At 37.8% G+C, this 288,358-nt stretch overlaps 2 protein-coding genes across 5 annotated transcripts in view; one reads left to right on the top strand and one right to left on the bottom strand.

Moving 5' to 3' along the window:
* Nucleotides 1-123,813: 123,813 nt before the first annotated feature.
* Nucleotides 123,814-229,287, top strand: RPS6KA6 (ribosomal protein S6 kinase A6). Of its 4 annotated transcripts, none has more exons than XM_074323578.1 (23): nucleotides 123,816-123,972; nucleotides 124,262-124,412; nucleotides 143,174-143,233; nucleotides 152,158-152,274; nucleotides 159,629-159,710; nucleotides 160,402-160,482; nucleotides 162,784-162,863; nucleotides 165,965-166,071; nucleotides 166,361-166,398; nucleotides 190,328-190,470; nucleotides 193,451-193,521; nucleotides 193,757-193,845; nucleotides 194,641-194,699; nucleotides 196,379-196,481; nucleotides 197,554-197,684; nucleotides 198,125-198,247; nucleotides 198,740-198,829; nucleotides 200,168-200,326; nucleotides 203,056-203,217; nucleotides 207,476-207,552; nucleotides 210,100-210,217; nucleotides 219,997-220,137; nucleotides 223,544-229,287. In XM_074323578.1, the coding sequence occupies exons 2-23, from the start codon at nucleotides 124,335-124,337 to the stop codon at nucleotides 223,667-223,669; spliced, it is 2,235 nt and encodes a 744-aa protein (XP_074179679.1). In that variant the 5' UTR covers nucleotides 123,816-123,972; nucleotides 124,262-124,334; the 3' UTR covers nucleotides 223,670-229,287. The 4 variants fall into 4 exon arrangements, with proteins under 4 accessions (XP_074179681.1, XP_074179679.1, XP_074179678.1 ...); XM_074323577.1 differs by having other exon boundaries at nucleotides 123,817-123,972; nucleotides 124,160-124,412; XM_074323580.1 differs by lacking the exon at nucleotides 219,997-220,137 and having other exon boundaries at nucleotides 123,814-123,972; nucleotides 124,160-124,412.
* Nucleotides 229,288-287,853: 58,566 nt separating this feature from the next.
* Nucleotides 287,854-288,358, bottom strand: part of CYLC1 (cylicin 1) — a 36,337-nt gene continuing 35,832 nt past the window's right edge. The window contains exon 6 of the mRNA XM_019717597.2: nucleotides 287,854-288,150. Coding sequence (XP_019573156.2) covers nucleotides 287,854-288,150 — 297 coding nt within the window. The remainder of the gene's footprint in view (nucleotides 288,151-288,358) is intronic.

Here is a 288,358-nt window from a genome sequence, read left to right as displayed (position 1 = left end):
TCTGTTTAATTCTTTTTCCATTTTGCTCTCCCAATTCGGTGATGTTCACTATCCTGTCTTCCTGATTGCTGATCCATTCTTCTGCATCATCTGATCTGCTGTTGAGTCCTTCTAGTGTATTTTTCTTTTCAGTTGTTATATTCCTCAGTTCTGATTAGTTGAAGTTCTCATTGAGTTGATCCTCTTTTCTGCAGTGTTTGATAAGCCTCAACTGTTGCAGACACACTGCTTTGTGCTAGTGCTGACTGAGGCTGCCCACCAGGTGTGGTGAGGCAGGGCTGCTTTGGGGGGACACTGGTGCTGGCTGAGGCCTCCCACAGAATGTAGCAGGGCAGGAGCCACTTTGGAGGAGTGCCAACTGGGGTAGGTCCTCAGGGAAATGTCACCATGAGGTGAACAGTGTTAGGAAGGTTAATGAAGAGTGTTAGAAATGGTGCCTGCCAGTGTCAGATGAGATAGGTGGAAGGAGAGTAAAGAAAGGAAAAAGAATGGCACCCACCAGCACTTCTGTCCCTGGAGAAAGTTCTAACAGATCCCTGTCCCTCTAGCACACATCCTAAATTTAGTCAAAGTATCATTTTCACATATAATCCAGGCACTTTTCAATTCAAACTGCTTCCTATATGCTGAGACTCAGTAACAGTGCAGCCTTGGTTTCCTGCAGCTTTTTGGCTCTCCCAGACTTAAGTCCTGCTGGTTTTCAAAACCAGATATTATGGGGCTCCTGTTCCTTGAGCAAGTCCCTTGTGCAAGCCCCAGGCTAGGGCTCAGACCCTTCACTCATCAGGAGAGGGCCTTTGAGGTAATGATATCCCTCCTGCTTGTGGGTCACCACATGGGTAGTGGGGGGTAGGGTAGGTCCTGACTAGATTGAGTGTCTGTCCCCTCCTACCCATCTCAATGTGGTTTTCTTCATATCCTTAATTGTAGAAAATCTGTTCTGTTAGACTTCAGGTTGTTCTCAAAGAAAGCTGTTCTATATGTATTTGTAGTTTTGGTGTCAATGAGAGGAGGTGAGCTCAGGATCTTCCTACTCCACCACCTTGAACCCAAATCCAGGAGCCTTGCTCTTGAATGCCAATTTAGCTTGTCTGTAAAATATTTTTTCTTGAGCTTGGTCTTTTTGACCCAATGTTTAAAGAGAAATTTTTTATTAAAATTTATTGGGGTGACAACTGTTAGTAAAATTACATAGATTTCAGGTGTACAATTCTGTATTACATCATCTATAAATCCCATTGTGTGTTCACCACCCAGAGTCAGTTCTCCTTCCATCACCATATATTTGACCCCATTTACCCTTATCTACCACCTGCTTCCTCCCTTACCCTCTGGTAACCACTAAACTATTGCCTGTGTTTATGAGTTTTTCTTTATTTGTTTGTCTTATTCCTTTGTTGCTTTCAGTTTTATATCCCACATATCAGTAAGATCACATGGTTCTCAACTTTTTCTGTGTGACTTATTTTACTTAGCATAATAATCTCAAGATCCATTCGTTTTGTTGCAAATGGCACTGATTTTATTCTGTTCTGTTTTATTACCTAAGAATAGCCAGGTGACATTCCAATTTTGAATTAGAGCTATCCAAAGAACAGGAGGCTCATTTTCTCTAAATAGCATCAAATTATGGGATCACCATGTACCATAGCACATACCCAGTGAATATTCAGAAGTGTTTTTTGTTACTGAACTAGGTAGCTCTGAAGCCCTGACAGAATGAAAACCCAAACTTCTGTTTACAATAAGTAATTTTTCTTTGGAGAATATGTTCAGGAACTATTCTGTTCATCATTGTAGATATTGAGAACTAAATCAAGTTCTTAGCATGTAAAAATTGTCTACACGCACTACTCACAGAACTACAAAGTAAAAAATGTTGACATTGCTTCAATGTGATATTGGAACACTGGTGTGTATTACTATGCTAAATTCAGCCTTGAATGAAGGCGACTAAATGCATTCATCTCAATATAGATCCTGATTAAATACTGATAACTAGGACAGAAGAGAAAACAGAGCTTGGGCCAGGGTCATGACCCTTGCTGATAGTAGACAGAGAGCTTAGAAATAAGAAGAATGGTGAAATAGAGAGATTTTTGCATGAGTCAGTTATCTCCCGGTGACTCCAAAGGGCAGAAAACAACCCACAGTTGCCTTCAAAGTGGTAAAGTGAAGAAAATAATTCATTAAATGAAAAACGAAAGAAAAATATAACTTCTTCCCTGTATATTCTGGCTTACCTCAGAGCTACCAGCTGGAGATTCACACTTCAGGTAAGCTTATGTACTCTAAGTCAGACATGGTAAAAAGTGTGTCTATTTGGAATCCAGTGCACAGGGTCCTAACTACTTATGAGCTAGAAAATGCTTGTGATATGGTAGACCGAGAACTGGATCCAGGTTTTGTAGGGCCTGAAATGTATATGGTATGGCATGCCCTGTTTAAGAAAAATAATAGAAACAATTTTTGCAAATTTTACACCAGCACGTAACCATTGAAAATATGTCTAGGCTGGTTCTCAGAGCCTTGGAAGTAACCTATGCAAGTAAGAGGCCCTGAAGCTTCAACTTAGTCAGCTTCACAGTAAATCTGCCTTTGGGTGGATCTATAACATGGACTACAAGAACAACCTGATATGCGGCTTTAATAATAACTTTTGTAGCCTGATGCAAGTCTATAGGCTTGATTGTTATAGTTGTAACCAGATCTAGAGATGCTGAGAAGAGGCTATATTGTTTCTGTTGGGATTTCAGGACCACTGGGTAACTTTTATAAAAGCTGACTACCCTGTGGAAGCTGCTGCTCCAAAATAATGATTTGGAAGATTTTCTATGGCAAGAGTAGTGGAGGAGAAAAAGGTGCATAAGTCAATGACAGGGATATATTATATTTAAAAGTGCTCTAACAACTATAATTATTTGTGGTTTGTGAGTTTATGGTATCAGCAACATGAAGATTTAACAAGGAAGGATTGTATCTCACAATATTTTTTGCCATGAACGGGTAGGATTTATTTCTGTATTGCAAGGATAGATTATTAGGTATTATCAAAATAATTAATTACACTCAGAGTTAAATATAAAAATTATTAATATCTTAATAGATGAAAAGTCATAAAGGCAAAATTCAACATCTATTCCTGCTTGCAAAAAATACTTTTAGTAAAACATCAAAAAGTATTTTTTAACAAGAAAATATATGTGAACCTAATTACTCCCATTATATTTAATGATGATATGTTTGAGGCACTCCTAGTTTAAGAAAATGTTTTTAAGCTACTAGCTTATACAATAAGTAAAAACACATTGATTGCAAATGACGTGATTGTCAATCTGGAAAATCCAAGAGGTTAAACTGAAAAAACATAGAGCTGGTAAGGGTTCAGAATGGTGGGCTATTATAAAGTAAATACATAAAAATCAGTATCTTCTCTATACTAAAAAAATTAATCCAAGAGTCCATTCACAGTTGGAACTGAAAATTTAAGATAACTGTGCTTCTCACAATTTTTGAAGCTTAACTCTGCCTGAATCATCTCTCTGCCTTCATATTCCTCAGTGTTGGTGTTCTTCTGAAACATTTGTCATTGCAAATCTGTTATAGCTTTTAGGAAAAATGCTAAAAGTTAGGATATAAACTCCATTTGTTTTAACTGATTGTTAGCATTTTGCAATTATTCATAGCTCTTATAAAATAACAGAAGACAAGAGCATTTTATTTTACTTCATTTCAAGGTTGCAAAGAACTTTGGGAAAAAGAAATGACTAGACTTTCAATTACTTTCTGTGAGAGAATGGGTATTTCTCGTATAATCAGATTCTGTCTGGTCGGCAGATTCAGGCTGATAAATTTGTGATACTAGATATTTTAATATATTTAAGAAACTAAAGGTTACATTGTTCCATACTGGGAAATCTGGCAAGAGATGCATGACCAAACTATGTCCAAATACACTTAAGTTACAAAGGAGCACATCGCTTGTACCAGTGGTTCTCAAAATGAAAAATCACTTGGAATACTAGTGTAAACTACTGATTTACAGGCACCACTGCGGAGATTCTAGTGTGGGAGATCTGGAGTGCGGCCCAGGAATTTTCCTTTTTACACACATCTGGGGTGATTGTCATACATTGGTCCTTAAACAATAATATGAGAAACACTAGCTAAGGCTATTGACAACATTAGCATAGGTCTGTGGAAAGTTTGTTTGCCATAGGTAAGTAACATCCTCTCCACTGCTGCTGAAATTCTTTTTCTCACCAATACTGTAGTGAGGCAATGCAAAATAATGGTTGAGTGCTAACACTGGGATCAAAAAGACCTGTGTGATCAATCCCTCTGTGTGACCTTGAGCATTTTAACTCTCTGAGCCTCACTTTCTTTGTAAGCAAATTGGAAAGAAAATATTATAATCTTGCATCACTGGGGACTTCTGTGAAGATTAAATGAGCTAATGCATATACAGCAATCAGCATAGTACCTTACACAGGTACTATGTTTTGTATTTCTTTTTCTGAGATTTCATTGTTAGTATATAGGAAAGCAATGGACTTTTGTACATTGATTTTGTAGCCAGAAACTTTACTGTATTTGTTGATTGTTTCTAATAGCTTTTTGGTGGAGTCTTTAGGGTTTTCTATACATAGCATCATGTCATTGGCAAAGAGTGATAATTTAACTTCTTCATTCCCAATTTGGATGCCTTTTATTTCTTTCTCTTGCCTGATTGCTCTGGCAAGGGCTTCCAACACTATGTTGAAAAGCAAAGGTGATAGGGGACAGCCCTGTCAGGTTCCTGAACGTAGAGCAAAGGGCTTCAGTTTTTCACCATTAATTATGAGATTAGCACAGGGCTTGCCATATATGGCCTTTATTATGTTAAGGTATTTTCCTTCTATACCTATTTTGTTAAGTGTTTTCATCATAAATGGATGTTGTATCTTGTCAAATGTTTTTTCTGCATCAATTGATATAATCATATAATTTTTGTCCTTTATTTTGTTTATGTGATGTAGCACATTGATGGATTTGCAGATGTTGAACCATCCTTGTGCCCCGGGCATGAACCCCACTTGGTCGTGATGAATAATCTTTTTAATGCATTGTTGTATTCGATTTGCTAGAATTTTACTTAGGATTTTTGCATCGGTATTCATCAGAGATATTGGTCTATAGTTTTCTTTTTTTGTGCTGTCCTTACCAGGTTTTGGTATCAGCCTAATGTTGGCCTCATAAAATGAGTTAGGGAGTACTGTCTCTTCTTCAATTTGTGTCTTTGGTCCACAGTTCTCAGAACAGCAAGTATTCTGTTCTTTTGATCTGACACTGCCACTGTTCTGTTTCTAGCACCGGGCAGGTGGGGGCAGGGCGAGCTCTGGGAGGGTAGGGAGGGGGCGGCTAGTCTCAGTGCCTAACGCTTCCGCTCTCTGCTCGGCACCGAGGGCCCAAACCACCGTTTTCAGCCTTCTTCCCTCAGTCTTTGCTCTGAGGTCTCTGCCGTGAGTGTTGGGTTCAGCCATGTTATATGCTGCCCCCTCATCCCTGTAGGCCATAAGTGGAGCCCTAGCAGTCCGAGTTCTCTCTCCCGCAGCTGTGGTAGTTCCAGGAAGCAGCGAGCTCGGAGCACTGAGCTAGGTCTGAATCCTGTACCCGCGTGGCTCCGTCTCCGCACTTCTCCCTTCCCTCCTCCCCCACTCGCGCAATTCCCCCACCTTAGGTGAATTCAGTAGTGGGCCTCTTTGTCTTGCCTGTCTGCTGTGCAGGGAGTCCTTTGTGGAGTGTTTGTTGTTTGATTCGTTGTAAATTCCAGGGGAGCTTTACAGAGGCTCACCTAACGCCGCCATTTTTTCAGTCCCGGAAAAGAATTCTAATAACCTACCTAGGAATCAGAAACTTCATGAAAAGGAAGAAGAAGGATGTCTTACAGAACATAAAAATCCCAGAAAGAGTCTTCCTTCAGATAAGAATCCCTGCCCAAGTCACTGGCTTGCAGCCCACAGGGATGTTCCCTCTCTCCTACCGTGATTCCCCAAAAATAAAACCTGGTCTTATATTAAGGTTTGCTCCAAAAGATGCATTAGGGCTTATGTTTAGGGGATGTCATCCTGAAAAATCATGCTAGGGTTTATTTTCCGATTAGGTCTTATTTTTGGGGAAACATGGTACATCTGATTTTACCTGCACACTGCTCCCTGCTGGTGGTGCTTTTCCTACTCAGCTTCCATCTCTACGTCAGAATTAGACAATCTGGAGATTAGAACTCCCCCTAACTTTTATTGCTACTCCTACCTAGATTCTCCAGAGAATTCCAGTTTCATATATTCTGATTCATTTTAAAATAGTACCAAGGTCCATTTGGAATCTTTAAAAAGACTATTTGTTAAATAAGGCATGGTTGTACTCATTGGAATGACAACACATTAAGCCACTAAGACCTTATGGATATTGGTTTGCTAAATGTCCAGAGGATAGGTGGTATTAAAAGCACCATGAATTGGCTAGGAGAAGGAGTACAAATGGTACTCTAGACAAACCAGTTTTGTCTAGGGCTAAATTTGCTCTTTACCCTTCTTAATTCCCTCACTTTGTTTTACCACACCCCCTCCCCATGGAGGTGTCCAACACATGTTCTTAGGGGTTTTCACCTGGCTTTCCCACCATAGTTTTCAAACCTTGTAGGCTTCCTCAAGCCCCATCAAACTCCCCAGTTTCTGACAACAAAGTCCGTGAGAAATGTGTACTAGGAGCTAACTTGACTATTCTGACTAAAGTGATAATGGCTTAAATGTTCTTCCTCCCAGATAGAGTATTTGTAAGCTAATGTGTGCCTTCAAGGACTTTACTGAAAGCTGGGACTCTACAAATACTGAGGCCAGGCCACACTGCATGCCAATGGGGAAGTAAATATTACTGGGACCCCACCCTTGGTAGTCTACCTTACCAACCATAAAAGAAGCAGTAAATGAGACGTAGGAGATTGTGAGCAGGTGGAGGTGATGATGGTTTTAAGAGCTATCATCTATATTGAGTTCCTATGTGTCAATAGTTTTATATGTAAATATATGAGGTAAACACTATTATAATCTGTATTTTACAAATTAGGAAATTGAGTGGTGGGGCCATAATTCAAACCAAAACAATCTGGTTCCAAAATACATGCCCTTAATCACTATATTATACTGTTTCTTGACATGTGAATTAGGTTGGTGCAAAAGTAATTGTGGTTTAAAAGGTTAAAAATAATTGCAAAAACCGCAATTACTTTTGCACCAACCTAATATTTATTATCCTCATGAGAGCTCCACAAAGTAGGTATTTTAATCCCCGTTTTACGAGAGAAAACTCAGGCTTAGAGGTTTAGTAACTAATATAAGATCACATAGCTAGGGAGTAGTACTTTTGATGTGTGAACCTATTACAGGAGTCTTGGTTCTTCTTGCCAACACAGTGAAGAATCAAAGGTCAGCAAGCTGATTAGTATGCAAGCAGTTTGTTAGTTATACATTTCCAGGGAAGAGAATGGGCCTAGAGAGGTGGGAGAGAGGGGCCTAGGCCCCCCAATACAGGTGGTATGTTCTCAGGGAAGAGAACGAGCCTAGCCAAGGTGGAAGAGAGAGGGAGAGGTGAAGAGAGAATGGGGGGGGGGACACCTAGGTCCCTTGTCCTGAGGACTTACCATTTGCTGGGTGGGGTGAGGGAGTTACATATTTATTTGGTGGGAAAAGGTGGTGCATCCACGGCAGAGTGTGACCTCCTAAGATGGCTGGAGGTCTGTTGACTCAGATCCTTATCTTGCTCCAGACCACCTCTTGGTCACCTATTGTAAAAACAGCAAGTGGCTGGAGGTAGTTAATCAAAGCTATTTATGAGCTTTTTCTGTAGGCATTATGGACCCCCTCCCACCCCTCCTCCTTCTCCTACATTTTCTAACTTCTAACAAACCCATGTCGGAAGTTCAAAAGTACACACTCTCACCATGATGGCACACTGCCTCTGTCAGCAGTCAGGAGACTTGCTTTGCATCTAGTTTTGCCTCTAAATCACTGTAGTATCCTAGCAAAGCCACCTTGTCACCTTTAAAATAAGAGGGTTGGGCTAAATGATCTCTTGTAATCTTCCAACTTTCAGAGTCTATGAGACTTATTAGCCAATCCCTGTTGGCAATAGATCTTTGCCCTCCATGTTGAAACAGTATTGAAGGTTACTAAGCTTCTGCTTACTTCTTATGAAGAGGGTGAAGGACATTCTGTTTAAGTACCAATAAATATTAACACATACCTTTTTAGATAAGTTACTATAAGGGCTGGGGGAATTTTACTGCACATTATAAGTTGTAGAAATGTATATGTATATATAGTTTATTGAGAATGATGTTATGTATCCCATGATACCTCTTTCATATAATAGCCAAGAAATTATTGTGCTAAATTTAATGGATCGTGGTGAATCAACAGACTGAAAATTTGTGAACCTTTTCTTTTCTTGACTGCCTGTCCAGGGAGAGACATTACTGCTCATCAATCCCATTCTCTGAAAGAAAGTTGAAACTGCAAAACTCTGTATACTTTCTATTTATTCAGCCCTTTATATAGGCATTTAGACCCTGTGAGAATGCGGTTCCTTCACTAATTCAAAACTGATGTGTGATTTATTGGCCTTTCACCAGCAGATAGAGCAGCTAACAAGTTATTATCTAAGTCTTTCCCTTGTCTCACACTCCCAATCAGAGTTCTGTTAAAAGTTAAATACACTAGGAACTCAACTAAGGCCCTAGATCACACTGTAAAACAAAGAAAACCCCTAGAATGTTAATCCCTGAAGGAGTTTTGATAGCTAGTCTATCTCCTTTTTCTTAACAAATGAAAAAACTGAGCTTCAGCGAGGTCATACAAAGAGTTATTGAAAAAGTTGATCTTCAGAGCTTTTCCTCCCTCCACACCATCTTCCCACACCAAAATATCTTCTTGTGTCTATACATTTTCCCAACAATTTCCTCCACCCTAGATGTTCAGTCCATAAATACTGGCTTCTAAGGAACCCATCTCATACCTCTTTTAATTTCTCCTGGCCCTCACCGTTCATTCCAAGGTCAATCTTAAATGGAATCAGAATCATAGAAGTACCCTGTTCTCAGGGTATTTCCCAATACCATCCCTCCCACCAAAAAACAAAAACAAAAAACTAAACTTCTGGAATTCTATCCCATTCCCTCAGGGTCTTGCTCCAAGCAAACCTGCTAGAGCTAATCTGAGAAACTAATGAAAATAATGTGTGTGAACTAGTTGATGTGTTACCTCTTCCAAGAATGATGTTTGCATTTTAAAGGAGACTATGAGACAGAGTGAATCAAGGAATTGGAGTGACTTTCCTGGGAATTTTAGACCAGGCTAGTGTGGGATAAGGTTCGGAGTGAGAATCCTTTAACCTCAAATCACAAGATAGAGACTCTATCACTATACCATTGTTACCCAACTCTAAGGATTTGTCTGGCAATTTAGTATATAACTATGTGCAAAGGGAGTGGAATGTTTCTCTTAAACAAACAACTCTTTAAAGAGGTTTAAAGGCAGGGACAACGTTGTAACCTGCTCTCAACTTCAAGGAGAAAGTCATTTGTATGGGGCACAAAGACCTTCAGTGGACCCTACTTCAGATTAGATACAGAACCAAACAATTTTTCTTTGCAAGTGACAAATTAGAGTGTTACTCAGAAAACCATTTACTTAGTTTTCTTTTTTCTCCTTTTCAACTTTGTTCAATCTCCCAAGTTCCAGGTTCCAGTCAATATTTTACATGGCTTACTTTTGCCTTCTTTTTTTTTCCTATTCTGTCTTCTCTCTCTCTCTCTCTCCCTTCCCCAACTCATCTGTCATTTTCTATATTCTTTCTCAGATTTTCTTTTTCATTTGGCTCTCTTTCTATTGTTTCTCCCACCAGCCTTGGCACCTCAGAGTGCAGAGAAGCCCCTGATTGTTTGGCTTTTAAAGCCTCTAGGGAAATCTGACTTTCCAAAGGGAAAATTCTGACCCCTCCGGTAAGGCAGTGCCACAGTACTGCAGAAAAATAGTAAGTAGTCCTGCTAATAAAATCAGGGCACCTTATAGATATTACTACCTGTACCTCATACAAGTTTAATATCATTAATGTAAGAGTGGTTTTTTAAATGTTAAATGTACACATTGTCACTTTTCCCCCTGAGGATTCATTCCCATGGAATCTTAGGTTTAGTTTCAAGCCTACTATGTTTGTCAATTGCTTTAAGTGTTCTGTTCCATAAGTCACTTGTTTTTCTTATACAGAGTGCTCTGACTACCTCCTCACTCACACTCTTCCCACCCCAGCAAGCACTGTGTTCATGGCACAATTATCCCGCTTCTCCCTTTACGTAACATATGCTCGAATGACTCTAAAGTTGTATTCCATGATCTTCAAGCTTCAGTGGACATTTGAATCAGCTGAGGAGCTTGATAATGTGCAGATTCCCAGTTTTAATATACCCAGACCATTCTTATTTAGCAGATTGGAATGGAACCCTGGAACATGCGTTCCAGATAATTGAAATGAGGATGACCCTAGGTTACAGTTTTTGAGATACAGTGGTACCTCGGTTTTCAAACGTAATCTATTCCGGAAGACCGTTCGAGTTCTGAAACATTCAAAAACAGCCGACAGCTAGGTCTCAGGATCTTGCACTCAGCGGAAGCAGCGTGACATGTTCTACTTCCGAGGTGTGTTCGAAAACCGAAGCATTTACTTCTGGGTTTATGGCGTTCATAAACTGAAATGTTCATCAATGGAGATATTTGAAAACCGAGGTCTATTGTATTGCTGAGTGGGTGAGGAGATACATCAATACCAAGTACTTTGAAAGGCCTTGTGCAGTGTCTGAAGCTGATACCCAGGAGAGTACTGCACAAGTGGTCTTCCATAATATTTTGCTAAAAGGCCCATATAACAAAATGACATAATTACGCAGAACACCACTACATGTGTATGTACTTTGATATCACTCACATAGGTCAATGGGCAGAATTGTATCCTATATTCTCAGGCACGGAGATTTAATTGATGGAGGTAGAAGAGACCTTAGATATCTTCTAGTCCAGTAGTTCATTTTATTTATAGAAGAATTATGGCCCTGAAGGGGAAATTGATTTGCCTAATGTAGTAAATATCTGGCCTAGGACTTGAACTCAGGTCTGCTAATTCAAATTTTATCATTTGCTCTTCTGAAAACTGAGCTTTCCATAGGTAAATCTTACCTTTTCCCTCACACCTATGTCCTTTTACTGACCTATGTCACTATAGAAGAATCCATTGCTATTGGGTGTGTCCAGCCAGTATGGGATATAGGTAAGGAAGCAGAGAACCAGGAGAAAGATGAAGAGCTAGAAACATTTCAAACCATTGTACAACAGTGATCTCAGTGTGCTTTGAAACACCTGGACCTAGGCTCTACAAGATTGACTATGACTTGAGGATCAGGAGAATACATTTTTACGTGTGAAGACTTTAACACTTCCCCCTTTGAATTTAAACAGTCTTGGAATGACCAGAGCTTCAGCAAAAATATATCCAGATAAGGTGAAAAATCAATAACTACTGATATAAACCATTTAGAGCAAAATAATTAGCCACTTTTTTATATTAAAATTAAGTACAAGAAATTGCTTCAATAAACAAATTGTCCTGGATTAGTTTTTAAAAGTTAAATAGGATAGAACAGTATTCCAAACCTGCATTTAATTGGGAAGTGGTGATAGTCTGAAGCAAATTTGGACTTCAGCATCCTAGCCATAAATCTTGCAGAGGATATGACAAAAGTAAAAGTAAATAATTGCTTTCTTTCAATTTTCCATATATCTTCTGGAATCTAAGTTAGATGGATCATGGACTACTTTTCCTTAAGAAGGTCTTTTTTTGTCTTTGTTGTTGTTGTTAAAGATTTTTATCTCCATATAATCCATGTTATATATTAAAATATATTAAATTATAGCAGTTCGTTTCACTTTTAAACAGTCTTGGTAAGTACATATGACAAAATACCCATCTCTGCTTAGTATTGTAAGAGCAAAGGAAAACTATAAAAATACTCACCCTTCCATTTTATCACTTACAAAATTCTATAACAGCTACCATATCATCTGACCCCTTCATTCTCTCACCTCAAATTTATAAGTTAGACAAAGTAAGCATTATCCCCATTTTGCAGATGTGAAAAGGGAGATTATGAGAAGTGATGAAACTAGAGCCCAATAATGCACATTAGGTATTTGCTACCCAAGGCTATTTGAGTTTTCTTAGGGTTCTCAAAGTATCTTAAATACCTTTCCAGATCCTAAAGATATAATCTCTCATGGTATGATTTCTGGCTAGTAGAAAAGACAGATGCTCCTGGGCCAGAAGCAGTCTTCAGCTCACTATACTTGAACCCAGGACCTAGCCTGGCATCCCAACTCTCAGTGCCCCATGTCTCCCCACCCTAGGCCCAGTGCTGCTCTTCTGCTGCCTTCCATATCTGTTCATGGCCTCCTTGCAATATACATTCAGGTATAGCTTGTTCTCTGAATCTTGTTTACTCCCTTTTCCTTCCTAATCAATATTGCTTGGTCCTGTGCTTCTGATTCAATCCCTTAGGACACTTTGCTCCTTGATAATGAATCTCTCTCTAAGGTGTTAATAAGTGATAATGAACTAATGCATTACCCTCACAGGAAACATAATTTGCATTTTAACTGGGGCTTTTTAGAGAACTGTGCTTCATCCTGTTCACTTCACCACCTGGACAAAATCTTCAAAAGCTTCCTACTGTCAATCAAATTAATTTCAAAAGCTTCAATCCTGAGAATAAAGTCCTCCATGACCTGATCCCAATCTACCCTTTGTATCCCATCTTTCCCAGAAATCTATCCCATGTATCCAGCAAAGTGCACTATTCCCTTTGCCCCAAATATTCACAATTCAAATGTTAACCTTTCCTCTCCATAAATCCTCTTCCTAATCCCTTCCTACAACCTCACCTGTAACATTTAAACCATTATCATCTCACCTTTGAAAGACTTTAGATTTGCTCTGGAAAGGAGTTAGGGGAGGGATTGAAAAAGCATCAAAAGGAACAGTGCCTTCAGAATTAGGAAGACAGAAAGATTCCTTAGGTAAGCTTTTGCCAACCTAGTACTTTTGCCAAGGATTGTACCTGGAAATGGATGTCTAGTAGTTACTTATTAGGGAGACTTGTTCTAGGTTCAACCTAGCCTGAAAAAGTGAGACCACGGGGTATGAGAGACTCAGGAATATCAAGACTATGTCCAGAGATAGTAAAGTTGAGGCTTTCAGAGTGGACGTGACATGTCCAAGATCATAAACGCACAGCTAGTAAAGTGACAAAAGCGACACTTATCTCAGTTCCTTGAAGCTCTCAATGGGAAGAACTTTGCACTATAAAGATATGCCTTCTCTGTGCAACTAAAACCTTTGATCATGTTACCACCACCCCCAACCAGTTTTCATTTCTGCCCCAGAGTTAACCTATAACCCTATACAGAATGCTCCTTGATCATTCTATTGAAAACAGTTCTCTAAAACTGGGAGGTTTTCCTCTCTTTCATGCAGTAAGGTCTTCTCAAATTAGAAGGCAGTGCCACTTAAAGGCTCTCATTTGTTGCTTTAGTGCACCTAAGTCTCCAGTAAATCAAATTTTTCATTTCTGTTCTTGCTTCCCAGGCCCTGGTGAATCTGTCAAGTTCTAGGGAATATCATACAGTAATGGAGATGACTAGCTGACCTTGACTTAATAATACCTATCTTACCTCTGTCTTCAAATACACCTTCTTCTTTTGCTTTTCAGATTAAGGATTAGTGACTCTGATAATCATATAACTATCAGTTTTGTATATGGGACTACGCATGATGAATGGCCAATTTAAAAACAGTAAGATTTTGGTGTCATTAATTATCAAGCTTTATGCTTCAGTTTTAGACAACAACTATTGAATCCCTGCCTTGAAAGATGAGGAAAATAGCACTTGTATAATTTGTATACTTTCCTCCACCACTCTTTGATTTGTGTGAGATATATATATATATATATATATATATATATATATATATATATAATCAGAGTATATGACATCTACAACTTAACCACAATGTTACATTTACATCCTATTCTATAACAATAACCCCTCAGTTTATTCTTAAATCTATAATTAAATGGAATAAATGTTCACTATGAGTCCTTTTTCAACAGCTTCTCCATTTTTCTTTCAGTTGGCCAGCCATTCATCACTCACTGTTTTCTTTTAATGAAATAATTTACCATTCAGTAGCTACACTCTCAATAAAACAATTTCTTATACTCGTTATATATTCAGAGTTCTTTCATGCTTTCAAATGTATGCCTGTTAAATTTACATTTGATCTAACACTTGCCTGGTATTTTTGCATTATACTGTCTTTTAGAACATTATAGGTATTTTTTTCCATGATCTTTTGGCATTAGCTATATCTCTGGAGAATTACCATATCAACAAGTTTTTTTAACTATATTTTACCCTTGTGTATGTACATTGCCTTCTGTGCCTTGTTGCCTTCTTTATCCTTGAAATTTTATAATGTGATCAAGATATGATTTGATTTCAATCAATATGTATTAGATTTACCTCAAATGCATAGTATAGTCTTCAGATTTGCAAATTTAGTTCTTCCATTATTTCAGGGAATTTTTCTGCTGTTACATCTTCTAATGCTTTCTCTGTGCCATTATAAAATAGAAGTTACTCTATTTCAGCATTACCCTTACTAGATTACCTTTGTTCTCTATCTCTATTATTTTCTAATTAGTTTAATTTTTTTTGTTTTTATCCTTTGAATTCACTGTGACTATCCTAGAATTTTCCTCTATTTTATTAATTTGATTTTTAGCAATTCTGAGTTCCTTGCTTTTTATTTTAGTTCTTAAATTATGTTTTTGGGTTTTTAGTTTGTTTCCTTAGCTCTGCTCAAATTTCTACTTTCAATTCTTTTGGATATAATCCTAGGAGTGAAATTGCTAAGTCATATGTCAACCAAGAATTTTATGCCCAGAAAAAAAGCAAACTTTCAAAAATGAAGCAGAAATTGAGACATTCTGAGATAAACAAAAGCTAAAGGAACTTGTTGCTAGTAGACTTCCCCTACAATAAATGCTAAAGGGAGTTCTTCAGGCTGAAATGAAAGGAAATTAACTATATGGTAACTCAAAGTCATGTGAGGAAATAAGGATCTCCAGTAAAGGTAACCACACAGGTAAAAAATAAAAGCTAGTATAATTGTATTTTTGGTTTGTAACTCCTTTTTTCGTATTTTTATATGATTTAAAAGGCAAAGACATAAAAATAATAATTATAAATCTATGTTAAAGAGAACAGAAGGTATAAATATTTTATTTGTGACAATAACAGTATAAAAGGAGGGACAGAATTGGATAGGAGCAGAGTTAATGTACGATTCTTGAAGCTAATTTGGTGTCAATTTAAACTAGATTGGTATAATTTTAGGATATTAACTGTAATTGCCATGCAACTACTAAGAAAATAACTAAAACATGCAGAAAAAAATGAATAGGAAATCAAAATGGTATACTAGAAAAATTAACCAAAGACAAAAGAAGGTAGAATTGGAAGTGTTGAGGAACAAAAAACATAAGACATATATTAAGATAGCAAAATGACAGAAATAAGTCATTCATTTTTAGTATTCCTTTAGGTATAAATGGATTAAACTCAGCAATTAAAAAACAGATTAGCAGAATGGATAAAAAACATGATTCGTCTATATGTTGCTTACAAGACACTCACTTTACTTTATTATTTTTTTACTTTTTAACTTTTTATTGAGATAACATTGTTTTATAACATTATATAAGTTTTAGCTATACATTGTAATTTGACATCTGTATACACTACAGCATGCCTACCACCAAAAATCTAGTTTCAACAAGGTGCACACTCACTTTAGACACAAAACTCAAGTAGGTTGAAAGTGAAAGGATAGAAAAAGACATTCCACAGTAAAGTTGCCGGCTACAAAATGAACGTACAAAAGTCCCATGCATTCCTATATACTAACAATGAAATTTCAGAAAAAGAAATAAAAAACCAATTCCTTTTGCAATTGCAGCAAAAATAATAAAATACCTAGGAATAAACTTAACCAAGGATGTGAAAGACCTCTATGCTGAAAACTATAAGACATTTTTGAAAGAAATTGAAGAAGACACAAAGAAATGGAAAGACATTCCGTGCTCATGGATTGGAAGAATCAACATAGTTAAAATGGCCATATTACCCAAAGCAATATACAGATTTAATGCAATCCCCATCAAAATCCCAATGGCATATTTTAAAGAAATAGAACAAAAAATCATCAGATTTTTTGGAACCACAAAAGACCCCGAATAGCCAAAGCAATCTTAAGAAAACTGAACAATAATGGAGGTATCACACTTCCTGACTTTAGCTTGTACTACAGGGCTACAATAATCAAAACAGCATGGTATTGGCAGAAAAACAGACACATAGACCAATGGAATAGAATTGAGAACCCAGAAATAAAACCACATAAATATGGACAGACAATTTTTGACAAAGAAACTAAAAACATACAATGGAGCAAAGACAGCCTCTTCAATAAATGGTGCTGGGAGAGTTGGATAGCCACGTGCAAAAGAATGAAACTGGACTGCTATTTGTCACCATGTACCAAAGTTAATTCAAAATGGATCAAAGACTTAAGCATAGACCTGACACAATAAACTGCATAGAAGAAAACATAGGTACTAAACTTATGGACCTTGGGTTCAAAGAGCATTTTATGAACTTGACTCCAAAGGCAATGGAAGTAAAAGCTAAAATAAACGAATGGGACTATATGAAACTTAAAAGCTTCTGCACAGCAAAAGAAACCATTGACAAAATAAAGAGGCCACCAACTGAATGGGAGAAGATTTTTGCAAACAGTACCTCCGATAAGGGGCTAGTATCCAGAATATACAAGGAACTCATGCAACTCAACAACAAAAAAACAAACAACCCAATTGAAAAATGGGCAGAGGACTTGAAGAGACATTTCTCCAAAGAGGACATACAAATGGCAAATAGACATATGAAAAAATGCTCAACATCACTAATCATCAGAGAAATGCAAATCAAAACCACAATGAGATATCACCTCACCCCAGTCAGAATGGCTATCATCAACAAGACAAACAGTAACAAGTGTTGGAGAGGCTGTGGAGAAAAAGGAACCCTCATACACTGTTGGTGGGAATGCAGACTGGTGCAGCCGTTATGGAAGGCAGTGTGGAGGTTCCTCAAAGAATTACGAATAGAATTGCCATATGACCCAGCAATCCCTCTCCTGGGTATCTACCCAAAAATCTGAAAACATTTAGAGATAAAGACACGTGTGCTCCAATGTTCATTGCAGCTTTGTTTACGGTGGCCAAGACATGGAAACAACCAAAATGTCCTTCGATAGATGAATGGATAAAGAAGTTGTGGTATATATACACAATGGAATACTATTCGGCAGTAAGAAAAGATGATATAGGAACATTTCTGACAACATGGATGGATCTTGAGAGAGTAATGCTGAGCGAAACAAGTCAGACAGAAAAAGCAGAGAACCATGTGATTTCACTGATCTGTGGTATATAAACCAAAAACAACAAAAGAACAAGACAAACAAATGAGAAACAGAAACTCATAGACACAGACAATAGTTTAGTGGTTGCCAGAGGGTAAGGGGGCGGGGTTTGGGGGTGGGAGATGAGGGTAAGGGGGATCGAATATATGGTGATGGAAGAAGAACTGACTCTGGGTGATGAACACACAATGGGATTTATAGATGATGTAATACAGAATTGTACACCTGAAATCTATGTAATTTTACTAACAATTGTCACCCCAATAAATTTAATTTAAAAAAAAATAGATAAATGGACAAAGATTATGTTGTATATATTAAATGGAATATCACTCAAAAAAAAAATAAAGAACTAGGGAAAAAAGAGCACATTAAACCCAAATTCAACAGAAAGAAGGAAATGTTAAAGATTACAGCAAAGATAAATTAAATAGAAAAAATAATGTATTTGTAATCCAGTTATGAGGGAGGGAAGGGGAATACATTTTTGAGACTTACTCTATCAGAACTGTATATACAATAATATCATTTAGTCCAGGAAACAACACTATGACATAGGTTATTTTACACAGGAAGAAACTGAGACTTAAGGAGGTTAAATAATCTGCCCAAGATCACACAGTAAACTGTCAAGCTAAATTTAGACGTAGGTCTCTCTAAGTCTAACGACCTTTCTTTAAGCGGGTGACTATGATGACATACAGGAGGGGATATATTGGAAATAAACACCAGAGAAAATTGATAAGACTTAAGAAATCACAGGTACCAAGAGAGAGAAAGTTCCAAATGTTAACCTAAAGTAAAAGGGCTTTCACAGTGAGAGGCAACAAGCCTTTATTTGTGATCAATAAGAATAGCTATTCTGGAATCATTGATTCAGGCAAAAACCCAAATAATGCTCTGATTAGGAAACAAAGGCAATGGGTATTTATGAGAAAGGGAGGGGAACAATTACATCAATAGAAGAAAGACATTTCTATTGGTGCAAATAACATAACATAGTGATGCTAATTCTAAAGAATGCTTTTAATTTTTAGCCTGGTAGACGTCAGTCCAGTAGTCATAATATTTGCTTTCTTGTTATCTTTGCTAACAATTCTTTGGGGCAGAATGATGCTTTAGGCCCAGTCCAAAAGCCATTTTGCCCTGTTTTAACATTCCAAAGATTTGAGGGATAAGACATTTAAGGTAGTTCCTCTGGCATGGCAGCTCTAGTTGTATTTTTATGTGGCTCCCTTTATTTATTTATTTATTTATTTATTTATTTATTTATTTATTTATTTATTTATTTATTTATTTAAAGGAAAGCTCACCCCCTGGTTTTTTACTTGAATGAGTAAATTATGGTGTCGATAATTGATATTGGGAAGTCAGGAGAAGCTGATTGAGGGAAAATTCATTCAGTTCAGAATATGTTGATGAGGGGTTCCAGAGGAACATCTAAGTGGAGTATGTCTAGTACTTGAAAGTACATCTAACACTGTTTGATCACCACTGTGTGCCAGATCCTTTACATGTTTACATTCATTTACATAAGGTGAGAGATAAAGATTTAGGATTCATCAGTCTGGAGATGATGTTGAGAATGGAAAGGAAGGAATAGGAAATCTCACAAAGGGAGAATCTACTAGATTTAGTGTCTGAATTTGGAGAAGTCTCCAAATTCTCAGGCTTAGGTGCCTGGTGAAAAATGTTGTTATTGACACTGATTAAGATAAATAATAATACTTTATATTTGTACTTGTCCTTATAGGTGTCAAAACATTTTTCTCATTTTATTGGGAACTGACTTGGAACACAAGATGATGAATCTGTTTTGACGTTTGATGGCTTTGAAGTGGAGTCAAAATGTCAGTGTGCGAATGTCCAGGGGGAAGCTGTGATACAGATTTGGAGTTAGTGTGATAAGATAGGACTGCAGAAATATATCTGGGAGTCATCCACATAAATGTGATTGTTGTAGCCACATTAGACGACAAGATCTTAAAGGAAGAGAATATAGAGAGATAATTAACTTCTGGAATACCTCTTGGCCTCACCAGTGCTCCACACTTTTTGGTATGTCAACCAAAGACATAAATTTCTCTTCTGGAATATTACTCCTTGGTAGTAATTTGTTACTTATGACACTGAAAATTTAGTATATTTAAGGAAATAATTGTACATAACTGAGCCCTTTAAATCATGAGAGGGAAAAAAAACTTCAGCTAAGTAAAATTACTCCTCAAAGTAGTTGATTCAATATTTTCCTCCTTGAAAGTCAAGCCTTGCTGAATTCTCAGTAAATTCAGAGGCTTTTTGTTACATTGTTATTGGTTAGTAATTTGTGCAGGACTTGTCTCCACTCCTGGAAGAGAGTGCTCATTCTTTCCCTGGCAAATGTATTAGATCTGAACTGAGAAGATACACGCTTCTCCCAGTTCTTCAGTTTCCTGATGGAAATGCTAGGTTCTTCTCTCCCTTTGACCTATGACTTAAAACCTATTGATGTTACACATTCCTCCTTCTTCCCAACATCACTAAGAAAAGCATTGGCATGACATGGCCTTTTCCATGTGATGTGAGTGAAAGAATTGATGCAGAATTTTTAGCTCTTGTTTGCTACTTCCGCTGCCACTGGAGATCTCAATATGCCTTTCATTTAAAACTCTTAACCTATTAGTGTTAAAAGGGACCTTAGAGATTAATCTATCCCACTTATTTTTTTATGAATGCAGAAACTAAGGCTCAATAAAATGTTGTATTGAGCAGTATTCCATACTCAGAACCAGTTAAAAGTGTGATCTCTGGAGTCAGATCCTGGTTTGAATCCTGGTTCTGATACTTACTAGCTGCTTGGACTTCAGTTCTGAAACCCTGCAGAGCCCTTTGGCTATGTACAACTTTGAGCAAATTTCCCAACTTCTCTGAGCTTCAGTTACCTAATCTATAAAGTGATGGTTATAATAGTTTCTATCTTGTAAGGATGTTGTAAAGATTAAATGAGATAGGGAATCTAATGTTCTTCTTTCATTGCTTGTGACATAGCAAATACATAATGCACCTAACTATTGTTATTGTAGTTGTCATACTGGGGGAAGGGAGTAACTTGTCCAAAGTTACACAGAAATTAAATGACAAATCTGGAACTAGAATGCAAATTTCAACTCCTTATTCAGTGCTTTTTCCTTTACACCAGGCTGCTTCTCCTTCAAGAGTTTCTTCAAGGAATCTCCAAGTGCTCCCCAATACAACCGAATTATAGTATTCCATGTTGTTATTATTACTTAGAACATTCTGAGTGTAGACATTTCTTACCACATAGTAGATAAAATACAAAAGACATGTCCTTCAAATCTTCATAATTCACAATCAGAATAAAGAAAAACACCATTGAGAAACTAGAAAAATACTAAATGAAATGATGCAAATTTTTTCAACATTTGGATTTGGTTTTGATACTGCAAAGTCCTTCCTGTCAACTTGGTATTATGAGTTTACATATGAACAATGGGCTAAGGGCATCCTGAAAGAACCAGGTTTAAAATGACTTTAGAGAAAGTGATTGGCAATAGCTTTGTGAGGCCAACACATTCCAGCAAGTCAAGGAAAGGGCAAGAAATGGGGATAAGTTTGGACAGACAGAGGAGAAACAATAGAACGGCCAGTGGAAGAAGAACTCGAGTGTAAAAAAGGCAGAAAACTTGGAGAAATAAAGAGTGAGTTCAGCAAAGAGATAGGCCCCAAGGGTTGGCACCAGGGCACAGGAGAAGACCTCTAAGTGACTACTAGCATTTTCACTTTCAGAGAAGGGACCAGGCAAAAAGCGATAGAAGTGATTCTACCAACTCTCTCCTTGGCTTTCTGATAAGAACAAAATTCACCTACAGCCCTCTTAATTTCTTCTGGCTAGGATCTATACCTGTACAATCATACTCAGCAAATAGGTTAAAATCAAGCAGAAACAAATAGATGCTACCCTCAGATTGACCCTGCACATCTTTGATCCTCTTGTCAATTTTCAGACCTCTAAACCTCTGGATCCTGCTTTCCTCCAGAATCAGCCTTTGTCTTAACTTTTGTCTGCACATTTGCCCAGCATCTTCTTTTACTTCATGTGGCAGGGCATATTTAGGAATTATAATATTGTTGACTGGAAAAGAAGCTTAAATTGAATTGAATCAAGGGAGTTTAGAGAAGTAATTGTTGACTTCAGAAATCCTTGTATATATCCTTTTTTTTTTTTTTCTTAGTCACTTGTTTTTTCAAGAACAAGCTTTTATAGTCACATTAACAAGGTGAAGGATAATTCTCTTCCAATCTAAGAAGGTTGGACTCCTTCCTACCTTTGATTGGTTGCCTTCCTCTTTCCTACACTGCCTTCTAATATCAGTGGATCTTAGATGGTTCCCCCATTATAACCAAGGAAATAGTTGTACATAACTGAGCCCTTTAGATTGTGAGAGGAAAAAATAAAACTTCAGTTATGTAAAATTACTTCTCAAAGTAGTTGATTCAATATATGAGGAGAGAAACCTCTCAGGATTCATTTTCAAACTTGCAAGGAACTTTACTTTACAAATTAGCTGCATACAGTTCAGGCTAAATAATTAATGTTTAAATAAGGTGGACATGGGAGGTCCAAGATGGCAGATTAGGTAAATGTTATGCCTACTGCGTCTTGGGATCACACCAAAATTATAAATAAATTATAGAACAATCAACCTCAAGAATCATTTGAAGACTAGCTGAACAGGACCCCTATAACTAAGGATATAAAGAAGAAACCACATCGAAACTGGTAGGAAAGGCGGAGATGCGAAATGAGCTGACTCCAAACCCACAGATAGTTGCTGAACTCTTGGAGGGGCATCTTGGTGGTGGAGGTCTTCCCAGAAGAGGGAGGGGTCCCAGCCCCACACCAGACTCCCCAGCCCAGGGGTCCTATGCTCAGAAGAGGAGTTCCTACAACATCTGGCAGTGAAAATCAGTGAGGACTCTGTTTGTCCATCCTGATGAGAAGGAAGGTTGCTGGAAACCCAACTCTGTCTTAAAAGGCCCCCACATAGACTTACTTGCTTGCAAACACTCACCTGGTTTCCGGTGGAGAGGCAGCAATTCGAGAGGCACCACAGACACACAAGGAAAGAATGAGTTGTGTGGCTTCAAAGTGAGAGTAGGAGGGACAGCAGCCATTATTCCTGTGTGGAGCCTGCCTCATGTTAGCCTACAGGAGAATGCCATCTTTTCTATGTTGAACCCTCCCCCAAAGGGCCAACTCTGAGGCTGCATTGGTCTAGTAAAATCCATGCATGCATATCACCTTGGTGACACTCTGGGTGCCCGCCTTGCACAGCTAGTACTGCATCACTGGGGGCACTCTCAGCTACCGAGTGGCCAACTCTGCCCCACAAGCTGTGAAGACGTTTTACAGCAGTGGACTGCCCATGGCAGCCTGAAGAACTTTTGATGGTGGGCAGTGAGCCACAACCTGCACTGTAGTCTCTTTTGGGTGGCTCTTGGAGACCTGCAGGCCTACGGTGAGTGGTGGCTGGCTGTGGTGTTCTCAGGGTATTTTTCAAAGTGGTCACAGGCCAGGCACTGGTGCAAGAACTGAATCTGAATTAACTTTGTGAAAAACCACCAGCCATGCCTCATAACTCCCTGGGACTCCACCCCACCCAGCTAGTGCTGCATCATTGGAGGCACTCTCACCACTGGGTCAACCAACCCAGGCCACACATCTAAGGAGGCTATTTCAATGGTTGAGACTTATGGGAAGCTGGCAGGTGGCAATAGCCCTAGGGGGCCATGGGCCTTTTGCTAAGCTGTCCCAGTACCAATATTGGAGGCAGTCAACCTCAGTTCACAGTGAGGCCACCCCCACAAACCTCCGGGTCCAGCATATATAGCTTTGTAGCTCCTACTAGGGAACCCTGGGCTGAAATTAGCATGCGGGGGAGCTTCTCCCATAATACATCAGAAACAATACACCCAGAGGCCAACTTCAGACCATACCAGAGCACTACCTGGTTAGCTCCACAAGTGACACACCCAAAGGGTGGTCTCAACAGGCACAAAAGCCTGTGGAGGCAAATCCCCCTCTGAAGGGTCAAACCCCACAGAGCAACTCATACACTGTGGGCATCGCCAATCCTCAGTCAGTCAGCCTGGAAGTCAGTCCCACCCATTGACACACCAAAAGCAATCAAGGCTCAACTACAACAGGAAAACACATATAACACATTCAAGGCACACTCCTGGAACACACACACACAGGAGATCAGGGAGACTATACCATTGGACCACACAAGACACATACTATATGAGGTCACCCAACAAAGACTGAGAGACATAGGAGATCTACCTAAAACATAGAATAAACACAGAGGGGCAGCAAGAATGAAGAAATATGTCCCAAATAAAACAAAAGGAGAAGAACAAAATTAAATGGAGGCAACCAACCTACCAGAGATAGAGTTTAAAACACTGGTTATAAGAATGCTTAAAGAACTCAGTGAGAACATCGACAAAGAAATAGTAAGCATAAAGAAGGACATAGAAACCATAAAGAAGAACCAGTCAGAAATAAAGACTACAATAACTGAAATGAAGAACACACTAGGAGAACTCACCAGCAGATTAGATGAAGCAGAGGATCAAATTCACAATTTGGAAGACAAGGTTGCAGAAAACACCCAAATGGAACAGCAAAAAATAAATTAAAAAAATAAAAAAGAAGATAGCTTAAGGGACCTGTAGGACAACATCAAGCATAGCAACATTCATTTCATAGGAGTACCAAAAGGAGAAAACAGGGAGCAAAGGATCAAGAACCTATTGGAAGAAATAATGACTGAAAACTTCCCTAACCTGATGAAGGTAATAGACATACAAGGCCAGGAAGTGCAGAGTCAAAAACAAGATGAACCTGAACAGGCCCATACTAAGACACATCATAATTAAAATGGCAAAGTTTAAAAAAAAAGAGAAAATCCTGAAAGCAGCAAGAGAAAGACAACTAGTTAGTTACAAGGGAGCTCCCATCAAACTATCAGCTGACTTCTCGACAGAAACTGCAGGCCAGAAGGGAGTGGCAGAAAATATTCAAAGTAATGAAAAACAAGGATCTACAACCAAGACGACTCTACCCAGCAAGGCTATCATTTAAAATTGAAGGAGAGTTAAAGAGCTTCCCAGAAAAGAAAAAGCTAAAGGAATTGATACCACCAAGCCAGTATTACAAGAAATGTTAAAATGACTTCTTTTAGCAGAAAGAAAGAAAAAACAAACAACAAAAACATTTTTAAAATATGAATAATAAAATGACAATAACTATGTATCTATCAATAATCACTTTAAATGTAAATGGATTTAATGCTCCAATCAAAAGACATAGGGTAGGAGCCGGCCCGGTGGCTCAGGCGGTTAGAGCTCCATGCTCCTAACTCTGAAGGCTGCCGATTCGATTCCCACATGGGCCAGGGAGCTCTCAACCACAAGGTTGCCAGTTCAACTCCTCGAGTCCCCCAAGGAATGGTGAGCAGCACCCCCTGCAACTAAGATTGAACACGGCACCTTGAGCTGAGCTGCCACTGAGCTCCGGGATGGCTCAGTTGGTTGGAGCGAGTCCTCTCAACCACAAGGTTGCTGGTTCAACTCCCGCAAGGGATGGTGGGCTACGCCCCCTGCAACTAGAAAACGGCAACTGGACCTGGAGCGAGCTGCGCCCTCCACAACTAAGACTGAAAGGACAACAAGTTGAAGCTGAACGGGCATCCTCCACAGCTAAGATTGAAAGGACAACAACTTGACTTGGAAAAAAGGCCTGGAAGTACACACTGTTCCCCAATAAAGTCCTGTTTAAAAAAAAAAAGACATAGGGTAGCTGAATGAATAAGAAAACAAAACCATGCATAGGCTGTCTATAAGAGAGCCACCTCAGATCAAAAGACACACATAGAATGAAAGTAAAGGGATAGAAAAAGACATTTCATGCAAAAGGAAATGAGAAAAAGTCTGGGTTAGCAATACTTATATAGGACAAAATAGACTTTAAAATGAATACTATACTAAGAGACAAAGACATTACATAATAATAAAGAGATCAATCCAACAAGAGGACATAAGCCTAGTAAACTTTTTTTTAAAATTTTTTATTGGGGAATATTGGGGAACAATGTGTTTCTCCAGTGCCCATCAGCTCCAAGTTGTTGTCCTTCAGTCTAGTTGTGGAGGGTGCACCTCAGCTCCAATGTGGAGGGCGCAGCTCAGCTACAAGTCCAGTAGCGGTTTTCAATCTTAGTTGCAGGGGGCACAGCCCACCATTCCATGTGGGAATTGAACTGACAACCTTGTTGTTGAAAGCCCTTGTTGTTGAGAGCTCATGATGTAACCAACTGAGCCGTCCAGATGCCCTTCTGGCAGCTCAGTGGCAGCTCGTTGTCTTCAATCTAGTGTGGAGGGCGCAGCTCACCAGCCCACACAGGAATCGAACCGGCAGCCCTGCTGCCAAGAGCTCACGCTCTAACCAACTGAGCCATCCTGCCAGCCGCCTAGTAAACTTTTATGCGCACCACATAGGAGCACCTAAACATATAAAACAAATATTGACAGACATAAAGACAGAGATCATGCTTAAGTCTTTGATCCATTTTGAATTAACTTTGGTACATGGTGACAAATAGCAGTCCGGTTTCATTCTTTTGCACGTGGCTATCCAATTCTCCCAGCACCATTTATTGAAGAGGCTGTCTTTTCTCCATTGTATGTTTTTAGCTTCTTTGTCAAAAATTATCTGTCCATATTTATGTGGTTTTATTTCTGGGTTCTCAATTCTATTCCATTGGTCTATGAGGAGAACTGACTCTGGGTGATGAACATACAATGGGATTTATAGATGATGTAATACAGAATTGTACACCTGAAATCTATGTAATTTTACTAACAATTGTCACCCCAATAAATTTAATAAAAAAAAAATAAAAATAAAAATAAATAATAAAAAAAAGACAGAGATCAACAATAACATCATACTAGGGGACTTTAACACCCCACTGACACTAATAAACAGAAAATCAACACGGAAATAGCAGCCTGAAATAGGACACTAGACTAGATGTATTTAATTGATATTTTTAGAGCATTTCACTCTAAGGCAACAGAATATACAATCGTTTAAAGTGCACATGGGCCATTTTCCAAGATTGACCATATGTTAGGACACAAAACAAGTATCAATAAATTTAAGAAGAATGAAATCATATCAAGTGTCCTCTCTGATCACAGTGGTATAAAACTAGAAATCAATTACAAGAAAAAAACTTAAAAACACAGAAACACATGGAGGCTAAATAACATGCTACTAAATAATGAATGGGTCAACAGTAAGATCAAGGAAGCAATCAAAAGATACCTTGAGACAAATGAAAATGAAAACACAATGACCCAAAAATCTGTGGAACACAATGAATGCAAACCTAAGAGGGAAATTCATAGTGATGCAGGTCCACCTAAAGAAACAATAAACATCTCAAATAAACAGTCTAACTTTATACCTAAGAGTACTGGATAAAGCTAAGCAAACAAAGCCCAAAGTGAGTACAAGGAAGGAAATAACAAAGATCAGAATGGAAATAAATGAAATAGAGGCTCTAAAAATAATACAAAAGATCAAGGAAACCAAGAACTGGTTCTTTGAAAAGATAAACACAATTGACAAATCTTTAAACAGACTCAGCAAGAAAAAAAGAGAGAAGACCCAAACAAACAATATCAGAAATGAAAGAGTAGTGAAAACGGACAACACAGAAATACAAAAAAAATTTAAGAAAATATAACAAGCAACTATACACCAAAAAACTGGGCAATCTGGAAGAAATGGATAAATTTTTTAGAAGCATTCAACCTTCCAAGGCTGAATCAAGTAGAAACAGAAAATCTGAACAGACTGATTACTACCAATGAAATTGAATCAGTAATCAGAAACCTCCCAAAAAACAAAATTCCTGGACCAAATGGCTTCAAACGTGAATTTTACCAAACATTCAAAATAGAATTAACACCTATTCTCCTCAAACTATTCAAAAACATCCAAGAGGAGGAAAGGCACATTTTACAAGACCACCATTATCCTGCTTCCAAAACCAGACAAAGACATTACACACACACACAAAAAAAAAAAAAAAAAAAAAACAAACAAAAAAAAACACTGTAGGCCAATATCCCTAATGAACATAGATGCAAAAATCCTCAACAAAATATTGTCAAACTGAATACAGCAATACATTAAAAAGATCATACACCATGGTCAAGTGGGGTTTATTCCTGGGATGCAAGTTTGGTTCAATACCCACAAATCAGTTAACATGATACACTACATAAACAAAATGAAAGATAAAAGTCATATGACCATATCAATATAGGCAGGAAAAGCATTTGACAAAATCCATCATGATAAAAACTCTCAGCAAAGTGGGAATAAAGGGAAAATACCTCAATGTAATAAAGGCCACATACGACAAACTCTCAGCTAACACATACTAAACAGGGAAAAGCTAAAAGTGTTTTCCTTAAGATCAGGAGCAAGACAAGGATCCCCATTTTCACCACTTTTATTCAACATAGTATTGGAAGTCCTAGCTACAGCAATCAGACAAGAAAAAAAAAAAAAAGGCATCCTAATTGCAAAGAAGAAAGTCAAACTGTCATTATTTGTAGATGACATGATACTATATAGACAGAACCCTAAAGATTCCACCAAAAAACTATTAGAACTGATAAATGAATTCAGTAAAGTACCAGGATACAGAATTAATATTCAGAAACTGGTTGCATTTTTATACACCAATAACAAACTTTCAGGAAGAGAAATTAAGAAAACTATCCCATTTACAATTGCATCGAAAAAATAAAGTACCTAGGAATAAATTTAATCAAAGAGGTAAAAATCTTATACTTGGAAAATATAAGCCATTGAAGAAAGAAATTGAAGAAGATACAAATAAATGGAAGTATATACCATGCTCATAAATAGAAAAAATTAACATCATTAAAATGTCCAGACTAACAAAGCAATCTATAGATTCAATGTAATCCCTATCAAAATACCAATGGTGTTCTTCACAGAAGTATAACAAATAATCCTAAAATTTACATGGAACCATAAAAGACTGTGAATAGCCACAGCAATCCTGAGAAAGAAGAACAAAACTGAAGGTATCATGCTACCTGATATCAAATTATATATACTGCAAGGCTATAGTAATAAAAACAGCATGGTATTGGCATAAAAACAGACATACAGGTCAATGGAACAGAATGGAGAGCCCAGAAATCATTCCATGCCTATCTAGTCATTTAATCTATGACAAAGCAAGAATTTACACTGGGGTAAAGACAGTCTATTCAATAAACGGTGCTGGGAAAACTGGACAGATACTTGCAAAACAACAAAATAAAACTGGACCACCTACTTACACCATATACAGGAATAAAGTCAAAATGGATTAAAAACTTAAATGTAAGACCCAAAATCATAAATCTCCTAGAAGAAAATATAGGAAGTAAACTCTCACACATTGCAATTAGTATTTTTACTGATATATCCCCTTGGGCAAGGAAAACAAAAGAAAAAAATAAACAAATGGGACTACATCAAATTAAAATGTTTGTTTGTTTTTTTTTTCACAGAAAAGTAAACTGTGAGCAAAATGAAAAGACATCCTATTGAATGGGAGAAGATATTTGCCAATCACATATCAGATAAGAGGTTAATATCCAAAATTTATTTTTTTTTTTAAAAGTCATACAACTCAACCCCCAAAAAACAAAAAATCCAATTAAAATATGGGCAGTGGACCTGAATAGACATTTTTCCAAAGAGGACATACAGATGGCCAATAGACACATGGAAAGATGCTCAATGTCACTAATCACCAGAGAAATGCAAATTAATACCACAATGAGATACCACCTTACTCCTGTCAGAATGGCTATCATCAATAAATCAAAAAACAAGAAGTGTTGGCAAAGATATGGAGAAAAGTGTGCATTGTTGGTGGGATTCCAAAATGGTGCAACCACTATGGAAAACAGTATGTAGATTCCTCAAAAAATTAAAAATCAGACTACCTTATGTCCCAGCAATTCCACTCCTGCGTATTTATCCAAAGAAATCCAAAACTCTAATTTGAAAAAATATATGCACCCCTATGTTTACTGCAGCTCTGTGCATAATAGCCAAGATGTGGAAACAACTGAAATGCCCATCAATAGATGATTGGATAAAGAGACTGTGGTACATTTATACAATGGAATATTACTCTGCCATAAAAAAGAATGAAATCTTATGATTTGCAACAACATGGATGGACCTAGAGGATATTATGTTATGTAAAATAAGTCAGACTGAGAAAGACAAATACTATATGATGTCATTTATATGTGGAATCTAAAGAACAGAATAAATGAACAAACAAAACAAAATTAGACTCGTAAATACAGAGAACAAAGTGATGATTGCTAGATGTGAAGAGGTTTGTGGGGATGGGTGAGAAAGGTGAAGGGATTAGGAAGTGCAAATTGGTAGTCATAAAATAGTCATGGCAATATGAAATACAGTGTGTGGAATACAGTCAACAATGTTGTAAAAACTATGTATGATATCAGATGGGTACTAGGCTTATTGGGCAGGTCACTTTATAAATTATAGAAATGCCTAACCACTGTGCTATAGTCACAGGATGTAAAGTACAGCATAAGGAATAGAGTCAATGGTATTTTAATAGCTATGTACGGTGTCAGATGGGTAGCAGACTTTTTGGGGTTATTACTTTGAGAAGTGTGTAAATTTCTAATCATTATGTTATTTTGTACACCCGAAACTAATAATAAAAAATAAAAAAAATATATGTAATAACAAAGAATACCGGGGGTGCCAAAAAAGATATACAAGTGGACACTTTAGTCAAAGTTGCTCAAGCAGTAGTTCACCATAATCAGAAGTGTCTGGACGCTGATGGTAACCACTCTGAGCACCTCCTGTAATTGCAGAAGTCAAATGTAACTTGTATTCATCTTTTGTTATCGGTATATGTTGAGTATTACAATTTTAATACAGTTTTCCTTTCTTAAAATGTGTATACATTTTTTGACACCCTCTGTGTATGTATGAGGAAATGTACTGCAACTTCACATCATTTTAACAACTGTAATTAAAGATCTTAGAAAGTTTTGCCTGGCTGTTTTGGTTTGTAATTTATGATTCATTCAATGTGCCAGGCTCTGTGCTAAATAGGCACAATGCCAGTTACTACAAGAAAATTTCATGTGGGTATTATTTTAAATGGAATAACTTGAGGACAGATTTAGTTCTTTTCCTGTGATTCTCTTTACACATTTTAATCCAACATCTGGTTACCACTTCACACCTTCAGCTCTTGGCACAGTATTTTGCTACCACCTGAGCTCTACTCTGCCAAATGCTTTTCACGCATTCTCATTTCCATGGAGAACAAGAATGCTTATAGTTGTTTTATGAATGAGAAGCATGGTCTATGCCAGATATAGTCCCTGGACACCAGTTTTGCCATGGCAAATCCTGCCGAGAGTTAATACCTTTTTTTTTTTTTTTTTTTTTTGCTGTTTTTGTTCCCTGCAGCCACTGACATGTGGTGAGGAGTAGACTTACCATAGCAGACCTCTTTCCTGGCCTACTATCACAAGTTATGAGTTATATTCTGAGACCAACTAGCCTGAACTTGGAATAAATATGAAAGCAAATGAACAAGAAGCAGTAGAAACCATGAAGAGAAGGAGAGAGAAGTGTTTTGCCTACAGGCCATCCAGGACTGAATATGAGTTGGGATACCCTAATCTTCAAACCACAAAGGCAATCTATATATTCTATTTAGGTAGAGCATTTGCCCCAAGATTTAGTTAGACCCAGTACAATACCCCAGAACCTTGTATCCCGCTTCACCTTCAATTCTGAACCATTATAGAGCCCTACTTCTTTATACAGGGTCCTTGTTTTTCTATACTAGGTGAGATGCTCCCTCAAAATTGTTACTCTCAGCCTAAGAATTTCATACTTCAGTATTATGGCTTCCATACTGTGGAGACCTATTTGAGTGTATCAGAGCTTAGGGCACTATTCTTAGGCTCAGTTTGTGCCCTGTTTCCCCCTGTGTCTTATCTTTAGACTCTACTTCTGTCCATGCCAATTAGGATGTCAAGTTACCAAATTCTGCTTGAATGTTAGGACCCTGCCTTGGTATGTGCTCTTGTGCCAAGCCTGGATCTGTAAGCATTAAGCCCACTGCCTATTTTAACTCTGTCCATATCTTATTCCCTCTGTTTTAATATGACACCCAGGTCTCTGACCTTAGTTTTTCCCTTTGGATCCATTGTACACTTGAGCCCCTTGTTCTATAGGACTTGACTTCTCCCCTATTCTCCTCGTGTTGCTTGTGAATGAGACTTTTTCTCCAGAGTACTCCTTCTGCTTAATGGCACAGAGAATTGTCTGTAGAAATTGAGGAACCCAGGTACAAGGTCTGGACAGCAGGCACAGTTCAGCAGCCTCTTGATTTTGAGTCCAAGTCCTGCCCTCAGTTAGGAAGCTGACAGTACTGATGTAATGTCTACATAGACAGGGTTAAATCAGATATAGCCAAAAATTTGGGAGTTATGACTTATGATTGGTGGGGATAGAGATTGCTAGAGTCCTACCACTGTGAGGAGTATAAATGGGCAGCACTGAATTAGAATCTTCACAGGTGGTAGAGAGAAGACAGACACTCACACTCAGAGAGGCCAGCACAGGCTCAGGAGCAGACAGCAGCAATCAGGTAAGATTTCTGATTGCTGTGATATATGTGGACTAGCCTGAGTTTTTTTGTTGAGAGAGAGAGAGAGAGAGAGAGAGAGAGAGAGAGAGAGAGAGAGAGAGAGAGAGAGAGAGAGAGAGAGAGAGAGAGAGAGAGAGAGAGAGAGAGAGAGAATATTCTGGGCACTGAGAGCTTCTCAAGCAAGTTTCACTAAAATCAAAGAGTTCTCCTCTGGAGCTGTAGATTGTTCCGGCTTTCTTTCTCCCCTGCCTCACACCTACCACGTGGGTATTTTGTGCCTGAAGAGATGTTGGTGTTTTTATAGAAGGGTGGAGTTTTTTCCTGGGGAAGACTGGACCTCTCTAGGAGAGGCTAGAGCTAATTAAGAATAAATACATTCAGCTGGCCTCATTAAGGAGGAAGCTGGCAAGAGACGGGAGGGTGAAAGCTACTGTTCCCAAGCCAGGTAGGACTTGGAGGGAGCAACCAGGGAGTTGGGAATCCTGTGCCAAAGCTGAGGAGGCCTGAGGATGATACCAGAAGGGTTGGCGTGAAATCTATTTGGATAATCATCCCTCACACTTGTGTAGCACTTTATGTTTTGCCAAGTGCTTCCACATTCGTGATTTCATTGGGTTCTTATAGCACCTCTGTTAGGTGGTTAGATCCGGTGTTAGAAATGAAGTAACTTGCTCAAGGTAACAGAACAAGTCAGTGGCAGAGGGGAACTGAAAACCTGCTTCCCTGACCTGTGCCCTCCCACTGGTGCAGGCTGGATGCCTATGGATGCATATGAAGGGCCAACTTCTCTGTGGTGAGTAGTTTTTCAAGAGTGTTCTTAGAACAGGCATGGAAGCCCCAGAGTGAGGGATTAACTTGTCACTGGTTATTCCTGCGGACTGGGGCTCTTTTTTCTCAGTACACTTAAATGGCTTTCCAGAATTCAACTTTGCTTTCTTTAGCAGACATTCTCTTCCCTCTTTTCCAACAGATAGTTGCTTTCTTAAGTAAGAAAAATGTCCATTTCTGCTGTTCAAGCTGATAACCTTGCCAAACTCATTGCCTTTTCTTCTTGCAGAACACTAGAAATAAACAAGTAGGTCTTATGCCCCTTGTGAAGACCACTAGGTTGTCTTCTAACCATGGCCAGCCATTCAAAGTCTGGTTGCTGTTTCTAGAGAAGGACACCAGTATTGGCATTCAGAAACTGAGTGACTCAGAGACTAAAGATATAATCTGTCTTCAAATCATTATCTTCAAGCAGTGTCCTAGCTGTTAAGGTAAACTGAAAATGGGCATTTTCTCTCCCTAAGTCAGTGAGCAGAACTGTTCCTAGTATAGACAAGTGGGACTGATCTCCCTGGGGCTGTAACTTTGAGGTACCCCTGTGGGCAGATGGAAAGTGAGGAAGGCATTTCATGAACTGGTACTAAAAGAACTGAAGCATGTATATGCAAACACATAAACATACCCTTCCCCCTTTGCAGCCACCAGCACCTGCTCCAAGGTACAACAGCTGGGGTGGCTTTGTCCCTCCTCCCTGTTTCAGACGTGCACCCTCAGGGTGACCTCTAAGTTACTCTTCCACTCTTAGACTCATTCTTTGTAACCCATGTTGAGAGATGGAGAACAAGGTGTAATTTCTCTAGCACCCTCAATGTCTTAGGGATGACTGCAAATTTAGACAAATTATTGGGCACAAACATACCTGGGCCGACTACCTACCCACTCTTCCTCTCATTTAATTGTGATATTGTGATAGCCCTCCTATCTACCCACAACTACAGGAATTGCTCAGCTTCTCTCCAGAATCAAGCAACTCCCTGGCTATAGAAGTCAATTTGGCAGCTGCCCTAACTTTGAATTCCTCTAGCTCCTGAGATATGTCACTGTTGTTTAAAACTAAATGGGAGCACTAAACTGTTAAGGGGTGGTAGAGGAGGGAAAAGGAGATCAAATATATGGTGATGGAAGAACTGACTCTGGGTGATGCACTCAATGCAATATATAGATGATGTATTATAGAAATGTACACTTGAAACCTATATGATTTTACTAACTAATGTCACCCCAATAAATTTAATTAAAAAAAACTAAATGAGAGCATACAATAATAACAGCTGAAAGAATAAGGGTAAATTCCCAAAATGCATCATGCATGTAAGATTTAGATATTTGCCTTATCAAAATAAGAATAAATTGATCTTTATTTCCCAGACCTTAAAACTGCTGAAAGTTGCTGCTGGGTACACATTACCCTTCCCCAGTTAAATCTCTTCTTTAAGGATGGTATTCTGCCTTAGTTTCCACATAATTTGTCAATGCCCTTCTTCAAATGTGCACCCCCCTCAAATATTTACACACTGAATATGATATGATGCACTCAGAGATCTGTGTAAGAATTTGATCTAGGCACTGTACTGTCTTAAATGACATTAATCTTGTTTTAAATTGCATTAGCTTTGTCTTTTAGTGGTAGTCTTTTCTAGTTTGGGATTTTGTTTTTCAGCAAACACCTTTCACTACTGGCTTATTGTGCTTATGATCAAGATAAAACGTTCCAGTGACCACTTTTTCCATACTGTTAAGGCAAGTCTCCTTGTTAATTTTATAAACTGAATTAAGATATTTTGTATTAAGTACTTGTTACATTTCATGTGGTTTGATTTTACCCATCCTTTCAAATTGGCATCAGAATGCTGTGTTCTTCCTTCCAGTTTTGTCATCTGCCAATTTGAAAAAGCATTCGTCTTCTATTTTAATTTGAGACCCTGACAGCAGTGTGAATAAAATAGGAGAGCATTATAATATTGCATTGTTTTCAACAACAAATTAATTGATACATTTGGTGGAATGGTTGGTTATCTAACTATAAATTTTCCTATTACCTCAGGCCACATTTTGTCCTAACAGGGAGATTATGTTTTGTTCAATTCAGACATGCTAGCTCTAAGGCAGTCATTCACACTAAAAAGGAAATGAGGTTAGTTTGGCCTGACTTGTTCTCCATGAACCTATTATAGCTTATTGAAGATGAAATGGTGTCTGTCTTGCCAAATCAAGTTATCTGGATTTAACAAGGAAAAATTACATGCCCTCCCACTTCAGAGCACTAACGCTGTCCTGACCAACCACAGAAGTGGAACTCAAATTCCAATCGACAGAGCTCATGCTTCAGAAGCAGCCATTTTTAACACAATACTGACCCAGAAATCAGTATGATAGATAGAAATAAAAGTTGGAAAACTGAGAGAACATAATCTTTGTCTGTTAGGAAAGAAAAGGAGATAAACAAGAGAAATATTAGTCTGTCACTTTTTCTATACGTTTTAAGTAGTCTTGTTTCTTTCTTCTCTGCAGCTGGGTTACAGACTGGGTGGAAATTTAAAGAATGTGTATTGATAGGATTGAAGCAGCCTTTAAAAAACAGAAGGACTTAAGGCAGCTGTGGTCTAGTAAAAAGAGAGGTCAAAACTTGGACTCAAATCTGAGCTCTAGCACACAATAGCTAAGTGACCTTGGGCAAGTCATTTAATCCTTTTGAGTCTTGGTTTCTGGGTTTTTTATTTTTATTTTTTCAGATGAATGGTACTTCATGAAGTTGTTGTAAAGGTTAAAATTCTTCCTTCACAAAATATAAAAACAAAGAGAAACGGTGCTCAACAGGGACTCACTTTCCTTCTGTTCTATTTTTGGGAACTGCCTTTTTTGGGAGTTTTAGCTTGCTGTTTTCTAAAGTTTCATTAGTGCAAGATGCACATGTGGGGCGGCTGGATGGCTCAGTTGGTTAGAGTGCAAGCTCTGAACAACAGGGTTGCCAGTTCAATTCCCACATGGGCCAATGAGCTGCTCCCTCCACATCTAGATTGAAGACAATAAGCTGCAACTGAGCTTCCAGAGGGGTGGCTGGATGGCTCAGTTGGTTAGAGCACCGGCTCTCAACAACAAGGTTGCCGGTTCAATTCCCACATGGGATGGTGGGCTGTGTCCCCTGCAACTAAAAATTGAAAACAGTGACTGGACTTGGAGCTGAGTGGCACTCTCCACAACTAGATTGAAGGACAATGACTTGGAGATGATGGGCCCTGGAGAAACTCACTATTACCCAATAAAAAAAATTTTTTTTAAAAAAAAGGTGCACATGTGAGCCAATATTCCCCAATAAAATTTTTTGTTAAATGATGCAAATGTGAAACTGATTGAGTGTATAAGAGTCTCCCAGCCTTTTGAATTGATGCCAAATCTTAAAAGATAGCATTATTAATGATGAGCATTTTATTAATTTTTTACCTTAGAAACATGAAGTATGATTTTTCTTGTAACTTGAATAACTTAACATTAACTTGGGTTAGACAAATCTGTATTCTTGTTTTCAGTTTTGTGAATTAGAAAGGCAAGATATAGCTAAATAGTTTAGATAAGTGATCTCTAACATGGACTGTGCAAAGCAATCTATTAGGGTGTGGGAAGAAAAATCATATAACTATTTTATAGTTACTTTTAACTCATCATTTTACATTTTCAAATTTCTGTATAAATTTTTTTAAAACTTTTACTTATTTTAAGTGTGTTTTTCCAGGATCCATCAGCTCCAAGTCAAATAGTTGTTTCAATCTAGTTGTGGAGGGCGCAGCTCACAGTGGCCCCTGTGGTGATCGAACCAGCAACCTTGGTATTGAGCACCGCGCTCTAACCAATAAGCTAACCGGCCACCCCTGTATAAGTTTTATAATATATATAATTAGATTGATACATTAATATAATTGGCATACAAATTTTGGGGACACATATCCAAAATTTACATTAGATGAACAAAATTAAGAGAACACTGATTTGGAGGATGGTAAAAATAAGAGCAGAGAACTTTTGCTGGAAATTCATCATGCCTGAAATCAAATGCCTCCATTTCCCCTATGATTCTAAAAATAAGTACACTGTGGATGAAATGCCACTTCACTTTCCTATTGACCTACCTATTTCTATCAATTTTATGATTATTCTCCTAGTCACTCAAACTAGGAACTTGGGAGTCATTCTTTGCCTTCTCTCATCCATCACATAACATTTAGCTGCCAACTATATTATTTCTGAAACATCTTGCATATCTGCCCTTCCCTTTCTAATTCTATGGCCACCACACTAATTCATGCTTTAATTAGTTTTGGTATTTTTTAACATGGGTTACTGCAGTATTGTAACAGATTCCTAACCACCTCCTTTCTCCTGACCCAATTTAACCTACTTTTTTTTTTTTTTTTTTTTTTTTTTTTTGTATGTGTGCATGTCTTGTCCCTACTGTTTAGAGTATGGGCAGCTTAAAGGCAAGCAGGCATGATCAGTGTCTTTTATCTCTTCTTCTATGGTGCCTTGCATATGGTAGGCACTCAAATGCTTCTAAGTGGATACAATTAGATTGGGATTTGCTTTTTCTGTCTGTCGCTGAAAGTTAGGTTTCAGGCCTTGGGACTTGGAACTCACATAAATCTTTCCAATTTTTATAATCAAGTAAGGTTAGAGTTAATCTGGCATACTAAATATACAAAAACAAAATAATAGTCCTTCCTAAGCTCATATTTAGATATTTATTTATTCTTGTTAGCTACTCAGAATCTCACTTTATCTGAGAAAAGCATTTTATGAAGAAAATAAGTATACTGTGGATGAAATGCCACTTCTCTTTCCTAAAACATGCACACAGTGAAAGCATTCTTTCTCCTTGTCTTGGGATTCGGAGTTGAAGTCTAGGCTATATTACCAACTTCTTATGATTACCTGGGTGAATTGTTACAAATCACATAAGCTTGCTATGTTTATAGAAATAATCCCTCCCCTCTTTCTCCACCTTCCTCCAGCTACCTCATAGAGATGAAAGAAATGTGATCCAACATCTGACATGACAAGATTCTTAGAAGAATAACTCCTAATAAATTCAGAGCAATGTGATAAAGTTGCCCTTGGGAAGAACAGGAAATGAAAATAGATTCTAACTGGCTCATTCCTGTATAGTTATGGACTTGTGTTGTTAGCTTGTTCAAAGACCTTCAGAATTGGTGTATATCAAAAAATCTTGATGCAAAGGACTTATTGAATGAAAGATAGTAATGCCTGTATTCTTTTCTATTTACTATACAAATACACCTCTCCAGCTACCAGCTCTAGCATTTTCCTTTGGGTTCCCATGACAATTCACTTGACTTCTGTATGGTATTTAGAATACAAACCATGTTCTTTCTATAAATCTCTTCTGTTTTTATTTTAAGCACCAATTTACTACTATATTTAATATATACATCATTCATTTCTAGCTGTGTGTTTTAAGCCCCAAGACTACTTCAGTACCAAAGGAACTGATCACTCAATGCTGATATTGGCAGCAGTAGCTTCTCCTTGCTTCAGACTGATTATAGCCAACTTCTTTAGGTCTGCATGAAAAAAGGGCTGCTGATATCACCATTGACTGCTCTGTTTCTTCCATGCCAAAGCAATCACTTAAATCAGTGCAAATTTGATTTTTGCAACTTAAAGCTACAAGGATACAATTGGTTTCTAAGCTGCCACATCAATCAGATATTTTAAAAATACTTAGTGAGCCTGGGTATAATTCATCGATGTGCCCACTCACGAGATTAGATAATGTGTCTTCTCTATTTACATACATTTTCCCCCTGGAGGGTTATGTAATATGTGAAGAATAAAAAATGCAGGGAAGATCTGCAGCGGTGGAAACGCCGATGGCATCCACAGCTGCAAAGATGCAGGGGATTCCAGGATGGAACAGAGAACACAAAAGCCAGGAGGGCCCAGCTGAGGAGGCACAAGATTCAACACACCCAGAGGCCAACTCCAGACCAAACCAGAGTACTACTGGGTTTGATCTACAAGTGTCACACCCAGAGGGAATTCTCTATAGGCACAAGAGCCCATTGAGGCCAAACCACATTTAAGTGGTCAACCCTCACACAACAGAACACCCTGCGGTGGGCAGGGCCAAATCTCACAAGCAGTCAGCCTCAGAGTTAACCCCACCTACTCACAAGGAAAAAGCTATTAAAGATCTTCTTTAACAGGACAATATACACAATGTAATAGTCACCTTTGGAGCACACGTAGAGGAGAAGAATGAAGTACTGCAAGTCAAATATAAAGGACACATACTACATAAGATAACCCAGCAAGAACTAAGAACTCTAGGGGATCTACCTAATACATCGAAGCAAACACAGAGAGTCAGCCAGAATGGGGAAACAAAGAAACATGTCCCAAATAAAAGAACAGAAGAAACCTCCAGAAATGGAACCAAATGAAACAGAGGTAACCAACCTATCAGAGACAGAGTTCAGAACACTGATGATAAGAATGTTTAAGGAGCTTAGAGATGACATAAAGAAGGATAGAGAAATCATAATGAACAACCAGTTAGAACTAAAGAACACAATTACCGAAATAAAGAACTCACTTGAAGGAATTAACAGCAGGTTAGATGAAGCAGAGGATCGAATCAGCGACTTAGAAGACAAGTTAGCAGAGATCACCCAAACAGAACAACAGAAAGAAAAAAGAATAAAAAACAATGACGATGGTTTAAGAGACCTCTGGGATAACATCAAGTGCAACAACATGCGCATCATAGGAATACCAGAAGGTGAAGAGAGGAAGCAAGGGATTCAAAACATATTTGAAGTAATAATGTCTGAAAACTTCCCTAACCTGATGAAGGAAACCAACATACAAGCCCAGGAAGTGCAGAGAGTTCCAACCAAGATAAACCCAAACAGGTCCACACCAAGATACATTATAATTAAAATGGCAAAGGTTAAAGACAAAGAAAAGAATCCTAAAAGCAGCAAGAGAAAGACAGAGGGTTACATATAAGGGAATTCCCATAAGACTATCAAATGACTTTTCTACAGAAACATTGAAGGCCAGGATGGAGTGGCAGGAGATACTCAAAGTGATGGAAAACAAAGGCCTACAACCTAGATTGCTTTATCCAGCAAGGCTATCATTTAAAGTTGATGGAGAGATAAAGAGCTTCCCAGAAAAGAATAAGCTAAAGGAATTTATTACCACCAAGCCAGCATTGCAAGAAATACTAAAAGGACTTCTGTAAATAGAAGAAAGATGAAAACAATCTAACTACAAATTTAAAAATGGCAATAACTATGTACCTATCAATAATCACTTTAAATGTAAATGGATTAAATGCTCCAATCAAGAGACATAGGGTGGCTGAGTGGATAAGAAAGCAAGACCCTTGTATATGCTGTATACAAGAGACTCACCTCAGATCAAAAGACACACACAGGCTGAAAGCGAAGGGTTGGAGTAAGATATTTCATGCAAATGGAAATGAGAAAAAGCTGGAGTTGCAATACTTATATCTGACAAAATAGACTTTAAAATGAAGAACATATTAAAAGACAAAGATGGGCACTATATAATAATAAAGGGATCGATCCGACAAGAGGACATAACCCTAGTAAACATCTATGCACCCAACATAGGAGCACCTAAATATATAAAACAGATATTGACTGACATAAAGACAGAGATCAACAGTAACACTATCATAGTAGGGGACTTCAACACACCTCTGACAACAAGGGACAGGTCTTCCAGACAGAAAATCAATATGGAAACAACGGCCTTAAATGACACATTGGACCACTTGGATTTAATCGATATTTTCAGAGCATTTCACCCCAATGCTACAGAGTACATGTTCTTCTCAAGCACACATGGAACATTTTCCAAGATAGACCATATGTTAGGCCACAAAACAAGTCTTGATAAATTTAAGAAAATTGAAATCATACCAATTGTCTTCTCTGACCACAGTGCTATGAAATTAGAAATGAACTACAGGAAAAAAACTGGAAGACACACCAATTCATGGAGGCTGAATAACATGTTACTAAATAATGAATGGGTCAACCAGGAGATCAAGGAAGAAATCAAAAGATATCTCGAGACAAACGAAAATGAAAACACGGCAACCCAAAATCTATGGGATGCCACAAAAGCAGTCCTAAGAGGGAAATTCATAGCATTGCAGGCCTACCTAAAGAAACAAGAAACATCACTAATGAACAGTTTATCTTCACACTTAAAGGATCTGGAAAAACAACAGCAAAATAAGCCCAAAGGGAGTACAAGGAAGGAGATAATAAAGATCAGAGAGGAAATAAATGAAATAGAAACCAGAAAAACAATACAAAAGATCAATGAATCCAAGAGATGATTCTTAGAGAAGATAAACAAAATCGACAAATCTTTAGCCAGACTCATTAAAAAAAGAGAGAGGACCCAAATTAATAAAATCGGAAATGAAAGAGGAGAAGTGACAACAGACACCGCAGAAATACAAAAAATTTTAAGAAATTACTTTGAGCAACTATATGCCAACAAATTTGGCAATCTGGAAGAAATGGACAATTTTCTAGAGGCATGCAACCTTCCAAGGCTAACTCAAGAAGAAACAGAAAACCTGAATAGACTGATTACCACCCGGGAAATTCAATCAGTAATCAACAATCTCCTAACAAACAAAAGCCCTGGAGCAGATGGCTTTACAGGTGAATTTCACAAAACTTTCAAAAAAGAATTATCAACTATTCTCCTCAAGCTCTTCCAAAAAATCCAGAAGGAGGCAAGGCTCCCAAACACTTTTTACGAAGCCACTATCACCCTGATCCCAAAATCAGACAAAGACACCACAAAAAAAGAAAACTGCAGGCCAATATCGCTAATGAACATAGATGCAAAAATCCTCAACAAAATATTAGTGAACAGAATTCAGCAATACATTAAAAAGATCATACACCATGATCAAGTGGGATTCATCCCTGATATGCAAGGGTGATTCAACATCCGCAAATCAATTAATGTGATACACCACATTAATAAAATGAAAAATAAAAATCACATGATCATATCGATAGAGGCAGAAAAAGCATTTAATAAAATCCAGCAGCCATTTATGGTAGAAACCCTTAAGAAAGTGGGAGTAAAGGGATCGTATCTCAACATAATAAAGGCCATATATGATAAACACACAGCTAACATCATACTCAATGGGGAAAAGCTAAAACCATTCCCCTTAAGATCAGGAACAAGGCAAGGTTGCCCACTTTTTCCACTTCTATTCAACATGGTGCTGGAAGTTCTAGCCACAGCAATCAGACAAGAAAAAGAAGTAAAAGACATCCAAATTGGTAAGGAGGAAGTAAAATTGTCATTATATGCAGATGACATACTATATATAGAGAACCCTAAAGATTCCAGCAAGAAACTATTAGAGCTGATAGATGAATTTAGTAAAGTAGCAGGATACAAAATTAATATTCAGAAATCAGTTGCATTTGTATATACCAATAATAAAACATCAGAAGGAGAAACTAAAAATACAATCCCATTTACAATTGCTTCAAAGACTATAAAATACCTGGGAATAAATTTAACCAAAGAAGTAAAAGATTTGTACTCAGAAAATTATAAGACACTGAAGAAAGAAATGAAAGAAGATACAAATAGATGGAAACACATACCATGTTCATGGATAGGAAGAATTAATATAGTTAAAATATCCATACTGCCTAAGGCTATATACATATTCAATGCAATTCCTATCAAACTACCAATGACGTTTTTCACAGAAATAGAACATATAATCCTAAAATTTATATGGGACCATAAAAGACCCCGGATAGCCTCAGCAATCTTGAGAAATAAGAACAAAGTGGGAGTTATAACAATACCTGGCATCAAATTATACTACAAGGCTACAGTAATCAAAACAGCATGGTACTGGCATAAAAACAGACACATAGATCAATGGAACAGAATAGAGAGTCCAGAAATAAATCCATGCCTATATGGCCATTTAATCTACGACATTGGAAGCAAGAATGTACGGTGGGGTAAAGACAGTCTATTCAATAAATGATACTGGGAAACCTGGACAGACACATGCAAAAAAATGAAGCTGGACCACCTCCTTACACCATATACAAACATAAATTCAAAATGGCTTAAAGACTTAAATGTAAGATCTGAAACCATAAAATTCCTCGAAGAAAATATAGGAAGAAACTTCACAGACATTACCCGGACTAAGATTTTTACTGATATATCTCGTCACGCAAGGGAAGTAAGAGAAAAAATAAACATGTGGGATTACATCAAACTAAAAAGTTTTTTTCGGGGCCGGCCCGGTGGCTCAGGCGGTTAGAGCTCCGTGCTCCTAACTCCGAAGGCTGCTGGTTTGAGTCCCACATGGGCCAGTGGGCTCTCACACAAGGTTGCCAGTTCAATTCCTCGAGTCCCGCAAGGGATGGTGGGCTCTGCCCCCTGCAACTAAGATTGAACACGGCACCTTGAGCTGAGCTGCCACTGAGCTCCCGGATGGCTCAGTTGGTTGGAGCGTGTCCTCTCAACCACAAGGTTGCCGGTTCGACTCCCGCAAGGGATGGTGGGCTGTGCCCCCTGCAACTAGCAACGGCAACTGGACCTGGAGCTGAGCTGCGCCCTCCACAACTAAGACTGAAAGAACAACAACTTGAAGCTGAACAGAACCCTCCACAACTAAGATTGAAAGGACAACAACTTGACTTGGAGAAAGGGTCCTGGAAGTGCACAGTGTTCCCCTTCCCCAATAAAAATCTTAAAAAAAAAAAAAAAGTTTTTTTCACAGCAAAGGAAACCATCAATAAAACAAAAAGGGACCCTACTAAATTGGAAAAGATATTTGCCAATGATATATCTGATAAGGTTAATATCACAAATTTATAAAAAACTCACTCAACTCAAACAAAACAAACAAACAACCCAATTAAAAAATGGTCAGAGGACATGAAGAGACATTTTTCTAAAAAGGACATACAGATGGCAAACAGCCATATGAAAAACTGCTCAAACTCACTAATCATTAGAGAAATGCAAATAAAAACCACAATGAGATACCACATCACCCCAGTCAAAATGGCTATCATCAATAAATCAACAAACAACAAGTGATGGCGCGGATGTGGAGAAAAGGGAACCCTTGTGCACTGTTGGTGGGATTGAAGATTAGTGCAGCCACTATGGAAAACAGTATGGAGGTATCTCAAAAATGTGAAAATGGAACTACCTTATGATCCAGCAATTCCACTCCTAGGTATCTATCCAGAGAAATCCAAAACTCTAATTCAAAAAACCTTATGCACGCCTATGTTTATTGCAGCACTATACACAATAGCCAAGACATGGAAACAACCGAAATGCCCATCGGTAGATGACTGGATTAAGAAACTGTGGTACATTTATACAGTGGAGTATTACTCAGCCATAAAGAAGAAAGAAATCTTACCATTTGCAACAACATGGATGGACCTAGAGAACATTATGTTAAGTGAAATAAATCAGACAGAGAAAGACAAATACCGTATGATCTCTCTTATATGTGGAATCTAAAGAAAAGAATAAGTGAATGAACTAATCAGAAACAGTTTTGTAGACGTAGAGGAAAAACTGAGGGTTGCTAGATGGGAGGGGAATGGGGATAAGGGGGAAGGTGAGGGGATTAGAAAACAGTCAGTAACCACAAGATGGTCACGGGGTTCTGAAAATTAATTTGGGGAATGTAATCAATAATGTTGTAAAGATTTTGTAGGGTATCCTATGGACACTTGTCTCATTAGGGAGACCACCTCAGGGATGATGTAGATGCCTGATCACTGCATTGTACACCTGAAGCTGAAGCTGAACAATAATGAATGTCAAGAACAAGTTTGTATGTATATGTATGTGTGTGTGTGTGTGTGTATATATATATATATATATATACACACACACACACATATATATATACACATATATATATACATACATGTGTATATGTATGTACTTATAAGAAGCGGAGTACAGCATTAGGAATAGTGACAGTGGAAATGTAATGGCTCTGTGCGATGTCAGAGGGTTAGTGGATGGGGGAGAGGGGTTCACACAATGTGAGGGATATAAAAGATAAATGTCGAAGTATTACTTTGTCTTGTGCACCTGAAACTAATAAAAAAATATAGAGACTTTTCATTAAAAATATATATATGCAGGGAAGTATACTATGCTGTGTAGGCTACTTTGTGTAGGTTACTTATTGTGAATCATCCCCGAGCACTTACTCTAGCTAATTTCTAAGCAAGCCTTGACTATTGAAAAAAATACATTATTTTGGTCATTTCAAGCTGATAAAATCCCATAAACATGTTCTTGACCAGCTTCTAATAAGACAAATTATATTTTGCTGTAGGTCGCCTGCCTTCAGTAGTTCCAGTTGAGTGAGGTATTATTCTCCAGAGTTATTAGGACCTCTACAGTTATCTCCATTCCACACTGCTTATTGAAGTTTCTAATAGGTTACCAAAGCTTTAACTCTCTCAAATGTACTCCATCACAGAATTAGTTTTGTTACAAAGGTGTATGAAGAGATTTCTAGGTTGTAGGTTCTTGCTTTTCATCACGTTGGAAATTTTGTGTCAATTCTTTCTGACCTGCAAAGTTTCTGTTAATAAATCAGCTGACAATCTTACAGGAGCTCCCTTATAAGTTACTAGATGCCTTTTTTTTTTTTTTTTTTTTGGTGCTTTTAAGAGTCTCTCTCTGTCTTTAACCTTTGCTATTTTATTATAATGTGCCTTGGTATGGGCCTCTTTGGGTTTATCTTGTTTGGGACTCTCCACACTTCCTGGACTTGTGTGTCTATTTACTTCACCAGGTTAGGGAAGTTTTCAGTCAATATTTCTTCAAATAGGTTCTCAATACCTTACCTTCTCTCTTCTCCTTGTGGTACCCCTATGATGCAAATGTTGTTATGCTTGATACTGTCCCAGAGGTCTCTTAAACTATCCTCATTTTTTTTCAGTTTTTTTTCTTTTTGCTGTTCTGATTGGGTGTTTTCTGCTACCTTGCCTTCTAAATTGCTGATTCAATCCTTTGCTCCATCTAGTCTGCTGGTGATTCCTTCTAGTGCATTATTACTCTCAGTTATTATATTCTTCACTTCTGACTGGTTCTCTTTTATGGTTTATATGTCCTTTTTTATGCTTCCAATCTCTTTTTTGAAGTTCTCACTAAGTTCCTTGAGCTTCCTTATAGCCATAGTTTTGGACTCTGTCTCTGGTAGGTTGCTTGCCTCCATTTTGTCTAATTCTTTTTCTGGAGTTTTCTCCTATTCTTCAATTTCAGATGGATTTCTTTGTTTCCTCATTTTGGCTGCTTCTCTGTGTTTGTTTCTATGTATTAGGTAGATCTGCTATGTCTCCCAGTCTTGGCTGGGTGGCCTTATGTAGTAGGTGTCCTGTAGAGCCCAGTGGCAGTCTCCCTGGTCATGTGAACCGAGTATTCCAGGAGTGTCCCTTGAGTGTGTTGTGTGTGTTCTGTTGTAGTTGAGACTTGATTGCTATTGACATGTCAATGTGTGAGATTGAGCCTTAGGCTGACAGAGTGTGTGGATGGGCCATGTCCACAGCTTATAGGCTGCTGTGCAGGAGGCTTACCCCACTGAGTTGGATTTGCCCCAGTGGGCTCTAGTGCCTATTGAGACCACCCTTTCTGTGTGCCACTTCTGGGGCTAATTGGATAGTGCTCTGCTGTTGTCTGTAGCCAACCTCCAAGTACTATATTGCTGTGTATAATGCACTCCCATGTATAATGCATACCAACATTTTTGGCCCAAATTTTCAGGGCAAAAAACCTTTCGTTTTAAATATTTAATTCAAATTTTGAGACCATGGTGGCTCAATGGTTGGAGCGCCATGTTCCTAATGCTGAGGTCAACGGTTCGATTCCCCCATGAGCCAGTGAGCTGCACCCTCTACAGTTAAGATTGTGAACAACAACTCTCCCTGGAGCTGGGCTGCCGGAGGTTGGCGTGAGCTGTCACGAGCTGCTGTGGGCTGCTGTGTGCTGCCGTGACCTACTGTGTGATGCCATGAGTGGCCGGTGGCCAGCGTGAGTGGCTGATAGCCGAGAGCTGCTGTAAGCTGCTGGGAGCAGCTGACCGATGACTGGCGACTGACTGCCTCAGCCGGGGGGAGCACAGGGACAATAATACCAGCATGGGATAGAGAGCCGTGTCCTACACAACTAGACTGAGAAACAACAGCTTCAGCCGGAGTCGGGGTGGGGGGGTGGGGAAAGGATTTGGGGGAGACTTTTTTTTTTACTCAAATTTTTATTTTTATTGGTTTACATTTAGATACTTGTTTTTTTGCATTATAAACGAATTTTAACATTTATTTTTAACATAGTATTGTACAAGAAATTTTATGTAAGAAATAATTGCAAAACACAAGCACAGGTCCAAAGTGCAAGAAATTTTATGTGTTGGTAACATATTTACTGTGTTTAAGCATCATAGAAAGCCAAGAACTCTTTGTCATTGAGAGTTTGTCATAAATTCTACAAAACCTATTATTGTATTCCAGGGTATCATTTTATACGCAGATATTATTTATTTTTAGAGTTACACTTTTAACTCATGAGCATACATAAAAGAATTAAAAACATTTATGTAGATACGGAATTAATACTGCCCATGTGTAATGTGCATCCTTCTTTTTCTCTCACAAATTTGGGCAAAAAAGTGCACATTTCATGGCAAGATATGGTATGTTGATTCTGGGGCCTCTTGGGAGGGGCTCTGGTGCAGGCCCAGGTCAGCCACTGCCAATAACTGGCCGAGGGCAACATGATAGGAGCTACAAAGTGATCGGCAGTTGTTCTGTGCCTGTGCTAAACCTGGAGGCTCGTGGGAAAGGCCATGCTGCAAACTGAGGACGTCTGCCACCAGTACCAGGCCAGGGTAACTCTGCAAAAAGCCAAGACACCTGGAGGGCTGCTGCCCCCTGCTGGCTCCTTTACGGTTCAGCCACTGAGAAAGCCTTATGCAGTTTGTGAATTAAGTGAGACAAGGTCTCAGCTAGTCACTAGAGTGAGAAGAGTTGTGGTCACCAGATTAGTGTAAATTCTGGTTTGGTGCCAGTGCTGAGCCTGGAGCAATTTAGCAAAAGTCTCAGAGCACACTGAGGCTGGTCACCACCAGCCTGGGGGCCATGCACTAGGATTGTTTTCCAAGATAGAGTGCAATTTGTGAGGGGATGCATGCTCCTGAAGAAAGTGCCTCGGGTGGCACACAAATTGCGTGGGGCAGGGCCCCAGTGAGTCAGAAGGGCAGAGCAGTGGGTCAATCAGATTCATATTTGGCCATTCAGGGGTGCGCTCAACATAAAAAGATGGTGCCTGCCTACTGGACACACAGGAAAAGTATCCCTCACAGTAAAATGCTGACTGTCCTCCAGTCCTTCCTCCAGTCCACATTCCTCAGTGTGCCTCCGTATTTCTAGGAAGCCCCCTAGTCACTGTCCCTCCGCTGGAGCCCAAGGTGAGATCCTGCAAGCAAGTGAGTCTGTGTGCAGGCCCTTTAAGAGGACGTCTGAGTTTCTCACAGCCTTCCATCCCACCCGATAGGTCAGAATCCCCAGTTTTTCACAGGCAGATGTTGTGGGGGTCCCCTCTTCCCAGCGCCAGTACTTTGGGCTGGGGAGCCTGGTGTGGGAGGCCTGGGGTCCCTCGCTACTTGGCGGGGGAGGGGGGAAGGGGAGAGACCTCCATGGCTGAGGTATCCCTCCTGCTTCTTAACCTCCAAAGGGAAGTTTGGGGCCTGTTCCATGTCTGCACCCCTCCTACCAGTCTCAACATGGGGGCTGCTTTATATTTTCAGCTGTAGGCCTGCTGTTCAGCTAGAATTCAGATGGTTCTCCAGGTTGATTGTTCTACCATTTTGTTGTAATTTTAAAGTGTTCGTGGAAGGACACAGGCACAGTATTTATGTACTCAGCCATCGTGGATCTCTCCTCTGCAGGAATTATTAAAAGCACCCTCGTATAAGGGTCCAATACTTCATGTTACTTTAAGATCAACTATACTCATTGCCATTATGTTCACAAGGAGAGGGAGTGCCATAGTTCTGCCCCTCATGCCTCCTGCTTAAGCTCAAGGGGGAATCTCTTCTGTGATCCACAGACAAAAAATAATTTTATAAAATTAATGAATTAATCAATAATCAATTAAGAATTAATTTTATAAAACTGACATATTATATGCAATGTATTTTTTTAATTAAAGTTTATTGAGGTGACACTTGTTAGTAAAGTTACATAAATTTCAGATATACAATTCTGTATTATATCATCTATAAATCACATTGTGTGTTCACCACCCAGAGTCAGCTCTCCTTCCATCACCAAATATTTGATCCCCTTTACCCTCATTTATCACCCCCTTCCCCCTTACCCTCTGGTAACCACTAAACTATTGTCTGTGTCTATGAGTTTTTGTTTCTCATTTGCTTGTCTTATTCTTTTGTTGTTTTTTGTTTATGTACCACATATCAGTGAAATCATATGGTTCTCTGCTTTTTCTGTCAGACTTATTTCACTTAGCATCATAATCTCAAGATCCATCTATGTTGTCACAAATGGTCCTATTTCATCTTTGCTTACTGCCGAATGGTATTCCATTGTGTATAAGTACCACAACTTCTTTATCCATTCATCTGTTGAAGGACATTTTGGTTGCTTCCATGTCTTGGCCACCGTAAATAAAGCTGCAATGAACGTTGGAGCACACTTGTCATTATGGATAAATGTTTTCAGACTTTTGGGGTAGATACCCAGGAGAGGGATTGCTGGGTCATATGGTAATTCTATTCATAATTTTTTGAGGAACCTCCACACTGCCTTCCATAAAGGGTGTACCAATCTGCATTCCCAAAACAGTGTATGAGGGTTCCTTTTTCTCCACAGTCTCTACAATACTTTTCACTATTTGTCTTGTTGATGATAGCCATTCTAACTGGGGTGAGGTGATATCTCATTGTGGTTTTGATTTGCATTTCTCTGATGATTAGTGATGTTGAGCATTTTTTTGCCATTCGTATTTGTCCTTTTTGGAGAAACGTCTCTTCAGGTCCTCTGCCCATTTTTCAATTGGGTTGTTTCTTTTTTTGTTGTTGAATTGTATGAGTTCCTTGTATATTTTGGATATTAGCCCCTTATCGGAGGCACTGTTTGCAAAAATCTTCTCCCATTCTGTCAGTTGCCTCTTTATTTTGTTGATGTTTTCTTTTGCTGTGCAGAAGCTTTTAAGTTTGATATAGTCCCATTCATTTATTTTTATTAGCTTTTACTTCCCTTCCCTTTGGAGCCAAATTCATGAAATGCTCTCTGAACTCAAGGCCCATAAGTTTAGTACCTACATTTTCTTCTATGCAGTTTATTGTTTCCAGTCTTATGTTTAGGTCTTTGATCCATTTTGAGTTAATTTTGGTGCATGGTGACAGATAGCAGTCCAGTTTCATTCTTTTGCACATGGCTTTCCAATTGTAATGTATTTTCATATAAGCCATAGTCATTCATCCCCACTGCAATCCCCATTTCACAGTTGATAGACGTAAAGCTTACATATGTTTAGTCACTCGTCCAAAGTCACAAATTAATAAAAGGCAGAGTTGTTATTGGAGCCCCTGGTCCTCTTGAATTATTAATGTTAAAAGTGGGAGAATTTATCTCTACCTGGACCCAAATACAAGCACCTGAGAAGAAGCCATCTCCTAAAACATGATCCTCATTTGTTGCTAATCTGGTGTAAATTCTTCATGACAGGAAATCAGTTGCCCAATATTCTTGCAGTGATTTGCTTTTGGACTAGAAATATCCTGCTAACTTGAAGTATTGTCTCTGAATGCCACCTGGTAAATTATCATTGGGACATGATGTATAAGCAAGAAGTGATGCCTGGAAATTTCTGTCTCCATTAGCCAAAGCTACATTCTTCATTATTTTTTATGTTAATTGCTTTAAATGTATCTATTGAGAGACAACTGTGGAATGCCAGGGTGAGAATGACTTGGAATCTGAAGGTCAGGTTTCATGTTCTGGCTCTGTTTCTGTGACCTTGGTCAAGCTACTTAGTCTATGGGAAACCAATCTTAAATGGGTGATTGTCATGACTAACTTACAGACATGTTGTTTGTGAAAGGCTTTGTAAACTGTGAAACTACTAGACAAACTTTTGGTAGTAAGCATAATAGCTACATCTGAATATTTCACTATGTTAGAGGGACTGTTTAATGGCCAAATTATTTGTCTTGCCTAAACATTATTGGTTTGTTGTTATAGTTCCTTCTCAGTGCGTCTTATGGTGATGATAAGAAACAGCCATACAATTATTTTATCAGCCTTGTTTGAGAGCTAATTGCTGGTGAACCAAACGTTCTGAGGTGTTGCCTCTTGTTTTAAATCCACTCTATGTTTCTCATGTGTCAGTCTCTCTGTATGCACTGGTGAATCTTGGGACCATTACTCTATTTTGGACAAATACAATTTAAGAATTGCCACATATATATATTTCTAATTTAAATGTGTGCCTCACTCTATCATTTGAAAACAAAATGGCATGTTTTAGTTTTGCTCAAGGATGTATAGTATTTTATTTTTCATGAATTTCAAAAGAATTTGATCAGCATCATATTTTTAATGACCATCACTATCCTAAATCACCAAACCATTCAGTGTCACTAAGCAAGCTACGTGTTTTTAGCTTTAAGATAATTGCTGTGGGCTACTGTGTGCCAGCATGAGCTGCTGTGAGTGACCGATGACTCGCGACTGACTGTCTCAGCCAGGGGGAGTGCAAGGTTCATAATACCATCATGTGCCAGGGAGCTGTGTCCTACAGAACTAGACCGAGAAACAAAGGCTTGAACCAGAGTGGGGGGGGGGAGTCAGAAGAAAGGGGGAAAACTTAATGAATTCCTAAAGATAGAATTCCAACCATTAGTTAAGGAGCTAGTAGGGGTATATGCCTTTCCCAATGCCTTGTAAATCATATATTAGATAGGCAAGTGCCTATTTTGGCTATTTTAAAATCAGCCTTATTTACAACTCATAATGCAATTCTTGTCATATTTTGAATGGGTTTTCTCTAGAATTTCAGTAGATGGAAATGTCCACATGGTGGAATTTAAAGTAGTGCTATCTAGTGCTGTTTTTACAATATTACCAAGAAATATTTTGCATGAGCATCTTGTATTAAAAATTCTGTAGCAGTTCAGAGCCCAGTACTTTCAGATGGCTAATGGCTTTGAATAGCAAACTGTTGTCCAGATGGTCTCATACCGTGTTTTCCCGAAAATAAGACCTAACGAAACAATCAGCTCTAATGCGTCTTTTGGAGCAAAAATTAATATAAGACCCGGTCTTATTTTACTATAATATAAGACCATATCTTATATAATATAATACAATGTAATGTAATGTAATGTAATATAATGTAATATAATATAAAATACCAGGTCTTATATTAATTTTTGCTCCAAAAGATGCATTAGAGCTGATTGACCAGCTAGGTCTTATTTTCGGGGAAACACGGTAGGTAACATTTGACTTGTTATCTGTTAAATAACTTCCCATTTTGTTTAAAACACATTGCATCAGTGCTATGAGATTTTGTTGTTTACCAAATGTTTGCCTAAAATTCCAAAACCTTAGAACCTAGTGCCCATCCTCCTAATATTCAACTTGGAGCAGTTGTAGTCAGGATAGCTTTTATTTTAGATCTGGAAATACTTATTGGACTTATGATGAGAATCCTTTTCTAAAGAGGTGATTTGTCTCCCCCTTCTGCCCAGCTCAGCTCCTGCTTTTTGAGGCTGGAGCTTGTGTAAAGTCCCAATTTTCATCAAAAAATTAGTCAAGGTTATTTCCTCTTTATAGGCATAACCTTTAAATATATTTTAACAGGGGAGAATTAGAGTTTAAAATAAATTCACTGTGCTTTCTTTGGAATACTTTTAATTTTTGACAAATTTGATGATATGTACCTTTTGGAGTAGAGCATTGCTGAAATTTTGTCCAGTGGAGTTTCACCATCTTTAAATAAGTTCATGATAGTATTAAGATGGTTTTCTATATGTCAAACATTTACAGTTTCTTTCATTCACAGGCACCACTTGCTCTTCCTTTGTCTTCTTTCGTCATTTAAAGCAATAGCTTCTTCTGATTCATCAGCTGCAGGGGCCTCTTCATTTATAGTTTTGTTAAGTCCCCATTCTTCTTCAACCTCCTGTTGAATGGCATTGATTTTACCTATAGTTAGCATATTTTCTTCCACAATGAACTTCTGCCAATCTATAATATTTCGTTCATTTTGCATACTTAGCTTTTCTGAACTAGGATGCAAGGGAGGGGGGAGGGGGTTGAGGGGAGCCATGGGGAACCTCTGCTGGCCTATCCTTTCTTTTCTCAGTTTCCAGTCAAGTGACTTAACAAGAATAGCATAATTTGATTCCTCTTGTCTGTTTAATGTGAATCCTGGGAAATATGACTTGGTGATTGATTGAGTTGTATTTCAACCAATCATCTGTAATTCCCAAACCTCTCTGAGACTATTGTCTTGATGGCTCTTGAAATCTTTTGTGGTACCTAATTACTGGGTAGTAACAATCCATTCCACTGTCTATGATTTGAGACTGACTTTTGGTGAAAGCAATAACCTTCACTTTTGCTTTGTCTCTTCTTACTTTACTCATAGTAAATAAGACCTCCACAAATGAGCCTTCAAATTATTAATTGTACTTCTCTATTTATGGACTGTCAAATTATTTTAAAAGGAATAAAATGACATTTTATTCTTGATGAGGAGCCACTTGCAATTAACTGAAGTTTTGTGATTGCTGTAGGCATGGAGGGAACTATGAGTTGCTAGTAGGTTAAAGGAATAGTTCCCGTAGAACCAGATTGTCACATGCAACCTCCCTCCAGTAGGCCTATCTGTAAGCCTTAGAGAGGAACATATCGTTGGGAAAGCCAACTTACATGTCAACTTTTTAACCCTTGATCTACATGGCTTGGAGACCACAAAGGTAAGGCTTTGTGATCTACCAGTAGATCACTATCTAGTTGTTGGGTACAGTTAGCAGATCTAGGTCAATTAGACTATAAGATGTTATATTTTGAGAGGACTTTTATTAGTAGTAGTATTAGTGATGAAAAATCACATTAAGAAAGGAAAGGCTGAAGGAAAAGCCATAGGGGAATAAAAAAGGGCACACTGACTCATTCTGTTCTACCTCAGCAGCTGCTCTTCTCCATAAGGGATTGTGATTGACGATGCAAGGCAAATGGTATAATAGTCCCTTGGAAATGATGACTAAGTTAATATCTCCAGAAACCTTTATCATTCTCTTCCTAACCAGGGGTTCTGCCAAAATTTATCCTGAAAAAATTATTAAAAAGTACTTTAAAAGATTGTCTTTGCTTTCTTTTAAAGAAATTAGTTCTCATTTCAATCAAATGAGATTGCCTAGATTGAGTGTGTCAGCAAAGGAGTCATAAAACTCCTGAGTGGTAAACCATCAAAACTTGAAATTACAGGTAACAAAATGGATTAAAATAATAGGAAGGTTTCGAGATTGGGGGAAAAAAAAAAAAAAACCTTGATAAGGGAAGAAGGGATTGTTGCAGAAAATGTAAAGATAAATAATAATGATGTCATGAACAAAGAAGAGAATGATGGTTTATAGAGGAAATAGAGATAAACATTTATTGCCAGGAGATTTCTAAAGAAATTGTAATATATATTTAAATATATTACCAAGAATAGAGGAAAGGAAATGAAATATTGATGCTTCCTTCTTTTCAACCCCTCCTCCACAAATATTTTTTTCTGGAAGAATGGAGAAGAAAAATGACTATTCAACTAGAGAAAAAAAGGAAATGAATAATCTCAAAGCTGTCAGAATTCAAGGACTACAGACTAGATTGCAAAGGGACTTTGCAATCATTTTTTTTGCATTAGAAGATACTATAATTGAAAATTGAGGCAGGAAGAGCGATATGAAACCTAAGGGAGAGAGAATGGGGTGAGTAGAAAGCAATGGTAGCTGGCATATCCTGGGGCAACATTGTTTCCGGGAGAGTGAATTAACAGGGGAAGCAGAATTAACAGCTTCAAAATTATTGTTAGATAAGATGGATATTTAAGACATCTGAAATCTTTGGGCTTAACTCAAAACTTTTTACTGCTAAAAGGGTGAACAAAGTTATCTTTGAAGTTCTAAGCTCTTGGTTTAGGCTCACAAGAAAAATAAACTCTCAATTGGAATCTTATTTAATGGCAATCTACCCACCCCCACAGTGTTCACTTAGCATAGCAGAGCAGAGAGCAAGCACTGAATATGGATTAAGTAGCTCAGGTTTTCTAATGATTTAACCCACTGTTAATAAAATGTGTACCTTTTTATGATTGCCTTAAGTGATGAATAATGAAGTGCTTTATCTGCCTTTCTCTATGCCGTCATATCTAGTTACAGTAAACTGCTTTTAGGCACATTCAGAAACAAGGGATTCTGGTTTGTGGACTGCTTTCTCCTTAGGTCCTTTTGTTCTTGCTGCTTCACAAGTATGAGCCATTTGATTTTTCCTACAGCTCTATAGGGTAGACTCCATTTGTAATTTGAGAAGACAAAGCTAGAGGAGCAAAATGGCAGTGTGAGGATTCAGTTTACAGAGTGTGAAGTATTAGGCACAGTGCAGTTAAGTGGTTTTCTTCTATTATTCTGTAAGTAGAGGAAAGGAGGAAGGAGGTAGGGATTGTGAGTGAACCAGGTGCCCCTATTTTCACTCTAGTATTTCCTCTGGTGCCTCTCTGCTTCTCACTTCAGAGTCTACCCTTTAAGTCAGCCAAAGGACTATAGTCATGGAAACAATAAATACAATTTAGAGAATGTTACGGATACCAGGACTGGAAAGAACCCAAGCAGCACTCAGAGAGTTAGGAGGGTCAGCTTTATTATACTGGCAGGCTCAGTGGGATCCTTCCCAAAGACTGAGCCCCTAGCAAGGCTTTGAGCAGGTTTTTATGGGTTGGGGACTTCCTTGAGTTAGGGAAGGGGTAGGTGTTGTCTGGTGATTGGCTCGGGGTGTGGCTTGGAGGGGCTTATGCGGAAGTGGGCTGGGGCTTAGGCTGGGGACTTCTCTCTCTGCTCGGGCCACCATTTTAGGTCAGTTTCTCCATCATGTCTCCCCTATTGATGATCGTAGTGGTAACAACTTGGAGATCATCATATTGGCTAAGAGGACGGTAACCCCATAGGGCAAGGATCTGGGCTTTAAACCTACGGGTGACAGAGGTCTCTATGAAATGTATGATAGTGTTAACTATGTATGGCCTGATGGTAGCAAGGAAGAGGATCCTGAGGAGTGGGCCGGCTAGGGGTAGGAGCCAAGAGGACCAGCAAAGGCTAGAAATAGTAGGAGTCCAATGACTGCGAAGACGGAGGCCAGGCAGATGGCGGCGAGGCTCATCCAGGCTGTTTCTTGAGGGTCAGATGGAGTGGACGGGACGGCTCAGATTGGGCAATCAAGGTGTCATCCTCCGGCTGGGCTCTTTTAACCCGAGTGTGATGGATCCACGGAGCGATGCCCAAAACTTTAAGAGCAGTGGGAATAACAAGTATGACAGTGTGAGGGCCTGTCCACCGGGTTCAGAGGGGCTTGCGCTTCCAATTTTGACCCAGACTTGATTTTCTGGGGTAAAGGGCTGTACCGGGGCCCCAAGGGAAATGGGGGCCCTTTCCAGAATGTAAGCACGTACATCTATGAGGACCTTGCCTAGTGTGGCCATCTGGTTTTGGAGGCTGGAGAACCCCAGCTGGCGAATGTCGCCAGGGAGGCTGGTTAGCAGGGAAGGGGGCCTCCCAAACATACTTTAGAAGGGAAAGAATCCAGATTTGCCAGGGGTGCAGCGTGCCCGAAGGACGGATAATGTTAGGAGGTCCACCCACCTGAGGGAGGTCTCCTGGTGGAGTTTAGCTAATGTCTCCTTGAGGATACGGTTCATGCGTTCAACTTTCCCTGAGCTTTGTAGTCGGTATGCTGTATGGAGTCTCCAATTGATGCCCATTGCTCTGGTTACCGTCTGGAGGAGTTCTGCTATGAAAGCTGGTCTGTTGTCACTGTGGATAGAAAGTGGAATCCCGTAGCGAGGGATAATATCCCTGAGGAGAACCTTGGCTACTTCGCGGCTCTTCTCAATCTGAGTGGGGAAGGCTTCGACCCACCCGGAGTAGGTACAGACCAGGACCAGCAAGTACTTAGTACCCCAGCAGTTTGTCATGTCAGTGAAGTCGACTTCTAGGTCTTCAAAAGGTGCAGTACCGCTTCTCTGAATCCCGGGAATGGGGCTAGGGCTGGACTTTGGATTGTTCTTTGCACCAGTGAGACAGCGTTCTCCTATTGACTTGCAAAGAGCTGACAGCCGGCTAATGTAGAAGTTTTTGGCTAGGAGGCCCTCGAGAACAGTTTTTCATAAGTGGGTTAACTTATGATATTCAGTGGTTACTTGAGGACCTAGCAGGGCTGGGATGAAGAGTCTTCCATCAGGCAATTGCCACCACCCTTGTGGCAATCTGGTAGCCCCTTCTGACTTTGCGCATCTGAGTTCTTCTTTTGTGTACCATGGGAGGGACATGGTGGTAGTATCAGTGACCAAGAGTAGTTCACTAGGGCTTCCCATCGCTGCTGATTTGGCTATAGTATCGGCAAGCCTGTTCCAGACTGCTGAGGGCTCACTGCCTCTCTGGTGGCCCCGACAGTGAATAACTGCAACCTGCTGGGGAAGCCAAATGGCTTGCAGGAGCTTAAGGATTTCTTTATTTTTAGTAGTTTTCCCCCCTGCAGTCAGAAGGCCTCTTTCTTTGTATATAGACCCATGGATATGGACAGTTGCAAAGGCAAACCGAGAGTCGGTGTAGAGGTTGACTTTTTGACCCTCAGATAGAGTAAGGGCTCTTATTAGTGCCCATAGTTCTGCCTGTTGGGCCAACCATCCCGATGGAAGTGTCCCTGTCTCAAGTACATCATCGGTGGTAGTTACCACCTACCCTGTGTGACGTTTTCCGTCCCTCAGGAAGCTGCTGCCGTCAGTATAAAGAGTAAGGGTCCGGGTTAGGACGTTGGCTGTCCTGGAGGTCGGGTGTGGTGGACCTCATTGATAACTTTTATACATTCATGTTCTGGATCCCCTTCCTCAGTTGGCAGGAAAGTGGCTGGGTTCAGGATGCGCACGGTTTCTAACGAGATCCGAGCATTTTCCAGGAGTAGCCCTTGATACTTAGTCAGCTGTGCTTTCAACAGCCATCAGGGTCCTTGACTGTTCATTAAGGTGGTGACTGAGTGGGGTACTATAACTATGAGTTTCTGGCCTAAGGTGAGCTTGTCTGCCTCTTTGATGAGAATCACAGTGGCTGCTAGGGCCCACAGGCATAGTGGCCAACCTGCTGCTACCGGGTCTAGTTTCTTTGAGAGGTAGGCAGTAGGATGGAGCCATGGTCTAGCTGTTTGGGCCAGCAGTCCTAAGGCTATTTTGTCTCTTTCATGGACGAATAAGTGGAATGGCCTCACAGCATCAGGTAACCCGAGGGCTGGGGTCTATCCAAGTGAGCTCTTGAGTTGCTGGAAGGCGTGTTCTTGATTTTCTGTCCATAGCATGGGGGCCTTTTCTTGACCAGTTAGAGCCTCATATAAGGGCTGGGCTATTGTCAAAAAGCCAGGAACCCAGATCCAGCAGAAGCCGTTGGCCCCAAAGAACTCACAGAGCACTCTCTGGTTGGTGGGCCGAGGGAGGGAAGTGATGATTTTCTTCTGCTCGGTGCTGAGGGCCCACTATCTTTTGGAGATGACAAAGCCCAAGTATTTTACTTGTTATCTGCAGAGCTGGGCTTTCTTCCAGGAGACTATACTCCCTCTCGGCTAAATGGGACAGGAGTGCCCGTGTCACAGTTTGGCACTCAGTTTCGGTGGCACAGGCTAGGAGCAGATCATCCACATATTGCAATAGAGTGCAGCAGTATTCTTCTTGAGGGAAGGTGGCTAAAGCTGAGGCTGACACTTCCCCAAAGAGGGGTGAGGAGTTTTTGAAGCCCTGTGGGAGCCAAGTCCACATCAGCTGGAGCTACCGGCTGATACCAGGTTCAGTCCATTCAAAGGCAAACAGTGATTGGCTCTGGGGTGCTAACCGAATGCAGAAGAATGCATCTTTCAGGTCCAGGCAGGTGAACCATCTGGCCTCTGGGGGCAGCTGACTGAGGAGGGTATACGGATTTGGGACTATGAGGTGTAGGGAGACTGTGGATTGGTTTACCCCTCTTAAATCTTGCACTGGCTGGTATTTTCCATTGGACTTCCTTACCAGCAGGAGGGGCGTATTCCATGGCGACTGGCACTCTACAAGTATCCCTGCTGCTCTGAGACGGGCGAGGTGTTCTTAAATTCCTGTCCGAGCTTCCCTGGAGATGAGGTATTGGCGTAGCCATTGGGGTTGGGCTCCGGGTCTCAGTTCTACCAAAACCGGAGCCTAATGTTTTGCTAGCCCAGGTGGGTTATCTTCAGCCTATACCTCCGGGAAATCGGCCCTGTAGGCTTCTGGGTTCTGTTCTACACTGCTGGTCCCATAGAGCCTCCATTCTTCTTCCCTCAGGGTGGTAATAGACAGAATAAGTCCTTCTGATGGGGCCTGCAGTGACATGGTGGCTTGACCTGACAGTTAGAAGGAGATCTGTGCCCCTAACTTGGTAAGGAGGTCGCATCCCAGGAGCAGAAAAGGGCACTCTGGTAAGTAGAGGAACTCATGCGACACGGTGTGTCCTCCTAATTTGCAAGTCCGAGCCTGGCAGAATGGTCGGCTCTTAGCTTGATCCCCGGTGGCTCCCATTATGGTGACTCTGTGGTCCCCAAGCGGTGCCACTGGCGTGGTGACTACCAAGTGTTCTGCTCCAGTATCTACCATAAAAGTCACTGTTTGGCCCCCTACATCTAAGTCAACCATGGGCTCATGGGGGCTGAGTTCGAACGAGCCTGATCCTCCTCAGTCCAACTCGATTGTCGCTAATCCTATGAAGTCGGGCTCCAGGTTGGTTGGGTTGGGACCATGGGGTTGGCCGGGGCTTTCCTTTCCGATGGTTGGGGCACTCATTTTTCCAATGGCCCAGTTCTTTACAATACGCCGCATTGGTCTTCCTTTAGCGGGGCGCGAGGTCGGGGGCCTGTCTGCCAACGGGGAGGCTCTTTTCTTCCAGGCCTATCCCCTCCTTGTTGGAGAGCAGCCGCGAGGAGGGTTACTTTTTCTCTCATCCTCTTGTCGGCATCTCATTTAGCTACAACCTCACGGTTCTGATAGACCTTGTTAGCCACCTCCAAGAGCTGGGTGATATTCATTCCTGCGAACCCCGCAAGTTTTTGGAGTTTTTGGTGGATATCAGGAGCTGCCTGAGTGATGAAGGCCGTGTTTATCACCTTCTGATTCTCGGGGACTTCCGGATCAAATGGAGTGTAGACCTGGAACGCCTCACAGAGACGTTCACAGAAGTCACCAGGAGTTTCTTCCCCATTTTGGGTTACATTGACTGTTTTGGACATATTGGTTGGTTTTTGGGCTCCTGCCCGCAACCCTCATAGGAGAGCATCTTGGGATTGGCGGATTGCACCTCTCCCCGCTTCAGTGTTAAAGTCCCAGTCAGGCCGTGTGTCCAGAGCAGCCTCAGTCACCCAGGTGGCAGCATCCAGGACTCCTCCGGGAGCCACTTCTTCTAGCCCCCTGTATGATCCCCTGGCATTCTTTGGTGTTAAAGAGCATTTGGAGGAGCCATTGAGAGTCCTCCCAGGTGGGGCGATGAGTATGGAAGATAGATTCCATAAGATCTATCATGGCTTGCGGTTTCTCCGAGTAAGCTGGGGTATGATGTTTCCAATTGAACAGGTCAGTGGTGGAGAAGCACTGGTAGTAGATGACGGGGCGTCCTGGCTGGAGGGTCCCGTCATCTCCAACTTGGTCTGGCCTTCTGGTCTCCCAGAGGGTCAGCTGAAGCAGAGGCGGGTCTTTGGACCAAAGTAGACTAGCAGGCTCCGGTGAGGGTTGGTGTGTAGGATCAGGGGCTCCCTGGGGAGGGCTTGGGAGGTTGGGTGTTAGCCCAGGGGGGTCAGACGGAGGTGAAGTGTCTGGAAGCTGCAGGGCCGTGCCAGCCATTGTCTGTGGTACATAGGGAGGTGGTGGCGGCTCTTCGTCGGGGTCTCCCTGGTAAATGGTCTTAGTCGTGTCTCTCTTGGTGCAGCCTCGTGGGTTCCATGCAACGAAGATCCTGGACTGTCCCTTACTATTGGAGCAGAACCATACCCAAGGAGGAAGGGTTTGGGCTATTTCCAACCACGAGTCAATATAAGGGAACTGGTCTGGATGCCCTGGGGTCCCAATGACAACTCTGTAGACTCGGTGAATTGTGGGGAGATCAAGAGTGTCTTCTGGGGGCCATCCCACATCAAAAGTTGGCCACTCCAGCTCACATAAAGTGTGGAGACGTCCGGGGGACATTTTGACCCCCTAGTCGCTTCCAAAACCCTTCCTGAAATTCTTTAACATGCAGTCTAGAACCGTGGACTTTCCGTGACTCCCTCCCATGATGTTCCATTTTGCGTAGATAAGGGAAGGGTCTCAATCAGGCGCCCTCCTTGTCGTGTCCCTCACGGGAACCTTGGGTACATCTTGGCTAAGGTGTGCCCATATAAGCCCCAGGCCCGGTCTCACTCCGAGAGTGCGAATCACCATTATGCTGTACGACGCTACCACAGTACGCAGGTTGGGGCTCACTCGGGCTCTGTAACCGACAGACTGTGGATCCACACAAAATCCCGTTCAGGATCAAGCACACACACATTCATTCAGGGAGGAAAGACGCCCTCCCCCAGAACGACCCTAACTAGAGTCCGAAGTGGGACTCAGCAGAAGGTGATCAGGCTCCCCTTGTGCCCTTAGGCAGGCTTAACGGGGTCCGGGCCCTGGGGTCTTACCGTGTCTGGTGTCCTGGTTGGCTGTCCATCCTTTCTCTCTACTGGGGTCCAGCAGGGAGTCATGGGCCAGAGCTGGTGGGAGGTCACCAGTCCCGGGCCTGCCGAAATCAGCAGGGCACGCCTAGCGCCATGTTGGCTCTCCCACCATCATACGGCCTGCTCTCGCCCAAACCAGTGGCTTAAAGAGCCAGCACGGTTGGGTTTCGCGGTCAGAGAACCAAGAATGTTACAGATACCAGGACTGGAAAGTACCCAAGCGGCACTCAGAGAGTTAGGAGAGTCAGCTTAATTATGCAGGCAGGCTCAGTGGGATTCTTCCCAAAGACTGAGCCCCTAGCAAGGTTTTGAGCAGGTTTTTATGGGTTGGGGACTTCCTTGAGTTGGGGAAGGGGTAGGTGTCGTTTGGTGATTGGTTCGGGGTGTGGCTTGGAGGAAGTTATGCGGAACTGGGCTGGGGCTTAGGCTGGGGACTTCTCTCTGCTCAGACCACCATTTTAGGTCAGTTTCACGGGGCAGAGAACCATTTTAGATCAGTTTCTCCATCAAAACCAGTTAAACATTGTATCTACCCCCAAAACAAGTCTTCCGTCTAAAACCACAGCAGTCTCTGCCAATCTGGATACCCAAAACCAACTAAAAGGAAACTTTGACATCCATCCATTACGCAAATAGAGAAACTCTTGGAATATATGATTGTGTAAGAACTTAGCTCATTGAGATAAATGTGTGAGCCAGGCAATTAGTATATTGTCAAATCAGAGCTTATACCAGATTTCTAACTTTTATTTCAAATCTAAGAGATCTGACCAATTTTGGGAATATTTCTTAAAGGGACACAAAAATATTTGCCCTCATGGCCATAATCTTCCCCAGGAATGTTGAGTAGGTTCCGTTTAAAGAATATTTGGATTTAAATCAGTACATGCATCAGTAAATGATTTCACATAGCCTGAGTTGGTATATACTATTCAGTGGAGAATAACATTACTCATGTGTACATTAGCATTTTTATTTTTACTGCAGCAATACATCATTCGTTTTCCCGGGTGCAGAGAAATACTGCTGCAAAATGCACTTCAGATCTCAGGTAAAAACCCAAGGCAGGCTTTTAAGAAGCAGCTCATTTAAGAATGAATATCAGCTAAAAGCCAAGGGAAATGTTTCATCATCTCTCCCTATTTGTTCACCCTCTCCCATGAGAATTTATACCATCTGCTTTTCTGTGTGATTATTTATTGCAAGTTTTGATGCAGTGCTTGGTTAGTAATTTGGCAGATGGGCAGGAAAGGTTCTAGCACCTCTAACTGACTTTGATGACTCAGAAAAAAACAAGTGGTGTTGGTTACAGTAGCTGCAAAGAATGATCATTTAGTCTCTGACAATGTAGACTGTGAATGAATGTGTAGGTGTGCATATGAGGGAGCAAAGAAACCTAGAGACAAAAAGGGAGATGGAGAGCTAATGGTGATTCATGGCAAGTATAAAAAGGGAAGTAATTTTAAAAACAATAGGTGACAGTCTATAAAATAAGCCCATTTAACTCATCACTAAGGAGAAATTATTGTGTTTAATGTTACCAAATATTTTTCCTTGAAAAACCCTGTTTGGATGATTTGTATGACTTTTCATTTTAGAATTTTGATGATGAGTGTTATATAAACCAAAGCTTAAGCTAAAAAAAATCTAAGGTGAGGTAATAGAAAATAAAGATAAATAAAAAAAGTTTTTCCACCACCATTTGAGTTAGTAACATTAGGGAGAAAATGGATTTTCTTCACTTCAGCAAACAGAGCTTTCAGAATATTGAGTTTATGGGAAATAATTAAACATACTTTGAATTTTGAACAACTTTAGTGCTTTCAATTAAGCATATGAACAGTTCTCAAATGGGTTTGGATTTATCCATGGTATTAACATTTTAAAATGCCATCCCTAGCATGTATATAAGTAAGTCACAAAGTGTAGCCTAATGATGTGATTAGTGTAGCGGGGAATGGATCTTTACAAGAGCTGTGCAGAGGCCTGGCTAGGCATATCCCTATTTGGCCTTTCCTTGCAATGCACAGCACTAATTTGGTATTGCCAGGAGTGTGAGATTGAAAGGGGCACTGAACTCAGAGTGTCCCTACGTGCTAATCAACATGATCCTTTTACTGGTTTGTTTATTCTTTCAGTTTATTTATAAAAAAAAAAGGAGCCTACTACTCTGGACTACATATATATAATTAAGAACACAGGCTACTTTATCCACCCACTTAAGCACTTGCCAAACAGAGAGTCACAATATTGAAAAGGGGAAGAAAGGACGGAAAAGGCCCCAGGCAACATAAACTTTAAAACTTTAAAAATCCTTTGGTCTCACAGATTGTATCTGATAAGGGGTGGGGGGTTGATAGGTAAGAAAGAATAAAAAGGAGAGAAAAAGGAAACTATGTGGCTGTTATCAATCTCAGATTATATCTGATAAGGGGTGAGGTTTGATAGGTAAGAAAGAATAAAAAGGAAAAAAAAAGGAAAATATGTGGCTGCTCTCAATGTACAACAGATCTCAAGGGATTTTGGTTGGCGTCTGTGCGATGATTTAAAGGGTAATAGAGAGGGACACAAATCTCTCAAAAGTATTCCATAGTACTGATGGTGTCACACTTTGGGGTTAAGACGCGGAAGGCTCCTGCAACTACCAGTACCATGGTGAGAAGTAGTCATGATTCCTACGGAAGGACTTGGAACTATACTTTTACACTTTTATGTCAATTCCTAAGGCCCTGATTGAGTGGGTTGTGCTTTCACTTCGTCTGGAAAAAAAACGGGGTTGACAATGAATGGTCCTATATTTCCTAGGGGCAGAATCGCCCATTAGTCCTATACAAATGGGGAGAAGGGGAAATAATGGCTATGGGTAAAGAAACGAATGCATGGCTTATGCAATGAAAGAAATCCAATATTCTTCACAAAAGGCTCTCAGCTCTACTATGCCAGATACCTCGGAGAGAGAAGCCATACATAGCTGAGACCACTCCTTTCTTTGGAACCTGACAACCTCACATGGAAGCCTGTAAACCTGTGTGGCTTTGCCCTAGGGGACATTTTGGTCATATAATATGATGACGGACTGGACTAATTACTAATGACTGAAAGGACATCTGGGAATGTGCCAGTACCTTTTGACTTTTATTTTTCAGGTTACATATATCACATTGCAATATGGTCTAACAGTGGCGTTGTTGGTAAAATTGAAGGTCAAATGTGTTGGGAAATACATTTCAGCTAAAAACCTACCATCTGTACCCCACACTCGCTTCCAAATATTCAGTATATTTACCTTGGTACCATTGCAGTATCTGTTATAAAATGCTATATACAATGTAGACACTCAGACAGGTATGATTATTTTGCTATAAGGTAACCGTGGTCAAAGACCAAGAGAGGGGCGGGCAGAGACTGACTTCAATTATGTGGCCAATACTTTCATCAATTACATCAATAGGTTCAAACACCCATAAAATTATGAACACTGAGACTCAGGGGAGTTTTTCGTTAGGTGAGCACACAGATGTGCTGGGAGGGTGAGGACGTGGAAACTGTTTCCAGGGCCCTCCCAGACCTCGCCCTATGTGTATCCTTTATCATAAACCAGTAATAAGTATTTTTTTAAAGATGTGGAAGGCTCTTATCACAGTCCTAATTTGATACCTCAGAGCAGAAACTCATTAGGCTTTTATTGACTATTAATATTTTAACATGGGTTATTTTCTCAGATCAGTTTCAATTGCCTAGCAAGTCCTTGAGAGAAAGAACACCATATAGGTGAGGGTTGCTAGTGATAAGCAAAAGAAAGATCTAGAGCATAGATGGAGGATCCAGTCAAATAGGTTTGGGTAGGGAACTTGGGCAGTTAATGGTTCAATAGAAGGAAAATGGAGGCCTAGGAATGTTGCAGAAAACGGCAAGGAACGAGAAACTCAAGTGGCACACAGAGATCAGGGAGAATGCAGCTTTATTTCGCCAGCAGGCTCAGTGGGATCGTTCCCAAAAACCGAGCACTTGCCGGGGTCGGGCGTTTGGTTATGTAGCATCGGGCTTCCGGGTTTGAGAGGGTTCACGCTGTTGCTGTTGTGGCGTTAGGGGTTTGGTTAAAGCCAGTCGGGGTGACGGGAGAATTTCTAATGGCTGTTATCACCGGAGACTGCTCTAACCTGCTGGGAAAGTTCCTAGCGGCTGTGATCGCCAGAAACTACTCTAACAGGAATACTATGGGTGAGGGCTAGAAGAGAGGAGGGAGACAAAGAAGACATAAGTAAGTACAAGCACAAAAAAAGCTCCTCACCCTCTTTTATAGCTTAGTGGAGAGCTCTAGCCTAGCCTAATGCACTGTCTTCTGTCTGTGGCATCTATTTTTTTTTAACATTTGTTGAATAGGGGTTGGCCATGTAGTGAAAGAAGCCATTTAATAACCACAGGCCACCTCCTCTACCTTTCTGGTCCTTTTCTTTTCAGGTTCACGGATAGGTAAAGCCTGGCTCATAGGAGGCTAGGACATTGTCCTTTCCTGAGGACATTGAGTATAGAACTGAGGAGCAAAGTCTTGAAAAGAGTAAAGTATGATATAAATTAGTTGGAAACAATTTTGTCAAAAAATCTGGGGTTGGTTAACAGACTTCTTTGTGAAAAGCCACATGGGAGAGTTTGTGGAAATTCTTTTGTCTCCATGGTGTAGGTGGCTATGAAAGTTGACCAAAAAAAATATCAGCTTCAATCCAGTAAAATGAGTCAGTAGGAAAGCAATCAGCTTGCAGAAATCCCTTATTATTAATCTTTAAAATGTTGTCTTAAGGAAAGACTGCCTTTCTGTTTATCTGGTTTGCAGGTTTGTTCTTCCTTCTTATCAATTGCTCCATTCTAATGCAAATTATTTACCATTATAAGGAGGAACCCCTGACTGAGAGACTCAAATACGACTAATATATGCTCCAGTTCTTCTGCCACTTTTATCTACATTCTGATTGTTCTTAATGGACCAGAAGAGAGCTTCAGAAAAAATTTCAAGCATCCTAAGCACTCTAGTGGAAGTTGAGTTTGGAGCATAAAACCCTGTTCCAACAAAAATTAAAATGAATATTTGCCTTACAAAGGGGACTTAATAATTGAGGTCTACCATTTAGGAAATCTTAGGACTCATTTATCTGGGACACGATGGGAAGTAAAGCTTACTTGTTTGAAAATGAAAAGGCTGATGAAACTATCAGATGCTAAGAGATTTTTGTAGAAAAATACAGAAACAGAGTCAGAGACATAAGGTGTAAGTCAGCATTTGTTCCAGTTATGCTATGCTGTTGTCTGAAGCTGTCTCATATTTTACCCCCCCTCCCACTTTTTCTTGCTAAAGCTTTCCTGATAGCTGAAAACTCATAAAATGTTCCTAAAGTGCAGCTTTTAGATACAAAATGTTAAATAATACTACTGTGCTTAAGTTGGGAAAGTTTATTCTGTATTAAAAGTGGGGGCTTATAAGATAAAGAGTACAAAGAATTTAAATTGTAATCATGTTTCATGTATTTGTTTTATAACCACTTAGTCCCAGTGGTATTAGAATAACATTTGGGTTTATACAAAGAGGATTAAATTTAAATTAATCTTATCTTTTTGTTTGTTTGTTTTTTCTCCCCCTTTCTTCTGCCTCCCCCATCCCTCCCCTCTCCCCTTTCTCCCCCCTCCCCCTTCCCCCCCACTCCAGTTCAAAGCTTTGTTTCTCACTCTAGTTGTGTAGGACACAGCTCCCTTGCCCATGCTGGTATTATAAGCCTTGCGCTCCCCCTGGCTGAGGCAGTCAGTGGCTCACAGCAGCTCACGGCAGCTCTTGCCAGGTGCCTGGTGTTGTCACGCAGCAGCCTACCCGTCTGTCCCCTCATGCCTACCCCTAAAGAAAGGAGAGTCTGTGAGACTAATCCTTTCAGGGACTTTGCTTCACCTTTGTGCTTACACCTTACATCTCCCTGTTTGGCCCCCGAGGATGGCTGGTTAGCCAATGACGAGTAAGATTCCCCATGCGGGGGACAACTCAAAGCCAGGCACAATCGAATGGGGACCAGCAGGAGAACCTACGGGGTTGATATAGGTGGGCATAGACCCCCACCTTTCCCTAGTTAAGGAGAGCTTATGCCTTTGTGGCTGCATTCCTTCCCACAACCTGCTTGGGAAGAGATTCAATGGTGTAATAATAACATCAGTTCTGCATCTATCCATTTCAGTAAATTTAAACATAAAGGTTCAGCTGCTTGCAGGAGGTACATCCTGAAATTGACAAGTTCAGCTGCTTACAGCAGGTACATCCTGAAATTGATGGTGCAGCTGCTTGCAGGCAAGGGTAATTAGTTTAAATCAGTTTCTTAGTATAATGTATGAGGTTCACAGACCTTGGAGAAAACAATGTTGCTTTCTTGTGTATGCATCAATAAAAGCCACAGGACTGTCCCATTCAGAGCTCTCAGTCCTTTGAGTCTGTGAGACCCTTGGCCCCTGTTTCATAACTTTCTTGATTTCTGTTTCTTACTTTCTTAACCCTTCACCACCCCGTCTTGTTCGTTCACTGCCTGTGTTGCACTAGACGCTGACAGCCCGGCCATTCACGCTGGCCGCCAGCCACTCATGGTGGCACACAATAGCCCCCGGCAGCTCACGCCAACCTCCAGCAGCTCACAGCAGCCCAGCTCCAGGGAGCGCTGTTATTCACAATCTTAGCTGTAGAGAGCGCAGCTCACTGGCCCATGTGGGAATCAAACCTGCGACCTCTGCATTAGTAGCACGGCATTACGAGCACAGCATTAGGAGCAAGGCGCTCCAACCATCTGAGCCACTGGGCAGGCCCTAAATTCATCTATCTTCAAATTTGAGTTATTATACATTTTAAAATAGTATCTTGCTTTTGATGTTTGAGGTCCACAAACTATTAGGACATTTTAGTCTTCTCTTATACTCTTTTTTTTTTAACTTTCTGATTGCTAAAAAAAATATTGTTCATCTAGAATTTAACTTAATCAGGTGTTATTTGTGTTGTAAAAACAAACATTAGATTTTAGGTGATAAAAAAAATTGTTAGTAAGGAATTTCCCAGCTTAAAAGTACCCCACTTATGAAAATTCCATGATAGAAATGGAGACCTGTATGGAAGGTTCCTGGAAAGCATAAGAAGCATCCTAAATATCCATTAGTCTTCTAGACCAGGAAATTGAGGGAGGAGTTGTGGAAATGAGGATTTGTGGATCCATTTCCTTTATTATTTTAATATTTCTGGGGAAAAAGGCTTTCTGAGTTTCAACCAAACAACCTGAAAAAAAAGAATTTTTTTTTTAAAAACACAGCCCATTAGGTTCGGGATTCCCTAACACTCTAAACTGCAGTAGCAATATATGAATTTGACTTCATGGTTGTGATTTTAAAAGATGAGTAATTTAACAACATTGTTCTTTCACAGTAAAAAAAAAAAAAAAAAAAATATATATATATATATATATATATATATATATATATATATATATATATTTCATTGTCAGGTCAGGCCTAAAAAAGCATTTGAGAACAAGATGTGCCTGTAGGCTGGTCATAATTTAAAATGATTATTACTGGCAGCATTTTGATGGATATCTTTGGGATCTGCCATTAGAAAAAAGGGAACAATAGGCAGCTTTGCATGGATAGCTATTGGGATAAAAATAGCAGAGACAATTAATTGACAATGACCTTTCTTATAACATCTAGTCTCATATCCCACATTAGGTATTATCTTGAGGGCTCTCTCTATATGATTGTTCACTAGTGGCCTTCCAGCCTTGGCATTCTTACCTTTTTTTTTCATACTTTCATAATAGTAATTAAAAATTGTTTTTTGGCAGAACTGGCTGGGCAAGGGGTGGGAAACAGAAATAGAATTCCAACATCCCGATATTTGTACTTTTGGTATTCCTGACTATTTTTGTAATAGTCATAAGTTTGTTTACTTATTAATTTCTTTATTTTTGTACTTTAGAATTTTATGTTCTCGTTTACTCGTCATACTTACATTGATGAATAATATTTCATCACATGGAAAAAAAAATGTTGCCTTCACATGAAGTCTGGCTGTGAAAGAGAGTGGCGTTGATAAAGAGCTAGAAATCGTATACCACGAGATTCATTAGTGTTTTTTAAACCCTGAACACCCTCGTTTTCAAAAATAAATTAATGAGGAAATAAAAAAGACATTGCCTTTTTGTGGTCCAAAATAGAGAACTGGAAAAGACAAAAGCATTCCTGATGGTTTGTTAAAATACAGTTTTTTCATTCTCTAAGCTGGATATCTATTTTATTACTATCAAATGGGTCTTTATAAACCCTTGGCTACACTCACTAAGATAAAAAGAGAAATGACACAAATAAACAAAATCAGAAATGAAAGAGGGGAAGTTATCACAGATGCCACAGAAATACAAAGGATCATCCAAGAATACTATGAAGGAATATATGCCACCAAATTCAATAAGAAAGAAGAAATGGGCATGTTCTTAGAAACACATAGCCTTCCCAGGCTGAATCACAAAGAACTGAAAATAGAAATAGACCGATCACCAGTAAGTAAATTGAATCAGTCATCCGACACTTTCCCAAAAGTGAAAGTCCAGGACCAGATGGCTTCACTAGTGAATTCTACTAAACATCCAAAGAGGATCTAATACCTGTAATTAATGGTGAAAAACTGAAGCCCTTTTCTCTGCATTCAGGAACACAACAGGGCTCTCACCTATCACCTCTGCTTTTCAACATAGTATTGAAAGTCCAAACCAGAGCAATCAGGCAAGAGAAAGAAAAAAAAGACATCCAAACTGGGAATGAAGAAGTTAAATTGTCACCAGTTGCAGATGACATGATGCTCTATATAGAAAACCCTAAAGATTCCACCAAAAAGCTTTTAGAAACAATAAACAAATACAGTCAAGTTGCGGGCTACAAAATCAATGTATGAAAATCCGTTGCATTCCTATATACTAACAATGAAATCTCAGAAAAAGAAATTTTTTAAAAAACTCCTTTTGCAATTGCAACAACAACAAAAAAATACCTAGGAATAAACTTAACCAAGGATGTTAATGACCTATGTACAGAACACTGTAAGACATTTTTAAAAGAAATTGAAGTAGACACAAAGAAATGGAAAGACATTCCATGCTCATGGATTGGAAGAATCAACATAGTTAAAATGGCCATATTACCCAAAGCAATATACAGATTGAGTGCAATCCCCATAAAAATCCCAAAGGTATTTTTTAAAGAAATAGAACAAAAAGTCATCATTTGTTTGGAACCACAAAAAACCCTGAATAGCCAAAGCAATCCTAAGAGAAAAGAACAATGCTGGAGGTATCACACTCCCTGACTTCAGCTTGTACTACAGGACAAGAATAATTAAAACAGTATAGTATGAGCAGAAAAACAGACACACAGACCAATGGAATAGAATTGAGAACCCAGAAATAAACCCAAATAAATATGGACAGATAATTTTTGAGAAAAAAGCCAAACACATACAATGGAGAAAAGACAGCCTCTTCAATAAATGGTGCTGGGAGAATTAGAAAGCCACGTGCAAAAGAATGAAAGTAGACTGCCATCTGTCACCATGTACCAAAATTAACTCAAAATGGATCAAAGACTTAAACATAAGACCTGAATCAATAAACTGCATAGAAGAAAACATAGGTACTAAACTTTTGGACCTTGGTTTCAAAGAGCGTTTTATGAATTTGACTCCAAATGCAAGGAAAGTAAAAGCTAAAATAAATAAATGGGACAATATCAAACTAAAAAGCTTCTGCACAGCAAAAGAAACCATCGACAAAGTAAAGAGACAGCCAACTGAATGAGAGATTTTTTCAACCAATGCCTCCGATAGGGGGCTAATATCCAACATATATAAGGAACTCATAGAACTCAACAACAACAAAACAAGCAATCCAATTAAAAAATGGGCTGAGCCCCCATGTTTATTGCAGCACTATACACAATAGCCAAGACATGGAAACAACCAAAATGCCCATCAGTAGATGACTGGATTGAGAAACTGTGGTACATTTATTTATGCAGTGGAGTATTACGCAACCATAAAGAAGAATGAAATCTTATCATTTGCAACAATATGGATGGACCTAGAAACATTATGCTAAGTGAAATAAGTCAGACAGAGAAAGACAAATACCATATGATCTCACTTATATGTGGAATCTAAAGAGAAGAATAAATGAACAAACTAATCAGAAATAGTCTCAGAGACATAGAGAAAAAATTGAGGGTTGCTAGATGGGAGGGGGGGTGGAGATAAGGGGCAAGGTGAGGAGATTAGGAAGCACAATTGGTAACCACAAGATTGCCACGGGGATACAAAAGTCATTTTGGGGCATGTAATTAATAATGTTGTAAAGATTTTGTAGGCTATCTGATGGACACTTGTCTTATTAGGGAGACCACCTCAGGGATGCTGTAGATGCCTGATCACTGCACTGTACACCTGAAGCTGAAGCTGAACAATAATGAATGTCAACGATAATTTTGTATATATATATGGTTACAAGAAGTGGAGTACAGCATTCGGAATAGAGACATTGGAAATGTAATGTCTGTATGCGATGTCAGAGGGGTAGTAGATTGAGGGAGGAGGGTTATCACTTTGTGAAGGATATAAACGATAAATGTCTAACTATTACATTGTTTGGTACACCTGAACCTAATAAAAAAAAAAATGGGCAGAGAACCTGAAGAGACATTTCTCCAAGGAAGACATACAAGTGGCCAATAGACATATGAAAAAATGTTCAACATCACTAATCATTAGAGAAATGCAAATACAAACCACAATGAGATATCATCTCACACTAATTAGAATGTCTATCATCAACAAGACAAATAGTAACAAGTATTGGAGAGGCTGTGGAGAAAAAGGAAACTTCATACACTGTTGGTGGGAATGCAGATTGGTGCGGCCCCTATGGAAGGCAATGTGAGGTGCCTCAAAAAATTAAGAATAGAATTACCATATGATCTTCTGGGTATCTACCCCAAAAATCTGGAGACATTTATCCATAAAGACATATGTACTCCAATGTTCATTGTAGCTTTATTTGCGGTGGCCAAGACATGGAAACAACCAAAGTGCCCTGCGATAGATGAATGGATAAAGAAGTTGTGGTATATATACACAACGGAATACTACTCTTCCATAAGAAAAGATGAAACACTGTCGTTTGCAACAACATGGGTGGCTCTCGAGATTATCACACTAAGCGAAGTAAGTCAGACAGAAAAAGCAGAGAACCATATGATTTCACTGATACGTGGTATACAAACTGTAAACAACAAAAGAACAAGACAAACAAATGAGAAACAAAAACTCATAGACATAGACAATAGTTTAGTGGTTCCCAGAGGGTGAAACAGGAGGAGCGTGGTAGATGAGGGTAAAGGGGATCCAATATATGGTGATGGAAAGAGAACTGACTCTGGGTGGTGAACACACAATGTTAAGTACAGATGATGTATTACAGAATTGTACACCTGAAATCTATGTAACTTTGGTAACACTTCTCACCCCAATAAACTTTAGGTTTTTTTAAAAAAAAATGTGTGTTTAGTTTATTTTCTTTTTGGAAACAGCATTCTGTTTGATTTAACACTTGGAAAAACTGAAGGGACTGTACTGAAAATGAACCCAATAATCAACAAGATGGAGACTAGGCCCTAACATAGTTAAGGCTCTTCTGTCTGGAGAAGACAAGGATAAGGGATAATGTAATTGCTGTCTGCAAGAAAATTAAAGGGGTTTATGTAGAGAAAAGGGAGATGCTGATCACTTGTCTTCTATGACCCTGAAATAGGGGGAAAATAAAACTTAATTTTAGAGCAGGATAGATCTTGATTGGCCAAATCAAGTTTTTGAGTGTTAGATTAAAAAACATCCATGGAAATGAAAACTATGTGAGAATGGTTGGGGAATCTCTAAAGACTCTTGAGGAATAATCATGGTCATACAAGAATTTGCTATATAATATTCTTCAGAACTTTTTGTTATAAACACATTTTAAAATAATCAAAAAGAATAATGGTACCATTGTATGATATTATTTTCTTTTTGAAATTTATTTGTACTTTCTGATAATCCTAAAATGAACACTGAAATTTTTAAGAATAAGATGAAAGTGATTAAAAAATGTTAATGTTTACTGATAAAGGAATTACCTCTATTTTCTATAGATTAGATATTTCTGTATTTTCCTACCAAAACCTCTTTTATATTTTTCTTTTTTTTATCTGTCTGCTTTTTCATTCTGCTAAGATTTTTTAAATGTATTCAATAAACATTTTTAAGTGTCTATGTACTGTATTAAATACATAGATATGAATATGACTATAAAACACAGCCTCTACCTTCACATTAATTGCAATCAGACACAGAGAGGTGAATGAAACAATGGGGTGATATTTACAGCAAAGTTATGAATAAGCTGTTAGGGAAGCTCAGAGGAGTGAAGTTTTGGAGGGGTGCTTTACATCAAATATGCAAGAGTCCATCTGGATGACATAAGTAGATAATGCCCTAGGTAAAGAGGAAGAATTTGGAGCATTTTAGGCACAGAAAACACTATTTGGAAAAGCACAGAGTTTTGAGAGGGCTGACCATGTCTAGGGAATGGTGAGAAGTTCAGTAAAAAAGTCAAAGGTGACATCTAGGTTTCTGGATTAGGATGAGAAGGTAGTTGGTAAGGCTATTTACTGAGAATAGAAACAAAGAGGGGGAGCAGTTCTAGCATTCTGGGTTTGGAGACAGAGGTTGATAAGTTCAGTTTTGGATATGTTGAATTTGAGTACCCTGAGAGTAGTTCTAGTAGTGATATCGAATTAGAAGGAAAATCTGGGTTGCAGAAGAAATCTGTGACATATTAGCATATACGGATAAGGTCTCATGAAGAAGAAAGTGTAAAATGATAAAAGTCACAGGCTGAGGGTAGAACATTGAAAAACACCAATATTTAAGAGACTTTCAAAGGAAGTAGAGTTCCCCCCCCCCAAAAAAAAAAGACAATGAAGCAGTAGCTACACAGATAGGAGGAAAAGCAGGATAGTGTCTTAGAAAGAGGGGGGATGGTAAAAGAGGGTAAAGGGGGTCAAATATATGGTGATGGAAGAAGAACTGACTCTGGGTGGTGAGCACACAATGTGATACGAGTATATAGATGATGTATTATGGAATTGTGCACTTGAGGTATTATAGAATTGTACACTTGAAGTCTATATAATTTTACTAACCAATGTCACCCCAATGAATTTAATTAATAAAAGAGGCATTTTGAAGACATGGAAACAACCAAAATGTCCTTTGATAGATGAATGGATAAAGAAGTTGTGGTATATATACACAATGGAATATTATTCGGCGGTAAGAAAAGGTGATATAGGAACATTTGTGACAACATGGATGGATCTTGAGAGTGTAATGCTGAGCGAAATAAGTCAGACAGAAAAAGCAGAGAACCATGTGATTTCACTGATATGTGGTACATAAACCAAAAACAACAAAAGAACAAGACAATCAAATGAGAAACAGAAACTCATAGACACAGACAACAGTTTAGTGGTTACCAGAGGGTAAGGGGGGTGGGGAGTGGGGGGTGGGAGATGAGGTAAGGGGGATCAAATATATGGTGATGGAAGGATAACTGACTGTGGGTGGTGAACACACAATGGGATTTATAGTTGATGTAATACAGAATTGTACACCTGAAATCTATGTAATTTTACTAACAATTGTCACCCCAATAAATTTAAAAAATAAATTGAAAAAAAGAGTTATAGTAAGTAGAAGCTGGATGGTTTCATGGGGGGGGGAATAAAAACACTTTGGATGTCAAAAAAATAAAATAAAATAAAATAAAAGAGGCATTTTGATAAAACGGAGAAGTCAATGAAACCATTGGATTTGGCAATAAATTGGTCATTATAGACTGTGGCAATTCCAATGGATCAGTGGAAAGAGAGAGATCAGGAAGCACTAAGATCAAGAACTTATATGTGGAGGTATTTGCCTTATATTAGAGGTGAGTCACCTCTTCCATTGTAACAGGAGGGAAGGAGGAGAGACTGACTGCCACCAAACAGACATGTTTATAGGTAGCATGACAAAAAATCTGAGGGGTTCTAATATAATGGCTTTTAATTTCTCCACATAGCAGGAGGTGAGATTGTCTGTAGAGACTTTGAGGCAGAGATGTATTGGTGGCCGGAGAATAGAGAAGGTTTGAAATGGCTGCTAAAAGAGAGGAAGATATGAGGATTACTGGGTGGCATTTAAAGCAAGTTGAGATTAGAAACCAAGAAGGTGCATGAGACCAATTTGTCATTTTCTACAACAACATTCAGGAGTTCCATATAGTATGGTCAGAGAGATGAACCTTTGGATTGATTCATCTCTTGGAATTTATCGTGTGGATGCTACATAAGGACAATGGATAAGAAAGTTGAGTAAATTGACAAGAGAATAATTGAAATGAGAGATAATGGGCTCTGGGCTGAATGGAACATTTAAGACAGTGATAGTTTCTTGATTATTCTCCTTTTCCTCTGACTGTGTTTCCAAGGTAGTTGTAGACCAAGAAAGCAGGAAGCAGTGGAATTATACAGTTTCTGGATTCTTGAAATATGTCGTAACGTTAGTAACCTTTTCATGCGTAGCATGGCCACTGGATATATTGTATAGTCTTATCAGAAGGGCAAAAATAGAAATTGTGTCTTGAAAGGGAATAAATGTCAAATCTAAAATACTAAATCCTTAGAATTAAGATTTTAGTGGGAGGGGCTTGGCAGAGAAAAGCAGTTAATATGCAATGATCTGGGATAACAAAGTACGTAGTACAGCAAAAACATGGCATTTTGGTTTAGATTTAGTGAGATTCTGGAGGCACAGTGCAAAGTGCTGGTGGTGGCTTTGGATGTGGCATGAGCTCTGGTTTGGGCAGGTGTATTCAATTGACTTAAACGCATATGAACAGTGGGAAAGGATGAATTTGATAGGACTTGGTAACTGACCTGATAAAATGTGTAGAGGAAAGTGAGGAATCGGAGATGGAAGAATGTTACAATAGAGAGAGAGTGGAAAGGACATTTATGAGGAATATATGGTAAGTGTGTTTTGGAACTGAGGAATCTATAGTAATAATTAATAGCCAAGTAAACATTTTCAATAAGAAATTTGAGACTGGATGTTGCCTGAAGAGTTAGCTTTAGCTGTCATCAACACAGATGTGATAGAATCCATGAAAATGAATGAAATGTCTAAGGTAAAGAGTAGGGGCATTAAGAACTAAGCCCACAGAAAGCTGTAGAAGGAAGAATTAACAATGAAATAAATAAAGAATCAATATGTGGGGGAGACAGGAAAAAAATCAAGATTGATAGGGAGGTCAAAGGAAGAAAGAGTTTCAAGGTGGAGGTGATGGGCAACAATGTGCTGTGAAGATAGAATGTGGATTTTTTTTAAAGATTTTATTGGGGAAGGAGAACAGGACTTTATTGGGGAACAGTGTGTACTTCCAGAATTTTTTCCAAGTCAAGTTGTCCTTTCAATCGTAGTTGTGGAGTGGAGAACACAGTTCAGCTCCAGGTCCAGTTGCTGTTGTTAGTTGCAGGGGGTGCAGCCCACCATCCCTTGCGGGAGTCGAGGAGTCGAGCAAGCAACCTTGTGGTTGAGAGTCCACTGGCCCATGTGGGAATTGTACCAGCAGCCTTCAGCGTTAGGAGCCTGGAGCTCCAACCACCTGAGCCACCGGGCAGCCCCAAATGTGGATTTCTTAACAAAGAGGTCATTGGTGAACTCTGAGAAAGCAGCTATCCTCATGAGGTGGAGCATAAGTAAAAATTGAAGTGGCACATATAGGGAAAGATTACATAGAAAGAGGAGAAAGCTTATGTAGATCATTTCAGAAGTTTTACCACAAAAGGAAAGAAAAGATAAGGCAGTAGCTAGAGGGAGCAGTAGGGTTACGTAATAGTGGTTTTGAAGGTTGGGTATACCTATGCTTCCAGAAAGTTGTTAAAGATTAAAAGGTTTTATGATTATTATCATTACATGCATGTTCTGGTGGTAAAATCTAGTTATTCACCAAATCCATCAAGCCATCAACTAATGTACAGGGCCAATAAAGACCTTTAGTTAATGGTGCATTGGTGCTAGAACATTAATGCTACAGCCATAATAGCTCATTTTAAATCATTTATAATATACCCTGACAATGGTTTTCTTTAATTTGATTTTTGGAATACATTCCCAAGAGTTTATATGGCAGTAAAAATTATCAGATTATAAACACACAGGTTAAATTTAGGGGCTTGGAATACTAATGGTATTTAATGCTTAGAAATAACAGCTCTAAGGTTTAAACTTTAGAATTCACTTTTATCATTTCCTGAATCCAAGAAAGCAAAAATCTGCATCAATTTTTGCAGACATAACTTATTTAAAAGTAGTTAAACCCTTTAAATATATTTTAGAACTGAATAGAGAAGCTATATTATTTTGTTTTATTGTTCGGTCAAAGAATAATAGTGGGGAAAGGAATGAGTAGCCACTGTGTTGGAAATTAGCTTCTGTTTTTATACTTCATTCTTCATTATGCTCTCCCTTTACCAGAGTGGTAAATAGTGGAAAAGCCACAGCATCAGGGCTCAGATTGCAATTCCAATGTGAGTCATGCCACTAATTATAATACGTATGGGCACTTAACATCTCTGAACTTCAGTTTTCTTACCTGCAAAACAGGGATGATAATTATCTACTTCGTAGAATTTTGAGGATTTAATATAGCTCATTGCCTAGCCTAGAGTCTTTTTTCTTTTTGCATTTTCTTCAAACCTAACCACTCTTGTCTACAAAATCAGATGTTATTTCATTGTTTTTATTCATATCAGCTACAACGTTTATAGACAACTGTTAATTCAGTCCAGGGTCACTAACAATCAAGACTTTGGTGATCTCGGTAATTGATTCTAAAAGCTAATGTGAAGCAATATTTCAAGGGGTTCATTTGAAGAATGAGAAAGAAAAAGACAGTAGTCAGAGAATAGTCAAAATATTTACCTCTAATGGGACCAACTCTATCCTTTCTATTATATTACATTATCGAAGAGAATTAAAAAGGAAGGAGATAGGGACACATTAGTTTGATGGAGAAAATGTTCTGTCACTTATCCATCTCTTAGAATAAAATCTGCTCTTTTCAGCAATACATTGTACAGTCCTCATCGTCACTAAATGTTCCTTTTAAAAGGATAAAACCTATTCTTCAACCTAGTTATTCAGGGGTATTAAAGTAAAAATAACTAAGGTTCAAATATATAGAATCTTTTTTTGATATTTGCATGAAATACTTTAATAACAATTGATGATAGCACATCTCCAATTCAATGTCAGCTGCCTTGAATCCTTTTAGAAGTTGGTGGGGTACAAATTATAAATAAATAAAATAAAATTTCAGTGTCAGACTCCAGCTGTCCTCTGTCCCAAGTGCTTAAATCCAAGGGCTTAAAATTGCAAATTAACTTTACCTACATCTATACTAGGAAAACTGAAGTGCCAAGCAACTTTTCGATTTGCAAATACTTTAATCTCCCCAAACCCTTAATACTTTGGTATAATCTATTTTATTTCACCACAAACTTACATTGACATAATAATACACTGGTTTATTATAATTTAATACAGAGGGTGACAAAAAATGTATACATATTTTAAGAAAGGAAAAAACTGCATTAAAATTGTAATAATATATACCGATAACAAAAGATGAATACAAGTCACATTTGACTTCGACAGTTACAAGAGGTGCTCAAAGTGGTTGCCATCAGCATAATTTTAATACAGTTTTTTTCCTTTCTTTAAATGTGTATACAATTTTTGGCACCCTTTGTATATATATTAAATGTTAATGGCATAGTAGACACTGTCAATCAAGTTCACAGTCCAAGTTAATTGCTCATGTTGATATTTGTAGCATCTAAATGCTGTATATAATTAGGGACAATCTAATTATTGATAGAAGGGACATGGCCAGTTGGCTGGTGGCCCAGAAGGTCTGGGCTGAGGTGGAAGGGTATATTTATGCCAGAACTGCCCAGAGATAGAGACAGTTCTGAGATGGGAATGCCAGGAATTTAAGTGAGAAAGAGTAAGTGAAAATCCCAGGAGAAAACAGAGGAAAAGGGAATAACTCAGCCTATTTTCTCCTTCAGTGCCTGAGAGATATGCAAGGCCTATGCTTTGTAGGGGTGGGGTCTCATTCAACCTTTCTTCGGCATTCTCTTCCTCTTGTCCAAGAGAAAGAGTTGACCTAAAGAGTTGCATTATTTTATTATTTATTAAATTACTATTATTACTATTATCATTACTATTTTTATTATTATCATCATCATTATTATTACAGCCAGCATAAAACTCATAAAAATCTCCAGAGGGCAAAGGTTAAGGTAAGATCTATGATTTCCAGGAAATCCTTCCCCCATTCCATCCCCTCATCCACCCCGCACGCATTGAATTGACATGTTTCCTGGCTCTACCACTGTTCCACCCCGAGTTACATGTTTTTGGTTTTTTTTTTAGGCTGTACTCCAGGGGGAACACCTTATAGAAAGTATCCACTTTAAGGCACAATGAGTTCTAGAAGAACACATCATAGAGTGTCGGGCCATAGGGCCAACTCCAATTTAAGCCTGTTCTGTTGCTTTCCGTTCTTCGGGCATCAGCAGAGACCTGAGAATCAGGTAAGAGCATCCAGAAACAAAGCTTTGGGTTTTATTAGGCTATGACTAAGGGACAGAGGAATGGGAAATGTCGAATGTCTTAGTGTTACGACTGTGTGCGGATCTACTAAACAGGTGTGTCATGATTGGGACTTTCTCTAAGAAACTCATACAAGTCCAAAGAATTCTGCCTTTGTGGGTGTAGGAGATTGGGGAAATGGGATAAGATTGGGATTCTAAACAACTTTAACAATGCTGAAGTGAGTAAAAATAAACAAGACAAAGTATATTAAAGGCAAGTTCACTTAGGGAGGAATACCATATTACAGAAATGAGTACAAGATGGTCCTGGATTGGTTATGTATAGTATATCAAGTAATTGTCTTGAGACTGTGGGAGTCATACAAGGTATGATCACAAAATATGGTGAATGCTGTTGCTGAGTACCATCCAACCAAAAGGCAGGGATCTTCCATACGGGAAGCAGTGTGGTGAACCTTAGAAACAGTGTGACAAGTTTCAACTTGTTCAGTGCAGTCAGCTGGGTGTGAGCTATGGTTGAGAGAAGGTGTGTGTTAAAGTGTGCAATAAATCATCATGACAGCACTCTGTGTCATACATCACTTCTGATACACAAAAATTTCTGTCAAAAACATTACAGTATGTCCTCATCCACCCTATTCACCAGATTTGGCATGGTGTGACTTCTGGCGCTTCCCCAAAGTCAAAATGATCATGAAAGGTAAACGTTTTGAATAGATTCAGGACACTGAGGCAGCCACAACAGTGCAACTAAAGACACTCATGAAAGAGAATTTCCAGAACTGCTTCAGAAAGTGGCAAGAACGATGGGATAAGTGTATTTGAAGCTAGGGGGAGTATTTTGAGGGGGATTAATGGCAATGTGTATTTTACTGTAATAATTTTTTTTAATTTAAACATTCACCATATTGTTTAATCACACCTCATAGGTCAAAAATGCTATTAATAAAATGTCATATGGGTGAAAATGGTGAACATTAATATAGAGATTTATTAATAGTATAAAGAAGCTGAGATATATTTCTCCAAAGAAGACACACAAATGGCCAATAGACATATGAAACAATGTTCAACATCACTAATCATGAGAGAAATGCAAATAAAAACCACAGTGAGATATCACCTCACATCAGTTAGAATGGTTATCATCAACAAGACAAATAATAACAAGTGTTGGAGAAGCTGTGGAGAAAAAGGAATCCTCATACACTGTTGGTGGAATGCAGATTGGTACAGCCACTATGGAAAGCAGTGTGGAGATTCCTCAAAAAATTAAGAATAGAATTACCGTATGACCGAGCAATCCCTCTCCTGGGTATCTACCCCAAAAATCTGAAAACATTTATCCATAAAGATATATGTGCTCCAGTTGATTGCAGCTTTATTTACGGTGGCCAAGACATGGAAGCAACCAAAGTGTCCTTCGATAGATGATTGGATAAAGAAGTTGTGGTATATATACACAATGGAATACTATTCGGCCATAAGAAAAGATGAAATAATACCATTTGTGATGATATGGATGGATCTTGAGATTATTATGCTGAGCGAAATGAGTCAGACAGAAAAAGTAGAGAACCCTATGATTTTACTGATATGTGGTATATAAAACAAACCAACAAAAGAACAAGACAAACAAATGAAAAACAAAAACTCATAGAGACAGACAATAGTTTAGTGGTTACCACAGGGTAAGGGAGGAGAGGGGTGGGTCCTGAGGATAAAGGCGGTCACATATATGGTGATGGAAAGAGAACTGACTCTGGGTAATGAACACACAATGTGATATATATAGATGATGTATTACCTGAAATCTATGTAACTTTACTAACAATTATCACCCCAATAAATTTTAATTAAAAAAATAAAGAAATCAAAGTGAATAAACAAAAAAAGGGAGAGAGAGGCTAGAGGAGAGTACATAGAATTCCCTGTATATGTCTTTGCAATCTCTGTGAATACAATTTTTCAAAATAAAAAATTAAGAGTAAAAGACAAACAAGAAGCTGAGATGTAATCTTGGAATATTCTTAGTTAGATTTTTATTATGTCTTCCATGTGGAATAATACATTGTTTCAGTATCTAAGGCTTAAATGAGATATGGAATATTTAGAGAAGGGCCAAGGTAAGCTAGCCAAAGTTATTCCTTTCAAAGACATAGAAAATTGGTCATGTGAAAGAAGCCTAAGGGAACTGAAGGGTTAGCTTATCCAAAAGTCTTCAAATAATTGGAAAGATATCATTTGAGGAGTGAAAGGGGTGGATCAGGGAGCTGTTCAATATATCCACTCAAGTCAGATGAGTGGAGTGATGAGCTTTAATTATACTGGGGTAAATCAAAAGTTTGTTTTTATGTAACACTTCTCCTCACTTTACAGTACTGAAAAAAGAGAATACTTTAAAAGTAAAGATAAATCAAAAAATTCCCCTTTGAGATTTCTCTGAGTTGGGGCAACAGCTAACTTTATGAAATGACTTTATTGCAGATTGTCTATATGGCACAATGAATCTTTTAGTCGATTTATGAAAAGACTTTTATGTAATAAAAGTCTATGAAATAAAGTTCATTCATCTTGGTATCAACAATTCAAAGGGGAAAATTGGATTCCTAAACATCTATTTTGTTTCTCGTTATAATTTTGATAGCATTTGCCCTCAGGGGTGTTTTTAAACCATTTAATAGACTTTAAGATTTCCCAGACCTCTTTTATATTTGTTAATATTTAACACCAATCTTTTTTTCTGTTCTCAATGTGCCCACTAATTTGTCATTTGTTTAACCTGACTTCCTAGTCTGTGTTCTAGCAACATAAAAATGACATATGTCAAAATATTTCTATTTAATCATCATATTTCTGGTTTATCAGATGATACTAGTTCTTACTTAGTTTTCTACCTTTAGAATTTTTCTCCATGTCCAAAGCAGATTTTTATGACAATTGGCTGAAATAAAGTTAGCTGCTAAGCTGCCCCTCAACTCATTCTTTATTCTATACTGACATAAATTCTCATAAAAGAAATGCATTTCAAGATATAAAATGAGAAATTAGATTAAGAATTTTAATGTGCTAACTCACTGAGTATATATGATTGAACACTGTGATAGGCATGCTATGGGGGTATTTATTTTTCATTAATTTTAATTTCACCGTGGCTATATCTAAATGCACCAAGGCTTGATAACAAAGAGTCTGGTAATTTCATGAAATTAGCAACTTGTTTGGGCTTAAAGATACTCAGCACTGGTTTTCAACTATTTTTTTTCACTGAAATTTTCTGTTCCTTCACCGAAAGTGAAGTGGAGAATTGGGGCAATTATACACATGATTTAAACCAAAAAGTTGACCTCTTTGACCTCAGTTATATTATTTGAATATTTTAAACAAAGTGTGAGTTTTGCTTGGAAACTGGTAAGAATGTTGTTGTTAAATATTTACAAGTGTTAAATTTGTTCAGAAAATTGCCTAAATCATCAACTTCTGTATTAGTTTATGTGTATCTGAACATTAACTGCAATAGTGCTAATTAATGCAATGCATAGAATACTGATTCCTCATAAGAAAGGCTGTTTTTTTGATAGGTACTAAACTTATGGACCTTGGGTTCAAAGAAGATTTTATGAATTTGACCTCAAAGGCAAGGGAAGTAAAAGCTAAAATGAATGAATGGGACTATATCAAATTAAAAAGCTTCTGCACAGCAAAAGAAACCATTGACAAAATAAAGAGGCAACCAACCTAATGGGAGAAAGTGTTTGTAAACAACACCTCCAATAAGGGGCTGATATCGAAAATATATAAGGAACTCATACAACTCAACAACAAAAAACCAAACAATCCAATTAAAAATGGGCAGAGGGTCTGCCTGGTGGCTCAGGTGGTTGAAGTGCTGTGCTCCTAACACCAAGGTCGCTGGTTCGAGTCCCACATGGGCCAGTGAGCTGCGCCCTCTACAGCTAAGATTGCCAATAACAGCTCTCCCTGTAGATGGGCTGCCGTGAGCAGCCGGAGGTTGGCCTGGAATGCTGTGTGCTGCCATGGGCTACCGTGTGTTGCCATGAGTGGCCGGTGCCCAGCATGAGTGGCCGGCAGCCAGCATAAGTGGCTGGCAGCCGGCGAGAGCTGCCGTGCGCTGCTATGAGCAGCCGACCAACGACTGATGACCGACTGCCTGGGTGAGGGGAGCCCAAGACTCAAATACCAGCATGGGCCAAGGAGCTGTGTCCTATACAACTAGATTGAGAAAGAACGGTTTGAACTGGAGTGGGGGTGGAGACGGAAAAAAGGGGGGTAAATGGGCAGAGGACCTGAAGAGACATTTCTCCAAAGAGAGCATACTGATGGCCCATAGACATATGAAAAAATCCTCAACATCACTAATCATCAGAGAAATGCAAATAAAAACCATCATGAGATATCACCTCACACCAGTTGTAATGGCTATCATCAACAAGACAAATAGTAACAAGTGTTGGAGCCGCTGTGGAGAAAAAGGAACCCTCATACACTGTGGTGGGAATGCAGATTGGTGCAGCCACTATGGAAGGCAGTGTGGAGGTTCCTCAAAAAATTACAAATAGAATTACCGTATGACCCAGCAATCCCTCACCTGGGTATCTACCCAAAAAATCTGAAAACATTTATCTGTAAAGATATACGTGCTCCAATGTTCATTGCAGCTTTGTCTACGGTGGCCAAGACATGGAAACAACCAAAATGTCCTTCGATAGATGAATGGATAAAGAAGTTGTGGTATATATACACAAGGGAATACTATTCGGCAGTAAGAAAAGATGAGATAGGACCATTTGTGACAACATGGCTGGACGTTGAAATTGTAATGCTAAGCGAAATAAGTCTGACAGAGAAAGAACAATATGATTTCACTGATGTGTGGTGTATAAAATTGAAAACAACAAAGGAACAAAGCAAACAAATGAAGAAACAAAAACTCGTAGACACACACAATAGTTTAATGGTTACCGGAGGGTAAGCCGGGAGGGTGAGTGGTAGATGAGGGTAAAAGGGATCAAAAAAGAACTGACTCAGGCCGGCCCGGTGGCTCAGGCGGTTAGAGCTCCATGCTACTAACTCCGAAGGCTGCCAGTTCGATTCCCACATGGGCCAGTGGGCTCTCAACCACAAGGTTGCCAGTTCAATTCCTCGAGTCCCGCAAGGGATGGTGGGCAGCGCCCCCTGCAACTAAAATTGAACATGGCACCTTGAACTGAGCTGCCGCTGAGTTCCCAGATGGCTCAGTTGGCTGGAGCATATCCTCTAAACCACAAGGTTGCCGGTTCAACTCCCGCAAGGGACGGTGGGCTGTGCCCCCTGCAGCTAGCAATGGCAACTGGACCTGGAGCTGAGCTGCGCCCTCCACAACTAAGACTGAAAGAACAACAACTTGAAGCTGAACAGAACCCTCCACAACTAAGATTGAAAGGACAACAACTTGACTTGGAGAAAAGTCCTGAAAGTGCACACTGTTCCCCAAGAAAGTCCTGTTCCCCTTCCCCAATAAAATCTTAAAAAAAAAAAAAAAAAATGAACTGACTCTGGGTGGTGAACACACAATGTGATATATAGATGATGTATTACAGAATTGTACACTTGAAACCTACGTAATTTTGCTAACATTGTCACCCCAATAATCTTTAGTAATTTTGCTAACATTGTCACCCCAATAATCTTTAATTTTTGTAAAAGAAAGGCATTGTTTGAAGACAAATAACAATAATGAATTATCCTTGTGAGAACAAGTTTATTAGTAAAGGAAAAGAGATAACAGAGATTGTAAGATGTCTCTTTTAGCATTGTATCAAAAATGTGTAATAAGGAAATAAGAGACTCTAAAATTAACATTTGAAATAGCAGTGAGTCAAATAATACAGAGCATACTAAGAAATGGCTACAAACATTATGGTGGTTGAATAATTAGAATGTCTTTTCTCTACTACAAACATGCATTTTTACTCCAACATCAGTTAATTGGAACTTGAGCATAAATAAGGCAACCATAGTCTGTTTTTGCTGAACAGTGTTTTAAAGCAATTTTAAAAATGCAACATAATTAATTTATCATCACTACTTAGCAAATTAGGAAAGCAGAAAAGCCAATCAACCCAGATAATGTGACTGTGGAACAAGTTATAAATTCAATGAATTTACAATTTTGAAATTGAGGATGTTTGTATAAACACACAAAAATAGAGCACACAACTATTTGAATTATGACCCAGTGTAATCAGTATGAATTAGTGACAGAATAGACATACATTTGCAATAATTAGTCATTAATATGGCATTCTCCATTCTCATCTTCTCCCCATCGAAATGTTAGCAGGCATTTTCATACATTATCTTTCATAATTCTTACAACTACGCTGCAAGATAGGTTTAATAACAAATTTTAAAATCGAGGAACAGGAAGTTAAGACTGCTTAAAGTAGCTTTCCCAAGGTCACAAAGCTAACATGTGGTACGAGCCACACTTTAAGTACAAGTCTGTCAGCTACTACCTCACTCTACTGCTTGTTGGTGAGAGAAAAGATAGGTAAATAGAGAAGTTGTCATTAAAACAACTGTCAGAGAATAGGTGCCACCATTTACAAATACATGTATTATGTTAGAAAGTTTTATTTGGAATCCAACTTATATTTACTAGCTGTATGGCTTTGGGAAACTTTTAAAATCTGTGCCCAGTTTCTCTCATTTGTAGAAAAACATGCAAATCTATGAAGCCTTTCCTTGGAACTTCCATGTCTATTGTGTATGTGATTTAATCAAAGCCTTTCTGCTTTCAAGCTAGTAGGAGAAATAGACTTGTACATAGATTAGTACAATAAGAGAGATATGTACAAAATAAAAAGGGGAAACAAAGGAGCAATATTTATTCATCCAAAATTATTTACTGGGCATTTACTATGCTAGATGCTGTGCTGGATGATGGAGGTATACAGTAGTGAGAAAAAGACATGGCTCTGCCATCTTATAGCTTACATTTTTAGTGAAAGAAGACGATAATAAAATAATCTCACAATAATGTATGTATACAGACTGTAAGTGCTATGAAGGAAAGGTTTGTGAGGTTATCAGGAAAAAAAAGAGAGGAATTTGACCTAATCTGTTGAGTTAAGAAGGTTTCAGAGAGGAGAAGTTGTTTGAATTAGGCTATAACAGAAACTTAGGAGTCATTTGGATAAGGAGGGGAATGGAGAGATACAAAAATGGCTTATACAAAGGCACATAAGCTTAAGCAACGTGGTGCAGTTAGGGAAATATAAGATGTAAATGGGGATTTATCAGAATATGAAGCTGGAGAGGTATACAGGTTTCAATTCATAGAGGGTCTTGTATGCTACTGAGTTTAGATTTAATTCTGAATCGATGGGCGGTGATCAAAAGTTTTTAAGTCGGGAGATGACATTACCACATATATGTGTTAAGAAGATCGTAGTACCCTTGCTTCAAAGACCAACTTAAATCTTAAATTCTAAAAAGCCTTCTTTGATTTTCCCGTATTATAGTAAGAAGAATATTTCCTTTCCCATACTGACAGTATACAGTATACTTTCTATTAATATGAGTGACATATGAGTCTGTCTCCCATGTTATATTGTGAACGTTTGAAGGTCAGAAAATATCTTGTTCTTCTCTATAGCACATCTACAAGGGAAAGATGTGTGTCAGAAGCCAGAAAAATGAAAAGAGAAAAGTCTCAGAGGCCTTATAAGCTAGACTCCGAGCGTAGGTCCAGAAAGCACGTTAAGGAGACTACTTGGAGGCTCTTAAAATAGTCCATGTGAATAATGATGAGTGACTGAACTGGGATCAGTAAAAGGAGAGGAAAGAACTGATCTAAGAGATTCATTCATATATGCATTAATTTTTTCACAAATATTTATTGAGCACCTTCGATGTGCCACAAACTAACTTAGCTGTTGAAGATAATAGCATTGGATAAGGCAGATATTTCCTGTCTAAAGAATTTGGATGCATTGTAATATGGTGGTTTAGAGCTCTGGCCACCAGTGGGATTGCTGGGATTTGAACCCAGGTTCTATTACTTGTTAGTTGTCACCTAGGACAAGTTACTTAACCTTTTGGAGCCTCCTCATCTATAAAATAGAGAGACAAATATCATCTGTCTAATAGTAAATTCTCAACAGACATTAGTAAAAATTATTATTAATAAGTGGTATAAAAGTAAAATAGAGTGCCTTGAAAGTGCTTGGCAGGAAATTCTAATCCAGTGGATGGGGTGGAGTCAGAAAAAGTCTTCCTAAGGAAAGGAAGGGGGACAGTTACATTGGGCCCCAAAGGATGACTAGAAATTCACTAAGCAAAATCTGAAGCATAAGGAAGAAGGTGGGGAAAGGGTCAGTGTGGCTAGAATTTAGTAGTAAAATGAGACTAGAGAGATGTACAAAGCCTAAAAGACCACTGAAAGGAATTTGGATTTTATTTTAGGTACATTGAAGGTCAAGGGAATATTTTCAAGAAAGGAGATAGGATGGTCTCATTTGCCCAGAAATGTCCAAACTTGCCAACTGGATGTGGGAAATAAGGAAGATGGAAGAGTTAAAGATGACGACATTTCCAGCACAAATGACTTTGTGCAAGATTCATTAACAGCACTAGAGCACAAAATACCAATAGTAGGATTTTTATGATGGGGAGAAACAATGAATTTGGTTTGTCACACATTGAAGTTGAAGTGACTGAGGAATTTCATACAAATATATTTAGCAGCCATTCAGAGATTACATCTAGAGCCCAGGAAAGTGATTTCACTGAAGATATTGATTTAGGAATGATCAGTGTATAATGGGATGATTGAAGCTATAGGAGTAGATGACTGATGGGATGGGGGAAGATAAAAGAAAAAAAAGTCTGTATTTTAGATGTGTTCAGAGAAAGAGGAGTCATCATAGAAGAGTGGGGAAGTGTCAAAAAGTTATGAGGAAACTTAAAAGGCCCATTAGAAAAGCTAAAATGAAATATAGTAAAGACCAAGGATATTTTATAATCTTTCAGGCATAATCTGAATGGATTATCCTGTTAAATGTTTGGTGTAAGCACTCTGGCATAAACATTTATAGTACATTTTCCCCTGATGAAATCTATAACCTCCAGTTCTCTAGACTCTTTCAAAAGTCAGTCCAGCTCCAAACTCACCTTTCATTTGTTGTGTTCTTGTAAATGACTATTCATCCTTGAGCAAATAATTTATCTCTATTAAGTGCTAAATGTTGCTAATCTCCATCATTTAACTACCTAGACAATTGTGGATAGAAAAATACACGAAAACAGTAGAACAGGTGATCTACCAAAAGAAAATGATCAAATTGCCAGAGTAAATTCAATGGACATGAACAGAAGTGACAGCATTGTAAATTTATACTTTTCAGAAACATTATGTATCATGCATGCAAAAGTGCACACACACATACACATACACACAAACTCACATTTTTCTCCAACACAAAGAAAATATATTTGGTTCCCTCAAAGCAACAGACTTTCTCATGCCTCAGGACTTTTGTACATGCTGTTTCCTTTGCCTAGAACACCCTTATCTCCACTAATCTTCCTCTCTCCATGCTCTCCTTCCACCCATCCCCAGGACATACATAAACCATGCCGAACAAATTCCCATTTTCCTTTAAGACTTATCTCTTGGAAATTCTCCAAATATCTCTCTCAATCAGCCACCCACTAATTGCCACAATACTGAGTATTACTCTCCTTTTCTGTACTCTTAAATTGCCTTATACCCATTTGGGTTATAAAATTTATCACACAGATATGCTTTTATTTATCCATTCTCTAGTATTTTTCCCACTAGACTATTTCTTTTTTAATAAACTTTTTATTCTAAAACAGTTTTAGATTTACAGAAAAGTTGTGACAACAGTGTAGAGTTCCCATGTACTCCATACCAACTTCCTCTACTGTTAACATTTTACATTAAGAGGTACATTTGTCACAACTGATATTGATACATAATTACTAACTGAAGTCCACATTGTATTCAGATTCCTTAGTTTTTACCTAATGTTCTTTTTTTTGTTCCAGGTTCCCATGTAGGATATCACATTACATTTACTAGATTGTTTATTAACATGAGCTGCTATATTTTGTTCATTTTACCATCACTGCTAACTAGTAGAAGGCCTGTAGATGCTTATTAAATATTTGTTGAATTGACAGAAGAATGAATGAATATATAAATGGTGAAGAATATTATACAAAATTTCAGGTATAGTTTGATTCTCTCTATATATATGCATATATTACTCTCCATATTTTATATATAGTATATATTATATATTTATATAGAATTTTATATAAATAAATAAATATACATAAATATAAAATTCTATATACATATATATACATATAAAACTTTAAAGAAGAAAGTCAAGAGGTAATATGGTTTCCATCAAGGACAGCTTTTATCTCTCCTGATAATGATACGATTAGTGACTTCAACTACACCAAGATAAAAAGGAAAATATTGATTTCACATTACACTATATATTATTAAATCTCCAATTACATAGATGATGTATTACAGAATTGTACACTTGAAATCTATGTAACTTTACTAACCATTGCCACCCCAATAAACTTTAATTTAAAAATAAAAATAAATCTCCAATTATAAATTCAGATATTCAAAATGGTTATGAAGGTCAATTTGAAAAATGATCTATTGAAACAGAATGCTAAATAATTAAATGACATAATTCCTTGTATTTCTTTAATACTCTATTCTTTGCAAAGTTTTTACTCATGTATTATACTTGAGCTTCACAACAACCCTGTGAGATGTCTTAATACTAAGTATTTTTAAACACCATTGCCAAGAATAGTGCTGTGGTGGCACAGCTTTAATAAAATATGTAACTGTCAGACTAGTACAGCACTGCCCAGTAGGAGCTAATGAGTATCGATTATGCTGGCAAGGCACAGGTGAGCAGAGCAGAATTGGAGAGAAACTCTTGTGGATTCACCTACTTATACACACTTAGGACATTGTGAAAGGAAGATGTCATATACCATGTGGCCAAACAAAGCTGTTGGCAGCTGATTTCTATTTCTACACAGAATAATTGTGGATGAAACAGCTTTCCCCCAAGATGAGGGCTAGGATTTTCCCTATGGAGTTGGTCCCAGGCTGAGTCAAGAAAAAGGATAACATAAATGCATAACCAAAAGTGATAGGTTAGACAGAGATTAGGTCTGATAGAGATTAGGTCTGGGGGGAACAAACAGTAAAGGAATCTTCTGTGACAATAAGGTTTTATCTGGGGAAATGGGCAGGAAGTAAAATTAAAAGGATGGGGGGCTTGGAAGAGATATCTTTGTTTGAGGTTTTTGCAGAAAGAGCAACTGATCCTGGACCAAATGTTACAGTGGGGAAATTTCCCCAATGGAATAGTTGTGCTGACAGAAGTTTGTAGCCAAATGTTTCTGGTAACAGGGTGTTTAAGGCCTTTCCTTGACTTACTACATGTGCACGGAATGAGCTATTCTGACTTCGAAGACTCCCAGCCTTTCAGGACAAGAGTCTAAGACTTCTTTAGTCTAGGAGTTCCTACCTTTCCCCCCGCCCCCCCCCCCCCCCCCGCCATCTGTTTTAGAAAAAATAGCATTCTGGAAATTCTTGACAGGGACTGGAAGGAAGATGAAGGACCTGGGAGTTGTCACTCTCTGATTTGTCCTTTGGAATAATGCCAACTTCCTTGAGCATTGTATTTGACCATGATACTAACAACTCAAGTTCAATGGGGAAAAGTACTGGCAATGTAAAACAAATTTTATATTATGATACTTTACTCCTGATTTTTTATATAAATTATCCTTATTTATTTTATTTGTTTAGTTGTAGGAAACACTAAAGCAGGAAACAATCATAAATATTTTAGCTATAAACAAGTTCTTTTTCCCAATGATTGAAAAAAGGAGACCTGCCAGAACATGTGTCAGTAATGATACACAGTTCGTTTCTGTAATGGTTATAAGGTCAGGTTGATTAAATATTTTCTGGCAGCTTGATTTTTATCTCTGAAAACAAGATTGGATTATTACTCATGATTGAATATTTCTAAATCAAGATCTTTGTTCACATAAATGGGACACACTATATATAATGGATCTAACTCTATCCATTAAGCATGTAAATCAAAATGCAGATTATTTTTAGAAGTACAAGTAGAAAAGTGAAGTTAATCTGCTTTCAAAACTGCAAGCATATTAGCGTGTATGCTAGGTGGAGATGATCTAATCTAAGCAGAGCCTTGTGCTTCTGATAAAGGTTTTAGTGCTGGTTCTAATCAAGTAGGGATCAATAGTAGGTTGTTCTCTTTCTGTAGTGCAGATGAAATAAATAAATGAGTGGCATTAATTCAGGCCTGAGTAAATAGATAGCCATATCAGAATAAAACAGTTAGGACTGATAAGTACCATCATTTCAGGATTTAACATGGATGCAAGGACTGAATAAATTCCTATCTAGTCATTTGTGTAGAGTTTACCAAAATAACATCTGCCTGAAATCTCTGGGTGGTAGTAGACCAACTCAGTATGCTAGGAATAAAAGCATACTGTGGGTGGTAAATGGACTGATAATGCCCTTTGCCCATAGCAGATGGTAGCCATGGGTGGGCCATTTTGTAGGCTTAATAGGCTGATGGTCACTGCTTATTCGCTGATGGCAGGATTAAGATTTTTTTCTGACTACATGTGCTGTACTGACTCTTTCAGGTTACTGGAGCTCAATATTGCAACGAGAAGTCATTTTTTAAAGATTTTATGATAATCTTTACATTTCCAGGGGTTTCAAAAGAGTGTGGGCCCCATCTTCTTTTCTTTATTAAGACTTTATTTCTTTAGAGTAGTTTTAGGTTTACAACAAAATTGAGAAGGAAGTACAGAGATTTCTTGTATACCCCTACCCCGACACATGTATAGCCTTCCACATTCTCAGCATCACTCACCAGAATGGTACAGTTTTTGCACGAAGGATGTATCTATATTGACACATAATAATCAACCACAGTCCACAGTTTACCTTAGAATTCACTCTTGGTGTTGTACATTCTATAGGTTTGGAAAAATATATAATAACGTGTCTATCATTATAATACCATACAGCATATTTTCTCTGCCCAAAAACTCCTCAGTCCTCTTTGCCCAAGTTCTTATTCCTTTTACATAAATTATTGATGATCTCTATTCATTCCATAGCTTAGCTACCACCAATTCTTCACCCCAATGACAAGAAGAAATGTATTTAGATTTCAAAATGCTGTCTTACACAGGCAATACAAATTATTAACATAGAACATGAGTAGAATTGAAAAATTTCTATATACAACTGGATATTGTATGAATCACTTCTTTATTGAAACCAAGAGTCTTATCGGGAGATGTGATACATTTTTTTTTCAATTTTTTTTTTTTTTTTAGTAAAAAGCATGCTTGTTGGTCAGTAAGGGAATATTATTTCTACCGCCTTAATAAAATTGGAAATTGGATTATTTAACATAAAATATGTTCTAAAATCCTTTATTCATTTATTAAACATACTCGGCTGTTATAGTGTCCCATATTTATATATATTCTGTTGTAAGGAGGATAGCAGTCAGAACATGTGATTACCACTGTTTATGTCAGAATAGGAACTCAGTCAAAAGCATGATAGGCCATATGCCATGAGAGGTGAGTAACTGGAGTTTAACATGTCCAGTAGATGACCAGTTTGGAATAGGTTTATCTGTAGATACCCTGTTTCCCTGAAAATAAGACCTAGCCAGACCATCAGCTCTAGTGCGTCTTTTGGAGCAAAAATTAATATAAGACCCAGTCTTATTTTACTATAATATAGGACCAGGTATAATATAATATAATATAATATAATATAATATAATATAATATAATATAATATAATACTGGGTCTTATATTAATTTTTGCTCCAAAAGACGCATTAGAGCTGATCGTCTGGCTAGGTCTTATTTTGGGGGGAACACGGTAATAAAAAGACACACTAGAAGGCAGGTGGAAATGTTCAGAGAGCATAGTGGTAGCTAATAGGTGGTAATTAAAGTAGTATTGGGGGGTAATAGATGAGTGTTCCCCAAATCAGATGAGGGCCTAAGAAGATAAGAGCTGAAGTGCTGGACATCAGGGAAGACATAAAGGAGTGAATGAAAAAGTGACAAAGAGTTACAAGGATGCACCTGCAAAGAAGGGAATGAAGTAATAAGAAGAGAGTACAAAGGAGAAAGAGTGGGATGTTAGGGAGCAAGAATAGAATAAGTGGGTAGAGAGAGTGCAAAGGGGTTGAGGGAGCCTGAACATAGAATAGAGAGAAAAGGAAGTGGGAAGGCAGAAGTAGGAGGGGATTGGGAAAGGAGGAAAGGGAAGTTGAAGATGGAGTATCTTGAAGGCAACCAGTTGGTTATTGCAAATTTGATGTATTCCATGCAAAAAGGATGGATAGCATCTGTGGATAATTTAACATCTATTAATTTGAGTCATTTATTTAATTCCCATTTCTTTTCTCCAGTGAATATAAACAATGTGTTTCCTCAAATCATTTTGAGGCATAGTCAGGGTAAATAAATTATATATGTAAACAATGAATTAATAAATAATTCCAATCCTTCCACTATTAATTTATCTTCCAAGAAAAGAGGTATAATTAGGATTAAGCAATGGGATAATTAGCAGTGGCATGTAGCCACCTGGTTAGGAGGGGTGTTAGTTATTGAACAGACTGGTATTATGACTATCTTTTCTTTTCAAAGAGGTTTAACGTATTGCTTCTTTTTCTGAAACACTTCTATCTTAAATTTGTGAGTGTGAAATGTGCTAATATGATAATCAGAGTCAGTAGCATAGGTCTAAATGGTCATAAGAAATGATAAAATGTATTGTGTAAGAAGCAGCATTACCTTTTTAAGAAAATATCTCCAACATCAGTATTTATTAAATCTATACATACAGCATGTTTACTTCTGTGATATTGAATAGCAATGTTACATTTTAAAGATACTATCTTTCCCAAATATACATTCTTAACCATATATATTTCAAACATATTACAAAGAAAAATTCATCTAAGAGCACTCAAATAATGATTTCTGTTCCTCTTGTTTAATGTTAAGTGAATGTGAGTAAAATACATTTAAGAAAGGTAAGTCATTTCTCAGCTTCAATCTCTACTGTGGCCGTAATTAAAAAACACAGGTAAAGTTACAAATATCTAAATTTGAACATGCTCCTTTTTGAGAGTACCATCAAAACTTATTTAGGTGAAGGAGTTGACCTGAGGGTATGGCATGTCAGAGCAAACCCTCTGGGCCTCCCACTTTAGGATGTTCTACATTATTGAAGGGAACATGTTGCTTGTGCTGCACAGATACTCTGGAAAAACAGTGACTCAGTATGTTAGTGGGAGGGAAAATCAGGTGACATAACAGGCCATTGCTAAAAAGGATTTGAGGTGTTCTTATATAATCGGCACATAAACACCCACACCCATAACCAAGGTAACAAGGCTAGTTTGGTCATAGAAGTTTACCGTCCTTTAAATACTCTCCTTGGGCCTCAAAATGCCCTTTTGTAAAATGTCCTCTTTGAATGTCCCAACACAATCCTCAACCCTCTTAACATTACCCTCCACTGTTATTCATATTTGTGTGTCTATGTGTGTGTATTTCCTTTCTTTTGGCTGTTTGATATCCTTTTTTATAAGTCAGGTTTGTTGACAAATACTTTCTATACAATAAAACACCATTTTGGGGGTACATTTCTGTAAGTTCTGATAAATATATACGGTCATATAACCACAACTGCAGAACATTTCCATCACCCCCAAAAACTTCTGACCCTTTATACAAAACCCTTCACCCCCAGCCCCTGACAACCACTAATTTGTTTTCTGCCCCTAGAGTTTGCCTTTTCCAAAATGTCACAAAAATGGAATAATAGAGTATGAAGCTTTTTGAGGCTGGCTTTTTCTTTCAGTTGAAATAATGTGGTATTTGCAATTCATCCATGTTGTTGCAGGTACCAGTAGTTCCTTCATTTTCATTGCTGAGTAGTATTTCATTTAATGGATGTACCACATTCTGTTTATCCATTCTCTACTTGAAGTGCATTTTGGTGGTTTCCAGTTTTGGGAGATTACGATTAAAGCTGCTATAAGCATTCACATAAAGGTTATTGTGTGAACATATATTTTAATTTCCTTGGAGTAGGATGCTAGGTTATTTGATACGTGTACATTTAACTATACAGGAAACAGTCAAATTATTTTCCAAGGAAGCTATGAAATTTTGCATTCCAATAAGAGTTCTAGTTGCTGCACATTCTGTTTAACACTTCTTATTGTCAGATTTTTCTTGTTTGTTTTTTAGTAATTTTAATAGGCATTTTCTTCATCCATTTGGGATGCTATAGCAAGCAAACAAACAAACAAAAACAAACAGACATTTATTTTTCAGTTTTTTCTTTTCTTTTTAACTGTTTTCAATTACAGTTGACATTCAATATTATATTAGTTCAGGTGTGCAGCATAAGGGTTAGACATTTATATAACTTACAAAGTGGTCACCCAGATAAGTTTAGTACCCACTTGGCACCACACATAGTTATTACATTATTGACTGTATTCCCTATGCTTTACTTTACTTCCCGTTGATTATTTTGTAACTGCCAACTTGTATTTCTTAATCCCGTCACCTTTTCAACCCAGACCACTACCTCCCTCCCATCTAGCCACCATCAGTTTGTTCTCTGTATCTGGGAGTCTGTTTCTGTTTTGTTAGTTCACTTATTTTGTTTTTTTAGATGCCACATATAAGTGTAATCACATGGTATTTGTATTTCTCTGTCTGACTTATTTCACTTAGCATCCATCCATTTTGTCACAAATGGTAAGATTTCATTCTCTTTTATGGCTGAGTAATATTCCATACCATATATGTACCACATCTTCTTTATCCATTTGTCTATCAATGGTTACTTCTGTTACTTCCATATCTTGCCTATTGTAAATAACACTGCAATGAATACAGGGGTGCATATGTAATTTTGAATTAGTCTTTTGATTTCTTCAGATAAATACCCAGAAGTGGGCTTGCTGGGTCGTACGGTTGTTCTAATTTTTTGAGGAACTTCCTTATTGTTTTCCATAGTGGTGGCACAATTAGCACAAAGGTCCCCTTTCCTCTGCATCCTCGCCAACACTTGCTGTTTGTTGACTTATTGATGCTGGCCATTCTGACAGGTGTAAACTGATGTTTCATTATGGTTTTAATTTGCATTTCTCTGATGATTAAGTGATGTTGGGCATTTTTTCATATGTCTATTGGTCATCTGTATGTTTTCTTTAGAGAAATGTCTATTCAGGTCCTCTGCCCATTTTTTAATTGGATTGTTTGTTTTTGTTGTTGTTGTCTGTTTTTGGTGTTAAGTTGTATGAGTTTTTTGTGTTTTTTTTTTGTTTTGTTTTTTGTTTTTAAAGATTTTACTGGGGAAGGAGAACAGGACTTTATTGGGGAACAATGTGTACTTTTTTTCCCAAGTCAAGTTGTTGTCCTTTCAATCTTAGTTGTGGAGGGTGCCATTCAGCTTCAAGTTGTTGTCCTTTCAGTCTTAGTTGTGGAGGGCGCAGCTCAGCTCCAGGTCCAGTTGCCCTTGCTAGTTGCAGGGGGCACAGCCCACCATCACTTGTGGGAGTCGAAGCGGCAACCTTTGGTTGAGAGGATGCGCTCCAACCAACTGAGCCATCTGGGAGCTCAGCGGAAGCTCAGCTCAAGGTGCTGTGTTCAATCTTAGTTGCAGGGGGCACTGCCCACCATCCCTTGCGGGACTCAAGGAATTGAACTGACAACCTTGTGGTTGAGAGCCCGTGCTCCAACCAACTAAGCCATTCGGGAGGCAGCTCAGCTCAAGGTGCCGTGTTCAATCTTAGTTGCAGGGGGCAGAGCCCACCGTCCCTTGCAGGACTCAAGGGGTTGAACCGGCAACCTTGTGGTTGAGAGCCCACTGGCCCATGTGGGAATCGAACTGGCAGCCTTCGGAGTTAGGAGCATGGAGCTCTAACTGCCTGAGCCACCAGGCCGGCCCTGTATGAGTTCTTTATAAATTTTATGTATTAAGCCCTTAATCAGATATATCACTGGAAAATATGTTCTCCAATTTAGTAGGTTTTTATTTTCATTTTGTTGATGGTTTCCTTTGCTGTGCAAAAATGTTTTAGTTTGATATAGTCCCATTTGTTTATTTTTTCTTTTGTTTCCCTTGCCTGAGGATATATATCAAAAAATATATACATTACTAAGAGCAATGTCAGAGAGTTTGATGCCTATGTTTTCTTGTAAGAGTGCAATGATTTTGGCTCTTACATTTAAGTCTTTAATCTATTTTGAGTTTATTCTTGTATATGATGTAACAAAGTGCTCTAGTTTCATATTTTTGCATGTATCTGTTCAGTTTTCCCAGCACCATTTATTGAAGAGACTGTCTTTACTTCATTGTATATTTGCCGCCTTTGTTATAGATTAATTGACCATATAGATGTGGGTATATTTCTGGGCTCTCTATTCTGTTCCATTGATCAATGTGTCTGTTTTTATGCCAGTACCATACTGTTTTGATTACTATAGCCTTGTAGTATAGTATCAGGTAGCGTGATACCTCCAACTTTGTTCTTTCTCAAGATTGCTGTGGCTATTTGTGGACTTTTGTGGTTCCATATAAATTTTAGGATTAGTCATTCTACTTCTGTGAAAAAATTCCATTGGTATTTTGATAGGGATTGTACTGAATCTATATATTGCTTTGGATACTAGGAACATTTTAACTATATTAATTCTTTCTATCCATGAGCATGGTACATGCTTCCATTTATTTGCATCTTCACTTTCTTTCTTCAATGTCTTAAAATTTTTCAAGTACAGGTCTTTTACCTCCTTGATTAACTTTATTCCAAGGTATTTTATTTTTTTGATGCAATTGTAAGTGGGATTGTATTCTTCATATCTCTTTCTGATAGTTCATTATTGGTGTGTAAAATGCAACCAATTTCTGAATATTAATGTTGTGTCCTGCTATTTTAGTGAATTCATTTATCTGTTCTAATAGTTTTGTTAGTGAAATCTTGGGGGTTCTCTCTATATAGTATCTGTCATCTGCAAATAATGACAGTTTTACACCTTCCTGTCCAATTTGGATGACTTATTTTTTTCCTAGTCTGATAGCTGTGTCTAGGATTTCCAATACTATGTTGAATAAAAGGGGTGAAAGTAGATATCCTAGTCTTCTTCCTATTCTTAAGGAAAATGCCTTTAGGTTTTCCCTGTTGAATATGATGTTAGCTGTGGGTGTTTTATATACGGCCTTTATTATGTTGAAGTACGTTCCCTCTGTTCCCACTTTGCTGAGCGTTTTTATCATAAATGGCTGCTGGATTTTGACAAAAGCTTTTTCTTCATCTATTGATATGATCGTATGATTTTTATACTTCATTTTGTTTATGTGGTGTATGACATTAATTGACTTGCCGATATTGAACCAACCTTCCATCTCAGGAATATGTTTCACTTGATCATGGTGTATGATCTTCTTAATGTGTTGCTGAACTTGGTTTGCTAATATTTTCCTGAGGATTTTGGCATGTATGTTCATAAGAGTTATTGGCCTACCTTTTTATTTTCTTTCTAATGTGTTTGTCTGGTTTTGGAATCAGAGTAATGCAGGCCTCATAAAATGAATTTGGGAGGCTACTCTCCTCTTGAAATTTTTGGAATAGTTTGAGAAGGATACGTGTTAATTCTTTTTTGAATGTTTGGTGTAATACTCACCTGTGAAGCCAACCAGTCCAGATGTTTTGTTTGTTGGCAGGTTTTTTTCTTGGATGAAGGGAGCTTTTTTATTACTGATTCAATTTTGTTGGTAGTAGTCAATCTGTTATGGTTTTCTGTTTCTTCTTGATTCACTGTTGGATGGTTGTATATTTCTAGGAATTTGTCCATTTCTTCCAGACTGTCCAATTTGTTGGCATGTAATTGTTCATAGTGTTTTCGTATAATCCTTGTATTTTTGTTTTGTCAGTTGTCACTTATCTTTCATTTCTGATTTTATTTATTTGTGTTCTCTCTTTTTTTCTAAATGAATCTGGTTAAAAGTTTATCAGTTTTGTTTATCTTTTAAAAGAACCAAACTTTTTCTAGTTTCTTTAGGTGTAACATTAGATTGTTTATTTGAGATTTGTCTTGTGTCATGAGGTTGGTGTTTATTGCTTTGAATTTCCCTCTTAGGATTGCTTTTGCTCTGTTCCATAGATTTTGGGTCATTGTGTTTTTTTCATTTCTCTCAAAGTATCATTGGATTTTTTTCCCTTGTTCTCATTGTTTACCCATTCATTGTTTAGTAGCACGTTATTTAGCCTCCAAGTCTTTGTGTGTTTTTCAGTTATTTTCTTTTTCTTTTCCTTTTCTTTTATTTATTTATCTTTTTAATTAAAGTTTATTGGGGTGACAATTGTTAGTAAAGTTCAATAGATTTCAGGTATGCAATTCTGTATTATATCATCTACAACTCCCACTGTGTGTTCACCACCCAGAGTCAGTTCTCCTTCCATCACCATATATTTGATCCCCTTTACCTTCATCTACCACCCGTTTCCCCCCTTACCCTCTGGTAACCACTACACTATTGTCTGTGTCTATGAGTTTTTATTTCTCATTTGTTTGTCTTGTTCTTTTGTTGTTGTTGGTTAATATACCACATATCAGTGAAATTATATGCTTCTCTGCTTTTTCTGTCTGACTTATTTCGCTCAGCATTACACTCTCAAGATCCACCCATGTTGTCACAAATGTTCCTATTTCATCTTTTCTTACCACTGAATACTATTCCATTGTGTATATATGCCACAACTTCTTCATCCATTCATCTATCGAAGGACATTTTGGTTGTTTCCATGTCTTGGCCACCATAAACAAAGCTGCAATGAACATTGGAGCACACGTGTCTTTATGGATAAATATTTTCAGATTTTTTTGGTAGATACCCAGGGGAGGGATTGCTGGGTCACATGGTAATTCTATTCGAAATTTTTGGAGGAACCACCACACTGCCTTCCATAACGGCTGCACCAGTCTGCATTCCCACCAACAGTGTATGAGGGTTTCTTTTTCTCCACAGCCTCTCCAACAATTGTTACTGTTTGTCTTGTTGATGATAGCCATTCTGACTGGGGTGAGGTGATATCTCATTGTGGTTTTGATTTGCATTTCTCTGACGATTAGTGATGTTCAGCATTTTTTCATATGTCTATTTGCCATTTGTATGTCCTCCTTGGAGAAATGTCTCTCCAGGTCCTCAGCCCGTTTTTCAATTGGGTTGTTTATTTTTTTGTTGTTGATTTGCATGACTTCCTTGTATATTTTGGATATTAGCCCCTTATCGGAGGCACTGTTGGCAAAAATCTTCTCCCATTCAGTTGGTTGCCTCTTTATTTTGTCGATGGTTTCTTTTGCTGTGCAGAAGCTTTTAAGTTTCATATATTCCCATTCATTTATTTTAGCTTTTACTTCCATTGCCTTTGGAGTCAAATCCATAAAATGCTCTTTGAACCCAAAGTCCATAAGTTTAGTACCTATGTTTTCTTCTATGCAGTTTATTGTGTTAGGTCTTATGCTTAAGTCTTTGATCCATTTTGAATTAAGTTTGGTACATGGTGACAGATAGCAGTCCAGTTTCATTCTTTTGCACGTGGCTTTCCAATTCTGCCAGCACCATTTATTGAAGAGGCTGTCTTTCCTCCATTGTATGTTTTTTGCCTCTTTGCCAAAAATTAGCTGTCCCTATTTATGTGGGTTTATTTCTGGGTTCTCAATTCTATTCCGTTGGTCTATGTGCCTGTCTTTCTGCCAGTACCATGCTGTTTTGATTATTGTAGCCCTGTAGTACAAGCTAAAGTCAGGGTGTGTGATACCTCCAGTATTGTTCTTTTTTCTTAAGATTGCCTTGGCTATTCGTGGTCTTTTGTGGTTCCATACAAATCTGATGATTTTTTTGTTCTATTTCTTTAACAAATGCCATTGGGATTTTGATGGGGATTGCATTAAATCTGTATATTGCTTTGGGTAATATGGCCATTTTAACTATGTTGATTCTTCCAATCCATGAGCACGTATGTCTTTCCATTTCTTTGTGTCTTCTTCAATTTCTTTAAAAAATGTCTTATAGTTTTCAGCATATAGGTCTTTCACATCCTTGGTTAAGTTTATTCCTAGGTATTTTATTCTTTTGCTGCAATTGCAAAAGGAATTGTTTTTTGTATTTCTTTTTCTGAGATTTCATTGTTAGTATATAGGAATGCAATGGACTTTTGTACATTGATTTTGTAGCCAGCAACTTTACTGTATTCGTTGATTGTTTCTAATAGCTTTTTGGTGGAGTCTTTAGGGTTTTCTATATATAGCATCATGTCATCTGCAAAGAGTGACAATTTAACTTCTTCATTCCCAATTTGGATGCCTTTTATTTCTTTCTCTTGCCTGATTGCTCTGGCAAGGACTTCCAACACTATGTTGAAAAGCAGAGGTGATAGGGGACAGCCCTGTCGTGTTCCTGAACGTAGAGCAAAGGGCTTCAGTTTTTCACCATTAATTATGAGATTAGCTGAGGGCTTGTCATATATGGCCTTTATTATGTTAAGGTATTTTCCTTCTATACCTATTTTATTAAGTGTTTTAATCATAAATGGATGTTGTATCTTGTCAAATGCTTTTTCTGCATCAATTGATATAATCATATGATTTTTGTCCTTTATTTTGTTTATGTGATGTATCACATTGATGGATTTGCGGATGTTGAACCATCCTTGTGCCCCCTGGATGAACCCCACTTGGTCGTGATGAATAATCTTTTTAATGCATTGTTGCATTCGATTTGCTAGAATTTTGTTTAGGATTTTTGCATCTGTATTCATCAGAGATATTGGTCTGTAGTTTTTTTTGTGTGTGTGTTGTCTTTACCAGGTTTTGGTGTCAGGGTAATGTTGGCCTCATAAAATGAGTTAGGGAGTACTGTCTCTTCTTCAATTTTTTGGAATTGTTTGAGCAGGATTCGTATTAGATCCTCTTTGAAGGTTTGGTAGAATTCACTAGTGAAGCCATCTGGTCCCGGACTTTTGCTTTTGGGAAGGTTTTGGATGACTGATTCAATTTCCTTACTGGTGATCGGTCTGTTTAGATTTTCCAGTTCTTCATGGTTCAGCCTAGGAAGGCTATATGTTTCTAAGAACTTGACTATTTCTTCAAGGTTATTGAACTTGGTTGCATATAGTCCTTCATAGTATTCCTGGATGATCCTTTGTATTTCTGTGGCATCCGTGATAACTTCCCCTTTCATTTCTGATTTTGTTTATTAGTGTTTTTCCTCTTTTTTTTCTTAGTGATTCTAGCCATGGGTTTGTCAATTTTGTTAATCTTTTCAAAGAACCACCTCTTTGACATATTAATTTTTTCTATTGTATTTTGTTCTCTATTTCATTTAGTTCTGCTCTGATTTTTGTTATTTCCTTTCTTCTGCTGACCTTGGGTTTCATTTGTTCTTCTTTTTCTATTTCTTTAAGGTGTAACATGAGGTTATTTATTTGGGAGTTTTCTTGTTTCTTGTGATAGGCCTGTAATGATATAAATTTATCTCCCAAAACTGCTTTCTTTGCATCCCAAAAATTTTCGTAGGATGTATTTTTTTTCTCATTTGTTCTATGTATCTTTTTATCTCTCCTCTAAGTTCTTCTTTGACCTGCTCATTCTTTAAGAGCATGTTGTTTAATGTCCAAGTATTTGTGGTTTTCCTGCTTTCTTTTTGAAGTTGACATCCAATTTCAAAGCCTTGTGATCAGAGAATATGCTTGGTATGATTTCAATCTTCTTAAATTTGCTGAGACTGATTTTATGTCCCAATATATGGTCTATCCTTGAGAATGTTCCATGTACACTAGAAAAAAAATGTATAGTCTGATATTTTAGGATGAAGAGCTCTATAAATGTCAATTATGTTCATTTCATCTAATGTGTCATTTAGAGATGTTATTTCATTATTTATTTTCTGTTTTGATGATCTATCCATAGCTGTCAATGATGTATTTAAATCCCCGAGGATAATTGTATTTTGGTCAATTTCTCCCTTTAGTTCTGTTAGTAGTTGCTTGGTACATTTCAGTGCTCCCTGATTGGGGGCATAAATATTGATGACTGTTATGTCTTCTTGTTGTATAGTCCCCTTTACCATTATGAAATGTCCATCTTTGTCTCTTGTTACCTTTTTCACCCTGAAGTCTGTTTCATCTGATATCAGTATAGCTACACCTGATTTTCTCTGGATACCATTTGCTTGGAGTGTCAATTTCCACCCTTTCACTTTGAGTCTATGCTTGTCCTTGTAGCTGAGATGTGTCTCTTGGAGACAGCATATGGTTGGGTTTAGTTTTTTGATCCAATCTGCTACTCTGTGCCTTTTTATTGGTGAGTTCAGTCCATTTACATTTAGGGTGATTATTGATATGTGAGGATTTCCTGTCATTCTATCTTTAGTTTTCTGGTAAGGCTGTGTCTCCATTGTTTCTTTGCCTTTTTGTTGTTGTCTATTATTTCTGTGTGGTGGTATTCTATGATGTTTCCCTCTGTTTCTTCTTTTATTACAGTATATATTTCAGTTCTGGATTTTTTTGAGTGGTTACCCTTAAGTTTATGTAAAAGAAAGTTTGATATTTAGAGTATTCCATTTTCTTCAGCATGCTTACTTTCTCCATTCCCGTATTCTGGTTCAGTCCTTTACTCTCCCCCTTTTTGTGTTTTGGTTGCCACAAATTTTTCTGTTGATGGTGGTCGAATAGCCTCCTTTAGTATTTCTTGTAGTGCAGGTCATGTATTAGAAAATTCCCTCAGCTTCTGTATGTCTGGAAAGGTCTTTATTCCTCCTTCATATCTAAAGGATATCTTTGCTGGATATATTATTCTTGGCTCATAATTTCTCTCAATAGTTTGAATATTTGGTTTCCCTTCCTCCAGGCTTATAGAGTTTCTGCTGAAAAATCTGATGATAATCTAATGGGCTTTCCTTTGTAGGTTACCGTTTTATTTTCCCTGTCTGCCTTGAGGATTCTTTCTTTGTCGTTGATTTTAGACAGCTTCAATACAATGTGCCTTGGAGAAGGCCTTTTGGGATTGAGGTAATTAGGTGTTCTCTTTACTTTGTGGATTTGAGGATTCATTTCTGTCCACAAGTTTTGAAAGTTCTCATCGACAGTTTTTTTGAATATATTCTCTGTTCCCTTCTCTCCTTCTTCTCCTTCTGGTATGCCCATTATTCTTATTTTGCTCTTTCTGTTGGAGTCAGAAAGTTCTTGTAGAGTTCTTTCATTTCTTTTAAGTCTCAAGTCTCTTTCTTCTTCCATCCGTGTCATTTCCAGGTTTCTATCTTCGATGTCACTGATTCTTTCCTCCATCTGGTCAACTCTACTACCTAAGCTGGCTATTTCATTCTTAATTTCTTCTATTGAGTTCTTAATCTCCAGAAATTCTATTTGGTTCTTTTTTAAAATTTCAATCTCTTTTGTAAAATGTTCATGTTGTTCTTTGATTGTGTTTTTGTGTTCATTAAACTGCCTTTCTGTGTTTTCTTGCATCTCGTTGAGTTTTTTCAGAACTGCAATCTTGAATTCTCTGTCATTTAAGTCACATATTTCCATACCTTTAAGTTCATTTTCTGGAGACTTTTCACTCTCCTTCTGAGCTGTCTTGTTGCCTTGGTTATTTATGGACATTACTGATTTATTATTTCTCCTCCTAGACATCTACAGGAGTGGGTTCTGCAATAGGTTGATAGGAAGAGGTCTTTCTTTTGTTTTCCAGTACATGTTTGTAGAATGTTTTATTTTCTCTCCTACTACAGCCTTTTTTTCTCTCTCACACTGTAGTATTATATTTTCTCTGCACTATTCTATCTTCTCACACAATGGGGGGATTCCCTGGAAGGCTGGCTTCTCCTCTGTTAACAGTTCGCCTGGGTCATAGGGCACCGCGTCCCTGTGGGGATGCGGAGAGCTTTTGAAGTTCCAAAGTTCTTCCTACACCAGATTCAGAGCTCGTGTGTTTCAGCAGTTCTGTTTACTCCTGCAGGGATCCGCCCAGATAGGTGGGGACAGGGGCGGGTGTGTTGTGAGAAGTGGCCCAGAGCAATGGCGTCAACCACCACCATAGCCAGTCCTGCTTCCACAGCTCCCTCCCCTTTGCCAAAACTAGTTGGGCTGCAAATCTGTGTCTTCAGACCACAGTTCTCAGAACTGCAAATGTTCTGTTCTTTTGATCTGACACTGCTACTGTTCCACTTCTAGCACTGGGCAGATGGGGCCCGGACGAACTCTGGGAGGGTAGGGAGGTGGCGGCTAGTCTCAGTGCCTTAGACGTCCATTCTCTGCGGCAGTGAGGGTTTAAACAACTGTTTCAGCCTTCTTCCCTCAGTCTTTGCTCCGAGGTCTCTGCAGTGAGCATTTGGTCCAACCATAGTGTATGCTGTCCCCTCAGCCCTGTGGGCCATAAACGAGCCCTAGCAGTTTGAGTTCTTCCCTCTCCCGCAACTGCGCTAGTTTCAGGATGCAGGGAGCTCGGAGCACTGAGCTAGGTCTGTGTCCTGCGCCCATGCGGCCCCGTCTCCACACTTCTCCCTTCCATCCTCCCCTGCTCTCGCAATTTGCCCACCTTTAGGTGAATTCAGTAGTGAGCCTCTTTGTCTTTCCTGTCTGCTGTGCAGGGCGTCCTTTGTGGAGTTATAGTTGTTAGATTTGTTGTAAATTCCACGGGAGATTTCCAGAGGCTCACCTCATGCCACCATTTTGATGACATCCACCGCAGTTTTTTTCTTGTATGTGATTTCTAGTTTCATATCATTGTGGTTGGAAAAAATGCTTGATATGATTTCAGTATTCTTAAATTTATGGAGACTTATTTTGTGGCCTAACATGTGGTCTATCCTGGGAAATGTTTTATGTGTACTTTAAAAGAATGTGTATTCTGGTGCTTTGGGGTAAAATGCTCTAAAAATATCGATTAAATCCATCTGGTCTAATGTGTCATTTAAGGCTGCTCTTCCCTTTTTGATTTTCTGTCTGGAAATCTTACCTATTGATGTCAATGGGGTGTTGTAATCCTCTGGTATGACTGTATTACTGTTGATCTCGCCCTTTATTTTAGATAATATTTGCTTTATATATTTAGGTGCTCCTATGTTGGGTGCATAAATGTGTACTAGGATTATATCCTCTTGTGGAATGGAGCCCTTTAACATTATGAAATGTCCGTCTTTGTGTCTTATTATAGACTTTGTTTTAAAGTTTGTCTGGTATAAAGTATTGCTTTCCTGGCTTCTTTTCATTTCTATGTGTATGAAATATATTTTTCCATCCCTTTACTTACAGTCGGTGTGTATCTTTAGATCTCAAGTGGGTCTCTTGTAGACAGCATATGTATGGGTCTTGTTTTTTAATCTCTTCAGCTACCTTGTGTGTTTTGATTGGAGCATTTAATCCATGTACATTTAAAGTGATTATTGATAAGTACATCGTTATTGCTATTTTATTACAAAGCCTGCACATATTTTGTTAGAATTATATCTAAGTATTGCATGTTTTTGTACTATTATAAATGGTAGTTTATGTAATATTAATTTCCAAATATTCTTTGCTAGTATATAGATATGAAACTATTTTTGCATATTGATCCTGTAGCCTATGATTTTGCTAAACTCACTTATTAGTTCTAGTAGATTTTTATTTTGTTTTATTTTATTTTGGTTTTTCTATGTACACACTTATGTTTTCTATGAATGGGGTGTTTTTTTTCCTTTTTTCCTTTTGAATCTGAATGACTTTTGATCATTTTCGTTTCATATATCACTGGCTGGAACCTCCAGTGCAATGTTGAATAGCAGTGGTGAGAATGTCCATAGGCTATAAGATCACTATGCAAAAATCTTTCTATGTCTATACACTAGCAAGGAATAATTGGATATTAATATTAAATAAACTGTACCATTTATAATAGCACATTCTTGCCTTTCTTGTTCCTGATCTTGTGATGTGGGGAAGCATTCATTATTATCTTTAAGTATAATGATAACTGTATGTTTTTCATAGATGTCCCTATGCAATTTGGAGAAGTTTCTTTCTATTCCTAATTTGCTGAGCATTTTCATCATGCATGGATGTTAGATTTTGTCAAATGCTTTTTCTGCATTTATTGAAACAATTCTATATTTTTTCTTTATTCTCTTAATATGGTGAATTACATTAATTGTTTTTTTAATGCTGGATTAACCTTTCATTTTCATGAGAAATCTCTTGTGGTCATAATGCATTCTCTTTTTTAAAAAATCTATCTGTGGACTCTGCTCATATATTGGTTGAAGATATTTCCCCCTATGTTCTTGAAGTATATTGGTCTGCATTTTTCTTTTCTTGTAATCTCTTTGTCCTTTTTTTGGTATCAGGTTAGTACTGGAATTATAAATAAGTTGGAAAGTGTTCCTGCCTCTTCAATTTTCTGGAAGAGCTTGTGTATAATTGGTATTATTTCTTAATTAAATGTGTTTGTTAGAATTCACCAGTCAAGCTACCTAGGCCTGATTTTCTCTGTTGTAATGTTTTAAAATATGAATTTCATTATGTTAATAGATACAAGACTATTCATGCTATCTATTTATTGTTTTTTAATTGAGATGTACTTCACATACTATAAACTTCACCCATTTGAAGTGTAGAATTTAGTATATTTACAAGATTGTATCACCATCACCACTATATAATTCCAGAATATTTTCATCACCCGAAAAGAAACCCACTGCCCATTATTAGCCACTCTTTATTTCTCCCTCCCTACAGCCCCTAAAAACGACTAATTTACTTTCTATTTTTATGGATTTGCCTATGTGAACACTTCATACAAATGGAATCGTACACTGTGTAGTCTTTTGTGTGTCTGGCTTCTTTAATTTAGCATAATGTTTTCAAGGTTCATCCATGTAGCACGTTTCAGTACTTCATTCCTTTTATGGCTGAATAACATTCCATTAAATATCTGTTTAGTCTTGAGTGAGCTTTTATTTGTTTCTTTCAAGAAATTGGTTTATTTTATCTATTTTTGGATTTATGGGCATAAAGTTCTTTATAGTATCCTTTATTATCCTTTTCATATCTGCAATATTTGTAGCGATATCCCTTGTTTCATTTTTTATATCTTCAATATGTGCCTTTTCCCTTTTTTCTTGATTGGTGCTGGTTGTGATTTATCAGTTTGACTCATCTTTTCAAGAAGCATCAAATTTGGTTTTATTGATTTTCTTCATTGTTTTCTGTGTTCAATTTAATTCATTTCCAGTCTTTTTGTTATTATTATTTCCTTCCTTCTGCTTGCCTTGAGTTCAAGTTGCTATTCTTTTATTACTTTCTTCAGGTAGAACTTTAGGTTATTGATTTAAGATGTTTCTTCTTTTCTCATACAAGTACTTAATGCTATCAATTTCTTTCTAAGTACTAATCTAATTTTGAAGGGGGACAGAAACATTCATACCATAGTAATGTTAAATATCTTATTTTTAAAATAGACTCTTTAAAGCACAATTTTAGGTTCATAGCAAAATGGACATATTTCCCCTGCCTGTGTATATGCACAGCCTCCCTCATTATCAAAATCTCACACCAGAATGGGACATTTGTTACAATCTATGGGTCTACATTGAAACATCCTTATTACCAAAGTTCATAGTCTACATTATGGTTCATTCTTGCTCTTGTACACTCTATGGGGTTTGAAAATTATGTAATGGCCTGTATACACCATTACAGTACCATACAGAATAGTTTCACTGCCCTAAATGTCCTCTTCATCTTTTCCTCCCCACTAAGTGCTGATAACAATTGCTCTTTTTACTGTTTCCATAGATTTGCTTTTTCTACAATGTCATATAATTGGAATCATATAATATATAACCTTTCATATTGGCTTCTTTCTTAGTAATATTCAAATGAGGGTCTTCCATGTCTTTTCATGGTTTGATAGCTCATTTCTTTTTAGCACCGAATAGTATAACACTGTCTGGATGTACCACAGTTTATTCACCTACTGAAGGACATCTTCATTGCTTCCAAGTTTTGGCAATTATGAATAAAGCTGCTATAAACATTCATACGGGGATACAAAAGTCAATTTGGGGATGTAATCAATAATGTTGTAAAGATTTTGTAGGGTCCCCGATGGACACTTGTCTCACTAGGGAGACCACCTCAGAGGTGATGTAGATGCCTGATCACTGCACTGTACACCTGAAGCTGAACAATAGTGAATGTCAACTACAATTTTCTATACATATATAGTTACAAGAAGCAGAGTACAGCATTAAGAATAGAGACAGGGGAAATGTAATGGCTCTGTGCGATGTCAAAGAAGTAGTAGATAGGGTGAGGAGGTTTATCCCTGTGTGAGGGATATAAATGATAAATGTCTATTACATTGCTTTGTACACCTGAAACTAATAAAAAATGTCATATATATAAAAAGAAATGTGAATAGAAAGGCAGTTACCAACATTTCTAAACTCTTACTAATTTTAATAATTTACTCATACCTTCTTTTGGGTTTCCTTTGCAGACATTCATAGTACCAGTATATTTATCAATAAACTTTTGCCCAGAAGCTCACAAACAGTTTTTTTGCTTGCATTAGATTAAAGCTATGGCAGGCTGCAGTTTTTCTGGGTCTTGCTGGACTTGGCTAGCCTCTACACGTCTTCTCACTCTGGGTTCCAAGCTGAAACAGTGGCCACTATGTAAGAGATGCTTTTCTCATAGCCAAGGTCAGGAGCAAAAGTGAACCAAACCAGTTGGGCACAATCAAATTAACACATCACATTGGTGAAAGCATGTGACCTGGCCAAAACCAAAGCCAGGAAGGAGGGCACCTAAACCCTTTCTATGGGACTCAGGGGTAATGCAGCTAAAAGAGGGTGGGGGTATATAATCCTCGTATATGGAGGGAGTGAATATTTAGGAGTAGTATTCCAATTAACACCCATAAGCAAATAACCCAGTTTTCCCCCCTTCATTTTAAATACTTATACTTTCTTTTCTTTTCCTTGTCTTTTTGCAAGCTAGCACCTCTACAACAATGCTGAGTAGAAATGATGGTAACAGATGTCCTTGTCTTGTCTCTGATTTTACAGAGATTGCTTTTTAAAGTTTTACTGGTAACCAGGTAGTCTAATGCAGGCTTTCTGTAGATTCCTTTCATAAGGGTAAGGAATTTCCCTTCTCTTTCTAGTTTATTAAATTTTTTAAAGCATAAATAGAAGTTGAATTTTACTGAATGCTTTTTTTGTACTGATTGAGATACTTAAGTTTTTTTTTTCTGCTTTAATCTCTTAATGTTGGTAAATTAGACAAATAGATCATACTAAATTTACCTTCTTCAGATTACCCAAATTTGGTCATGGTATGTTTTTTTTTTATGCAGTGCTGTACTGGTTTGGTTAAATTTCGCTTATGATTCTTGCAAAAATATTTATAAATGTGATGTAATTATCCTTTCACTTGCTGTCCTTGTCTGGTCTTGGTAGCAAAGTGACATTGCTCCATAGAGTGATTTAAGGACTCCATGGAGCTTCACCTCCGGGGAGTCTGTGAATTACTGGAATTATCTGTACCCTAAATGTTCAGTAAAATTTGTCTGTAAAGTAAAAAAACAAACAAAAAACAAACAAAAAATCACTTTCATGTACCAGGTTTTTTGTGGACATAAGTTTTCAGTTCCTTTGGGTAAATACCAAAGAGTACAATTTCTGGATTGTATGTTATGAATATGATTATTTTTGTCTTCCAAAGTGGCTGTACCATTTTGCATTCCCAACAGCAATGAATAAAAGTACCGGTTGGTCTATTCTTGTCAGCATTTTCTCTTGTCAGTGTTGAATATCTTTTCATGTGCTTCTTAGCATACCTATGTCGTGTTTGTTGGAGTATTTGTTCCAGTATTTTTCCTGTCTTTTAATTGGATTTTTTTTTCTGTTGAGTTTATAGAATTCTTTATATATTCTGGAAACAAGGCCTTGCCTTGTTTTATAAATAATTTTCCCAGTTTATGTCTTGTTTTTTCATTCTCTTAATAAGGTCTTTTGCAGAATAAAATCTTTTAATTTGACTAAGTCTAATTTATCAATTTGTTCTTCTATGGATCATGGCTTTGATGTCATATTTAAGAACTCTTCACTTTAGAGTTGTAACCATAAGTCACAAAGATTTTTCTTTTGTTTTCTTCAAAAAGTTTTAGTTTTTTGTTTTACACTATGATCCATATTCAATTAATTTGTTGTTGCTTTTTATTTGGTACATGTTAGTTGATAGTGGGACAAGGGGGTTTCTCTGTTGTTCTGGTTTAGCCTCAGTCTTAGATGGGCCCTGTGTCCCTGGTTTTCCAGAGGAGAATTTTCTCAGTGATACCATCTCTCCTCTACTTGGCAGCTGAATTTCACCTTGTATCTTTGGTGGACCTTTGAGGGAAATAGTGTTCTATCCCTTTCCATTAGTAGGAAGCCTCTAATTGTGTAGGTCTAGGATAGCTTTTTGTGCCTCTGCTAAGAAACAGTAGGAGTATTTTTTTCTTTTACCCTGCCTCAGAAGAAGTGAGTATTCACATGTTACCTGAGGGCCAACAGTGTGCGCTGCCCCTACCTCCCCCCATCACCCAGTAGCATTTGTGCAGAATTTTTGCCTTTGCTGTAATCATGGCTGTCACACCCATCCATGCCTGCAATGGAAGGCTTTACTGGCATTCTGCCCTGCCACCCATCTCTCTCATGATCACCATATGTGTGTCTGTAGAGGACAGCCTGAGAGTAAATGTCAACTTCCCTTGTCTCTGTAGCTCCAAGAAGTTCTCTAATATACTACTACATATATGGCCTTTAGCAATTCATTAAAAATTTTAATTCAATTATCCTTAGTGCTTTATGGCATCCTATGTCTCTTACCCCCGTGTTCTGCTATAGGTGAATCAGTGTTTGCTTTCCTTTTCTCCTTGGAAGGTTTGTCTTTCTTTGGAATTTAGGCTACTCTTGCCGTGTGACCTCACCTATCTGATGGGCTCAAAAAGTGTTATTGTTTTGTTGCTTATTTGCCTTTTTTGTTGTTAGTGTAGAAATGATGCACTTCTATCTTTTCTTTATCTTAGGCTGAAATGGAATGCTGCTTGCTGTCAACAAAAAAAATAAATTTGTTTAAGGAATGTTGAAGGAGAGGACATGTATGAGTTTATTTTTGTGTCTTACCTCCTTCTTTGTAGGCCTAGTTATCTATTCCAGTTCTAAGATGTTTGCAACATTAATAATTTATTATTATTTAAAAGGCTGCCAAATCTTCTCTGACTTAGGTATAGTAGTTATGTTTTTCAATGAGTTTTTTTCTCATTTCAATATCATATGATAAACAAGAAAGTGTTTTTATGGTATGATATTAGATTCCGTTTCAATAGCTATTCATTTAAGTAAGACTTTAACCTAATTCTTTTCTTCAAATAGTTAAAATTCATAAGACAAGAAATGCCATTGTTGGACCTCTGGTTAATGGTAATTTTACTAAAGCTAGAACTACCACATAATCCAGCAATATACATGAAGGAAATGAAACCAGTACCTTAAAGATGTATCTGCACTCCCATGTTCGTTGCAGCATTATTCACAATAGCCAAGGTATGGAAACAACCCAAGTGTCCATCAATGGATGAATGGTTAAAGCAAACATGATATTTGGAATATTATTCAATAATAAAAAGAAGGAAATCCTACCATTTGTAACATGGATGAACCTGGAGAACACTATGCTAAGTGAAATAACCCAGACACAGAAAAAAAAGCCACTGCATGATCTCCCCTGTATGTGTAATCTAAAAAAAAATTGAATACATAGAAACAGAAAATAAAATGGTAGTTATAGAGGGAAGAGGGTTAAGGAATTGGGAGCTCAAAGGTTGCAGTTATACAGCATGGATAAGTCTAGAGATCATTTACAGCATGATGACTATAGTTAATAATACTGTATTGAATACTGGAAATTTGCTAAGAGATTTCAGGTCTTCTCATCACATACAAAAAGTGGTAACTCTAAGGAGATATGTAAATTAGCTTGACTATAGTAATCCTTTCACTATGTATATGTATATCAAATCATCATATTGTACTTTAAGCATGTATAATTTATATTAAAAATATATATTAATCTTGTTTTACTTAAATGTCCACTTAAGTACGAGTTCTGACAATTAAGTTCATGAACTCATCCTAGAAAAAGTACTGTATACCTCATTGCTGAATATCACTACAGTCACCTTTGAAGTACTCCCCTTGTGAAGCTATGCACCAATGCCAGTGCCTAGTCCACCCTTTCAAAGCAATTTTGGAACTCTTTTTCTGGAATGGTCATCAGAGTTGTCATCATACTACCCTTGATGTCCTGAATGTCATCAAAATGTCTTCCTTTCAATATTTCCTTTATCTTCAGGTAAAGAAAGACATCACTGGGGACCATATCAGATGAGTAGGGAGGGTGTTCCAATACAGTTATTTGTTTACTGGCTAAAAACTCCATCACAGGCAGTGCTGTGTGAGCTGGTGCATTTCGTGATGCAAAACCAATGAATTGTTGGGGAAAAGTTCAGGTCATTTTAGTCTAATTATTTCACGCAACCTTTTTGGCACTTCCAAATAGTAAACTAGGTTAACTGTTTGTCCAGTTGGTACAAATTCATAATGAATAATCCCTCTGATATCAAATAAGTTTAGCAACATTGGTGCAACAAGTCTGCGAACTTAATTGTCAGACCTTGTATACTAGATCATACTCAAAAACGTAAAAACTCAGAGAACTTGGGTAGAAGCTGTGTTGCCTTTAAGAACTTTTCATGGTTATATAGGATGTATTTTCTAATTTGTAAAGGAGTTACAAGATTATTTTGTATAATATTTACTTTGAAAACAGCTTGAAATTAGACTAAGGTTAATTCAATAAATAATTTATGCGCTAAGTGAACTCTGAATCACTAAATGCAGAAAAAAATGGTGAAAATAATTCCCAGTTTTAGGATGGGAAACCAATTCTTGTTTTTTAAAGTTTTGTTTTGTCTAAATATGTCAGGACCCTGACATAGGCCTATTTAGGATTATGGATGCCTCTGTTGCTCCAAATTAGGTCAAATATGTACCCCTTTCATCTGATAGGGGGTCCAAATGTTACTACAGAAATTACAATAATTCTCCACCCCCTAGTTCCCAGGGAAACAAATTTACATAAATGTGTGGGCTCTTTTAACATTCAGAATTCTATCAAGGAGCAGGGCTCTAAATAGAAGGAAAAAAGAAAAAAGGCTTACTTAAGTATGGCCTGGCTTAGACTCAAAGCAACTATCCAGGATAGTACACTACATCTACCTAAAGTGGTCCTGATCCACTGGACAAGAACCTTCTGCCTATATCAGTGTCTACCTATCTTCCTAATTCCAACCTGCTTATCTCTGACTTGTTGACTACAGCTAACCTAAAAGCTGGTCATCTGCTCTTATCTGTGCCCAGTCTGAATGTGTGTGTGTGTGTGTGTGTGTGTGTGTGTGTGTGTATATATGTATATGTATATATATATATATATATATATATATATATATATATATATATATATATATATATATATATATGTATGGGGAGAGAGAGAGAGAGAGAATCAAAAAATACGGTAAATGCTTAAATTAAAAAAATTTATTACAGTAAAAAACACATTGCCATTAATCCCCCTCAAAACACTCCACTTCAAACACACTTATTCCATTGTTCTTGCCACTTTCTGAAGCAGTCTGGAAGTCCTCTTTCATGAATGTCTTTATTTCATCCTCCATCATGACAACGCGACATGTCACACATCATTTCTAATATGGCAATTTCTGTCATATAAAAGCATGGTGTGTCCTCATCCACCTTATTCAACAGATCTGGCACCCTGTGACTTCTGGCTCTTCCCCAAAGTCAAAATGAGCATGAAAGGTAAACGTTTTGAATCAATTCAGGAGGACAGTGCAACTAAAGACACTCATAAAAGAGGACTTCCAAAACTGCTTCAGAAAGGCACGAACGGTGGGATAAGTGTATTTGAAGTGAGGGGTAGTATTTTGAGGGGTATTAATGGCAATGTGTCTTTTACTGTACTCAATTTTTTTCTTAAATATTCACCACATTTTGTGATCACACCTCCTATATTATATATCCTTTTCTTCTGTAGCCACCTCCTAATTTTTCCATTTTCCCAGTTGAATTCCTAATACAGGGCATGAAGGGGGAAAAGGACACTTTTACTACATTCTACTATGTATACTAATAAGTAGTTATTAGCATGCCAACTATTTTTATTTATTTTTATTTTATCTTATTTTTTTTCTGTTTTTATATAATGAGGTTTTAAAGTGCTTCAATAGAGTTTGTACCTTATATAAGATTTCATTTGTGTATTCTTTTGCAGTTTAAATTTGCATTTACTTTCCAAGTCCCTATTCATTTTTATATGAGTTCAAAATACATGAAATTTGAATGAATCATCTAGGCTTTTTGAACAAAGTTACTCTCTAAAATATCTGCCTCTTACTTATGTTAGTTAATTATAACTTAAAGCAGTAGTTCTCAAAGTGTGTTCCCCAGACTAGCAGTATCAGAATCACCTGAGAACTTGGTAGAAATGCAAACACTCAGCCTCCAACCCAGATTTACTGAATCAGAAGCACTGAAGCTCAGCAATCTGTGTTTTGACAAAACCATGCAGATGATTCTGATGCACTTACCAATGACTTAGCATACAATGTTAATAAGACCATAACTATAAGACTGAAATTATCTGATTCAGAAATCCTATTTAAGAACCTTAAATACCAGGGGAATCTAGTGAGCAGGTGTGAATGGCTCCAGGGAAATCCTTTATCTTTACTTCAGTCATGGGAGATCTAATCACATGTTTTATTGTAGGTGACAACAGTTTTGCAAATTATATGCAAAAGACCTTCTGAAACTAGGTGAATTGGTAGATGTAAAAATTTATATTTATTGTTGCTTTATAGGTTTATGAATATGTTTGAAGTTTGAATAGGGTAACATAGTTACTCCCATATTCTTAATCAGAGACTGGTACAACTTTATCTCAGAAAGAACTCTCCTCAGCAGAGCTCCAAGATTTGCAAGGGACCCAAACAGAAATTTGTGAGTTAGAGAAGAGACATTGAAAAACCAGTCAAAGTGATTGACTCAACCTTGGTGAACAATACTGTGACGCGTATGGGCAGCCAAATTAACTTCACATCTTGCATTATGGCTTTGGCTTATAAAAGTGTATCTGTTTTTGGAATTCATTTCCTGTTTTTATTTTAAATATTTTATTTATTTGTTTGTTTGTTTGTTTATTTATTTATTTATTGTTTTACCTTTTGAAATTGATTTTTAGAGGGCCCAAAGTTGCTTAGTATATTTAGAGAATGAAAGTTCTCTGACACTCCTAAAGAATTATTTGATGATTAAAAGTATTTGTTAAAACTTAAACACTTAAAAGTTCTCTGATTCTGTACATGAATCCCATTTTTATATTTTAAATCAGAATATCACCAAAAGAAAATATTTGAATATTTTTCTAATACTAATTTTATGCTCTGTGTTGGCTCACCATTTTCCAGCTATTTGGATTATAAATTTTGGGAAAATAGGCAGAGAATACTGAGAGACTATGCGACTCTTTCTATAATTGTGCCCCAAATATGCATTACTATGTCACAGAATAGAAATTAGAACCACAGTGTAGGATCTGTGGGTGGTCTGTGATCTGCTGATCAAAGGCCTTTGGTTCATATTTCACACCCCTTTAGTGGGACAAGATGAGTTGGTTTTTATCTTCATATGGGTCAGTTAACTTTTTTCAATTAAGTTGCATGATCACCCACTTTTACCCCTTACCATGGTCATCCATTGTGTGCCATTTGTCACAGGGTAAAGAAGTCAGTGTGGAGGTTTAAGTGTACCCTCGCCCTAGTCCTGGAAATATTCAGAACAATGTTCTAATGGTGGTGGAGCCCATCTTATCATCTTTTATGATGAACAATATATTATTTAGAAACTAGATATAGTACATCCCAGTTCCAGAACCACCAAAATGTTGCCAAATATTGTGTAAATTTTTAATGCAATGCTACAATAACTGGAAATCCAGAGATACATATGAGTAGGCATATATAATATTTTAGGCTAAAAATTTCCTGAAGACTGAAAAGAAAGCAACAATCTTTGCAGAAGACTGAGAAGCTCAAGTGTTTCTTAATACCTGCCTTTGTGCTTAAATAGAGTCATCATGTTTTTCACCAATAACCCAAAAGTCTTATGGGCTAGTAGAAATGAGGTGTAATAGGCCCTGGTTACTACTAACTTAAAATCAAATGTGTCTTTGACATAGGAAGTCAACATAGAACAAATAAGCATTAAACTCTGCAGTTAAGTACTGTCATACGTTTTTATGTCATCCTGCAGCTTTAACTCAGTGTCTGGCTAGAGTAGAGAAGAGTGGCTTGTCCATCCAGCATATTTATTGAGCACCAGCTACATGCTATGAATGTAGAGCTTAACAGGTTAATTCAGTAACATCAAAAAGCTCAGTTTTCTGGTAAAGAAAAGATGCTATGAAGTACAAAGGAATGAGTGACTAATTTTCCCCAGGGATGAGTAGAAGGAGTGTGGGGGGCAGGGGGAAGGGAGGCCAGCAAGATCAGAGAGGCTTCACAGAGCACCAGAGTGGGATAGATGATTTGCCATCAGGCAGACCTAGTTTTAATTCTAGATTTTTCCATTTAATGTCTGTGAGGTCTTGAAAAAAATCACTGAACTTTTTCAAAGCTCAGGTTCCTCATCTGTAAAATACAGATAATATAATTTTTTACAAATTATTATGAGGGCTAAATGAATTTATGAAGAGCATATGCCTGCAGCATAGTGGGTTCTCAGCAAATAGTAGTTGTTAGTATTGATAGCTATTAAGAATAAGTTCTCTAGGGAGACTGGGATAGGGACAAGACAATAACATACAGATAGATTTGAGTGTACTATGAGGTGGTAAATGAAAGCTGGAAAGTTAGTCAGAGGCCAGATGGTGAAAATATTTGCATTCAGAGCTAAGGAGTTTGGATATTTTACTGAAGATGATGTAGAATCTTTGAAGAATTTTGATCACTGGCCTGCCAGTAAGGAGGATGCACTGGGGAGAGAGGTTATAAATTTAGAGTCAGAACGACCAGTTAAGAGGTATCATTAGTATCATCAGTTCAAGGAAATGTATGAAGCGAACTGAGGCAATGGTAGTGGGGATGGAGCAGATGTTTAAAAAATATTTGAGACAAAAGTGAAAGAACTTGTTAACTGATTGAATGATTTGAGAAACAGGAGCCTATTAGAACCATTGAGTTGAGGAAGGGATTTTGATGATCATTTTTTTAAACGAGAGAGGTGTGCATGTTTATATGCTAAGGAGAATATTAAATGAACGAACATATATGAAAGTTAAATTTTATATAGAAGCAAAATAATACATTCACATTGAGTCAGCTTCTTAATATAGGTAATATGGTGTATTTATCAAATGCACAAAAATAGCAAGGAACAAATTCATTCATTCAGAAAATATTTATTGAGCTCCATTTTGTTCTGGGCATTATGCTAGTGCTGGAAGGAATGAGTTTAAAAATATATCATATACTACATGCTGATTGGTGTTATGAAGAAAAAGCAGGATAAGGCTAGAGATTTATATAAATGGTGTTTTAGAAGGGACAGTTATAGAAGGACTCTGAAGTGACATTTGAGCAGTAAACTAGGTGGATGGTGGAGGTCATTAATTGCCCTGGAGCAGACTGAGGATCAGGTTGGTTGGGGTCAAATCAAGAATTCAGTTTTGAATAGGTTAAATTTGAAATACCTAATAAATATCCAAGTAGAATAGTCAGTTACGTGTATAAATGTATTGATTTCAAGGAGTTTGTGGATGGAGAGAAAATTTGAGAGTTCTTAGCATACAGATGGGATTTAAAGCAGTGGAACTGGATGGGATATGGGAATCTGCCATAAAAGATGTTGGGGGAGATAAAGCTGGAGGACTAAGTCTAGAAGTTACAACTTTTAGAGATTGGGAAGATGAGGAATGATCCAGCAAAGGACGCTGAGAAGAAATGGCCAATGATGTAGTAGGAAAATGAAGAAGAGTGGGTCATGAACTGCATCAAATGCTAATGTGTGGTCAAGCAAGTTGAAGTCAGTAACAGCATGCTTTTTGCTGATGGGAAAGGTCCAGTAGAGGGAAACAAATAGGTGGATGCTGTGAGAGGGGCTGGAATTGCAGAACAAAGCCTTTGAGTAGGCAAGAAGGGATATGATCCAATGTTCAAAAAGGTTGGCCTTAGTTGAGAACACTGTCCGTTCAGCCAAACAAGTTTATGTGCGTGTGCGCACACACATATTTTTCACTGTTTATAGCTTCATGTACTCACTACTTTAAAAGATTCTACTTTTACAGAATCATAAAGATCACTTTCTCCCTGGGATTTTAAGCTGAGTAGGTGGGAGGGCACTATTAGTGATCCTTGTTTACAATCCAGTGCCAACCTCTGTGATCCGCTGAGCACAACACAACTGCCCTTAGTAGGGGGGAGGTGGGAGAGGGTGCTGTGTGTTTTATGTCCACCATTAGAAACCTCTCCAAGTACTGAGCTGGCTTAGTCACAGTTAACAATTGTTTTTTTAAGTCTCTTTGAAGTTCAAAAGTGGAATAACTTTTTTTACTTTTGGTTCTGAAGTGTTTTGATGAGAAGGATCTTGATAATCTCCTGTGTATGAGACTGTACGTGATCTCAGTTATATCGCTAGTACCTTGTACAGTGTGTGGCTTCCAGTAGCTGAGTAGGAAAGGTTTGATTTGAAGAAGAAAGAAAAATGGTAATTACTGTCACTACAGGCCTAATATCCTCAGAGCGGGGTGGTGTTAGGTTAGCTTTTGTACATTCTGCCTTCATTGCCACAAGTAGAGTCCAATAAGTGGTGTGTGTGTGTGTGTGTGTGTGTGTGTGTGTGTGTACACCAGAAACACTGTTTTATCAATAGTATGAAGGTGTGGACCCTGAGAAAGAAAATACCTACCAAGAAGGATTCCTTGTGGCCAGCTAGGATCAAACTTAAAAGCAGAGCCTAGCAGCCTTTTCTAATCAGAGGCCTCTAACCCAAACAGTGTCTCAAGGAGAAACCTGTACTAAGCTGCCTGCCTTTCACACTGAACTGCCTGCCAGCACTGTGTTCCTGCCATTTTAGTCAGCCCTTATATAAAGGAGTTCCTTGAGTAATATTTAAGCCAATAGGACTGAGGCTTTCCCCATCCAATTGGAGGTACTCAGCTATATCAGCATCTTCACTGACCAATCAGAGAAGGGCCATTCTAACCAATCAGGACAGTGCTCTTTGGGCCAAAGATGAAGATTTGGAGTCCTCATTTGCATGACAGACCAATCAGGGACCAGGGGAGGGGACTTTCGTCTATATAAGTCAGCTCCCTTCCAGTATGGAGAGTGCATCTTCCCTCGTCACCTAAGAGTGTGTTTCTCCCACTAGCGCTGAAACATGAAGAATGAACCACTAAAGATGTGTCATGTGTCACAGGACCAGAATGGAAAAGAACAGGCAGAGTGAAGTAGAGCTGTCTAACCAGAGAGAGGCCTGGCCACAGGGCCACCTCACAGACATGTTTCATAATGAGTTGTAACACTATTGAGCTGTTCCATAGCCATGCTGTAGTGTTAGATCCCAATTGAGCTGTTTTGCACTGAATAAAGTTTCCTTCTTAGCCGCACACCAAATTGGGGATTCCTGTTGGTGTTGAATTGGCTCCAACTACTATTGATTGACAAAGGCAACCAGTGGAAACACCATGGGACAGGCAGAAGGGGAGTTAGGGCCCACAGATACTAATTTATTTCAAATGCATTTTCTCCGGCCTCATGCTTCTTGGAAGCTAATGTATAATGGACTAAAATCCCCGCCCTAGTGTTTGTCTCCAAATATTAAAATGGGTGTGGTTCGGTGTATAGGACACCTGCTTTTGTGAGCCCTGCAAGCAGATATTCCTGGAGAACCCCTGACACTGACTCCTCCAAAGCTAAGGAGGGCCCCCAAGTTCCCCGTATCTTTTTGGGGAATTGTCCCGCAGGCAGGGCAAGGCTGCTTCGTAGACTTGAGAGGGCCTGCTGAGCATGTGTGAACAGCGCCGCGCATGCTCCCTGGAGTGGGCAGGTTTACCCAGGCGCTAGCAGTGGCTTTTACTACTCCTCTCCCGCCTACCCCGCCCAGCACACCCCCTCCCTTCTCCCCCTCCAACCACGCGGTCCTCCGCATCCACCCCCGCCCCTCTTTCCCACCCTCCCTTCACCCCAGGCTGGGGAATCTCCATTGACGTTCGGGTGACGCCGTTGTGCCGCCGCTGTGGGGGGCTCCAGGCGCCGCACAGGTAACGCCGCCGCTGCCGCCATATTGACAGAGCTGGGAGCGGGGAGGGGGCCTGGGGAAGAAGGGTGCCGGGGTGGGTGGGGGGGTAATCACCGCCAAGCGCCAGTCGCGGCGGCGGCAGTGGTGAGCGGAGCCGAGCGGCAGCTCTTGGAGAGGCAGCACAGAGTTTTCTTTTCTATGGGGAGCAGCAGCTTGTGGTGGAAGCGACCCCCGCTCCCCGCCTCTGAGGGACCCTGCGGCGACGGAAGTGGTCGCTGAAGGCGGGGCCGGGGGGGTCTCGGCGGCCGCAGGCAGGCTTAAAAGACGGGATGCGCGGCTGTGCTGGCGGTTCGCAGCTCCAGTTCGAGTGCTCCTGAAGTGGCGATGTTACCGATCGCTCCTCAGGACGAGCCTTGGGACCAAGAAATGGAGGTGTTCGGCGACGGCGCTAGCAGCGGCGAGGTTAGTGTGGTGACCAAGAGGGGCTGCAGCCACCTACCTCCTTCCCTCTGGACCCTGGCCAGGGCTCGAGAAAGAAGGGGCGTGGTGCTGGGGAGCTGGGTGTCCAAGCAACCCCCCTGGAGGCTGCGGGGCAGCGGAGCAAGCGCTGCCCCAACTGCGCTTTCTTCGCTCAGAGCGGGCGGGGACCAGAGAGCGGGCTTGTACATGGGGAATAGTGCCGGCCTCGTGGGCTACGCCGGAGTAGTGACTAAGTTTCTTCACTTTGCGACCTGGAAAGGGATTGGGAGACGCGCCGGGTGCTGCGACTGGCTCCGCGCATCCCTCTTTCTCCGCTGCTCTGGGTTTGCTCGGGAACAGCTGCTAACTCCACCTCGCTGGTGAATCTTGGGTGCTTTAGGAACCCAGCGCCACAAAAACCCAACAAGGTGACCGACTAACTCTGGGGACATTTGCGCGTAGGGATGAGTGCTCCTTAGTTACTAGCTTTCTCGTTTCTCTGTGGCTTGTGGTTCTTTATAACAACCGAAACGGAAATTAACTGGAGGCCAAGTTTCTTAATCTACATTCAGGTGATGTTCTGCTGCCTCTTCTGCGGTCCCCTCAATTCTACCTCCCTCTTTCCCCAACATCTTTCTGCCTTCCGAAACTGTTCCCCCCACCCCTTTGGTCCCTAAAAGACGCAAAGTAAACCCCAGCCCTTACAAGACATATCTTTGGTAAGACTGCGAGGTTCAAACGAAATATTTTGGTTCTCTTCCCGCTCTTCTGAAACTGTTCTGATTGGGCTTCGAACAGCTGTGCGGTGAGAACTTAGGTGTGCACAGGTACTCCGCTTTTCTTGCTGTTGCTTTGTTGTTATTGTCGTTACCAGTAATGCGGGCAGCATTTAAACACAATATCAAGTCTTTGGGGATTGGAAGTCGGAACCCTTTCTGATACCTTAATGGATTGACAACAGTCTAGTACTCCAGTAGAGGCCACGATAGACCTCCTAAAAATACTTGAATGCCAAACTGATTCACAGTAGGATATTTTGAGGTAGGACTCAGACTCCTCAACATCTCAAGGTGCAAACTTTAAGTGTTTGCTCCATCCTTTAAAATTCACTTTGGACTATTCTCTGTTTAACTCGTTCCTTTTTCCCTTTCAAATTTCCAACTGAGCTGGGGTTAAAATTACGTGCCAGGATAACATTTAACAAGAAATGTAATGGAAATAAATTCAGAAGGCGTCTAAAGTTGAGCCCTTTCTACTTACAGGAAATAGTTTACTACAAAGTTAAGCAATTCCAAAATACATTTTAATATTCTACATCTCTTAAGAACAAGACAAATGAAGAGTGGTTCATTTCTTCTTGGAATGTGGGAATGTTTTATACTGGCAGGAATTCTCTAGCAAGACAGTTCCAGAGGAGAGGAATTTTGTTTTATTTTTGTACGTAGTCTATTGACATAGCCCCAGGCATTTGGTTTATAAAGACAGTTAAATGCTTGGATGTTAGGATGGGATGAAAGGTGGGGAGCCTTTTGCATGCCTATTATTTTATTGTTTTTGTTAGCTTTCAATGTAGAAATGGTTTAAATTGTAATTGCATATGTTGTTTTTTTTATTATTTGCAGTATGTTTTAGGTATTATAGAGATTTAACAATGGGTCTCTACTTTAGCAATTTGGAAAATACTCGAGTGGAAATTGTTAATCCCAGTGAAGTAAAACGAAAGGTGAAGGTAATGTGGTAAAGATAGGATTTCGGCTTTCTTTGGCTGAAACAGTTATGATTCGTAAGATTTAATCCTGCAACTGATTTAACTAAAAATATTCTAGGTGAAAACTAAATGAACGGACCTGCTTAGTACTTAGAAGAGGTTTGTTGTGTTGTTTGTTTTTAACGGTATTCTTTTGATAAGAAGGAAGCAATTTTACTTCCCAGAATTTATATTTATTTTAATTACATGTTTGTTGATGTTGGCTTTAGAAATGGTAACCTTTGAGCATGAGCTTTGCGGCACTCAATTATGATTGTTTTTAGGACTAAGGGTGCTTTAATTGTAGAATATATATTTTGAAAATGTATATTTTGGACTCCTTAAAGAAAATGTAAGTGAGAATCTATTAACTTTAATATCAAAGGAAATAACTTCTGTCAATTTCTGTGTGTGTTGAATCATGGTAAAATTAAAGGTATACACTATCATATATTGTGGAGTCTTAATATCTTTTAACTGTCTTATTTTATGGCAGTTGTTAACCCCAGAATTATCATTCAGAAGTGTGAGAATTGGTTGTTTGAGACTATTAACATGTTTTCCTACAGGGAAAATTATTAAGGGTAGTTACATTTTTAAACCAGTGCACAATGGTGAAGTATAATGATGAAGAGCTTAATCACTGTTTGTAAAAAAATTGTTCTATGAAAAAATGTGTTCGAGGGTTCAAACAAGAAGTAGCTTGATTCCAGTGAAAGGGCCTGCAAAGGGGAAATATGGGCTCTGTTGGCTACTGCAAAGAGGATTTTGGGGAGATGGGAAATAGGATAAGCAAGAAGTTTTGGTTGTGAGAGCTCTTGCAGGGACTATATCAATTAGGTCTACTGGGAATAGTAGGGACTTCAAAGAGCATCATCCCTCAGACAGCCACAATTTTAACTCTTGCCTGGATTCCATCAAGATCAGGGAAGGAGGTGTTACAGATAACCCCCGTATAACACGGCACTTACATAACACGGTTTTGCTCTAATACGATTTGAGAATTAGAGAAATCCCCGAACAACACAAAGCTTAATAAGAGCTTTTAAGAGCAAAAAATATCTCATTCGAAATTAGGGAAATCCCCGAACAACATGGAACATAGTAAGAGCTTTTAAGAGCAAAAGATATCTCATTTGAAATTTTTCATTTGAGCGTGGATGTCGTATCAGATTTGACTGCAGAATTTTAAAATTTATTAGAATTTTAAATCCATTTTGTTCGTGCAGTATTAAATTCAGAGGATGAAGATATCATGTCAAAAAGAAAACGCCCTCGGTTAGTGGTGCTTAGTGATGATGAAGAAAACATTATTTAACACATATTAATATGTTACACTTTTGGTGAAAGTTGCTTTAATAAAGATATTTCTCAATTATAGAAATATAATAATATGTTTCCTTTAATTTTTGGAACTTAACCACCTTTTTTGTACTAGTTCTTTGTTTCGTATAACACAGATTGGCATAACAATGGCATTTTTAAGGAACCTAACAACCGTGTTATACTGGGGTTACCTATACTTGAGGATATTGGTGTGATTCTGGACAAGGGTCATAAAAGAACAGCCTGTTTTAATAAACTGAACTTTTCATGAGTTAATGCTGTGTATATTACAGCTTGTGCAGTTAGTTTGTGTTTGTTTTTTGGTGAGAATGTTTCCTGATGGAGGAGTTGATTATATATAGAGTTTTCAAATGGCGTATTATTAATATATCATTATGCTATGTTATAATTGGTACTTTGATATTATTTCTTTATCAATACTACTTTTGTTTAAGGAAGTTAGTTTTGAGAGTAGTACAGTTCACTGATAAAAACAGTTTGGGATTAAAGCCACAGACTTTAAAATTTAAGCAGGATGGCAAATATATGGCAGATTTGGAAAAAAAAACTGCTAGTTGTAATTAATTTCATGAGACTCTGTAGTAATAGAGGAAATACCATGTGCTTTGGAGGCTGGTTAATCTGGGTTCTAATCTTAATTTCAGTTCATAGTAGCTGTATGACCCAATACAAGTTACCTAACCTCTGAGCCTCACTTTCTTCATCTGTAAATGGGAGAAAACCATCTTTAAGAGTTTTTATATTTAAAAGAAATGCAGTACTGGGTTTAGTACACTTAGCAAGGTGCTTTGTATGTAGTAGGTTTCCAGTATTCACTAGTTTCTTCTCTTTCCCCACAGTCATCATCATGCCAATTTCCCTGCCTGTAAATTCTGAATTATTGTCACCTATATTAAAACCTTGGGATTTAGATAGCTATGATCATAGCTCCAGTTTCCCTATTATGAGCAGTTTTCTTAAAATCTCCTTCCTAGATCTCATCATTTCATTTAAGTATAGTGATCACATTTGTAATCACAGATAGGGTGATTCAGGGATTAAATATGAGGTTACATTTACGAACATTTGGGGGATAAGAAGAGACAAATAATTTGATTTGTTATAACTGACTAATGAGGTGTTTCACTGACATTTAATTTTTAGGTGTCCCCCCCACATTCTGAACTTTTGTCATGGTAGGAATTGGTTCAGTTCAATTGTTTATTGGGTACAAGGCAGGTGCAGTACATAGTCTACAACGTGAAATGCCTAAAGATATACCATTCTGAGTCTCACCCCACCCCCATGGGTTTACATTCAGGTAAGCAAAATAGACATGTGCAGAAACTTATACAAGTCATGAGACCATCAAACAATGTTAGTTGTGGTTTAGGGACGGATCTGGTAAGGCCTTGTGAAAGAGGTTGAATTTGATCAGGGCATTCGAGAGTGGATAATATTTCCATAGAGATGAAAGGAGCATAGTTCTTTCTGGTGGGTAGGGACAACATAAGCAAAGGCATGGATGTACTCTTGGAGGAAGGAAGAATATCACATTGCTAGGATACAAGGCTGTGATGTGAGAGAGGGGATATAGTGTGAGATGAGGTAGGCAATGTATTTAAGGTAGGCTAGGCTCAGATTGTATGGGGCTTTTAAAGCCAGTTTAAGGGTTCAACATTATTCAGTAAATGGGAGCTACTGAAGGTTTTCGAAGACATGGCATGGCCAGATCTATACTTTGAAAAATAATCGATGTCATTGTATAGGATGAATTGGAGTTGGGGAGAGACTGAAGGTAGGGAATACCAGCTAGGAGGCTATTGTATTAGTCAGTGGAAGTAATAGTGAGATTTTTGAACTAGGCCAGAAGGGGTAGAAAGGAGAGGACTGATGGTAGAGACCTTGCAGAGATAAAATAGAATTTGGTAACTGATTAGATGTTGGGGAGTAAGAGGGAAGAATAAATATCAGAGATTAGGAATGCTGTGGTAGGACTTAATCATTTTAACAGATATTTAATGCCTGCCTGCCTGCCAATGTACCTATCTATGCTAGCCACTGGACTAATACAAAGATAAATAGATCTTTGCAGCATAAGGAGATAAAAAGCCAAAATGAACTTCTCCCTCTCTTGTATTGTCTTGAGTAAGAGGAAACCATTCTAAAGATTTCTGGTCATGCTTGGCATGCTTATAATCTTTACTACCGAACATGAATGCACTTATTATTAGATAAAGTAGTTTTTCATGTTTTTTAAATGATCCTTAGGCCTGTAATTCTTGCTTCTTCAATATTCATTTTAAATATTCAGCAGCCCCTGGGTGCAGGGGGATGTTCTGAAATAGTGACTGGTGCTTCTTTCTGGAATGTGGAAAAGAGGAACATCTGTATTTCTTACATACTTTCACCAGGTTTATTTGGAATTGAAAGGGTGCTATTGGCCCCTCCTCCAACCCCACTGGTCCCTTCCCAGTTCCTCCAAGACTGTCTTCCTTTAAACAAGTTTGGTCTGGAAATATTCAGGTCAGTTCCCTCAGGGCAGGGCCTCTGTATTTCCCTACCGTGATTGTGTCATCATGAGAGCTAATCATTACCTTATTCCATAATAAGCCCTGACTTGGTGCTGTTGCTCTCTTGGACCATATTATTGTTTTAATACAACCCCTCTCATAGTCTCCTTCATCTATAATTTTGAGGGTGAAATACAAGATTTTTTCCCCTTCCTATAATTTTTCTTTTGGTGGGTGCTGCCATTTGTCTTTAGCAGCAATTCTGAAGATCTGGTGAGCTCTTGGGATCTTGAGTACTTGGACAGAATTTGCTATACAATGTTTACACATTTTTGTTATTTCTAAAGATTATTTACTATTCTTGCTGACAGTTTTTGTTCTTTGTGTATTTTGTTTAGTTTTGGTTTGTTTTTAGATGGGAAAAAAGTTGGATGGGAGAGAGATTTAGAGCTAAACTTAATCTGGCTTTTGTAGATGATAGAAATGTTTTCTGAATTGCCCTGGAAGCATTCTATGTAACTGATTTTGCTGCTAAATTTAAAATTGTATCTGTATATTTGAAGTATGGCCTCGTGTGTGTGTGTGTGTGTGTGTGTGTGTGTGTGTGTGTATGAGAGAGAGAGAGAGGAGAGAGAGAGAAATAGTATTTTATTTTACGTATGCCTTGTTTCATTTCAGAAAGTATTTGAGATGGTTTGTAAGAAATACAGTCCAAATAATTTGGAGATATTGTTGGTTTGGTTCCAGACCACCACAATAAAGTAAATATTGAAAAAGCAAGTCACGTGATTCCCCCCCAGTGCATATAAAAGTATGTTTACACTATACTGTAGTTTATTAAGTGTGCAATAGCATTATGTCTAAAAACTGTGCATAACCTTAATTAAACATACTTTATTGCTAAAAAAAAACTGCTAACCATCTTTTGAGCCTTCAGTGAGTGGTAATCTTTGCTGGTGGAGGGTTTTGCCTGGATGTTGACGGCTGTTGACTGATCAGGGTGGTAGTTGCTGAATGTTGGAGTGGCTGTGGCAATTTCTTAGAGGCAGACAACAATGAAATTTGCCACATCGATTGGCTCTTCCTTTCAGAAACAATTTCTCTGTAGCTTGCAGTGCTGCTTCATACCATTTTACCCACAATCAAAATTGGAGTCACATCCTCTCAAACCCTGCCACTACTTTATCAACTAAATTTATGTAGTATTCTAAATTATTTGTTGTCATTTCAGTACTCTTCACAGCATCTTCACCAGGAGTAGATTCCATGTCAAGAAACCAGTTTCTTTGTTTCCATAATAAGCAACTCCTCATTCATTACATTTTTCTCGTGAGATTGCAGCAATTCAGGCACATATTCAGGCTCCACTTCAAATTCTAGTTCTCTTGCTATTTCCACCACATCTGCAGTTACTTTCTCCACTGAAGTCTCTAATCTCCCATAGTAGTCATCCATGAGGTTTGCAATCAACTTCCAAAATCCTGTTAATATTGATATTTTGACCTCTTCCCATGAATCCCTAGTGTTTTATGGCACCTAGAATTGTGAATCCTTTCCAGAAGTTTTGTTCAGTTTACTTTGCCCAGATTCATAGAGGAATAAATCACTCTATGGAAGCTATGGCCATACAAAACGTATTTCTTAAATAATAAGACTTGAAAGTCATAATCACTCTTTAATCCATGGGCTGCAGAGTCGATGTGTTAACAGGCATGAGAACAGCATTATTCTCATTGTACATCTCCATCAGAGCTCTTGGGTGACCAGGGGTATTGTCAATGAGCACTGATATTTTGAAAGGAATCTGTTTTTCTGAGCTTTAGGTCTTAACATTGGGCTTAAAATACTCAGTAAAATATGTTATAAACCTATGTGCTGTCAATCCAGGTTTTGTTGTTCTATTTATAGAGCACAGGAAAAGTAGATTTATCGTTATTCTTTTCTTAAGATTTTAATTAAAAAAATTAGCTAACATATTAGTTTCAGGTATACACCATAGTTACTCAACATTTATATACCTAAAGAAGTGATCGCCATAATACGTCCAGCAACCATCTGAAACCATACTGTGCTATCACAGTATTATTGACTATATTCCCTATGCTGTACATTACATCCCCATGACTTGTTTTATACCTGGAAATTTGAAACTCTTATTCCCTTCACCTTTCCCCTTCATTTTTAATTTTTAAATTACAGTTGACACTCAGTATTATCTGATATTAATTTCAGGTGTACAGCATAATGGTTAGACATTTATATAATTTAAGTGATCCCCTCTGACTAGTCTAGTACCCGCCTGGCACTATACATAGTTATTACCATAATATTGACTACATTCCTTACCCTACATGTGCTATATCCTACATTCCCATGACTACTTTGTAACAATCAATTTGTACTTCTTAATCCTTTCCCCTTTTTCACCCATCCCCCCAGCTCCCTCCCATCTGGCAACCATCAAAATGTTCTCTGTATCTAGCAGTTTGTTTTCTTTGTCTCTTTTCTTCTTTAGATGGCACATATAAACAAAATCACGTATCGGTTTTTCTCTACCTGACGTGCTCCACTCAGCACAATACCCTCCAGGTCCCTCCATGCTGCTGCAGATGGCAAGAACCTATTCTCTTCCATGGCCGAGCAATGTTCCATTGTATATATGTACCACTTACTCTTCATCCATTCATCCACTGATGGACACCCTGGCTGCCTCCACATCTTGGCCATTGTAAACAATGCTGCAGTGACCATATGGATGCACATGTCCCCTCGAAATACCATTTTGATTTCTTCGGGTAAATACCCAGAAGTGGGATTACTGGGTCCTTCTTTGTCTCTTGTTATAGCCTTTGTTTTAAAGTCTGTTTTGCCTGCTATAACTATTGTTACCCCAGCTGTTTTAAATACATATTTCCATTTCATGAAATATCGTTTTCCATTCCTTTACTTTGTGTGTCTTTCAATCTGAAGTGAGTCTCATGTAGGTGGCATATGTAAGGGTTTCACTTTCTTATCCAATCAGCCCTCCCATATGTTTTGATTGGAGCATTTAATCCATTTACATTGAGAGTAATTGTTGATAGATATGTAGGTATTGCCATTTTATTGTTCATATTTTTTTTATCTTTTTTCATCTTAAAGAAGTCCATCTAACATTCCTCATAATACTGGTTTGGTGGTGATGAACTCCTTTAGCTTTTTCTTGTCTGGGAAGCTCTTTATCTGTCCTATGAGTCTAAATGATAGCTTTGCTGGGTAGAATAGCCTTAAATGTAGGTCCCTGCCTTTCATCACATTGAATATTTCATGCCAATCCCTTCTGGACTGCAATTTGTGTTGAGAAATTAGCTGATAGTCTTATCAGAGCTCCCTTATAAGTTGCCTTTCTCTTGCTGCTTTTAGGATTCTCTCTGTCTTTAACCTTTGCCATTCTAATTATAATATGTCTTGGTGTGGGCCTGTTTGGGTTCATCGTGTTTGGGACTGTCTGTGTTTCCTGGGCTTGTATGTCTATTTCCTTTGCCAGGTTAGGAAAGTTTTCAGTCATTATTGCTTCAAATAGGTTCTCAATCCATTGTTTTCTCTCTTCTCTTTCTGGTAACCCTATGATGTGAATGTTGTTATGCTTGATGTCCCAGAGGTCCCTTAAACTATTCTCATTATTTTGGATTCCCCCCCCCTTTTGTTCTGCCTCCCCCTCCCCCCACTCCGGTTCAAGTTGTTGTTTCTCAGTCTAGTTGTGTAGGACACAGCTTCCTGGCCCATGCTGGTATTTTGCGCTCCTCCCCCCCCCCAGGCAGTCGGTTGCCAGGTCTCCAGTCATCGGTCGGCAGCTCACGGCAACTCTCGCTGGCTGCCAGCCACTTGCACTGACCACCGGCCACTCATGCTGGCACACGGTAGCCCATGGCAGTACTCACACCCCACGGCAGCTCACAGCAGCTCACACCAACCTCTATCTGCTCACGACAGCCCAGCTCCAGGGAGAGCTGTTCTTTACAATCTTAGCTGTAGATCGTGCAGCTCACTGGTCCATGTGGGAATTGAACCGACGACCTGGGTGTTAGGAGCACGGCACTCCAACCACCTGAGCCACCAGGCCGGGCCAGATTTTTATTTATTTTTGCTATTCTGTTTGGTTGGGTGTTTTCGGCTACTTTATCTTCTAAATCATTGATTCGATCCTCTACTTCATCTAATCTACATAAAGATAGAAAAGTTTGAAATATTGTGAGAAGTACCGAAATGTGACACAGAGACAGGAAGTGAGTAAATGCTATGGAGAAAATGATGTGAATGGACTTTCTTGATGCAGGGTTACCACAAACCTTCAATTTGTTTAAAAAAAAAAAAAGCAGGATCTTGCAAAGCACAATAAAATGAGGTAGCCTGTAAGAAGTATTTTGATATTCAAGATAAGGAAAAGATAAATTAACAGGTGTTTGGAAAGAATAGAGGATGGGTTTGGAGGATGAAATAGAACACAAGTAGGTAGGATCTAAAGGTATACCACACATTTGAAATATAGTGGAATTGCAAATTTGGCCTTGAATTTCCTCGTGCTGGTGTTTCTCACTCTGACTATATATTAGATATACCTGGGAGTTCAGAAAAAAGTTTCCATGCTAGTGCCCTACTTACTAAGATTCATATTTAACTGATCTCATGGTGGCCTAGGCATCATTCCCCAGATTATAATGTACAGCTGAGGATAAAGAATCACAGCTCTAGGCCAAAGTAAAAACAGACATAATCATATAGTTCTCATCCAACAAGAAAAACGCATATTAGTTTTCTAAGCAATTAGCTTTAAAATAAATTTTCTGTGAATTGTAATGTTTCATTCTGTTTTGTTTGTTTGTTTGTAATACAATTGGGGCAATTCAGGGATACACTGAATGCCCTCAGTATATAAACCTGCTACCATCAGTAAAGAAAGGAAGAGGAGGGGGAGAAAATAGGGGGAAAGAAAGAGAAGGGGAAGTGGGGTGGGGGATACAGATGGGGCAGAGGAAGTAGTTGAGCTGCCTCGTATGCTCTTGCTATGTAGTTTTGATATTTTACTTTTCCATAAGTGTAAAAATAAAAAAATTAGTGTCCTCGCTGATTTTGATGTAGTATAGCCTTATAATTCAGAGGTTAAATAATCTGCATACCATATTGCTAGCTAAGTAAGGGGATAGTGACTCTTGAATAAAATATCCTATCACATCTCTAACAAAAATTCCTGAGGTCACAGATAATTATTCTTACTATAGGACCTAATTGCCTCTCCTATAAAGTGGTTGGGGACTTTAAGAGGAAATATAATAATTTTAACACCCACTGTAAATTTTTTACCCGAAGAGATTAATCCATTTCATCTTAAATATATCTAAACATAAGGGGGAAAGATAAGACATTTAGTGATCACATGTTATCTCTTCAGTTTTATTCACTCTTCAACAGAACTTGGTAAGGAAAAGTGTGTCTTTTTAACATGAGAAAGAGACATACAAATAAGTGGGAGGCACATAAGGAATTTGAACTTACATCATTCTAAGTTCATGAGTTTTCCTCTGTACATTGTTGTCTCCCCCATAAGGAGGACATTGAAGATAAGGAGAGGATATGATTGATGGCAATCAGACCAGTAAATCAGATCTGCTGATTCAATAGCCATGTCTACTCAAAATAAAGGTCAACAAAATCCAACAAGGTTTTTTATAGACATAGACAAGTTTATTTTTAAATTCATATGTAAAAGGACAGAAGCTAGACTATCTAAAACCATTTTGAAAAAGACAAATAAAATGCAAGGAATCACTCTATGCGAGATAGTAAGGTTTACTGTGTTACTGCAAGTAATTAAGACTGGTATTGGTGGAAGGATAGACACATAGATGGGTGGCACAGAATAGATCCAGAAATAGATCCACACAAATATGCTCAGTTGCTTTCTGAGAAACGTGCAGAAGCAAAGTAAAGTTCTTTAGGTTCCTCATACGTATGAAATAGAAATTAAAAGTTTATGATTATTGTGAGAAGGAAAGAAAATAATTATGCTGTGTATATAATGTTTGAGAAGAGTAATAAAATTCTTGTTTTCAATAAAAGAACTCTAAAGTTTAGGTGTCCTAGACAAAATACTCCTTTTCCCCTGCTATTTAACTCAGTGGACAAGTTAAACCTATTTTATATTCCCCAATGTAGTATTTTAATGAAATTACATGGACCTCATATCTATAAGAGGTTACTACAATGAAAAGAATTACTATTAAAGAATGTCATGTATATATGTACATATCATGTATATATGTGCATTCATCTACCACACATAATACATGTATCTTTTGACAGGAAACTCTCCAAAGCATATGTTGACTCATATGATACTGGCCAGTGCCTTGGCATTGGAAACACTTAGGAGCTATTCAAAACTATTAAATTCATTAGCCCTGATTTCAACCAAGCAGAGTAAAATTCCTGCCTGAACAGTAACCAGAGAAGCTGCTTTTCTGTCATTGAACCAAAGTTTTAAAAACCCAAATGTTTCACACGTACCTTCTAATGTGTATATAGTATTGATGTGCTTAGTTCAACTCATAGTAACCTATAATCTGCACAACTACCGGTCCTTTTTAAAGCAGGGTGATACTTAGATTGGTTTTAATTAGTTCTAGATATTACTTTGCTGCGTTCATCCAACAAATAATTATTAAATGCCTATGTGTGTGTAAGGTGTTGTGATACTAGATAGGATTCAGTTGGTTATTTCTCCAGTTTTCTGCCTTGATAACTGAAAACCTGTTAACTGTATATCCATCCATTCTTCCATAGTCACAAGGAAATGTCTGAAAGGATAGATTGTACAAATTTAGGCTTATAGAAAACTTTTTAATTTAATATTCTGGGGTATTAATGCTTTAATTGCATACTCCTGTGGTGTTCATTACTTGCAGATTCATTTTTTTTTAATTTTTTTATTAGGGTATATTAGGGAACAGTGTGTTTCAATAGGACCCATCAGCTCCAAGTCGTCATCCTTCAATCTAGTTGTGGAGGGTGCAGCTCACTGGCCCATGTGGGAATCGAACTGGCAACCCTGTTGTTCAGAGCTCGCGCTCTAACCAACTGAGCCATCCAGTCACCCCCAGATTCATTAGCTCCTTTACACCTCTTTGCTCTTTAAATATTAACGTTTTTTTAAGAATATTAATAGGTTGCCTCCTATTCAAATCAGCTGTCAAGAGTGGAACCTCAGTATGTATGGCAATTCAATTTGTACTTCATTCCTGCCTTACATACCTCCCCTGCTGGCATTCAATTATGGTAGTTGGAGAGATTTATTATGTCCCTCTTGCTTTTATTTAGTGTTATTCTACAATCATTTTTACTACATGAGAAAGAAAACTTATTTTTACTAATTAATTGCCTTTGAATTCGGGCCTCTTAGTTCTTTGGACTCACTGCATCGATGTTGAAATAATGAGGTTTCTAGAGGTTAACAAGTCACCTTTTGAGTTGCTAGTGATAGTTCTCAATTCAGTGATGTTTGAGTTTGTATATTCTACCTCCAGCTTGCTGAGGTGTATGCTAAAATATGGTAAAGAACATAAAGGACTATTGTAGCTGTAGTAGTAAATTTTGAAAATAGGCTTATTCTCCTTATTTTCATAATGACATTGTACAGAACTTGGATAGCAAGATGAATAATAGCTTACGTGACCCATTTGAACAGATGCATGTAAGCAGTTCCTAGTAAACATGGGCCTGCTTGGATAACATAGAGCTGACTTCAGTCCTTTTATTGAACCTGTCAGGCTCTATGTTGCAGAGCGATTATTAAGAGGACCATGGCTATTTCTCTAAAAATAACAGCATCTCTGAAGTTAGAGAGTGATTTTGAATTACGGTATTGTTTTGAAGACTCATCCTAATTGAATAAATTTTGTAACTTTAGACTTACCTCTTTTGAAAGAAACAGAAGTGTCATCATTATTTCAGTTTTTATATTACATTCTCTATTTTTTAAAAGCAGTATAGTTGATTTCTTTATACTAAATCCTTTAACAATTAGTATGAGACAAGTGAAATATTGTAATTTGGTTGAATTATGCCAGTTCCAAAAAGTGAACTAAATATTCTTACCATTAGTCACTTACTAGGATTAACAGCTTCTAAAATCTAATGAACTCTTCTTTTTCCTGCCTTCATGGAGGTGTACTTCACAAGTTTCTGCTAATAAAGTTCTTGGTTTCAAAGCACGAAAAATAAGAATCTATTTTGCTGGCTTTTTTTTTTTCTTTAGAAGGATGCAAGGGACATAAGTAAAAGTAAATTGGAATTAATTACAAGTCGAGTGTTAGGAGATAATATATTCTGGGTAAAGCAATATTCTGTGTGTACTACACCAATTTTTTTTTCTGTAAAGAGATAAATATTTTAGAGTTTGTTTGCTGCATATAACCTGTCACATATTCTTTTTTGAACAACCCTTTTAAAAATGTTAAAACTCTTAGGCCATGGGCCCCAGTTTAGACAAATGGCTTCACAATATGGTTTGCAGAGTTGCAGTGTCGCCCCAGTAAATTTAATAAAAGCTTAAGAAAAAGTCAGAAAATATCAAAACAAGTCATTTTAAATAACTATTGCAGGTGCTATCAAATTTTCCATAAGCACTATGTTGACTATAGAGTTCAGTTTAAAAATTAAAAAGATAAAAAGTCTACTGGGGAAATGGCCATACCTATTTTATTTTTTTTTGAGTATAATTAAGTTGTTGTTTTTGGGTTTTTAAAAATTTTTATGAAATTTATTGGGGTGACATTGGTTAGTAGAATTATATAGGTTTCAAGTGTACATTTCTATAGTACATCATTTATATATTGCATTTTGTGCTCACCACCCAGAGTCAGTTCTCCTTCCATAACCATATATTTGACCCCCTTTAACCTCTTATACTATCCCCCTGCCCCATTATCCTCTGGTAACCACTAAACTGTTGTCTTTGTCTATGAGTTTTTGTTTCTTTGTCTTGTTCCTTTGTTGCTTTCAGTTTTATATCCCACATATGAGGGAAGTCACATGGTTCTTGACTTTCTCTGCCTGACTTATTTCACTTAGCATGATAATCTCAAGATCCATGGATGTTGTTGTAAATGGCAGTATTTCATCGCTTCTTATGGCAGAGTATTATTTCATTGTGTATATATACTGTATCTTCTTTATTTAATCCTCTATCAAAGGACACTTTTGTTTTTTCCACGTCTTGGCCACCATAAATAATGCTGCAATGATCAAAGTGGTACATATCGTGTTTCCCCAAAAATGAGACCTAGCCAGACAATCAGCTTTACTGTCTTTTGGAGCAAATTTAATATAAGACCTGGTCTGTTTTACTGTAAGACTTTTTCTGCCTGACTTATTTTACTATAAGACCAGGTATTATATAATATATGATATGATATGATAATAATATATAATATAATATAATATAATATAATATAATATAATATAATATAATATAATAATATACCATGTTTCCCTGAAAATAAGACTTAGCCAAACCATCAGCTCTCTAATGCGTCTTTTGGAGCAAAAATTAATATAAGATATGGTCTTATTTTACTATAATATAAGACCGGGTCTTACATAATATAATATAATATAATACTGGGTCTTACATTAATTTTTGCTCCAAAAGATGCGTTAGAGCTGATTGTCTGGCTGGGTCTTATTTGCGGGGAAACATGGTATTTCTTTACGGATGAATGTTTTCAGATTTTTTTGGTAGATATCTAGAAGAGGGATTGCTGGGTCATACGGTAATTCCACTCTTAATTTTTTGAGGAACCTCCATATTGTTTTCCATTGTGGCTGTACTAATGTACATTCCAACTAGCAGTGGATGAGGGTTCCTTTTTCTACACAGCCTCTCCAATACTTATTTCTTGTTGATGATACACATTCTAACAGATGTGAAGTGGTATCTCATTATGGCTTCAATTTGTATTTCCCTAATAGCTAGTGAAGTTGAACATTTTTTCATGTATTTGTTGGCTGTTTGTATGTCTTCTTGGGAGAAGTATCTATTCAAGTCCTCTGCCCATTTTTTAATTGGATTGTTTTTTGTTGATGTTGAGTTATATATAAGTTTTTTATATATGTGGGATATTAGCCCCTTATTCCCATTCAGTTGGATGCCTCTTTGTCTTGTTGATGGTGTTTTGTTACTTTTTTTCTTTTGCTGTGCAGAAGCTTTTTAGTTTGATATAGTCCCTTTCGTTTATCTTTGCATTTACTTCCCTTGACTTTGAGATCAGATTCATAAAATCCTCTCTGAACCCAAGGTCCATAAGTTTATTACCTATGCTTCCCACTATGCAATTTATTGTTTCAGGTCTTATATTTAGGCCTTTGATCATTTTGAGTTAATTTTGGTATATGGTGACAGATAGCAGTCTGCTTTTGTTTTTTTGCAAGTGGCATTCCAATTTTCCCAGCACTGTTTCTTGAAGAGGCTGTCTTTTTCTCCATTGTATGTTTTCGGCTCCTTTGTCCAAGGTTATCTGCCAAACAATATACAGATTTAATTTAATCCCCATCAAAATCCCAATGGCATTTTTTAAAGAAATAGAACAAAAACTCATCAGATTTGTATGGAATCACAAAAGACCCCGAATAGCCAAAGCAATCCTAAGAAAAGAGAATGAGGCTGGCTCGTGTAATTTTATGAGATTAGGTGAGTACGAGTACAGCAACTCAGTTTAGTGTTTCTATTTGCCCAGAATCTTCAAAAGTGATCTACTTAATTATTTTCTGAGAAAATGAAAGTAATTTTAAAGAATTCTTCACTAGGAGTGTCTATTCACTTGGATTTTGCAGTATCTGAGTTAATTATTACTACCTTTATAATTGTTTATAAGCTTCCTAGAATTTTCTGTAGGAAATTGTTTCTTCCCTATTTGGCACTTAACTGGTGGATAACAGCCCTATCTGCTTGTCTTTTCAAATGTTTGATGTCCCAGAGAATTCTGAAAATATTTTTGTTTTCATACAGGGAAAGTGACCTAAATTTTAGTGAATATTGATGTTCTCTACAGGAATGAATATTCTTATATTGAAAACCTGGTATCTTGTTGAATGTAAATGAGATGGGACTAATGGAATGTTCTGTTTTTGTAGGCCATTTTTGTGCACTGAAATGATTTTTAGGATACAGTTATCTCTTTGACTCATTTACATTAGTTTTATTTCTAGTTCCTTCAGACCCACAGCTTTATGATAAATTAGTCATAAGATGGTATTAATAGGAAGTAACCAGTAACTAAGGTAACAGAGAAAAGCGGTATTACCTTTTTCTATGGATAATCCTCAGTCATTTTGTAACAAAATTTCAATTATCAGGATTCTGTCTTAATAGTGGTTTGTGGACTGTTTTGTGTTGAGACAGGAGTGTTGGCTAATATTGCAGTTCAGTTTTCAGAGCCTTTGTTAGGCTTCTTTGGTTCTATTCCACAGTTGGTTGTTACAATTTGTTGTTGAGATCAGGACTTGAGTCTGTTCATACACAGAATTAAAGGATCTCCTTCTCCCATTCTATCCTCCCCATGATTTCGTTTATGGACTCCAGTTCCCATGAGCCCTTTATCCTGGTTCCTCTTATCAGAAATGTGAGTGTCTCTCAGAGTTTTAGCCTTTTATGTTGTCACACAGTTCTGCACTGTTGGGCTATTGGGGCTGTCCTTGGAGGGAAGTGAAGGAGAGAGTGAAAAGAAAAGAAAAAAGAAAAAAAAACAACAAAGAAATTACCCCACACTTTCTTATCATACAGACCTCTTTTCCTGACTAGAGAGGTAAAGGTCTTCTCTTGATTGGGGCTTGCCTTGGAACTGGCCTGGGAGTCAAGAAAAAATGGGGGAAAAGAAAACTTCAGATTTTTCTCATGCTCACCTGCTCAAACATGCATCTTTTCCTGTTCCTCTGTCAAGAAAGTGGGCTTTCTCTTGGGAATTATGTTTATGCCCACTGTGGAGTTCCATAACTCAGTCTCTCCTTGGGTCAAAGTCAGGAGATAAAGGTGGAAAACAAACTCAGGAAACTCACCAGAGTACTGGTTATTCTTCCAATTTTTTAATCTCCCTCCCTAAACTGCTTGTTGTTGTTTAATTTTCAGAGTACTCAGCTCCTTTTTTGTATTTTGTCCAAAGGTTTTAGTTTATAATCAGGATAGGCTTATTTCATCTTGGCTGTCACCAGAAGCTCTGTTTAATTTACTTCTTTTGACTTTTTACCTTTCTGTGGACTCACAAATAGGCAGTGGTAAAATTTATTTTTGCTATACCATCTTGCTGTTGCTTAATTTTCAAACATCTTAGATCAATAGTTGACAAACTTTCTGTGAAGGATCAAATAGTTTATATTCTAGGCTTTGCAAGCATAGTATCTCTGAACGGCTCTACTCTGCTGTTGCGGTGAGAAAGCAGCCATAGGTAACATGGAAACAAATGGATGTGTTTGTGTACCAGTAAAATTTTATTTGCAAAAACAGACAGGGGGCCAGATTTGGCCCATGAGCCATAGCTTGCAGACCCTTATCTATGTCCTCCTACACTTACTCTTTTCCTGAAGTAGTGCATGAAGAGTGTTATTACCTACTGAGCTTTGTATATTGAAATAATTTTTTTCCCATGCCCACTTATACTTTTCTCCTACAGTTTATTCTTCTATAGAGGAAGTAAAAATTTAATTGAACTGAATGAAAGGAAAGGAATTCACAACAGTGCAATTATATAAAACTCTTCCCATCCTAACTGGCTTTGAATAACTTGCTTTGAATGCCACAATAGATTTCTTCTGTGGCATTTTTTACCATCTGATAAATATTTGGTTGGAGACAGTCTTAACGAAAATACACAGGTCATATGTTTAGTATATGTTAATTCGTCATAGCACAGCTCTAAACAATATGAAATGAAACATACAGCTCTGAAATTCAAGGATTGTCAAGGACAATCTGCAAGCTCTACTAATAATGTTCCTTTCCTTAGTACCTTCTATGTGTCCTTTGTCCTTTTGTGTTTCAGTAAGTGTAGGTCTTATTAGATTGTGAAGGGAAATGCCTAGGGTTATATTTTTCTTTGTTACTACCCTTGTCTAGTACTCTTGAACTTAAGTTTTTGAACAATATTTTGCAGGTAAATGATCTTAGAATGGATGATGAGCCGATGGAAGAGGGTGAAACAGGTTCTTGCCAAGTAAGTACTTGTGTTAACTTACTAAGCTACATTTTTAGAATATAAGGTAAGAAAATAATGGGAAAGGAGAAAATCATCTGCCATTTAAAGAAATTTATTCAGGTATGTTAGTAATAAGTGAATCCAATTATTAATAAAACAACAGCAATTCAAAATATAAGACAGATTTTTCTGTGAGAAATTCTTATACATTAATTTTTAAAACAACTTTATTGAGGTATAATTTACATGCTATGAAATTCACCCATTTTACACCCAAGTATAATGGGTGAAATTTTTACTTGCTAGTATATGAGTAACTAGGTTACTTAAATACAGAATCCTCTGAATTAAACTTTCACTTATTGTGGACTCTAAAAAACAAAAGAAACGAACAAACAAAACAAAACAAAAACTGACTCATGGAAACAGATCAAACCTGATGGTTGGCAGAAGGGAGGCGGGTGGGGGAGTATAGGGGAATGTAGTCAATAGTATTGTAATAAATTTGCACAGTGACAGACGATTATTAGATTCAGTGAGGTGATCACATTGTAAGGTACGTATATAAATGTTGACTCACTATGTTGTACACCTGAAATTAATATAATATTGTAACCAACTATACTTAAATGAGAGAAATGCACAGAAAAGTGAAAAAAATAAACTAAGATTGTCTTCAACTTTAGGGTAGAAAGGAGATGTAACACAGAAATATTTAACTACAAGGATAAGCTGAGGTCATTTAAAATCTATTTCCTGGCTTTCAAAATGGATTATATCTAAATTATTTCAGAAGTTTCTAACTAGTTTTAAAGGCTGCGTAGCTATCAGGTCATTCTATGCAAGGCCTATATACTAGTCTGTCATTTTATAAGATCTAGTTTTACAGAAGAGTGTTCTTAAGATTTTAGGGAGGGTCTGACTAAGGTAGACATCTCCACTTATTCTTGTTATTTTATGATTATCATTTCTGTCGATATTGTCATAGAATTATAGATTTTTGTAAGCTGGAATTAGAAATAGTATTTATAATACCTTCATTGTATAGATTAGTCTACTGAGACCTGGAGAGGTTGTGATTTATACTAGGTCATAAAACTAACAGGTAGCAGAATCAAGACTTACGACCCAGTGGGCCTCCTGTTAAGTCAGCTGTGTACTGTGCAGACTCAAAGAAGTGGGAAATAAGGAAGCACCATCCTTTTCTTATTTAGTTGTGGATAAAATCAACTTTTATGTCTTCCCCCCCCACCCCGAAACTGGTTCATAAGTGGATTTTTCTCATATAGGAACAAGCAGAGATTTAAGTTGGGTTTATCCAAGACTCTCCTTTGAGATATTCTATGTAAAAAAATCAACTGTTTCTGCAGGTAGTGATGATGTAACGATAATCTCAGTTCCCACTAACAAGATGAGAGATAAAATGTCATTTTAGCTATTATAATATACCGAATATTAATAACATGTTAATTTTGAGTATGATTAAATATAAACTATAAAAATCATCTAGAACTATAGATCGTATGGACTAAAAGGCATAGTAATATTTATGTTGATAGTTTATGTAAGTTAAGAGTATAAGAAAATACAAAAGGCAGTGGGGAAGGGTTTATTTCACTATTAATAAATTAACAAGGAAATACCATGCCCCACATCACAGGAGGAAGAAAAAAAGCATGTATATGTGTGCATATGTATGTATGTGTAGCCAATATAAACACATAGACATATACATAGGGGTATTGTCAAATATTTATCTTCCTAATTTTAATAAAACATGAGTCAAGAAGTACAGTTTTAATAGACAGTAAAAATATACAATGCTAGATGCTGGTATGATTACATTAGACAGTCACCTTGAGTAGCTAAAAAGTGGAGTCTGAAGTTTTGAGGAATAAAGGGCCTAGAGTCACTTCCAAGAATTTGATTTAGTTTCTGGCCTCAGTTATCTGGATTTAAAATAATGTGCTTTTACTGTGTGATGGTTCAAGTACTTGTGTCAATTAAATGATATGGGTGATTAAAAACACTAGCCATATAAATTTGCCATCCCTTTGATTAATGGTTTCATATATAGGACTTTTTTGGGGGGCCTTGTAGTTGCTTATTCAGATGTGATGATGACAGCTGTGTAAACTGGTTGTCTTTTTTTTTTTTTTCCCCAATAATGGAGGATTGTAGAGACAGTATTCTTTAACTTCAGGTATCTGTGTGGCCTAATACTGTTTTGCAATTGACTGAATTAGACAACCAATTCACTCCATCTCAATTATTGTAGCTTTGGTAGTTGAAACAAGCTACATACATACATACATACATACATACATACATACATACATTGCTTCCCAAACTACATATACTTATATCTAGCATACAATTATCAAAGCTAAATTATAGTTAGTATAATTTTATTATGTCTAGATTTGTTATGAGGTATTGTTCCATTTTTCAAGACAGACTTCACATTTGGAAAGTGTTAAGTAACAGGTCATTGATAAAAAAATATCTGATATCATAATTGCACCACCTGGTCCCCTATTTGTCCCAACAATGTCCAGTTCTTCTTTAGTAGATGACTGATACGAGTTATTTTTTTATGTTGTCAAAACAAACATAGATGTCTTCTATTTGTTAGTTTATGGTCAATTTATTTTTAAAGTTTGTATGGAATAGTTGTTATTTCCTGAAATAAAATACATATTTTTAATGCTACCGATATTTTAGGATTTCAAAGGAAGATTCACTTAACAATTAGATTTTTTTGGTGATTCCATTAGCACAAGGTCAGCAATATGTTAAGTCACTAAATTAATTTATGTTTTTATTACCCAGAAATGTAAATGTTATATTTAGCTAAAAATGTACATTAGAAAACTGATTTCCTGATATTTTTAAGCCCTAAGTTTCTATTTTTAGAAACCATTCTTGACATAAGTCTCTCATAAGAATCCTTTAAAAATACTTTCGCAAGTGCATTTTTACTTAAACACATGTGTAGTCCTAAGTAGGATTTTAAGCTGAAGGGCAAACTTCCTGTATCGTGTATTTTTCCTTGCTCTGTTTGTCTTTCCATTCTGATGCACATTTAGCTTTGCTGTACTTCATTATTTTTCTTCCCTTGTAAAGTTGGTGCTTGCCTCTGCTTTTTATTCATTTACCCTTAAAAAAAAATTTTTTTGGAACCTTTGTACTACAGGTATGCAAAACACTTGGATAATCAATTATTGTTCAACTAAATAGTGATGGACAGCCACTATAAGGTGGAGTATGCTGTACCGCAAAGATACAATATAAATAAATTCAATAACTTCTATTTTTATAGATGTTTTGTGGTTTTCAAAATTCTCAGTTGACTCACAACAGATCTGTAATGGATAGGGCAGGTTTTATTCACTTTTTATAGATGAGGGAACTAAAGAGCTGTCCCTGGTAAGTAGAATAAACCACCCCTAAGTGGGAACTTATTTGTCACGCTTTTAAAATTTTCAGTCATCATGTAAATTGATACAATTCTGACATTTATATAGTTATTACTGTTAGCCTTCTTTAAAGGATGCTGATACTTGGCGTGGTTTACAATGGCCCTGGATTATTCATTGCATGAGAAGGCTACATCAAGCTGCTTTTCCAGGTCTCCACACATAAGCTTTAACCAATCCACTAAATGCTTCTTGGAATCAAAGGGTGATCAAACTAACCTAACTACCCACAAATAAAGCAAATGTTTGAACGGATGGATGTTACATTATTACATAAAAACAAAACAAAAATAGGCTTTAAAAATCCCGCTTCTTTTGTTTTGACCTGTTTTCTGAAGGTAGTTATGCTTAGTTCAACAGTCCTATGAAACTGTTGTAATAGAGTTATATAGTATTGTTTCCTAATAGATTGTCATCAGCTCTTTCTCTTTCTGATTAACAGGTGATTTTTTTTTCCTAATCAAATCAGTTGCCAAATGAATAGAGCAATAGTGTATTTGGCAGTTTGTTTTGTACTTTATTGGTTTTTCCAGTGTTACAGCATAGTTGGCCCCCTAAATTAAAAAAGATGATCATGGAGTGGCTGGATGGCTCAGTTGGTTAGAGTGCGAGTTCTGAGCAACAGGGTTGCCGGTTCAATTCCCACATGGGCCAGTGAGCTGTGCCTTCCACAACTAGATTATTGAAGACAACAACTTGAGCTAAGCTGCCACTGAGCTCCTGGTGGGCGGCCAAATGGCTCACTTTGTTGAGCTCTTAACAACAAGGCTGCCGATTCGACTCCCGCATGGGATGGTGGGCTGCGCCCCCTGCAACTAAAGATTGAAAAAGGCAACTGGACTTGGAACTGAGCTGTGCCCTCCACAACTAAGATTGAAGGACAACAACTTGACTTGGAGCTGATGGTTCCTGGGAAAAATATATACTGTTCCACAATAAAGTCTTGGAAATACACACTGTTCCCCTTCCCCAATAAAATCTTAAAAAAAAAAAAAAAAAGATGATCACAGATAGAAGTTAGAACATACTATTTTGGTTGTGGTTGAGCCTTAATAGTTTTTCTGTTTATCAACAGTTTATACAACGTTTAAAAAAAAAACACCTCGTAATCATCCTTTCCTCAGATTTGTCACTTGATGTTGGAAAGAAAAGTGGTCCTTATTTCAAAGTTATTAAATCTTAATTTCACAGTAGCAATTTTATTTACACAGATCAATTAGGTACTGAGTATAAATTTTCTAGGGCTGCCATAACAAAGTACCACAGACTAGGTGACTTAAGCAAAAGATTTCTCACAATTCTGGAGTCTATGTCTAAGATCAAGATTTGGTTTCTTCTGTGGCTTCTCTCCTTTCATTATAGATGGGTGTCTTCTCCCTATGCCTTCACATGTTTTTTCCTCTGTGTGTGTCTGTCTTAATTTCCTCTTCTTACAGGAACACCAGTCATAATGGATTAGGGCCCACCCTAATGACTTCATTTCACATTTATTACCCTATCTCCAAATACAGCCACATTGTGTGGTACTGGGGGTTAGAACTTCAGTTTATGAATTTTGCGGGAATGCAATTCAGCCTATAACATATTGTGTATTTTTGTGTCATTAAGGGATATGATATTTCTGACAAAATTTGCTATATTCAAGTTCACATTTTATCTTTGTATCCCCACTGTGTAGCAGTGTCGGATATATAACATGTGTGTCATGAATGTTGTTGATTTGTTGAGTGAGTAGATAACTAAAGATTAAAGAATATATAGGGGAAGATAAGGTGATATATCACAACTTTATTATACCAGGATAGGGAAACTTTTGAAGATGATTTACTCTTAGGGGAAAAAAAAAGGATCACTGTTAAGTACATTACTACCTTATTTCGGGCTATATTGCTGCCACTGTCAAGTTTTTGGAATGATGCAGAACCAGAAGAAATTGAGGTAGAGGAAGGAAGGACGGTTGCAGATGACAAAAAAACGCATTTTAATAGTACTCATAAATTAATATACCCTTGGGAAGTCTGAGGAATTTTAGGCAATAGACAAGAATGTGCTGGGAAACAGATGAAATTAGAAGGATCAATATTGGAAGTGATTATACAGGAGGGTATCACATACTTGGAAAGTGAAAAAGAGCTAGTGGCATACACATGATAAAACATTTTTGTAATAAGCAAATGTGTGTATATTTGTGTGCGTGTCTATATTTATATGTCATATAACTATATATATGTTAGAAGCATCTAGTGTTTTTCAATCCTGACGATGTATCAGAATCATCTGGGGAAGTTTTAACATACTTGTACACATGACTGAGCACCACTCTAGTTCTACTGAACTATAATCTCTGAAGGTGGGACCCAGACACATGTATTAAATAAATACATATTTTACAAGTGATTTTTATTTGCAGCTAGGGCATTGTTAACTGTCCACATAAAGGCAAACTAGCCTTAATTTAGTAATACAATGAGTAGTAGCTGTTTGCCTAAGAACATGTGTTTTTATTAGAAAAGACAGATGGCTAGTCAGTTAATATTAGCCTTTTTTTAAAGTATAGATTCTGGGGTCATTATGCCCTTCCATTTGTGTTGAGTATATAGCACAGTGCAATAACAATACTGGCCATGAATAATCTGGAAAAGTATTTATTTATATTCCTCACACTCTAAGGAAAAGGCTTATTTTATTAAATTTAGAACTATTGCCATCACAAAGTCAGTTCTATTCAAAATTGGCACGATACCATTATCCAGAATGAATCTTCTGTTTTCCTATTTCCTTTATATATTAAAAAAAAAAATTTGGAAGGTTTCTTACTGGTTAATTTTACCATTGAAATCTATATTTTTTAAAGTAAGGTTTTCTTCATTCCCTTTTTATGAAATGGGGTGGATTTCTTCGGCTGTCTGTACCCAAAAGATCAAACAAGTATTGTGCTGAGCATTATATTAATGCAGAGAGAAATGTGATACCTGCATTCAGGAAACTTAGTAGGAAAGACAAGGTAATAAATTGTTAGGACACATTGTAACAATATTCTATAGTGTCTATTGAGAAAAGTAGTAATTTTATTCTAGTGTAGCATTTTCATGTTGGAGACTTAGGGCAATGCTGCTGATAATTGAAAGACTGCGTTTTTAAAGGATAGGCATATGTGGCCTTTAGGAAAAGAAAAGGCATTGGGCAGACATTTTCATTTGGAAGACTTTTACTTAGGTTCAATGAAATTAGCTAGAATACAGTTGTTTCCTAGTTGTGAAAATTTAGAAAAAAACTGATGTGCTAATGACCCATGTTTATAATGATGATCTTAAGCACATCGGAAATTAAAGTGCCTTCTTAAACGTAAAAATACTGTATTGTGTTCAGTATAGAATCACAAACTTGGAGGGAACCTTAAAGACCCATCTAACATAACTTGCTTGTCATGTGAGAACACTGGAGTGATTTCTGATTTGGCCAAGGCAGCTTAGCGTATGCATGGCAGAGCTAGGAGCAAAATTAATAGTCTGTTGACTCTTTCAGCAGTGTTCTTTCCTCTAGAGAAAACTTCCAATAAGTATGTTTTTGTTATATTCCATACTTTGAAGACTAGTACTACATTTGTTACCTTGCAAAAGGTCCGGCTGCTTGCCGCACGAAAGCCAAAACTCGAGAGACAAGGTTAGTGGAGAGAAAAGCAATTTTATTCCAAAATGCCAGCATTAAGGGAAGACAGTGGACTCTCTCTCACAAAGACTGCCTTTCCCCTCTTAATATTGCCAAAAGGTTTTATACACACACAAGGAGGGGCAGAACAAAGAAAAGGAGAAGTTGGCCAGGCAATTCCAGGATAAAATGCTTTCTAGAGGCTGGTCTGCCCCTGGGTCTGGAATAAGTCCCATACAGATGCAAAACAAAAACCCCCTCCCAAGTTGCCCGGCACTGGTCCGAAGTAAACAGAACCATTGACATTGGTATGCATAGTAAATGCACAGCAAACCGAGTCATCAAGGTTTGTTTGGGGGGAGGGAAGCACTGAAAGGGGAAAAAACTTCCAAAAGGCCCAAGCCAAACCACTGTAAAATTGAATTACATCAGGTTTAAATCTCAAATAGAAGATATAGGGTCTACCTCTACACATTCACAATATGTGATGAAAACTCTGTTGCCTGTAGAAGTAATAAGCATGTGCAATCGTATGTTGATTTGGTGTACATACATTATATTGCAAAGGTGCATAAAGATAGGCCATACTTTAATCCCAAAGTGTCAGCTATAAAGCATATGTATTTGCATTAACAAAAGGCTCTTGACTTTTAAAAAAGACCCCTTCAAAAGGGAAAACTTACTTTCAGAGCTGATTCTTCATTTCTGACTGATTAGTGGTTTCTAATACTTAAAGCTAAAATTTCTCAACCCTATAGATGCCCCTATTGCGAGAGTGAATATTTTACTACCTATTTATAACATGGAAGTTACTTTAGCTGCCATGAAGCCTAGATTACTTGGGACTATGTTCTTGCTCACTTTGGCCATGCTCACCATTGATTGGTCCAGAGTGAATTTATTGAGAACATTCTTGCCATCCAGCCTACAATTAATATGGTGTAATGGAAAGCCACCAAGACTTCTAGGCATTGTGATAAACTAATCTTGTGAGCTTAAACTCTGTAGGTCTCAGTTTTCTCCTCTATATAGTCAGAAGATTGGATAATATATCCCAGCCCTTGGCAATATATCTGAGGTTTTTTGTTTTGTTTTTTTCATCCTAGCTACTGTGCTTCTTTAAGGACTAGGATTACAGCTCACTTGACTAGTCTTCACAGCTGAGTAGCGTCCTGCATCAAGGAGCAGAAACACTCCCTGGGTGGCTTCCTTTCTGCCTGATCCAAGTGTTAGGAAATCTGACATATAACTTTTACACAAAGTTTTAATAAAAGTAGAGCTGTGGCCTGGAAACATTTGTTTGGGCTCTGCAGATTTTGTTTGTCAATGCCAGTTTTTCTTTCAATAATGTGACTAGTTGGACATTTACATATTTATATATCATTGACTACTTAAAAGTGTGTAGTAAAATACACTATTTAAAAGAAATCTTGAGGTTCACATTTTTGCCATGCCCTACAATTTACAAAGTTTTGTCTATCTCTTAACTTTCTCTGCATCTACCTCGTAAGTCAGACTCCAGTGAGGGTCTTGAGACTTAATTGTTGATGTTTTTCTTCTACCTAGTTGGAAGGGAAGGCTGAAGCATAGATTTTATGTGCTTTTATTTACATGATATTATATAATAGGGATAGTGATGGTGGTGTGTCTCTATGTATTAGAAAACAGGGAAATGGGAATACTAGTAGCCCGTAAAACTCTGTGCTAAATTGTAGGAGATGGGTATTAAATTATTTCTGGCATAGTTTCTGCCTTTAAGCTTATTATAAGATGCTGCAACTGGATATGAGTATTCTTTGGATTTCTTTTTTACAGGATGGAGGAGTTGTTAAAGAAATCCCTATTATTCATCACGTTAAGGAAGGATATGAGAAAGCAGACCCTACACAGTTTGAGTTGCTCAAGGTTCTTGGTCAGGGATCTTTTGGAAAGGTAATTAATACTTCTTTTCCACATTTGTTTCTCTTCTAAACATTTAGCAAAAAAAAAAGTGTGCACATAGAAATCTGATTAAGTGTGCCATTTCTAGGCTTGTCAAAGGATACAAAGGTAACTTTCTATTTTTACTCCTTTTATTTCTGTTGTACTTTTAGTCCCATTTCTTTATACTTCTTCATAATAATCAAGGTTTTCCAATCCCTGGGCTCACTTCTCTAGGACAAAATATAGCATGCTCTTTATTAGCTGCCTAAATCAAGGTAGCTTGATTTTCGATTTTCGTAGGAAAAGGTGTTCCTGTTTCTCTGTTTTCATGCTAGCCCAATCACAGCCTGCTCTCTCCTGGTGATTCCATCTATATTCCTTAGCTCTATTACAGAAGTCAGAATGTATGTATCAATTCATGTATAAGTGCATGAATTCATATAATCTGTTAAAGCAGTATGTGTGTAAAGTACAGCAACGGTAGGTACTGAGTGGTACATGTCAATTATGTGAAACTCCTTTTAATGGAGCTTAAATTTCAAGGGAGAAAGCAAAATTGAAAAAGATTAACTCTGGCACTCATTATTAAAATTGTTTATTAAGTGCTTAAGCATATGATTTTTGGAGAAGTGTGTAAGTTTGGTTCCTGACTTTTGTACACCTAACATCTAAGACATGAAAATTACTGCATATACACAATAACAGCCTTTAGGAACACAGCAACAACAGTTTAAGAGAAGAAAGATAAAGAGAAACTACTAATTTCAGGGTGACAGATGTAATTTCAAAAGGGAAAAGTAAAGCAGTTGAGCAGCGATTACTTATACTGTGAAACATTTTAAAAGGAATGTAGATTATCATCGATTTTAACATATTTTGAAATACGTTGTTAAATTGAGAAACCTAATTATTTTACATTAACCACAAATTCTAGGAAAGCAGTAAACCCTTTCCTGATAAAAATCATAGAAGAAAAAAAGACACCCACTGTGCTCAACTGTTGTAAAAGCATTATTGATGAATATAAAATAGACATTAATTGTCTTAAAGTAGCCCAATATCTATGTGGTATAGGTATAACATATAAACATAGAGAAACATTTCCAGGACACAAAATTGGCAAACTAAGGTGGATTATAGTTTAGCAGTGAATTGGTATAAGAGATATATGAAGACAAGGAGAATAGGACTTGAGTAGTTGTGTTGGGGAGAGTAAAACTAAGAAGGAACTTTTAATAGATTGTGTGAGTGTGTGTTTGTAGAACTGAACTGTAGAGTAACCTTTATTTTTATGTTTTTAAAAATACAGTATCCTTTTAACTATTTTACATTACATTTTTATGATGTTGATTTTCAAAGAACAGTGATGCAGTTCTGTCATATCCCATATGTATAAGTGCTTAAATATCAACTTGAATAAAATCTCACCAGGCAAGCAGTTGAAGCCATTAGAAGTAATTGTTTTGACATTTGATGTATCTATTCATATGTGTGTTTATTTATATCCAGCTTTGTTCCAGAAAGCATTTAAGGCTTTCATAGATGAATACTAAATTAAAATAAGTGGAGAACATGATGGGAGCAGAAAAATTAGAGCAGGGAAGATTGGGTGAAGCAAGGAATACTGTTTTTCACAAATGCATGGCGAAACGGCCTGTAAGTCTTCTAGAAGTGGGACAAAGAGGAAGATTTAAAATTTCCAGCAGCCATTATAAAGAAGCTGATATATTTAATTTTATGATTATTGACAGTATCTTTAAGATAGAAACGGATCAAACAGACCAGAGAAATTTTTCTCATGGGGCTTCATAGAGAGAATACAGTGTATAACATAATGAAATGTCCTCAATAACATCTTCACATTAAATAGCAACACACTGACAAGTTGTCAACGTAGTCATTAAATTCAGAGAACACTGAGCTTTGTCTGTGCAGGAACTTTGGTTTAACAAGGAGATCATAGAAGCCTTCTACAAATTCCTAATACCCAAATACAGAATAGTGATCTTTATGCAATTTATCAACCAAAGAAATATTTAGGAGATAGCTTATATTTTTTTCTTCTTAGGATGTGAACATACTTGCTTATCAGTATTGCATCATTTGTGTAGGCATTGTGTGGGTGTGACTTGTTATATGCTGAACCTATTCAGGAATTTGGACAAGGCTGTGAATCAGATAAGTGTAGGAACAATTCCAAGAAACTTTGGGCTACAGCCTTATTTAAGATTTTCTGCAAAAGTTCATTGTTAAATGCAATAAATTGAATTTTAGCCTATATAGATCCTTGAAACATTAAATATCTTTGTAGTTTATTTAATAGGGAAAAAGCCCTACTAAAATCAGTTGTAAAATTGTACAATAAAGAAGCATGCGTTATCATCACGAAAGATGAATATACAATTCTGTACTAAACAAAACAAGTATAATACTATTAATTATCATTAATGTATGTATTGAAATGTAGTATACAAAACAACTTAAATTATTTTAAAACACAATCAAATAAAACATGAAAACATGTTTGAAATTGTCAGACTTGCCTTCCTTGTATTTCACATGCAAAGTCATATTTACACAAAGCATACATTATAACATTCTTGGATTATAAATTTTTCTTGGCTTATATGATATTAAAGCAAAGCCTTTTAACTATAGGACTTCAAAATGAATTTTTGAAATTAAGCATGTGGTATATATACACAGTGGCATACTACTCTGCCATAAGAAAAGATGAAATACTGCCATTTGCGACAACTTGGATGGATATTAAGATTATTATGCTAAGTAAAATAAGACAGAAAAAGTTGAGAACCATATAATATCACTCATATGTGGGATATAAAACTGACAGCAACAAATGAACAAGACAAACAAACAAAAACTCAGACACAAACAATAGTTTAGTGGTTCCAGAAAGTAAGGGGGAAAACGTGGTAGAAGAGAGAAGGGGATCAAGTATATGGTGATGGAAGGAGAACTGACTCTGGGTGGTGAACACAATGTAATATATAGCTGATGTATTATAGAAATGTATACTTGAAACCTATATAATTTTACTAACCAATGTCACCCCAATAAATATAATAAATAAATAAAATTATAAAAAGAAAATATTAAACCCTAGATTAACTATCAAGAGCTAGTTTTTTGGTTTTTAGTTTTTGTTTTTTAAGGAGGGCGCAGCTCCCAGTAGCCCATGCAGGGATTCAGCCGACAATGTTGGTGTCATTAGCACACCATGCTCTAACCAACTGAGCTAATGGGCCACCCCTATCAGGAGCTAGTTTTAAAAAAACACATATTTACATCTTAACTACTTGCAGTTGGTCCTTTGTCTTCAGTCAACATTAAAGCTACGTGATCTTTCAGTACTTCTTAATGGAAAATATGTCACCAAGTGCAGAGTGTATTGGAATAACTCACTTATTTCTGTTCTAGACAATTTCTAAGAATTGGATTAGGGTGACTGAAAAGAAATCACTCTGATCAAGATACGTTTTTAGATACAACAGTTTGAAGCCATGAAACTTCTTCCATAGTTGATCGTGGAAAAGAGAGCTAAGTGAGATGTTTTCTTATGCAAGGAAAGTTCACCATAAGACCTGAAAAGAACCAATCAGGTGATGAGCAAATAAAGTTACTTCTTTAGACTGTGAAAGATGGGTTCTATTAGATGCCATATTGGAATACTAGTGAGTGCTAAAAGAGCTAGGGGAAAAGTGGCTGATTTATGTAAGTGTCTTCCGGAAAGCCTGGACTATCATCCTCTTCTATCTCCCTTGACTGCCCCTTCTATACTCCATTGTTTTAAACCCTGCTAAGGTCTATGTTGTAGAACAGTGGTTCTCAAAGTATGGTCTGTCTTACACCCAGGGCATCCACAAGATGCTTTCAGGGCATCCTCAAGGTCAGAACTATTTGATGATAATACTAAGATAATATTTGTAAAATTTCTGGCACCTTGGCACGATTGAGGCAGTGACTCCAAACTATCAGTAGTCATTGTATTCTTAACTATCACAGGTGCAGTTTAAAAAAAAAAAGCAAGTTTAACTTAAAGAATGCCCTTGTTGAGGTGTTAACAATGATGAAACTTATTAAATTTCAACTCTTGAGTACACATCTTTTTAATGTTGTGTGATAAAATGAGGACACACACAGCACTTTAGCTGCATGTCAATTATGATGGTTATCTCAAGGCAGCACTTGTGTGATTTTTTTTTTTCTTTTTGAATAGTGAGCTGAACTAGCCACTTTTTTCGTGGAACACCATTTTAACTTGAAAGAATGACTGACAAGCTATGGTTACCTAAAATTAGGTATTTAGTAGATTTCTTAAAAAATGAATGGAGTGATCCTGTTATTTCATGGAAAACAACTATTTTTGTCAATGATAAAATTTGAGCATTGAAGCAAAAAATTAATGTGGAAAAATTTGATGTGCCACCATGAGCTTGTTATCTTCTTAATTCTCAAAAGATTTTTTTCTGATGAGATTCCTACTGTCAACATTTGGAAGACCTGCATAACTCAGTGAACCAGTATTTTTGAGATGACCAACCCATGGTATTTTCAGATCAGACATGAGTATAAAATTTATTCAAAGTGTAAGTTAGATCAGTGGTTTATTACATAACAGAATATGGACAATTTCAGATTCTTCATGCAACTAATCTTGAAGAAACTGCTACTTGTCAAGTTCTTGTGTCATATCAGAAAAATAACCACAATTATATGGAAAAGCTAATAAAACACTCATCCCTTTTCCAAATACATATCTGTGTGAGGTCTGATTTTTCTTACTCTACTTGAATCAAAACAACTTAATTGCAACAGATTGAATTGCAGAAGCAGATAAGATAACCCAGCTGTCTTCTGTTAAGTCAGATATTAGAAATTTGCAAAAAGGTAAATCAATGTCACTTTTTTTGTTTTTTGTTTTGGAAAATATAGTTACCCTTATGAAAATATTTAAGCTCACATGTAACAGGTTTATTTTTAATGTATTAATAAATAGTTACATTTTTCTGTTTTAATTTCTAATATGGTAAATATCAATAGATATAACCCACAAAAACAAAAGCACTTTGGAGTCTTCAATAATTTTTAACATTATGAAAGGATTCCTGATACCAAAAGGTTGAGAATTACTTTCCTGGAAGAGACTAATAAAAGATAGTTGTACTTGTGGAGTCGTGCTCACAAAGTAACTGGACTCCTTTGTTGCTATCCTCTTGGTCACATGATATTGATTAGGAAAAAGGAAACTAGTTATCTTCATTTATTTGCTGTCATCAGTAAAACTGAGTGAAAATTGAGTCTGGTTATTAGGGTTAATGCCATTTGCTTTGTTTTGAAGCTCTGTGTGTGTGTTGGCAATTCACTTAATCTACTGTTTAAAACTTTGATAAACTGACTCTTAAATCAGCTATACAAAAAATGTACAAGTCCACATGTTTGCCAACAACTAAAAACTTGAAAAAAACATGATAAAATATGCATCTGGGCTCGTAGCTTCTTGAGCTTATTCAATAGGTGTTATGACATTTAGAGCACCATGATAATCTAGTTTGTGTGCCTACTTTGTCTAACCCAGGTTGAATGATAATCGGTGATTAAAAGGCCCTATTTAACACTGGTCATTTATAAGAAATTACTTTTATTTTCTAATGCTTGTATTTTATGAAGGACACTGAGTGTGAACTATAGGTATGTTAAATTTGGCACTCTTTGTTCAAATGATTACCATTTTCATCAGTGAAAAATTATGGACTTTTAAGAATATTGTTTCCAAGTTTAAATCAAGTCAAAATACGTCCATGGAATGAAGCCACTGTAATCTTATGTGGCAAGATGAACACTTGTTCAGGGTTCTGTGCTGTTTTTTGAAATCTTGTTGGAGTTCAGACTAGATCTTAAAGTAACAGAGGGTTAATTTGTTAGCTCTTTCAATACAGAAATATTTATGGTGATATGCAAAAAGTTTATGATTTGGTTCAACCCCTAAGCTCTTTTTTTTCTCCAAAGAGTTTTATGTTGCAAAAAAACAACCATTTGTTAGTGTGTGGATTCTCTTGATTAGTCCATGTGTGGTATGAACTGTTTGGTACTAGTTCACATGAGACATGTTCAAAACTGACAGTAAGCATTTAGAAACATTTACAGAAATTTAACAGCAATTTTATGTGTGGAATCTATTAACTTAAAAAGGGATTGTATTTTGTATGACACTTAAATTTTATTTTTCTAAATAATTCATTTTGATTATATTTTATAAGCGTATGGTCTACAGTGGATTGGAGGAAAGGGGAAAAAATACTGGCTTATTTACACAAAAAGTGTGAGAAGCAGTACCCTAGATGAGTGTGAAAATGCTAAACCTGAAATGGTCTTAGCGTTTAGGTCTGAAATAAAGCCTTACTTTCAGGATAGAAGAAAGCAGATTCCATAAAGTAAATGTCTCCCCTCTGCCTCGAGTTGGCTGATACATAATTGCACATAAAAGATCTGGAATAAAGTGTCTTGAGCAATACCTTAGGAAAGAGGCAAAGCAAAAAGTTACCCAACAGCTCACCCATCTGCAGTTTTATGTGAACAAGTTAGTTATTTGATCACATCTTTAATTTAAGCAACACTTGAATAGAATTTGTTAGAGTTGGGGATGGCAGGTTGAGACAATGAACAAGATTTACTAATTATGTTTTTTTTTTAAATGAAACAGCCCTTTACTAATAAATAGCTCTTGTAAAACTGCAATCTATTCATATTTATCTTCATGACTGAGGCTTTTTCAAAAGTTTTTAATGAGTCATAATCTTAGTTTAAAAACATGAGATATTATTAGTTAAGCTTGCTTGGTAACTTTAAAGAGTTTAACTTTCATTGAGATAATTTGCTATCATGATTCTTTTATCTGTCAGACAGATAAGAATTACATCTAATTCTTAATAGATTAAAATGCCTGTTAACTTCTAAAATGGACCAATAGGGAAGTAGGAATGAAGGTATCAAATTAATGGTCATCACATTTGTTTCCTGTTTATTAAGGTAACAAAAAATCTTGGGTCTTAAAAGGAGCTCCTTTAGCTCAAATTGCTTTTCGTTATGTTATTTGTCTTTTATATCACAAACTTCTCAAAGTCCATCACCATGTCATCTATTTTTAAAAATTTCTGCAGTAGTATGTATGAGAGTGTGATTTACTAAATGAATGAAAATGAGAAAATATTAAATAAGAGTATAATTTATAGAGAAAGGCATAGCTTTATGAAATTAAAGAAAATGCAAGGATATGTGTGTGTAGCAAAAATACCTTGAAATGTGAATTTCACTTTTTTTTTTTTCCTAATTCCCCTATTAGGTTTTTCTTGTTAGAAAGAAGACTGGGCCTGATGCTGGGCAGCTCTATGCAATGAAGGTGTTAAAAAAAGCTTCTTTAAAAGGTAGAAAATTAAAAAGCGTTATTAAAATAGAATTTGGTAAAATTTGTTTTAAGAAATATGCTGTGTATTGCTTGTATAAGGTAAGTAGATTTAATTTTAAAATTAGTAATTGTTACCGTTTTCTAGCTCATAAGTGATATTTCTAGGTTTGATATTTGTATATATCTTAATTTAGTGAGTGTGTACCCTGTTAAATTCTTGTTTAATTTATTGGGGTGACAATTGTTAGTAAAATTAAAAATTTAATGGTATAAAAAGTGATACATTTCATTTAATTAAAGTGAACTTATTTTATTAAGCTATATTTTCTTTTGTTGCTGTTCCATCTACATTGGTATTACATATTTAGAATGTACAACTGCCTACATATTATTACAGACACCATTTTTTATGCTGTGATAATAATACTGTGCTCAGTTTTAATCAGTAAACTCATTTGAACAATAGAGACTAATACATAATAAGTGCATGTTAGCCACATACCTGCTTATGTCTCTTTAACCCATATCTAGATCTAAACTGAATTTGCTGGCTTTAAGAATATGGCAGTTATTGTTTAGGAATATATATAGAGAGACTGCAAATGTAGGCACTTGTAAAGTTATATTTTATGTTTTTGATGAATTTTTGATGGGATGTCTATTAAAATTATATATAATAGTAAAATATTTTAACCTTCTATAATTTTCAGTTCGAGACAGAATTCGGACAAAAATGGAGAGGGATATACTGGTGGAAGTAAATCATCCATTTATTGTCAAGTTGCACTATGGTATATAATCTCTTTTTTAAATTTATGGAATTAGAGAATTAAGATTTCTTTTTTCAGACAGTAATATAACAGGGAATAAATACTTCAAATTGATTTAATATATTCAACTATATAACATGTATTTATCTGAAATAAGAATCAATTTCCAGCTTTTAGTTGTATTTCTTGTATTTTTTTATTAACTTGACTAAGGTAACAAGATCATGTCTTCTGATTGCTTGTCTGGTAGTATTTCTATACGCTACCTCCAGTGATCGTAGACTATAAACTGCTGTGATAATTTATTCAAAATATTCTGGTGTTTGGCGGTGCTCCTCTTACATGTTCATAATGAACATATTTATCTTATCTCCTGGTTCTGTGTAAGAGGACCATGTAGTTTTATTAGTCTATTTGAGTTATTTCTTAAATTTGGGGGGGAGAGGAATACTAGTGAGAAGCAGTATGTATTATGGAAACAACATGAATTTGGAGTCAGACAGTTCTGAGTTTGAATCATAATTCCATTGCTAATTTAAGGTATGCATGATATGGTAGAGTTCAGCTTCCCTTGAAAATTCAAAGATATATGCATCATTAAATCGCTGATACAGTCTACTACGTCACGTTCAATTTTTGAAATTTAAAGAAGTAGGAGATATTTTATTCTTAGGTAATTCTGACAAATAATACGTTAAAATATATACCCAATTATCTCTATAAAAAAATCCTCAAGAAATCCCCATCCATTATTCTTTCATTCCCTGGTTGCCCTAGTGGAATGAAAATAGTGGTATCTGAAGACTTCCTTGAATCTCCAGGATGTCATTGGTTTAATCAGTAAATACCATTTGTGTGTAAAACACTGTATTAGCTGTAGTGAGCTTGAAATTGAGCTCAAAAGGGTGAAACAGTCTTTGATCTCAAGAAATTTATAATCTATATGGAATACAGACATGTGAACAAATTAATTACACAAACCAAATGGAGTAAGTACCATAAGAGAGACAAAGTACAATGAGATGTTAAAAGTAGTAGCAAGTAATGCTGATGAGGAAGAAAGGTAAGGATGTTATAGGGAAATATGAAAAGGGGAGAAAGCTTAATAGAGGAGGTGGCACTTTGGTTGAGCTTGAAAGAATTACCGTGTTTCCCCGAAAATAAGACCTAGCAGGACAGTCATCTCTAATGCGTCTTTTGGAGCAAAAACTAATATAAGACCTGGTCTTATTTTACTATATGTCCAGGTATAATATAATATAGTATAATATAGTATAGTATAATAAAATATAGTACAATATAGTATAATATAGTATATAATGTATAATATATAATGTAGTATAATATATACTGGGTCTTACATTAATTTTTTTTTTTAAAGCTTTTATTGCGGAAGGGGAACAGGACTTTATTGGGGAACAGTGTGTACTTCCAGGCCTTTTTTCCAAGTCAAGTTGTTGTCCTTTCAATCTTAGTTATGGAGGGTGCTGTTCAGCTTCAAGTTGTTGTTCTTTCAGTCTTAGTTGTGGAAGGCACAGCTCAGCTCCAGGTCCAGTTGCCGTTGCTAGTTGCAGGGGGCACAGCCCACCATCCCTTGCGGGAGTTGAACCGGCAACCTTGTGGTTGAGAGGATATGCTCCAGCCAACTGAGCCATCTGGGAGCTCAGTGGCAGCTCAGCTCAAGGTGTCGTGTTCAATCTTAGTTGCATGGGGCACTGCCCACCATCCCTTTCGGGACTCGAGGAGCTGAACCGGCAACCATGTGGATGAGAGCCCACTGGCCTATGTGGGAATCGAACCGGCAGCCTTCAGAGTTAGGAGTGCAGAGCTCTAACCGCCTGAGCCACTGGGCCGGCCCCCTTACATTAATTTTTGCTCCAAAATACACATTAGAGCTGATTGTCCGGCTAGGTCTTATTTTCAGGGAAACACAGTAGTAGATTTTCAGTAGGTGGGGTGGCAGAGTTCAGGCAGTTGCAGTAGAACATGATGCTCAATAAATCAGGAAAATGAGGGTAGTAGAAGTTTCTGTGTAAAGCCACATGCAAGGTTGATTATGTTCTGGGAAGGGGGTTTATAGCTATTTCAGCACCAGATTTAATTTTGAGATAATATCCAATAATGGACTGTGTTAATAAATGCTTAATTGCTACATAGTGTTTAGTGATTTTGAGATAATATTATCCAATAATGGACTGTATTAAATGCTTAATTGCTATAGAGTGTTTAGTGATAAATTCTAAACATAGATTAATTAAAAAGTTTACTAAGCTTTTTAAGCCTTTAAGATTATTCTGTTACTAAATTCTAATTTCTAATTAGCCTTTCAGACTGAAGGGAAGCTGTATTTAATATTGGATTTTCTCAGGGGAGGAGATGTATTCACAAGATTATCCAAAGAGGTGAGTATCTGTTTATAAATTGTTAACTATATTTTTCTTGAAACAAAACTAAGAAAAACCATTTTCGTCCTTTTACTAATTACTTTTTTTTTATAGAAATTTTAAATGGTAATTATTCTGTTTGTCTTATTGCATAGTATTTAGTGGATGTGCCAATTAATGGCATTTTCTGTCTGCCTGTCATTTAGATCATTTCAGTGTGCCACTCATTATTTCCTTAGGCACAAGATCAATTTCAATAACTGGACAAAGGAAATAGGGGCAAGCCTAGGACTTTGGCTATACAAGTTTCCAAAATGTCTCTGGAGGTAGTGTTTAATTTATTCATGTTTAAAACAGCTTTATGAAGGTATAATTGATATATAATAAACCACACATGTTAAAGTACACACTTTAATAAATATTGACATTTGTATATACCTGTGAAATCATCATCATAGACAAAATAATTAGCTTATCCCACATCCCAACAGTTTTCTTATAACCCTTTGTAATGCCTCCTCCTTTCTGCCCCACCCGTACTTAGTCTCCTTTCTGGCACTGTTTGGTTTGCATTTTCTAGGACATTATATAAATGGAACCATATAATATGTATTTTTTGTCTGACTTATTTAACTCAGCATAATTATTTTGAGATTCGTCCTTGTTACATGTACCAATAGTTCATTCATTTTTACTGCTTTGCATTATTCCACACTATAGATATACCACACTTTGTTTATTCTTTCAGTTGTTGATGGATGTTTTGAGTTTTTTGCAGTTTTGGGACATTACTAATAAAACTGCTAGAAACATTCACACACCAGTGATTATATGGACATGTTTTCATTTTTCATGGTTGAATACCTAGATTGTAATGACCGGGTTATATAGTATGTGTATTTTAATTTATTTTAAAGACACTCTTAAACTATTTTCCAAAGAAATGTCTGAAATGTCCTTCAAAGAGTGAGTGAATAAACAAATTGATACATCCATGCAATGGAATACTATTCAGCTATAAAATGGAAAGAACTCTTGATATATGCAACAATTTCACCTACTATTTCCTGTTTTATTTCTTAAGTATCCATTTTGGAGAAATAATCATAGTAACTATCAAAAATATATATGCATACTATATAATTATTTAAAATAGTGAAAAACTGGAAATAACCTAAATGAACATTTAGGTAAATTAGTATATTGATATTTTACAACTATTGAAAACTCTTTATGGGAGAACGCTTATGATATAATAGTAAGTGGGGGAAAGGAAGCTACTACAGAGTGTTTGCATGTGTGTTAACACACACACACACACACACACATATACATTCATACATGGATGATTTAAAGATCAAACAGCAAAAGACTAGCGATGCTTACTTCAGGGTGCTGGGGTTTTAGATGATTTTCATTTTCAGAGGTATTTATGATAGGATCATTAGTGAATAGGAAAGCGTTAATAGTAGTGAACCTAAAACTTAAAAGAAAAGTTGCACATAGCAGAAGCGGCTTCTCTGGGAGTAGTTAGTTGGGATAGGTATTCCTGAGTTCAAATCCTGGGCGTGCTTCTTAGTGGCTGTGTTATTCTGGGCAAGTTACTTCATCACTGAGTCTTTCTCCTTATGTAAGGTGATGATAATACCTACCTCATAGTGTTTGGAAGATTGTAATAACAGAATGTGCAGTGACTGGCATATAATTTCTACTTAGTAAGTTTCTTATTTGCATCCATCATGAGGCTTTCCACAGATACAACTTTATGACAATGTGCTTGCCATAGACTAACCTAGACATAGTTTATTCTTTAATTTGGACTTTGAAAGATTTGTGTTTTGGGTTTTCTTATGTGTTAAGTTTTTATGGTTTTTATGAACATTTTGGTTAGCCTTCCTCAGAAGTTAAATTAGTAACAAGTATTTTTAAAATTCTTCATAAAATATCAAATGAAAATGATGTTCTCATACTTTTACTGTTATAATATTCAAATAAGCAAACTTACGTTATGAATGATCTTTGCTTTTCTATAGATAATTTTTAAAAGTAGGTTGTGTATCAAAATTTATCTTTAACTGTTCATTCTCTGCAATTTTACTAGTAAACTGAGTCTGCATTGTGTAATTCAGTGGCCATAATTATAATGTGCAAGCCAATTATAAGATCTTATGATACTTCATTCAAATTTTACACTTTCCTAATAATACAGAGATTTCTTTAGTGAAAATAAACAATTTGTAGACAATTTATTTGTTTTGCCAATCGGAAGCCTTTGATAAATTTTAAAAATTACACCTAATGGTTGAGTAGTGCCCAATTTTGCGTGTAAATTAAGTCAGGATTGAACATAGACATAAACCTATAATAATAATAGTAATACCTCATGATTGCACACATAGCATTTTACAATTCACAAAGCTTTTTTTCCCCACATAAACTAATTTGACTCTCACAACAACATTGTTAGATAGATGTACAGATATCATTGTCCTTATTTTACAGGTTTAGAAACTGAAGGCCACTGGGCCAAGTGCCATGTCAAACGTTACACTGTTAATTCTGATTCCAACCCCAGTTCTCTTCTCACTTCATCAAAGCAGCTCTATTCCCAGTCACAAAAATATTGACGTATAATACAATGCCATTATACTCATGTACTTTACTAGCAGAAGAGGTCTGGAGCTGCTCCTTAGGTCAGAGGTTGGGTTTAGAACTGTGTTTAATATAAGAATTACTAATTTAAGAACTTGCATTGGTATATTAGAAGCTTTGAGTTAGTAGGAGCTGCTCAAAGCGAAATTCCTGAGTAGTAGACAGGAAGGAAAAAAGTGTAGAAATAGTGAAATTGCCAGTGCTAAACCAAAATATCCTATATACTACAACGAAGCTGAAGGTATCACTGTATTGTAGAAGAGTAGTAAAATTAATAATCATATTATGGCAAAGTCCTTAAGAAAGGGGTAAATCCTGTGCAGTGCATTCAGTGTAAGAAGATATGCAAACTACATAATATGTTTTAGGAAGATTTACATTAAAATGGTTAATATTAAAGAGAAGGATTCTTAAAGGGGTCAGTTTCATCCTCTACTTCTCTTATTTTCTTATTATTTTTAATTTAGGTTATGTTTACAGAGGAAGACGTGAAATTCTACCTGGCAGAACTAGCCCTTGCTTTGGATCATCTGCACCAATTAGGAATTGTGTATAGAGACCTGAAGCCAGAAAAGTAAGGCTATATTCTTATGTATCCCTATTACCAATGTTGTAAAACTACATTTTCTCCATTAAGTCTTTTATTTTAAAGAGCATATGAACATATATGTAAATTTTACAATTATATAAAACTTATGAAAAGTAATCTTCATAAGAAACCTACTGATTTTAAATTAATCATTTAAAATTTTCCAGTATTTGAAATAGATACTAACCTATTTTAAGTTTATGATGAGGTTTATGTAAATGTTTTATATAAAATATTTAATTCCATCTTATTGAATGTTAATTTTGATTTACAGCATTTTGCTTGATGAGATAGGACATATCAAGTTAACAGGTATGCATATTTTCTTATTCTACCCTAAGCTTTGTTTTATGGTTTTCATTATTTTAATATATACTTGTCTAAGCCCGTTTTCCTTTTTCCTCTTTCTTGATTTAATTTGCATTTTGTTCATCTCTTTAATGAAATAAAGTTCATTTAAAGGGCAGATGAGATAGCTCTAAATATGTTCTAATTATACCAAAAAATTATACAATAAAGTTGCTATTCTAGTTAAGAAATGAATTTGGTTTTCTAGGTAAAAGCACATCATATTAATTTCAGTCTAGACTGAAAGATTTATCGTAAGTAGTTATCACATTTGAAATACAGTGAATTATAAACTTTTAAACCAAGTGTTTCACAATCAGAGGTTCATTTTATTTATTTGCAAAACCATGTTTTATTTTACTTTATTTTTACTATTGAGGGTTTACTATGTATAACACTGTGCTAATCCTCACAGAATTCTTAGACATAAAGTATTCTTATTATACCATTAAACATTTTTTTATTTTGAAATAATTATAGATTCACAATAAGTTGCAAAAATAGTACTGAAAGATTCAGTGTACCCATTACCCAGCTTCCCCCAATGGTGACATATTACAAAGCTGTAGTGTATTATCAAACCCAGGAAACTGATTGGTACAGTACAAGTAACTGAACTATATACTTTATTTGGATTTCACCAGTTTTTGCATACATTTGGTTTTTGTTTGTCTTTGTGTATAATTCTGTGACATTTTATCCCATACATAGATTTGAATACTACTAGCACAATCAATATGTAAAACTGTCGTACAACCACAAAAGAACTCTCTTGTGCTGCCCATTTATAGTTACACCCTCCCTCACCCTTTCTCCCTAACTCCTGGCAACCACTTAACATCTCTGATTTTATTTTGAGAATAAGATATAGATAGGACCATGTACCGTGTTTCCCTGAAAATAACACTTAGCCAGACCATCGGCTCTAATGCGTCTTTTGGAGCAAAAATTAATGTAAGACCCAGTTTTACATTACATTATATTATATTATATTATATTATATTATATTATATTATATTATACCCGGTCTTATATTAAAATAAAATGCATTAGAGCTGATGATCCGGTTAGGTCTTATTTAAGGGGAAACATGGTAGTGGTCACACTTCTGGGCATTTGTCCTAGAGAAATAAAATTGTATGTGCACACAAAAACCTATACATGAATTTTCATAGCAGCTCTATTTGTAATAAGACTGGAAATGTCTGAAATGTCCTTCAAAGAGTGAGTGAGTAAACAAACTGTGACACATCCATGCAGTGGAATACTATCCAGCTATAAAATGGAAAGAATTCTTGATATATGCAACAACTTGGATGGACTCAAGGGCATTATGCTGAGTGAGCCAATCTCAAAAGGTTACTTATGTTTTAAATAGATAGTATATTCTGTGTTTAATTATCAGGATGTTAAAATATAAATAAAATAAAGATGTAGCCTTTACAGAGAATTTTGGACCAGTACACTTTAAAGGTAAGTTGCTTTAAAATTCCTAAGTACGTATACTGCTGCACTGTAAAGATAAAGTATGAAGTTGTTAACTTGAAAACTCAAGCAAATGTAACAAAGTTCAAATACAGTTCAGTGAATCTTACTGACTCGTAGCCTGATTCTCTTATTCATATATAAAAGAAACAGTAGGTTTAAAGGGACTCAAAGGGAAAGGAAAGAAAAAAATATATGAAGAGAGAACAGTAGAATTTTGAGATTTTATGTAATATATGCTTCTTATTTTATACCAATCAAACTTCAGTTGCAAAGCTAATTAGAATTTAATTATTTTCATTTTTAATAAATTACCTGCTTTGTCAGGGATGAGGAAGGACAGTGGAAAAAGAATAGAATAAATCATACTTATATCTCTCTTCTATATTAAGGTTAATTGGGTGAATAATGATGCTAAATCATATTTAGTCTTATAATTATGTAAATTCTGCTTTTATACCTTTTAGATTTAAACTAGCTGAGAAGCGTAGAGTAGTTAGAATCAATGTTAATTTATAAGTATGGGACACAAGCCTATAACAGGAAGAAAATACACACACACACACACACACACACACACACACGCGCGCACACGCGCACACACACAGAGGGTGCCAGAAAATGTATATACATTTTAAGAAAGGAAAAAACTATTAAAATTGTAGTACTCAATATATACTGATAACAAAAGACGACTACATACTAACAAACAATTGTCACCCCAATAAATTTAATTAAAAAAAAAAGATGAATACAGTCACATTTGACTTCTGCAATTACAAGAGATGCGCAAAGTGGTTACCATCTGCGTCCAGACACTTCTGATTACCGTGAACTACTGCTTGAGGAACGTTGACCAAAATGTCCACTCATATACATTTTTTGGCACTCCCAGTATATACTACATATACACAATTTAATCTATTTTATTTAAAATGGCACCAGTATTGCTTTAAAGAAAGTACACAGTAATAAATATTAGATAATTTATACTGCTTTATGATTATAGTCTAATTCAGTTTTGTAATGAGTACTACATTTATGGATTTACCCTCTCAACAGTCCAGTAAGACTGAATAAAGTGTGACCATTCACAGCAACTATTTTAAGACTTGAGTTTTCATTTTTTCATTCTTTTCTTTAATTTTCCATTATCTCTTTCTTTTCTTTTTCTTTTTTCTTTCTTACAGAGAACTGTGTCTTTCTTTTTTACCTTCTTTGTCCCTCCCATCTTCCTTTCTTTTCTATCGCCTTCTATTTTGAATACTATAGTCAAAAATAGTAGATTAATTACTATTTGTCATTGATATCAGTGGGCTGTTGTGATTTAAGAATGTCTCATCAAGACAAGGTCTACCCCAACATCCTGAGTTTCCCCAGAATAATGTTAGGAGAAGGCAATACCTTTATTTTTACCTGTGCACTTTAAAAATCCTCCAGATAAAGAAAGAATGGACCTAATATTTAACAGGTTACTCAGAATGATAGTGTACTCTACAAAGGTTCCTTGGTATGACTGTGCTTTGAGCATGACAGCGCATACTGAGATTGTGATTGTATGGCAGAGGATCAGTACAGTTAGAGTGGATACCCTCCAAATATCTGCATATTTGCTAATATATTATTTATATTATCTTTATGCTTAATTTTTTCTGGAACCCGCCCCCCAATAATCTATATAAAAACCAACTGTATAATATTACTTCCCTGGTTTACAAAAAATATTTACTTATAGTATGCCATTAAAAATTATAAGTTTAGTGACGTCATAGGAATGGTGGCAGCGGGCCGCATTTTTTGAGTTCTCCTCCGGATCTTATCACAAACGGGACATATAATCCATCAAAGGACTCTCTGCTCATCATGCAGAACAGCTAAGAGACTTGTGTAAGGATTACTTGCAGGTGGGCAAATTGGGCGAGCAGGGGAAGAGGGAAGGGAGCGGAGTGGAGACGCGGCCGCATCTGCGGCTGTAGGGATGGGGTCTGCATCTGCGGAGGTGGAAACGTGCCTGACATCCGCAGCTGGAGAGATGCAGGGAATCCCAGGACGGAACAGAGAACACAAAAGCCAGGAGGTGGGCTCTTTCTCTGCGTCCCACAGCTGATCTCTCCCGCTGAGGGGGCAGCATATCCAGCATTTGAGGCAATAACCTCAGCTGATACCTCCAGTTGGGCCCTAGGCCGGACAAAGGACACAAACTCCATACCTGCCCCCCCCCCCCGCTTTTCCAATCCTACCCCTGCCCTTCCAGAGACTTAAACTGGCCCCTGAACAGAGGAGTAGTATCAGATTACAGAGGAGCCTTAGTGCTCAGGCTCTGGGAAGAGTGGCGTGCAGCTCTGACCCAGGGAAGAGGCTGGGAAGAGTGTGATTTTTGCTGGGCTAGGAGAGAAGAGACTCCTCCACTCCCAGCCACCAACGTTTCTGGCCTGCGGGAAGAGTATGACATGACTGGGCTGCGAGAGAGAAGACCCCCTCCATCACGAGCCCCCACCCTTTCTGGCCTGCCTAGGGCGGGGCAATTACAACTGCGGAGGCACTCCCAGGGATCACTAGTAAGCGGCAGACGCAGCTCTGTCCTTTCAGCAGCTCAGAACTCTCCCGCCCGCGACACACAGACACACACACACACACACACACACGGAAGATGTGCCCTAAGACTCAGGAGATCTGGACACAGGGCTGGTGGTGTTACTCTCAGTGCACATATGTGCAGGAAAGGGCAGAAACTGCACTGACTTTGTAAAAAGTACCATCCAGACCTCTCAGCCCCACGCATCTAAATCTGCAGTCCCACCGTCACTCTGGGCACCAGGTGACCAGCTCTGCCTGCACAATACGCAGGGGACTCTTTGGTACAGCAGAGGACTACCTAAAGATCACTTGGTGGGCTTAAGCCAAGACTGGCGCTGCTTTTTGTTTTGTTTTGTTTTGTCTTTATATATTTGATTTCTTTGCCTGTGTTGAGTAGGGGTTATCGGTTGTTTTTACCTGTGAATGTATTTGATTTTTTCTTTGTTGTTGTTGTTGTTGTGCTTGGTAATTTGCTTTGTTCTGAAATTGCCATACCAGGGCCCAGTTTAAGAGGCACAAGATTCTACACACCCAGAGGCCAACTCCAGACCAAACCAGAGTACTACTGGGTTTGACCTACAAGTGACACACCCAGAGGGAATTCTCTACAGGCACAAGAGCCCATAGAGACCAAACCACATTTAAGTGGTCAACCCTCACGCAGCAGAACACCCTGCGGTGGGCAGAGCCAAGTCTCACAACTAGTCAGCCTAGGAGTTAACCCCACCTACTCACAAGCGAAAAGCAATTAAAGATCTTTAACAGGACAATATACACAACACAAGAGTCACCTTTGGAGCACACGCAGAGGAGAAGAATGAAGTAGTGCAAGTCAAATATAAAGGACACATACTACATAAGATAACCCAGCAAGAACTAAGAACTCTAGGGGATCTACCTAATACATCAAAGCAAACACAGAGAGTCAGCCAGAATGGGGAAACAAAGAAACATGTCCCAAATAAAAGAACAGAAGAAACCTCCAGAAGTGGAACCAAATGAAACAGAGGTAACGAACCTATCAGAGACAGTTCAGAACACTGATGATAAGAATGTTTAAGGAGCTTAGAGACGACATGAAGAAGGATGTAGAAATCATAACGAACAACCAGTTAGAACTAAGGAACACAATTACTGAAATAAAGAACTCACTTGAAGGAATTAACAGCAGGTTAGATGAAGTAGAGGATCGAATCAGCGACACAGAAGACAAGTTAGCAGAGATCACCCAAACAGGACAACAGAAAGAAAAAAGAATAAAAAACAATGAAAATGGTTTAAGAGACCTCTGGGATAACATCAAGTGCAACAACATGCACATTATAGGAATACCAGAAGGTGAAGAGAGGAAGCAAGGGATTGAGAACATATTTGAAGTAATAATGTCCGAAAACTTCCCTAACCTGATGAAGGAAACCAACATACAAGCCCAGGAAGTGCAGAGAGTTCCAACCAGGATAAACCCAAACAGGTCCACACCAAGACACATTATAGTTAAAATGGCAAAGGTTAAAGACAAAGAGAATCCTAAAAGCAGCAAGAGAAAGACAGAGGGTTACATACAAGGGAACTCCCATAAGACTATCAAATGACTTTTCTACAGAAACATTGAAGGCCAGGAGGGAGTGGCAGGAGATACTCAAAGTGATGGAAAACAAAGGCCTACAACCTAGATTGCTTTATCCAGCAAGGCTATCATTTAAAGTTGATGGAGAGATAAAGAGCTTCCCAGAAAAGAATAAGCTAAAGGAATTTATTACCACCAAGCCAGCATTGCAAGAAATACTAAAAGGACTTCTGTAAATAGAAGAAAGATGAAAACAATCTAACTACAAATTTAAAATGGCAATAACTATGTACCTATCAATAATCACTTTAAATGTAAATGGATTAAATGCTCCAATCAAGAGACATAGGGTGGCTGAGTGGATAAGAAAGCAAGACCCTTGTATATGCTGTATACAAGAGACTCACCTCAGATCAAAAGACACACACAGGCTGAAAGTGAAGGGTTGGAGTAAGATATTTCATGCAAATGGAAATGAGAAAAAAGCTGGAGTTGCAATACTTATATCTGACAAAATAGACTTTAAAATGAAGAACATATTAAAAGACAAAGATGGGCACTATATAATAATAAAGGGATCGATCCGACAAGAGGACATAACCCTAGTAAACATCTATGCACCCAACATAGGAGCACCTAAATATATAAAACAGATATTGACTGACATAAAGACAGAGATCAACAGTAACACTATCATAGTAGGGGACTTCAACACACCTCTGACAACAAGGGACAGGTCTTCCAGACAGAAAATCAATATGGAAACAACAGCCTTAAATGACACATTGGACCACTTGGATTTAATCGATATTTTCAGAACATTTCACCCCAGTGCTACAGAATACACGTTGTTCTCAAGCGCACATGGAACATTTTCCAAGGTAGACCATATGTTAGGCCACAAAACAAGTCTTGATAAATTTAAGAAAATTGAAATCTTACCAGGTGTCTTCTCTGACCAAAGTGCTATGAAATTAGAAATGAACTACATGAAAAAAACTGAAAGACACCAATTCATGGAGGCTGAATAACATGTTACTAAATAATGAATAGGTCAAGCAGGAGATCAAGGAAGAAATCAAAAGATATCTCAAGACAAACGAAAATGAAAACACGACGTCCCAAAATCTGTGGAATGCCGTGCAAGCAGTCCTAAGAGGGAAATTCATAGCATTGCAGGCCTACCTAAACAAACAAGAAACATCACTAATCAACAGTTTATCTTCACACTTAAGGGATCTGGAAAAACAACAGCAAAATAAGCCCAAAGGGAGTACAAGGAAGGAGATAATAAAGATCAGAACAGAAATAAATGAAATAGAAACCAGAGAAACAATACAAAACATCAATGAATCCAAGAGTTGGTTCTTAGAAAAGATAAACAAAATTGACAAACATTTAGTCAGACTCATTAAAAAAGAGAGAGGACCCAAATTAATAAAATCAGAAATGAAAGAGAAGTGACAACAGACACCGCAGAAATACAAAAAATTTTAAGAAATTACTATGAGCAACTATATGCCAACAAATTTGACAATCTGGAAGAAATGGACAATTTTCTAGAGGCGTACAACCTTCCAAGGCTAACTCAAGAAGAAACAGAAAACCTGAATAGACTGATTACCACCAGGGAAATTGAATCAGTAATCAACAATCTCCCAACAAACAAAAGCCCTGGACCAGATGGCTTTACAGGTGAATTTTACAAAACGTTCAAAAAAGAATTATCACCTATTCTCCTCAAGCTCTTCCAAAAAATCCAGAAGGAGGGAAGACTCCCAAACACTTTTTACGAAGCCACTATCACCCTGATCCCAAAATCAGACAAAGACACCACAAAAAAAGAAAACTACAGGCCGATATCTCTAATGAACATAGATGCAAAAATCCTCAACAAAATATTAGCGAACAGAATTCAGCAATACATTAAAAAGATCATACACCATGATCAAGTGGGATTCATCCCTGGTATGCAAGGGTGGTTCAACATCCGCAAATCAATTAATGTGATACACCACATTAACAAAATGAAAAATAAAAATCACATGATCATATCAATAGATGCAGAAAAAGCATTTGATAAAATCCAGCAGCCATTTATGATAAAAACCCTTAAGAAAGTGGGAATAGAGGGATCATATCTCAACATAATAAAGGCCATATATGATAAACCCACAGCTAACATCATACTCAATGGGGAAAAGCTAAAACCATTCCCCTTACGATCAGGAACAAGGGAAGGTTGCCCACTTTCTCCACTTCTATTCAACATAGTGCTGGAAGTTCTAGTCACAGCAATCAGAGAAGAAAAAGAAATAGGCATCCGAATCGGTAAGGAGGAAGTAAAATTGTCATTATATGCAGGTGATATGATACTATATGTAGAGAACCCTAAAGACTCCACCAAGAAACTGTTAGAGCTGATAGATGAATTTAGTAAAGTAGCAGGATACAAAATTAATATTCAGAAATCAGTTGCATTTGTATATACCAATAACAAAACATGAGAAGGAGAAATTAAGAAAGCAATCCCTTTTACAATTGCTCCAAAGAGTATAAAATATCTGAGAATAAATTCAACCAAAAAAGTTAAAGATCTGTACTCAGAAAATTATAAAACACTGAAGAAAGAAATGAAAGAAGATACAGATATATTGAAACACATACCATGTTTATGGATAGGAAGAATTAATCTAGTTAAAATGTCCCTACTGCCTAAGGCAATATACATATTCAATACAATTCCTATCAAACCTTCAAAGACGTTTTTCACAGAAATAGAATATATAATCCTAAAATTTACATGGGAACATAAAAGACCCCGGATACCCTTAGCAATCTTGAGAAATAAAAACAAAGTGGGATGTATAATGATACCTGACATGACATGCAATTATACTACAAAGTTACAGTAATCAAAACAGCATGGTACTGACATAAAAAGAGACACATAGATCAATGGAACAGAATAGAGATGCCAGAAATAAATCCATACCTATATGGCCATTTCATCTACGACATTGGAAGCAAGAATGTACGGTGGGTTAAAGACAGTCTATTCAATAAATGGTGCTGGGAAATCTGGACAGACACATGCAAAAAAATGAAGCTGGACCACCTCCTTACACCATATACAAAAATAAATTCAAAATGGCTTAAACATTTAAATGTAAGATCTGAAACCATAAAATTCCTAGAAGAAAATATAGGAAGAAATTTCACAGACATTACCCGGACTAAGATTTTTACTGATATATCCCCTTGCGCAAGGGAAGTAAGAGAAAACATAAACGTGGTATTACATCAAACTAAAAAATTTTTTCCCATCAAAGGAAGCCATCAATAAAACAAAAAGAGATCCTACTGAATGGGAAAAGATGTTTGCCAATGATACATCTGATAAGGGGTTAATGTCACAAATTTATAAAAAACTCACTCAACTCCAAAAAAACAACCCAATTAAAAAATGGTCAGAGGACATGACAAGACATTTTTCTGAAAAGGACATATAGATGGCAAACAGACATATGAAGAAATGCTCAACCTCACAAACCGTCAGAGAAATGCAAATAAAAACCACAAGGAGATACCACCTCACCCCGTCAAAATGGCTATCATCAATAAATCAACAAACAACAAGTGCTGGCATGGATGTGGAGAAAAGGGAATGCTGTGTCTTGTTGGTGGGATTGCAGATTGGTGCAGCCACTATGGAAAACAGTATGGAGGTAATCTCAAAAATCTGAAAATGGAACCACCTCACAATCCAGCAATTCCACTCCTAGGTATCTATCCAGAGAAATCCAAAACTCCAATTCAAAAATCTTTATGCACTGGGGTCGGCCCGGTGGCTCAGGCGGTTAGAGCTCCATGCTTGTAACTCCGAAGGCTGCTTTTTCGATTCCTACATGGGCCAGTGGGTTCTCAAACACAAGGTTGCCGATTCAACTCCTCGAGTCCCACAAGGGATCGTGGGCTCTGCCCCTGCAACTAAAATTGAACTCGGAACCTTGAGCTGAGCTTCCTCCCGGATGGCTCAGTTGGTTGGAGTGCGTCCTCTCAACCACAAGGTTGCCGGTTCGACTCCCGCAAGGGATGGTGGGCTGCGCCCCCTGCAACTATAAAACGGCAACTGGACCTGGAGCTGAGCTGCACCCTCCACAACTAACACTGAAAGGACAACTTGAAGCTGAACGGCACCCTCTACAACAAAGATTGAAAGGACAACAACTTGGAGAAAACGCCTGGAAGTACACACTGTTCCTCAGTAAAGCCCTGTTTCCCCTCCCCAATAAAATCTAAAAAAAAGAAAACAGAAACAAGGATCCTCCTCTCCAAAACCCCCCTTTAAAAAAAAAATCTTTATGCACCCCTGTGTTTATTTCACCACTATACACAATACCCAAGACATGGAAACAACCGAAATGCCCATCTGTAGATTACTGGATTAAGAAACTGTGGTACATTTATACAATGGAGTATTACGCAGCCATAAAGAAGAATGAAATCTTACCATTTGCACCAACATGGATGGACGTAGAGAGCATTATGTTAAGTGAAATAAGTCAGACAGAAAGACAAATACCATGTGATCTCACTTATATGTGGAATCTAAAGAAAAGAATAAGTGAATGAACTAATCAGTAACAGTTTTGGAGACATAGAGGAAGAACTGAGGGTTGGGAGATGGGAGGGGGGTGGGGATAAGGGAAGGTTAGGGGATTAGAAAACAGTCAGTAACCACAATATGGCCACTGGGTTTTGAAAATTAATTTGGGGAATGTAATCAGTAATGTTGTAAAGATGTTGTAGGGTATCCTAAGGACACTTGTCCCATTAGGGAGACCACCTCAGGGATGATGTAGTTGCCTGATCACTGCACTGTACACCTGAAGCTGAAGCTGAACAATAATCAATGCCAAGTATAATTTTATTTATATATATACATATATACATATACATGCTTACAAGAAGCGTAGTACAGCATTAGGAATAGAGACAGAAAAAAAAATTTATAAGTTGAACCCACAATTGATTTGAACTGTCTGTGGTTTATATTATGGGTTTTCTACAGGACAAAATTCCAGGGTAATTTCTATAAAGAGAGGGAAGATAAATATGCAGGGTCAGAAATTTATATCACACTGTATTTGAGCGGAATATTTAAGAGAAAATGTATATATGAAAATAATTTTTAAAGAATTTTAAGTCATCTTTATGGTTACCTGCAAATTAGTCACTAAGATTAATTTTACTAATAGTAAGTACTCACTAAATTGTTGTGTTCTGGCTGCTTTTAAAATTTAAAGTCTTGTAAAACAGTCATTTATAATTACACAGATATACTGCCCCCCCACCTGAAAAAGACCCTTTTTTGTAGCTGATTTTTACAGTTTCTTTTCAAATTAGTGGCTTAGAAAAATGACTGATTAACATTATATCTTATTTAATCCTGTAGCTAATTCTTAATATTGTAAGAAAAAGAATTTCAATTGATTGCTGAGCAAATTCTAGTGTTGAATATCAGTTTTGTCACTTTTATCACTTCAGCTGAAATGACCTCGAAGACTATCTTTTATGACATTTAATTTTTTAAGTGGAATTTGCAGAGTTTAAAAGTCTCAAGATGTAGAGAAAGAACATAGTAAGTAGTACATTGAAAAGATTTTTTAAAAATTATGTTGAAAATCATAGTGCATTTAGTTATTATACAAGGATAAGTGAGTTTTAAATAAAAATATTGAGTGTGGTTAGAAAATCAGTTTCTAGGTGCCGTAAAGTTAAATATCAATGTGGGTATTTTATTTTAAAAGAACAATATAGGGTTCATAGCTTGTGATGGTATAATATTATTTTATAAGATGTTATCATGGAGGAACCTGGGTAAAGGGTTAACAGGATCTGTGTAGTATTTCATGTAACTGCGGTGAATTTGCATTTGTCTTAAAATGTAAAGTTTAATTAAAATAATCTCTTTTATGTACAGTTAGTTCTGTGAACCTTGACAAATGTATACATACATTCTTAAAACCACCATCAAGATATAAAAGGTTCCATCATTCCCCCAAATTTTCCCAATATAAATCAATCCTCCCTTTACCTATAGACAGTCACCAATCTACTTTCTGGCCCTATTATTTTACCTTTTCCATAATGTTATATAAAGAGAGGCATACAGTATATATAATCTTTTGAGTCTGGCTTCATTTACTTAATAGAGTACGTTTGAGATTCATCCATATTGCTGCATGTATCAATTTTCTTCATGGCTGAATAGTGTTCCATATTATAATGGTACCGTAGTTTGTTTATCCAATCCCTAATCAAGGGACGTTTGGGTTGTTTCCTGTTTAATTTGGCAGTGAGGAATAAAGCCACCATTTTATGTGAACATACATATTTATTTTACTTGAGTAAATACAAAAAGAGTGAGATTGCTTGATCATATGGTGTTTAACTTATTGAAAAACCTCCAAAGTGGCTGTACCATTTTGCATACCCACTAGCAATGTATGATAATTCTATTAGCTCTGCATCCTGATCATTACTTGTTACTGTCAGGATTTTTATTTTAGCTCTACTAATAGACATATAGTAGTATCCCATTGTGGTTTTCATTTGTATTTCCCCTAATAATTAATAACATGAGCATCTTTTCATGTAGTATTTACTTCTTTGGAGAAGTGTCTTTTCAGATCTTTATCTCATTAAAAAATTGTATTGTTTGTCCTATTATTGTATTTTAACTTTTAAATATACTCAATAAGTCATTTATTAGATATGTGATTTTAAATATTTTTCTCCCAGTCTGTAGCTTCTTTTTCATTTTCTGAGCAGTGTCTTTTAAAGAGCAGTTTTTTATTTTAATAGAATCCAGTTAACTCTTTTCTTTTATGGATTATACTTTTGATGTTGTAGATAAGAAATCCTTGCGTAATCCAAGATCACATAGATTTTCTCCTATATTTCTTTTGTAAATTTTACAATTTTAGGTTTTAGGTTTTATATTTTATACATAGTGTCTGATTCATTTTGAATTAATGTTTGTGTATAGTCTGAGAATACATTTTTTATATCAATATCATATTGTTTTGGCATCATTTGTTGAAAACACTGACCTTTCTTCATGGAATTGATTTTACTCCTTTCTCAGAAATCAGTTGACAAAATATATAGCCAGTTCTGTTATAATGCAACACATGTGATCTTAAAAATCATTGCTCTATGCATAAGTGCATAATAAAAAGCACAGGACTTATGGTGAAATGGGGTTAGGGGTTTAACAGCAATCTATATAACCAGTGACACATTAAAGAAAGATAGGAAGCATATGGTATTTGTCTTTCTCTGTCTGACTTATTTCACTTAGCATAATACACTCTAGATCCATCTATGTTGTTGCAATGGTAAGATTTCATTCTTTTTTTATAACCTAGTAATATTATATTGTATATCTGTACCACATCTTCTTTATCCAGTTGTCTATTGGTGGGCACTCTTAATAATGTACAACATCTAAAACGATGCTATTGTTTTAACAGCTTTAAAATTGAATAATTTAAAAAGGGGGCTGATAAAAATGATAGCATTGTTTTACATGTTCTATATTAAGAATATATAAATTCTACAATAAATATGGTACCTAAACTTGAAAAAAGTGCTGAAATTCACTTGCAGAATTGGTGTCAGAAAGGTTGCGGTTTATAAGTTATTGTGAAGTAGTGAAAGGTAGATTATCTTGAATTGAGGGAAAAGTGTAACACTACAAGTGGACAGAAGTGGCTCATAACACACGATGAGCTGAAATAGCTGATAGATGTTTGAGGTGTGTGCATGTATGCATTTCTATTTGGCTTGGGTCAGCTGCCTGCAGTTTTCTAGTGTTTCATCCAGTGTTTTTTGCAGACAAAATTGCTCATAAGCCAACACAAAATTGGAAATTCAAAAGTCAAATTAGTGTTATGCTCAAATTGTTTCCTAATGTATCAATTGCATTGGAACAAGTTTATATTTTCAAAAGAAGCATTATTGTAGAATTGACTGTATGTATTGGTCTATTATTGGACACTGTCCAGTTCCATTTGTATGTATATGTCTGTCCTTCCATAGGTCACCATCTTGATTACTATAGCTCTGTAATAGGTATTGAAGTCAGGTAGTGTAAGTCCTTCCATTTTTTTCATCTTTTTCAAACTTGTCTTGGCTATTCTATTCCCGTTGTCTTTTTATATAAAATTTAAATTCAGCTTGTTGATTTCTACAAAAGAAAACTTGCTGGGATTTTTATTCAAGTTTTTTGAGTCTTTATATCAGTCTTGGGAGAATTGACATCTTTAACTGTCAGAGCAGTCTCCAGCAATATCACGTTAGAGCAGTTTCTGGCAATCACAGCCGCTTGGAACTTTCCCAGCAGGTTAGAGCAGTTTCCGGTGATAAACAGCCGTTAGAAACTCTGCCATTACCCCGACCGGCTTTAACCAACCCCCTGGCGCCACAATAGCAACAGCACGGACCCTCTCAAACCCGGAAGCTACGCTATATAACCAAACGCCCTATCCCGGTGAGTGCTCAGTCTTTGGGAACGATCCCACTGAGCCCGCCGGCGAAATAAAGCTGTGTTCTCCCTGATCTCTGCGTGCCGCTTGAGTTTCTCCGTCCTTGCCGTTTTCCGCAACATTTGGTTCCCTGACTGGGAAACCCAACCGCGCTGGCCCCTTGAGCCACCGGTGTGAGGCTAGAGGCGGCTGCGGAGCGACAGGGAACCCGAGAAGGGTAGAGGCGTGCCCTGCTGATTTTGGCAGACCCCGAACCGGACTGTCCCTGGGTGACCTTGGCCCGTGCCTCCCCAACTGGACCCACTGAGAGGGACCGGGGACAATTAGCTCCCGTGGGACCAGGTAAGCCCCGGGGCCACTGTCCAAGTCAGTCCTGTCCCACGTGACAGAAGAGGAGCCTGATCACCTCCTGGTAGGTTCTTATAACCTACCCAGTCAGGGACACCGTTGGGAGGGTGTCTACCCAGTGTGATTGTGTGACTGCCTGATTGTGTGCCTGATTGTTTGGTTCCATGGCCCTGGGTACAGAATCTGAGTGGGCTCCACCCTGATTCTCGCGAAGTGTCATACGGCATAACGGTGATTCACTCCAGGGAGTGACCTGGTCCGGAGATTATACAGATACACCTTAGCCAAGACGCTCCTAAGTTTCCACGAGGGGCGTGAGCAGGGCAGCACCTGAGAGAAAACCCCCCCTTCCCGTCTGTGACATCATACACTATGGGAGGGAAACAGAGCAAGCCCACAGTCTTAAACTGCATGTTAAAGAATTTTAAAAAGGGTTTTGGCAGAGACTATGGAGTCTGCATGACCCCAAGAAAATTAAGAACTCTCTGTGAATTAGAATGGCTCACTTTTAACGTCGGGTGGCCATCAGAAGGGACCCTAGACCTGGCCATCGTCTGATGCGTCTACATCGTGGTGACTGGCAATCCTGGTCACCCAGATCAATTTCCATACATCGATTCCTGGTTAGAAATTGCCAGGATCCTTCCACCTTGGGTACAGTTCTGCTGTAGTAAAAAGTGAAAGTGTAGGATTCTCGTGGCCCAGGCCCCGAAAGGAACTCCCAACGCCCCTCTGACAAAGCCCATTCACCAAGGGGACCCTGAAGAGGAGCTGCCAATTCCACCACCACCATACGTCCTACCAGTCCTGCCAACCTCTCCAGATGCAATCCTGGACACCCCGCCGCCCTCCGTTTTCGCCGCTAGCCGCTCAACCCGAGGATCGACCCACAGAGCCCACACCCCAAGATCCCATCCGCCGCCTTCGGCCACGAAATATCCCAGCCCTCCAGATGCCTCTCTGCAAGACCCGAGGTCCTGATCTTGTGGGCCCAGACGGCACCCTTCAGCCGGGTCGGCCTGTAATCTACTATCAGCCTTTCACAACCACTGATCTCCTAAATTGGAAACACCACACTCCAGCATATTCGGAAAAACCTCAGGCCATGATCGACCTCATGGAGTCCATCGTCCAAACGCATCAGCCTACCTGGGAAGACTGCCAACAGCTGCTTCGTACCCTCTTCAACACTGAAGAGAGGCGGAGAATTCTACAAGAAGCCCGAAAATGGCTTGAGGAGATGGCTCCAACAGGCGTCATGGACATCGGGAGATGGGCTAACAAGGCTGCCCCTGAGAATTGGCCTGACTGGGACTTCAACACGGAAGAAGGTAGGGGCGCTATCAGAAGATACCAAGAGGTCATTCTGCAGGGTCTCCGACAGGGAGCAAAGAAACCAACAAATATGTCAAAAACGGCTGATATAATTCAAGACGGGGAAGAAACACCCGGGCACTTCTATGAGCAACTATGTGAAGCTTTCTGCATATACACCCCATTTGACCCAGAAACGCCAGAGAATCAGCGAATGGTAAATGCGGCTTTTGTTGCGCATTTGGCCCCCGACATCCCCGAAAACTCCAGAAGCTCGAAGGCTTTCCTGGGATGAACATCCCTCAAGTGTTAGAAGTAGCTAACAAGGTGTTCTGCAACCGTGACAACACAGCCAAATGGGAAGCCGATAAGAAGATGAGACAGAAGGTAACTCTACTCACGGCAGCACTCCAACAAAACACCAACCCGAGGAGGACTGCAGGACAAACAAGAAATCCGACACAGCCTCGTGGGATGCTCAAGAAAGATCAATGTGCCTACTTCAGGGAGATGGGACACTGGAAAAATGAATGTCCCAATCGCGGCCTCAACCCAGAAACCATCCGCAGCCTTCCCCTCCTGCTGAAAGGGAACCTGAGATCATCAGCCTGGTTGGCATGGACTCTTATTGACGGGACCAGGTTCTCTACTGCTAGGCCCCCGCGAGCCCATGGTTGATTTAGAGAGGGGGCCAGAAGATAACCTTTATGGTAGACACAGGAGCAGAATACTCGGTGTTTACCACCCCAGTGGCCCCCTGACTGATCAGACTGTAACCATCATGGGGGCCACTGGAGATCAGGCAATGAGTCAGCCATTTTGCTGGTCCCGAACCTGCAAGGTGGGAGGCCACGTCGTATCCCATGAGTTCTTATATATACCAGAGTGCCCTATACCACTGCTACGAAGAGACCTACTTACCAAGTTATGGGCACAAATTTCCTTCAAGTCGCCCGGCCAAACAACCATGAACTTGAGCCCCGCTGAACTGCAGCTCGTCCTGTCCCTCAACACACCTAGGGACAAAGAATGGAGACTATTTGAATCAGAGCCTGTTTAGACAAACCCTAAATTCTACCAAACTGAGGTACCAGGGGTGTGGGCAGAGGATAGTCCTCCCGGACTTGCCAGCCAATGGGCCCCTGTCATAATTGAACTAAAGGCTGGAGCACAGCCGCTACGGCTTCGACAGTACCCGATCTCCAGGGAAGCCCAGATAGGCATCCAGATACATCTTGAACGGCTGAAGGATGTAGGCATCCTTGTTGAGTGTCAGTCCCCCTGGAACACACCGCTGCTCCCCATCAAGAAGCCTAATGGTGAATATCGCCCAGTTCAGGACCTCCGTGCAGTGAATCAAGTAACTCAGTCTCTGCATCCAGTAGTTCCCAATCCCTACACCCTTCTCAGCCAGGTCGCACCAGAGGCCGCCTGGTTCACATGCCTGGATATCAAAGACGCCTTCTTCTGCATCTGACTGGCCCCGATAAGCCAACCCATTTTTGCCTTAGAGTGGACTGACCCTAACTCAGGGTGTCAAATGCAGCTCACCTGGACGAGGCTTCCACAAGGGTTTAAAAACTCCCGCACACTGTTCAGTGAGGACCTGGCTTCTGACCTCGTGAGTTTCCCACGAGAATAAGCCAACTGCACCCTGTTGCAATACGTAGATGATAGCCTCGTCACCTGGCAGACCAGAGAGGCCTGCCACCAGGCCACAATTGTCCTCTTACAACATCTGGCCACCAAAGGGTACTGAGTGTCCTGGGAAAAGGCTCAACTCTGCAGACAGGAAGTCAAATACTTGGGCTTCATAATCACCCAAGGAAAACGGGGCTTCAGCACAGAGTGAAAAGCGGTTATTACCAACCTTATGCAGCCCATCACTAAGCGGGCAGTATGTGAATTTTTGGGGGCAGCTGGATTCTGTCGGATCTGGATCCCCGTGTTCTTGGCCATAGCCTGACCACTTTATGAGTCACTCAGTGGACAGGACAAACAGCCCCTAAAATTGGGAGAGACACAGGAAAAGGCCTTCACAGAACTCAGAGACTTGCTCGGAAGAGCCCCGGCTTTAGGTCTACCCGATACGGAAAAACCTTTCTTCTTGTTTATCCCTGAAAAAGACAAAACTGCATTGGGACTCCTAACCCAAACAGTTGGGCCCTGGATGAGGCCTATCACTTACCTGTCCAAAAGACTGAAGCTGGTCGCTTCTGGATGGCCCCTATGTCTGCGGGCCTTAGCCGCTACAGTGCTCCTCATCTGGAAAGCTGACAAGCTCATCCTCGGACAACAACTCACAGTCAAGTTTCCCCATTCTGTAATTACGCTCATGAACTGTCAGGGTCCACAATGGCTCTCCAGTGCCAGGCTCACCCTATTGGGCTCCTTCTGGAAAACCCTCGCATAAGCCTTCAGACTGTTCAAGCCCTGAACCCAGCGACCTTCCTCCCTATGGCCGAAGGCAAGCCAGAACACGACTGTCGAGAAGTCATCACTGAGGTTCATGCCACATGGCCTGAACTACCGGACTCCCCTCTGCAGGACGCAGAAATCACACTCTATACTGACGGCAGCAGTTTTCTACAGGATGGGCTGTGTAAAGCTGCTACGCTGTAACTACAGCCTCGGAGGATCTAAAGGCAAAAGCACTCCCTGCCCGGTGGTCAGCACAACAAGCCGAACTCGGCTCTCATACGGGCACTACAACTTTCAAGAGACAAAAAGATCAATATTTACACAGACTCCAGGTATGCTTTTGCCACCATACACATATATGGGGCCATCTGCAAAGAACGTGGCCTCCTCACGTCTGACGGGAAAACCAACAGAAACGAAGGTGAAATCCTACAGCTGTTAGGAGCTGTTTGGGCACCCCAGCGCCTAGCTATCATTCACTGCCGTAGACACCAGGAAGGGAGTGATGAGCCGGCTACTGGCAATCGCCTTGCCAATCAAGCTGCAAAGATAGCCGCCTGGGACACAGACACAGCCGTCATTGCTTCCACCACCCTAGCCACGCCAATCCCTATCTACTCTGCAGCGGAAGACAGCTGGGCACAGAATGAGGGGGCCACCTGGCATCCTCAGGGTTGGTGGATACTGCGTGATGCCCGCTTGTTTATCTCGGCCGCCCTCACTCCCCGCATCATTTCAGAACATCACTCTACTTCCCACCTAGGGAAGACTGGACTTGTAAAACTGCTGGCCAAAAACATCTATGTAGCCAGACTCACAGCCTTATGCTGCTCTATCATGGAGCGCTGTGCCATCTGTGCCGGGCACAATCCCAAGACCAGACCGACCCCACCACCTGGGGTCCAACGAATGGGATCTGCCCCTTTTAAGGATATCGAGATAGACTTCACAGAAATAACCACGCACCGAGGGACAAAATACCTTCTTGTTTTAGTCTGTACCTTCTCGGGCTGGGTGGAAGCCTTTCCCACCCGAACTAAAAAGCCAGAGAAGTCACCAAGGTTCCCGTCCGCGAAATCATCCCATGGTATGGGCTTCCCCTCACCATTCAGAGTGACAACGGACCAGCCTTGTCTCAGATGTACTACAGACTCTGGCCTCGGCCCTCAATTTCTCCTGGAAGCTTCACACAGCCTACCGACCTCAGAGTTCAGGGAAAGAGGAGGGCATGAACCATACCCTCAAAGAAACATTGTCTAAGCTTTGCCAAGAGACCTCTCTAGGATGGACGGACCTACTTCCCTTGGCCGTCCTCTGCTCCTGGTGCACTCCTTGGAAGGATGGCTTCTCTCCATTTGCGATACTTTATGGCCAGCCTCCCCCATTGCTATCATCCATCCCAGGCAACCTCAGAGTAGTAGGCGACTCCCACCTCCAAGGTCAGCTTATTGCCCTAGGAAAGATCCTTACAGGCCTACACTCACATATGCTAGAAAGAACTCCTGTCTCATTAGGGACCCTCGTCCATCCCCATCTTTTAGGTGACAGGGTCTGGGTCAAAGATTGGAAGCGTGAGCCCCTCTGCCCAACATGGACGGGCCCACACAGTTATCCTTGTCACCCCCACTGCCCTTAAGGTCTCCGATATCACACCGTGGATCCACCATTCCCGTGTCAAGTGACCGGAACTGGACCAGCCTGCCTGGACTCCACACCCAGTACCCGATGAACTATTGAAGATTACGCTTAAGAAGACCACCTGAATGACAGTTCTCATTTGCGCCCCCCTTACCGTCGCCACCCTGTGTCTGCTGACCCTTTTGGCCTCTCTTCTGCTCATCTATGCAGCCCCTGATTGGACCCCCGGCCAGAGGGATCTCCTCCTGTTCGGATTTCTACTATGGGTTTCTCCTCTGCTCATGCTTACCTGCCTGCGGCCCTCTGGCTTTTAAGTCTTCTTTGCCTTTCTTCTTTAAGTCTCTCCTCGAAATGTGCCTGCACCCGGGGATCCGGGACAAGAGACTACTTCCAATTCTATACACTCATGCCCCAGGAATGCTACCGGGGAACCACGCTGACTACCTGCACAGAATCCGGCCACACCTATTGGACTGCCACTCTGACTCAGACCTTCCGGTCCCCCTGCAATTCCTTCCCCCGAGGGTCTGTCTGCTGGTCATACTTGGCCCAGGCTGGGTCCTCCGATGGTAGAGGTGCCCAGGACACTGCCCTCTGCAACATTGCGGCAACCTGGATTGCTGCGATAGCTCGGGCTACTCTGCCCCAGCCCCGCTACCTTGGCCTCAACCTAACTTCCCTCCGCCGGCTCACTCCACTCCCAAATACCCAGGACCTTACCCGGCAGCTCCTCAACACATCCTACCAACTATGGCTTAATTCTGCTTCCCCCTCTGCCAATTCCGCCTGTTGGATTTGTTTACCCCTTGCCCATTTGGTTTTCTCCGGTATCGCGGTTCCCCCCAACTGGTTGCTGCCCAACATCACCAGCACCCCTATCATCCCCGGCCCGATAGGCGGCCCTGTCCCCCTAGCTCCTGCCTCGAACTTAACCTGTTATCTGCCCCCAGGCTGTTCACGGGTCCCTGACCGCCGCTGCCTCAACTTCACTAAACTACTACCCTATTGTTTCCCTCCCGGTATTTTCCACTCCTGCGAGGATGGCTTACTTTTCAGATGCCGAGGCGTTAATGACACTGACACTGGCTGCATCCTCACCTTTTTGTCCCCCTCTGCCTCCCTATACACTGAATCACAGTTCCAGTCTCAGATTTCCCCTTCTCATCATGCCCGTCGGGCGGTTGTTATCCCTTTCCTCATAGGCGCTGGCATCTTTACTGGGGTTGCCACAGGTACCTCCGGCCTTGGGACCTCCATCAACTTTTACTACAAGCTTTCTCAGGAACTCAATGATGACATGGAGTGGGTCGTGGACTCACTCACGTCACTCCAGACCCAACTTTCCAGCCTGGCTGCGGTCGCCCTCCAGAACCGGCGTGCCCTTGACCTGCTCACTGCCGAAAAGGGTGGAACCTGTCTCTTTCTCCAAGAAGAATGTTGCTACTACGTAAACCAGTCTGGAATCGTTGCCACCAAGGTCTGTGAACTCCGTGACCACATTCAGCGCTGTCGTGAAGAGCTCGCCTCCTGGGGGTTTGGCTCTCAGTCCTGGACCTCTTGCCTCCTCCCTTTTGCGGGCCCTTTACTCTCCATTTTTCTCCTAGCTACCATTGGCCTGTGCATCCTCAATGCCCTTGTCCGCTTCATTAAAAATACCTTCTCCCGTCAGACCACCGCCCACATCCTTGCCCTATGGGGTCATTGCCCTCTCGATTTAAATGATGATCTCTAGGGTTCCCCTTCCCATCATCAATGGGGGACATGTCAGAGCAGTTTCCAGCGATAACAGCCGCTAGGGACTTTCCCAGCATGTTAGAGCAGTCTCTGGCGATAACAGCCGTTAGAAACTCTCCCGTCACCCCAACCAGCTTTAACCAATCCCCTGCCACAATAGCAATGGCGCGAACCCTTTCAAACTCAGAAGCCCGACGCTATATAACCAAACGCCCTACCCCGGTGAGTGCTCAGTCTTTGGGAACGATCCCACTGAGCCCGCCGGCAAAATAAAGCTGCGTTTTCCCTGATCTCTGTGTGCCACTTGAGTTTCTCAGTCCTTGCCGTTTTCTGCAGCATAACAACATTGAATTTTCCAAACCAAAAACACAGTTTATCTCTGCATTTACTTCGATCTACATTGATTTCTTTCATTGCTATTTCTAGTTTTCAGCTTACAGGTCTTACATATACTTTGGATATTTATACCTGTGGCTTTCATGGGTTTTTTTTGGTGGTTTTATAAATGTTACTTTTAAGTTTTCAACTTCCAATTTTTCATTGCTAATACATAGAAATGATTAATTTTAATATATTGATACCTTTAGCTCTTTGAAGGCCTGAAAAATGGAAACCCACCAAAGCCAAAGCAAAATTTGCTTTTTTAAAAATATTTTTTAAAGGGTTAAGTTACTCTTTCCTGTCTTAGTCTGCTTTAAAACTTAGATCACTATGACAGCTTTTGTTACTGGAGAGTGAGTCCTCCTGTGTGCAGTGTCCAGATTCTTGGTGTCTTGAGCAAAGAATTGAATGAGACACAGAAGTAAAGTGATGAAAGACGAGTTTATTAGAAGAGATAGTACACTTCAAAGAAGCAGAGCAGAGAGAAGCAGAGCAGAGAGCAGTAGAGAATGGCTCAGGGTCCAAAGGTGGCATTATTAGGAGAAAAGTATCCTCCAAAGAATTTGCAGAGGGCTGAGCAAAAGAAGAGGCTCAAAAGCTCTGGTGAGTTCTTGGAGTTTTTATCCTTTTTTCTCTAGAATGGGCTGTTCCTTTGTAGGTGTGGGACCACTTGATTAACACCTGTGGTTGACAAGAGGCTATTATCTCATCTTTTTAGACTGTGCAGGTGTGGGTATGAGTGGCCATTTTGATGTAGTTGGGTATCTTGTACCCATTTGTTTACAATGAAAAGGGGAAGTTTTGGACAGAGGAGGGAAGGTCTTTGGGCCGGTAATGCAGAGACCCGATGTCTAGCTCTAACTGCCTGCCTGTTTTCCCCTTGAGAGATGTGATCCCCATAAAACTCCATGGGAAGTTGAGGGACAGGAGGTCTGTTCATCTGTATCTGCTTCCTGCTGGGCAGGGGCATAGAGCTTTCCCTACCTATTGGGGGATTCACGGAACTCTCACCCTATCTGATAATCAGATGAGAGGAAGGTCTGGGGATCCACCTGGAAGACCAGGTTGGCTTCTTTGGTTGGGAATAGCAATCTTGCTGGGGTATCCTCTGCATCCCCAAGGCCCCTGAATGAGAAAAAATAGATTTTAATTAGTAAATCTGTTAGCTCTATAGAGCCTGTGGCCATTCAACCTGTCATTTAGGTGATGTCAATTGTCCCATTATCCATGAGCTGGGCCCAGAATGTGTTGGAAAGACCATTAGGCTTCAGTGATTACAATCAAGTATAGGGCCTGGGGGAATGTTAAAAACCTATTTGGTTTCTGGGATGGCCAAGAGTTAGATCAGTTAGATCTGAAATGGCTCGGGGGATGTTGGGAAGTTACAGGCTTTTAAGTAGTTACATGAGGCAGGGGTGGGAGACATCCTGTGGTTCAGGGTAGGAACAATATTTAGGATTCAGAAGCTGATTAGAAGAGGAATCAAAGCCAGGGGCTAAGGAGCTAAGAAACTAGGGAAAAGGATACTTAAAATTTCTGTAGTGAGGGAGGCTTAAAGCTTTTGTAGTGAAGGAGCTCTCCCATATCACTTTGATTTAGTTGTTAGTTGTCTCAAAATTGTTGATTGATATTCTGGCATAGACATGAAAACATGTATTTTGAGATGAGATTTAACTGAGCAATCTTTAAGTGGTCTTAAAGAGTATCATAAAATACAGACTGTTTTCCATTATTGGCCTCACAGTTTTCTTAAGAATAATTATAGGCCATCTGTGAATAATTTTAAGGTTTAAATATACAATTTTGTTTCTTTTGTTATTTTCTGTTTTCTGAAGATCTTCAGATACATTTTTGTGTAACACTGTTGTTACAGATTTTGGACTCAGCAAGGAATCAGTAGATCAAGAAAAGAAGGCCTACTCATTTTGTGGTACAGTGGAATATATGGCTCCTGAAGTAGTAAGTAGGAGAGGTCATTCCCAGAGTGCTGATTGGTGGTCATATGGTATACTTATGGTAAGTAGTGTTATTTTTTCAAATTATGCCAATATAAAATTAATATTATTTAGAATAAATTGTGGGAGATATCAGGTGAGAATAGGGTTCTAATAATTCATAATTATCATTAAAAAACTTATATTTGGGGTAGCCGGTTAGCTCAGTTAGAGCGATGGTGCTGACAGCACCAAGGTTGCCGGTTCTATCCCCACTTGGGCCACTGTAAGCTGCGCTCTCCTTTAAAAAAAAAATAAAAGACCAACTTTTGTTTGGCTACCTGTTGTACAATAATAATTAGGGTTTTGGTGTTTTGATTTCTTTTAAAGTTACTGAAAGAAAATGTAAATAGCATTCTTTTATAAACTATTTAAGTTTAAAACTTAGACCTGAAACCATAAATTCCTAGAAGAAAACATAGGCAGTAAACTCTTTGACATCAGTCTTAGCAGTATTTTTTTGGACATGTCTTCTCAGGCAAGCGCAACCAAAGCAAAACATGGGACTACATCAAACTAAAAAGCTTTTGCACCCAAAGGAAACCATCAACAAGATGAAAAGGCAACTTACTGAAAGGGAGAAGATAATTGCAAATGATATATCTAATAAAGGGTTAATATTTAAAATATATAAAGAACTCATACAAATCAATATTAAATTTTTTATTTATTAAATAAATGGGCAGAGGAAGTGAACAGATATTTTTCCAAAAAAGATGCTACAGATGGCCAACAGGCACATGAAAAGATTGATTGTCATCACTAATCATCAGGGAAATGAAAATTAAAACTACAGTGAGATATCACCTCACACCTTTCAGAATGGCTACTATCAAAAAGTCAACAAATAAAAAGTGTTGGCAAGGATGTGGAGAAAAGGGAACCCTCATGGCACTGTTGGTGGGATTTTATATATAATGGAATATTACTTAGCTATAAGTAAGAATGAAATGTTGCCGTTTGCAACAATATGGATTGACCTAGAGGGAATTATGCTAATTGAAATAAGTCAGAGAGAAAAGGACAAAATTACTTCATTTATATGTGGAATCTAAACAAACAAACAGACTGGTAAATACAGAGAACAAATTGATGGTTGCTGGAGGGCAGTTATGTGGAAGAAGGGGTGAAGAAGGTGAAGGGGATTAAGTACAAATTTCCAGTTATAAAATAAGTCACAGGGGTGTTATGTACAGCATAGGGAATACAGTCAGTAATACCATAACTTTGTATGGTGACGGATGATTAGTAGACTTAATGGTGATTTGTAAGGTATATAAATGTAGAATCATTATGTTCTACACCTGAACCTAGTATGATATCTTATGTCACCTATATTTTAATAAAAAATTAGAAAAAGGTCTACCAGGTTTTAGATTTCAGAATACTGTGTTTAGCAGTCTTATGATATTTTAATTAGTTATCATAGAATTTAGCACCTTACCATATATTATTGTCAAATTGTTACAGGCATATCCCTAGAAATATTGTAAACCTCTTGATGAGAGCAATCATGTCTTATACTACTTTGTATCTCCTTCTATGTACCTAACATAGAGGGCATATGGACTAATTTGGTATAAGATTAAGCATTGAATTTGTAGTGTTAAGTAAGATAATAAATTAATAGCTATTGAATTAAATACAGTTTGCTTTTGAAGCCTGGTAATCCATTTTGCCTATTTATCACTGAATGGCACACAATATGACACATCAATATATTAAGTTCCTACTACCGTGTTTCCCCAAAAATAAGACCTTGCCGGACCATCAGCTCTAATGTGTCTTTTGGAGCAAAAATTAATATAAGACCCAGTCTTACATTATATAAGACCGGCTATTATATTATATTATATTATATTATATTATATTATATTATATTGACTCGGTCTTATATTAAAATAATGACGCGTTAGAGCTGATGGTTCTGCTAGGTCTTATTTTCAGGGAAACACAGTTTATTTAAGGGGGAGGTATGTTTCTGATATACTGTCCTTCTCTTTTACTTTTTGTCAATGCCATTCCCACCTCTACTCTCCCAGTCCCCAGTAGAGAACCATTACTTTAAATTTGGGGTTTGGGGTCTGGAGCTTGAGAGAGATGATCCTCATGCACCATACTTTCCTTTTCCTTTCTTTCACTCCTACAACTACCTCCTCAGTCTCCAGTTGAGAACCCTTACTGTCAATTTGGGAGGGAAAATGGGCTTGAGAGAGATTGAGGCTGGATCAAATTGAGAGTCCTCAGGGGGTATAGGAGAGAGTTGAATGGATAAGCTAACTAAGGTTGTAAGTTCAGATAAGTGAACAAAGGACAGGCCAAAGCCATTATTGGATCTAAGTTTGAGTTTTAAATATTAGGAATATAAAAACTTTTTAATGAACTATAATTATGGATCTTCATTTTTAGACCTACTTTTCCCATACAATTAATTAATGTCCTAGTTTTTTGCATTGCAGGTAAATCTCATAGGGAAAATGTTTTCCTTATCCTGTATACAACTGTCTGAATTTTTTTCTTTATAAAAGATACGTGTGCGCGCGCGCGCAGCTTCTCTTGTTTTGGTTCCTGTTTTTTGGGAAGTGAGGGGAATGAGAATGGTTAAATCTTTCTTCATCATGTATGAATCTGAAATGGTTCTATGCTTATTTTTACTTTCTTTTTACTGTTAAGTTGTTTGCTTTAAAAGCATATCTTTCTTTTAAAAGAAAATGACTTGTGTCTATTTCCAAATTGCTTTGGTTTGGGGTAACTTAACCAAACATGACAGTACTGAAAAATATTGGTTTCATTTGCTACAGATCACCTATCAGTGGAGTGGGTATGAGAAGTGTATTTCCATAAATGACCTAGGTTTCTGATCCTATTTTGATCTACTGTCATGTAGATCCTGTATGATTTGATGATCATGTATTACAAGTCTCAATTTTTTTCCTAAAGAATTTCTTTGTGTGTTCTGAGTTGTGCTAAATTGATTGTGTTATTTTTTTGGTTTGTTTTAGTTTGAAATGCTTACTGGTACACTGCCATTTCAAGGTAATGACAGAAATGAGACCATGAATATGATATTAAAGTAAGTTTAAATACTATTTTTTTCTTTTTGGAAAAATTTCTGGCTTTCGGTTTTGAGAAACTTGTGGGTTTAAATCGACAACAAAGAAACATTTTTCACACTGTCTTATTCCCTTCTCCTACCATATGGGGGACATTATTTGCCATCGTGAAAGCATTCTTTAAAATTCTTTTTGAGGTTTGTAAATTTAGAGAAGTATGGCTAGATTTAAATTTTCTAAAATTCTCTTTTCCAGAGCAAAACTTGGAATGCCTCGGTTTCTTAGTGCTGAAGCACAAAGTCTTCTAACGATGTTACTGAAAAGGAATCCAGTACATAGATTGGGTATTGTTTATTTTCTTAGCTTTTATAACAATATACTGCATGCTTTGGGAAGATAATTATAATTATAACTTTATGTTTTCTGGCTTAAGTTCCTTTACTGTTGCTATGTATTCATAACTACAACTTTGCGTTTTGTACATGCAAAGATTCCAGTAAATTCTGTTTTGTCTATAATTGAAAAATGGAGTGGTCTAGTTACTCAGTACTTCTGTTTAACATATATCATTATGTGTATCATATGGATTACCTCTTTTTGAAATAATTCACAGAATTGTATAGGTAATCCTTTTAGATATTTGAAGATAATTATTTTGCTTTCCTAATGTTCTTCAAGGTAAATAATGTTTCCATAACTGCTCATTATTTATATACTTTTTGGTAGCCTTTCCCTTGATCCAGATGTAATCCTATTATCCTGTTTATGTACTTATGTTAAAATTGCAATGTTACTTTATTCTGTTTTACTGTTTAATTTACCATATAGATATTAGGCCATAAATTGAATTATGAAGAAAAGAAAATGTACTTAAATTTTAATGTTACATTAAACGTGGTTTTGATTTGATTTGGAAGGCATTTCAGTATTTCATGATACTCTGTATGCTTCAATATGAATATCAGTTATTTTTATCATTTAATTTAAATGATCAATTAATAAAATATCAGATGGGAAATCAAACTTTTCATTGCAAGGAATTTATGAAATATGTTTACTCCTCTTTATAGATAACAGCCTGAAGGCCAGGTATAAAGATTTTAAAAATCATACCAGTAAAAAAGTCTCCGTTTTTATAGGTTCAGAAGGAGTTGAGGAAATCAAAAGACATCCTTTTTTTGCAAATATTGACTGGAATGTAAGTTCAGTTGAAAATGTGTTACTGAATAACTTTAATATGAGCAAAAGCTGAAGAGTAAGTGGTAGTATATGGACTTTGCTGATAAACAATCCATTTGTTTTATATTTAGTATGAGATTTTTTTTTATTTGGGTAACATTGGTTAATAACATACAAGTTTCAGGTGTGCAATATTATAATTCCCTATCTGTATGCACTATCAGATGCTCACCATCAAGAGTCTAGTTGCCATTTGTCACATATAATTGAACCCCTTTACCCATTTCACCCTCCCCCCACTCTCCTTCCCCTCTGGTAACCAATCACCAATCTGTTGTCTGTATGTATGACTTTGTTGTTTTGTTTGTTAATTTGTGGTTTTTTTTTTGTTTCATATTCCACATGTGAGTGAAATCATACACTTTTTGTCCTTTTCCTTCTGACTTATTTCACTTAGCATAATACCCTCAAGATCCATCCCTATTTTTACAAATTCATCCATACGTCTTCTGGTTCAAGGTAATCGCTATGATGTACGACACCTGTAAATAAAAATACCTTGAACCAGAAGATGTGTGGATAATGGTAAATTTTAGTTTCTCATTTGTTTTACCTAGTAATTATGTTTAATAGTCTCCCCTATTCTAGGTTGAGAAATATGGACAAGGAAGAGAAAGGCGAAAAGGGATAAATGATAGGGCAGATTCTTACAGAAAATGAATTCTAAAGAATCTAAGATGTTATTTAATTTCAAATGATTTTTCTGTCATGTATTAGGACAAATGAAATTCGTTAAAGAGTGGATATTTCTGTACAGGTATTTCACTAAATTTGGAGAGTACGTGAAAACAGAACCATTATGGAATTCTAAGTCATGTATAGAATTTTTTTTTAAGTTGCAACTCCTAGACTACTAATAAGCTTTTCTAAGAAAAACCCACATTTTGTTGTTTGTTTTATAACACAGTTCTATGTATTTTCTGTACTATTAATCATCATAGGTAAGCAGTTTTGATGATCTATTTCTGGTTTGGGTATTGAAAATTTTTTCAAAAGTTTCTTGAATTCTAGGGCAGAGGTAGAAAGCCATTATTCACTGATCGAGTCATTATTTCACCTGCCTTATAGAACAAGTTTTAGAAGGCAATATTTTGATTTATTTTTATAAGCCACTAGTATTAATAACCTACAAGGCCATACAAATTTTAGAAAGTTAGAATATTACAGAATATTAACTTTTTGAATTCTATTATAAGAGCCCTAGACAGTTCCTTTAATGCATATTTTCATGTGAAAGCAATATTTATTTGAAATATATAGTTATTGAAGGTAGCTATTAATTTTGAAATCCTTGAGTATTATTAGCTATTTCCCCATGGTAACATTATGACATATTCTGTATGGTTATTTTATCAGGGGATATTCAAGCCAAATTTTGATATCCAAAACCCAGCATCATTATTCCTTGTGAATGCAACCTGTGGCATCCCTACTATGTTTCCTGGTGTCAGTTGATTCTGTACATTATCTCTCAAATTTTTAGAATTTAGTTAATGGGTATCTGAAGTTTGTTGAAATTTCATTTATGAAATTATGATTCTTCTGTTAAGGGCTATGAACATTATGTTTTGCTTTCCCTTACAAAGTATAATAATTTTTAAAGTGTTAATATGTTTTTGTGTTATGCTGTTGCTCTAGAAATTATATAAAAGAGAAGTTAAACCTCCTTTCAAACCTGCTTCTGGAAAAGCAGATGATACTTTTTGTTTTGATCCTGAATTTACTGCAAAAACACCTAAAGGTAATTCATGTTTATGTGTAACATCAGGGCTTTTTGTTCAATTAGATCAGGGGTGTCCAAACTGCGGCCCGTGGGCCAAATGTTAATTGGCCCACAGCAAATTCCAAAAATATATTTAGTTCACTTAAATAAACCAGGTGAGGCAATACGTACTTCACCTCGAGTGAGTGGCCCTGTTTGTGTATTTTACCGCATACGGCCCTTGGTAAAAAACGTTGAAAAAAGTTTGGACATCCCTGAATTAGATGGTTAAAAAAATAAACTAGTTTCTTAAATAAAAGCTAAAAGAATTTTAAGTTTGCAAAGGGTTGATTTGCCCTTCCTATATACAGTGTTGCTTGGGCACCTCAAGTAGAGGCTTTCAATGGGAAATATTTATCAGAAGCAGAGACTAGACCAAAGGTGAAAAGTTTTTTGTTTTGTTTTATTTTAAAAGTATTTTGACATGCTAATGCCTTAGAGGGTAGGGGGTGGGGTAGGTGATAAGACATGAGATACATCATTCTGACTCTTACAGTTTAGAATTTAACGAGGTTTACTTTTTTTTTTTTTTAAGGATTGAAAAAAATTTTTTATTGGGGAACAGTGTGTTTCTCCAGGGCCCATCAGTTCCAAGTCTTTGCCCTTCAATCTAGTTGTGGAGGGCGCAGCTCAGCTCCAAGTCCTGTCGCCGTTTTCAATCTTTAGTTGCAGGGGGCTCAGCCCGCCATCCCATGCGGGAATTGAACCGGCAACCTTGTTGTTGAGAGCTCACACTCTAACCTAGTGAACCATCTGGCTGCCCTAATGAGGTTTACTTTTAGTGGCGTTTGTTTCATACATTTTTCAACAAATATTAAATGCCTACAGTGTACTAAGCAGTGAGGATGCAGCAGTGAACAGCACGAAAATTACAATCCACATGGCACTTGCATAGTAGTGTGGGGAGATGGATAACACAATAAATCAAATATATAATGTAGCATGTCTGATGCTAATATTTAATGATTTCCTTTATTTTCAAATAAATGCTGACATTTTATATCATAGAAGTCCATGTAGTTCTAATTAAATATAATTATTTGGCCATTAGATTCTCCTGGTTTGCCAGCCAGTGCTAATACCCATCAACTCTTCAAAGGATTCAGCTTTGTTTCAACTTCTATTGAAGAAGAATATAAAATCACTTCTATCACAAGTGCAGACGTATTTCCAGTTGTTCAGGTAAATTCTGCATAATCAAATTATATAGTTTAGGGATAATTATTTCTTTTAGTGACTCCTAATGGATTTATAATAATTTTTACGTGATTTTTAACTTCATTTATCTCTGTATAATAATGAATTAAAGGTGTTGCTATATGTTTTGAAATAAAGCAGACGGTAGTAACTTTTAATTATATTTATGTAATCTCTTTTGGCAAGAAAATGTAATGGTGATGTATAAGCTAGTTTATTTATTGTGTTGGCTTTAGGAATCTAGACAGCCTGCAATTTAGGATCAGCTCAGATCTGTTTAAGCCATTTATAAATACTGATGAAACTTCTAGAATTAATTATTCTTGATTTTTTTTTTAAAGATTTAAGATGAATGTATATTTAGGAGAAAAGATAGAAAATGTAAAAATATTGCATTAATCTTAGTATTTTACATTAAAAAACAGATAAATGGAAATCCTGCACGGTTTAGTGAAGTATATGAATTGAAAGAGGATATCGGTATTGGCTCCTATTCTGTTTGCAAGCGTTGCATACATATAGCTACCAACATGGAATTTGCCGTGAAGGTATTGGCCCTGAGCCTAACTTTTTTTGTTTCATATGTGTAAGTTAAATGACAGGTTAACCGACATTTTTCAGTGGAGCTAGGAGGGATTGCAAAGATAAGATAATGAGGAAGAACTCTTAAGACTTAATATTTTCATTTTGAATTTCTTTCCAAGACTTTATTTTGGAGAAACAGTGTATTCCATGAATGTCTTGCTTTTTAATAGTTTTATTGTAAGGTAGTATGTTAAGATTGAGCAATTGTGACAATTACTATTGCATTTGGATCACATTATCAGTTAGTATAGATTCAGTTAACTGGAACATAATGTTAAAGAAAGTGTTCTATTTTATTGTTAGGTTTTTAAATGTTAAAATAATATGAGACAAGCATCACTCTTGAGTTTTAAGCATTTGCTTAAAAATATAACCAAATTGAAAATGTATCATTCATTTTTAGACAAAGAAAATAATTTGGTTTTCTCTGAGATTTGTCTTGTCTTATTTCTTAGATCATTGACAGAAGTAACAGAGACCCCTCAGAAGAAATTGAAATATTAATGCGCTATGGACAACACCCCAACATTATCACTTTAAAAGATGTAGGTATTTAAATTCTAAGCTAATTCAAAAGCTAAGCTAATGAAGTTACGACTTGGCACTTTACTTTCTTATTGAAAATTTTCATGTCTATGGTATATTTATTGTCATGCAACAAAATCTCAAGACTCTTAAATTTGCTACTTCAATTTTTTTTATCCCCTATGATTCTGTATTCCTATCCTTATAGACTGTCAAAAAGGAACTGTGATGGTTGGTAAATGAGTGTCCTGAATACTTGAGTATAGTCTGGTTAGTTAATAACAATTATAACTAGTACTATTTATTATTCTGTAGTACTGTAAAATATAGCAGATTGGGAATCTGCCAAATTCTAGAAGATTTTACTTTCTTGATTACAGAAATTGGTTGTTGCTTTATGGATTTTTTTTTGAACGAAATAGTATATTACTCTGTAGTTTTATAAAATGAGCATATAACTCATATTAATAGATGTTACTGACTGCTGGCTTTTCACATAAGAAAATAATGCTCCTTTCTCTGTAGAGAAGGCAGACAAATCAGCCATCACTTCAATCAGTTTGTTTTAGATAATAGGATAAGCCTTTTGATTAAGAATCTTTAAACAGTAGTTTACCTCTCTCTCCCTCCCTCTCTCCCTCTCTCCCTCCCTCCCTCCCTCCCTCCCTCCCTCCTTCCCTCCCTCCCTCCCTCCCTCCCTCCCTCCCTGAGAGGGTATACATATTTTTCTTATTTATTCTCCTTGATATAATATTTGAATTCAACAAATATTTAAGACACCATGTCAGGTAATGGACTGTGGGGAGAATTTTGAAAAACCTGATAATATATGTATTGCCAGAAGGAAGCTTAGTATTAATAGGGAAAAACAGTGTCTATAATATAGTAAAAAATGAGATAGATGCCATTTGAGAGGCACAGAGTTTTATTTTTCCATTTATATCCTTTGATGAAGTATAACATACAACTTTAAAAGTTAATAAAATTATACAGTGAGTGCAAAAAAAGTATACACATTTTAAGAAAGGAAAACTCTATTAAAATTGTAATATATATCGATAACAAAAGATGACTACAAGTTACATTTGAGTTTTGCAATTACAAAAGGTGCTCAAAGTAGTTACCATCAGCATAATTTTAATACAATTTTTTTCTTAAAATGTGTATACGTTGTTGTTTTTTTGGTACCCTCTGTATATGTTTAATATGGTCTCACAGGACTGTATAAGAGGTTATTTGGCTGGTTTAATCTTCCGTATAGCCTGTACTATACTAACAATAAAGAAATGTCTTTTTTTAACACTGGAGGTTCACTAGAAAAGTAAAGTAAATGTAATTTAAACATTTATGTTCTTTAGGTTTATGATGATGGTAGATATGTTTATCTTGTTACGGATTTGATGAAAGGAGGAGAGCTACTTGACCGTATTCTCAAACAAAAATGTTTCACAGAACGGGAAGCTAGTGATATACTGTTTGTAATAACTAAGACACTGGACTATCTTCATTGTCAAGGAGTAAGTTATAATTATATTCTTCCCTTTAATTCTAGGACTTACATCTTCATAAAATCATATATAGGGGATACCACCTAAAATGGATAACTTTTTTCTATCACATACAAGTATATTTTACAGAGACAATCTTAATTAAAACTCATAATATAGTGAAGGTTGTGGATTTTGGAAAATGAATAATACTTTATTAATTCTCTTCACTCTGCCTGTTGGCCCTGATTAAATAGCATATTAGTTTTAAAAGTGGTTTGGATGATATAAATGTATCTAAGCTGGACTTTAAAATTATTAGGTTGGTGCAAAAGTAGTTGCAGTTTTTTTTTTTTTCTGTTGTTTTTTTAACCTGTTAAAGCGCAATTACTTTTGTATTAACCTAATATTAACCCTAATCAAACTTAAAAGTGAAACATAAAATAATTATTCAAAGACATGTTGTGAATATGATTCAAATTATGCTATACCTAACATATAAAGCTCTGGCAGGAAGAGGACTGTGTGTATCTTGACCCTTGCCAACCCGTCCTCCAAGTACAATAAGAAATTTGGATTCTAAACATTCGAAATACCAATACATTAAAATTTTTAGTGGAGGAGCAGACCTGTTATTTTGCTTCCTATCTCTTCATAAAGAAAGCAAATGTTATCAAAAAAGGTCAACTTTTATTATATATTGCTATACAAGAAAACAAAGCCACAAATAATTTAAAAATGTAAGTTTGAATTAGTTGTAATAGTGGATATGTATCCACTTAAGTATTATCAATAAAGAAATTGACAAATCAGAATTGACACAGTGAAAATTCTACGTGAGCCCCTCTTATAATTAAGAAAAATAACCCAAGATTCAGTTTTGTGTGTGGTTTAATAGAATATATTTTTAAATATTTTCAGATATAAATTGTATAATGCTAAAGGAGTAGTTCTTTTATAATTTAATTCCTTGGTTGTCTTTATCAACACTCTCTAAAATAAAGGACGACCAGAAGTTTTGAGAAGAGGAAAATGTTAAGCATCTTTTCTTAGTTTATTATTTTAGAAACCTTCTGGTTCTTACATCAATTAAATAAATTAATGACAGAGGTTCATTGAGCATTTCTATATGCCAGGCATTGTAAAAGGTGTTGCAGATTCAAACTGAGTAAGACTCGGTCCTTGTCTTTGAAGAGCTTTCAGTATGGTAAACTGCTAATGAAAGATAGGACTAGATTAAATGAAGTAGATAATAGCTCTAGGAAAATAACCGTGTAGAGAATTTCAGAATATTTTCCATTTCTTGCATTTCATTTGGGTCTTATTTATTGTTTCTATTTTTCTGCTGAGAGTTTCATGCGTTGAAAGCATATTTTGTTTTACTCCGTTGTGTAGTTATAATAGCCACTTAGTTTTTAAAATTTATTTTGTATTTATTTAGTCTTGTGAATTTTACATAATACATTTTGAGATATAATTGACATAACATTGTGTAGTTTTAAGGTGTGCAGTGTGTTAGTTTGATACATTTATATACTACAGTATGATCACCACCACAATGTTAGCTAGCACCTCCATCGCATCACGTATAATAATAGCCACTTGTTTGTTAGGTCCACTGTGGTTTATCTTGGAGTTGGAATTAGTTGACTTTTCTTTTTCTCTTGAAACTTTGTTCCATTTTCTTGGTTCTTCGTATATCAGATAACTTTGGATTATATACTGCACATTTGAATATTAAGATATATAAATTTTTTTGTATTCTGCTATTTTTCTCTAATGATTATTATTGTTTCTGTTTTGTTTTGCTTCAATAAATACTTTTCTTGGCAGTGTCTGCACTGAAAACTCTGCTTTTGGGCTAGCAACTTGACCTCTATCTTTTATCTTTATATTAACTATTTTGAGCCTCTTGTGCACATTTTTGATTCAAGGGTCAGTTCTGGCTTTTTACCTTACAGTATCCCTCCACTCAGCATTCACAGTTCCCCAGCATCTCTTTCTGGTCCTCCAGGCCAGAAAGACTGTGGGCTCTTTTTAATTTAATTTTATTAAATTTATTGGGGTGACAATTGTTAGTAAAGTTACATAGATTTCAGGTGTACAATTCTGTATTACATCATCTATAAATCCCATTGTGTGTTCATCACCCGGAGTCAGTTCTCCTTCCATCACCATATATTCGATCCCCCTTACCCTCATCTCCCACCCCCTACCCCCACCCCAACTGTGGGCTTTTCCATGTGTGTCTTCACCACTACTGTGTGCCATCAGAACTGCACTTAAACCTAGCCTAAAAGCCATTCATATAGCTCCCCGTATTCCTTCCGTCAATCAAGTGTGTACTCCCAGCCAGTCTATCTGCTTCTTTTCACTCTCCAGTACCTTCAGGTAGTTGAATTTTGTATTATGTTTGGGTTTTATAGTTGTTTACTCTGAGGAGGGGCATGTTCAGCAGGGTCTTAGTCCATTATAACCAGAAGTGGAACTGAGAATTGAGTTTTGATACTTTGAGATTGGAAGTGGTTAACAAAACTGGTGGCTTGAATAGAAACTGGAGCATCTGTCTGATAGAGATTATTCCCTCTGTATACTTCAGGCTTTCAAGTCTATCCAGGTTGGAGAAAGTATCATTTTCAAAATTTTATGCTTAAGAAAGTTCCTTTTCCTGGAAATATATTACCTTAAAGTGTTTTATTTCACAAATATTTACTTAGCGATAGAGAAATGTTATGCTTTTTATTTCTTTTATATTCAAGGTTGTTCACCGTGATCTTAAACCTAGTAATATTTTATACATGGATGAATCAGCCAATGCAGACTCCATTAAGATCTGTGATTTTGGGTTTGCAAAACAACTTCGAGGAGAAAATGGACTTCTCTTAACTCCATGCTATACTGCAAACTTTGTAGCACCTGAGGTACTCTTTAAAACTTCAGTTTTTGCCTTCACTCTTCTCCTTTAGTTGAATGTATATGTATGTTAGGGTAGGTAGGTAAAAGCTGAGTTATCTTGTCCATTCTCAACTATATATAAAGCTCTTTAAATCAGTGAATTCTGATACCCCTGATATAAATATTCAGACTAGGAACTATCATCTGAAATCAACCTTAATGTAATAATCAGACTATACTATTCTTTGGGTTATGTACTAGTTTCAAAACCATACCATTTTAGAGCTGGGAGAGAGAATAGCGATAACTCCACCTTCAACATATTAAATATCATAAATGAGGAAAATGAAGCTTAAAGTACCTAAATAAATAACTTTTTCAAGACCTAGCACTCACTCAGTTACAAAGCCAGGATAGATTTTCAGATATTTTCAGGGTTGTGCTGGACATGAGGTAACTTATAATTGTTTAACATTATACATAATAGACATATAAGGATAGTTTCATCCCTGATTGTTTAAGGATCTTCTAATTTCTGGAGAAAACAGCTTCTCCGGGTTTTTTTATAAGCCATAGGATTTTTCTTGGAAAATAACATTCATATGTGGATCTTAGAGGGAAGATTCAGGAAAGGTAAGGCTGGGGAGGTTAAGGGGTGAAGGTTTCACATTTGGCAAGCTCCAACAGACAGCCAGTTCTGATCATTGGTGTGGGAGTTTTGACTGTAGCAGTTCCCACAGAAATTGAAAGTGTGGTTGATGAAAGAATGAATCAAGGATGGCACTGGTCATATAGGTTTTTTTTAAGATTTGTTTGTAAGTCAGAAGCTGTACTTATATGTTATGAATTATGCTAACCCATATGGATTATTATATTGTATATTTAACACAAAGCAAAATAAAAAAAGTTAAAGTTTGAAAAATTGAAATTTCCAAGTCAGAGAAAAAGCATGAAATAATTTGAGGATGAATAACCATCTCATGTGCATGTTTTCTGATTTTATTTTTGTATCAAATAGCCCTTTTTGAATAAAACGGCACATCAGATTAACATTAATAACCATTTATATTTAAATATCAACAAATCTGTATTTTAATGTAGCTATTAGAAAAATAAATAATATTTCTAACAATAAAGATAGAAATGTGGAAAAATAACTTTCTAAAGAAAACTTAGAATGTTAAAATTCATTAAATCTTTAAGATAGAGATGTGGAGGAAGCTGCATAGCACCTGCTTTACAGGGTCTTCATGGTAAGAGACTTGCCCTATCAGAAATCATGTCCACGTCTAGAGAATGTGCTCTCATCTGTATTTTAATTAAATTCATAGAATAAGGAATGCACACATTTTTATTAAACTAAAATATACAGAAACTATTATTTTTCCAATAAAAATTGGAATGCATGCATGAGCCAAGAAGGGGTTATTGTATTGACCCCAGGTGTAAGAGATATAAATCAGACGTTAAAAAATTAGCCTTTCTTGGACATTTCAATGGTTTTATAGGATAGGCGGACAGAATAGTTGAGATTAGGGCTCTTCTGTTAAAGAAAGGATATGTAGTCATCATTAATATTCTAACATTTGTGCAGGAGACATGAAGAAGAGTACAGAATAATCATTTTCATGGCCAAATTCTTAATACTGACTTAATCTTATGGACTTGGACCCCTTGATATGATGGAAACTTCTCACTGGAAAAAGACTAGGGGTGAATGTATCCCAAATGAACATCTCCAAAGCAGACATTAAAATGCAAAATATATAATATGTCTGTGTTTAGATTGATGGTTAGGTAAACATTTTTTAGCTTAAAGTCTAAGTAAACATTTTTAAATGAGTGCAAATCCAGAGAAGAATGCAGCCTTTTGATGCTTTTTATCCTAACAGACTTCCATTGTATAATAGTAAGACACTCTCACCATTATAATAGTGAAGTTTTTCAGGTGAACTTGTGGACAACACTTCATGTGCCTGAACTACCTTTTGCTAGTGTTTGTATTTCCAAAACCCTTTGAAAAGTTTTATTATCTAGTGCTGAAGCTTCTGCTAGCAATTAATGAATACTTGTAAATTGTTGTAAATAAAATACAGAGATTTGGGTAACATTTGTAATATTTCAAACCTGTTCATAAATGAGTCATGAAATATATGAAATACATTATCTTTTAAACTAGAATCAGAAATATTCAAGTATCTAGGCAGATATTTGAGTAATAACAGCATTATGGGGGCATAAATCCATTATTTCATCACACTGTATAACGAGGAGATCTTTGCTAAGATATAAACTAATTATAATTTCAGCTTAACAATAGCAAGGAATATTCATTCATATTTTTTATATGAATCAATTCAATCAACCTCTTAAAGTAGACATAATAGATGTGCTCGCTTCTCTACTGTACCTGTCGCAAAATTAATATATTCTTTCATTTATAAAAGTAAATCCATTATATTATTCAAGTGATATTTAATGCCTACTGAAGTCTAAGAATGATCCTGAATTAAAGGAACTTACAGTAAATTGGATGGATGTTGTCTGCAGCTCTTTTATAAAATAATTGTAAAATTACCCTGTTTTGCTCTGTTCTGGGCTGTCATATGTTTCACTCCAAATATGAATTAAGTTGAACTTAATTAAGTTGAACTTGATTTAAGTTGAGCAAAGGGAATGAGAATCTCTGTCTATGTTACTTTTTGCTGATTTGGGAAACCAAATGAGAAAGTTAATGGTGTTACTGTGCAAAAGGTCCGGCTGCTCTCCAAGCCAAAACGCGAGAGGCAAGGTTGGTAGAAAGAAAAGCAGTTTTATTCCAAAATGCCAGCATTAAGGGAAGACAATGGACTCCCTCTCACAAAGACTGCCTTTCCCCTCTTAATATTGCCAAAAGGTTTTATACACACACAAGGAGGGGCAGAAGTAAGGAGCTAAAAGTTGGCTAGGCACCTCCAAGAAAAAGCGCTTCCTAGAGGCTGGTCCGCCCCAGGGCAGGAGTGAATCCCACACAGATGCCAAAAACCCCTCCCAAGTTGCTGGCCCAGGTGTGCACACTGGTCCAAAGTAAATAAAACCATTGGAACTGGTATGCATAGTAAATGTACAGTAAACAGTCATCAAGGTTTGGTGGGAGCGGGGGAAGCAAAGAAAGGAAAAAAAAAAACTTTCAATAAGTCCCAAGCCAAACCTCAGTCAAATCAAATTACATCAGAGGTTTACATTTCAAAAACAAAAGTACAGGATCACTGTTACAATGGCATTAATAACTTTAATTCTGACTTCTATCTTCTTGTATTTAAGTTGATGCAAGTAGGAAGGTAACTATATTCATATCCGGCAATTGTCAAAGCCAAACTTACAAATAAAATGTCCATGATGGTGGTTATACCGTCCCCATTTTATTAATGTGTTAAGGTTTTTATTTGGTTCCTATGCGTAAAGGCTTTAGCAGAGGACTTATTTTTCTAAATGAAAAAAGGCTTCATGTCATCTTTATTTTTCTAACAAACTCTATTAACTTCATAGAGAAAACTTACATGCATATAAAATATATTATTTGATTTTTATTAACACTAGTCCCAACAGCAAAAAACAGCTACCTAAATTATTGTATGAAAAATTGATGAAACCAGAATTTATCCGATGTGTATTTGTGATCCAGAAATATACTGATCTTTTCAAGACATAAGCCTTGTATATAAAATATAAATTCATCTTTTTCATAAGATCATATATTATCTCTTGTAGTAAGGAGGCAGTTATAAATATTAAAAGCACAGGCTCTAGAGTAAGAATACCTACTCCACTACTTATTACTTTTGTTATACTGGGCAAATTACTTAACATTTGCCTCAGATTCCTCAACTTCAAAATGGCAATAATCATATCACCTCATAGAGTCAGTGTCAGGATTAAAAGACAGTACTGTGTATAGTATACATTAAGCTCTCGGTTCATATTAGTCTTAAACTTTGATGTCTGTATCTGATTTTCATAAGAGGAGAAATCAAAGTTCATTGAGTTCAGGGATCATACCTTACAAGGTTGTATTTGTGTGTGACCCATGTTACTTAATCACTTTATTAATAGCCATTTACTCAATGCTTGGTAATAGCAGAAGACTGCTTTTAACATTAAGTGAGTCTATCTTTGAAAATATTAAAATAATCTTAAGTGTTTAAATTGTGAACGTTTGTGAGAGTATTAGAAGCACAACTTTCTTTCAGATGAGAAAATTGAGTTTATACTGAGTAGTACCAGATAATGAGTTTTCTTTCTCAGGTTCTTATGCAACAGGGCTACGATGCTGCCTGTGATATTTGGAGTCTGGGAGTCCTTTTATACACAATGTTGGCGGGGTAAGAAACTTATATACTCAAAATAACTCACATCATTATTTGAATTTCACTTGTATATTTTCATCTGGAAAGAGGACAGATGAAGATAACCTTAAGGAAATTGCTATCAACATTTCAAAATATTACATATTGTTTACTTAACAAAATTTAAAAACTAAAGTAAGGCATTTAATGAGGCAATATTCAGGTATATAATTAAAAGAGTTTTCAATTTGAACTCATACTTTAAAATAAAGCATATATTTTTATTTTGATATTTTACATTGAGTGCATTACTTATTGGAAAGTGTTTCTTTGAGCATAAAATAATTTCCTGTTTCAACAGGTACTTGCCCACTGAACTTGATACTGAGTGAATTTCCCCCACTTGCGCTTCCGCCTCACTCCCCCCTTTCCCCCACTCCGGTTCAAGCTGTTGTTTCTCAGTCTAGTTGTGTAGGACCCAGCTCCCTGGCCCATGCTGGTATTTTGCGCTCCCCTTGGCTGAGGCAGTCAGTCGGCAGTTGTCCGGCAGCTCACTATGGCTGCCGCTGGCCACCCAACCACACTAGGTAGCCCGCAGCAGCTCATGGCAGCTTATGCCAACCTCCGGCTGGCCAACCTCTGGCTGCTGAGGGCATCCCACCTCCAGGGAGAGCTGTTGTTCACAATCTTAGCTGTAGAGGGCGCAGCTCACTGGCCCATGTGGGAATTGAACTGGCGACCTCGGCTGGCCCTGAGTTAATTTTTTTTTTGCTTTTGTTTTCTTGCTTTTTAAAGAGGGCGCATTCTCAGTGGCCCATGGAGGGATCGAACACAGCAACCTTGTTATTTGCACCGCGCTGTAACCACCTGAGCTATTCAGTTATCCTATGAGTTAATTTTTTTAAAGTAGTTGAATTCTGGCTCTCCTGGCAATAGAGATTTAGTAAGACTGAGCTTTATAACAAATCTAAATAGTAGCAGAATACTAAATTACAGAAACACACACAGCTGCCTTCTCTTAAAAGGCTAAAGAAATAATTTTTAAAAGTAATCATTGTATTATGTTATTGTTGGTAATTACAAATAATACAAGTGCTGTTTTACTTTTTTTGATGTATGATTAGATTTATTGCTTCATTATTCTCTTCTCATTTTGTGTTTTTATCTTTATTATTTTTTCCCTTTGCTTTCATTTGGTTTATTTAATTTTTTTCGAGATGTTTTACTCTTAATATTTTTATTTAGGAGCAAAAATTTAAGGCTGTAGAAAAAAGCTAGGTTTAGCAAAGTCTAATGCATAGAATAGAGTTTGAAGAATTATAATGCAATTATAATATACTTAGGTGTGCCTTTTTATAAAGAAGGCATTTAGTACAATTGAAGTATGCTTGACATAATAGAAACTTTGTAAGTTATGTAAATGGTAAATAAACTATGTATTGGCTTAGTGATGAATACATACATCAGTACTTTTAGATATGTTACAAACTTTAGCAGAATATTTAGTTATAGCCCACAACAAGCGTTAAATTAAGGACAGCTAAAATTTGCTTATGAACTGCAGTCAGCACACTATTGTTTTCAAACAATGGGATATCATTTCTAGAGTGCTGCTTTCAAGTACTTTATGACTAAACAAAACATGATGGTGTGTATAAATGTGTGTTTAGTTTTATCTCAACTTAATTGTCACATGGGTGAATTAAGACATTAACATATTAAGACATTTCTCATGCTTTTTAACCCTGTCTTTCCATTCCCAAATTTGAATACCATTTTCAGTTCCATCTGTTAAAATGGTACAAAACTGATCATTCTTTTTTTGTTTGTTTGTTAAATTTATCAGGGTGACATTGGTTAGTGAAATTATACAGGTTTCAAGTATATATTTCTATAATACACCATCTAATATATGGAATTGTGTGTTCACCACCCAGAGTCAGTTCTACTTCCATCACCATATGTTTGACCCCCTTTTCCCACTTCTACTTTAACTTTATACAGTATTTTTATCTTCCTGTCCATGAATATTGCTCCACATAATTTTAATGGCTATAGAGGATTTTTTGTTATACTGATTTTACTAACCCATTTTTCATAGACATTAATTCAAAGTATTGTTAACCTGTTTAAACTGGTAATATTTATAAAATGCTAGTGAATAAATTTGAACCAATATAATAAATGCATGTTTATGAATATACAAAATTATCAGTTTTCTCATGGTAGGTATATTTGGTTTGCTAACTTATGCCTGGGTGAATACAAAATTAGCATTTTATTCTGTTCTGATTTTAAGACTAGTTTTACATGAAAAGCCACAGTTTTTATTTTATTTTACATTGATTAGCTGATCAAAAGTAAAAAAAATTGATATAGGCAAAACTCCATTTTATTAAATAATTCATTAGGATTAAGTTCATTGAAGTATCAAATTTGATACGAACAGTGAAGGGAAATAATTAGATGATTTTTTAATTTGCTATAGTGAATATTTACATATAGTCTTGTACTCATCACTTTCAATTAGATTTAATATGTATGTTAGACCCTCATCTCTGTTAAAATATATTTTATTAATAGCTACACTCCATTTACTAATGGCCCCAATGATACTCCTGAAGAGATACTGCTGCGCATAGGCAACGGAAAGTTCTCTCTGAGTGGTGGAAACTGGGACAATATTTCGGATGGAGCAAAGGTATAATTAGATATATGTTTTGTTTTGTTGCATTCATGTTAAATTGCTGAAATGTTTAAGTTATAGTCTAGTCTGTATTTGCAAAGTACTTGATGGTGTTATATGTCAGTATTTGTTTTTTAACTCAATGTGTATGTGTGGATTGAACAAGACAATGGCTGACTTTTTTCTGCTATGCTTCTGGGCTATTCGTCACTTATCAGTTTATACCGTATTTCCCCGAAAATAAGACCTAGCCGGACAATCAGCTCTAAGGTGTCTTTTGGAGCAAAAATTAATTTTAGTATACGACCCAGTCTTATTGATTTTTGCTCCAAAAGACGCATTAGAGCTGATTGTCCGGCTAGGTCTTACTTTTGGGAAAACACGGTGTTTATTAGGGAATATAAACTAATGTTAGTATTAACCAAAACTAAAAATATAAATATTCTGAGGAAAAATGAATATTTAAGCCAACTAAAGTTTCTTTCTTCACTTAGTGTCTTTTTACACATCGTTTCTTCTTTAGCACATACATTGACTAGTGATTATGTAGGCAATTTTTATGTTAACTTATTCTTAGAGAATATACAAACTTTTTATCTAGATATTTATTATTGATGTTATGTCCAATATAATGCTAGCCACATATGTAATTTTAAAGTTCCTAGTAGCCACTTTAAAAGAAAACACAAAAAGAAACAGGTGAAAATTAATAATGTAATTTATTTAACCTTGTATATTTAAATTACTTTACCATGTATTCAATATAAAAAATTAGTGAGCTGTTTTACATCCGTTTTTCCTTCTAGTCTTCAAAATTTGGTGTGTATTTTATACTTAACAGCCTATTTGAATTTGGACTACCCACATTTCGTAAGTGTTTAATAGCAGTATGTGGCTAGTGACTGCTGTATTATTGCTGAGTAACTAACTGGTCTTATGTAATTTAGGAAAAAAACCATTGACCAAACCTTGACTGCTAATTTTTACATTTATAATTTAAAGTTTTTCAGTTTTAAAACATAAACCCAGGAGTGGCCGGTTAGCTCAGTTGGTTAGAGCATGGTGCTGATAACACCAAGGTTGCCAGTTGGATCCCTGCATGGGCCACTGAGCTGTGCGCTCCTTAAAGAAAAAAACGTAAGGCCAAGGGTTGTCAGCATGTGTCTTACAGAGACCTGAAGCTTTTAAGCCACCTTTTGAAGTAGAAAACATTTTAAGACAAAAGGAATTGTTTATGTTTAATATCTGCTAATGATAAAATCTAATTGTTTCAAGAACACTAGCTATTCTGGATGGTATATTGTGGAGTACATCTCATGTCTTGATCATTGTAGAATAAATAAATCAGGGATGTGATTGTTATTACCTTTTAAACATCAGAAAACCAGAGAACAGATTGTGTTTTGATCTTAGCCGTAACACAAGTGTGCTGTGGGATGTAGTAGAAGGAACACCTTCTACTACATTGGAAGCCAGATCTGAGTGTTAATTTTGATCTACTAACTAGCTCCTTCAGTTTTGTCATCTGTAAAATGTAGGGACTAATTTCTCCCTTTGTGTCCTTCTGATAGGGTAGGTAGATAGATAGAAATGAGCAGGGGAAGGAGAGATTTAGCCCCAGTTAGAAAGCCCCTTGCTGTAGCTCCTAGTTGGGTCAAGATGCCTGGCAGCTGCCCAGCAGGACATCAGGCTTACACATACCTGTAAATCAGAGATGTGTTGTTAAAAATGGGGATGGGGGGGCGCACATCCTGTTTATCATCAATACCTTCCTAGCCCAACAGGATTCCGGGTTTACACATGCCCCTAAATCAAAGAAATGCATTGCTAAATGCCAGAGGACTAGGCACCTCAGAGGGAGAAAGAGATAAGAGAAGGGACAGGGGGAGGCAATTCTACCCATAGACATAAAAGCCTTCATACAATGTGAGGTGTGGCTTCTTCCTCCCTTGGGTCAGCCCCTCAATGTCTCAGAGTGTACTTTCTTTTACTAACAAACTTCTGTTCATGTTGTATAAATTTCTATCTCTTGATTGAATTCTTTCCTTCAAGAAGACAAGAACCGAGGTGTTCAACATCATTTTCCTGGTAACACTTCCAACTCCAAAATTCTATTTCTATGCATTTTGGTTTATTTATAAATTGTCAGAGAGCCCCTTGTAAAGTGATTGAAACTACTAGCATTATTAATTAAACATGTAATTTCTCATCAGCCAGTTTGTGCATCAGAAATTATATTTTCCCAAGTAACAGTTGCAATATTTAAAGCTATATATATGATCCTCTTCCATTCTTTAGAAAAACAAAAACAAAACAACTGGCAACAGTGATGCTGAAATAGCAATTTATATTCTAATTGTGCTTAGATTTTTAGTTTTCAGTGTTGCATGCGTTTTATGTTTAGGTCTGCCTAGTGCTTAAGGAATAATACTTGTACATATTAAAGTTAAGTTTTATTCTCACCTTCTCTTTTAGCCTGATATTCTAGAGAAATTAACATAGGAAAAGATACTAGATGGGGCGGCCAGATGGTTGGAGCCTGTGCTCCTAACACCTAGGTCGCCGGTTCGATTGTCCCATAGGCCAGTGAGCTGGGCTTGAACTGGAGCTGGGCTGCCGTGAGCGGCCGAACAATGGCCAGCAACCGACTGCCTCAGCCGGGTAGAGTGTGATGCTCATAATACCAACATGGGCCAGGTAGCTGCGTCCTCTACAGCTAGACTGAGAACAATGGCTTGAATCAGATTTAAAGGGTGGTGGGGAAGGTACTAGGGGATATTGTTGAACTATGACACAAGGCCTTTCATGTATTCCCTTTTTATGGATTAAGTGACTTTAGTTCTTTCGTTGAAACTTTTCCGAAAGTGATGGCAAATTACTGAACAAAAGGATTGTATGAATCTTTTAAAACACTATGTCATATACATTTTAACACTGATTTTTTTGCCTATTTTAAATTAGTGCTGAAGGTAAACTATTGTTCAGTTGCTCATAACCCCTTAAACTAGTTTTCTCTTTTATTTTTTTTAAAGATTTTATTGGGTAGGGGAACAGGACTTTATTGGGGAACAGTGTGTACTTCCAGGATTTTTTCCAAGTTAAGCTGTTGTCCTTTCAATCGTAGTTGTGGAGGGTGCAGTTCGGCTCCAGGTCCAGTTGCTGTTAGTTGCAGGGGGTGCAGCCCACCATCCCTTGCGGGAGTCAACGAGTCGAACCAGCAACCCTGTGATTGAGAGCCTGTGCTCCAACCAACTGAGCCATCCGGGAGCTCAGCGGCAGCTCAGCTCAAGGTGCTGTGTTCAATCTTAGTTGCAGGGGGCGGAGCCCACCATCCCTTGTAGGATTCAAGGAGTCGAACAGGCAACCTTGTGGTTGAGAGCCCACTGGCCCATGTGGGAATTGAACCAGCAGCCTTCGGCATTAGGAGCACGGAGCTCCAACCGCCGCCTGAGCCACGGGACCGGCCCCTATTTCTTTAGTGGTGAGAACTGTGGTATTTGCTGCAACCTCATGACAATTCTTGTTTTAGGTTGGTGCAAAAGTAATTGCAGTTTAAAAGGTTAAAATAATTGCGAAAACCACAATTACTTTTGCACCAACCTAATACTTATAGTTCCTTACAAGCTGTTTTTCCCATTTGAGTACTTTTCTTGTTATTGGTTAGTAACACCACTAGAAGGATATAGAAGATGCTTCTGTTTGCTTCCTATCCATTCAGAGTTCCTAGACTTTGTTTATTCAGTTAAATGGTGGAGGTGATAGAAGTCATGAGAGCTTTGTGAGTCTTAGCTATAATAATTTCAGCTTACTCCTCACCTCTAAACCCAGGCTTTGAGGACATTGGAGAGACAAGGAGAAGAATCTGTGAAACAAAGCCAAAGTAGAAGAGACAAGAGAGTAAGAAAAATTTCATGGTGTCACTCCGTATTAAAAATAAACACAATAATACCTGATTAATTATTTAGAAGACCATTCTACCTATATTTCAGACTATTTTAAATAAAGTGTTAATTATCTCAAGTACATATACCCTTAGCCAACAAAGAATTGCTCAGTAGAAGTTCTATGGGACAATTATTTATGACTTCTTCCCTGACCTCCTTTAAAAAGAACAACTTCTGCTTTTCCTCTAGCCTTGTACCCATTACTATGTTGTATGTGTATTATTTAGAACACTTACCATATTCTCCTTTGTCATATATTCGTTTGTGTACATTTTTAGTCTTCCCACTCAGGGAGCTTTAAATGTCATATTTATTCTTGTATATCTTTACACATCTAGCATAATGAATAGTTGAATACTTTTTCCTAAACTATTTAATCTTTTAAGATTATTTTTAAATTTATTTTTCAGTTATAGTTGCCATACGATATTACATTAGTTTCAGGTATACTGCAGAGTGATTAGACATTTATTTAATCTTTTCTTCAGGTATACCTTGCATTATTAATTTACACAGCAAGCTTTTTTGGTCCATTATATAAAGATAAATACTGTCCTATTGTGAATGAGTATAAATTTGAAATAAGTGATCAAGTTTTACACAAATATTTCTTCTCCATTTGACTTGAGGTTGCTTTTAATAGGAGATTTTTTGTTGTTGATGTATTTACAAGTCATAGATTTGTAAAGCTAAAAGGGATCTGGTCCATTATTTTGCAGATAGATGAACCAAGATAAATAGAATTTATCTTGTCCAAAGTCACACACTAATCACTGGCAGAGCTGGAACTGATTTTAAGTCCAGTACTCTTTTTCAGCCTACCACATGCTAAGGAAGACTTTCTGGAGGAAGTAAGGCTTTATTAGCTTGGCTTGTGTGGATGGAATGGAGGAGAAAAAGGTCTATAACCCTTTAATAATACAGAGTTCAAAGGAAAGGTGTTATTGTTCACTCACTTCTTTTCTATAGTATAGAAATTAAGTATCTGAAGCTACATTACTCTTTACATAATCTGCATTACAGAGCAATTTTACAGGTAAAACATTATATTGAAATCCTTCTAGGACTTCTAGTACGATAGCCTTGAAATATCTTCTGCCAAATTATAGTAGAGAAAGACTACAATGCCTAAAGAAAGCTGGGAAATACACAGGCAAATTCAATAATTAGCATTTTACTCTTAGTTTTATACCTCTTATTTGTTAACCTATAATCAAGGCAGAAAGTGTTAAATATATTGGAATTCAGTCTTTTGTGCTGTGGAAGTATGAATTGTAACACAGTTGACCAAATGAAAATGGCTTACAGTATAATTAGTAATAACTGTGATAAAAAATTATCTCAGTCATATGATTAAAATCGAAGTAGAAACAATGGATTATTAGTCGTTTCCAAACTTCAATTGAATTTTTCACCTGAGTACTGTGAGAATAAGAAAAGTGCTATTCTCCTGTGTTCTTGTATGTTCAAAGAATTTGGAATTTTGCTGGCTTTTACTTAAAATGGATATAAAACAATAAGAAATCCTTGAGATCTATGTTAGATTACATTAATCACTCTTTACTAGTAACAGTTCTTTTCCAATTAGGTTATTTAACTAAATACCCAACTGATTGTATATAAGTGATCATCTTGTCGTAGCTCAGTATCTTTTTTTAAAAACTTGCCAGCACTACTAATATATCCACTTTGAGAAAATGGAAAATTATTCATATGAAAGTGACAATTTTTGTGAACTGTGGGTAAGCTCATTTTCCTCTTTGCTATCAAGAAAATTCAATGAAGATTACTTAAGATAATGACACTTCGGCTCTTTCATTTGTCATCCATCCTCTGCTTGTCATTCTGTCAAGGATATCTTGTATCTTATTTCTGAAAGAGGTTAAAAAGAAAATAGAAGATAATTTAAGTCCTATTAAAATTCAATTCCTTTAAAAGAAAGTAGCAAAATGTTGATACTACCGCCATAGAGGCATTTGATAGCATAAACCAATCAGCATTCTGTTCATATCTTTCCTTAGAAACAATAATTATAATGTAGGCATTTAAGATATGGTTATATTTACTGCAGTTTTATTTTTATTTCAAGAGAATCCACTTTGCTTTTGGAAATCAGTCTATAATTTGACCATTTTATGTGTTTAAACACCTGTGGAACATTTATAAAAGTATCTTAGTCTTATATAACTTAGCTGAATTTTACCCCAGGAGTAATTACATCCTTTTTGCTTAAACTACTAGGTTGACCATACATCACACTTTGCCTGGGACTGTTCTGGTTTATGCCTTTCACTCTCAAGTGCCCTGGTTGGTTTGGATAACAAATTATATGACCTCCCTAGCTTTAACTATCCTTAATTTCAGTTAATTTTTTTCAATGAATATTTGATAAAACTTCAATGTTCTTGTACTTCTTTATGAAAAACTGAATTTTTTTTTTCTGGAACGGGAATTTTGATATTTTCCACGAATGCTTACTTAATGCTATAAACATTGAGCACTTACTATGTATACATTATAGTTACGACTTTAAAAAAGAAAGCAGTGATAACTATATAAAGTTCAAGCATCAATACTGAGTTTACTGGGGAAGAATGAGAGTTAGTATAGTTTAGTACTTAAGAGACAGACTCTGACTGCCTGGATGCATATTCTTACTTACTAGCTATGTGACCTTGGGAATGATGCTTAACCTATTTATGCCTCAGTTTCCACATCTGTAAAGTGAACATGGTAACAGTATCTACCTCAGTGTTGTTATGTAGATTAAACAGGTTAATATATGTGGCATATATAAGTGTTCAGTAAGTGTTAGCTGATAGTAAGAATATTTAGCTCTCGGCCTTAGCGTCGTCTTCTTGGATACCTCCGCGCCATGAGAGCCAAGTGGAGGAAGAAGCGAATGCGCAGGCTGTAGCGCAAAAGAAGAAAGATGAGGCAGAGGTCCAAGTAAACCGCTAGCTTGTACATTGGTGGAAGCCACAGGAGCAGAAATGAAGAAAGCCAGAGGCCAGGGATACTGGAACAAATTGTTGGACTGCATGCCTAATATCTAGGATTTCTCAATGGATCTAGAACAGACATTGCCATCTGTTCCCTGCTACCACCTTTTGAGAAACCCACTTTGCTCGTACAAAAACAGTCCTTTGCTCTGGACCTGTGACATTCTGGACAAGTTCTGTTCTCAGTTGTGGCTGAATGTAATGTGTACAATACATCATCTGCTGTCTTAGCTGAAGGAAAAAAAAAAGAATATTTAGGGGCGGCCAGATGGCTGAATCAGTTAGAGCACAAGCTCTGAACAACAGGGTTGCTGGTTCAATTCCCACATGGGCCAGTGAGCTGCGCCCTCCACAGCTAGACAAGGCATCCCGCCCACTGAGGGGCGGCTGGATGGCTCAGTTGGCAAGCTCTCAACAACATGGTTGCCGATTCAATTCCCGCTTGGGATGGTGGGCTGCACCTCCTGCAACTAAAGATTGAAAACGGTGACTGGACTTGGAGCTGAGTTGTGCCCTCTACAACTAGATTGAAGGACAACGACTTGGAGCTGATGGGCCCTGGAGAAACACACTGTTCCCTAATATTCCCCAATAAAATTTATGAAGGAAAAAAAAAAAGAATGTTTAAAGCACTCTGACAATCATTGTTGATCTTTGAACTTTCAATTAGCAAGAGGGCCCCTCATGACTGAAATTTAAGGCATAGCAGTGTATTTCAATATTTGTAGAGACTCATCTTCTAAAATTATTTTTCATTCTCTCACCATCACTACTTGTACCTTTCAATTATCCCCCAGAAGCCTCAGGAAAGTACAGAAGATCAGATAGATAAGGCTTAATTATGAGCAGAGTAGCTTTGTTTTCCTATTTAATTTTCATATATAGAAACATACTTTGGTGAGTGGGAATAAAGGGACCTATTCTTTTGGGGTAGACCATTGATTTTTTAAAACAGCTTTACTGAGGTATAACTAACTGATAATACAACAAAATGGATGTATTTAAAGTCTATAACATTATGACATGTTTACAAACCAAGAAACAACCATCACCAAAGTCACATGTGTCAATTGTGGGTCAATTTTGATTGATTTTTTTTCTTCTCATTATGCATTTTATTTTCCTTCTCTTTTACATTCCTCATAATTTTTGATAAGAAGCCAGACAAGTGGATTTTACCCCGGTGGCTGCTGTACACTTTTGTATTTCTGTAAATATTCTTGAGCTTTATTCTGGACCACAGTTAAGTTAGGGGAAATGATTTGGTACTTTTGGGGCTTCTGCAGGACCAGAGCAGTGTTTAGTCTAGGGCTACTCACTACTCAGGCAGTTTGCTTACAAGTACTCTACAAAATACTCCATGAATTATGAGATTTTCCAGTCTGGCTGATGGGGACAGGCAATAAATATTCTCTCTACCCTGCATGAGCTGTGATTTCTCTCCGATCCTTTCAGATAGTTCTTCCCATTGCCATTGGTAGTTTTTATTTTCTTTTCTTTTTCGGTCACACATATGGGTTTATCAGTAATCTGCTGAATACTTCAGGGAAACCATCTACAGGTTTCTGTAGTTCTTTCTGTGCAACTCTCACCTCTCTGGTAGTCTACCCTGCTAACACTAATTTCCTTGGTCTCCTCTAACTCTGTCTCCTCAACTCTAGGAAATGCTATGCTCTGCCTGGGTTTCTCTTACCTGCATAGCAGCCTGAAAACTCTTCACGGTGTTCAGCTGGGGCAATCATAAGGCTTACTTGATTTGTTTCCCATCTCTTAGGGATTACTCTCTTTCATTGCCTCATATCTGACCTCTGGAAAGCTGTTGTTTCCTGTATTTTACGTGTTTTTAGTGGGGCGTGAGAGAGGTCCCAGGTGGGTGTATCCACTCTCTGACATTCTATCTTGGCCAGAGGCAGAAGTCCTTGTATTGTTGCACATTTATCATTTTTATGATTATCATTTAGGTCTGTTTTATTATGTAATCACTTATATTATTTTCCATTTGTTTCTTCACATCTGTTCTTTTTCCAATATTTTGTTATTGGTTCTACTCTCTTACATAGCTTCAACCAATTACATTTTTTTCAAATTCTGATGTTACTACTTCTATTGATGAAAAGTTCACAAAATGATGATTTTGTTTCTCTTTTAGAAGATGCTTTGTTAAGGAGAGTTTACTTCTCTTTTCTCTAAAAGATAGTTGGTAGAGAGTTTACTTAAAATTATTACATAATTTCATATATTTAAAATTGTGTTTTACTATAAGGTTATATTATATTTATAACTTTTTATTATAACAAAGGTAAAAATAAGCATATTCATACTTAACGATACCCTGACCACTCCTATGCTAGCAGTCAGCTTCTAACCTTGGATTTATGTTTTGCTTTCTTTAGTATTTTATGCAGTAAACTCCTAGTTACTAGGTGTGTTAATGACATGGGATCCTCCCTTCTATGTGATACCTATATACCTACACATACCCTTATACTTTGGGGCCAACTTACCAGCGAAGAGCAAGTTACTTTCTTCTTTTGACCACTTAACATATTCCAGGATAACTCCTGCAACGTTACATTTTCTCTTTCCTCACTAACCACATTCTAGTTCCACACATAGATTTTATATCCCCTGATTTTAAAAAGATAAAGATTTGCTATATATCTATTTCAAGATTTTCTTTGGACAGTTAACTACTCAGAATATAGGTTTGTTTCTCCTAAGGGTAGGTCGAATAAAACAGATTGCAAATATACTAATGTTTTCATATTTTGAGAAAATTTGAAATAATATATTTTACTAAAATTTTTACTGATACATAGTTTCATATATATTTTTTTGTTTAATTTAGGATTTGCTTTCCCATATGCTACATATGGACCCACATCAGCGGTACACTACAGAACAAGTATTAAAACACTCGTGGATAATTCACAGAGACCAGTTGCCCAGTGATCAGCCAAATAGAAATGATACAGCATATGTTGTTAAGGTGAAACACTTTTATGTACCTTCTAAATGCTTGATACCTAATAAAGCCATTGCATACTATTCACCGATGATACTTATGTAATTATCTTAAAGTATCTTTATTTTTTAAAGATGTATTTATAGATTTGTTCTGGTTTGTTTGTTTGTTTTTAATTAACAAACCATGGACTCTTCTTAACCTTATTTACCTACTGCCTTTCTGATGATAAATAAGTTTCTTGATTGTATTTGACTTGCTCTTAGGAGACACTAGGTCTAGAAGTGGACTAATGACAAGTTTCATGTGGAAACAAAGATTGCTATTGGTTTCTAAATTAATAACCATTGGTGCATATTCCTATATTTATAAACACTGAACCTAGATTTTATATTTTAGTGATTCATGTATTCATCTGTTGATGGACACTTAGGTTGTTTCTATATTTGACGATTGTGAACAATGCTCTAATGAACATGAGAGCGTAGATGTCTTTTTCAAGATAAAAAAATTGTGATGCACACACCCATGTCCACACAATGGAATATTATTCACACACAAAATGATAGCTATCTAAGGAGAAGATATGTTGATTAGCCTGACTGCAATGATCATTTTACTGTATCAAAATATGTTTGTATACCTTAAATATATACATTTCCTATTAAAAACTAAAAGTTTTTAAATATTTAAAACTAAATTAAATGAGTGACGAAAGACTGACAAAATGATGTATTTTAGTGTTTTCCAGTTAAGTTTATTGGGGTGACATTGACTAGTAAAATTATGTAGGTTTCAAATGTACAGTTCTATAGTACATCACCTACATATTGCATTGTGTGTTCACCATCCAGAGTCAGTTCTCCTTCCATCACCATATATTTGACACCCTTTACCTTCTTCTAGTCCCCCTCCCCCTTTAGCTTCTGGTAACCACTAAACTGTTGTCTGTGTCTATGAGTTCTTATTTCTTTGTCTTGTTCCTTTGTTGCTTTCAGTTTTATATCCCACATATGAATGAAGTCACATGGTTCTTGACTTTTTCTGTCTGACTTAATTTGCTTAGCATAGTGATCTCAAGATCCATCTATGTTGCTTCAAATGACAGTATTTCATCTTTTTTTGTGGCTGAGTAATATTCCATTGTTTACATGTACCACATCTTCTTTATCCAGTCATTTGAAGGACACTTGGGTTGTTTCCATGTCTTGTCCACCATGAATAATGCTGCAGTGAATATTGGGCTACATACATCTTTACAAATACATGTTTTCAGATTTCTTGGGTAGATACCCAGGACAGGAATTGCTGGGTCATGTGGTAATGCTATTGTTAATTTTTTGAGGAACGTCCATACTGTTTTCCATAGTGGCTGTTCCAATTTACATTCCCACGAGCAGTGTATGAGGGTTCCTTTTTCTCCACAGCCTCTCCAACACTTGTTACTATTTGTCTTGTTGATGATAGCCATTCTGACTGGGGTGAGGGGATATCTCATTGTGGTTTTGGTTTCATTTCCCTAATAGCTAATGAAGTTGAACATTGTTTCATGTATCTGTTGGCCATTCATATGTCTTGGAAGAAATGTTTGTTCAGGCCCTCTGCCCATTTTTTAATTGGATTGTTGGTTTTTTTGTTGTGGAGTTGTATGAGTTCTTTATATATTTTGGATATTAGCCCCTTATCGGAGGTGTTTGTTTGTAAATATCTTCTCCCATTTGGTTGGTTGTCTCTTTGTTTTGATGATGGTTTCTTTTGCTGTGCAGAAGCTTTTTAGTTTCATATAGTCCTATTCATTTATTTGAGCTTTTACTTCCCTTGCCTGTAAGGTCAAACTCATAAAATCCTCTTTGAACCCAAGGTCCATAATTTTAGTACCTATGCTTTCTTCTATGCAGGTTATTGTGTCAGGTCTTATGTTAGGTCTTGGATCCATTTTGAGTTAATTTTGGTATATTGTGACAGATAGCAGTCAAGTTTCATTCTTGTGCTTGTGGCTTTCCAATTTTCCCACCACCATTTATTGAAGAGGCTTTCTTTTCTCCATTGCATGTTTTTGGCTCCTTTGTCAAAAATTATCTGCCCATATTTATGTGGGTTTTTTTCTGGGTTTTCAAATCTATTCCATTAGTCTGTGTGTCTGTTTTTCTGCCAATACCATGCTGTTTTGATTATTTTTGCTCTGTATGACAAACTGAAGTCAGGGAGTGTGATACGTCCAGCCTTATTATTTTTTCTTAGGAGTGCTTTGGCTATTTGGGGTCTTTTGTGATTTCATACAATTCTGATGATTTTTTGTTCTATTTCTTTAAAAAATGCCATTGGGATTTTGATGAGGATTGCATTAAATGTGTGTATTGCTTTGGGTAATATGGCCATTTTAACTATGTTGATTCTTCCAATCTATGAAAACGGAATGTCTTTCCATTTCTCTGTGTCTTCTTCAATCTTTTAAAAATGTCTTATAGCTTTCAGTACATAGTTTTTTCACGTCTTTGTTAAGTTTATGCCTAGGTATTTTATTCTTTTTTTTTTTTGCAATTGCAAAAGCAATTGTTTTTTTCATTTCTTTTTCTGAAATTTCATTGTTAGTATACAGGTATGCAATGAGTTTTTGTACATTGATTTTGTAGCCAGGAACTTTACTATATTCGTTTATTGTTTCTAATAGGTTTTTGGTGGAGTCTTTAGGATTTTTTATATAAATAATTATGTCATGTGCAGAAAGTGACTATTTAACTTCTTCATTCCCAATTTGGATGCCATTTATTTCTTTCTCTTGCCTGATTGTTCTGGCTAGGGCTTCGAATACAATGTTGAATAACAGTGGTGACGGTGAGTCCCTGTCTTGTTCCTGAATTATTAAGTGTTTTAGTCATAGATGATGTTGTATCTTGTCCAATGTTTTTTCTGTATCTATTGATATAGTCATGATTTTTATGTTTTATTTTGTTTATGTGGTGTGTCACATGATCAATATGCATATATTGAACCATTTTTGTGCCCCTGGAATAAACCCCATTTGATCGTGATGTCTAATCTTTTTTGAATGTATTGTTCTCAATTTGCTGGTATTTTGCATAGGATTTTTGTATCTGTATTCATCAGAGATACTAGTCTGTAATTTCCCTTTTTTGTGTTATCCTTACCAGGTTTTGGTATCAGGATATTGTCCTCACAAATGAGTTAGGAAGTATTGCCTCTTCTTCAATTTTTTGGAAGCATAGTTATTGAAATAAAAAAATATAAGTAATCAGGAACTAATTCATCAAGTGAACATAAGTGCACAGATCAAGTATACTTAATTATTTTCATGGGGGGAAAGGTTCTATTCTAGTTAAATTTCTCATGATATAACGTGAGAGTTGTTTTGTTTTGTTTTTAATTCTAGTGATTATTATTCAGTTTGCAATATTTCTCATTATTTTAGGGAGCAGTGGTTGCCACATATTCGGTTCTGACTCACGAGACCTTTCAACCAATCCTAGAGCCTGTTGCTGCTTCAAGCTTAGCTCAGCGAAGGAGCATGAAAAAGGGAACATCAACTGGCCTATAAGATTTCGTGTTCCTCAGCCAACCTGGATGAAGAGAAAATTAAATGCGTTGCTTTTTGCCTAATCTTATGTAAAAGGCATTGTTTTCTGCTACTGTTACTTGAATATTCTGTTTAAGCCTCCTTATTTAGGGGGAGTGAGATTAAAAAATAAACATACAGTTCTACAGTATTCATAATGTTGTTTTGCAGTAGCGTCCAAGTATTTATTTAAGTATGTAATTGGTGTCCACAAGTTCCTAACAACTTCTGTGCACACTTAACTTCTAAAGTTCCTTTCAAGTAAAGTTGCGTTAATAGTTTTACTGGTTTCATACAATAATGGTTTGGGGAATCATTACCAACAATCAAGATGCGAATGTACTAGTCTAATGCCAAGAAATTTCAGTGTTTTTTAACATCAGATCCTGAAGAGTAGGCTTTTTTAAAAAAAGAAAAATGAATAAAAAATATATTGTAGGAGCTTATTATTGTATACAACCAAAGGATTCCATTCATTTGGTAGTAACTCCACTCTAGTTACTAAAAAATAGACATAATAGTTTGGTGCCCAAGCAAATTCATTTGTGCTAATAATGTGAACTCCGATACTGTTGGTGCAAAAATTTTTACAGAAGAATTGAATCACAAATGTTTGCAGACAGACCTGTATATTATCCATAAGTGGCCTCATTTAGAAATAAGGGTTTCCATAAGGCTTCTGTAAATTTCACATCTAATGGAACCGTAGTGTAAGTGAAGAATTTTTTAGCCAAAGACTTTATATTGGTGTTATCTACTGAATAGGTCGGTCATAATTAAACATTTGAAAGTAAAGTTTGTGGTGTTGACACTACCTTGGTGTTACATAGCTGACTTTCAAGTGAACCCATTGAATTTAATCATCATCTGTCCCCCTTAAAATGAACTACAATGTTGTTTTTGGGACTTCCATGTGCTTTGAATTACAGTGTAGCATATTAGTCTACCTTGAATCCTATGGAAATTTAGTTGAAATTTTACTGTAGTTGGGTTTGTGGGCTTAGTACACATGATATAGTATAATGCATTTCAGTAAACTTTTAGACAGTACTACATAATAGTTATACTTCAAGAAGATAAACTGACATTTTAAATAGGAAGTAATAGTAATTACCTACATAAAATTTGAGCACATTTTAATCATTATAAAAGAAATCTGGCCAAATGGGTCTTACTAAATTTATGATTCAGAACCCCTGTATTTATGTTCAGAACCATTGTTTGCTCTAAATGAGGGAATTTTAAAGAATCTTTTTGTTTTGCTGAAGAAAATACCATTACTACTACTACTGACAGAAAGAACACAGGAATGTAAACTGGAGAATAATTAGTTTTGTATAGTGAATATAAGTGAACTACTTGTGTGTGCTAGGTGTACTGTTTGCTGTGTATTTTATTTTGTGTAGTTCAGAGAGAGAGTTGATTTCTGATTCCTGAAGTATACAACTTAGCCTAGGAGACTTTTAACTTTGGTATTTAATGAAAAGAAACTATTCATAGTCTCTTTATAATGTAAGTGATATATATTCCATGCACAAAGATCTGTTTCTTGGGTGTGATGTATTAAAAAGTATGTATCCTCATTTGAGGTATCTTTTTGCAGTAATTGAAAGACTTTAAAGAACATCTTATGTCACATGGAAAACTGCTTTGAAATAGACTGGTATCATATCTCATAGATTTTTATGTCTCAATTTGGCTTTTTCTTTCCTTGTTTTGTTTTATTACTAGAAGTACTTGCATGTAACAATTTGTGTCCATATATTCTGACTTATTTTCCTCTTGTCATTATCTTGTTTATGCTATTATGCCTTCCTATCAAAACTGATATGACAAACTCAGAGGTATGATTCTCATGTTGAATTTTTCAAAACAGGTATTATTTCCATGTATACTTTTCTACTAATAGAATTAGGGTAAGTGAAATTGGGAAATGATCACAAAATAATTTTCAGTCTTTCTATATCAATAGTTTGTAAAAGTATATGTTAATTAATTTTGTAATGAGTTCGCGCACAAAGATCATGACATAAGTGCTTTTATGAAAGGAACACAATCAGAATTAAGGAATGAACAGCATAATTCCTCATCATTCAGTGAGGATTGACAATTTGTAAAAGACAGATATGCTAGTGGATTTTCCCTATAATTGTGCAAGAGTTTTCTGCTGGAAAACTCAAACATGGTAACATAACAAAAGTAGTGGGGGGGAACCTTATTATAAGGGAAAGCTTCAAACTACACCCTCATTTTGTAGAAGGAACCCAGGTAGGGATGCCTAATGTCCATTTCAGCTAGAACTCTTAGAGCAACAAACTCATATATGAATGGGACATTTTTTTGCTGGGGCTTCTATAAATGCTTAATCTGTAAAAACAAATACTTTCTATATAAGACTTTAAGAAACCTTGGTTTCTAATGGATTCGTGAACAATTGTTTTGCATTGCTTATCTTTCTAGTTTATGCATCTTGGTAGTAATTAATGATAGCACAGTTTGGGGTTTTTATTGTAGTCTGGAAGGGAGAGAATGTACTTTTTTTCTCAAAGGGAAAATACCAGTTTTGGTCAGATAGACTAACAGTCTAATGTCCTAAAGCACATATTATCATGAATAAACTCAGGAAACCATTTGCAACAAAATGTGCTGGAGATGATTTGGGGGTGGGGGGGAGTTTCAGTTCTTTCATGAAAATTGAACTTTAGCCTATTTTGTTAGACCCAGTAATACCTAAACATTGATTTTTATAATTGATTGCCATCTGTAATTACACTAATAAAACATTTTGATAGCACCTCTGATTAGCCCAAAGGAATTTCATATGTGTAGACAACTCACAACTCAAGAACACATGCTTGGTGTTAATTGAAACATGTTAAAAAAGTACTGACCACAGAAACACATTTATACTGATCAATAGTATTTCCTGACAAGAGACTTCATAGAAAAATAATCGATTACCTTGGCCTTAAGGCTAACTAGAAATCATAGGCTTTAAACTAGGCAAAGTTATGTCTTTGGCATTCTCTTTCCTTTGGCTTTCCAGCTCCCACGTGCTATCCTATTTCATTGCCTCACAGAGAACTCCATGATTAAATTGCTCCAGAAGGATTCTGTTCCCCTAAAGGACTTCACACCCTTCACCTTCCCATTCCCCTTCTCAAAATAAGAACTTTCATTCACACAAAGCAGCTATTTTCAGCTAAACTGGTGAAAGGAGAGCCGTCTCATTAACATTTTTGTGTCAGTGGCTTATAGATAATTGACATTTTTCAAGAAAGATGTCCATTAATCAAAAGAGTTTCTAGTTGCTGGATTTTTAGGCAATCTAACCAGATGAGAATAACAAAATTCACTACTATCAGGAAAGTTATTTTTTAGGCAAGGAACTTTGTAACACAGTTCTGCCCCAAGGCCAGATTGTTTTTTGCATAGCTTGCTCCTTTGTACTTCTCAATTTACATTCTCTTAAAAAAAACATTCCAAACTTTTAAATCACAATGAATTTCTATGACGGAATGGTGTGGAGGGAGGCAATTGTTCTTAAAGCCATGTTTATCTGTATTTTTCACACTACTTGAGTCCACCAGCACCACACCCCCCCCAGGCCCCTATTCCCATTGTATTGATAGAAAAACAAAGCACAGAGGTTGAATGCAAACTTAGTGCATCCAAGTCTCCAAATCCTTTGTTTAGGTTTCAGGACACAGAGATCCTATTTATCACAATGTTATTTCTCAACAAGAATGCAAGCCATATTGAGTACCAATTTGTCAACACAAACTTTAGAACAATTTCTTACATTTCAAAGCTTATTCAGGTAATTTTGGTGTGTATCTGAAAATAAATGCTAAAATTAAAAGAACAATTCAGTAGAGCGCTGTCTGCCTTCCTATGCAAGAGTAGTGGCATTGATAGTGATTATTCACAAATAGATTTTTACTCATGGATGCAGTGTTCCTAGTTTTGGTCTTACAATATAGTGAATTCCATGTAAATTGAATAAAATGATAATGCTTGATCACTTGAGTTTGTTGCTAATACTTTAAGGTATACTAAGTCCTAAATTACAAGCATTTGATTTCTTTGCAATATGAAGAAAAACAAGTATTTTTAGAGTACACAAATTCAAGCTTGCTGACTTAAACTGTAGTCCACAAATTATGTACCTTTTAGTTCATTGACCAGCAAGAAATCTTAGCTAAATACTTAGAAATAAATATATACATGATTGCCAGGTTAGGATTTGTTCTATATTCACAATTTTTTTTTTTACTGTGTTACGAAGATTTCATTTATTTATATTTACAGGCACACACACAAGCACAGATATGTGTGTATTCACACACAGTGAAATGTGGTGAGAGGCACAAAAAAATTAGCCATGCAAACACCATGCTTTGATTGCCATCACTATTCCCTGATTGCATTATGACCCAGCGTGGAAACCTGTCTGTGTGGCTAATCAGGGTCCTCAGATTTTAGCCCGATAGATTGTTTTGAAGACATATTCACATTTCTAAACCTTGGACAATAGAACGTCTGGATGACTGTTTTGCTTTCATTTGTCTAATTACATGAACTAACCTCTTTAAAAGGTATTTTTAAGCATCTAATTTTATGTGGGACGGTTCTAGAGAATGTACTAAGCATTAGTTCCTTAATAAATTGTTATAATGTGACCAATTAGATTTATTTGCTTTTGTCTTTTCTATCAACTAATATTTCTCAGGTCACATTTGAGTTCTATTTTCAAATTCACTCTGAAATTGAGACCACTTAGAGCACAAAAATTATGTAAGTTTGTTTTATAGTATGATTAAATTATTTTTAGCATCACAAAAGCGGTCTAACAAACAGCCATTTTAAAAGTTATACGAGAAACCTTTATTAAATGTACAAATGCCAGCATGGTTTAGAAATGAGAATTTATCTTTCATTAAATTCCACAGTACAAAAAAAAGGAGAATGGTGTTTCTGTTGATTTTTTTTAAAACAGTGCATATGTTAGTTGTGAGTTAACATTGGGTTTATGCACAGAGTATAGTTTGCAGTTGCCACAATAAAAAAAAAAATTGTCTTCCCAACACTTCCCAAGCACTTGGAGACTCCTAAACTTATTTTCTGATACAGAAAATATGATATTCACTGGCGTTTTATTGCACTTCTCAAGACAGAGATAGAGTTAAATAGTTGTATGTAAATTTGATTCACGTGTACTTGTAAAAACTGAAAAGCTGCAATTGAAAGAAAAAGTCCCCAATGTTTAGATAACTGTTATCTTCTGACTACATTTATGGAGTTTATACCATCATTTATTTTATAAATGTTGTCTTTAAAGCACTGTTCCTTTTGACATTAAAGTTTTCATTGTACTACATTTTTCATGTAAGACCCAATCCAGGAGTGCATTTTACAGTGTTTTTTCCCTCCCAGTGCTGCTAAAGAAACGGCTATCATTTCGAATTTACAACATGCCAAAGATAACATAGAAATTATGTTTATTTTTGTTCTTGTTAAAACTAAGCAACATTTATCAAGATATGTTAAATAACTGGCATACTCTGGGTACTAAATAAAAAGGCTGCAACTTTCCAACATTTTAGAGTTGACCTTGCTTGATCATTTATGGATATAAAACTGTCTGCTTTTATAAACACGTACAGCTACTTGAAGATTTCACTGAAAATTGCTATACATTGTTCATGAGCCATTTGTTAAAAAAAAAAAAAAGAAAAGTAAGTTTTGGGGTGGTCGGATGGCTCAGTTGGTTAGAGCACGAGCTCTGGGCAACGGGGCTGCTGGTTCGATTCCAACATGGGCCAGCAAGCTGTACCCTCGGCAACTGAAATGAAGTCAATGAGCTGCTGCACAGCACCTGGCTGGCCAGATGGCTCAGTTGCAGCGCGGGCTCTCAACCACAAGGCTGCCAGTTGGACTCCTCGACTCCGCAAAGGATGGTGGACTCTGCCCCCCACAACTAAGATTGAACATGGCACCTTGAGGAGAGCTGCCGCGGAGCTCCCAGATGGCTCAGTTAGTTGGAGCACGTTTTCTCAACCACAAGGTTGCCATTTTGACTCCTACAAGGGATGGTGGACTGTGCCCCCTGCAACTAACAATGGCAGCTGGACCTGGAGCTGAGCTGCGCCCTCCATAACTAAGATTGAAAGGACGACGACTTGGAAAAAGTCCTGAAAGTACACACTGTTCCCCAATAAAGTCCTGTTCCCCTTTTATTTAAACATTTTTTTAAAAATCTTTAAAAAGAAAATGGTTTTAAGATACTATTTGTTTATACATATACCTTGATATTTCCTGAACTGTAATATTTTCCCAATTCAGTATTACTCTTCTAATGTTCTTACAAGGCAAGAGAATTCAAGAAAATGGAAAATTTCTTAAGTTGGTTGTTTGCTCTTCAATGATTAGCACTAGTGAGAAGTACCTTAATTGCTCACCCAAATTCTTGTTGTGTCATTCTGCTAGACACTAAGCTTCTGACCTCCTAGCCCATATTCGTGTCATCAACTAACTCCCCTTAGCTACGGTGTGAGCCTCTCTGGGCACCTTTTTATCCCATATCTACGTAGCTACTGATAGGTGGCAGTGACTTGGAACTTAACCACTTCAAATGATGGTATATTTCATTTTCAGACAGTTGTTACAAAAAATTTATCGTATTGAGACAAATAATACTCCCCTATAACTATTCTACACATTATTTCTCTGGGTAAAATTAAGATCAACAGAAAACAAATATGCTGTCTTTTTCAAATCACAGTCCTTTCAAGTACTTAAAAAAAATGTTTTCATTGTTCACCTCAGCTCTTCAGTCTTTACTTCCCTGGCTAAATATTACAATTCTTTACACTGTTCCTCATATGACAGTTTTTTCAGATTCTTCACCATCCTAATCACTCTTCCTTGACTTTCCTAAAGCATTAATTTCAGTAGTAAGTACTCAAGATGTGGTCCACTACTAATTTTTTCTAGATCCATACTTTTACTTTTTTATTTTTATTTTTATTTTTTTACTGGGGAAGGGGAACAGGACTTTATTGGGGAACAGTGTGTATTTCCAGGACTTTTTATTGGGGAAGAGTAGTGTGTTTTTCCCAGGACTCATCAGCTCCATCCAAGTCAAGTTGTCCTTTCAATCTTAGTTGTGGAGGGTGCACCTCAGCTCCAGGTCCGGTCGCCCTTGTTAGTTGCAGGGGGCGCAGCCCACCATCCCTTGTGGGAGTTGCACCGGCAACCTTGTGGCTGAGAGCCCGCGCTCCAACCACCTGAACCATCTGACCACCAGGGAGCTTGGCGGCAGCTCCTTGACTTCATTCTAGTTGCGGAGGGCCCAGCTCGCTGGCCCATGTGGGAATCGAACCGGCAGCGCCGTTGTCCAGAGCTCGCGCTCTAAACCAACTGAGCCACCTGTCCACCCCTAGATCCATAATTTGATGCATAGCAGAAATTTTAAGCTTAGTTTGCAATGGTTGGGTTGGTTTTCCTCTCACATACTGCCATCTATCCAGGTTGTCTCCTCCTCCACCTCAGTCTATACTTGTACAAATGATAAGTGCCAAACTGCTTTACTTTGCAACGTACAACTACACTTCCTGCAGGTTCACATTAATCTTTCAGTGTTTTTAACTACTTGTAGAGCTACATAATAAAACTATTATTCAACCCATAGTTGTACATTTTTCTACTTTGGTGTAGAGACGTTGTTAAATGCCATGCTGAATTTCACATCCATTATTTCTACAATTCTGATTTCCAGTCTAATAATCATATTAATAAAGTAAATTTGTATGATTTGATTCCCAAAGACCCTCACTTCTTAAATGTATCTTTTGTTAAATTATTTTTTGAACATTGCTAGGGATCTAAAGTGTACCACTAGCTTATACTTTCTGGAATCCACTTGCTCCCACCTTTTTCAAAACTCAGAAACCCAAATATATGGTGATGGAAGGAAAACTGACTCTGGGTGGTGAACACACAATGTGATATATAGATGATGTATTGCAGAATTGTACACCTGAAACCTATGTAACTTTACTAACAATTGTCACCCCAATAAACTTTAATTAAAAAACAAACAAAACAGAAAACCTCAGACATCACATTCACAACTCTTGGCTTTTTGTCAAGTCCTCTTGTTTTCCATAATTTCTCACAGATTACTGATGATTTTGTGATCACATCTGCAAGTTACTTCACTGCCAAAAAATGTAAATCACTTAGGGGCTTGACACTTATATTCATTTAGGTAATTTTACCTGTTATCTTTTATTTTTGTGTCTCCATAACTATGTTTAACTTTATCTTTTCAATGTGAAGCTTATTCCCTTTGTCAGACAAAGTGGAAGTAAAATGTGAGATTAGCAATTCTGTTTTCTCCCCATCATTTCTTAAAATCACATAATCTTCCTCTGGCAACACGTCTATTCCTTTTCTAACTTTTTTCCTTTAAAAAATAAAAAAAGACACCCATTATCCTCCATTAGCATTATCATAAAATGTACTTCATTCTCATGTACAACCTAGCTGGGCAATATCGGGTACACACTTATACCACTCAAAAAGTTTATCCTTGATTACTTTCTTTAATTTTTGTGTTTTTTTAAAATTAAAGTTTATTGAAGTGACAATTATTTGTAAAATTACATGGATTTCAGGTGTACAATTCTGTGTTACATAATCTATAAATCACATTGTGTTTACCACACAGAGTCAGTTCTCCTTCCATCACCATATATTTGATCCCCCTTACCCTCATCTCCCACACCCCCACACCCCTTACCCTCTGGTAACCACTAAACTATTGTCTGTGTCTTAGTTGTGCGCAGCTCAGCTCCTGGTCCAGTTAGCATTGCTAGTTACAGCGGGCGCAGCTCACCATCCCTTGCGGGAGTCGAACCGCAACCTTGTTGTTGAGAGGACGCACTCCAACCAACTGAGCCATCCGGGAGCTCAGTGGCAGCTCAGCTCAAGGTACCGAGTTCAATCTTAGTTGCAGGGGGCGGAGCCCACCATCTCTTGTGGGACTCGAGGAATTGAACCGGCAACTTTGTGGATGAGAGCCCACTGGCCCATGTGGGAATCGAACCAGCAGCCTTCGGAGTTAGGAGCATGGAACTCCAATCTCCTGAGCTACTGGGCCAGCCCAAACCTTTGCCTATTTTTAATTGGGTTGTTTGTTATTTGGTTGTTGAGTTGTATGAGTTTCTTGTATATTTTGGACATTAGCCCCTTATCGGAGACACTGTTTGCAAAAATCCTCCTCCATGCAGTTGGTTGCCTCTTTATTTTGTGGATGGTTTCTTTTGCTATGCAGAAGCTTTCAAGTTTGACATAGTCTCATTCATTTATTTCAGCTTTTACTTCCCTTGCCTTTGGCGTCAAATTCATAAACTGCTCTTTGAACCCAAGGTCCATAAGTTTAGTACCTATGCTTTCGTCTATGTAGTTTATTGTTTCAGGTCTTATACTTAGGTCTTTGATCCATTCTTTTTTAAAAAATAAAGTTTATTGGGGTGACAATTGTTAGTAAAGTTACATAGATTTCAGGTGTACAATTATGTATTACATCATATCTATAAATCCCATTGTGTGTTCACCACCCAGAGTCAGTTCTCCTTCCATCACCATATGTTTGATCCCCCTTACCCTCATCTCCCAACCCACACCCCCCTTATCCTCTGGTAACCACTAAACTGTTGTCTGTGTCTATGAGTTTCTATTTCTCATTTGTTTGTCTTGTTCTTTTGTTGTTTTTGGTTTGTATACCACATATCAGTGAAATCATATGTTTCTCTGCTTTTTCTGTCTGACATATTTCACTTAGCATTATAATCTCAAGATCCATTCATATTGTCACAAATGGTCCTATTTCATCTTTTCTAACCACCGAATAGTATTCCATTGTGTATATATACCACAACTTCTTTATCCATTCATCTATCGCAGGACATTTTGGTTGTTTCCATGTCTTGGCCACCGTAAACAAAGCTGCAATGAATATTGGAGCACACGTGTCTTTATGTATAAATGTTTTGAGATTTTTTGGGTAGATACCCAGGAGAGGGATTCCTGGGTCATACGGTAATTCTATTTGTCATTTTTTGAGGAACCTCCACACTGCCTTCCATAATGGCTGCACCAGTCTGCATTCCCACCAACAGTGTATGAGGCTTCCTTTTTCTCCACAGCCTCTCCAACATTTGTTACTATTTGTCTTGCTGATGATAGCCATTCTAACTAGGGTGAGGTGATAGCTCATTGTGGTTTTTATTTGCATTTCTCTGATGATTAGTGATGTTGAGCATTTTTTCATATGTCTATCTGCCATTTGTATGCCCTTTTTGGAGAAACGTCTCCTCAGGTCATCTGTCCATGTTTCAATTGGGTTGTTTGCTTTTTTGTTGTTGAGTTGCAGGAGTTCCTTGTATGCTTTGAATATCAGACATTTTTTTTTACATTGTGAAATATACATTTTATTTATATGGATAAATGTTGTATACATATAAACATAGTGTACAGAGGGTACCAAAAAATGTGTACATATTTTAAGAAAGAAAAAAACTATTCATTGTAATACTCAGTATATACCTGTAACAAAACATGAACACAAGTCACGTTTGACTTCTTCAATTACAAGAGGTGCTCAGAGTGGTTCCCATCAGCGTCCAGCCACTTCTTTTTTTTTATTAGTTTCAGATACGCAAGACAAAGTAATACTTAGACGTTTATCATTTATATCCCTCACACTGTGTGAATCCACCTCCCCCCATCCACTATCCCTCTGACATCACACACAGCCATTACATTTCCACTGTCTCTATTCCTTATGCTGTACTCAGCTTCTTGTATGTATATACATACATATATATATATACATATATATATATATATGTATATATATATACACACACACACACATATATATATATGTATATATATAAATAAAATTATAGTTGGCATTGATTATTGTTCAGCTTCAGCTTCAGGTGTACAGTGCAGTGATCAGGCATCTACATCATCCCTGAGGTGGTCTCCCAAATGGGACAAGTGTCCTTTGGATACCCTACAAAATCTTTACAACATTATTGATTACATTCCCCAAATTAATTTTCAAAACCCAGTGGCCATATTGTGGTTACTGACTGTTTTCTAATCCCCTCACCTTCCCCCTTATCCCCACCCCACTCCCATCTAGCAACCCTCAATTTTTCCTCTATGTCTCCAAAACTGTTTCTGATTAGTTCATTCACTTATTCTTTTCTTTAGATTCCACATATAAGTGAGATCATATGGTATTTGTCTTTCTCTGTCTGACTTATTTCACTTAACATAATGTTCTCTAGGTCCATCCATGTTGTTGCAAATGGTAAGATTTCTTTCTTCTTTATGGCTGTGTAATACTCCATTGTATAAATGTACCACAGTTTCTTAATCCAGTCATCTACCGATGGGCATTTCGGTTGTTTCCATGTCTTGGCTATTGTGTATAGTGCTGCAATAAACATAGGAGTGCATAAAGATTTTTGAATTAGAGTTTTGGATTTCTCCGGATAGATACCTAGGAGTGGAATTGCTGGATCATAAGGTAGTTCCATTTTCAGATTTTTGAGATACCTCCATACTGTTTTCCATAGTGGCTGCACCAATCTGCAATCCCACCAACAGTGCACAAGCGTTCCCTTTTCTCCACATCCCTGCCAGCACTTATTGTTTGTTGATTTATTGATGATAGCCATTTTGACTGGGGTGAGGTGGTATCTCATTGTGGTTTTTATTTGCATTTCTCTGATGGTTAGTGAGGTTGAGCATTTCTTCATATGTCTGTTTGCCATCTGTATGTCCTTTTTAGAAAAATGTCTCTTTATGTCCTCTGCCCATTTTTTAATTGGGTTGTTTTTTTGGAGTTGAGTTGAGTGAGTTTTTTATAAATTTGTGATATTAACCCCTTATCAGATATATCATTGGCAAATATCTTTTCCCATTCAGTAGGATCCCTTTTTGTTTTATTGATGGTTTCCTTTGCTGTGAAAAAAACTTTTTAGTTTGATGTAATCCCACATGGTTATTTTTTCTCTTACTTCCCTTGCATGAGGAGATATGTCAGTAAAAATCTTACTCTGGGTAATGTCTGTGAAGTTTCTTCCTATATTTTCTTCTATGAATTTTATGGTTTCAGAACTTACATTTAAGTCTTTAAGCCATTTTGAATTTATTTTTGTATATGGTGTAAGGAGGTGGTCCAGCTTCATTTTTTGCATGTGTCTGTCCAGGTTTCCCAGCACCATTTATTGAATAGACTGTCTTTACCCCACTGTACATTCTTGCTTCCATTGTCGTAGATTAAATGGCCATATAGGCATGGATTTATTTCTGGACTCTCTATTCTGTTCCATTGATCTATGTGTCTGTTTTTATGCCAGTACCATGCTGTTTTGATTACTGTAGCCTTGTAGTATAATTTGATGTCAGGTATTGTTATACCTCCCACTTTGTTCTTATTTCTCAAGATTGCTGAGGCTATCCGGGGTCTTTTATGGTCCCATATAAATTTTAGGATTATATGTTCTATTTCTGTGAAAAACGTCGTTGGTAGTTTGATAGGAATTGCATTGAATATGTATATTGCCTTAGGCAGTATGGACATTTTAACTATATTAATTCTTCCTATCCCTGAACATGGTATGTGTTTCCATCTATTTGTATCTTCTTTCATTTCTTTCTTCAGTGTCTTATAATTTTCTGAGTACAGATCTTTTACTTCTTTGGTTAAATTTATTCCCAGGCATTTTATAGCCTTTGGAGCAATTGTAAATGGGATTGCCTTTTTCATTTCTCCTTCTGATGTTTTATAATTGGTATATACAAATGCAACTGATTTCTGAATATTAATTTTGTATCCTGCTACTTTACTAAATTCATCTATCAGCTCTAATAGTTTCTTGGTGGAGTCTTTAGGGTTCTCTATATAGTATCATGTCATCTGCATATAATGACAATTTTACTTCCTCCTTACCGATTTGGATGCCTTTTATTTCTTTTTCTTGTCTGATTGCTGTGGCTAGAACTTCCAGCACTATGTTGAATAGAAGTGGAGAAAGTGGGCAACCTTGCCTTGTTCCTGATCTTAAGGGGAATGGTTTTAGCTTTTCCCCATTGAGTATGATGTTAGCTGTGGGTTTATCATATATGGCCTTTATTATGTTGAGATATGATCGCTCTATTCCCACTTTCTTAAGGGTTTTTATCATAAATGGCTGCTGGATTTTATCAAATGCTTTTTCTGCATCTATTGATATGATCATGTGATTTTTATTTTTCATTTTGTTAATGTGGTGTATCACATTAATTGATTTGCAGATGTTGAACCACCCTTGCATACCAGGGATGAATCCCACTTGATCATGGTGTATGATCTTTTTAATGTATTGCTGAATTCTGTTCACTAATATTTTGTTGAGGATTTTTGCATCTATGTTCATTAGAGATATCGGCCTGTAGTTTTCTTTTTTTGTGGTGTCTTTGTCTGATTTTGGGATCAGGGTGATAGTGGCTTCATAAAAAGTGTTTGGGAGTCTTCCCTCCTTCTGGATTTTTTGGAAGAGCTTGAGGAGAATAGGTGATAATTCTTTTTTGAACGTTTTGTAAAATTCACCTGTAAAGCCATCTGGTCCAGGGCTTTTGTTTGTTGGGAGATTGTTGATTACTGATTCAATTTCCCTGGTGGTAATCAGTCTATTCAGGTTTTCTGTTTCTTCTTGAGTTAGCCTTGGAAGGTTGTATGCCTCTAGAAAATTGTCCATTTCTTCCAGATTGTCAAATTTGTTGGCATATAGTTGCTCATAGTAATTTCTTAAAATGTTTTGTATTTCTGTGGTGTCTGTTATCACTTCTCCTCTTTCATTTCTGATTTTATTAATTTGGGTCCTCTCTCTTTTTTTAATGAGTCTGGCTAAAGGTTTGTCAATTTTGTTTATCTTCTCTAAGAACCAACTCTTGGATTCATTGATCTTTTTTATTGTATTTCTGGTTTCTGTTTCATTTATTTCCACTCTGATCTTTATTATCTCCTTCCTTGTACACCCTTTGGGCTTATTTTGCTGTTCTTTTTCCAGATCCCTTAAGTGTGAAGGTAAACTGTTGATTAGTGATGTTTCTTGTTTCTTTAGGTAGGCCTGCAATGCTATGAATTTCCCTCTTAGGACTGCTTTCGCAGGATCCATAGATTTTGGGTCATCGTGTTTTCATTTTTGTTTGTCTCGAGATATCTTTTGATTTCTTCCTTGATCTCCTGGTTGACCCATTCATTATTTAGTAACATGTTATTCAGCCTCCACGAATTGGTGTGTCTTCCAGTTTTTTTCCTGTAGTTCATTTCTAATTTCATAGCACTGTGGTCAGAGAAGACAATTGGTATGATTTCAATTTTCTTAAATTTATCAAGACTTGTTTTGTGGCCTATCATATTGTCTATCTTGGAAAATTTTCCATGTGCGCTTGAGAAGAAGGTGTATTCTGCAGCTGTAGGGTGAAATGCTCTGAAAATATCGATTAAATCCAAGTGGTCCAATGTGTCATTTAAGGCCGTTGTTTCCATATTGATTTTGTGTCTAGAAGACCTGTCCCTTATTGTCAGAGGTGTGTTGAAGTCCCCTACTATAATAGTGGTGTTACTGTTGATCTCTGTCCTTATGTCAGTCAATATCTGTTTTATATACTTAGGTGCTCCTATGTTGGGTGCATAGATGTTTACTAGGATTTTGTCCTCTTGTCTAATCGATCCCTTTATTATTATATAGTGCTCATCTTTGTCTTTTAACATGTTCTTCATTTTAAAGTCTATTTTGTCAGATATAAGTATTGCAAGTGCAGCTTTTTTCTCCTTCCCATTTGCATGAGATATCTTATTCCAACCCTTCACTTTCAGCCTGTGTGTGTCTTTTGATCTGAGGTGAGACTCTTGTATACAGCATATACAAGGGTCTTGCTTTCTTATCCACTCAGCCACCCTATGTGTCTTGATTGGAGCATTTATTCCGTTACATTTAAAGTGATTATTGATAGATACATAGTTATCGCCATTTTTAAATTTGTAGTTAGAATGTTTTCATCTTTCTTCTATTTACAGAAGTCCTTTTAGTATTTCTTGCAATGCTGGCTTGGTGGTAATAAATTCCTTTAGCTTATTCTTTTCTGGGAAGCTCTTTATCTCTCCATCAACCTTAAATGATAGCCTTGCTGGATAAAGCAATCTAGGTTGTAGGCCTTTGTTTTCCATCTCTTTGAGTATCTCCTGCCACTCCCTCCTGGCCTGCAATGTTTCTGTAGAAAAGTCATTTGATAGTCTTATGGGAGTTCCCTTGTATGTAACCCTGTTTCTCTCTTGCTCCTTTTAGTATTCTCTCTTTGTCTTTAACCTTTGCCATTTTCACTATAATGTGTCTTGGTGTGGACCTGTTTGGGTTTATCCTGGTTGGAACTCTTTGCAATTCCTGGGCTTGTATGTTCGTTTCCTTCATCAGGTTAGGGAAGTTTTCAGACATTATTACTTCAAATATGTTCTCAATCCCTTGCTTCCTCTCTTCACCTTCTGGTATTCCTGTGATGCACATGTTGTTGCACTTGATGTTATCCCAGTGGTCTCTTAAACCATCTTCATTGTGTTTTATTATTTTTTCTTTGTGTTGCTCCGTTTGGGTGATCTATGCTATCTTGTCTTCTAAGTCGCTGATTCGATCCTCTGCTTCATCTAACCTGCTGTTAATTCCTTCAAGTGAGTTCTTTATTTCTGTGTGTGCATTCTTTAGTTCTTTTTTTTTTTTTTTTTTTTTTGATGGGGGGAAGGGGAACAGGATTTTATTGGGGAACAGTATGTATTTCCTGGACTTTTTTCCAAGTCAATTTGTTGTTCTTTCAATCTTAGTTATGGAGGGCGCAGCTCAGATCCAGGTTCACTTGCCGTTGCTAGTTGCAGGGGGCGCAGCCCACCATCCCTTGCAGAACTCTAGGAATCGAACTGGCAACCTTGTGGTTGAGCGCCCACTGACCCATGTGGGAATCGAATCGGCAGCCTTCGGAGTTAGGAGCACGGAGCTCTAACTGCCTGAGCCACTGGGCCGACCCCCGTTCTTTAGTTCTAACTGGTTGTTCATTGTGATTTCTCTATCCTTCTTTATGTCTTCTCTAAGCTCCTTAAACATTCTTATCATCAGTGTTCTGAACTCTGTCTCTGATAGGTTGGTTACCTCTGTTTCATTTGGTTCCACTTCTGGAGGTTTCTTCTGTTCTTTTATTTGGGACATATTTCTTTGTTTCCCCATTCTGGCTGACTGTGTTTGCTTCCATGTATTAGGTAGATCCCCTAGAGTTCGTAGTTCTTGCTGGGTTATCTTATGAGGTATGTGTCCTTTATATGTGACTTGCACTACTTCGTTCTTCTCCTCTGCATGTGCTTCAAAGGTGACTCTTGTGTTGTGTATATTGTTCTGTTAAAGAAGATCTTGAATTGCTTTTCACCTGTGAGTAGGTGGGGTTAACTCCTAGGCTGTCTAGTTGTGAGACTTGGTTCTGCCCACCGCAGGGTGTTCTGCTATGTGAGGGTTGATCACTTAAGTGTGGTTTGGCTTCTATGGGAAATTTGTGCCTATAGAGGATTTCCTCTGGGTTTGTCACTTGTAGGTCAAACCCGGTAGTACTCTGGTTTGGTCTGGAGTTGGCCTCTGCGTATGTTGAATCTTGTGCCTCTTCAGCTGGGCCCTGCGTGTCCCCGGAGTTGCTGGCTCGAGACGGACATCAGCTTACAGCACACCATTAACAGGTAGCCCAGCAACAGCCAGTGTGACAGCAATACTGAGTTAGCACAGACTCTCATCCTTGGAGATTTCATATGATTTCATTCCAGTCAAACACAATTATTTCAGGATGTATTTCAGAGTGACTCCAAATTCCCATTTGTAGCTAGGACCAACCATTTCTCTCATTCTAAAAAATTATCTTAGCTTGAAAGACTCCACTACAGCCGGCAGTGAGGTCTGGGCATCCAAGTTGAAGCACAAATCTTCGCACAGGAGGATGCTCACGGTGCCGCCTCCCTGTGGGCACCCTGGGAACCGCCCATCACCTCCTCAAGCTTGCTGTAAAGAAAGTTGCTATGTCTCTCCAAAGACAAGTTCGAAACTGCCACGGGAGAAGCAGGGTCTGTGGGAGCATTAGCTGCGACTCCATGCCTGGGGTTGGTCTGCAGCCACGCGGGTTCAGTCAGCGTGGTCCAAAGGGGCGCATAGTGAGCAGTGTAGAGCCGGACCCTGCAAGCGTGCCACTGGGAGGGCTGGATATTAGCCCTTTATTGGAGGCACTGTTTGCAAAAATCTTCTCCCATTCAGTTGGTTGTCTCTTTATTTTGTCGATGGTTTCTTTTGCTGTGCTCTTTCAGGTCTTATGCTTAAGTCTTTGATCCATTTTGAATTAATTTTGGTACATGGTGACAGATAGCAGTCCAGTTTTGTTCTTTTGCACGTGGCTTTACGATTCTCCCAGCACCATTTATTGAAGAGGCTGTCTTTTCTCCACTGTATGTTTTTGGCTTCTTTGTCAAAAATTATCTGTCCATATTTATCTGGTTTTATTTCTGAGTTCTCAATTCTATTCCATTGGTCTATGTGTCTGTTTTTTCTGCCAATACCATGCTGTTTGATTATTGTAGCCCTGTAGTACAAGCCAAAGTCAGGAAGTGTGATACCTCCAGTATTGTTCCTTTCACTTAAGATTGCTTTGGCTATTCGGGGTCTTTTGTGGTTCCATACAAATCTGATTATTTTTTGTTCTATTTCTTTAAAAAATGCCTTTGGGATTTTGATGGGGATTGCTTTAAATCTGTCTATTGCTTTGGGTAATATGGCCATTTTAGCTATGTTGATTCTTCCAATCCATGGACACGGAATGTCTTTCCATTTCTTTGTGTCTCCTTCAATTTCTTTAAAAAATATCACATAGTTTTCAGCATATAGTTCTTTCACATCCTCTGTTAAGTGTATTCCTGGTATTTTATTCTTTTGTTGCAGTTGCCAAAGGATTTTTTTTTATTTCTTTACCTGAGATTTCATTGTTAGTATATAGAAATGCAATGGACTTCTGTACATTGATTTTGTAGCTGGCAACTTTACTGTATTCATTTATTGTTTCTAACAGCTTTTTTTTGTGTGAAGTCTTTAGGGTTTTCTATATATAGCACCATGTCACCTGCAGAAAGTAAAAATTTAACTTCTTCAATCCTAATTTGGGTACATTTTATCTCTTTCTCTTGCGTGATTGCTCTGGAGAGGACTTCCAACACTGTGTTGAAAAGCAGAGCTGATACGGGACAGACCTGTCGTGTTCCTCATCGTAGATCAAATGGCTTCAGTTTTTCACTGTTAATTATGATATTAGCTGAGGGTTTGTCATATATGGCCTTTATTATGTTAAGGTATTTTCCTTCTATACCTATTTTATTAAGTGTTTTAATCGTAAGTGGATGTTGTATCTTGACAAATGCTTTTTTCTGCATCAATTGATATAATCATATGTTTTTGTCCTTTATTTTTTTATGTGGTGTATCACATTGATGGATTTATGTATATTGAAACATCCTTGTGCCCTGGGGATGAACCCCACTTGGTCGTGATAAATAATGTTTTTATAGCATTTTTGCATTCAATTTGCCAGAATTTTGTTTAGGATTTTTGCATCTGTATTCATCAGTGATATTGGTCTGTAGTTTTCTTTTTTGTATCATCCTTAACATATTTTGGTATCAGGGTAATGTTGGCCTCATAAAATGAGTTAGGGAGCATTGACTCTTCAATTTTTTTGGAAGAGTTTAAGCAGGATTGGTATTAGATCCTCTTTGAAGGTTTGGTAGAATTCACTAGTGAAGCCAGTGGTCCCAGGCTTTTTCTTTTTGGAAGGTTTCAGATGACTGATTCAATTTCCTTACTGGTGATCAGTCTATTTAGATTTTCAAATTCTTCGTGATTCAGCCTAGGAAGGCTATATGTTTCTTAGAAGTTTTCCATTTCTTCTAGGTTATTTAATTTGGTGGCATATAGTCCTTCATAGTATTCTTGGATGATCCTTTGTATTTCTGTGGCATCCGTGATAACATTCCCTCTTTGATTTCTGATTTTGTTTATTAGTGTCTTTTCTCTTTTTATCTTCGTGAGTCTGGCAAAAGTTTTCTCAATTTTATTAATCTTTTCAAAGAACCAGCTCTTTGTCACATTAATTTTTTCTATTGTCTTTTTGCTCTCTATTTCATTTAGTTCTGCACTGATTTTTTATTATTTCCTTTCTTTTGCTGACCACGGGTTTCATTTGTTCTTATTTTTCTAAGTCTTTAAGGTGTAATGTGAGGTTATTTATCTGGGATTTTTCTTGTTTCTTGAGATAGGCCTGTAATGATGTAAATTTCCTCTTAAAACAGCTTTTGCTGCATCCCCAAAATTTTGGTAGGATGTATTTTCATTGTCATTTGTTTCTATGTAGCTCTTGATCTCTTCTCTAATTTCTTCTTTGACCCAGTCATTCTTTAAAAGTATGTTGTTTAATCTCCAATTATTTGTGGTTTTTCCTGCTTGCTTTGTGTAGTTGATATCCAATTTCAAAGCCTTGTGATCAGAGAGTATGCTTGGTATGATTTCAATCTTCTTAAATTTGCTGAGGCTAGTTTTATGTCCCCATATATGGTCTAACCTTGAGAATATTCTATGTACACTAGAAAAAAATGTATTCCCTGATGTTCTAGGATGAAGAGCTCTATAAATGTCAATTCCGTCCATTTCATTGAATGTGTCATTTAGGGCTGATATTTCTTTATTTATTTTCTGTTTGGATGATCTGTCCATAGCTGTCAATGATGTGTTTAGTTCCCCTACTATAATTGTATTTTGGTGAATTTCTCCCTTTAATTCTGTTAGTAGTTGCTTGGTATATTTTGGTGCTCCCTGATTGAGGGCATAAATATTGATGACTGTTATGTCTTCTTTTTGTATAGTCCCGTTTATCATTATGAAATGTCCATCTTTGTCTCTTGTTACCTTTTTCACCCTGAAGTCTCTTTCATCTGATATCATTATGGCTACATCTGATGTTCTCTGGATACCATTTGCTTGGCATGTCGATTTCCACCCTTTCACTTTGAGTCTATATTTGTCCTTGTAGCTGAGATGTGTCTCTTGGAGGTAGCATATCGTTGTGTTTAGTTTGTTGATCCAGTCTGCTACTCGGTGGCTTTTTATTGGTGAGTTCAGTCCATTGACATTAAGGGTGATTATTGATATGTGAGGATTTCCTGTCATTCTGTCTTTTGTTTTCTGGTAAGGCTGTGTCTCCATTGTTTCTTTGCCTTTTTTGTTGTTGTCTATTATTTCTGTGTAGTGGTATTCTATGATTTTTCCCTCTGTTTCTACTTTTATTACGTTACATATTTCATTTATGGATTTTTTTGAGTGGTTACCATTAAGTTTATGTAAAAGAACATTTCATATTCAGAGCATTCCATTTTCTACATCATGCTTACTTTCTCCATTTCCATATTCTGGTTTAGGCTTTTACTCCCCCCCTTTTATGTTTTGGTTGCCAGAAATTATCCCTCTTGATGCTGGTCTAATAGCCGCCTTCAGTGTTTCTTGTAGTGCAGGTCGTGTGTTAGAAAATTCCCTCAGCGTCTGTATGTAGGGAAAGGTCTTTATTCCTCCTCCTTCATATCTAACGGATATCTTTGCTGGATATATTATTTTTGGCTCATAATTTCTCTCTTTGAGTAGTTTGAATATTTGATTCCACTCCCCCCTGGCTTGTCGTTTCTGCTGAAAAATCTGACGATATTCTAATGGACTTTCCATTGTAGGTTACGGTCTTCTTTTCCCTTGCTGTCTTGAGGATTCTTTCTTTGTCATTAATTCCCCCTCATTTCTTCCGCCTCTTCCCCCTCCAGTTCAAGCCATTGTTTCTCAGTCTAGTTGTGTAGGACAGCTCTGTTGCCCAAGATGTTTTTATGAGCCTTGCACTCCCCCCGGCTGAGGCACTTGGTCGCCAGTCCTCAGTCGCTGCTCACAGCAGCCCACGGCAGCTCTCACCAGATGCCAGCCACTCAAGCTGGCCACTGGCTACCCTTGTCAGGACACGGTAGCCTACAGCAACACACAGCAGTCCACGGCAGCACACTGCAGGTCACGCCAACCTCTGGCTCCTCATGGCTGCCCAGCTTCAGGGAGAGCTGTTGTTCACAATCTTAGCTGTAGAGCACACAGCTCATTGGCCCATGTGGGAATCCAACCGGTGGCCTTTGGCATTAGGAGCTCAGCGCTCCAACCGCCTGAGCCACTGGGCTGGCCCCTGTCATTAATTTTTGATAGCTTCAATACAATGTGCCTTGGAGAAAGCCTGTTGGGGTTGAGGTAATTAGGTGTTCTATTTGCTTCTTGGATTTGAGGATCAAATTCTTTCCACAAGTTTGGAAAGTTCTTGTCGTCTATTTGTTTCAATATACTCTCTGTTCCCTTCTCTCTATCTTCTACTTCTGGCATGCCCATTATTCTTATATTGTCTTTTCTGATGGAGTCAGAAATTCCTGTAGAGTTCTTTCATTTCTTTTAGGTCTCAAGTCTCTTTCTTCTTCCGTCTGTGTCATTTCCAGATTTCTATCTTCAATGTCACTGATTCTTTCCTCCATCTGGTCAACTCTGCTACCTAAGCTGGTTATTTCATTCCTTATTTCTTTTATTGTGTTCTTAATCTCCAGAAATTCCATTTGGTTCTTTTCTAAAATTTCAATCTCTTTGGTAAAATGTTCATTTTGTTCTTTGGTTGTGTTTCTGAGTTCATGAAACCACCTGTCTGTGTTTTCTTGCATCTTTTTGAGTTTTTTAAGAACTGCAATCTTGAATTCTTTCTCATTTAAATCACATATTTCTGTGTTTAAGTTCATTTTCTGGAGACTTTTCATTTTCTTTCTGAGCTATTGTTACATTGGTTATTCATCGCAATTACTGATTTGTTATTTCTGTTCCTAGACATCTATAGGAGTGCGTTCTGTAGCAGGTTGATAGAAAGAGGTCTTTCTTTTGTTTTCCAGTATCAGTTGGTATAATGTTTTATTTTCTCTCTGACTGCAGCCGTTTATTCTCTCTCACACTGTAGTATTACATCTTCTCTGCACTATTCTGGCTTCTCACACAATGGGGGGGATTCCTGGAAGGTGGGCTTCTCCTCTGTGAACAGTTCGCCTGGGTCATAGGGTGCTGCTTCCGTGGGGGGATGTGGAGAGCTTCTGAAGTTCCAAAGCTCTTCTTGCACTAGATTTGGAGTCCATGTGTTTCAGCAGCTCTGTTTACTCCTGCAGCGATCTGCCTAGATAGGTGGGGACAGGGGTGGGGTGGGTTGTAAGAGGTGGCCTAGAGCAATGGTGATGACCACCACCACAGCCAGTCCTGCTTACACAGCTCCCTCCCCTTTGCTGGAATTTGTTGGGCTGTGAGTCCGTGTCTGTGGACCACAGTTCCCAGAATTGCAAATATTATTTTCTTTTATCTGACACTGCTACTTTTCTGCTTTTAGCACTGGGCTAGTGGAAGCAGGGCGAGCTCTGGGATGGTAGGGAGGGGGCGGCTAGGCTCAGTGCCTAAGGCTTCTATTCTCTACTTGGCTGTGAGGGCTTAAGCCATCTTTTTCAGCCTTCTTCCCTCAGTCTTTGCTCTGAGGTTTTGCCATGAGTGTTGGGTTCAGCCTTGTTATATGCTGTCACCTCAGCCCTGTGTGCCTTAAGTGGAGCCCTAGTAGTCCAAGTTCTTCCCTATCCAATAGCTGTGGTAGTTCCGTAATGCAGCGAGCTCAAAGCACCGGGCTAGGCCTGTGTCCTGCACCCACGTGTCCCCATCGCCACAATTCTCCCTTCCCACCTCTCCTGTTCACACAATTTGCCCACCTTTAGATGATTTCAGTAGTGCACCTCTTAGTCTTGCCTGTCTGCTGTGAAGGGAGTCCTTTGTGGAGTTATTGTTCAATTTGCTGTAAATTCCAGGGGCAATTTCAAGAGGCTCACCTCACACCTTTTTTTATGATGTTATCTAATTATCTTTTTTTATTTATTATATTATTGGGATGACATTGGTTAATAAAATTACATAGGTTTCAAGTGTACATTTCTAGAAAACATCACCATATATTTGACTTCCTTTTCTCTCTTCTACCACCCCCCACCTTAGTCTCATAACCACTAAACTGTTGTCTGTGTATGAGTTTTTGTTTCTTCATTTGTTTTTCTTCTTCCTTTGTTGCTTTCAATTTTATATCCCACATGTGAGTGAAGTCATATGGTTCTTGACTTTTTCTCTCTGGCTCATTTTACTTAGCATAATAATCTCTGGTTCCATTCATGTTGTTGCAAATGGCAGTATTTCATCTTTTCTTATGGCAGAGCACTATTTCATTGCGTATATGTACCACATCGTTTTTACCCAGTCATCTATGGAAGGACACTTTGTTTGTTTCCATGTGTTGGCCCCTGTAAATAAAGCTGCAATGAACATAGTGGTGCATATATCTTTATGGATACATGTTTTCAGATGTCTTGCGTAGATGCCCAGAAGAGGGATTGCGGGGTCATATGGTAATTTGATTGTTAATATTTTTTCATTTTTTTAAAAAAACTTTTATTTATTTTAAGTGTGTTTTTCCAGTTCCCATCAGCTCCAAGTCAAGTAGTTGTTTTCAATCTAGTTGTGGAGGGCGCAGCTCATAGTGGCCCATGACGCAATCAAACTGGCAACCTTGTTGTAAGAACACCACACTCTAACCAACTGAGCTAACCAGCCACCCCCATTGTTAATTTTTTGAGGAATCACCATACTGTTTTTCATATTGTCTGAGTACTGATTGAATGAGTACCAATCCACATTCTCACTAACAGTGTAACAGTGTTCCTTTGTCTCTGCAGCCTCTTTGACACTTGTTATTACTTGTCTTGTTGATAATAGCCACTCTAACATATGTGAAGTGGTATCTCATTGTGGTTTTGATTTGCACATCCCTAATAGCTAGTCAAGTTGAACATCTTTTCATATACTATCTGTTGGCTGTTTGTATGTCTTCTTGGGAGAAGTGTCTGTTCAGGTCCTCTGCCTATTTTTTAATTGGATTTTTTTGTTGTTGAGTTGAATGAGTTCTTTACATATTTTGGATATTAGCTCTTTATCAGAGGTGGTGAAATATATGGTGATGGAAGGAGAACTGACACTGGGTGGTGCACACAATGCAATATATAGATGATGTATTACAGAAATGTACACTTGAAACCTATATAATTTTACTAGCCAATGTCATCCCAATAATTTAATAAAGATTAAAAAAGAAGCCTAAAGTCTAGAACAGGGGTTGGACAAAAAAAAAATAAAAAATAAACAAATAAATAAGAGAGAGAGAGAGAATGTAAATTGGTACAGCCACTATTGAAAACAGTATGGAGAATCCTCAAAAACTAACAAAATAGAGCTATCGTATCATCCAGCAATTCCACTTTTAAGTATATAGCCAAGGGAAGTGAAATCACCATTTCAAAGTGTTATTTGCGCCCCATGTTCATTGCAGCATTATTCACAGTAGCCAAAACATGAAAACAATTTAAGTGTCCATCAACACATGAATGAATATAGAAAGCACACAGGGGAAAGTTCGTGAACTTAGTTGTCTGACCTCGTGTGTGTGTGTGTGTGTGTGTGTGTGTGTGTACATATGTACATACACAAAATAGAATATTATTTGGCCATAAAAAGTAGGAAATTCTGCCATTTACAACAATATGGAAGGACTTTGAGGGCATTATGCTAATTGAAATAAGTCAGACAGTGGGAGACAAATACCATATGATCTCTCTTTTATTGGAATGTAAAAATAACCCACTCAAACTCAGAAACAAAGTAGAATGATGGTTTCCATGGCCTAGGGATTGTGGGAAATACATAAATGTTGGCCAAATGGTACAAACTTCTACTTAAAAGAGGAAGAAATTATGGGGATCTAATATTCAGCATCGTGACTCCAGTTAACAATACTGCATTACATACTTGAGAGTTGCTAAGAGAATAGATCTTAAATGTTCTCATCACAAAATTAATGTAATTATGTGAGGTGTTGGATGTATTAACTAACCATATTGTGGTAATCATTTCACTATATATGTGTATCAAATCATCATGCTGTTCACCTTAAACTTACATAATGTTATATGTCAGTTATATCTCAATAAACCCAGGGATGGGTGGGGGGCGGGGAAGGAGAGGAAAGGACAGGCCCTGTAGCAAACTTTCACAGACTATTTAAAAGGGGTGCTAATAAAATACATTTGAAGAGGGTCACAACATTTTAATAATCACACTTTGTTTCTATCTTTTTGTTGATACTAGTTTTCTTTTACTACTCATATGTAGTGCTGTTACATTAGGGAGGGATTGATTTCATCATTAGCATTCTAGCTTGAAGCTTCATAAAAACTATGTTAGAGATAATAATTAGGGAATGGGAAAATATTCTTACAAAATAAATAAAGAGAATAGATGTTTATAAAATAATGACACAATGAAACAGGTTATTTAGTTTATGGACTATGCTAAATGTTTTCATTATGTAAAATATATTTAATATTTCAACATAATATGAGTGTGTGAAGTAGCTACTGAAATAAACTGAAAGGAGGCTGGCATTTCAATAACCCCTTAAGACTTTTTTGAAATAAAATAGGTTACAAATAAGATGTGTGCTCTAGACATATGGGATTTCGGAGCCAAGAACAATGTGTGCACTTTTCAAAATAAAGTGAGCTTCTTCTCTGCACTTACCTGAGTGGTGATTGCTTAATTGAAAATATCAAATTTTGATGACCTTGTCTGTGATTCCCAAGAATAATTACAGCTGGAAACCGTACACAGGGTAGTCAATACATTTGTATATGAAATGGAATTATTTGAAAACACAGCAACAAAAAAAATTCAGGACTGTTGTGACTCCTAGTGGAGAGAGTGAAGAATGCCATTAAGTTTATTAAATAAAGGAATTTAAAGTCTGAGCCATATTTTAAAAAGCACAGAATACTGGAAATAGACTTCACAGATGTGTAATTGTGTTTTGGAAGAGCTAGTGCACACATTATTTTAGAGATGGTTCAGTGCTGAAATGCAAAATATTTTAGGCATCCCGACAGAAGGGTTTGCTAAAAGGAGACATTCCAAATATCGGAGGCCACAAGAGACTCACTCACAATGTTTAGGGGTGTCTCAATGGAGAAGCAAGTGGGATCTAATTCCTTGGTGAATGTCTGATAACTTTATTACAAACAAGACCAAGTTTTGAGAAATGACCTTAGGTCAAAATGACAGTTAATTGAATAAAGGCAACACTCCGCCCCCCGCCCCACCCCATAGTTTCCTGTGGACATGAGCCAGGCATGACAAACATTACTCAGTTTCCCATGAGTCTAAGCCAGGTTGCAGAAAAAGGGACAGGCAGGATCAACTTTGCCTAACAGGTAGATTTATGCACTGGCAAGCGGGAGTCACGTGGAAAGAGACCACCAGAAATGAGCCCTGAAAGTGGCACTTTCCTTTAAAGAGTCATAAATGTATAAAAGCTGTGGATATTTAGATAAGCAGACTAACAAAATAGAATAGATCAAAAGAAAACATTCATATATGAACACTTTGCGACAGAGGTTTCACCTGCATTGCAAGGGAAAAACGTTCTTTGTCAATTAATGATTCTTGGTCAATCGGAAACCCATATAGTAAAAAGAGTGAATCTTGACGTCTATTTTACATATACCCGTAAGTCCACCCAAACGGGTTAACAAAAGAGAGTATATTTATGACCTTGTGGGTAGGCAATGAACATATAGAGTACAGTTACCAATAGCTGTTTCAATATTCTGTTTACTAATTCTATTATCTGTGTAATTTTGGGGACTGTTTCTATTGATTGATTTTTCTCCTCATTGTGGGTTATATTTTCCTGCTTCTTTGCACTCCATTAGTTTTTTGATTGGATGCCAGACATTGTGAATTTTACATTGTTGGGTGCCGGATTTTTTTTTTTTTAATTATTGTTCCTTTTTTTTTAAGCTTTGTTTTCAGACACAATTAAGATACTTGGAAACAGTTTGATCATCTTGAGGTTTGCTTTTAAAAGTTCTTAGATGATACCAGAAGCTACCAAAATATTTTGGTCTGGGACTAATTTGTCCTCTCTGTGTAATATTCTTCTGAGTACTTTATCTGATGTTCCACTCACTAGGAGATTTCTTGACTTTCACTTTTGGGAATGTGAACTCTTTAAGGCCCTGTTTGAGCTCCAAAAATTGTTCTGTCGGCTCCTTTCTGATGGTCTGAGGTTAGGTTTCCTTACATATATGATTGAAACTCAGTGGAAGACTGGAGGGGAAAGCCTCTGTAAGTCCCTAGAGCTCTCACCCTGTGCAGAATTCTTTCTAATACTCTGTCCTGTATATTCTAATATCTTGGCCTCCTCAAATGTTCCGCTCTGTCTCCTCAACTGAGTGAGATTACCAGGCTCACCAGGCTCTTTTTGAGTTCTTGCTTCCTGCATTATGTCCTAGAAACTCTTTCCTGGCAGTAAGCTAGGCAATTGTGGGGCTCACCTTTAGGGATCCTGTTAAGTCTTGTCCAATGTTTAAAAAAATCAATGTTTCATATCTTTTGTCTTTTTGTTTTCTTCCCCCCTTTCTTCTGCCTCCCCCACCTCCAGTTCAAGCCATTGTTTCTCAGTCTAGTTGTGTAAGAGACAGCTCCCTGGCCCATGCTGGTATTATGAGCCTTGCACTCCCCCTGGCTGAGGCAGTCGGTTGCCAGTCATTGGTCGGCTGCTCACAGCAACTCACTGCAGCTCTTGCTGGCTGTCGGCCACTCACGCTGGCCACCGGCCACCCATCGTGGCACACAGTAGCCCACGGCAGCACACAGCAGCCCGCAGCAGCACAGGGCAGCTCATGCCAACCTCCAGCTGCTCACAGTAGCCCAGCTCCAGGGAGAGCTGTCGTTGTTGTTCACAACCTTAGCTTAGAGGGTGCAGCTCACTGGCCCATGTGGGAATCGAACCAGTGGCCTTCGACATTAGGAGCTCGGTGCTCCAACTGCCTGAGACACCGGGCCAGACTCTTCTGTCGTTTTAAAATTGTTTAAGGTGCTGGGCTGGCCTGGTGGCGCAGGGGGTTGGAGCTCTGTGCTCCTAACACTGAAGGCTGCCAGTTCGATTCCCACATGGGCCAGTGCCACAGGGTTGCCGGTTCGCCTCCTCGACTCCCGCAAGGGATGGTGGGCTGTGTCGCCTGCAACTAAGATTGAACATGGCATCTGCAGCCCACCTGCAACTAAGATTGAACACGGCACCTTGAGCTGAGCTGCCGCTGAGCTCCCAGATGGCTCAGTTGGTTGGAGCGCATCCTGTCAACCACAAGGTTGCTGGTTGGACTCCCGCAAGGGATGGTGGGTTGTGCCACCTGCAACTAACAACGGCAACTGGACCTGGAGCTGAGCTGCGCCCTACACAACTAAGACTGAAAGGACAACAACTTGAAGCTGAACGGCACCCTCCACAACTAAGATTGAAAGGAAAACAACTTGACTTGGAAAAAGTCCTGGCAGTGCACACTGTTCCCCAATAAAGTTCTGTTCCCCTTCCCCAATAAAAAAAAAAAAGTCTTTAAAAAAATTGTTTAAGGTGGGAAGGATGACCTAGTCCTTAATTATTTATCATGGCTGCAAGTGAAAGTCCATGTTTAATTTTTGACCCAGTAGTCCCACTTCTAAAAATATATCCAGAAAGATACACAGCAAAAATATGAAAATACTTTCATGCATAAGGTTTGTTGTAAGATTATTGGTTATAAAAAGACTGGAAATATAAGGGGACTGTAGAAGCAAATATGCACAATTCACATAATGGAGTACCAAATGAATGGAAAAGAGATGAGGAAGACCTCTATGTATTGTGATGGAAAGATCTTCAGATATATTAAGTGAGAAAAGTAAAATGTAGAACTTTGTATTTTTATGCTGCCTTTTGTAATAAAGTGGGATATAAATATAACAATACATTTTTATACATTTTTAAATGAAACAATTAAAGGATAAATAAAAAAACTAATACAAATGCTTGTCTATATGAGAGAGAGGCAACAAGGTGCAGGATACAGGGGTAGAAGTAAGATTTTGTGAATGTACTTTGTTATATGGATTTGACTTTGGTACCATGTAAATATCTTTACATAGTTAAAAAAAATCCCTAAAATTAAAAATCAAATGTGATGAATAATCTCAACTGCACCCAGCCTCCACAATTACGTAAGCCAATTCCGTAAGTAAAATATCTCTCTCTCTACACACACACACACACACACACACACACACACACACACACACACACACACATTCTTGCATTCTTTTGGTCTTGTTCATCAGGAGAACCATGACATCTACAACTTACTACAAAGCTATACTCATAGTAAACAAAAGAGTGTGGTATTGGCATGAAGACAGCCATATAGACCAATGGAATAGAATAGAGAGCCCAGAAATAAATTTTTGCATATATGATCAAATAATTTTTGACAAGGATTCAAAGACCACTTAATGAGTAGACAGTCTATTCAACAAGTAGTATTGGAAAACTGGATATTCACATGCAAAAATTAAAACTGAACCTTTACCTTATGCCATATAAAATTAATTTAAAATTGATTAAACACCTAAATGTAAGAGCTAAAAACTACAAAAATGTTGGAAGAATACATAGGGGAAATCTTCATGACATTGGATTTGGTAATACTTTCTTCTCTCTGTGACATCAAAAGCATCAAAGCAAACAACAAAGCAAAAAATAAACTGAGCTACATCAAAATTAAAGACCTTTGTGCATCAAAGGACACTATCAACAGAGTAAAAATGCAACCCAAGGAACTGGAGAAAATATTTGCATTCATATATCTGATAAAGGGTTGATATACAGAATATAGAAAGAACTCTTACAACACAATAACAACAACAAAAACAAAAACAAGTTTAAATATTTACAAAGTACTTGAACATACATTTCTCCAAAAAAGATATACGAATGGCCAATAAGCACATGAAAATATGTCCAATGCCTCTAATCATTAGAGAAATGCAAATAAAAATCACAATTAGATACCACTCCTACTACCAGAAAAAAAAGTATTGGTGAAAATGTGGAGAAATTAAAACCCGGTGCAATGCTGGTTGAAATGTAAAATGGTGCGACTGATAGGTAAAACAGTATGGTGATTACTTAAAAATTAAAAATATAATTACCACATGATCCAGCAATTCTATTTCTGGGTATATATCCAAAATAATTAAAAGCAGGGTCTCAAAGAGATATTTTGTATACTCATGTTTATTATTCACAATAGCTAAAAGGTAGAAGCAAACCAAATTTCCATTGACAAATGAATGGCTAAACAAAATGTAGTATATACATAAAATAGAATATTATTCAGTCTTTAAAAAGAAGGAAATTATGATGCAAGCTACAGCTTGGATGAAACTTGAAAACATGCTAAGTGAAATAAGCCAGTTACAAAAGAACAAATATTGTATGAATCCATTCATATGAGATATCTTTAAAAATCCTTATAGATAGAAAGTACAAAAGCGGTTGCTTAGGACTGGGGGGAAGGGAAAATGTGAAATTAGTGTTTAATGTGTAAAACGTTTCAGTTTTGCAAGATGAAAACACTTCTGGAGATGGATGGCGGTCATGGTTGCACAGCAATGAATATGTTTAATGCTACTCAACTGTACACTTAAAAATGGTTGAAATGGCAAATTTTGTGTAATATATACTTTATCATAATTTTAAAAAATGTAAAAGAGATAATCTTTTACACAAAGTGCTCATATGAGTTCCTGGCACATAGTTAAGGCTTAACAAATTTTAGCTATTTTCACATAACAGTGATAATAATAATAATAATAATAATAATAATTTGTGCTTAGAATCTGCAAGATTTATCTGTAATTGCATCCTCTATGTTCTACTCTGCCTGATTTGAACACAAGTTTGTAAGTGTCTTAACAGTTTTATTAAGAACGTTGGGATATATGGAAGTGCTTGGGGATCAACAGAAGGTAGTGACCCCCAAAAGTAACAGGATTTAATCTACAGTACTATCAATGCAGATGCCTAGGCTCCTTTGGGGTAATGGAGGGCTACAAAATGAGCAAGCTAATGAATCAGCTCTCATTACCTGTTTGTATTCATAGAAGTTTGGAAGCTTTTGCTTTGAGCTGGAGGTATGTACCCTTTGGTAGTTTCAAAGATCCTAGGTGCAAGGTTTAGTTTATATTCACACTCATGATATGGGGTAATGTCTCTGTTGCCTGGTCTGAAACAACATTATGTAATAGGTAGTACATTTGTTCTGGATTTAAATGATGAAAAGGGAAGGGAGAGAAGGAGAAAGTAAAGTAGAGCCTTGTTTGGGCCTGCATGCAGAGTTGGTGGTAGAACTTTGAGGTATAATGTAAGGTGTGGGTTTTCCAGGAAATGAGGATGAAGGCCAAAGAGGAACTATGCAAGTACAGGTTGGAGAGAAATTCATGCCCAGTTCAATATAGACTACTTAGTTGATCATCATATTTTACCATTCCAACTAAAGAGAGCCTACTAAGAGTCTACTATATTCCAGTTTTCTCGTTGCCATGGATTCAACAGTAAACAAGACAAAGTTATTGCTTTCTGGCAATTACATTTTTTTTCAAAACAATTGTTTCTTCTATTTTACTTTTAAATTACAGTTGACGTTCAATACTATTTTATAGTAGTTTCAGGTGTGCTGCATAGTGGGTAGATCTTTAAATAATTTATGAAGTGATCTGATAAGTCTAGTATCCATCTGACATCATACATAGTTATTAAATATTATTGACTATATTCCTTATGCTATACTTTACATCCCTGTGACTATTTTGAAACTACCAATCGGTACTTCTTAATCCCTTCACCTTTTTCACTCAGGCTCCCAATCCCTTCCATATGGCAATCATCAGTTTCTTCCCTGTATCTATGAGTCTGCTTCTGTTTTGTTTGTTCATTTATTTTGTTCTTTAGATTCTACATATAAGTAAAATCATAAGGTATTTGTCTTTCTCTGTGTGACTTATTTCACTTAGCATAATACCCTCGGTGTCCATCCTTGTCACAAATAGTAAGATTTCATTATTTTTTATGGCCGAGTAATATTCCATTGTTTATATGTACCCCACCTTCTTTACCCAATCATCTATTGATGGGCATTTAGATTGCTTTCATATCTTGGCTATTGTAACATTTCAAGTTGGAGCAAAAACATACTAGATAGATTGGTGGAAATACTGAGTCCATCAGGGTTCAGATTTCAATGGAGAAATTTGTTTAGTTCTCTATGGATTAGGATTTTTGCCAACCATATTCTGAAGTTTACATTTCTAGGGTAATGAATGTAGAGAATGGGTGTTGGCTGGTTCTCTTACTTTTAGCAAATTTGTGCTTTAAGGTGGCCTTTACTGCTCCAGTAGAAGACTACCAATAGTGTGTATATCTGGAACTCAGACGGAAGTGAGTATTATCATTGAGCTGTGTAGGTTCCTCACAAGACTCATTCTCAGTGTATTAGAGATTTTTTAACATTACTAAGATCAGTTTTTAGTCTTTGATTTTTTTTAAAGAGCAGTTTTAAGTAAAGAGCAAAATTGAGAGAAATGTACAGGGATTTTCCATATACCTCTCGCCCCCACAAATACCTAATTTCCCCCATTATTAAATAAGTAGAGTGGTACATTTGGTATAAGTGTTGAATCTACATTGATACATCTTTATCACCTAAAGTCCCAAGCTTACATTAGGGTTCACTCTTGGTGTAGTACATTCTATAGATTTTGACTAATGTATAATGACATGTATCCATCATTATGGTATCATACAGAAGCATTTTCACTGCCATAAAAATCCTCTGTGCTCCACCTATTCACTACTTTCCCCCATGCTCCCCAGCCCCTGGCAACCAATGATCTTTTTATTATCGTCACAGATTTGCCTTTTCGAGAATGTCGCATAGTTGGAATGATCTACAGTATGTAGCATTCTCACGTTGGCTCTGTTCACTTAGGAATATATATTTAAGGTTCCTCCATGTCTTTTCAAGGCTCGGTAACTCTTTTTTTTTTTTAGTGCTGAATATTATTATTCCATTGTCTAAATGTACCCTGTTTATTTATCCATTCACCTACTGAAGGGCTTCTTGGTTGCTTCCAAGTTTGGGCAATTATGAATAAAGTTGTTATAAACATTGTGTGCAGGTTTTTGTGTGGATATAAGTTTTCAACTCCTTTATGTAAATACTAGGGAGCATGATTGTTGTATAGTATATTAAGAGAATGTTTAGTTTTACAACAAAATACCAAACTGTCTTCCAAAGTGGCAATACAGTTAGCATTCCCACCAGCAATGAATGAGAGTTCCTATTACCTCACATCCTCTCCAGCATTTGGTGTTAGTGTTCTGGATTTTGGCCATTTTAAAATAGCTGTATTATACCATCTCACTGTTATTTTAATTTGCGTTTTCCTGATGACATGTGATGTGGAGCATCCTTTCATATATTTATTCTCTATATGTATATCTTTGGTGAAGTGTCTGCTAAAGTTCTCGGCCCATTTTAAAATCAGGTTGTTTTCTTATTGTTGAATTTTAAGAAGTTTTTTATATTTTGGATAACAATACTTTATCAGATGTGTCTTTTGAACATATTTTTGCCCAGTCTGTGGCTTGTTTTTTCATTCTCTTGACGTCGTCTTTTGCAGAGCAGACATTTTTTTTTTCATGTAAGCATTTATTTATTTATTTATTTATTTATTTATTTTAATTAAAGTTTATTGGGGTGACAATTGTTAGTAAACTTACATAGATTTCAGGTGTACAATTCTGTATTACATCATCTATAAATCACATTGTGTGTTCACCACTCAGAGTCAGTTCTCCTTCCATCACCATATATTTGATCCCCTTTACCCTCATCTACCACCCACCTTCCCCCTTACGCTCTGGTAACCACTAAACTATTGTCTGTGGCAGAGCAGACATTTTTAATTTTAATGAAGTCAAGTTTGTAAATTATTTTTTTTGTGGATCATGGATTTGGTGTAGTATGTAAAAAGGCATCATCATATCCAAGGCCATCTAGGTTTTCTCCTATGTTTTCTTTTAGGAGTTTTATAGTTTTGTGTTTTACATTTCTGTCTATGATCCATTATAGTTATTTTTGTGAATTTTATTAATGTTTTGTGTTTTTTAGATTCATTTTAATCCATTTTTGTTAATTTTTGTGTCTAGATTCTTTTTTTTTTTTGTATGTGAATGTCCACTTGTTTCACATCATTTGTTCAAGGGAGTATTTTTTCCCAGTACATTGCCTTCAATATTTTGTCAAAGATCAGTTGACTATATTCATGTGGGTCTATGTCTGGGCTTTCTATTCTGTTTTACTGATCTACAGTAGTCCCCCTTTAATCACAGGTAATATGTTCCATGACCCCAGTGGATGCTTGAAACTGAAGATACTACCAAACTCTATATATGGTATGTTTGTTCCTATGATACATAACTATGATAAAGTTTAATTTATATATTAGACACAGTAAGAGATTAACAATAATAAATAACAATAAAATAGAACAATTATAACAATTTACTATAATACAAGTTATATAAATGTGGTCTCTCTCTCTCTCTCTCTCTCTCTCTCTCTCTCTCTCTGATAACTGACCTGCTAATCTAACCGAGACTGCTACTAAGTGACTAATGGGCTGGTATCATATAAAGAATAGATACATGGGACAAAGGAATGATTCATGTCCCAGGCAGGACAAAATGGGATGGCATGAGATTTTATCATGCTACTCAGAATGGCACACAATTTAATTTAAAACATGAATTTTTTATTTCTGGAATTTTCTATTTAATATCTTTGGACTGCAGTTGACTGCAGGTAACTGAAACCACAGAAGGCAAAACTGAAGATAAGGGGGAATTACTGCATTTGTCTATTCTTTCACCAAAACTACACTGTCTTGTTTACCATAGCTTGATAGTCAATCTTGAAGTCGAGAAATGTCTGTTCTCCAACTATTGTTCTATTTCAATATTGTGTTGGCTATTCTGGGTGTTTTGCCTCTCTGTATAAAATTTGGATTCAGTTTGTAGATATCCACAAAATAACTTGCTGGATATTGATTGGGATCACATTGATACTACAGATCAAGTTGAAAAATACTGACATTTTGACAATATTGAGTTTTCCTGTCTATGAACATGGAATATCTCTTGATGTATTTAGATTTTTGTTTTGTTTACCACAATTTTGTAATTTTCTTCATATAAATTTTGTACATATTTTGTTAGATTTAATATATATATATATATATATATATATATATATATATATATATATATATATATATAATGTCTACAGAGGGTGCCAAAAAAAGTATACACATTTTAAGAAAGGAAAAAACTATTAAAATTATGCTGATGGTAACCACTTTGAGCACCTCTTGTAATTGCAGAAGTCAAACGTGACTTGTTTTCATCTTTTGTTATCAGTACATATTGAGTATTACAACTTTAATATAGTGTTTTCCTTTCTTAAAATGTGTATACATATTTTTGGCATCCTCTGTGTGTGTGTGTGTGTGTGTGTGTATCTGTATATGTATGTATATCTAGTATAATATATACATATATAATCCATAGTATATATAATGTATATTTACCATATATATATATATATATATATATATGTATATTTAGTCTTTTGATATGTATATATATGTATATATATGTATATATATATATATATATATATATATATATATATATATATATTTTTTTTTTTTTTTTGGTAAATGTTATTATACTCTTAATTTCAAATTCCACTTGTTCATTTCTGGTATGTAGGAAATGGATTGACTTTTGTACATTAAACTTATTGCTGCAAGCTTGCTATAGTTGCTTATTAGTTTCAGGAAGGTTGTATTGTTGTTGATTCTTCTGGATTTTCTGCATAGATGATCATGTCACCTGTCAACAAAGACAGTTTTACTCCTTTCTTCCCAATCTGTATACCTTTTATTTTCTCTTCTTGCCTTATTGTATTAGCAGAAACTTCCAGTTACAATGTTGAGAAGGAGTGTGAGAGTGAATGTCCTTGCCTTGTACCTGATCCTAAGGGAAAACTTGAAGTTTCTCAGCATTAAGTATGACATTAGCTATAGGTTTTTTTCTACGTACTTTTATCAACTTAAGAATATTCCCTTCCATTTCTAGTTTCGTGAGGGTTTTTTTTTGTTTGTTTGTTTTTTTTTTTTTTTTTTTTTTTTTTTTTTTTTATCATGAATAGCTGTTGGATATTGCCAAATGCTTTTTCTTTACCTATTGATATGATCAAGTGGTTTTCCTTATTTAGTCTTTTGATGTGATGGATTACATTAATTAGTTTTTGAATGTTGAACCTGCCTTGCATACCTGTAATAAATCTACTTGATTGTGATGTATAATTCATTTTATACAGTTTGGATTTGAGTTGCTAATATTTTGTAAGAATTTTTCGTCTATATTCACGAGAGATATTGGTCTATAGTTTTCTTTTCATGTAAAGTCTTCACTTGTTTTATTTTTAAAATTTTTATTTTATCAATTACAATTGACATTCAATATTATATGAGTTTCAGGTGTGCTGCATAGTGGTTAGACATTTATATAATGTATGAAGTGATTCTCCTGATAAGTCTAGTACCTCGCTGGCACCATACATACTTATTACAATATTATTGACTATATTCTCTATGCTGTATTTTACATGCCCATGACAATTTTGTGACTACCAATTTATACTTCTTAATCTCTTCACGTTTTCACCCAGCCCCCAATCTCCCTTCCATCTGGCAATCATCAGTTTATTCTCTGTATCTATGAATCTGTTTCTGTCTTGTTTGTTCATTTATTTTGTTCTTTAGATTCCACATATAAGTGAGATTATCTGCTATTTGCCTTTATCTGGATGACTTATTTCACTTAGTATTATACCTTCTATGTCCATCCACATTATTGCAAATGGTAAGATTTTATTCTTTTTTATAACTGAGTAATATTCCACTGTATATATGTACCACCTCTTTTTAAAAAATCATTAGTTTCAGGTGTACAAAGCAATGTAATGGTTAGACATTTATACCCCTCACAAAGTGATAACCCCTCCCCCAATCTACTACCCCTCTGGAATTGTATATAGCTGTTAAAGTTTCACTGACTCTATTCCTTATGCTGTACTCCACATCCTGTGATTTTATATATATATATAAAAATGTGTGATTATATATACACATATATATGTATATATATATATATTTACATATATATAATTATAGTTGACATTCATTATTATTCAGCTTCAGCTTCAGGTGTACACTGCAGTGGTCAGGCACCTATACCCTCCATGAAGTGGTCTCCCTAATAAGACAAGTGTCCATCAAATACCCTACAAAGTCTTTACAACATTGATTATATTCCCCAAACTGTCTTTTGTATCCCTGTGGCAATTTTACGGTTACTGATTGTGCTCCTCACCTTCTCCCTCACCTCCACCCCCCTCCCATCTAGCAATGCTCAGTTTTTTCTCTGAATCTCTGAGACTGTTTCTGATTAATTTGTTCATTTATTCTATTCTTTAGATTCCACATTTAAGCTACCACCTCTTCGTTATCCAATCATTTATTGATGGACACTTAAGTTGCTTCCATATTATGGCTATTGTAAATAATGCTGCAATAAACATAGGGATGCATGTATCTTTCCAAATCGATATTTTGGATTTCTTTGGATAAATACCCAGAAGTGGAATTGCTGTTTCATAAGATAGTTTTATTTTTAATTTTTTGGGGGGAATCTCCATACTGTTTTCCATAGTGGCTGCACCAATTTGCAATCCCACCAAGAGTTCATGAGGGTTCCCTTTTCCCTACATCCTCACCAACATTTGATATTTGTTGATTTATTCATGATAGCCATTCTGTCATGTGTAAGGTGATATCTCATTGTGGTTTTAATTTGCATTTCTATGATGATTAGTGATGTTGAGCATCTTATCATATGTGTGTTGGCCATTCATATGTCCTCTTTGAAGAAATACCTACTCAGGTCCTCTGTCCATTTTTTAACTGAAGTTTTTGTTTTTTTGGTGATGTCCACTTTCACCACTTTTATTCAACATAGTACTGGAATTCCTAGCCATAGAAATCAGGTAAGAAAAAGGAATAAAGGCATCAAAATTGGAAAGGAAGAAGGCAAACTGTCATTTGTAGATGAGATGATACTATATATAGAGAACCCTAACTATTCCAACAGAAAACTATTAGAACTGATAAATGAATTCAGTAAAGTAACAAGGTAAAAAAATTAATATTCAGAAATTGGTTCCATTTTTATAAACCAATAACGAACTATCTGACAGATAAATTAAGAAAACAATCCCATTTACAATTGCATCAAAAAATAAAAATAAAAACCTAGGGATACATTTAATCAAGGAGGTAAAAGACATGTACTCAGAAAATTATAAGACATTGAAGAAAGATATTAAAGAAGTTTGCCAGCCCCATCCAGGGACTGGGTAGTGTTGCAACCATCTGTAGTCTCTGTTTTCAGCAAGACAGTGGGATAGTGCTGCTACCACTCACCCCTGCTTGTCTTAGCAGGGTGGTGGGAAGGTCTGACATCTGTGCTTGCCCACTAGCATTAGTAGATTAGCTAGGGAGAGCAGTAATGGTGTCTTCCAGCTCATCCATCTCTGAGGAGTGTTTCAACTGCCCCACGTTTCTCCAGCCAGCAGTTTTAGGTTAGCAAGTGAATCTCCTTCTGATATAGTCTGGACACTTTTTCAATTGCTTTTTGTTTTTACTCTGGGTCTTGGGGTGAGTGTGACCATATATATGCAAGCCCTTTAAGAGGGCAGTCTCAGTTTACCCTAGCATTTTGGGACCCTTAGATGTCTGCCCCATTGGTTTTTCAAGACAAATGTTTTGGGCGCTTGTCTTTCTAGTGCAGCTCCCAGGAGTTGGGGTGCCAGATGTGGGGCACCAACCCCTCACACTTCTGGGAGAAGTGCCTGTCTGGGGAGATCCTTACCTATTGTGTTGCTGTCCTGAGGGTAGTGTTTTTTTTTTGTGTGTGTGTGTGAAAGCATGTTTCTGCCTGTTCTTCCAGTCTTAAAGTGGTGCTTTTGTACTTGTTGTGAAGAAAAGTGGGTTAATCTAATTTTTATAGGCAAATAATCCATATGTAGCTGTAAATTTGGTGTGTCCATGGTGTTTTCAGGATCTTCCTACATCTCCTTCGAGCCCCTATATGCACATATTCATGTAATTATTAAGAAAACCTTTCACATAAGAAGGACTCAATCAAGTTCATTACGTTACTGAGTTAAGTGTTTATTTTGTTTATCAATTTTTTAAAACTTTAATTGATCCAAGCAATCCAGCTAGTTTGTTTTGATAGAAAATGTCCTAGAATGGTAATTTTTCAACTGGAGAAAGAAAAAAACTCAGATAACAAAACACAAAGAGTTCTTTCTTGCTGAATCTTCTGAAGTATGGAAACAAAATTCAAGCTAACCTCTCAATAAAATGACTTTCAACACTTATTATAACCCAAATTAAGTGAGGAAAATGGAGTAGCCTATTTCCTGCAACCCAAAATATGGCAAACCCCAAATAGCTGGGGGTTCAGTCCATTCCATACGTATGATAAAAAGCAATTCTATTTTTCTAGTTTACATAAAATTATGCGTAAAATTTCATTTCACAAAAATGTATTCTACTCTAACCTGCAAAAATTTAAATCATTGTACAATAGGAATGGCGGCAGCGCGGTGGTCTTCTTGAGTTCTCCTCCAGAACTTACCACAAATTGAACATCTATAACCTATCAAAGGACTCTCTGCACATCACACAGAACAGCTAACTGCACTGACTTACTTGAAGGTGGGCAAACTGGGTGAGCAGGGGAAGAGGGAAGGGAGCAGAGTAGAGACACAGGGGGTCCCAGGACAGAACAGAGACCACAAGAGCCAAGACGTAGGCTCTTTCCCTGCGTCCCACAGCTGATCTCTCCTGCTGAGAGACCAGCATATCCAGCATTTGAGGCAGTAACCTCAGCTGAGACCTCCAGCTGGGCCCTAGGTCAGACAAAGGACGTAAACACTTTACCTGGGCCCATTCCCCCACTCTCCCAATCCTACACCCACTCTCCCAGAGTCTCAATCTGGCCCCTGAACTGAGGAGTAGTGTCAGATTACAGAGGCACCATAGCTCTCAGTATTTGAGAAGACCTGGCTTGCAGCTCTGACCCATGGAAGAGGCTAGGAAGAGTGTGACACTGCTGGGTTGGGAGAGAGAAGACTCCTCCATCCCCAGTCCCCACCCTTTCTGGCCTGCCTAGGGCAGGGCATTTACAACTGTGGAGACATTCCCAGGGGTCAGCAGCAGGTGGCAGAGGCTGCTCCAGCTTTCATCAGCTCAGAAATCTCCCGCCCTCCACACACACACACACACACACACACACACACACACACACGGAAGTGCCCTAAGACTCAGGAGACTTGGGCACAGGGCTGGCTGTGTTACTTTCAGTTCGCATATGTACAGGCAAGAGCAGAAACTGCACTGACTTTGTAAAAACTACCATCCAGACCTCTCAGCCCCATTCAGCTAGAACTGCAGTCCCAGGGTCACTCTGGGCACCAGGTGACTGGCTCTGCCTGCACAAGATGCAGAGGACTCTTTGGTACAGCAGAGGACAACCTGGAGACTACTTGGTGGGCTTAAGCCAAGACTGGCACTGCCTTTTTGGTTTTGTTTTGCTTTTGTATTTTTGATATTTTTGCCTGTGTTGAGTGTGGGTTATCGGTTGTTTTTACATGTGAGTGTACTTGTTTTTTTTCTTTGTTCTTGTTGTTGTTGTTGTGCTTGGTGATTTGCTTTGTTCTGAAATTGCCCTACACCAGGGCCCAGCCCAAGAGGCACAAGATTCAACACACCCTGAGGCCAAAACTAGAACAAACCAGAGTACTACAGAGTTTGACCTACAAGTGACACACCCAGAGGGAATTCTCTACAGGCACAAGAGCCCATAAGTACCAAGCCTCATTTGAGTGGTCAACCCTCATGCAGCAGAATATCCTGCTGTGGGCAGAGCCAGGTTTCACAACTAGTCAACCTAGGAGTCAATCCCACCTACTGACAAGCCAAAAGCAATTAAAGTTCAACTTTAACAGGACAACATACACTACACAAGGGTCACCTTTGGAGCACATGCACAGGAGAATAGGGAAGTGGTGCAAGTCAAATATAAAGGACACATACTACATAAGATAACCCAGCAAAAACCAAGGACTGTAAAGGATCTTCCAATACATCGAAGCAAACACAGAGAGTCAGCCAGAATGGGGAAACAAAGAAACATGTCCCAAATGAAAGAACAGAAGAAACCTCCAGAATTGGAACAAAATGAAATAGAGGTAACCAACCTATCAGAGACAGAATTCAGAACACTGATGATAAGAATGTTTAAGGAGCTTAGTCAAGACATAAAGGATAGAGAAAACAAAATGAACAACCAGTTAGAGCTAAAGAATACAGTAACTGAAATAAAGAACACACTTGAAGGAATTTGCAGCAGATTAGATGAGGCAGAGGATCGAATCAGTGACTTAGAAGATAAGTTAGCAGAGATCATCCAAACGGAACAACAAAAAGAAAAAAGAGGTGACGTCATCAAAATGGTGGTGAGGTGTGCCTCTGGAAATCTCTCCAGGAATTTACAACAAATTGAACAGCTATAACTACACAAAGGACTCCCTGCACAGGAGACAGGCAATACAAAGAGGCTCACAACTGAGTTCAAATTGTGCGAGCAGGGGAGGAGGGAAGGGAGAAGTGTGGAGACAGGACCATATGGGCGCAGGACGCAGACCTAGCTTGGTGTTCCGAGCTTGCTGCATTCCAGAACTACCGCAGCTGGGGGAGAGGGAACAAATTGGACTGCTAGGGCTCCGCTTATGGCCCACAGGGCTGAGGGGACAGTGTATAACACGGCTGAACCCAACGCTCATGGCAGAGACCTCGGAACAAAGACTAAGGGAAGCAGGTGGAAATGGTGGTTTAAGGCCTCACACCACAGAGAACGGAAGCCTTAAGCACTGAGACTAGCCGCCTTCTCTCTAACCTCCCAGAGCTTGCCCTGTCCCCATCTGCCAGTGCTAGAAGCGGAACAATAGCAGTGACAGATCAAAAGAACAGAATATTTGCAGTTCTGAGAACTGTGGTCCACAGCTACAGATTTGCAGCCCAACTAGTTCCAGCAAAGGGGAGGGAGCTGTGGAAGCAAAACTGGCTGTGGTGATGATTGCTGCCATTGCCCTGGGTGACCTCTCACAACTCACCCCGCCCCTGTTCCCACCTATCTGGGCAGACTCCTGCAGGAGTAAACAGAACAGCTGAAACACACAGGCTATGAATCTGGTGCAGGAAGAGCTTTGGAACTTCAAAAGCTCTCTGCATTCCCATAGGGATGCTGTGCCCTATGACCGAGGTGAACTGTTAACAGAGGAGAAGCCGGCATTCCAGGGAATCGCCACATTGTGTGGAAAGCTGGAACAGTGCAGAAAAAACATAACACTACCTTGTGAGAGAGAAAAAACGGCTTCAGTCAGAGAGAAAATAAAACATTCTACCAACACCTACTGGAAAATAAAAGAAAGACCTCTTCCTATCAACCTGTTGCAGAAGCTACTCCTATAGATGTCTAGGAAGAGAAATAATAAATCAGTAATTGCCATGAATAACCAAGGCAACAAGACAGATCAGAAAGAAAGTGAAAAGTCTCCAGAAAAGGAACTTAAAGATATGGAAATATGTGACTAAATGACACAGAATTCAAGTTTGCAGTTCTGAAAAACATTCAACGAGATGCAAGAAAACGCAAAAAGGCAGTTTAATGAACTCAGAAACACAATCAAACAACAACATGAGCATTTTAACAAAGAGATTGAAATTTTAAAAAAGAACCAAATAGAATTTCTAGAGATTAAGAACTCAATAGAAGAAATTAAGAATGAAATAGCCAGCTTAGGAAGTAGAGTTGACCAGATGGAGGAAAGAATCAGTGACATCGAAGATAGAAACCTGGAAATGACATGGATAGAAGAAGAGGGACACTTGAGACTTAAAAGAAATGAAAGAACTCTACAAGAACTTTTTGAGTCCATCACAAAGAGCAATATAAGAACAATGGGCATACCAGAAGGAGAAGAGAGAAGGGCACAGAGAGTATATTCAAACAAATAGTCGATGAAAACTTCCCAAACATGTGGAAAGAACTGGATACTCGAATCCAAAAAGCAAATAGAACACCTAATTACCTCAACCCTGCCAGCCCTTTTCCAAGGCACATTGTACTGAAGCTGTCAAAATCAACAACAAAGAAAGAATCCTCAAAGCAGCCAGGGAAAAGAAGACGGTAACCTACAAAGGAAAGCCCATTAGATTATCATCAGATTTTTCAGCAGAAACTCTACAAGCCAGGAGGGAGTGGAACCAAATATTCAAACTATTGAAAGAGAGAAATTATGAGCCAAGAATAATATATCCAGCAAAGATATCCTTTAGATATGAAGGAGGAATAAAGACCTTTCCAGACATACAGAAGCTGAGGGAATTTTCTAATACATGACCTGCACTACAAGAAATACTAAAGGAGGCTATTCGACCACCATCAACAGGGACAATTTGTGGCAACCAAAACATAAAAAGGGGGAGAGTAAAGGCCTGGACCGGAATATGGGAATGGAGAAAGTAAGCGTGCTGAAGAAAATGGAATACTCTAAATATCAAACTTTCTTTTACATAAACTTAATGGTAACCACTCAAAAAAAATCCAGAACTGAAATATATACTGTAATAAAAGAAGAAACAGAGGGAAACATCATAGAATACCACCACACAGAAATAATAGACAACAACAAAAAGGCAAAGAAACAATGGAGACACAGCCTTACCAGAAAACTAAAGATAGAATGACAGGAAATCCTCACATATCAATAATCACCCTAAATGTAAATGGACTGAACTCACCAATAAAAAGGCACAGAGTAGCAGATTGGATCAAATACTAAACCCAACCATATGCTGTCTCCAAGAGACACATCTCAGCTACAAGGACAAGCATAGAATCAAAGTGAAAGGGTGGAAATTGACACTCCAAGCAAATGGTATCCAGAGAAAATCAGGTGTAGCCATAATGATATCAGATGAAACAGACTTCAGGGTGAAAAAGATAACAAGAGACAAAGATGGACATTTCATAATGGTAAAGAAAACTATACAACAAGAAGACATAACAGTCATCAATATTTATGCCCCCAATCAGGGAGCACCGAAATATACCAAGCAACCACTAACAGAACTGAAGGGAGAAATTGACCAAAACACAATTATACTAGGAGACGTAAATACATAATTGACAGCTTTGGATAGATCATCCAAAAAGAAAATAAAGAAAGAAATTTCAGCCCTAAATGACACATTAAATAAAATGGACATAATTGACATTTATAGAGCACTACATCCCAAAACATCAGACTATACATTTTTTCTACTGTACATGGAACATTCTCAAAGACAGACTATATATTGGGACAAAAAAACTAACTTCAGCAAATTTAAGAAGACTGAAATCATACAAAGTATATTCTCTAATCACAAGGCTATGAAATTGGATATTAACTGCAAAAAGAAAGCAGGAAAAAACAAAAATACATAGAGATTAAACAACTTACTTTTAAAGAACGACAGGTCAAAGAAGAAATTAGAGGAGAGATCAAAAGACACATAGAAACAAATGACAATGAAAATACATCCTACCAAAATTTTTGGGGTGCAGCGTAAGCAGTTTTAAGAGGGAAATTTATATCATTAAAGGCCTATCTCAAGAAACAACAAAACCCCAAATAAATAACCTCACGTTACACCTTAAAGAACTAGAAAAAGAAGAACAAGTAAAACCCAAGGTCAGCAGAAGAAAGGAAGTAATAAAAATCAGAGCAGAACTAAATGAAATAGAGAACAAGAAGACAACAGAAAAATTAATGTGACAAAGTTCTGGTTCTTTGAAAAGATGAACAAAATTGACAAACCCTTGGCTAGACTCACTAAGATAAAAAGAGAGAAGACACTAATTAACAAAATCAGAAATGAAAAAGGGGAAGTTATCACGGACACCACAGAAATACAAAGGATCATCCAAGAATACTATGAAGGACTATATGCCACCAAATTCAATAACCTAGAAGAAATGGACAAGTTCTTAGAAACATATAGCCTTCCTAGGCTGAACCATGAAGAACTGGAAAATCTAAACAGACCGATCACCAGTAAGGAAATTGAATCAGTCATCCAAAACCTTCCCAAAAGCAAAAGTCCGGGACCAGATGGCTTCACTAGTGAATTCTACCAAACCTTCAAAGAGGATCTAATACCAATCCTGCTCAAACTCTTCCAAAAAATTGAAGAAGAGACAGTACACCCTACCTCACTTTATGACGCCAACATTAACCTGATACCAAAACCTGGTACGGACAACACAAAGAAAGAAAACTACAGACTAATATCTCTGATGAATACAGATGCAAAAATCCTAAACAAAATTATAGCAAATCGAATACAACAATGCATTAAAAAGATTATTCATCACGACCAAGTAGGGTTCATCCCCGGGGCACAAGGATGGTTCAACATCCGCAAATCCATCAATGTGATACATCACATAAACAAAATAAAGGACAAAAATCATATGATTATATCAATTGATGCAGGAAAAGCATTTGACAAGATACAACATCCATTTATGATTAAAACACTTAATAAAATAGGTATAGAAGGAAAATACCTTAACATAATAAAGACCATATATGATAAACCCTCAGCTAATCTCATAAGTAACGGTGAAAAACTGACGCCCTTTGCTCTATGTTCAGGAGCACGACAGGGGTGTCCCCAATCACCTCTGCTTTGCAACATAGTGTTGGAAGTCCTCTCCAGAGGAATCAGGCAAGAGAAATAAATAAAAGGCATCCAAATTGGGAATAAAGAAGTTAAATTGTCACTCTTTGTTGATGATGTGATGCTGTATATAGAAAACCTTAAAGACTCCACCACAAAGCCATTAGAAACATTAATATGGCCGGCTACAAAATCAACGTACAAAAGTCCATTGCGTTCCTATATACTAACAATGACATCTCAGAAAAACAAATAAAAAAAATTCCTTTGCAATTGCAGCAAACAGAATAAAACACCTAGGAATAAGCTTAACCAAATGTGAAAGACCTATATGCTGAAAACTACAACACATTTTAAAAAGAAATTGAAGAAGACACAAAGAAATGGAAAGACATTCCATGCTCATGGATTGGAAGACTCAACATAGTTAAAATGGCCATATTATCCAAAGAAATATATACAGATTTAATGCAATACACATCAAAATCCCAATGGGAATTTTTAAAGAAATAGAACAAAAAATTATCAGATTTGTTTGGAACCACAAAAGACCCCGAATAGCCAAAGCAATCTTAAGAAAAAAGAATAATGCTGGAGGTATCACACTCTCTGACTTTAGTTTGTACTACAGGGCAACAATAATCAAAACAACATGGTATTGGCAGAATAACAGAAATGTAGAGCAATGGAATAGAATTGAGAACCCAGAGATAAACCCCCATAAGTATGGACAGGTAATTTTTGACAAAGAAGCAGAAAACATACAATGGAGGAAAGACAGCCTCTTCAATAAATGGTGCTGGGAGAATTGGATAGCCACATGCAAAAGAATGAAACTGGACTGCTATCTGTCACCATGTACCAAAATTAATTCAAAATGGATCAAAGACTTAAGCATAAGACCTGAAACAATAAACTGCATAGAAGAAAACATAGGTACTAAACTTATGGACCTTGGGTTCAAAGAGCATTTTATGAATTTGACTCCAAAGGCAATGGAAGTAAAAGCTAAAATAAATGAATGGGACTATATGAAACTTAAAAGCTTCTGCACAGCAAAAGAAACCATCGACAAAATAAAGAGGCAACCAACTGAATGGGAGAAGATTTTTGCAAACAGTGCCTCTGATAAGGGGCTAATATCAAAAATATACAAGGAACTCATGCAACTCAACAACAAAAAAAGCAAACAACCCAATTGAAAAATGGGCAGAGGACCTGAAGAGACATTTCTCCAAAGAGGACATACAAATGGCAAATAGACATATGAAAAAATGCTCAACATCACTAATCATCAGAGAAATGCAAATAAAAACCCCAATGAGATATCACCTTACACCAGGTAGAATGGATAGCATCAACAAGACAAATAATAATAAGTATTAGGGAGGCTATGGAGAAAAAGGAACTCTCATACTGTGTTGGTGGGAATGCTGACTGGTTTAGCCACTGTGGAAGGCAGTGTGGAAGTTCCTCAAAAAATTAAGACTAGAATTACCATATATCCCAGCAATCCCTCTCCTAGGTATCTACCCAAAATATCTGAAAACATTTATGTATAAAAATATATGTGTTCCAATGTTCATTGCAGCTTTATTTATGGTGCCAAGACATGGAAACAACAAAAGTGTTCTTCGAAAGATGATTGGATAAAGAAGTTGTGGTATATATACACAATGGAATTCTATTCTGGCATAAGGAAAGATGAAATAATACTATGCGACAACATGGGTTGATCTTGAGATTATTGTGCTGAGCGAAATAAGTCAGACCGAAAAAGTCAAGAACCATATGATTTCACTGATATGTGGTATATAAAACTGAAAACAACTAAAGAAAAAGACAAAAAAATGAGAAACAAAAACTCATAGACACAGACAATAGTTTAGTGGTTACCAGAGGGTAAGGGGGTTGGGGGGTGGGAGATGAGGGTAAGTGGGATCAAATGTATGGTGATGGAATTAGAACTGACTCTGGGTGGTGAACACAATGGGATTTATAGATGATGTAATACAGAATTGTACACCTGAAATCTATGTAATTTTACTAACAATTGTCAACCCAATAAATTAAAAAAAATTACCCCAGTTTGGAAAAGACAGAATTGATTTTTAATTACATAATCTTAAGGTACTTTCTAATGAGAAGAGAGCAATTCCACTATGTCAAATGATAAAAAGTAAAGGTCCTAATCTAATATGACTTGTGTCCTTATAAAAAAGGAAAATCTGGACACAGAAACGTGCATAAAGGGAAAATATCATGTAACATGAAGACAACCATCTACAAGCCAAGGAGAGAGTCCTCCCCTCATACCCCTGAAGGAACCTACTCTGTCCATACCTTACTTTTGGACTCTGGCCTCCATAACAGTGAGAAAATTAATTTTTGTTGTTTCAGCTGCTCAGTTTGTGTTGGCTTAGGCACTTGCCACTTTTATAGCAGCCCAATGAAGTAATATATATGGACAGGAAATAAACAGAGTACTGGTTATAGTTGAGTTTACAGTGGGTCTAATGGATCTTGCAATACCACCCAGTGGTAATTTCCTCAACTCCTAAGTGTATATGTACCAATTACATGCTTTGCAGTTGGAGTAACCCTCTATTTGTTCCATGGGCTGTGGAGTAGGAACTGTTATAGTAGGGAAATCCAGGTGTAAACTTCTGAAACTTCCCATGCCCCAGAGAAGAGAAATACAAAAAACAATATAGTTTTCCTGGGTACAGTTGGCAATGATTTGTACCACTTTTAAAGATCTAAAGGTCCCATTCATATCTCTAGGTACTTTGTCAGTTTGGCTACTGAGGAAACTGGATAGATTGTGGAGAATAATTATAGACTACCACAAGCTCCTCTAGGTAGTAGGCCCCATTGCAGCTGCTCTGTTGGGCATGACATTATTGCTTGATCAGCTTAGTAAGACCTCAGGTGCGCTGATTTGGTCAATCAATTCTATTCTATCCAATCATAAAAGAGGAACAGAAAAAGTTCACCTTCACATGTGAGAGAGACTCTTCATTTACAGTTCTACTCAGAGCTATATAAATTTCTCATTCTCTCTCAGTATAGTCCAAAAGCTTCTGGAACATCTGAACACCCCACAGAATAGTACACTGCTTTTTTACATCAATGATATGCTGATTAGGCAGGATAAAAAAATGGTAAATAGTATGCTGGAAGGCTTTATTAAGATACATTCAGAGAATGAATATAAATCCTAAAAATATTCAGAAACTTGAAACTTTAGTAAAATTTTTAGAAATAAGTGGTCAAGAGCATGCTGAGAAATGCCTGCTCTAAAAAATGAAAAATTACTGCATTTTGCATTTATTACCACACAGAAGTAAGCACAATTCCTGGTAGCCTTCTTTGGATTCTGGAACAACACATTTAACACCTAAGAATACTGCTCCATCCCAATTTACTGGATGACACTAGGCTGCCAGATTTCAGTGAGACCTGGAAACAGGAAATTGCTTGGCAGCAAGTCCAGGTTGTGGCACGAATATTCCTGCTGCTTTTTACACATAATCAAGAAGACACTATGGTTTTGGAGGTGTCAGTTGTAGGAAAGGATGTAAGGTGAGGCTTATGAAGACTCCAGTGTGAGAATCCAATGCAAACCCCTGAGATTCTGGAGCGAGTCCATGACATCTAGGGCAAAGAATTATATGCCCTTTGAGAGACAGGTCATGGCATGATACTGGGCCATAATAGAGACAATACTATTGGGTACCAAATGACCATGCATCCAGAACTGCCAATTATAAGCCAGGTTCAGTTGGACTTAACAATTAAAAAAAATCAGATAGATCCAGCAGCTGTCCATTATAAAATGGACATTGTCATTCTGGAATAAAGTCTGAGCAGGACCAGAGGGTATATGTAAGCTGCATAAACAGGTAGTACAGATCTCCATTTTATGCGACATACTTGCACCAGCACCTTCCCTCACCTTGCACCTATGGATATATGACATAAGAGAGAAAGCCTGAGTCTTGATTATGAATAGGTTGGCTCAGTATATGGGTTCAAGGGGATGGCACCTTACAGCAACACTTGGGTGACACTGAAGGAATAAGGTGTCTGACAAGAGTATCTCCACTTCACAATAAGGAGGTATGGGGCTGGGCACCTGACTGTGAGATACACTTGTTATATTACATATCACACTATCCGGAAGATGCTGACCTCAAAGAGAGCTTGAATGACCTACCGAAGGTGCAATCAAGTGTTAGCTTGGATTGCAAAGCTCTGCAAAATTGGGTGACATCCTTTAACATGCAGTAAACGCATTAAATTGGAGAATTATCAATGATGTCTCTTCAACAGGAAAAACACATGTGCCCAGAAACCAAGGGATATGCTTAGGAGTGGTTTCACTTACCATCACTTCCAGTGACTCACTCAGGGCTTGTGCTCTTTTCAAATCAAATTTGATTGCTGCAGAGATATATGTGCTGATCCCCCAAAAAGGGACATATTTCCAGGGATCCAGCAGCAGTCCCATTGAAGTACAAGTTATGGCTGCTGTTACGACACTTTGGACTCCTATGCTTAGAGGCTAACCTTTGTGAAGAAGAGTCACCATCTTGACAAGGGTAATTTAACCTGATGGGCAGGTGTTGCTTTTACAGTATGGGAAGGAATGGATATCTGTGGAAGCAACATGATCTACTTGGGAATCTCTTGGTACTTCCTTGCCCAATTTTAACTGTGAATGGAGTTTGAGGAGGATATGATTGCTAGAAGCTCAGACCCTTCAGAAATGAAGTTTGGGATCATACCATCAGGTAAGGCATCAACACCTGCAGAAACAGTAGCTGAGGATAAGAAGAATTTTGAATAGACAGTGTAAAAGGCCAAACAATTGTGGCCTTAAAGTCAACTGCAGTGATAGAAGCTATCCTTTCTATTTTAATTTTTCCCTAAGGAGAAGAAGCCCATGGGAATTTTGGAAGAGTGAGTATGGAGATAGAGAAGTGGACCTGTGTAATGAGTCATGGGAATTTGCTGCTCATCTCACTTCAAGAGAGGTCCTGCTTTGAGGAGTGTAGTCACCTGACAGCTTCTAGCTGGTGCAAATTTGAGGTCCACCAGCGTACAAGCTGGGGCCACACTCCCACTGGACTGCTTCCAGCCAATTGTTGAGCACCATGGATGTAATAAGGCCAGGGTATTCGTGTACAACACAGACTCCTTTAAAGAGCGCTCTTTGTTCAGGGTTCCTCCATTGGCCTGCTTGAGACTTTCTCTGAGCTGCAGCATGTCTGAAGCTATTCTTACCCAGATTTCCTTTCTCCTTTCAAAGAAATCAGAACTGAATGGTAGTCTGAAGGCTTTCCCTACCTACTCTTGCTCCCCTTCTCCATTACCCTTCACTAGTGTTTCTCTTAATAAGTCTTTTATATTTGTCATTATGTTTTAGCTTTTGATTCCTGGAGGATCCTTGGTGTTCCAGAGGAGAAGGCCAGAGCAAAATTTAAGGTGGAGGGTGAACAGTGTAGCTGCCATTTACCAGCTGCTTTAGGAGTACAGTTGACCCTTGAACAACATAAGGGCTAGTGATACCAACTCCTCATGCAGTCGAAAATCCACGTATAACTTTTGACTCCCCAGAACTTAACTACTAATAGTCTACTGTTGACCGAAGCCTTACTGATAACATGAACAGTTAATTAACATATTTGTATGTTATATGTATTATATACTATAGTCTTACAATAAAGTAACCTAGAGAAAAGAAAATGTTATTAAGAAAATCATAAGCAAGAGAAAAATACATTTACAGTACTGTACATATTTAGTGAAAGAAATCCATGTATAAGTGGACCAACACAGTTCAAACCCATGTTGTCCAAGGGTCAACTGTATTTTATCAATCAGTACAGCTCTATCCTTGCATACTGGTTGAATATCCGTATTGGATCTAAACTTCATCCTTGTTCCTCATCTATTTATTTCTCCCAACACCATTCCTCCTTCATATCTATAAATCACTTTTATTATTTTATTTTGTATTCTTCCAGAGTTTCTTTACACAAAGACAGGCAAATACATACATACATACAAATATATATATATATATATACACACACACATATATATATATATACACACACACATATATATATATACACACACACACACATATATACATACATATATATGTATGTATATATTCTCTTTTCCCCTTTTAAAAATATACTACAGCTCATAGGGCATATATTCTCTGTACCTTGAATTTTTTCACTTAAATTTATATTGGAGATCTTTTCATCTTACCACATAAAGAGATTCCTTATTCTTTTCCACATTTACATGACATTCCATTGTGGAGAAGAACTGTTATGTTTTCAATCAATCACTTATTGACATATAATTAGATTGCTTCTAAACTTTTTCTTTTCTTGTCTTTTTTTTTGTACATTAATATCCTTATCAGCTTTATTTGTAACAGCACAAAACTGGAAACAACTCAGATGTCCATCAGACAGTGAATGGATAAACAAGTTTTGGTTTTTACATACACTAAAATACTGCTCAGCAATTAAAAAAAGGAATGAATTACTAGACTGATTGAGGGGATCACTTCATAAATTATATAAATGCTTAACCACTATGCTGTACACCTAAAACTAATAAAAAATTATATTGAATATCAACTGTAATTGAAAAATAAAAATATTTTAAAAGAATGAATTACGTATACACAGCGTAGATGAATCTTAAAATAATTATGCTGAGTGAAAGAAGGCAGACAATTTGTTTGTCTTGTTCTTTTGTTGTTTTGGTTTATATACCACATATCAGTGAAATCACATGGTTCTCTGCTTTTTCTGTCTGACTTATTTCGCTCAGCATTACACTCTCAAGATCCATCCATGTTGTCACAAATGTTCCTATATCATCTTTTCTTACCGCCGAATAGTATTCCATTGTGGATATATACCACAACTTCTTCATCCATTCATCTATCGAAGGACATTTTGGTTGTTTCCATGTCTTGGCCACCGTAAACAAAGTTGCAATGAACATTGGGGGGTGGGAGATGAGGGTAAGGGGGATCGAATATATGGTGATGGAAGGAGAACTGACTCTGGGTGATGAACACACAATGGGATTTATAGATGATGTAATACAGAATTGTACACCTGAAATCTATGTAATTTTACTAACAATTGTCACCTCAATAAATTTAATAAAAAAAAAAAGAAGGAAGACAAAAGCAGAGTAGACAGTGTATGATACCATTTATATAAATCTTTAGAAAATACAAACTAATATACAGTGATATAACAGAAGGCAGGTCAGTGATTGCCTGAGGAAGAGGGGCAGGGAGAAGCTAGAAGAGAGGATGAAAAGGGACACAAAGAAAGCTTTTGGGGTGATATGTTCACTATCTTGATTGTGGTGATGGTTTTACATGTATATACATATGTCAAAACTTGTCAAATTATACATTTTAAGTATGTGAATTTTATTGTATGTCAATTATACTCAATAAAGCTATTTAAAATAATACTTATGTGACAGATGCAGAGATTGAAGAGGAAGGAATGAGAAGGTATAATCTATATAGTAAGTTTCCATAAGGTGGAGGTGAGGTATCCAAAACACAGGTCAAGGAAATTATTTGCATAGGGTAGGGACACCTCCTCAGCAACAAGAAGGATAAAAGAATGGTTGGGGACAGATGTGCATGTCTGTAAGTTTGGTGGCTTGTTTTAATGGAAATGTGGAAGGAAAATAATCTGCTGAGAGTTAGGTGGAGGTTTGGAATAATCATTGCAGATGGAATATAATGTGTCTAGAAAAAGAAAGAATGGATTCTGGAAGGTGTTGAGGGCACCACTGGGGTGGCTGTGCATAAATAGACAGTGGTACCCCTTTGACCTTCCACGGGATTTCCTTCAGCAGCAATCTGATGCCCTCATGCAGACATCAAGGAAGTAGGTAGTTCAGTTCACACAGGGTTGGCGACTTTGCTAGACAGTGATGACAAAAAAGATAAATAAGAAGGAAGTTCAGGTTATTAATGGAGCATGAAATCTAAGGTGAATAGGAGTGAAAGGAAGAAAGGAAAAAGCTAATATTTTGTGAGAAAATAAATCTATGGAATATACCTTCTGATGGTATCTGAGAATAGTTGTAGGGGTCTTTTCTTGTCTTTTTTAGGTATACTTTTATACATATCACAGTTTTACTTTGTGATCTAATCTGGAAAACATTTTTTTTCTTTCTTTTTCTTCTTTTTTTATTTTAAATTAAAATTATTGGGGTGACAATAGTAAAATTACATAGGTTTTAAGTGTACAATTTTGTAATACATCACCTATAGATGACATTGTTTGTTTAACACCCATAGTCTGTTCTCCTTCCGTAAACTTTTTAATTTACAATATTGCACTGAAAAATATTTTATGTGTGATTTAGGGCATGTGTAAGTGATCAAATGGTTTACAAAAATGACTCCTCTTTAAGAATTGGATCTGAAATCTAGTTATTTCTGAGAGAAATGGAAGTCAAGATTATAACAAGAAGGCAGAAAGCGACTGAGTGAAGTGAAGGAAGTCTCCATATTTATATCTATCTTTAACTATCTGCATATATATCATTGCTATATATTAAATATTTATGTCCCCACAAAATTCATAGGTCAAAATCTTAATGTCCAATGTATTGTTATTAGAGTGGGGCCTTAGACCCCAAAAGTAAGGACTTTGGGATGTGTTTTGAGAGGGTGGAGCCCTCATGAGTGGGATTAGTGCTTCTATAAAAGAAATTACACAGAACTCCCTAGTCCCTTCCACCGTGTGAGGACACAGTCAGAAGGACTGTCTATGAAACAGAAAGTGGGCTCTCACCAGACATCAAATCTGTCAGTACCTTGATCCTTGACTCCCCAGCCTCCAGAAGAATGTGAAATAATTTTCTGTTTTTCATAAGCTACTCCATTTATGGTATTTTTGTTACAGCAGCCCAAAATAGACTAAGACAATTATCTATTATCTATCTCTCTGTCTATCTATCTATCTATCTATCTATCTATCTATCTATCTATCTATCTATCTATCTATGTGGGTTGAGTGTCGGGAGTAAGGTGTTTGTGCCTCAGGGAGCTGGAAGAAGATGCGTGGAGTCAAAGGCAAAGTAGACATACTTTATTCAGGTTTATGGGGCACAATCAACCCCATCGCTGGATACAGACAGCAGCCCCCGTCATGTCTCAGCTGCACATCTCGTGAAACAGCCAAACACCGTTATACCATAAAGAAGCAAAGGTGGCATACGGCCAGAGTGCTTACATAAGAGTATATCTTTAGGATGGATGGCAACTATGCTGTGTTCCATCGTGTTGGATTGGCAAGTGGTCAGGTCAGGGCTAGTACTGCGTACCATCGTCTCAGACCGGTAGGTCGCTGGGTCAGGGCCAGCAGCTGGTCAGGGAGGGAACCTGACCAAGGCTATTTTCCCTATATCCCACCCCTTCAGGGTTCCTCACTGGCCAGCTAGTCTCCTCTGGTTTGGGCCTTTGCTGTATACATCTTTGTTAACAGGGCAGAACCCTGCACCCAGAGGCCACAACAGCAATACAAAGAACAGCAGAGGGTCACTAGGAGAGAAGCCCCTCCTCCCAACAAGGCAAAGGGCCATCTCTAAGAGGAGAGTTGAGCCCACCATTCTTGCAGGGGGGTCTCCTGTCAGGCGCTGAATGCCAGTAATCTCTCCTGCCAGGGCAGAGAGCGCCTGGCTTACATTTGCCTTACTATTAGCAATGTATACCGTGTTTCCCTGAAAATAAGACCTAGCAAGACAATCAACTCTAATGCGTCTTTTGGAGCAAAAATTAGTATAAGACCTGGTCTTATTTTACTATAATATAAGACCTGGTCTTTATAATGCAATATAATATAATGTAATGTAATGTAACGTAACGTAACGTAACGTAATACAATACAATACAATACAATACAATACAATACAATACAATACAATACAATACAATACAATACAATATAATACCAGGTCTTATATTAATTTTTGCTCCAAAAGATCCATGTGGGGACAGAGTCCCAGAGAGCTCTCTGCCTCACGTGGGGAGGTGCTGACTCGGGTAGTGAATGACCATCAACTGTGATTGGTTGGCCATCAGCTGTGACCAGTTGGCCAATTGGCTACTGATGTAACTGCAGGGCTGCGTTGATTGGTTGGTTGGTTGGCAGGCAGAGAAGTGAATGGTGGACTGCGGATTGTGTGGCTACTACTGCGTGTGTCTCGCCCGGCTGCCAGAGAGAATATAGTGGTATGACTCCCCTATCTATGGCTCCGTGAGTGTTCCTTTTTGGCCTCACCATATCCTGCGGTCTTAGTGGGGAGCGGGACCAGAGTCCCCGCAGGCCGCCCTGCACAATAAATGGCGCAGCGAATAGGGTCTCCCGCACAACAAATGGTGCAGCGAGAGGGTATGGTGCCGGCCAAAACCTACCAAAGCATGGTGGAGCAGTTTGTGTGTGTAAAAGTTCAGTTTCAGAAGGCCCAAGAGGAGTTGCGCTGGGAATGGGAGGCGCGGTCTGCCTGGGAGACTCGAGCCCCCAGATGGTACACCTCCCTCCTGGCCATAGAAGGCGTCACCTTCCTTTTAGTAATGTGCTGCTGCTGTAGGCTCCGAGGGTTGCGGACATCTTGCACTGAGGCCTCCACCCAATCGGATGCCTGGCATGGTGAGCAAAATTCCAGCCAGGTAGGAATGGAGTCTGACTCTGGGCAGAAGGCTGTGTGGCCCCCACACAGTGTGTGGTGCCTGGTGGCCACTGTTCTCAGGAGTTGGACCCCCAAGGAGGGGTGGGAGGACATGGATGGCTCTCTAGCCAGTGTGGATAGGGCCCTACAGGCTCTGGCTGAGCGGTTGCCAGAGGAGGCGAGGGCTACATCCGGCTGCATGGGCTGGATGTTCCTCACTGCCTTGAGTCTCATCATGGAAAATGAGCCTAATGAAATAGCCCAGGTGCAGGACCAGGTGTCCCGGTTGGAGGTGCTGGAAGCTCGGGTCCGCCTGTTAGAAGAGGGGCCCCAAGACTCTGAGGCAGAGGTGGAGGAAGCGAGTGGAGACAATGTAACTCTCAACCCCCAAGCCCGGCCAATCTTGAAGAAAAGGGTAAAACGTGAGCGACCTTTGGGCCCTGGGGGCGTTGCTGCTGGCAACCCAACTGTGACTGAGTTCACAACCTACACCCCTTACGCTCCCACTGAGTTGCAGGAGCTGGGGAGGCAGTACAGACAGTGCCCTGGAAACCCAGTCTCGGCTTGGCTACTATGTTTATCGGATGAGGGAGCAGACAACATTCTCTGCTCCCCAGGCGAGATGGAAAAGCTAGCCTTCATGACAGTGCATCTGTCTCTGCGACAAAGGTTACAGAACTGCCATAGGTTGGCCCAAGACCAGGGCAACCACTCTCTAATGGAGTGGCTCATTGCTGTGGTACACACAGTATGGGGACAGGCTGGCGATACTTTCAGACACTGTGAGTCAATGGCAGTCATATACGGAACTTACTCAAATCATCCGTGAAATGGGTATGAGACATGCTATTTTCAACCTTAAAATGCAGGGGCCGGATGATGAGCTTTTTACAGCCATCATGAGAGATCTGGTTTTGGATACTGCACCTGCAAGTGCTTTTGGATCCTTGGTTGCCATCCTTACACCCTATGTGGGGCAGCGGATCCATGAAGTTACAACTGCCATGGCCACCCTAGGGGATGTTGAAAGCCGGTGGCAAAGGAAGTTAAGACAGGAGGTCTGAACAGTTGAGACCTGGAAGCCCAAATCAAAAGTAAAGGGGCGAGGTCGTGGGCCTCAGAGAGTAACACACACACAGATGTGGCATGATCTCGTGGCAGCAGGGGTCGATCGGGGAAAAAATAGACAGACAACCCAATGCACTCTTGTTGGAACTTTGGAAACAGTTGCGTCTGGAACAGCAATTCCGGAGAAGCCTAAAGGAGAAGTCTGGGAAAGCGTGACCTGTGTCCCTCCAGGACTTCATGCGGCCGCTTGAGGCTGACTTCTGTCCGCTTGATTAGAGGTGGGGCCAAAGTACCTGCTCAGAGGGGACGATCAGGGACCAGAGGCCCTGCAGGCCACCCTGCACGACAATGCATTAGAGCTCATTGTCTGGCTAGGTCATATTTTCAGGGAAACAGGTTACACAGCAGTCAGTATGCACAATGGTGCAGGTCCCTCCCTGGGCAGCAGTTAAAATGTCCAAAGCCATCCAGTTTTGGAGGACTACCTTCCTCATCTGGTGTACTTCCTCCATCAGGCGGCCCAGAGCCCATTGTGTTTGGTTGAGAGCTCAGACGGTGTGCTTGGCAAGCGCAGTTACTTGTGCGTCCACCACAATAGAACTGGCTTGTGGACTCAGAATAGCCAAGGGATAAAACCACCTGGGTGTCCTCTTGACACAGTGGTGCCTGGCTTTAAAGGACTCCCAGGTTCCTCAAAGAATTACGAATAGAATTGCCATATGACCCAGCAATCCCTCTCCTGGGTATCTACCCAAAAAATCTGAAAACATTTAGAGATAAAGACACGTGTGCTCCAATGTTCATTGCAGCTTTGTTTACAGTGGCCAAGACATGGAAACAACCAAAATGTCCTTCGATAGATGAATGGATAAAGAAGTTGTGGTATATATACACAATGGAATACTATTCGGCAGTAAGAAAAGATGATATAGGAACATTTGTGACAACATGGATGGATCTTGAGAGAGTAATGCTGAGCGAAACAAGTCAGACAGAAAAAGCAGAGAACCGTGTGATTTCACTGATATGTGGTATATAAACCAAAGGCAGCAAGGGAACAGGACAAACAAATGGGAAACAGAAACTCGTGGACACGGACAATAGTTTGGTGGTTGCCAGAGGGTAACGGGGGTGGGGGGTGGGGGGTGGGAGATGAGGGTGGGGGGGATCAAATATATGGTGATGGAAGGAGAACTGAATCTGGGTGAAGAACACACAATGGGATTTATAGATGATGTGATGCAGAATTGTGCACCTGAAATCTATGTAATTTTACTGACAATTGTCACCGCAATAAATTTAATTAAAAAATAAATAAATAAAAAAAAATAAAAATAAAGGACTCCCAATTTTGGGGTTGACTTTCTAGTGTGGGTCATACACTAAATGGAAGGTATGGCCACCCCCATGTACAATGCTCTGTCCACTGGGTAGGGAGGTAGGGCCAGCCATAACAGCCACAAACCCACAGGCTCCCATTGGGGACAAAAGTGGTGGGGGCCAACCCCTGTTGCTTTTGGCCAATCCACCATACACTACCCTCAGGGATTAGGGTTGTGTTCTGACATAGGGCCACAGGCACTCAACCCATGTCTCTGGTGCTGGTCTGTCATTTCAAACACAGGAACGACCTGGGTAGGCTCTATACCTTCACTCATGAGCCACCCCCACCTATCCCACACTGCGTGACTCAGACACGGCTTGGTGTGGTTTCTTTGTGCTCTCATGAGGGAGAGTACGTGTCGCCCACTTGTGTTCCAGCCTGCCTGTCAAGGATTCCATCCTCACAACCAAGTCCAATTCACTGCGGTGGCTGGATAGATATGCCATGACAACTCTGCCATGATGTTAGCTGGAAACTCCATGCAAATCCAACAGAGACGTTGACCACTCTAGCATAGGTGTGGGCCCAGTCCACCATGGTATTGGCCCACAGGTACCTACGGGCAGAAACAAACAGTAGTCATTGAACCAGCAATGGCAAATCCTTCCCATCTGGGAGGATACATGCCAGCTTCTTGTCCTGGGAGAGGAGGGTTGCTGCTATTGGTATCTTTCCCAGTTTGTGGTACCAGACCTTTATAGAAGTGCTTGTTGTCCCTTGCATGGTTTCAACATGTAACAGAATAGGGGATCCCATGATAGGCCACAGTGACAGCACAAAAGTCCCTCGCAAAATTGTCCCAGTGTGGGGGCCTCCATAGACCACAGTAACCTGCAGTGGCCACTCGGCCACCACCCCTGGAGTCACTTACAAATCGTGGGTCACACCAGCTCTCCATGGGGCTATCAGGCCAAACCACTGACAATGGGGTTTTTTTGACCCACCAGGGCCAAGTCCATTGCAGTCGTTCTCCTGCTTTCAAACATGTGGGTGCGGGTAACAGGATGTTTCTATTTCTACCGTATCCCAGCTATAACAGGGTCTCACTGGTAGTGACTTGTAGTTGACCGGGAGTGGCTGTCTGATGTAGCAGAGCTTCTACTGGTGAGGGCCCGCCCTTTTGTGGCCTCTCATTCAAGCTTCTCAAAACGTCCCACAAACATGAGGCTCAGTCGTGCATTGTGGGAGGGTGTTTCGAACCAAAGGCCTTGTTTCAATAAGCCGTTATAACGCTCAATCATGCCAGCTGCCTGTGGATTGTACGGGGCGTGGGACAATCATTGTATGTCCATCTTGGCAGCTCATCGCTGCACTTCTTGCCCCATAAAGTGAGTACCCTTGTCGCTTTCAATGAACTGGGGGCACCAATAGAGGGCATACAGCCGTGTGAGAGCGGCCACTGTATGCCGCTGGTCTGCGACCAAACACGGCCAAGCAAACAATAACCCTGTAGCAGTGTCTACTGTTGTGAATGCATAAGTGGCATTCCGGGCTTTGGGTAGGGGTCCTATGTAATCTACTTGCCAGCAAGTGAGGGGCATCGTCCCTCACGTGAGCTGCTATGTCTCCCAAGGGAGTTTTCGTTGTTGGAGGCTGTCCTGGGCATAGACCATACAGTCGTGGCAGGCATCGGTTATCTCCTGCCATTTCAAGGGCAGCCTCCAGCGTTTGTTCACCTGCCACACGGTTTTGCTTCCAGAGTGTTGCAATTTCCTATGCAGCCAATGGGCCACATCAGTGGCGGGGGCCTGTTCTAACCACCGGACCCATGCTAAGGCATCTGCCTCATTATTACCTGGGGACGTTAAGGGGGAGTGACCCGTGATGTACATGAGGGTCACCTCCTTTCCCTGCCCTAGATCCCAGAGGTCTTGCCACATGGCTTGACCCCACAGTGGACAGCGTCCTACCAACCAGTTTTGGTGCTTCCACATGGGGAGCCACAACGTCGGGTCCCGAAACACCACCCAGCTGTTTGTACAAATAACCAGGGGCCCAGGCTCGTGGATGATTATCATCCACACAGTCCATAGCTCAGCCCACTGGCTACTCCGACCCACTGCTATATCAAACCAAATGGTGTCTGTTTTGGGCTGCACACCAATAGCCGTCCAAATGGTTGCGGCTCCCCAACTGGAGCCATCAGTATACCAGGCATCTTTAGGTACAGGGGGCTGTCCTTCTCTATAGGGTGAGGGCTCCAAGTCCTCCCCACTAGGTAGGGCTACAAGCTCCACAGGCCCCAGGACCTGTTGTAATTCTGTGCTCAAAGGGCTTGAACTGAGGGTGCTATGTTGTTCCAAGTAGGCCCTCCATTTAGTGAGAGTGGTGGTCTGTGCCACCCCCATTTTGGATCCCTGGGTCGACGTATGGACCCAACCTTGGACGGGATAGGTTGTGCGAACCAGCACCCGTGCTGTTCCTATGATGGCTTCAGTGGCCACCAAAGCTGCATATACAGTGGCTGTTTCTCTATCAGGGAGTAGCGGACTTCTGCTCCTTTCCACAATTGGGACCAGAATCCCACTGGCGACTGGAGATTCTCCTGCTGTTGCCAGAGGCCCCAACCATACCCCTCTTGGGTTACATGAACATCGAGTTCAAACAGGTGACCTGGGTCTACTATTATAGTAACTGTGCCTGCTTCAGTTCCCGTTTAGTGGTAAAAAATGCCTGCCCTATAGCCTCTGTCCAATCCCATGAGGCACCCTTCTCCACTATGGAATACAAGGGTCTTGCCAACTGTGCTAAATGGGGTATAAACATCTGTCAATATCCCAGCAGACCTAAATACACTTGTAGTTGGGAGACCTTGGTTGATTGGGGAAATGCCTGTATTTTACCAATAATAGCTTCTGGTATAACCTTTGTCTTACCCGACCACACAACACCCAAAAACTTGACAGATAAGCCAGGGCCCTGGACATTTCCCTCGTTCACCACCCAGCCACATGACTTCAGGTGGTGGAGAAGGGAGGGAGCTGCTTGCTCTAATTCTGAAAGAGAATCAGATGTTAGTAATACATCATCAACATAGTGAAACAGGGCCACAGAGGATGGGTGTTCCCACTGTGCCAAATCTTGGGTTACAAGCCCATGGAAAATAGTGGGGCTATGCAAATATCCCTGTGGGAGGGCTTGAAAGGTCCATGATACCCGTTCCAAGTGAAGGCAAACTGCTCTTGACTCTCAGGTGCAATGTCTATAGAGAAGAAGGCTTTCGCCAGATCCACTACATAGTGATATGTTCCCAAGTCTACAGTCAAGCGGTCCATCAAATTGTGAATTGAAGGCACTGCAGCGTGCAAAAGTGGCTTAACCTTATTCAATTCCCTATAGTCCACAGTCATTCGCCAAGTCCCATCCGATCTCTTCAGTGGCCATACTGGGGAGTTAAAGAGACTGTGCATTGGTCCCATAATGTGTGCTTTTTCCAGCTCTAAAATTGTGCGGCCAATCTCCTCATGCTGCCCACCCCCCGCAGTCGACGGTGTCACACTGTAACCATGTGCCAGGGCTATGGCAGCACTTGAAGGAGTTGGTGAGCATGCCCGCGTATCACTGCCTTCGCCACCCGGATATGGAGGCGGAACTCTCCAACTGATGTCTGTAAGCTGAGGCCATGCAGCACGTCCACCCTTAGAATATACTCCAGAATGGGGGAGACATACACTGTGTAGGTACGGTGCAGGGGTGGGGGAAGCCTACCTATACCCAGTGGTAAGGAAATGATTTTCACCTTCACAGTCTTTCCCTGCATAGCCATCAATGCAGATTGTTGGTCTGGGGAACAGTCTGGGTTCCCGTAAATAAGGCTGCAGTCTGCGCCAGTGTCAACTAGGGCCAAAACCCTCTGTACATTAGAAGAGGACCAATGTATGGACAGTTCCACGTGGGGCCTCTGGTCCCTGCTTGTCCTCTCTGACTTGGTACCTTGCCGCCCCCCCCCCCCCAGTCAAACTGGAAGGAGCTAGCCTCCCACGGTTGCAGGAACTCCTGGAGGGACACAGGTCATGCTTTCCCGGACTTCCCCTTGGGGCTTTGCCAGAATTGCTGTTCTGGACGTAACTGTTTCTACAGTTCCAACAAGACCGCATTGGGTTGTCTGTCTATTTTTTCCTGATCAACCCCGCTGCTACAAGGTCTTTCCACATCTGCATGCATGTCACCCTTTGTGACCCTCAGGCTCGCCCCCGTACTTCTACTTTGGACTTCCTTGTCTTAACTTCTTGGACCTTGCACCCTAACTTCCCCTGCTGCTAGCCTTCAACGTCTCCCAGGGTGGCCATGGCAGTTGTAACTTCATGAATCTGCCACCCCACATAGGGTGCAAGGATAGCAATCAAGGACCCAAAGGCACTTGCAGAGGCAGTCTCCAAAATTAAATCTCTCATGCTAGTCGTAAAACACTCATCACCCGGTCCCCGCGTATTAGTGTGGAACATAGCATGCCTCATACCCATTTCACAGATGATTTGCACAAGTTCGGCATATGATTGCCATTTGCTCACAGTCTCAGGCAGCTCACCTGCATTTTCACACACTGTGAACACCACAGCAGTGAACCACTCTATTAGGGAGTGGTTCCACTGGCCTTGAACTAACGTATGGCAGTTTTGCAGCTGTTGCCGTAGAGATGGGTACACTGTCATTGAGGCTAGCTTTTCCATTTTGCCTGGGGAATAGAGAATGCTGTCTGTTCCCTTGTCCCACAAGCACAGCAGCCAAGCCGGGAGCAGCTAACTAAGGCATTGCTGGCATTGCTTCCCCAAGTCTCTCAACTCCAAGGGAGTATAGGGGATGTAAGTTGTGAACTCAGTCACTGCTGGGTTGCTGGCAGCAATGCCCCTGGGTCCCAAAGGTTGTTCATATTTTACCTTTTGCTGCACAATGGGCTGAACGCAGGGGTGTGGGACATCTTCAGCCTCCCCAACAACCTCTGTCGGGAACGGTGGGGCGGCATCTGCTTCAGAACCCCCACTACAGAGGCCCTCCTCGAGCTGATGGACTTGGGCCTCCAGCACGTCCTCCTGAGGCTGCAGGTCCCGCACTCAGTCCACTTCAGCGAGCACTTCCTCTTTAGTGCAACACAGCTCAGTGAGGAACATCCGGCCCACACAGCCTACAGAGCCTCTCGCTTGTTCTGGCAACTGCTCAGTTAAAACCTACAAGGATTTTTCTATGCTGGCCCAAGAACCATTCACGTCTTCCCACCCCTCCACAGGGGCCCAGCTCCTGAGAACA

This window comes from Rhinolophus sinicus, chromosome X, assembly GCF_036562045.2.
Source record: "Rhinolophus sinicus isolate RSC01 chromosome X, ASM3656204v1, whole genome shotgun sequence".
Classification (NCBI taxonomy): Eukaryota; Metazoa; Chordata; class Mammalia; order Chiroptera; family Rhinolophidae; genus Rhinolophus; species Rhinolophus sinicus.
The sequence above is the reverse complement of the archived record's forward strand: the minus strand, read 5'-3'. Positions and strand labels throughout refer to the sequence as shown.

What these genes read in the sequence shown, in the direction of transcription:
- RPS6KA6 (XM_074323578.1), top strand. Translation starts at nt 124,335, where the DNA reads ATGTTACCGATCGCTCCTCAGGACGAGCCTTGGGACCAAGAAATGGAG. An exon ending in GGTCATATGGTATACTTATG is followed by an intron (nt 190,471 to 193,450) that starts GTAAGTAGTGTT and finishes GGTTTGTTTTAG; the next exon opens with TTTGAAATGCTTACTGGTAC. An exon ending in TTGCAAATATTGACTGGAAT is followed by an intron (nt 194,700 to 196,378) that starts GTAAGTTCAGTT and finishes CTGTTGCTCTAG; the next exon opens with AAATTATATAAAAGAGAAGT.